The sequence below is a fragment of the Notothenia rossii genome, assembly GCF_949606895.1.
Source record: "Notothenia rossii genome assembly, chromosome: 1".
NCBI classification, from domain to species: Eukaryota; Metazoa; Chordata; class Actinopteri; order Perciformes; family Nototheniidae; genus Notothenia; species Notothenia rossii.
In genome coordinates this window covers 74,207,288-74,495,467 of record NC_136912.1, presented here as the reverse complement: position 1 = coordinate 74,495,467, position 288,180 = coordinate 74,207,288, and the positions used below count along the sequence as shown (strand labels likewise).

The 288,180-nt window shown below is 40.4% G+C and overlaps 13 protein-coding genes and 2 long non-coding RNA genes across 25 annotated transcripts in view; 6 read left to right on the top strand and 9 right to left on the bottom strand.

Moving 5' to 3' along the window:
• LOC307019535 (contactin-associated protein-like 4) overlaps window positions 1–9,677 on the top strand; it is a 111,099-nt gene extending 101,422 nt beyond the window's left edge. The window contains exons 20-22 of the mRNA XM_079650533.1: window positions 4,246–4,461; window positions 4,871–4,942; window positions 6,813–9,677. Coding sequence (XP_079506659.1) covers window positions 4,246–4,461; window positions 4,871–4,942; window positions 6,813–7,009 — 485 coding nt within the window. The 3' untranslated portion in view covers window positions 7,010–9,677. The remainder of the gene's footprint in view (window positions 1–4,245; window positions 4,462–4,870; window positions 4,943–6,812) is intronic.
• A 13,904-nt stretch (window positions 9,678–23,581) lies between these two features.
• LOC307015368 lies at window positions 23,582–27,100 on the top strand. 2 transcript variants are annotated; one of them, XR_013801490.1, is made up of 3 exons: window positions 23,582–24,115; window positions 26,016–26,066; window positions 26,167–27,100. It is a non-coding gene; the product is annotated as an uncharacterized lncRNA (long non-coding RNA). The 2 variants fall into 2 exon arrangements; XR_013801491.1 differs by lacking the exon at window positions 23,582–24,115 and adding an exon at window positions 24,176–24,396.
• A 29,680-nt stretch (window positions 27,101–56,780) lies between these two features.
• cp (ceruloplasmin) lies at window positions 56,781–74,985 on the bottom strand. Its single transcript, XM_079686001.1, has 24 exons — window positions 74,668–74,985; window positions 73,506–73,750; window positions 63,942–64,154; window positions 63,563–63,736; window positions 63,303–63,394; window positions 62,977–63,139; window positions 62,743–62,881; window positions 62,410–62,549; window positions 61,824–61,964; window positions 61,686–61,730; window positions 60,852–61,066; window positions 60,510–60,648; window positions 60,203–60,415; window positions 59,815–60,019; window positions 59,467–59,606; window positions 59,224–59,352; window positions 58,905–59,011; window positions 58,754–58,809; window positions 58,523–58,594; window positions 58,048–58,139; window positions 57,780–57,919; window positions 57,631–57,687; window positions 57,076–57,181; window positions 56,781–56,975 (listed from the first exon to the last, which is right to left on the bottom strand). The coding sequence occupies exons 1-24, from the start codon at window positions 74,826–74,828 to the stop codon at window positions 56,950–56,952; spliced, it is 3,210 nt and encodes a 1,069-aa protein (XP_079542127.1). The 5' UTR covers window positions 74,829–74,985; the 3' UTR covers window positions 56,781–56,949.
• A 1,548-nt stretch (window positions 74,986–76,533) lies between these two features.
• On the bottom strand, window positions 76,534–83,258 carry tm4sf18 (transmembrane 4 L six family member 18). The gene is made up of 4 exons (XM_079648577.1): window positions 82,917–83,258; window positions 80,215–80,283; window positions 79,572–79,714; window positions 76,534–78,062 (listed from the first exon to the last, which is right to left on the bottom strand). Exons 1-4 carry the CDS (start codon window positions 83,094–83,096, stop codon window positions 77,864–77,866), a joined length of 591 nt encoding a protein of 196 aa, XP_079504703.1. The 5' UTR covers window positions 83,097–83,258; the 3' UTR covers window positions 76,534–77,863.
• A 1,301-nt stretch (window positions 83,259–84,559) lies between these two features.
• LOC307043676 (glutathione hydrolase-like YwrD proenzyme) lies at window positions 84,560–102,020 on the bottom strand. 7 transcript variants are annotated; one of them, XM_079688346.1, is made up of 13 exons: window positions 100,811–101,030; window positions 99,652–99,805; window positions 99,419–99,572; window positions 92,557–92,763; window positions 90,603–90,755; window positions 90,438–90,525; window positions 89,221–89,398; window positions 87,839–87,995; window positions 87,278–87,460; window positions 86,920–87,004; window positions 86,715–86,810; window positions 86,091–86,242; window positions 84,564–85,735 (listed from the first exon to the last, which is right to left on the bottom strand). In XM_079688346.1, the coding sequence occupies exons 1-12, from the start codon at window positions 100,908–100,910 to the stop codon at window positions 86,097–86,099; spliced, it is 1,701 nt and encodes a 566-aa protein (XP_079544472.1). In that variant the 5' UTR covers window positions 100,911–101,030; the 3' UTR covers window positions 84,564–85,735; window positions 86,091–86,096. The 7 variants fall into 7 exon arrangements, with proteins under 7 accessions (XP_079544474.1, XP_079544472.1, XP_079544471.1 ...); XM_079688345.1 differs by having other exon boundaries at window positions 84,565–85,735; window positions 86,063–86,242; XM_079688344.1 differs by adding an exon at window positions 101,893–102,020 and having other exon boundaries at window positions 84,629–86,242; window positions 100,811–100,930.
• Window positions 102,021–102,163: 143 nt separating this feature from the next.
• On the top strand, window positions 102,164–106,009 carry tm4sf4 (transmembrane 4 L six family member 4). The gene is made up of 5 exons (XM_079688482.1): window positions 102,164–102,638; window positions 103,686–103,775; window positions 104,429–104,577; window positions 104,897–105,074; window positions 105,389–106,009. Exons 1-5 carry the CDS (start codon window positions 102,468–102,470, stop codon window positions 105,401–105,403), a joined length of 603 nt encoding a protein of 200 aa, XP_079544608.1. The 5' UTR covers window positions 102,164–102,467; the 3' UTR covers window positions 105,404–106,009.
• Window positions 106,010–106,449: 440 nt separating this feature from the next.
• LOC307043727 (transmembrane protein 69-like) lies at window positions 106,450–108,960 on the top strand. Of its 2 annotated transcripts, none has more exons than XM_079688464.1 (3): window positions 106,450–107,064; window positions 107,675–107,719; window positions 107,825–108,960. In XM_079688464.1, exons 2-3 carry the CDS (start codon window positions 107,675–107,677, stop codon window positions 108,593–108,595), a joined length of 816 nt encoding a protein of 271 aa, XP_079544590.1. In that variant the 5' UTR covers window positions 106,450–107,064; the 3' UTR covers window positions 108,596–108,960. The 2 variants fall into 2 exon arrangements, with proteins under 2 accessions (XP_079544590.1, XP_079544591.1); XM_079688465.1 differs by lacking the exon at window positions 106,450–107,064 and adding an exon at window positions 107,066–107,172.
• A 449-nt stretch (window positions 108,961–109,409) lies between these two features.
• LOC307043700 (mitochondrial adenyl nucleotide antiporter SLC25A24-like) lies at window positions 109,410–118,933 on the bottom strand. Its single transcript, XM_079688397.1, has 10 exons — window positions 118,439–118,933; window positions 117,000–117,126; window positions 116,805–116,892; window positions 115,146–115,257; window positions 112,917–113,075; window positions 112,442–112,594; window positions 112,139–112,246; window positions 111,661–111,828; window positions 111,379–111,529; window positions 109,410–110,481 (listed from the first exon to the last, which is right to left on the bottom strand). Exons 1-10 carry the CDS (start codon window positions 118,616–118,618, stop codon window positions 110,300–110,302), a joined length of 1,428 nt encoding a protein of 475 aa, XP_079544523.1. The 5' UTR covers window positions 118,619–118,933; the 3' UTR covers window positions 109,410–110,299.
• A 461-nt stretch (window positions 118,934–119,394) lies between these two features.
• Window positions 119,395–155,352, top strand: fam102bb (family with sequence similarity 102 member Bb). Of its 2 annotated transcripts, none has more exons than XM_079688436.1 (11): window positions 119,395–121,014; window positions 124,007–124,127; window positions 125,661–125,690; window positions 127,374–127,490; window positions 129,076–129,122; window positions 129,761–129,855; window positions 143,765–143,863; window positions 147,156–147,384; window positions 150,357–150,493; window positions 151,494–151,563; window positions 152,719–155,352. In XM_079688436.1, the coding sequence occupies exons 1-11, from the start codon at window positions 120,869–120,871 to the stop codon at window positions 152,759–152,761; spliced, it is 1,134 nt and encodes a 377-aa protein (XP_079544562.1). In that variant the 5' UTR covers window positions 119,395–120,868; the 3' UTR covers window positions 152,762–155,352. The 2 variants fall into 2 exon arrangements, with proteins under 2 accessions (XP_079544562.1, XP_079544561.1); XM_079688435.1 differs by having other exon boundaries at window positions 143,762–143,863.
• LOC307043670 (uncharacterized protein) lies at window positions 135,307–138,896 on the top strand. The gene is made up of 2 exons (XM_079688315.1): window positions 135,307–136,085; window positions 136,326–138,896. The coding sequence occupies exons 1-2, from the start codon at window positions 135,312–135,314 to the stop codon at window positions 138,417–138,419; spliced, it is 2,868 nt and encodes a 955-aa protein (XP_079544441.1). The 5' UTR covers window positions 135,307–135,311; the 3' UTR covers window positions 138,420–138,896.
• On the bottom strand, window positions 152,915–160,764 carry henmt1 (HEN methyltransferase 1). Of its 2 annotated transcripts, none has more exons than XM_079688410.1 (9): window positions 160,605–160,764; window positions 160,228–160,340; window positions 159,631–159,765; window positions 159,231–159,413; window positions 157,910–158,093; window positions 157,230–157,449; window positions 156,892–156,988; window positions 156,067–156,224; window positions 152,915–155,665 (listed from the first exon to the last, which is right to left on the bottom strand). In XM_079688410.1, exons 1-9 carry the CDS (start codon window positions 160,686–160,688, stop codon window positions 155,553–155,555), a joined length of 1,287 nt encoding a protein of 428 aa, XP_079544536.1. In that variant the 5' UTR covers window positions 160,689–160,764; the 3' UTR covers window positions 152,915–155,552. The 2 variants fall into 2 exon arrangements, with proteins under 2 accessions (XP_079544536.1, XP_079544535.1); XM_079688409.1 differs by having other exon boundaries at window positions 156,892–156,991; window positions 160,605–160,762.
• Window positions 160,765–163,987: 3,223 nt separating this feature from the next.
• fndc7b (fibronectin type III domain containing 7b) lies at window positions 163,988–209,114 on the bottom strand (the record flags this gene model as incomplete). Its single annotated transcript, XM_079650519.1, has 59 exons — window positions 163,988–164,829; window positions 164,928–164,993; window positions 165,100–165,336; window positions 165,862–166,149; window positions 166,404–166,664; window positions 168,252–168,509; window positions 169,190–169,450; window positions 170,572–170,832; window positions 171,295–171,555; window positions 171,667–171,930; window positions 172,553–172,810; window positions 173,076–173,336; window positions 173,607–173,867; window positions 174,079–174,339; window positions 174,437–174,700; window positions 174,974–175,234; window positions 175,402–175,612; window positions 175,780–175,829; window positions 176,397–176,657; window positions 176,744–177,001; window positions 177,960–178,220; window positions 178,301–178,561; window positions 179,487–179,747; window positions 180,240–180,500; window positions 181,009–181,269; window positions 182,158–182,421; window positions 183,165–183,425; window positions 185,106–185,369; window positions 185,793–186,062; window positions 186,687–186,944; window positions 187,452–187,712; window positions 188,311–188,571; window positions 189,032–189,301; window positions 190,481–190,741; window positions 191,413–191,673; window positions 192,002–192,265; window positions 192,357–192,614; window positions 192,917–193,180; window positions 193,757–194,023; window positions 194,790–195,050; window positions 195,751–196,008; window positions 196,109–196,369; window positions 196,928–197,185; window positions 197,517–197,774; window positions 197,881–198,138; window positions 198,950–199,213; window positions 199,305–199,565; window positions 199,758–200,009; window positions 200,673–200,933; window positions 201,025–201,285; window positions 201,520–201,786; window positions 202,608–202,749; window positions 203,388–203,506; window positions 205,616–205,879; window positions 206,579–206,848; window positions 207,603–207,860; window positions 208,490–208,750; window positions 208,947–208,968; window positions 209,061–209,114. 59 exons carry the CDS (start codon window positions 209,112–209,114, stop codon window positions 164,543–164,545), a joined length of 14,289 nt encoding a protein of 4,762 aa, XP_079506645.1. The 3' UTR covers window positions 163,988–164,542.
• A 4,093-nt stretch (window positions 209,115–213,207) lies between these two features.
• On the bottom strand, window positions 213,208–228,560 carry LOC307019519 (fibronectin type III domain-containing protein 7-like). Its single transcript, XM_079650507.1, has 16 exons — window positions 228,413–228,560; window positions 228,240–228,252; window positions 227,828–228,088; window positions 226,521–226,781; window positions 225,532–225,795; window positions 224,082–224,345; window positions 223,172–223,426; window positions 222,842–223,099; window positions 222,264–222,518; window positions 221,849–222,068; window positions 221,063–221,145; window positions 216,647–216,901; window positions 215,727–215,987; window positions 215,428–215,457; window positions 215,268–215,304; window positions 213,208–213,773 (listed from the first exon to the last, which is right to left on the bottom strand). The coding sequence occupies exons 1-15, from the start codon at window positions 228,455–228,457 to the stop codon at window positions 215,273–215,275; spliced, it is 2,757 nt and encodes a 918-aa protein (XP_079506633.1). The 5' UTR covers window positions 228,458–228,560; the 3' UTR covers window positions 213,208–213,773; window positions 215,268–215,272.
• Window positions 228,561–229,844: 1,284 nt separating this feature from the next.
• Window positions 229,845–235,949, bottom strand: LOC307018720. The gene is made up of 4 exons (XR_013802482.1): window positions 235,826–235,949; window positions 235,091–235,156; window positions 230,070–230,127; window positions 229,845–229,983 (listed from the first exon to the last, which is right to left on the bottom strand). It is a non-coding gene; the product is annotated as an uncharacterized lncRNA (long non-coding RNA).
• A 3,312-nt stretch (window positions 235,950–239,261) lies between these two features.
• LOC307019513 (fibronectin type III domain-containing protein 7-like) lies at window positions 239,262–248,885 on the bottom strand. Its single transcript, XM_079650494.1, has 14 exons — window positions 248,751–248,885; window positions 248,571–248,583; window positions 248,162–248,422; window positions 246,416–246,676; window positions 245,135–245,398; window positions 243,786–244,058; window positions 243,197–243,451; window positions 242,867–243,124; window positions 242,293–242,547; window positions 241,716–241,970; window positions 240,798–241,058; window positions 240,478–240,507; window positions 240,319–240,355; window positions 239,262–239,853 (listed from the first exon to the last, which is right to left on the bottom strand). Exons 1-13 carry the CDS (start codon window positions 248,793–248,795, stop codon window positions 240,324–240,326), a joined length of 2,463 nt encoding a protein of 820 aa, XP_079506620.1. The 5' UTR covers window positions 248,796–248,885; the 3' UTR covers window positions 239,262–239,853; window positions 240,319–240,323.
• Between the last annotated feature and the right edge of the window lie 39,295 nt (window positions 248,886–288,180).

The following is a 288,180-nucleotide window of genomic DNA, read 5'->3' as shown; positions in this document are numbered from 1 at the left end:
AAAAAATGCCCAACTGTTTTGGACGTAACATGGTTGGTGTTTACATTAGCATCGCTAACACTCAGAGCTAACCTGTACTGGATAGAGCATGTGTGTGAAGAAGCAGGAAATAAAAGGAACTCACCTTGTGGTATAGCCGGCAAGAGAGAAAGCCTTTGAGCTCCATACTTTTTCAGAAATAATCCTTGATAATCCATGATACGGCATTTCATCACGGCAGTATTTAGTTTAGACAGTAGCTGCCGGGTCCCGCATGAGCTCAGCCCCCTCCTTTTATTTTTATTTTGTATCAATCTTTTTTTTTTTTAAGCTTTATACCCAAAATCAGCACTTTTGAAACAGGAAGTGAAATAGAGGGATATGAAGCATGGCTAGAATGGGTGATCTGTTTGGTATTTTGAGCAAAGCACTTCAGAGACATGTTTTTTATATATCTGAGACCTATGCTATTGCCTAAAAATAACATGATAACTTTAAGGTTATAACAGCTGGGAATTTGTATAACATTTTTAAAATGGCTTTGTGAGATGTAAGTTCCTGAAAAAAAGCCTTTCTTCAACGTCCTTTACATTGTGTTCACGCAAGAAATGTATGAAGAAAACAGAATAAGCCCAAACTGATTAACCCCTGTTCTTATGGTTTCCATCATGACCCCAACACATACATTTTACATTTCTTAGGAGATTTACTTTAGCGGTACCGTAACCCTTGACATACAACAATGAATCCTGCCTATCTCGTATAATTTGGCTGACATGAGCTCTTAAATAACGCTTACAACTTAAAGGTGGGGTAGGTAAGTTTGAGAAACCGGCTCGAGATACACTTTTTGTTATGTTCCATGGAATGCCTCTTAACATCCCGATAGCAATGAATATCTTAAGTGCTTTGACATAAAATCCATAAAAAGATGTCATCTGTCCGTAGCGCTGTAAAAAGCACAAACAATCATTTTAGGCGGCCCGGCTAAAATAACTGGATGGCCTACCTGCCTGTCAGCCTTCCATCTGTGCACAAACTTATCTCGTGCCCTCATTGGTCATATGCGCGTCCGTGTGTGTTGAAGGAGGGGCTCTTTAAGGAAGTGGCAGATTTTTTCCGGCTGTGTATTTTCAAATTCTAGCGCACTTGAGCTGGTTTCTCCAAAATTACCTTACCCCACCTTTAACAACTCTTCAAAGTGGAAGTACAGTTTCCTAAAAAACCAAACTGGACTGGTTGTTTAAAGCACATGCCACATAAATGTATCATCACTGGTTCAATTCCAGCCAGGACCATTTGATGCATTTCAAACTACTTCGTACATCCCACTTGTTTGCTGTTTCCTGTCTCTTAAACTATCAATTGTATAATAAAGCTGTAATACCAAAATTAACGTCAACAAAAATGCCTTCGTAGGTGTGCTTACCTTGGTGATGTGTACAAAGCTAGACGTTGGCTGCCTCAAAGTGTTTCTTCAGCTAACACCAATAAGTTATTAAAAGTGATTCAATCATTAGATAGTATAAAGCTATATAGGATTTAAAGATCTGCCATCTTGTAATCTATCCAGTTATGCATTCATCCATTTTCTGATCCACTTATCATGTCAAAGGGTCCTTGGTGATAGGCAGGAGACAGGCTGGACAGGTTGCCAATCACATATCCAACTGTCTGTGAATAGAAGCTAGGTTTGACTTAAGATAAGAGAGGTTTCAGCTTACAACATACACGTTTTTCTTTATTGTATTTCTCAAATAACCTAAGAAATTGAAACCAAGAATGAGCTAAATTAATATGTTATCAGAAGAAGTAGAATATATAGAAATCTAATGAATCCAATGACTTTTGGATGTGTAATTAGGCACATCATTTGTTTATATATAATTTGTAAGTCAATCATATTTTTGTTTATCAATTTGATACTGCTTTAGTTTGTACAGCATCATAATTCTCATATTTCATTTCATTATTATTATTATATATTTGTTGTATTATTGTTTTACACGTTCGAAATAAATAAAATCAAGAGTGATTACTTTGACATGTTCCTGCTCTTCTCTAACAACCGTAAGTTGTCCATGTTAGAAACAACAAATTGATGCTGGTGCTGTTTTTATGTTGAGCTCCTTAAATATGTTCCATTGTTGACCCGGGCCGTGTCAGTGTGCCACCCAGCCTTGTCTCGCTGAGCCAGAGGACGCCGGCACTCATATCAGTATCAGAGAGGCAGCAAGATAGTTGATACACTGTCACTCCCTGCCAGTGCTGTCATCCATCAGCCTGACTAATGGAGCAGGGAGGAATGGATAGACTGCGCGGCTCACAGAGAAAGAGAGAGAGAGGGAGACTTGGGGGGGGGGGGGTGAAGAGAGTGGAAGGGAGAAATGGTGATAGAGAGAGGTGGAGGTACAGGGCAGAAGCCGGGCGGAGGTGGACAGCAATCGTCAGTTTGGTGGATACAAAGCCAAGGCTGTCAGTGTGGGATTTGACTGCTCGCACACACATCCAAATCCTTCTCAGTGAAGACACAGACTCTGTTCAGCACCTTTAACCTAATACCAACAGTGTTACTTGTATCTGCATTTTTTTTAAATCTCTTCGTCTGAGGAGGAACTCTTATGTTACCTTTTAGTTTGAACAATGTTCTTGGATATTCTTTTATCAGATGACATGTTTGATCAATTAACAGAGCTACTTTAACATTTAACCAGGGCAGGGAGATGTGTTAAAAATGATTCACAATCTGGCCATTGATTGGAGATCTGTTGGCTTTGGTTTGTGTTTGCAGCTGAAAGGAGTGTTTGAGTGGCTGAGCGTAGTGAAACACAATTCATGAAAACTTGACAAAAACTGAATAAAACTTGCAAAAAACGTTATGGTTATTGTTTAAAAAACTTAAAGCACCTACACTGTCTTATAAAGAAACTGCCCTGCCTGCATGTGCTTAAATGTATAAGGCTAAGAAGGGTTAAAGGTAGAGACAGGAGAGTGTGTCTTTCTTAACGATGGAGAGAAAATATAGAATGCCATCCGAGACAATCGAATGCTACTGCTTTTACTTAAATCAGTTGTGTTATTACCTTTTTCTCACATAAAGGTGTTGCCCTTCATCTTGGAGGCTGCTCAATAGATATACACGTGTCATGAGCGTTATGATTAAAAGTAAAATAATTTCCTGATGCTCAGAGGATCACATTTCATTTCAAACGTAATCAAAGCCGGATCAAACATACAGCTGATAAACAGCCGTCTCCAGCCAGGCCGCTCTGCAGTGTCCGGTTCATGTGGTGAAGAGTTGCGTCACCATGGTAATAACTTTGATTGGTGACAATGATGTCCTGGGCAATCAAATTGTACTGCATGTATAATTGAGGGTCACACTGACATTTATAGCTACTGAAGAATTTATATAGCACCTGCTGTCACAAATAATGATGTTGTAAACAGGTAAGCGCCAAGTGAGATGCTGGTGCAGTTTCTTAAGTCAGTGTATTTTCATTTGCGTTTATTTTACTAGTTTTGTTCTGATAACAAAGAGGCTATATGGTCAGCGTCTTCATCACACAAGCTAAACTTCACATGTTCCATCATCTGGTGAACATAACAAAAACGTTGATCTACAATAGGCTATATCCAGTATTTAATTGAAAACTAATGTCCAAATGTTTATTGAACTTTGCTGAGGACCTGTGTGCTCCTTCACAGTCAAAACATAACATGTCCGCCCAGATAAAATGTTCCTATTTGGCAAACTCATTGCCAGTTATAAGTGCAGATGCAGGCCTGGTACTCTTGAATACAGAAAATAGTGTGTTTTATTTTTGCATACATTTCATTGTCAAGCATCAACGTTCCATTTTAGTATTTACACACCAGCATTGCAGTTTGCATTGTCCCATAGGTATGTTTCATTTTTGGGAGCTCAATATCTCAGAGGCAGTGATAATGAACTGTCTTCAATTTCTACAAAGTGCATGAATTGTATATGAATACATTTTGTACAAAATATAGCTTTTTACATTCAAAAACATTTATATATTTATTTACATTATGTGTGTTTATTTTTAGTATCCTCCACTATCAGTTACATTCAGGAAATCATAGCTCCAAAATGAACAGCAATATGATTAGATTAGATACAATTCATCATCCCAACCGTGGCGACATCAAGATAAATCACTGCTGTATTTCAAATGTGTAATTGGAACTTGCTGATAACAAATGTGTCTTCTCTCCTCTCTTCGTTTCTCTCTCTGTGTTCAGAGTCTGGTGAGATGGATGAAGAGCTGGCCGGCTTGGCCTCTCTCGGGTTCAGCGGCTGTCTGTCAGGTGTTTTCTTTAACTCCATCAGTCCTCTGAAAGCCGCCCTGATGCACCCTGACAGCCCTGTTGTTGTCAGCGGCCCACTGGCCCAGTCCAGCTGCGCCTCCTCCTCTCCAGCCAATCCTTACGCGGCAGAAACCACACATTCCTTATCAGGTACAAGGAGACAACTCAGCCATTATTTACACGTAATATATATCTTTAGGTAGACACCCCACCCATCTCCCTAGAGTTAAATAGTATTCTTAGGGCTGCTCATTAGACTTTTATGGGCTCATTAACCATCCTCCTCCGTTAGCAGACAGACTGAGTGATGGCACTATGTCAGATGAGATCATTCAGACAGCTGTAGTGAAGTATTTTAAAGTTGTTCTGAGGCTTTAACAAGCTGTGACTGCACTGACTGATGAATATCTATCCCCACACACTCCTTGTCCACACGCCTTTCCTTCTTTTTATTTAGTTTCTTTTCGTTTGTTTTTCAAACTTGGTGATCGTTGTCTACATTCTTTCTTCTCTGTAGGCTTTTTAACTCACCTTTTCTGGACTCCTTTCTTTCTTTCAGACCAGCCAAATTCAGTGGATCCAGGTCAGCATTTAGTCAATGCCATCAGGAGTGACTCAGCTCTAATCGGAGGTAATGTATTCTGAGCAGGACTAAAAGTTACGGTTGGCTAAAAACTTTATATTTGGAGAGTCTCACATTGTAAAGAGGAATGGGAAGGATAGAAGTGTTTAAAAATGATGCGAGCGAGGAGGGAATAATGATCTAGGTAGCAGAGAAGAAAGAAGCAACATTGAGGAGAAACAATGCATTGGCTGTTTTAATGAGAAGATTTTGGGTCTGAATTCACATGGCGCATGAAAACTTTGCTGACAAAAAGGTATTAGACTCGCACCGAACCACTTTGATGCAGCGCTCAAATAAGTCAAGCAGTATTTCATGTATTTTCACTTCCGTTTGCTTTACGAATAAACCGAAAGCTTGAGTGACATCAATTTGAGGTTGTTTATGCTCAAATCAAAACTTAGGAAAACTTTTAAAGAATAGAGATACAAACCGATCTTCTGGGAGATGAAATTCACAGACAAAGTAGCGTGTGTCGCACCTGATGTCTTCCTGCTGTCTTCAGAGCAGGTGCACCATTTCTGCTGTGCTATTTTAGATTTAGATCGTATTACAGGAGTGTATAGAGTAACAAATCCAACATTGCCCCAAAACAATGCACTTTCAGTTATTACTGGATTTATTATTTAAAGGTCCCATGTCATGGCCATTTCCACTGATCATAATTCCATTGTTGAGGTCTACTAGAATAGATTTATATTGTGCAATTTTCCAAAATCACTTTGGTTTCTCAAACAGCATCTCTGTAAACTACGTGTATTCACTGTATTTCACTCTCTGCCTTTAACGGCTCGTTGTAGCTCCAATAGCTCCAGCCCCCACCCTCCCTGTGAGCACAGTGTGCTCTGATTGGTCGGGACGTTGTGAATCGCGCTGAGCTCCGTGGAGGTGTGGTTTCCTTGCGACAGCGAAACACAGCCAAACTCACCCTGAGCACACACAAAGTCACAACCGAAGTAAAAACAATAATTGTGGCTTGATATTGAGTAAGAAAAAGGTTGATAAACGCTGTGAGAATGGGTCTGCAGAGAGAATTTTACCGCGATCCCAACTGTCTGTTATCAGCCTGCAGCCAGGGAGGAGAGATCAGCAGAGCTGCCTGCACTGAGTGTGTGTGTGAGGAAGTCCGTGGATTGGTCAATTTGGACCACTCAGCGGGGGCTTAACGTAACGGCTCCGCGGACGTAACGTAACGGCTCCACGGATTGGTCCATTTGGTTCCGGGTTACGCATGACATCATGCGGTACCCGGAAGAATCAATGGACAGTGACGTATCTCCAACAAGGCGTTTTGGGGAGGTATTTTCTGTGTTAGAGTTTTACTCGCTACAGGGTGTACTTTGAGGGTTTTGACTCTGCAGACCGTTTACATGCATAAAAACCTTCATAACACACAAGGGGACGGGTAATAACCTCAAAAGCATGACATGGGACCTTTAACACATAATAAAGGATGGGAATGGTCTGAGATACACAGGGTCTGATCTGTCAAATGTTTTGACAAGCAACGATTTAGGTTACCTTGTGAGTTTAAAAGTAGATGTTTTTGTATTGTGCTAACAATAACATCAAGCACATATGAATCTTGACTAATTGGATTTCTTGCCCATATAATGTTAAATGGATAATTCAACTTGAATTGTGTCAAACGAGTGACTGTGTATCACGTCACCCTTGTGCTTTTGCCTGAGACAATAAACAAGGGAACATTTTTTGAAACAGATATGAGAATGTTATAAATCTTGTCATATATATCTGTGGAAGAAAATAAGCAGGTTGTCCAAAATTAACAATTTCTTGAAAAAATTGGTTTTGCTAAAATATTAAAAGCAACCTGGTAAGTTGGATTTTGAATTAAAAGTGTTTTTGATTTTTTTAGGGGTGATCGGCATGATGATTTTCGTCTGCGTGGTCGCATTGGCGATAATAGCCAGAATTATCTGCAGCAGGAAGGAGACGTATAGAAACCAAGAAGTGAAAGCAGCGCAGCCGGAAGAGGGCCAGGAGCTGCCCTTCAGCAGCCAGGTGGACTCTCAGAGCGCTCCCACTGAAAACCAAAAGGAGTATTTTATTTAGCAGGACCCCCAGCATCACACTGAGCTGTCAGGACAGAGCGGGACCATTCACCAACAGCTCAGAGCTTTATCAGACATTCAGCCCGGAGCTACTGGTGGACCCATCAGATGTGACGTCAAGAAACATTTTATGATTTTCTTACAGTAAGTTCTTATCTGCTGTCATTCTGAGTGTAAATATTTATAAATGTAAATGGTCATTTGTGTGCTTATAACAATGTTGTTTGCCATATTGTAAAAAAACGTTATTAAAAAGAAAACATGCAGAATGTATGTGTTGATGAAAATACGATTGTTCCAGTAACATTCTGAACTTGGTGTTCATTTTTAAAAAGCACTTTTTCTACGAGGATGATAAACCTTGCTTGAAATTTCAGATGTCAGAGCCATACAGTGTATGTGTGAAAATATAGGAAGAGTAATAGTCAACATAATTCAAACCACTGCTGTATATACAAGTCTGAATACTCATATTCCACATTTTGCCTTTGAGTTCGTCGGAAGGTTTCTTAGTTACTCGTTGTGCTTTTTCTTTATATCTTGAAAAACCAAATAAATTCTTGACGAAATGAAGGGATTTTTTTTTTTACTTTTACTGACTGCACCAAAAATCTTTAAAACTAAGACTTAAAACTCAGACTGTCTGTCACTTTGTTCAATCTGCTAAAACCCTAATTGGAAATGGAAATGAGAGAAGCTGACAATGAGATAAATAAATAAAGGAAAACCAGCATCAAATATAAATATTGGATATATATATACTTCTCTGACGCTGAGATACTTTAAATCATTGGTTGTTTTTTCTTTTTTTTGCAACATTGAAAATGCGGTTCTCCCTTTCTAGAAGGTTTTCATCCTCCAATATTTTACCTCATTACTGCTGAGTTAAGGATCTATTTGTTCTTTATGTGTCTCTCTCAAATAGCGCTGTCTTCAATATGTTAACCTGATTTTGAATACGAACAAATGTCTCTTGATACTCTTGTTTTCAATAATCCCGCACAATAATAATACACGGTTCATGAAAGCAATAACATTTGCTATTCTGAACACCTGCTGTTTGGGAAGTCTCTGAAATTGATGCAATTTAAACTTCCCAGATAGTTAGCGGGAGACATGATTGCCTCAGTGTATCAACAATGAAAGTAACACAACAAAGCTAAACTAAAATATTTGTAGGAGCAATGACTCATGAGCACCGAAGATGTCAGCGGGAATTAAATGAAGGATTGTGTTAACGACCAATATTATAAAGTGTGCTTGACATACAGGCGCAAGACATTTCTCTCTCTAGAAGTACTAAGACAAAGCTGAGCTATTGTCTCAGCCTTTATCCAAGATGCCATGTACTAATGAATTGAAATATACCATATCAGATTTCAGCGGAGCCCAGAAAGCCTCCTGAACGAGTAAAAAGGAATTGCCTTTGAGACCAAATAGTTGTATTTCCCTGACTATTTATACCTGACATTCACATGATATGTATATCCTATCAGTCATATCTGTGAATCTACAGTCATGAAGTTTGCTCTTCAAGCTTTATGCCACCATGTACAAAATGTTTCTCAGTTGAAAAATGTTTAGGTTAGAAATACTACACATTCTACATTCTTTTTTAAATGATAACTGTTTCATTGAATGAGAGTTACAGCAGAATTACATTCAAATCAAATCTATTCACCCGTTAATTGATTTTCAATTTTTTGGGAAAATGTAAAATCAGAGTATGGTTTGTACAAATGTATCACAAGTCTCATTTAATTATGTCACTGTAACTTTCTGCCTTCCGTTGATTTTCTCACAGTTTAAATGTTTCAGTTATATGTAAACTACGGCTGCCACTCTCTCCCAGGCTTTTATCACACCTTTAATACAAAATACTGGCAACCTTCTGTTCGGACCATTGTCAGGTACATTATCATATGGTTATACTTAACATGTCAAGGCTTATCCTCGTCTAGCCACCAATCTTCAATATTCTGTAATGTAATCACTATGTATGTTGATTGGCTGAGACCTTCCTCTTCCTGTGTCTCTACCCTGTATAAAGTCATTGCTTTTCTGTATAACTTGTTCAGATCTTGGTATTATTTGCTAGTGCAGGACTCTTCCAGCTGGAAATAAGATTGATTCTGTTAAATGCTTTAACTCTTTATTAAATAACACAACTTTGGTTTAAGCTTGTAGATGTGTTATTTTCTTACCAGAAGGTGATGAAGTGTGGAATATCCATGTGACATATCTGACCCAGCTTGGTAACAGTCGTTAAGAACACAAAACTATTTCCTCAAATCACAGAATAATGGCCCAGTGTGAATGTAATCACAACCTGGATAGTTACTGTCAGCCAGGAACGAGACATGGGCATTTTCTGAGTCCTGCTCCATTGTTTTGGCTGGCAGTGATTAGTTTGTGCTGAGCCAGCAGAAAAGAAACTGCTGTTACAACAATAATGTAACAATGCTGTATTTGTGAATGACTCTAATTTGTGTGACTTTGAGTGAAAACAATCTGGTTACAATGGTTCAGTTTTACCGGAAAACTCCTCCTCCATGATAATAAAAATTGCTTTTTTTTTTAAATACTGGGAGGTGTTTGATTTTCTAGTCTGGATCTTTAAACACATGACAAAATAATACAGATTATTGAATAAACAGCTACTTATCCTACTCCCACTCCATCTCTGAGTCTTTGATCCGATCTAAGTGATGTGCAGCCTTTTATCTGCTTTACTCTGCTTGTGAAAGCAATAATGAGTGACAGGGCTGGGGTTAGAAATGGTCATTACCAGTCAGAAGTACTGGTTTTGCTTCTAAAATCAAAATGTTGAAATTATAACTACTAACTAATTGAACTACAACAAATATGTATTAGTACATTTATACCTGACTTTATGGTGGACTACCGAAATCTTTGGAGTGCCTTAATGTAAATTAAAATCCTGTTATAGTGGCAAAACTACAGTAGCAGAATTGGCGTTGGGAAAACAGTTTTTAGAGGTGGCTGTTGTCTTTTGTTTTCCTGTTAAATGAAGCCGAAAGCCAGCAAACTTGTCCCGTCTAGAGTAAATTAAATCTACGTAAATGTACATCACAGATTGTTGTTCTCCCTAAACTTTTCAGGATGGGCTTCTCTTTATGCACTGCATGATATTATTGATGAGTATTCATCTATTAATATGCTTCTGTCTGCAGAGTAGAGATAAAGACGGCTGACTAAATGGCTGTAACACTCGGGAGACGGAAATATCTGTTTTCTTTTTTATGATGACATTCTCTCCTAACTCTTAATTAGGTAAATGACTTAAAGTGTTGTCAGAGTTCAAAATGGTCTTTTTTTAAACAACTGACCTCACTTTTAGTAGGGCATAACAACCAAACAGAGCCAGACATAATAAAGTTGTCAGATGTACTGTAGTCAGAAGACACTCGATGTGTCCCATTCAATGTGAATTATTTACAGTTCCTAAATGGAAATACAATTCCTCCCATTCAATTCCATTACATGTGAGAAATGGGAGTAAAATAATTTCCTTCTGGTGGCATGGTACATTTGCAAATTCTGTGAGCTTTCTTCTCAAATATTTACGATGGTCACTAGCTCATAGCGTCACCATGCAGAGACCTAAGTCAGGTTATGGAGAAAGAGTTTTTCAGAAGAGCTTGAGAATCTTGATTGTTGACACTATAGGAAGCACTACTCTGACCAAATGTTTATATTTTACAGAAAACTATGATATAATAGACAAACCTTAAAACAAAGATACAGTACAGCTTTGAACACTGATGACAAACTTGCTATTGCTCAGAGGGAAGAAGAACATTTGTCCTTTTCAGTTTCTTTGTTATAACAGTCCTTTCTTTATTGAGCCTAATTCTGAATCAACATGTTGCAGTTACTTTTATCCATGTTTTAGTATGTGTTTTTGGTCAACAATATCACTGGAATAGTAGAGAGAAGCACTGGCTTGAGGCAGACTTGAAGGAAGGCAATTACAGGCGCTGCACACTCACACAGGTGTTTCACTTGTTCTGATTAGACCTGTGTTCAGGCTGGAGTTTGCTGGACCTATGCTAGGAATCCTGACTACAGAGGCCTGTACGACGAAGCCAGATTTTCGCTTAGCAGGCTAACTTCAGGGAAAACTCTGGGTTTCCGGTCCTACGACGCTGGTTCTCTTTTTAGTGGGCTAGATCTCAATGGTAACTTGTGCTGAGCGGCTAACCAGGGGCCTGTACTACGAATCAGGATTTTCGTTTAGCAAGCTAACTTCAGGGATTTCCGGTCCTACGAAGCTGGTTCACTTTTTAGCGGGCTAGATCTCCACGGTAACTTATCCTGGAACCTAGTCTGCTCCTAAATATCATATCATAAACCTGTTAATGTACGCATTCAAACACTTTTTCTGTTACCAGCTGTATTCACCTTGCAGGTGCAACTATGTTGCTTTTATCCTGGATAAAGTGTTTAAGTCATGGATGTTTAAAGTTTAACGTCTTCATATTTGTATAATATTATAGTTGACTTTTCATTCAGGAAGTATGACGTGCTGCGCTGTCAGTACGCTTGTCCATGTTTGTGATTGGTCGAATGCTCCAAATACTGTACCACGCTTTTCATGTGAATGCGCACCTAACTAGATAGGACACGGCTGGCTTGAGCGATCCACTTGATAACCCGCGTCGTAGGACCGCTGAGCAAGAGCGCGTAGGTTTTGGATTAGGCCAACCGGCTAACTCAAACATATCCAGATTAGGTTGAACCGGCTTCGTCGTACAGGCCTCTGGTCTAATGAGCTCAAATGAAAGCACCTGTGTGGATGAAACACTGCGTACTGTCGTGTGAAAAGCTTTTTCTTCCAAGTCTGACTGTTCTTCCTCTGTCTTGGGTTTGTTATTGAACATTCTGTTTCTAGAACCCCGGGCAGTTTGACTGACATTTGTGAATAAACAAATGTTTACAGAGACTTTAGCTACTCGTCAAATACCGTCGTTTTTATCATAGTGCAGTTGCTTATGTGGTATCACTGTAATGCTAACCAAAGTAGCCAATGTATGTGTTGTCTGAGGCTAACACAGCTGTTTATTAGCTTTTGGGCTACCTGTTGACTGTTTTAACTTTTAGTTTTGTGGACTTTGATTATCTTTTATATTTTTTTACTAGATTAATAACTTTTTCTCAAAATCAATAGAGCCTTGTACACTGGGCAAGTATCTTCTTATTGGAGTTTAGATTAATATATTTCATATGGATATATACATATTCATTTTATTTAGACTTTTCAACAGCTTCCATGTCATGGGAGACATTATCCCCATCCACCAGTTATATGAACTACACTTGACAAGTCAGACTTGTTTTTGTTTGTGAATCTTATACATTCTCCTAATGCAAACATAATTCCCCTAGCATGGGATTAACAATTAAAACATACTTAATGGGTATTTAGGACCCACTGAGACAATAGCCATGTTGAAGACAAGCTGTAAATCCAGCCAGCTCTTTAGGGAGGACCTAGAGTTTCAATAGAGCTGTTTCCACACTTTAATTGCTTCTAATCCGTCCAGACTCAACTCCAAATTTGGATGCACCGTCCCAAGACAATTTTGCAAACTCATATTTTTTAAGCAGAGAGATGCCTGCAAACTTTAAATAAGGGCATCATAACACCAAAGGAGGTAATCATATTCTGGGAGTTTCTCAATGTCGAGGACGCTTCCTTGGTAGGACATGTCCCTCCGAGTCGAGGCAAGAACCCTTCCTAGCCTCGGAAAACGAAGAATGGTGGAACAGGCTAACAGGTGTGCAGGTGTGTAGGTGTGCGTCATATGCGAGGCCCCGCCTTAAATGGAGCTTGATTTCCGCCAAATATTTGGAAATTGGTCCGTGCGCAAAGCATTATGGGGATTTAAAGACCGCGGAGGATACACATGTGCAGCCTCGAAATTTCCCGCAACATAGGACGCCGGCCTCGGTAGAATTCCAAGCATCCTGGACATTGGAACAGTCCTTGGGCGGGACTCGATGACGTAGCATCCTTCAAATAGTGGCTCTGGAGCCGCCTTTCTCGACATTGAGAAACACGCTGGGAGTTCTTAAAATCCCCACAATGCTTTGCGCACGGATCAATATCCCCAAATCTGTGGCGGAAAATGTAAGGCGGGCCTCTCATATGACGCACACCTGCACACTTGCTAGCCTGTTCCACTCTTTGTTTTCCGAATGCCAGGAAGTATTCTTGCCTTGCTTCTGAAGCAAGATGCTCGGCAGAAATGTGCTACCAAGCAAGCGTACTCACGATTGAGAAACAGCCCCTCTGTGTTTTTGAGTATTTTAATTTCCCTCTTCAATATACTTCTAAAAGTCACTTTGAAGGAAGTATTCCTACATGTTGATTGGGATCTGGGCTGACTTCTTATCATGAAAACGCATGTGACTTTAAACATTGAATGGATTAATGATTTTAATAGATATGTTCCTCTCAATTATTTTGAATTTATTTTTGATATAGCATTATACTTCATAAGAACTAACATGACACCATTTTGACCTGTGTACCACAGTTGCACTCTATGTAGGCATAATCTTGTACTTTGGTAGATTGTGTGTAGAGGATATATGGGCGGATCAAGGCTGGCTATATGCAGATCTCACCGACTCGTTAGCACTGATGCAACACACTTGTGAGGCTGGGTTGATTTGTGCCACATCAAGATCATCTTGCAGAGGTGAACTGGGTAAGTTCATCAAACTGACCATGAACTACTTCTGACCTTAAACAAATGCAGCCAGTCCCGAAAACATTTAATTAATAATGCTCCAAGATCATATTGCTTTTAAAGTTAAATGTCTTGGCAATTAACATTTTACTGCATAATTGGAAGGCATTCTGCCAGCTACATTAATAAGCATAATGTTATCATTCATAATAGAAAGCTAGTCTCTTTAATGTTTCTTTAAAAATGTGTTTTTAAAATCCAGAGAAGAATTGAAACAGACATTGATGCTAATATTCAATGTACTTATTATTTGGAAAAGGGACAACTTTTTTCTCATGTTAAGTACTGTGGTACTCTTTTTAATCGTTTTCTACAACAAATAAGTTACTTGAGTTGCGCTGCAATAAAGAAGTCGGTTGAATGTTAAGAATAGAGGGAATCTGAGCCTTCTGCTGTCAGACTCTGGGACTGTTCTTCTGATAAATCAGCTACAAATTAAACCATTTCTTCATGATACTGTATAGCTAGAGGAGTTTGGATTAGTTCTTGAAAGTGTATGCATGGCTTGTTTTTTTTTACCATTTAATTGCAGTCATTTTTAATGTACAAAGTTATTTTCCATTTGATCATTATAACAAGATTCGTGAAGTTTCAGCTCTACTAGAAGCATTTTAATCGATGTGCCGGTCACAGGAGTTTACTTCATAAATGGCTGTCATTTTTTTTAAAACAATGTTGTATCAGTATATGCTCACATAATTCATAATTGCCTAAATATCAGGGGGATTTCTGCTTGTCTCTAATGTTACATGTAGGCAAAATTATTCCAAGACTCTTGGGAATGATAATAAAATGTAACCCACTGCTCACTCAAGGTTGGCATCGAGTATTATGTACGAATGGTCTGTTATCTGAATGAAGAGAGTTGATTGATGAAGCAGCAGCCATCAGGGGTAAGAGAAGAGGCGGGTGGAGAGCGGGATGACTCTCTGCTGCTATTTCCTGCTGCATTCAGGAGGTGGGCTGTATAATTACAAGCAGCCTTCTGCCTGATTAGTGATCTGATAAGACTGCAGTGCTGCAAGCATAAACAGCATCACCACCCACCTGATTATAAACGACATGGCAGACCTCTGTTGTCAGTTCGTATTCATCATAATCGTTCAGGAAAAAATGTATCTGGCATAGCAATGTGGCTTTCGTGGGGGAAATTTCTGTACCAATGGAGTCAGGACTCAATGAGACACGAGGAGAGCTGGAGCTTTGATGGCAAACACTGACGGTTTATTTGAGATTCGGCCGGAGAATTCACAAGACATGTCAAGGGCCACGATCTGGCCACACGGTAGAGATGCCAAATCAATTCTGAAGAACTAGTTCCAGGTTTGAACTAGTTCGGAGTGTAATAATCAACATTTTTTATCAGCGAGACTAAACTAATATGGACCCTGAATCTAAGCTGTAACGTGCGCCAGGGAACCTACATTCCTAAAAAGAAGGGCTTTTAGATGTCCCTGAATAATAAACTATCTCATGTCAGCTTGTGCTCGGTCATAAGCTGGCCTGGCAACAACAATGCGCCCAAGCTGCCCCTCCTTAAGACAGATAGCAGCAATACCCAAGGCCATAGACCAGGGGTGGGGAACCTCCGGCCCCCGGGCCGTACACACGCAGAGAAGAAAAAAATTAAAGAACTCTAGACCGCAAAAAAAATAAACAAGCGAGTGCCTGTTTTTCCTGGCCAAGGTCAGGGTCCTTAAACACAACACGAGCCTAACGTGTCATCACGTGGTATATGTCTCGTCTGACAGGGGTGCAGTTCTGACGGAGAGCACCAGAACGCGGCTCCGGCACTTCCAAAAATGGCAGTACCCATAAGGAGCTGTACACATGCCGCAGTTTTTGCGTGGCTCTGTGTCTTTAGTTGAAAGCCCAGTGGTGATCTGTTCATCTGTCATACTGATCATCAGTGTTGGGCAAGTTACTTTTAAAAAGTAACTAGTAATGGTTATAGTTACTTTATTAGTTACTCAATTATAAAAGTAACTAGTAACAAGTTACTTTACTTTACTTTAAAAATAATAACAATAAAAATACAAGTTTTTGTGTTGTTTTTTGCTGACTAGTTCTCTGAAGGCAACAGACTCGACCGTTGCGATGGGCAGCATGTCCTCAATAACATACCTGGCAATCTATTTAGTTGACTCTGGGTGACATATAGCGATTTGAAAGAATCGTTTTTTTGGCTGTTTAGATGGTGTTGCTCCATCTGGGTCACTGCCGATGGTTGAAACGGTGGGGTCTTTGGCGACTAGTTTTATAGCCCCGATGTACATTAGTTAGGTGCTTCATGAGATTGGCATTGCTGTTATTTGATGTGGACAATGCTTTCTGTCCTGCACACAGTTTACATTTTACCGTAATATCTTTTGCGTCCTTTATCCCCACAAATTGAAAATAGTGGTTATATCTCCAAGTTGTAAATGCGCTGCTGCTCTCGCTGATACTTGCATCTGCCATTGTGTGTGTGTGTGTGGTGGTGGTGGTGAGCGTTGCCGTGTGTGTGTGTGTGTGTGTGTGTGTGTGTGTGTGTGTGTGTGTGTGTGTGTGTGTGTGTGTGTGTGTGTGTGTGTGTGTGTGTGTGTGTGTGTGTGTGTGTGTGTGTGTGTGTGTGTGTGTGTGTGTGTGTGTGTGTGTGTGTGTGTGTGTGTGTGTGTGTGTTAGCATTAGCAAGTGTTCGTGTGTCTGTGTATGTTCCCCTTAAGGCAAGACCCGCCCAACTCTGTCTCTGATTGGCTTACCCTGAAATGTTACCCCGTCTTAACCAATCATCACTCCTCTCTGGTTACTTTCACTTTTCAATGGTGCTGTGAGAGGACATCGCTGTATTCGCCTGTAAGTTACATCTATTCTGCAGGGAGATTCGGTTCAGTTCCATCACATAATGTAACGCAGTAACGCATCCATTTAAATCACAGTAACTATAACGGCGTTACCCAATGGGAATAGGTAACATGTAACGCTATTAGTTACCACAAAAGTAGTTGCGTTACAGTAACGCTTTACTGTGTAACGTGTTAGTCTCAACACTGCTGATCATACAATCAATAACTGTGTTGTTATTAGCATCTGGTTAGCTAGCTATGCTAACGAATATAAGAAGCTTTTTCTACAACCAGTGACGTAAAGGCACATCTTTATATGATCATTATTTATTTAAAAAAATAAGAGAATAAAGTAAACAGGTATACAATTCTATATGACAGTAAAAAAAAGTTATTAATAAACAAGAATACAGTTTAAACGGGAGTGATTTGTAAAATATCCATAAAGAAAAATAAATCTGCTTAAGTTTCTGTTTCATATGGATGTTGAGAGATGTATCCATAGATCTCCTAATCTCTCAAAGTGCACCAGATTGATGCTTTTAACTTCAACATTTGAAAAAAAATCTTCCCGGGGGAGCATGTCCCCCGGACCCCCCTAGAGAAGGTTAGGTCCACCCCACACTTAAATAATGTCCACATGGATAGGAAACTAAATAACATTTGCACACATCTTGTGTCCATATCTTTCTGTTTTGGTGCCTACCGTGCACGTGAATGCATGCGCGAGTCATGGTAAGATATCTGGATGAAGAGGTTGCTTTTTCTTTGCACAGCATGAAAGAAAGGCCAAATTAATGGGCTGTGATGTTAGACACCCCTGCCTTAGACCTATGCCATGGGAAAAGAGACAATTATGAACTGTGTCAAAGGTTGAATACCTAAGAAAATTATTCCCCAACAGCTTTGACGGTGGCAAAAGATTGTGTCCAGTTTGAAATTACGTGAGAAAGCAGGTCTAACAAAAACAACTTGAAAGTTCCCTTTTTATAATTATAATCAATATTCAACGTGCCGAGGACAGTATAGCCTTTAGCATATGTTTACGTAACAAACATAGGGTTATCTTATAGTTTGGCAACAACAATTCACACGTTTTTCCCGCTCAAATTCTCTGAGGATGATAGCAAGGTTTTAAGATGGCCCCTCTTGTAATTCCCTCGACATTCTCCTTTCTGCTTCCACAAGGGGATTTAATATTCCTCCTGATACATATCAATTATCACCACCAAGCCACCTTGGAGTTTCACGTTCAATAAAAAATGAGTGTCTCTTAAACATTTTTCAACATCACCTTTGTCCTTATCGTACTGGACAGATGTGTTCGAGGAAGATGATGTATAGGTTCAAAGTTAGACCAGAGCACTGGTGGGTTTTGGACGCCACAATGTCTACAAAGACTATTGCTACATCCCATCCCTACCTCGCCGGCATTCAACCCTTTAGTGATCAGATACGTGTACAAACTTAGATCACTGGGCTTTGCTGCTCCGCTGATAACATCTTCTGCAGCATTATGTAGAAGAATCTCCATAAATAAGAGCTCTGTCGGACACAGAGGCCGTTTCTCAATCGCGAGTACACATGCTGCAGAGCAACTATTTCAAGTATACGTCATAGAGTGGAGCAGAATGCTGGGCATTTAACATGCATTTAAACATTCCTTCTGCGCCACTCAATGACGTAGTATACTTGAAATAGTTGCTCTGCAGCAGTTTCACTTGCGATTGAGAAACGGCCAGAGTCTCTAAAAGACTCATGTTTTATTGATATGATGCACACAGTTTGAGTTTCTCTCTAAATTGTAAAGAATACTACCCATCCCACTGTCATTGTAGTTGCAGCAGCAACCTGGCTAGGTGAAAGACACAAAGTAGATGCAGGAATGATTTTATTCATCAAGCCACCAGCATGTATAACACAGCTTACCCTGTAAACTGGTCATTTGCACTTTGATAGATGTTCACAGTTTTAATGTGCTTAGTCTAACCAAGTGCTTTTCTTTGCAATGTGATATCTATGGATCCTAAACATTTCTCGTTTAGGTTTTGCTTCAGACTCATCATAATCACCACCCACACTGTGATTTTGCCCCGCACAGCATTAGATGTGTAGGCGTAGCTCGACTCAGATGACATACAGTATTTATACTCATCCATACCTGCAACATCCAGCCTCTTGTGCCGTGCATTAAATTCCCTCTACACCCTTGTGTAAATATGCAGTCTTTGCTCCTGTAATACATCAGTAATGCTTTTATGGCCCAAGGTCAGAGCAGAGGGGGCTTGAAGCCAAACCTGAGATGGATTAATAGTCTCCAAGGCTTTGCTCTCCCTGAGACACTGACACGTTTTAACAAATCAAGAAAATACCCCTTTTTTAGGCTCTTTTTTTTCCTTTTCTTTTTCTGACACTTTTGAGGAGCGGGGTGAAAATAGCCTCTGTTTCTGTGAGTGATGTAGTGTGTAAAGCATTAACCAGTAAAATCCACACCACATTATCCCACATGTCAGGGAAAAGGCAGGGCAGATGCACAGGGGCACCATTCGTTTGAGGAATCAAAATCCAAAAGAAAGGTGTTACTTACTGATAAGAGCATTTTAGAAACTAGTTATCACATTTCATTGTTGTGCTTATTGGGGGCTTAGAGCTTTAATGCAATTCATCCATGGGTGATTTTGCCTCTCACTCCTTTTCACTTCCAAATAATCACCTAATCATTCAGCCTTGTTCCATCTCGAAATCCAAATTAATTCTTGTTTTCACTGCTTTCCAATCAACAACTAAAAATCAGCTGTTAAGCCTCATTTTGCCCGAAAAGATGTGTGGAATGCCACGGCTCGGCGTGTCATCCAACTTGAACTTTAAAGGAAAGTTGTTTTGGCTTTGGGCTTCTTGTTCAGCCACGGTTCACTTGAATGCACACCCTGAATAAAAAGCTTGTTACCACGCCTCCAACACCTCCCTCGGTGATTTGTGGCCTTGCTCCAGTTGAAATGTGTTGTTTGCAGCTGCAGTCTCCCGGGTTTTTTACCCGAGTGGGCACAGTAATGTGCTCCTAAGGTATTTGATTGGTCTCGGACAGCTATTTGGGAACAGGTGAGGTTATTTTTTCTTTGGGGCAATTACCTTTCGTGAATGGACCTTACACTTAACCAGTAGAATATGGACACACATATTTCAAGTTTTGTAATAGTCCCCCCCCCCCCCCCCCCCCTCTACAGATTAGGCATTTATATTCAGTTATCTATTTATAGAGATAAGAGGGGGTCACAACAAACTAATGTCCGAGGATTGTTCTAGATTGAAAGGGTTGTCGATATGAAACTGAACTTGGCTGCACAACACACACATATTTAGCCTCTTTCGGCTATCTGCGGCTCATGTTTTTCTTTTTTTTCTTCTTACTTTCTGGTGATAGTTGGACTGTAACTTTTCTCTATAGTTGTATATGACTAGTTCAACTAGGGCTATACACAATTGCTCTTCTTGAAAATGTTTAGCAAATAGCCAATGACTTTAGCTTAATTTCACTGCACTATAACCAAAAGGCTTATCATATCATATCAAACAACATGTTAGATAGATATGACAACCCACATTATATCCTTATTGGGGAAAAAGAACCAAGAGGAGACCTTAGTAAAAACTAAAAGCTTGTGTGAGAAAGTGTCCCTATAATCAACATTGACTATGCAACTTTGGGTATTTCATTCAAAAAATGATTCAAGTCCTATGCAGTGTAGACAGTTAAACAGAAAGATACAAAATATAACAAATGTGCATTCCTTTTGTTACAATAGCGTGTTTCTGATTAGTTTAGGTGAGAAGACAGGAGCCTAGATGTGACACAGCTTAAACCAGCAAATTCATTTACACCCCAGTTTTCCTTTTATGTGAGCTTTTGATATCAAGTTTTGACTGACACCTTAATAAATGTCTTCAGCAAATGAATAAGTCAACCAACCCGTGATATCAATTCCTGCTAGTTGTTCATCCGATGCACATTTCCTATTTACTATTGCAGCCACTTGAGAAAGAGAAAAATAGATCAGGGAAACTCACAAGGCAGCCTGTAGAACAAATACGTTTATTTCTTTCACCTTGAGTGTTTCTCACGGGCAGTCTCTTCTCTGGTCCCTGTCCTCCGTCACATACGAGGGAGGGAAGGGTCATAGGTGGTGTTCTGCCTCACAGCGCTCACTTAAACTTCATTATGCAAATGTTCTCCATTTTCTGATTCTAATTCCTGACCCTCGATCTCCCAGCTGAATCCAGAGACCAATCATTAAAGGTTTTTCAGAAGAGCAGCTATGTGAGAGAAATCTGCATGTCCATAAATCTTTTGAGAGTCTGGGTGGTATTCATCCCAACATGCACACACCTTTTAATCAGAGTAGAAACTCACATCACATGTTTTGCAAATCAGTTTGTTCACCATTTGCACAAGCCAAGGAATCAATACATTCCCATTGATATATTGAACAAAGGAATTAATCATTGCATTTAATCTTATGTAGATGACATCTTATTATTATTTTTTGACATTAGAGAAATCAATCTCATGTTCCGAAACAATTTAACAAGTTTAGTTCCTAGTTGAGTGTGCAATAGTTTCCTCTGAAAGTTAGTGCTGTGTAAGTATTTGTGGTTAAGTACAGTTCTTGAATAAAAGTTAGACGTTACTTTCCACCACTTCACGGGGGAAAAAATAAGGAAAGAACCATTTCTTTCTTTCGAGCCCACTGGTTTGAGTTAAATATAGGAAATGCAGAAACAAGTGTATCTCAGGGGTGCTGCCACACCTGTCCATAATAGCAAACTTAAAGCTTTCTGCAGTATATCAATTATCAGAGCACAGCGTTCATCTGGTCAAATTAATTATATCAAGAGAATGCTGAATCCCCTCAATTGTCCTAATCTCTGCTAATGGAGAGAGCATGTTTCCTCTTCTCAACCTTTCTGCTTGTCCGTATATGATGTGATTGTTGTACAAATGGTAGAAAATCTGTGTGATCTTCAGTTTCTTAAGAAAAACAAGTAATTTGGTGCGGACAAAGTAAAACGGGGGATAACTATACAGCTTTTGGAAGACATAGAGATAAAAAATGCACTTCAGTTTCACGTTCAACAACATAGGGAAAAATAAAAGCACTTGAACCGTCTTCTATCTGATGGACCCACGACGGTGGGTCAATGGAAAAGATTGTTTTGTAGATAAAGAGAGGAAAATAACAACAGAGGTTTTGCAGTGAGGACTGCAGGGTGGTTTGAGTGTAAAGCCCCAAGCTGAAGATGGGCTCAAACCTGAAACCTTTGAAAAAATTGTATAATCAGATGCCTCAGAGTACCAGGTGGAAGTATGCAAGAACTCAACTTGAGAGTAGTATGGGACTCAGAGCTGATGGATTCAAGACAGTCCTGTTGAATGCTGTGTTTTATTGAGGTTTTATCATTTTAACCAGTTCACCACTACCTTCGACCCCATTTACATTGTTGACAGAAAATAAGTTAAACTGAATAAATAGCACACTGAAGCTGCAAATGTGTCTAATATTACCTGTACAATTTGAGATTATACATGTTGCACTAAAGAGGGCTGTGACCTGACAAAAAATAAAGATAATCATCTAAAATAAGATTACTGACCTAAAAAGGTTTTGTTGGAAGCCACTATGAGCAGAAATTGAACATTTTCAACTTTGGTAAAGGTAATTTTGAGCAGGTTGCTGTACCTTTTAGATAGATGTTTTATGAGTGAAGTCCATTACTGTAACAACAATACATCTGAATTTTTTTTCTCATTTTGCAGACTGGTACAGGTGCAATGAGCACAAAGAAGGACAAGGATGCTGATCCCAATGTGAGTAAACTGATTAAACTGATTTAATATACATCAACGACATTTGCAGAGCATCAAATATATTGAAATTTATTTTACTTGCAGATGACACTAATATCTTTTGTTTTGGTGACAATTTGAAAGAGCTAATGGAAGTGATAACAGCAGAAATTATTAAAGTAAAACATTGGTTTGACACAAACAAATTATCATTAAATATAAGCAAAACAAAGATTATGTTATTTGGAAAACATAAAACAAATCCACAGGTGGAATTAATACTAGATAACATAAACATAGAAAGAGTATATGAAATTAAGTTCCTTGGTGTGGTTTTAGACAGCTGGTTTTAGACCACAAAATCACCTGGAAACCTCATATTAATCATGTAAAAGCAAAACTGGCTAAGACTATCGCAATATTGGGAAGCGCCAGACACATTCTGGACTACAACTCATTGTATACTCTATATAACACACTAATATTGCCATATCTGATTTACTGTGGAGATTTGGGGAAACACGTACAAAACCAACCTACAGCCGTTATGCACATTACAAAAAAGGGCTATAAAAGTAATCAGTAATGTTGGATATCTTGAACACACTAATGTACTATTTTTGAATTCACACATATTGAAGTTCACTGATCTGGTTAAATTTAAAACGGCACAAATCATGTACAGAGCAAGACATAGGCTAATCTACTTCCTAGGAAATTAAAAACATTGTTCATAGACAGAGAGGGTGGGTATAATTTGAGAGGAAATCTACATTTTAAACAACTCAAGGTCAGAACAACTCTTGAGAAGTATGAGTAAGTATAACAATCTGTGGGGTGATTTTATGGAATGGTTTGGAGCAGGAGCTAAAACAAAGCACAAATATAATTCAGTTTAAAAGGATGTACAGAAACGATTTTTTTGAAAAAACTATGAGAATAAAGAGAGTTGATTGAAGATGAGAAACTATTGTATCATGATATGTATGTATAAATGTAAATGTAAGTAGGAATAACTCGCATAACTAGAGAATGCAATTCCTGAAGAAATTGCTAGTGGTAATGCTTTATGCTGAAAATCTGACGCTAAACTGTTGAAATGTAATGTGTAAGAAAAAAGGGGGGGCTTGAATGTGTGATGAGAGAAGAAAAGAAAGTGAAAAGGCTTGGAATAGCAGCAGAATATTTGAACCGCAAACTTCTGAACTAACTTGATGGCGAATGATCTGTCGCCATGGCAACGGCATTTGATGACACCTCATAATACGCTTAGATGCGTTGATGGCTGCATTGTTACCAAACCTGTGAAGTTTTGGGCTGTTTGGAGTATTTTCACTGAAGTTATGAGAAAACCGTGTTTCAAGGCGAGCATTGTGTTGCCATGGCAACGGCATTTGAAGAAATCTCAAAACTGTCCCGTAGATGTCTTCACGGCTGGACTGTTAGCACACTTGTGAAGTTTGAGCACTTTTTGAACATTTGCATAGGAGTTATAGCGACATCATGTTTTATTGCGAGGGATGCGTTTCCATGGAAACGGCATATGGTGAGATCTCAAATTTGGCGTAGAGCTGTTAAGGCATGGACCGGTGATATACAAGTGAAGATTGGGGGACGATTGGACCGTGTCGATGGGACTTACAGCGACATCATGTTTTATGGTGAGTGGTCCGTCGCCATGGCAACGGCATTTGATGACACCCTATACTACGCGGACTGTTTGCACACTGCTATCTGAAGTCTGCTGCTCTGAGCATGTCAGTTGGAGTGATGACATCATCGTGTTCCATTGCACAGGTGTTTATAGTTGAGCTAACGAGGTGCCTAGACTTCATAGGCTTCATTGTTCTGAATGAGAGATGAACCTCTTACATGTGAGCGTTTTGTGGAAGAACCGTAACAGATATCTGTGAAATTTGAAAACGTGAAGCATGTCAAGGAAGTTGAGTATCTGAAGTGTAATTTTTGTGTAGTTTCGGGTTAATAATGTGGCCTTTTTGGCAGTTTAACTAAAGGTGTGCGGCTGCTGCCGTGAGGAAATATCAGCCTGAAATTACAATGGGCTTTAATGGAGGAATGTTGAACGTTTTTGTCACTTCATGCCCTCAAAAAGCATTTTGTTTAATTATTTTTTGCTTAATTATTTGTCATTTTTCAAGCTACGAGATGTTTTCCTCCGTTTTTCATGATAAATTATGTCTCAGGAATGTAGGGTTTGGGAATTATGGCAGTTTAAAAAAAAATATGAATGCGAATTTCAAGCTGTCCTCCACTCTAGCTGTGACATCACGCACTCTAGTTAATGTTAAAATGTGAAGAAAACCTCTAAAACAAGGTCTGAACAATGTTTAATATCTCTAAAAGTAAGAATCAGATTTAAAAGTTGTTTTACACGAATAATGTCAGAAAGATGTGTAACATTTTAAAGTTGGAATGAGGTGTCTGAGTGAAAGTATGAATGAACAGTTAGCAGTTGAATTGCATGAAGATTTGTTGACGTCTGAAGATTTTCTCCATTGACTTCAATGTTAAAAATGTGATGTATTATGGGATGTATCTCTTGAATTATGAAAGTTATGAATGAGAAAAGTAATAGCGATCGATTCCCGACCGAGCTGAACGTTTTGATGTTCGAACGGAGTTTCTGCGATGTTCAATGCGGGAGGAGAAGCGCGGCAAAATACCGGCTGAATAATAAAAATGTTGTGCGTAGAATAACAGTTAGTGTTTAAATGATTAAATGATTTAAAGGACAATCATTGATCAAGTAAGCGGTGGAAATTAATAAGCATTTGCTTCCTCCTACTCCCTTTCGGACACATATGATTTATTTTTTATTAGTATTAATATGAAGACTTTTTTGTATCATGAATGTGGATAAATACTGTATTTTAACAATACGGTTTTCTTTTTTTCACATCTGTTACTTTTTATTTGTTTTTTAATCTGTTCAAAATAAAGATTGAAATGAAACGCACAACAATTCTGCTTTTTTTTTTTTTTTTTTTTTTTTTTTTTTTTTTTTTTTTTTTTTTTTTGAAGTGACCAGTGCTCACAGGAGACCACCAGTTCATTGCAGACTGCCAGGTTTGTAGATGCTGATCAGTTGACAGCTTCACCCGAGTGTCCAAAACATACGGCCTCAGGTCCGATGTTACGATAACAAAACGATTTAGGACCTTCTCCTAGGGTGCTAGCTTCAAAAACAATTTGGGGCCGAACTGTGTTTTTTATGAAATGGCAAAAAGACAATTTGGATACAATATTTCGAACCACATGTAACCGTGAACTCTTAAATATGTTTTTCTCACATGCCTCAATGGTAAACAAAGAATACAAAAACGGGAAGATGATTGAAGTACATTTGGGCTGCATTTTAACAACAGAAAAACTAAAAGAAAATATGTTTTAACTTACACAAAAACTTGTACAGGGTTAATTGGCATAAATAAGTAATAATAAAACTCCTTTTAAGGTCAAATCTGTTCACACATGGATTTGATGAGTGAAGTTCATTACTGTAACAACAATACATCTATATATTCTTTTCTCATTTTGCAGACCGGTCCATATGTACAGAGAATAAAGAAGGAGAACGATGCTGACCCCACTGTGAGTAAACTGTGATATAGTGCACATACAAACATTCTGCATTTTTATTTGATCAACAAGTAGATGTTACTTTCATTTTCTTACTCTGGTTTTCCTGCAGGCCGGACATGTACATCACTTCAGTGTGAAATTCGGTCCTCCTGACCCCAAGGAATACACTATAGAGTGTGCTGCGGGCGATAAAAACATGTAACAAATATGATGAGCAGTTTTCAGATGAAAACCTTGTGATTCAGCTGGGTAAAAAAGATAAGAAACATACTTTACTATATCTCTTACTTTACTGTGTTTTTGTAGCCAAAGCGGGCGACGTTGAGGCGCATCTTAAACGTACAAATGTACTTATCAATACTAAACAAAAATTAAATTATACCTCCTTTTGAAAGTCTTGTTTTTAGTCTTACGCATCCGACCTGGAAAACTTTGCTGCCAATCTTATTTGTTACAGTGTACCGTGTACCAGGTCCTTATTCAGAATTCTTATCAGAATTCTCTGAGTTTTTATCAGCTTTGTTACTTAAAACAGATAAAGTAATTATCGTAGGTGACTTTAATATTCATGTTGACGATGATAAAAATAGTCTTAGTGTTGCATTTAACTCTATATTAGATTCTGTTGGTTTCCGTCAGTGTAAATAAACCAACCCACTGCTATAATCACACTCTCGACCTTGTTCTTACTTATGGTATTGAAATTGAGCAACTATTAGTCAAACCGCATAATCCTGCTTTATCCGAGCATTTCTTAGTAACTTTTGAAGTACTGTTACTAGACTACAAACCATTAATCAAAAGTTCCTGCAGCAGAAACCTATCTGTTAGTGCTATAGCCACATTTAAGGAAGAGATTCCACCAATACTTAACTCGATAGCATGTCTGCATGTAAGGGAGGAAACTTGTACAAAATGTACACCACCCCAAATTGATCATGTTGTTGATAGTGCTACAGATGCGCTGCGAATCAAATTAGACTCTGTTGCTCCTTTGAAAAAGAAGAAAATAAAACATAGATTATGGCATAATGCCGAAACCCGCAAAAGTCGAGACAACTTGAAAGGATATGGCGTTCCACTAAACTTGAAGAATCTCGTTTGATTTGGCATATTACTCTCAATGAATATAAGAAAGCACTGCATAAAGCGAGAGCAGCTTACTACTGAGTTTAATCTTCATTAATAAATAAGAATAATACAAGATTTCTTTTCAGTACTGTAGCCAGGCTGACAGAGAGCCACAGCTCGATTGAGCCTTCTATTCCCATAGCACTCAGTAGCAATGATTTTATGTGCTTTTTTAACGATAAAATTGTTACTCTTAAACAAAATTAAGGACATCTTGCCTTTGACCAGTATAGTGTTATCAACAGCTCCCGGAAACGTAAGTTCTAATATTACACTAGATAGTAAACTAGAATGTTTTTCAGCCATAAACCTTGAACAATTAAATTCAATGATTCTCTCTTCTAAACCATCAACGTGTATCTTAGACCCAATTCCAACTGAGCTGTTGAAGGAAGTTTTTCCATTAATTAGCACTTCTTTATTAAATATTATGAATATGTCTTTATTATCAGGCTATGTTCCACAATCATTCAAAGTAGCAGTGATAAAACCGCTTTTTAAAAAGCACAACCTCGATCCAGAGGTTTTAGCCAACTATAGACCTATTTCTAATCTTCCGTTCCTCTCAAAAATTATTGAGAAAGCAGTCGCAAAACAGTTGTGTGATTACTTAAAAAACAATGATTTATTTGAAGATTTTCAGTCTGGATTTAGAACACATCATAGCACAGAGACAGCTCTGGTTAAAGTCACAAATGACATTCTAATAGCCTCAGACAAAGGACTTGTCTCTATTCTTGTCTTGCTCGATCTCAGTGCTCCATTTGATACTATCGACCATGACATCTTATTGCGAAGACTAGAGTACTTAGTTGGCATACAGGGAACTGCTTTAGGCTGGTTTAGGTCCTATCTATCTAAACGCTCTCAGTTTGTTCGTGTCAACGATGAATCTTCCATGCAAACCAAAGTTAGCCATGGAGTGCCACAGGGCTCAGTGCTCAGACCTATTTTGTTCACATTATATATGCTTCCGTTTGGCAATATTATAAGGAATCATTCTGTAAATGTTCATTGTTATGCGGATGATACTCAACTATATTTATCAATCAAGCCTGATGAAATTAATCATTTAAATAAAATTCAAGACTGCCTCAAGGACTTAAAAACGTGGATGACCTTAAACTTTTTGATGTTAAACACGACCAAAACTGAAGTTATTGTACTCGGCCCAAAGAATCTACGAAACAAATTATCTAAAGATATACTAACTATGGATGGCATTAATTTGGCTTCCAGTGAGACTGTAAGGGATTTCGGTGTTATATTTGATCAGGATTTATCCTTTAACGCCCACATAAAATCAATTTCAAGGACCGCCTACTTCCATCTACGTAACATTGCAAAAATCAGGCATATCTTGCCTCAAAACGATGCAGAGAAACTAGTCCATGCATTTGTTACTTCTAGGCTGGATTATTGTAACTCTTTATTATTAGGCTGTACCAAGAAATCAGTGAAGTCGCTTCAGCTGATTCAAAATGCTGCGGCTCGTGTACTAACCAGAGTTAGGAAAAGGGACGACATTACTCCTGTTCTGGCTGCCTTACACTGGCTCCCTATAGAACACAGTATAGAATTTAAAATTATTCTTCTCGTCTGCAAAGCCCTTAATGGGCAGGCGCCATCTTACCTTAAATAACTCATTATACCCTACTGTCCTACTAGGGTATTGCGTTCCAAGAATGCTGGGTTGTTGGTTGTTCCTAGAGTCTCTAAAAGTACAATGGGAGCCAGAGCCTTTTCTTATCAACCTCCACATTTGTGGAATCAGCTTCCAGTTTGTGTTCGGGCGGCAGACACCCTATCCGTTTTTAAGAGTGCGCTTAAGACCTTCCTTTTTGATAAAGCTTATAGTTAGGGCTGATTAGATTCAGCCCCTAGTTTTGCTGATATTGGCTTAGTTTGTCGGGGGACATCTTACTTCTTCCTTCTCTCTGTCTATACCTGTGTACTATCATGTTCCGAATAACCCAGCTTCCCCAAATTTCTTTCTTTTTGGTGTCTATTTACGCCGGGATTCTGTACAAACTGTGAAGTCCACTGAGACAAATGTAACATTTGTGATATTGGGCTATATAAATAAACATTGATTGATTGATTGATCGTATGCACCATTGTACACCAAATTAACCTAATTGGCAATACACCAAATTCTGATGTTGATTGTATTGCACTCACCGTTTGTGGAATATATTAATGTATTTAATATAAGATTGATTTAAGAATTTTTTGAGGAAGTGAACTGAATGCCATATTTTTGTTATATGTTTCATTTATTTTCTCTTGTAACATGTATTGGAAGCTCCTTAAGGGTGAGCTGATATTTGTTTTTATTTCAATGTCATATATTTCTGCAGTGGTAAATGTGTTTATTCTGTCCTGGCCTTCCCTACCAATGTATTCTGTTTGTGTTTTATTAAAAGCTGATCTCTTCTAAATCTGTTTCTTGTCACTGATCTTTTTTAATTTAGGGTTATGTTATTCGATGTGTGTAGCCTCGCCCCTTTTCCCTCTAAAAGAACCAAAAGACCAAAAATAGAGCAGAAAAACAGTTTATTTGGCAAGTGGATGTTGTTAAAGCTGGTGACTCAATGCAAATCAAGCAATTATACTTTAACCTGAAGTACTAACACTAATACGGCAATGTTGAAGTCCTAGAGCAGGAGACGGTGAATTGTTCCTACCATTTTCACCCTTCAGTCTTAACACGGGATAACATTTTCTTTCCATATGTGCTGAAATAACAACCCGGGACTTCTCTATGCTGCAGGTAAAATGATGATTTATGGTACCAGCACTTTGCGTTTTCTCACCTGAAAAAGGTTATGATGTTACGGCTCAAATGTGGTTGATAAATAAGTATCGGTCAGAGCAAAAACACACTATAATCAGTGTTTTAGAGTGTGTGATAATATAAATAATACAGGGATAAACAGGCCAGCGTAATGTCACAACACCACAGTGTAGCAAGGACTCTGTTAGCCGAACAAGCACATCCTTTAAGAACAAACTGGTGTTCGTCTTCTGCATTAGCAGATTTACATGTTACATTGGAAATATATGGAGCACAGCACACAACACAGTAAGCCTCTATAAGTCATTTGTCAACAAACTGGAGAATATGGCTGCATCCTGCGAATTACTCAGAGAGACAGATGAAAATACTAAAGCCATACAGATTTATTACAGATTGTGCTGTCAAACAATGAGCCACACATATAAATGAAATACCCTGACAGCTGGCAAACAGGGATGATTGATAGAAAACATACTAAGGAAAAGCAAGCAAATAGATGGGCAGGTAAAAGATGCACACACACAAAGAGTCATAAATAAACATACACACACATTCTCAAGATATACGCCCCTGTCACTGGTGTTGATATGGCTTTTCTACTGCCTCAATGAACAATGACTGGGCTGAGACAGTATTCCGGAAATCTATAGATATCTATAGACCCTGTTCATCTTGCTCATTGTCTTCACACACAGTCCATCCATCTTCCCTGCTGAAGATTTTAGGAGGATTTCTCTGAGAGTCTAATAAAGTCTCATTTCAATGTGATTTTGCATTGGGAAAATGATATGGCGTTGCCTCTCAACTTCCTTCATTTATCAAGATTACAAAGTACCTGTTCCAAAAAACTATTGTTATTCATTTATATTATTAATTAGAATACAATTGGAAAAAGGTTCTGAGGATAATTGAACAAAAACATAAATGTATGCAGTTTTTGAGACACATGAAGTTAACATAAGGATAGCGTCAAAAAAGAGTGAAAACTAAGCCTAGCGTTGCAGCTGTACGTCATGTGATGCACACCAGCATGTCATGTATCCTCCTCAAAGGCTGCTTTTAATCGCAGCAAGACACTCTATGTGGGCCGGGACATAGAACAGGGATGAGTCTCAGCAGGTACAGTATCTGCCACCAATTCCGCCGGTAGTACTCCATGTTGAGATACAATTCAACTCTTTTCGTGATGCAATGTATTTAAGTACACAGGTGATGAAAGATCAGAATAGTATTGAGTATTGAGGAGAAAATAAGATTTGTGTAGGTTAGTTGGATTTTGTTTTATAAAAACCCTATTTTTATACATCACCACCCTTTTCAATATCAGTTGACTTGGTTCTCTTGGTGGTAGATCAAAAGCAGAATATGAAAATAAAAACTGTGCTCTGAAAAATATATTATCTACAGAAACCATACACACAAAGCCAAATGTTGTCCTACAATAAATTGAATTTAGTTAGGGAACAGTTGGAAGTTTCAATTTCAGAATTGGACCTGGGGCTCTTTTTTTGGTTATGGTTTATAGTCCTCATTACAGCATGACTGCTACTGGTTGACGTGAGTACCTGCACGGTGGAGGCTGGATCTAACGTTACACTATAACATGAACCTCCGGTGTGGTACACCTTAGTGAGGCTCATACTGTAAGTTGCAGGTGAACAGAAGCAGCTGGTGCTGTCACAGAGGAAGCACAGGAGTGTCTACAGACCCTCTCCAGAGCAACATTAGAGATAATGGTGACAAGAAGTGCAGTGCATTGGGACTTACATGTTCCAAATAAGGAGGTCTACAAATATTTCCAAAAAATGAACAATGAAAGACATTTAAAAATTAAATGCAGCCCCTTATGTGGTGGTATTATAGTTCTAAAAGAGCAGGCGCTGGAGAATTTAACAGGTGCTGCATATTTGTTTGTCACTGTCTCACTAAACATTTAATGTAAGATGTTTATCTAGTTTAATATGAGAGATGCAGAAAAATCGAGGTTGTTGCATGGTTGTCTTTGGTTTAAGCTCATTGGCTGCACTTTTCCCAATGGGATTTCCCAAGGTTCCAATCTGTTGCTAACATTGTGCACTTTTGTTTTGTTAACCAGATTACCAATTAGTGCAATTAGTTATGTGCATTTTAAGGCGTTCATTTTCTATTCTTATTGTAAGAAAAGTGTGGGGAATAAAAGAGTGCAGGTGGCAGTCGACATTCATAAAGAAGAGTAGCATACAGCTAACTAGTAAATGTGTGACATGCAGAAACAAAAGTAGGAAACACCGGACTCATTAGTTGTTTGATCTTTACCGCAATGCAATATAATTTAACTAAAGGCATCTGTCCCATTAGCAGCTATTACACCTAGAGATAAAATGTACACAGTGTAGTTAAAATGTTGTACAAATTGTGATGCAAGGCTGTTCTCAAAAGGAAAAATAATTGATGACGTGTGATAAGCTCTGACAGTAACAAGGCTAACTTGCTTTTGTGGTCTCGCACTGGGTGAATCACCGGAGGACTTGGTGTCAGTCAGATGTCAGCTCTTGGCAAGAAGCTTCTAAAAGAACAGGTGGATTTGGTCGTTACAGACGGCTCGTGTCTCCCAGAGGGGGGGTTTTGGAACAGGTGGTTGCCTGGGTGGAAAAGGTTGATGACAGTCCTTGCTGCCCTTTTCTTGCTGCAGGTGGCATTATACTCGTCAATGAAGAGCTGCTGACAGCTCAGGACCTGCTCAGCAGTGCAGACGCTCTGCAGCTCTGCGTCAGGGCCAGAGGTGGCTTGCTGATTGATAGGACTTGAGGGTATCTCAGCATCTCAACTAATTATGATGAATGCCTCGGTGTCTGCTGGATCACAAACTGCAGATGCGTGAAATTAACTTTAATTGCTCCGTTTGTACAGTTCAGTTGTTTTTGTTTTGTTTTGCTCTGATAGGCCACTGACTGAGCTACTGTGTGGATGAGCTAAATGCATCCAGCATTTCTTATTGGCTCAGAGAGATGTGTATTTAAATGCAGAGGTGGGAGAAGTACTCAGATCTTGCAAAGTAACTTAAGGTACAATATACATTTAGTTGATTAAAAGTACACGATTTACCTATGAATCGTAGTGAAGTAGAAGTACAAAGAAGCATAAAATGAGAATGATCAAGTAAAGTACAAGTATCTCAACATTACTTCAGTACTTGAGTAGATGTACTTATAGTTACTTCCCACCTGTGGTTAAATGCAAACAATAGGCCCATGCTTTATTAAACCATGCATATTTTAATTGTATACTTTATACATTTCACATAAAGATCAAAGCATCTTTCGACTCAAATATGTTTTCATCATTGTTACTGCATTGTGATGTTTGAGCTTCCCTGAAGTATGTGAATGTGCAGTTTCACATACTAAAAAGGGGGAAGTTTCTCTGTTCTCAACAACAGTTCAAGGCGTGGGAGTGTGAGCTGGAATGTGTGACCTTATAATAAAACATCAACGTCCTCCATAGCTTCCTGAAGAACCCTTGAAGAGCTATAAACATCACCATGGCAGGCAGTAACAAAACTTGAGACTAACCAAAAAGGGGCAAAGAGGAAGACATACTTTATTAATCCCTTACAGGGAAATGTCTTTCTCCACTGTTGTGTGTACACACATTACACACACAAGAGAGGATATACATGCACACACACAACCACATGCAGATAGTAGAAAGGCAGAGCAGAGAGGCTGCCAGGTACCCGGCGCCAAGGAAGCAGTTTCGAGGTTAGGTGCCTTGGCAGGTGAACTGGCACCTCTCCAGCAACCGGCTCACTCCATTTTTTTCCTGTTCGATTGGGACGTGAACGGGCGACCCTTTGGTTCCAAGACCAAGTCCCTACAGACGAGCCACTGCCGCCTAAAGTTGAGTTGGATCCAGGCAATGATCTGTTTCGGCAACCACCTGTTAGTCAAAATGGCCAAGCCCGGTATTATGCAAAACGTGTACATTTAATTTACAAATATGTAATGAATAGGATAACAATGGAGGCTCATAAAGAAAGATTACAGTACAGTTGAAAGAATATAAAATAATAATATTTATTTTGTGGCGAACATAGGAGGCACTGCTAGAATATTGTTTCAAGATTTGTATATTCTTGGATCAGGTGTTTGGTGGACCTTTATTTGTTTGATGTAAGCTAAGTTGTCTTCTCTTTAGTGTGAAAAACAGACAGATTTTTTTTTCAGTCTCCAATTTTCCACTACCTATTGTTTGATGCAGATGATACATTTAAGTTCACCCAACCCAGTTTCTAAAATAAAGGTTTAAATGACTTTTGTTTTACTATAATGTACAGTTAACTGGCTCATCTAAGTAGGCAAAGCTTTTTGTGTGGTTATCCGACAAACTGTCCTACCCTATAAATGGCAACCCTGATGTAAACCTGATAGAAACTACATTTTAAAGCTGCGTTAAATTGCATAATTTCTTTGCTGGCTGGCTCAAAGTTGCATCACACCTAATGTATTCATGGATCCCATGAAATATTGATGAGCTACTCTTACATACACCAGGTTTATCATAATGTGGAGCAACTTTTCAAATACCTGCTGTCTCTTTTTGAGATTGGCCAAACCAAATATTTGGTAACCAAGACCACATCTTTTTTTTCTTCCTCGAAGCACCAATGGAAATCTTTGAAGCCAGCTTGAATTTGCATTTTGCAAGAAAAATAAAGATGCTGAATAGCTACTCATTACAATTCAGTGATGTCCCATCCCCAGGTGGAACTGGTCCATAGCTAATTGTAGGACATTTGGCATAGCCTAGCAGAGTTGTTTCTGTGTGGGTGCAATAAACTACACAAAAGTAGAGTTTATGCTTCAAGACAACAACAAAGCAATTCAGCTAAGTAGTTAAACCTTTTTATTTCCTTCTTGTTATTTAACTAACTTTGTATGCATTACATTTACATTTAAATAAAAATGTTTAATGCATAAATACAAGTTTAAATGTCCAAAATGAATATTAATGGCAAGGCTAAAATTAAGTTTAGTTATCTATCTTTTACATCTCACTATAAATCTGGTCACTATTTATCACCATCCACTGTATTATTACCGACACGGGTTAGCAGTGCATACTTGCAACTTTTCACACCATGCTATGTTTCCTGCTTCAGAATGTCCTTCACTGCTTGCATTTTATATAGCATATTTCAGGGGGTTATGCTGAACCGATTTATGAGAGGAGAGGTGCATTGTGGGAAAGTGTAAGCATTGTTTACCAATGTGCTTGATGTGCTCAAAGCACAGTCCCATGGAAAAGAAGCGGCTGTAAGTAAGTAATCTACGGTGATGAATAACGCTCTCTTGGTTAATGTTTTGGAAAAATTGCTTCAAGGCAACGGTGTGGACCATTTGAAGTTAATCAAAGGATTTTTCGACGGTTAATGAAGTTGAAGGCCTTTTTTTAGAGGGTTATTTCTGTGTTAGATCAGGTGAAGTGTCTGCCAGCTGGGCTGTGACTCCATGAACAACAAACTGTGCATCCCATACTTTGCTTTGTTTAAATATTGTTTCAGTCACATATTTTGAGTCACACTGTACACAGAATATCTCTGCAGAGGCACACAAGATGACGTTTTCTTAACCTTTATATTTATTATAATCGAGCTACACAACTTTTTTTCAGAAAATCACATTTTAAAACCCAATATCACTCGCATTCCAACTGAAACCATAATTGTATTAAGACATATTTATAGCTATATATGATTTTGAAGGTATACTAACCTTTAGGGAATGCTGCTATTGGTAAGCATTAATGTATTGTATTGATGTTCTCATTAAGTTTTAAATAATTTGACATTTAGTGAACGTCTCATTCCTTTGGATTCATTTTTGTTAAAACCTCACTTTGTTATTTCCTAATAGATGTTCCCTTACATTACATTACATAATACAAACACATTCTTACACATTATTATTACATTATTTTACTCCCTGCAGGGAGACGGTCGATTGGTTGACTATAGAATGAATTTACATTCAAATGGAGCTCAAATATTTGTCCCAATGTGCATCTGATAGGGATTTAAATCAAAGTGTAATGGCATTTTCTAATCTCCAAGAGCTTAGTAGAAGTACACATTACTTCTCAAAAACATGCATTTGGCCACATCATCCACACAATTGGGTTTTACACATGAAAGGTATTCTCGATATGGATAATACAATAGATGTTATTAATAGAGGTGAAAGAGATCCAAACATAAATGTGGGGTGGGTATAATATAAACAGAATAACTTAAAAACAAGTATGCTAAAGACACAGCTCAACATGTTATCACCTAGTGTTTGTGACATGACTTATTGTTTTGTCCACTTGTCCTCAGTATGTCCTTGTGATTCACAGCACCATCGTACAAGATAAGAAATGACCCCCGAAGAAAACGGATAAACTATTGCTGTGTGCAGGCAGATTAATCAGTGTCCTCCTCAGGAGGTTCTGATAAGCAAAACAGAGTTTAGCCACAATTGTCTGCAGACAGTGAACAATTAGGAGCTCAAACATTGGCATATTTGAACAGCATGTCCTTTAAATTCTCTGGTTTAAAAATAATTTTCAAAAAACTACAGAAAACCTTGCTAATCAAGAGCAGCAGCAGATTAAAGGCCAACTGTGTTAAAGACAAAGCAATCTTTACTATATTCTCATTAGTATAGAGCAAGGGTGTCCAAACTACGGCCCGCGGACCATTTTGAATCAGCTCAAATTCAAAAGGTATAATGGAATATGGCCCACAAATGAAACTTGTGCTTGTCTTATATTGTACTTCTTAAATATAAATGTAAACATATATTACACAGTAGCATTCATGTGTTAATAAGAACACTTTTCAAATAAATTAGGTTATTATATAAAGGTTATTTAGTTTGTTGTTATGGCCCAATGTCACTCAATCCTATGTACTCACTGGACCGTTATTAAACGTGCTTGTGCGCATACATTTGGGATTTGGACTGCCTATCAGTACACAAACTGTAAAATAAGACAAACCTGTTTTGTGCGCTGCCTAGCTCGGAGAACATGGGATTCAACAGGCAATTTCACCAATGGCAGTCATGGTGGTGCCAATTTGGTTGACTCCACAAAAAAGGGCCTTCTCTCTATGTAAGCTGGCTTAATTGAGGCTAACAGAAACAACACAGTTCTTTGTTTCAGGTGATAATACATTCATGAATGTATACTATGTTCCATTTCTGCTAATAGATCCTACCAAAATCCTAGACACTTGGCCTCTCACTTTATCTAGCGCACACATACACAATAAAAGTTTAGTTTCATCCCTCTTAGGGAGTAATTAGAGGTTATCTGGTCCATTTGGGAGCCTTCTCACCAAACCCCATTACACACACCCACTCTGCAGCAAGAAACAGCACAGCATGTATTGTTGCTGAATGAGTCACAAAAGTGTTTTAAGGCAAACTCAGCAGCATGAGATCCAAACAGGAGATCTCAGGATAAAAGGTCAGCTCATCCTCCAAGACAGCTCAATTTTTCCCAGTTCTCCAAAAAAGGTCAAGTTCTCAGAGAGAGCTCAGGGAGGGGAACAACACATTATAACAACATCTATTCTGCTGTACAGGGGGAGCTCCAAATATCTGATCATTAAACAAAAAGCCCATCGAGAAACGAGAGGTAATTAATGCTCGCCAGAGTACTATTTCCTTTTTATGTCCAATTTTTTGCCCATTAGCCAATTGCAATGACCCAACCTTTCTGTTAAAGTTAAGCTTGAAGAAATTGATACTAAATAGATCTGGGCATAGACCCACAATACGGTTTATCTGTATTATACAATTAGTCCTTCATAATTAATAAGCAGTGACATGAAAAGTCAAGAACAGAAAGAAAGAAACATTAAAATATCTCTTAGCTCACATATTAATATCCAAATTAGAAAGTGCATCGGACAATTATTGTTGGTGTTCTTCAGCATACATATCTGTTTTGAGCAACACATCCTCACTCCCAGGTCGGCCTATCTTGACGTTATGTCAAGGTCCCCTGTGTCGGCTTTTTCCAACGCAAGGGGGCGGCCCTTAGCGTACATTTTCAACTTTCCGGGATGTCCATAGGCTTCTATATAGCTCCCTAAACGTATGTTGTAGACGACTTGAGATTGCGAGTGAATGCTACCCGCAGATCCATTCTCACAGCGTGTATCAACCTTTTTCTTACTCAATATCAAGCCACACTTATTGTTTTTACTTCTTTATTTTAATTGAATAATATAGGTCTTTTGTTGCCGTCAGTTATGGGGAGAGTAGGGGCTCAGAATACTGAGATCTGTATTGTTTCATCGTTTTTTCCTTCTAATTTTGTATTCTTTTCTAAACCACACACTGCTACTGTATTTACTCAACAATAACACATAATTATCCTTGTGTCTATTTATTTGTTTGATTAATAAACACAAGTTGGAGTCCGTCAGGACCGAGGGTCGGAGCAGCTTTAGTTGCTTTAGAGATAGGGATAGGGATAGGAAACACTTAAAACATATAATTAATAAATGGGTGAAAATTGCTTGTGCCCATAATGGGCAGCATTAATATATACCCACATGACAGCTAAGGTCAGAAGAGCTTTATTTAACAGCTGGTCTGGCAAATTTTGCAAATATGGTAGCCATCGATCATCTTAAGATAAGATATACTTTATTGATCCCAAGTTCGAAACATTTGCGTTACATCAGCATGTGTAACAGTTGTAAATGCAGTGGTGTTTATTTGTAAATCATTTAGTATAATCACACAAATTCTGTGTTGTTCAATGTTCAATACCTGACGGTCGGAGATGAAAAACTTGGGTCGCAGGTTCCTCAACAGTGCATTACAAGACATCTATCAATATGTGTGTATACCTCCACCATTAAACTGTCGTATTCTGCACATTTCTTATACTATACATACATCTTATAAGAGTATAATACATTTGTATAATATCAGTTAAAATAAGTGCTTAAACATACAGTAACATTGCAGGAAAGCAATATATTAGTAGCCTACTTTGTCAGGCTTAATATTTATACCCCCAAAGGTTTTTTCTTATTCAAAATAAGACCTTAACCTAAAGTATTATTTAATGTTTAAATAAAGCCTTATTAGTTTGTCTGTCTGTGTCTCCTATTAATATCTAATAATACAAATAATACATTTCAATAACGTGCTTTAACGACCAGGTGTCCCTTTCTATCAGCTTTGCACCGTTATGGTGTAAATATACCAATATACCGATTGGATCAAATACAAAAGTCAGCCGAATTAGTATTGATACTGCAAGGAGACTTATATTGTGAAGAGAAATTGAAGATTTTATTTAATTGCTGATATATTTATGATCCACGTCACATATTCAGTTTCGGCGGCAGTTATTCCTGTTTGTCTAGAAGTCCTCTCATCAGAGCTCTATAAATAGCGAACTACGGCAGATATGTAATATTTAATGCAGCCGAACCGTGTATTACAATGCCGTTATGTGATGACCTCCAAAGAGAAAAGCAAGCAAACTCGGAATAAAGTATATATATATTTTTTTTAATGTTTTTGTATTTCACATCAACAGGAAGTCCGGTTAACTAAAATGTCCGTGCGGATCAATACCCCAACCCATAGATCCGTGGGTGAAGAATGTCAATCACCACATTACACACATCCCTTCACATTTAAATTTAAATATACATTAAAGTATTTCGTGAGGCCTTCTAAAATGTTTTTAAATATAATTAGGGTTGTAGTTGAAGAGTTTGTAAATTATTGCCTGGCAACGCAATCGCACAACGGCACATCTATTAATACAGATACAGATACAGATTTCAGTATTCTGAGGCCTTACTTAAATATAACATCTATTCACATCACATTGTGCATTGGTAGAAAACAGAACACCTGAAACACTTGTCCAAGAGACTCAAGAGTCTGTAATGGGTTCGGAGCTCCACTTTCATCAAATGATTACTTCCCATCCTCCCCAGATAACTTCTCTAACCAATCTTACCGTTAAGGAAGACACGGAATTAAATATGTGCTCCTTTGTGGGCTGCTTCTTAAGGGTCCTACTTTTTTTTGTTGTCGTAATGTTGCATTGAGCCGGGGCCCGGGGAGAGAGGAAACCCAAGCTCTCTGTTTCTCTCAGTCAGCTTTTCTATACTGCTCCTGTCATAGCTACCATATCCCGCCTGCAGCAGTTGCTTTTGAACACAATGCCAGATAACAATGTTATATGGAAACTGCATGCAATGTGAAAAAGTAAGAAAATTGAAAATGGCAACAATAATCACTGCTAAAGTCAGAGGATATGTCTTTAGGAATGCTAATACAGCGACACCACTTTTAGTTGTAATATCACGCATGTAAGCTGTATCACCCCAAAAAAAATATGAATTTATATAACATTAAACACAATTGGTATTCATTTATGTATTTTGACAAAGGATACTACAAAAATAAGTTGTGGCTATACTGTGTTAATTACAAATGTCATTAATGTATAACTTTCAAATAACTTGGAACAATGTATTGGCTAATGGGTTGCAGTTTAAACAGAAAATAAACTAAATGAACCTGACAGCTCACGTCTACACATGTATAAGCTACAGGTACATAAGGGATTCTGGGTATGCTAATACAAATAAATAAAAATCGTGTTCACACGAGACTAAATCAACTGTCTCCTAGTTTAAAGTCTGGTGTCTTTAGATCCCCTCATCTGTCACGATTCTCATGTTATGTCACGTTTATAGTTTTGTAGGTTTGGGTGTTTTTGCTGTTTTCCATGTCATGTTTTCCTTTGGGTTATTGTCTGGTCCTTTCCCCTGTGTTTTTCCTCTTGTCATTAGTTTCCCTGGTGTGTCTAATTGTCTGATTATGTTCACCTGGGCCCCTGTGTTTTCTCCTCCCTCCTCACCTGTGTCTTGTTGTGTGATTGAGTCTTGTGTGTATTTAAGTTCTGGGTTGTCTGTCTGTCTTGGTCAGTTCGTCTTGTTCCCTGACTAGTTCTGCGGTGAGTGTTCTGTTTTGTCTTTGTCTATATAGATCATAGCCTTGAAATAAAGGAAGTTTTCAGTTTAGATCTGCATTGTGGGTCCTGCTTGTTTCACAAACCGTGACATCATCCACCCGACCATTCAACTCTTTATTCTTCCTGGTTGACAATTACATGGAATACAGTACGTACAAATTGATTTAATGGGATATACTCTACACAAATAACAGCGCCTAAGTTTTGGTTAAATCTGATGTACTCATGAACATTTGGTTTTTAAATTGTTTACAAAAAATACACTTGGCTGAAGAGTGCATGACCATTCGTAGTCTTCCAACAGAGACCTCACAGGGCCATGACATTTCAAGGTAAATTAAAAATAAAATATTAATAAATTGTGGTAAGGTTCCAGGGAGTCTATCCTGATAGAAAATTGCAAACCCTTCCCTGGTGGGCAGACCTGCTTGCCACCTGTCCTAGTCATTTTAATCAGCTTTTTGATTTCCTTCTTATAATGCATTCACCTTCTATTTCCTCATATTTATAGCCAGAAGCCAGGAAAGTGCAGAGATAGAAGCCCCCTGAGCGATTTGGGTGCTTTGCAGTGCTTTACGCCATGGAAGTTTAATTCCATCAGACAGAGTTTCAGCTGTTGCTGTATAGACAGAGAAGATCACCAGTCGATACATGTACCCTAGTTTAGTTTAAATGGAGTTGTGCCAGACACTATCACATCAATATTCCTGAAACTTTGTCTGGTTCCTCCGAACAGCACACCAATTACTCTCCAGCATACCATACAGACAAATGACAATGTTTGAGATGCTCTGTAAAACTGATTTTGAATTCAACTTGTTGCTGTGAAACCATCCAGGAAAAGTAAGCCAACTCAAATGTTTCCAATGAATCTCAATGAGAAAGTGCTATGAAGTAGTAGCTCAAGGCTGCAGAGGGCAGCGGTGGGATCGCAGATGTGTGTTTTCCCTACAGAATATCAGAATCACCGATACAGCATGATAATTCTGTGAACTCTCTCTCGCTCTACAGCTTTCTCTCCCTGATCTCCAGTCCTTGAGTGTGGTCAACGATACAGTAAATTGTTCTAAAAGTGAACATGACTGAAATAGGGATTACACATGAATCTTGTGTTGTTCTAATGAGATGGAGAGACGAGTAGTGAATCACAAAAAGGAGCAGAATGATGGACAGGTTTTCATTAGATTGTTTTGTAAAATGTCTATAATTAATTCTTCTGGGACTTCAGCCGACTATCCTCTTGACGAACGGTAAAAAAAAGAGGTATTCTCACTGAAAGCAGATACAACATACATTATGCTGCTGGAGAGCGTGTGCTTTCACAGCAAGCTGCTGTGCATACTCAGAAAATAAGGTTTAGCTTTTGATTAAATATTTGCTGTTTTAAAAAGAGATGTTTAACTTTTCTCTTTCTTGCATAGCAGGACTTAACTAGAAGTTCTCAGTGTCAGGCCCCCTTCTGGCTTTCCTAAAACCAATATCACTCAAAGACACATGCACCACCAAAGAGGGTACTCTAAAGAAACATACAACGACTAAATAGAGACACTTAATGACCATAAGAGACTCAAAAGAAGAATAAAGGAAAATAGGACAAGAGAGAGCAACATCAAAAAGAGACTAAACAACTATGCAGTCTGTGTGAGTTGCTTACAGGAGTGGGTGGGTTCCATTGTCTCCTAATCCACTCATGGAAAAAAACTGTTTTTAGGTGAAGCATAGCAATTGCAATAAAAGCATGCAAGACTGTTGTTTGTATCCTCCAACCGATGTCAGCTCTGGTTTTATTTAACCATAACCATGCTAATTCCCTGACCAGTTCTCAACCAAACAGATGACATCAGGAAAAGCTCATTAGGGTTGTTTTGGGAGAGAAATGCTGATGATAAAAACTGTAAAAAGGAACATCACATTTATTTTTGGTAAAAGGTAGGTGATTTTGTGTTTGTTATGCTTTCCACAAGAAAAGACCCGAAAGTAATTTATTTAAAATAGTGTAACCTCCATATAGCCTTGAACCTTGCATTCTGAACAGGTTTATCCACCTTTTCAGGATGTTGGTATATTATTTTCAATTCTTGTTAAAATGTTTAACTCACTCACTTAAACTTGAAAGGAAGAACAAAGAGGGTGGCCAGGAATTAGGAAGAGGCTGACTTTTAAAGGATGTTAGGTTGTCAGTAAACCCTGAAGCATCATTAATGGCCTCCTGTTGAGATGTAGGGTCATGGTCAGTGAACAATATTAGACAGCCTCCAACTGTTATTTGATGTTAAATACAATGCTAAGAAGAGCGCTGTAATTATCTGCAGAGCAAAAGGGGATAAGAACCTTGTTTTTCCATTATTCTATCTGTCAGGACAGGTGCTGTCTGTTGGCTGTAAAACAAAGTATCTGGGACACATCATCACAGATGAAATGGCTGATGATGATGGATCTATACAGCGGCGTGTGTCTTATATACACAAGCTAACATGTTGGCTAGAAAATTCTCTTGGTGTTCAGATAAAGTTAAGGTGAACCTCTTTAGAGCTTATTGTACTCTTTATACTGCCAAATGTAAGAAGGCGAGCCTCCAGAAGCTCCAGGTTGCTTATAATGATTGTTTGCGTATACTGCTTAGAAAACCAAGGTGGTGCAGTGCATGTGAATGTTTTGAAATGCACGAGTCAACAGGTTCCATGTTCTCTTGAGAAATCTGATGTACAAATTCATCTGTCGATTGAATGTTTCTCATAACTCTGTCATTATGCTGCTTTCAAATCTGTGTCTCAGTACTGTACGATACCAGTCACCTCTGTGGAAAAATTGGTATAACTGCCTTTTTTAATTTATTTTTGAGTGTTGTATGTCTTTTAAAAATGGAACTAGAGTCTGTTCAATAAAGCTGATGATGTAGATTTATCTCTGATACCGTTTTTCTACTTCCATGACTTGACATGTAGAAATGTGACATTTAAATGCTCAAATTGTGGGAATGAATGAAGAAACTCAGATCAATAGGAACCTGTAATCGTTCAATGACATCCTGCTGAGAATCTGTAGACATCCTGGCTAGTTGAGTTTGACATTCTGTGAAAGATGTCTAACCTCAGACGCAGTTTCACTAAACAAAGCAGTGTGTTGTGCTGAAGCGCCCTGTTACTCTTGTTGCTTTGCTTCTCTTTAATCAAACAACAGCAGTCACGAATCCTGATTCTAAGGAAGGAAGCCAAGTGTCTGTGTCGCCTTAGTCTCTTATCCTCTGTCTCTTCTTTCTGATTCAAGAGTAAACAGGATCCCGGTTGAAACTGCTATTCTGACAGAATAAGTGCTGATACTGTGGATGTGAAAGGTCAGCAGTATGGAGGAACATAGGAGTGCCGTTAGGATTATTTCAGAGTTGTCTGCCTGTTAAAGTTATTTCCTTTGACATGGGATCTAATTCTTTAGGGAGACAGACTCCTGGGCAGACAGGATGCACAGGAGCAGATCCACAGAGAGAGTGCAAGATAGGCAGGAAAGACAGGCTTATGAAAAGAATAGAAAGTCATGCTTGTGAAAACACAGAAAGACAGCAGCCAAAAAGAAACGCAAGCAAATTGGTTCATTCATCAAAAAACTGAGAATCTGAGGACCGTTTTTTTGGATGACAATGAAATATTTCCTTCTGTTTTGCCTTAGTGAGGAAGGTAGCAGATGATGATGAATGGGCCATCAGTTTGAGAAAAAGACAGGTTTCTGAAAACACAAATATATACAATTCTAAGAACTCTTTGATGAGAAGAAATTAGGAGACTGTCCTGGTTTTCCATTGAGACGTACTTAATGATCTGTAGCATGTTTAATGATGTTCTTCTAACAAATAACAGCATTGGATTTTTGTTCGCATAAAGGGTTAAATTAGCTGTCAGATTCCAGCAAGACTCCAGCAATTTTGTCAAACCTTATTATGTTTAAGAGGTAAACCAAGTTCTGAAAAAAACATGTGGCTGTCCTTTACTGTATGTTTTCAGATGACTGTACTATATGCTGTTTTATCTTTTCTGAATGTGTTCAGATAACAGGTACTAGGCACTTGTCTCTATATAATGAACCAAGGACAGCATGTACCGGTGGGGGAATCAGCTGAAAGACATGGCGGCGTATGAAACTGTGGTGAAATCTTCTTCAAAGGGACACTGCTGAATCCTTTTAATAAAAACGCAACAGATGAACACCTTTAGTGTTGTACGGCATTGTTTGTACACGTGAACAAGTGACAATTCTCTCCAAGAGTGTTTCAATTAAACCTTGTAGCATTGGTTCAGATTGCATGGAACCCCCACCAAGGTGGTCCTAAACCAAGTAGGCTTAACAGGTGCCAGGTACAACTTATGGAAATCAGAATTAGAGCCGGTTAAGAAGAGCCACATTTCCACTTGCCTTGCAGTGGAAATGCAGCAAAATATTTTGTGGTTGACACTCGAGAAGGAGTTTACACAGTTTACAGTTTCGCAAGCATGAAGCAAATAAATGAATTTTATCTGGCTACACAGTCATGAAAAGATCCAACTGTCTGTATGTCTGTCACCACGTCCACTGTCACAATGGAGCTCACCCCAGAGCTCCAGCTCTTTGTGCCTCACACTGATAAGAGCAGACTAATGTCTGCTATACTAACTGCCTGCCCTGGAGATAATAAACAAACTTTTGCTATTCATACCTCTTATCCTTCAGTGCAATGGAAAGTATAGAATCTGGTCACCAGTCCATTGTTATTCTGAAAAGGAAACCTATTGAAGGTAAGGCTCTGAAATAGCAGAGTAATAATGTGTCTGTCTGATCTGCGAGGTACCGAGTATGGAGGGGAGGCTGAAGAATGAAAGAGCAATAGAATAAGCAGAACCTTGGCAAGAAAATTCCTTCTGTCTGATGCATTGGTCGGCCATTACTCATACTGTAATTACGCAGATCTTTGGATTCCCAGGCCATCTGAAATCGGACCACCGCTTGCAGAAACATGAATTATGTAAATCTCAAAGGAGCCTCAATTAGGTTCTTATATTGGGGCGAGAATGAATGATTCACATCTTAATATCTTCAGCGCTAAAGAGGCTTTTGGAGATCTCTGACAGATATTGCTATATACTAGTTATAAGTTATTACCGCCCATTCAACTGCAGCAGCTCGGCCCCCAAACCACCAGGATTCACTGTCAGAGGCAAAGTCAGAGAGGCATGTTATTGTAATTCCACCACATCCATTTATGTTTCATTTAACAGCTTTATAATATACAGTGCAGGCCCGCGATGCATGTGGGGATATGAAGAGCATCAATAATAAAGGAGCACACAGCAAGACAAGTGTATGTGTTTGTGTGTGTGGCCAGACATAGAAAACCTCACACATACACATATACAGTCTCAACAGTCGAACTCTTGTGATCAGTTTTGCATGATGGTCACATCTTCTACAGTCTACAGTGATTTATGTGGCGCCACCCAGCACACCTCGCTGCTCTTAAGCCTCTGGGAAATGCCAATAGCCAGATGGGGTGAACGTGTTGACATGCAGTTAAGTCGACCATGGGGGTTTATTACAGAGAGGAGACAAGAACAGAACAGACAGGCCTTTAGTTCATGTCAACCATGGGTTACCTTCTACATCACAGTGCTTATGGTTTATGTTAATGGTGGCACAGTATCAATGTTGAATCAAGCTTTTTACTTTTCACCTCATTTTATTCTGACTCACTACTACCTTTACACCTTCATTATGTTCACTTTCTGCTGCATGACACCAACTGCTGTACCTCTAGCTGAGAAACAAAGTCTTGGTAAGCCAGTTGATGGAATTACACATTAATATTAAACCAGTAAAACCAAATACAAGCTGTTTCACCCCAAACAGGGACTCCTGTTCAAAAAGTGAGCAGAGAAATGTAAAGCTCGTTTTGTGGACTCTTGTGAATTCTTACACACCTGCCAAACAACCATGTTAAACATATCCCAAAGGACCTCCATTTCTGCTTTTTGGTTGACTTTGACTCATTCAGAGTATGTTGCAGTTGCTTATTTGCTACTTGTTTGATTTGACTCTCTCATTTGTTATAGCGGACTGTCCCATTGAGTTGATTGCAGGGCAGATCACCTGTTGCACAGGGTGTGAGGACTGGCTCCTGGTTGAGAACTGAGAGAAGCGTGGTGCATTTGAGACTCTGCCATGAGGGTGTAAAGACTCTGTTATTTAGGCCATTTTGAGACTTTGCTGTCCTAACTTTTCTGATTGAGAGTAATTCTGAGCATTCTCAAACTAGCTGTGCAAGTGAAATGTAATTTCTATGTTTTTAATTCACTTTGTTTATTGGTCCAACACATGTCCTTATATTTTAAGCGGTATTTGTTTATGACTAAAGATGCATTTTATTTGAATTAAAGAGGAGTTCTTCATTTGAATTAAAATGGCATTTACTTAATGTCACTTGTTTCTCCATTTTAGTTTTGTTATAATTAGTTTTTGAGTTGTGAATTATGCTTAAGCTAAAATCTTGGGAATAATTACTTTCAGATGAACTCTATAAAATGAAAACAAGCACTTCATGAAATCGTTTCTTTCTTCCTGCGGCACTTCTTCTCTCTGAAGACCCACAAATGTCTTTGAATAGTTATTACCTGTACATTTTGAGTGTGTTTTGAAATATATTAAGTAAGAATTCTGAATGTTGATATCAGGCAACACGAGTAAAACACCTTTGTTGGTGGATGGTTGTGTAAAGGTGCTGTAATAATACATAAGTACTAATCATGCATTAACAAAGAAAGCATTCTTTCATTGTTCGGCACCAACTATAATGACTGATGTTATACAGAGGCTACTATCTTGAGGTTGCTTTGATTTGTTGATGGTAATTATTCCTAGATTTCAGTATTCATTTGACAGGGATCCTTTGATGCTGATAATTGAGTAACATGATCCGCTTAGAAACTCAATCACCACCTCTCTGTGTTTTCCAAACAAGAAAGTGATTCAAGGCCCTGGGGTTTAAGTCAGGTTGAGGCAAACAGGGGTTGAATAGTAAACTCTTGCTCCACTTTACAATCAATGAAAAAGTGTCTGGTCTCAAACATTTTAAACACCTCATTTTAATTCTCTCGGCATTGGGGGCAAAGGTGCCAATTTTCTCTCATATTCTGGTGCGGTGTGTGATAGCGGACAGGTTTCAGTTAATGAGAACGATCCAAAACGGCCACCCTGCTGAATGGAAATGCAACAACTGAATCATCGAGTCACAGATCAGAAATACAAGACACACATGTTTGTGTGTATGTTATTTGTTTGTTTGTCTGTAACTCGGTAACTGATTCTATAAGGAACTTTATTGTTCAGAGGAGGGTCATTCTACAGAAAAAGTGGAAGTACTGTCACTTACTTTTGCAGACACCAAAATACATGACGTTGACCTAATACTCACATTCATTATACAGTATATGTTGAATAAATAGAGATTGTCTTTGCAATGGTACTAAATAAAAAATGGTTTTATACGTAAATTGCGATTTATTTAAAATGCCAAGTTCAAGGAACTGCCTTGTCACTTTGATCATACATGGAAGTGGAGCCTATAGTTTTAATTTAAAAGATTTATTTATTTTTCAATAAATACATCTAATTTATATTTACATAACATTACAAGCATTAAATACAACACTGAAATGGTAAAGAAAAACGCAAATTATTATTAATAATATCAAATAAATGTCAGTCACCCAAAATTACGTCATTGGTGTTACTGCTACAGTACACAAAACGCTTTTATTTTGAAATAATGTACTGTCTCTGAAGTGCCTCCTGTAACAAGAGATCATTTGAGGCAGTGCAGTTGACAAAGACATACAGTAAGGAAAGTCAGATACTTCTTACTTTGTTTGTTTGTTAAAGGTGTCATTTTATCTTCAAATTTTACGTGCCTCTTTCAAGTCTGTCATTAGTGTTACTCATTTCATAGCCCTAGGGGTGAACATTTGAATGGGAAAAATGTATTGTATTGAAGAGTTAAACGATTTTGATATTGGCTGAAGCCATATGTGGTCTGACACATGACAGCAATTTTGTTAAAATGGTAGTGTTTTCTCCAAATTGTCACTGGTGTTAATCTTCTTCCTGGTAACACGTAACACCAGTGACATTCCTATGTAAATAAGCATTGTATAATGTATAAAAATAATAAAAATACTTTAAGCTCTACTTGTTGTGGATTCATCAAGTTAAGAGTTAGTTATTGCTATTTAACAGGTTTTAGATATTTTTTGAAGGAATATATTTCAGCAGATTTGTATCACCCAGATTCCACCTTTTCTGTAGAATGACTCAGGAACTACATTGGCTTTACCCTAACCCCTCTCAAAGGCCCTTAGAGATAAACAAAAACAAACTTCTTGCTTTATTTTAAAACAATGTTTATTCCAAAATAATGTCAGATCAACAATCACATATCTTCTATCCTGTATTATTTAGCTCAATGTTTGTTATTCCACCCCAGAGTCCAGTCCTTAATGTACCGCATGAACAGCTGACTTGATGCAGCTGCTGCACAACAAAACCCAACCATACAAAATGTTGCTGCATTACCATGGCTAAACACAAGTATTAAACAAGGTCATAACAAACGATACAATAAAGTTAGCAATACATTAGCTCTTATATACATCAAGAAGTGGATCCAAGAAATGTGTACATTGTGTTTCCTTTAGCATCATGTTAAGAATCAAAATAAATAAAGTACTTTTGTTGCACACATAATGGATGGCGCAGATACAGAGATTTGAGGATCAAATTAACGTTTCTATTATTCCCTACAAACCTCAACTATAAATGTTCCAAGTCAAGGACACGTTTGGTAAAGAAGGATGATAGCTTTTTAATGATAGAGGAGCCTTGCGGGATGAACCAAGGACAACAAGACAAGTCTCTGATTTCCAAAGTGAGCCAATTTTCTAACAGAATTATTTCTTAATCACAAATCTTCCAAATCCCTTTTACAATTAATCCCTATTACATACATATGATATTTTGGTTTTGTTTCTTCATTTGTTTGCTTGCTGGATTGTATAAAACTTTTACAGCAGCTTTTAAAGTTAAGAATCACAGATTCACATATCTTTCTTTTTAATTCATGACTGTAGTATCGTAAACCACCGATGCCTCTATTAGCTACTGTAGCATGACATTGCTAGACCAAAATGCAAATGCGAATAAGTATTACACCTCAATTTCTTCATTGAATTTTTCAATTTTCAAGAGGTGTTATCAACGCGTAGATCAATTGGTCTTCGCAATGCATAAGCAAATCAGCTTGCTACTCTCTAACTGCGATTCTTACCTAGCTACCCCTCAACAGAAACAGGCCTGTTTACTATCCTGGCCCCCAAGTGGTGGAACGAGCTCCCCATTGACATCAGGACAGCAGAAAGTCTATAAATGTTCTGTCGCAAACTGAGAACCCACCATTTTTCTTGATCCTTGGTCATTAAACCAAACAAATAAAATGTCACTTTAACAATTTACCCCATTTTGCAACTAATGCACCTGCACTTATTTGAAGCTAATACATCTGCATTTTTCTTGTTTTTCTGAGTTTTTATATTTATGGTTTATTGCATTTAATGAAAGTAGTTTTGGATAAAAGCATCATCTAACTGAAACGTAATATAATCTTAATGTAAAAATGCTTCCTGATGCAATTTGACCAATGCACAAAAAACATGTTTCTTGTTCTGATCAACAGACAATGGTAAACAGACTACAGCATGCAGGGATGAGCTGCAATAGTGCGGCATCAATATGTGAAAGACTGTTAGCATTTTTACCATCAGAATGTGGCTATAGAAAGTGTTAAGTAACTCTTACAAAATATTTAAAAAATCTAAACTAATGTTAGCTATTGAAAATGAAAAGGAAGCAATACCTCCCCAAATCTGTCTAACATTAGCTTGTGTGATCACTTAAAGTTGAATTAATGTATGTCATTTTGCCTCATGCTCAGTATGAAAGATATGTTTTAGCTTGAAGAATAATGCTGCAGGGACTTTCTATCTACTTGAGGTTAATATAATATCTTCTATTTAAAATTAGGTGGTGGAGGGTCAGTGTATTAGAAATATGGTCGTTGGTGGAGTCACTCTTTATGGCACCCAGCTGTAGTCATTTCCTTAGCTCAGTGTTCATTCAATCCAGTTTAATCACTGGATTTAAAGAGGGGAATTCATCACATAAGATAGTTTCCGATCAATTTTATTATGCTTAGTGCAGAGAACAGAACAACTCATAATAACCTTTAAAAGGCAAAATGAGTGGGATTACCCATAAAAACAATGATATAACTCTGTGACCTCCAATTGTGCAGGATGTCCCAACATGCTATGCTTCCAGCATTGGAGAACTGCCATCTGGGGAAATCATTTATATAACAATGTTTTTTACAAAATATATATGCTGATGTTATGGCCTAATTTCATGTTTTATTAAGCTGACAGGTGGATGTTGTTTTTCTCTACATGGTATAGCAAGGAATTCATTTGGTGTGTTTCGATGTAAATACATTTAGCGTGAGGTTCATGGAGATCACACATGCTGTCCCCTGACACCTGACCTTCTCTGTTTCCATAGAAACAAGTGCTTAACCCTTGTGTGGTGTTCATATTTTTGTTATTCAGCCAGTGTTGGTGGGTCTGGTGGACCCGCTGCCTTTTTGGGCTTCAATTCAACACAAACTATTTTATGTTAAAATAATCAACAGATGTTTACCTCATCTCACAAGCAATATAAACAGCATATATATCGTTAATATTTTCCCTTTTACATTTGTGAGGTCACATTAATGATTTAAAGTGCTACTGGTTTTTTGCCCGCTGACCGGCTGGTCCTGTGGCTCGTCTTTTTTTTTTAATTAGCTGATGCTCAATCTCATCCTCTTCTTCAAAGTAACTGTCAGACTCAGAATTATCAGAAATGTGATCCTCACATTCTGAAACCTCTTCCTCTACAGTCTACATCATCATCGAATGGTTCTCTCTCTTCCAAAATCATTTGCAAGGCCCTCTGAGCAGAGAATCGTTTGGCCATCTAGATCAGTTGTGATCTCGCCCCAAATTTGCAGCTTGGATAGAGTATGAAACAAATAAAGATTGGTTCCCGCAAAACATAATGCGAGAGCAGACAGGTGTCGGTGCTTGAATTGATCAACAATGCTGCAACCTTGTGCGGGAATGGCAGGGGCAGAAAAACAAACACACACACACACACACACACACACACACACACACACACACACACACACACACACTTTTGTTAGCCCCGGGCCGAACATCCTGTATGTAATGTAAATGTGTAGGGGGGGCGTACAGTGGGTGTTCATTGAAAATCTGTTCTGATTATGTTCTTCACAGAAAATGAGCAAAGGCCATTGAGTGTGGGTTTGAAGAAATTATTTATCATGTAATTTTTCTTTAGCTAAATAATGAAAATGGGTCCCAGAGACCCGAACACCATACAAGGGTTGAGTATTTTTTTCAAATGTGGTAGGGGTAACAAGACTTTTTCTGTGGTTAAAATATATATATTCTTTGTAGCTAGAAGTCTGTTTGGAAGTGAATTATCATCCTCCTCACCATCATCATGACTGTGGTTGTCTAACTTGGTTTTGAAGCTGAATAAAATCTTTGTTGATTCTTTTACATACATACTTAATTATCATTATTATTACTGCCAAACAAGTACGGTAGGTAACAAAAAACTGAGATCGAAAAGCTTATGTTTATTTATCCAAATTGACTTGCATATTTGACACATGTATGACTAGCTCTATATATTTAAGAAACACAGGCTGCTCCCTGTAGAGTGAGATCTCACAGAAAGCACCACCTTCAGAAAACATCTGCTTTGTTTAGTTCTTAGATCTGCAACTAGTTTCTTACACACAGCATGCTGTAGAGCTCCCACTGGGTCGATCTGAGTAAGTGTGAGAGACAGGAAGACAAAGGGAGAGCATGTGGGAAAGCAAGTGGTAAGAAATCCCTTCACATCGTATTACCAGCCAGTTTAGCTCTTGGAATTCACGCCTGTCTCCATGCTCTTTTTAACACCTCTGCAGCTATCATATCATTAATTAAGCTTATGTCGAATTTGCCCAGAGAGCCTGGTGTGGGAGAGAGATACGACTGCAGGCACCACAAGCCATCTGCTTCCAACATGCTGATGTCACAGGCGATCACACCTAATAGGCCCTCTGTCCAGGCAGAGCTAGAACAAGCATTTGTATCAGCAGCTCTTTAACAGGGCACCTTTTTAGAGCCTGATACTGGGCGGTCTGCTTCTCACTTTAAAAGACACCTGCATGAAATGGAATTACACACTCCAAAATAGATGCACATTTGACAAGCACTTGTAAATTAGGTAAGAAGATAACAAGTCCTCATGGGAGGTGGTGACGTACCAGTAAAAATATAGGTACAAGTATCTTTTCCTACTGTATATTTGTCTGTTCTCCTAGTTAGAAACTTTAGCCTTTACATCTTTATTAATATACATCTCTCTTATTGAGACCCATTTATCTCTCAATAGCTCCAGTATGACATATGTTATATCATCTTGAAAAGATAAGTATGAACTAAGAAAATGGTTACCCTATATAAAATATAAAAATTCAAAAAGATTTTATTGCCGGACTACCTTCTTTCTCATCTTTTGTTAAAATGTGTTAAAGATGTGAATACGTTTGCAGTACAGGCCATGAGAGCTGTACTTTTTCGGAATGTTCCTACATTTGATGTTTTGGGTGTGTAAGTGAGTTCCTATCACAGACTTTATTCTCCCAATGTGAAGTATAGCACAATTCATGCACTTATACCCAGATGGTAACTCACAATGTTAAAAAAGTTGAGTGCAGAACGCAGGATACTTCTCATAGTCAACGAAAGCCATCTAGGCCACAAAACAGAAATAGTGGATCCAGCCAGGATGGCGATCAATTGTTCTGTTCGATTGTTTCATACGCTTTGCAAAAATGTGAGCTCCTATGAATTACGTTTTTTAAGTTGAGATTGGAAGAGCCACATTTTAAAACGTTTCTTACAAGCTGAATCTGAAACATGGCCACCTTATTGGTGATGAACACATTTTATTTGGGAAACATCATGGTCTTCCCTCTGGTGACCCCTTCAAGACAAATTTGGATAACTAATCTCTCCATTTGACATCTGAGCATTTTGGATTTCTGGCTATTTTGAATATCTTAGCCTGACATGTTGATAGCTGGCTTTATCAAATCTCACCTCTATCTCTATCTTTATATATACAGTATTTATATATATCAACAACAACTAGGAACAGACACACAATATTTTGGCTTTTGGTAAAGCCACCATGGTTGAGAGTGAGAGTGTCAGGCAGAGTTTCATACTTTGATATGACAGAGCTCATCATTGAGATTCAGTACCGGTCTAGATCAGAACTGGCATTATGGGCCACACATTTCATGGTCTGAATCTTTTAAATTCCATTTCCTTGCCAGCTAATGGAGGACTGCAGGTGGCTGCTTACACAACACTGATCTGTACTCAGTCAGCGAGTGTGTGTGCTTCTAAGTGTTATTCATGTGTGTGTGTTAGGAGATGATAGTTAATCCTCACAATCTCCTGTCCCTTAGGGCTATTCAAATTCAAGATTTTATAACAAAAAAAATTCAGCTGGGCCAGACATTCAGCGGCCTGTAAAAAGCGGGTAGTGACACATTTTAAACCAACACATATTACTGCGATGAAAAAAATGCAATTTGTATTCATTGTTCATCTAACTCATTAATTTAAAGGAATCTGAAGAAAAAAAAGTGCACAGTTGTAGAATTACATTTGTTTGCTTTAGAAGTCAAATATTCAGGTTATGTTTTTTGAACCAGGCACATCAAAAAGTGCATTTACTGAATACAATAATAGCAGTCTTAATAAATGTCCTCACATACAAAAAAACAGCTAAAGAGCTCCAATGCAACACAAAGAGGTAGTACTGTAGCAATACTATTTTTTCACTTTTCAAGTAATAACAAAAAAAATCATACGTTTTGGTCACATTTAAGCCGGACACATTACAAAGTGCATTTAAATGAATACAGAAAGAACTGTCAAACCCTTCAGTGCACAAACCCATAACAAGGGATACGGGTAACTATATGAATGAATACTACACTACACGTCTACTATAGTAAACTAGGTGCTTACTATCACCTCATTTGTGATTTGTCATCGCTGACTTTCTCAATGGGAGAAGGGACATTTTTTGTTTTGAACAAGCGCAGTGATTTTTGGCTCATAGGATGTCAATGCAATCCTAAGACATTGGTGAAGAGAGCTGTCAGTCAGGGAGCAGCGAGTGCTACTTTTGATTGAGTTCATGTGTGAAAAGCTTGATTCACATGTGTATGTTGATCCAAACATACTGAGCACACAGATCGCTACTTTCTGAACGTTAGGGAACTGCTGTTTTTTGACATTCACTTCGCTGGCCCGTTAGTGCGCTGCATGTCAATACATTCCAGTGTATATTTCCCCTTTTCGATGCAGGGGACCACTTCCTTTGCTCTGGTTGATACGTCCCCCTCTATTGCAACAGTGAAGGGGTCTCTGGCAAAGCCCATCATCACCTCTGTGGGCCGAGCAAGTCCATCCAATCGACCGGCAAAGTTCTCTTTCAACCTCGCAATGAAATCTGTCATCACATCCGTGATTTGTGCCGGAGATGTGATTTGTTTGGGGAGCGTCGGAAAATGCAGCATCCGACCCGTGCTCAAGTCGGTCGCGAAAAGGACCAGCTTGACTTGGATCTGCTCCACAAGATCAATGACCGTTTTGTCTCTGTTTACGCTTCAGAGTTGAGAGAGACATATTTTAGAGTTGCTATCAAAGGACCACCGTTACTAGCACCACTAGATGCACTTTCAAAAAACGTGCTGCGTTGTGGTTTGGTGGTTTCAATGCAACGAGGAGTGTTGCGTTCATGGTCTGTACCAGTGTAGGAATTGGGCTACGGGAGGCTGGGCCACTCGGGAGTTGGTTCTGGGCCGCATCTGGCCCGCGGGCCGCCAGTTGAATAGGCCTGCCTTAGAACAATGAAAGTGGCAAACTGCAGATTTATTTAGAAAATATTTTTGAGGCTTTATCCAAGTCTAGGGTAATCTGAGGACAGGATTTATGTGGCAATCATTACTCGTGGACCTTGCATCTTGAAGCCCCATAAATCAGTGCATTTCGAGTTGTATGTTGATTAAAACTTCCTCGATCACAGTGACATCATCTGGATGAAAATAGGAATTGCCAGGCCTGTGGCAACATGAAACTTCATTGCTTTAGCACAGCAATAAATTGCTTCCTGTGTTTAATCTGAACATGGTTCAAAACGAGCAGAACACGTGTTGGTGCACTGCATGAATGCAATTGTGTAGGCTATATGTTTCTAGAAAGTCAGACCATCACAGTGCATAAAACAGCTACAGACAGATGGGTCAGCAACATCTGAGCTGATTTACAACACTGAAGCAATCAAGCCATGCAGAACACAGACTGCTACCACTGCTACTTTTCAGTCCATTAAAGTGATGATGATACTGTAAACAGAAAATCAACCCGTTACAGTTTCTTCTTTGCCTCAAACAATTCAAAGGGCAAGGCAATGTACTGTCAGGCTCTAGTGCCCCCTGCTGCCTGACTGCTATTGTGACAGGACACACATTACTGTCATAACACTTTTAAATGTTTTCTTTTATTGTAGTTTTACAGGTTTAGTGTTATTTTCTGGACATTTACAATCATTTAGACAATATGGACCAAGACCAAATTACTGAATTTGATTCTGGAATAAAACTTTAGCTTGACCTGCTGTCTTCTTTCTTGATCCTTTTTTTTCAAATATTCAGCCAAATAGTCCTGTCTTCTTTGCTGTTGAAGACAAACCAACATGTTTTCTTTGTACAGTATCCTGATGCTATAACTATTTTCCACAGTGCAAATGTGTCTTGCTTCCCAAATGTTCCCTTACCTTTCTCGGTAACAGTATACATCGCCTCCATGCCACCTTTAATATGGTCAGTGACGTGACAGTGGAGCAGCCAGTTACCTGGATACTGAGGATGCATCTTTACTGTCTGAACAGGGAAAAGATAGCCAAAGATAAAAAAGATTGGCAAACTAACACTTCGCTAAAGCTTGATATAAGCCATCAATCACAAGTTACAAGCATCTCATGTACTTTATCTTTCTTAAAAGTGATTCAAAAAATGAATCACATGTACATCTGCATTCATATTTTTTCATTCACATTTATTTTCTATTTGTATTTTTTTTATTTTATTGTAATTTTTCACTATTTGCTTTTATTCTGACCTCTTCTAAGAACATATATGTTAAGGAAATAACTACGTTGTTAAAAGGATTAAAGATGTATCTATAAAACAGCTGATGAACGAAATTGCTGGGGTTACACCGATCACTGAAGTTACACCTAACTTATTGGTGTTCAAATAAAACAAGAAGCACTTTTAATGTTTCAAAAGATCAATTGAATCAGCTGAATCTGGCTTTTTGGTGGTTTTACCTGAAAGGTGGCTGGAAACAGCTCATACACATCAGTACGATGAGGGCCTCCACCCAGCTGGGGAGAAAGAAGAGTTGGTATTTGTGATTACCAGTTTGTCAAATGTGCGATTGTGCAGGTGTATTGCATGTTCGTGTTTTTTTGCATACCTTATATTCCACACTGTGTCCATGCCAGTGGGCAGTGTGTATGTCCACATCGTTGCCCATTCCCATCAGGTACCAGTACACCTTATCACCCACCTCCATGTTCAAACCATTCAGATTTGCATACATGTAACCATTAATGGCTGTACACACAGAAAACAGAAACACACATTTATTGAAAATACATTATGCACATTATATTAGATGATGAAACAAAAATATCCAATCTTTCAAAATGATGCAATTTATTTTGTGCACATGTTTGTCTCACAATGCATCTTGTTGCTCTCTATGAAGGTTTCATCATCCTTCAGGTTTGGGCGAGGGTTTCTGATTTGTGTCCGAATATTTTCGTCCAGATACCTGGAATAACAACAGCAACGATAAATTGCCAAACATTTGAAAGAGATGTGTTTTATAAAGGGCAATTTAATCCTGCAGAAAGTGTTGAACTATTTCTACTGATGATATACGCCCATTTTAAATGCTGACAGTTGGACTGCGGACTATCTTGATTATCTGTGAAATAGTGTATAGACTAAAGTGTTTGGTTTTTATTTTTATAACACAATTGAAATTCCATTCCATGCCATTAAAGAGGCGAAATAGGTTTCAGACACACTACCTCAGAATGGGAATCCAAAACAGCCTTTGCGTCGCTAGATACAATGAATATGGATCTAGTTTTGTATTTATATGTGTGTGCTACTAAAGGACTACAAGGTTTTAGGTTAGTCTTCACTTACCAGCTTTCATTCTCATCAAAAATCAGGAAAAGAAGCGCAAACTCTTCCACTTCCTTCCGCACACCAAAGCTCCTGGAGAAGGGAACATTGTTTATAAAAGTGAACACTAGCACTATAACATACTCCCCACTAAACCACACAAGTGCATTATATGAACTCAATTAAATAAATAAGAATATCCTAGGTTAGGTAGTTCAAATTATTTGTTTTTGAAGTTGCAGGGACACTCACCTGCTCCAGCTACGACGACAGATCACCAACGGACCAATCAGACCGCTGTACATGTCCTGTTGGCAGTGAGACAAAATAAGTGTGTGTGTGTGCGTGCGTGCGTGCGTGTGCGTGTGTGTGTGTGTGCGTGTGTGCGTGTGTGTGTGATTACCTTGGTAACATCAGCAGTGGAGTAGTATGCCGACACAGTGCACTGCTCCTGCTCTGGGGTTGGTCCTGAATTCTTCGTAACGTACCAGTAGTATGACTGAGTCTCGCCTGGGAATTACATTTTTTCAAGTTATAGAATCCAGAATTAGGATGAGGAAAAGACACAGATTACTGCAGCCAAATATGATATTTTTAGAAATAAATGCCACACGGTACACGCTCTAATTTTATAACAAAAAAAATAATGAAATGAATATATAAATAAACACTTGCATTGAAAATGTTCAGTTTCTTTCTAAGCTGATATTTTACATCTCTACCTGGTTGGGTGAGATGGACATCTGGGGTTTCTGTCTTGACTCCATGGGCATGGATGGAATAAGGCCTGGACGCCATGTTTTTAAAAACCACCGTAACTTTGTCTCCCACATCGGCATGAATCATTGGACCTGGAAGAAGGAAAAATGTTGTTATTTCAAGAAAAATCACGCTGGAAAATATAGCATGTTTGAAAGTATTTTTATAAATCACAGTTTTTGATTTTTTATGTACTGAAAGCCTACCCAAAATGCCGAGGTGTTCCATATCAGCATTTCTTTCCATCTGCTGAGTGAACTTTTTATTGGTGAACCTGAGGTAGACCACCTTCTTGTAGCTGGAGCCTATAAACCCACCCTGCTGGTCCAGGAAGGCAGGAGCAGGGCTGCAGCGTGAGAGAGAGACAGGCTCAGATATGTAGAATATTGTTAAAATATAACAAGAACTGCACAAATGTATATACGAGAAGTGCATGGTGTCCATTCACATCTATCGTTGAATGCAAATGTTACAGACAATTTTCTGTTGATATTCTGTACCCATTATTTGTGATTTACTTTGGTTATACTGTACAGGTGTAGGTGATTCTGTACCTGTCCTGTCCACCAAACATCTCAGTCTCCCAGGTACGATTTGGAGAGTAGTTCCAGTCCACTTCCATGGCAGCGATGTAGTAGGTTTTTGAGTGGAGCATAATCTCACCCTGACGCTGCAAAAAGCTGCACTTCTGTACCGTGTAGTTAGCTCTCATTCCAGCACGATATTGGTTAACTGTAGCTGACACCACTTCAAACTGACCTGAAACACACACATCATATGTAAAGTAATATACCACACACAGGCCATGCCTAATATCAACACCAGACACGTGTTGAGCTTTTTAAAACCTTATAGGTTGTAACAATGTCCCTGAATTTTCTTACAAGCATACTGTAGGATGACAGTGTGTGTGCCTGTGTACAGTGTGAGGGATCTACATACCCATGCTGTCTGGCTCCATAGTGACAGTGTGTGAGATGTGAGGGAAGACGCTGATGGTGTCCCGTCGGTTCTGGCGGTAGATGAAGCGATTTCCCTGGAAGTAAAGGCTGATGACGTCTGTCTCTGTACCCAGTCCTGACACATGCCACGTTACTTTATCCCCCTTACACATGGTCAGACCTGGGAGGTTTCTATACACAAAGCCATTGATGGCTAAAAATGTGAGATAAAACAAACATCAAATGGGGCCAAGCATATAGAAGTCACAGGTTGAGTGAGTGTGTGTGAATGTGTGTCTCCTACACACCATGCATCTTGTTGCTTTCTATAAAGGCGTCGTCAACAGTGACAGGACCAGGTACGGTTCTCTTGTTCTCGTCCAGATACCAGCTCAGGTTCTCATCAAATGTTGTGGCCATGAGGTGGAACTCTTTGTTATAGTTCTTCTACATGAGGAGAAGAGGGAAATAAAAAGAGGAAAGGTGTCAAATGATAGTTTCATTGCTACATTTAAGTCATTTTGATTTGAAGTCTCCTTTTCTAGAATGCTTTTTTGTCACAACACAGCAAACGTCCGGTCAGACCTGAGAATAACAGACACAATACGATGTGACCTAATCAAACAAATTATTTTGTGCAAGCTTCTCACCTGGACTCCTTTCTTCAGGGACCCAGGTCGACAGATGAGGAGCGGTCCCATCAACCCAGAGTGGGTGTCTTTAACAGGGTCCACTCCAGAGTAGTACAGATAGGTCAGACAGTCAGCCTCCCCTTGCACTGGACCAGCACCCACTGGTACTGTCCACTCATAGGTGTAGATTGTCCCGGGTCTGACTTGAGCAGCTGGCAGAGGCGTCACTACTCCTGATTAAATAGATTTATATAGAGAAAAGTAGTTATGATAAGGGTAAGAGGGGCCACCTCCTTGTTTAAAAAAAAGAAGCCCCCTGCTGGCATTCTTTCTGATACTCCAGTGGTTGCAAGAAGAAGTCGAATTGCAAAGCCTATGAGAAAACTTGATTTATTACTAACAAGGTTTTCAATACAGCAAGTTGTTCATTTAAAAAAAATAGATTCCGAGAATAAAATAGAAAATAAAGCAGCATATGATTTAGACCATGGCTTTCTTGTTATTGACATGTCTCTGCTAAAGCTTTGTACAATTTAGGTTTTGTCCGTTTTTTGTCTGAAAACCCACTCACAATGTGTTCATGTGCATCACATTAAACTGTAATTGCTGAATAAAATTGCCTTGTTTGGCATTTGGTTGTACTCAGTGCCACCCTCTTTGTTTCATTTTAGGAAAAGAGCAAAATGACCAAAATGACAAACTCAAGGTTTCAAAGCCCTTGTCCAAAAACCCATGGTAATGTTACTGCAACCACAGTATTTTTACTCCTTTTCAACAGTCTATAATTTGTGATAAGTATAATTCACGCTAACCTCAGGCTGGTATCGTGTTAATTCAAGTTTTTTTACTCACTTGGTTCCCTCTTTAACTCGCGTAGTTTCTTTGCTGTATGGGACTCTGAGGAGAAGAAGTTTAGGAGGAAAGACAAATGGATTTCATTTTTGTGTCTTGTGCACAGATAAAGGTGTGTGTATATGTGCTTGTATTTACCTTCCAGTTCATTGTGATAGAGCGTCCCACTGTCTTCTATACTGTACTGAACACCATGTGGCTGTATGCTGTAAGGCCGGCTGGCTTTGTTCTTAAACACCACCTTGATAGTGTCCTTCTCTTCAGCTCTCAGCACTGGACCTGCAGACATGGATGGATACAATCACACATGTTAGAAATGTAGGAGCATTAGGTTTAATTTTTTATGGAGATATCTCATTGTGGTAACAAGATCTTTCTAAAATATTTTTCAAAGTTTTGCATTGAACCCTAGTCCTGTCATGTAATGGATTACAGGACAGCAAAGAAGGAGGTCCAAAATATGAACAAGGACTAAAATGATCAATGCCTTTAATGACAATGCTTAAAGGTCAGAAGAGAAGAGAATTGTTGTACCCAACATTTCGTTTGGTACAAAAATTATATGAAATGTCACTACATTCAATACATCAATAGACAACAACAACAACAGTAAACTGTAGAATACAGTAATAGGTGATTGGCTAGCATTACCTACTAGCTAATTGGTTGCATAAAATACCTAATATTTGAAACATCTATAAAACCCCAGCATTCCAAGGATTACCCATTATTCCAAGGTGTTGCTCCTCTGGGCTGCGTAGCATCTTTGTTGTGAAGGTGTTGTCAGTGTATTCCACATAGCGGACCTTCTTATAGCGGCTTCCAATACGGTTTCGACCTCTTGTTACAAACTGCTCTGCTTCACTACACAGCCAGACACACACAGTGACACAGTACAAGTGATTAACTGATGACTCTATACATCAAGAACCAGCATGGACATTTTTGTGAAATTGTGTTTGTTTGTAGGTAGGTAGGTAGGTAGGTAGGTAGGTAGGTAGGTGTGTGTGTGTGTGTGCGCGCACGTGCGTGGGTGCGTGGGTGTACAGTAACCAACCCATCAGTTGGTGGGATGGGAGCGTAATCCCAGATGTCTTCTTCAGCAGCAATGAAGAAGGGTCTGAGTTCACCGTGTGGCTGGGGTTTATGGACGTTGGGGAAACACTTCTTGATCTCAAATATAGCCTGCATTCCAGCTGAACAAAACAACAAAAGAAAATACTGCACAGTTATACATTTGTGGGAAGATTATCCTGCTTGAATCAAAATAAGAATGGGGAAGTTAGCTCACCTGTCAAATGGTCATTGACGCCGCAAGCCAGCAGCCAGTGTCCGGGGTTGTCAGCTACCATCTCAGCTGTGGTGCTGGAGGCGGGGAAAAGACTGATTGTGTCTGTGTGGTGGTTCTGCACAGTCAGGATCTGGCCATGGAAATGAACCGAATGCATGTCCACCTGTTGGAGATAAATTACATTTAAACTGGGTTCAGACCAGATGCTTATCACCAAGACATTACGTCAAAGTGACTTGCATCCTTGAATAGTTTTTAAACATTTAAAAAGCATTTAATTTGAGCAACAGCAACCGGAAGACCTATAAAAAGTATTCAATATTTACCTCATTGCCTAAGCCAATCAAATGCCAGTGGATCTTGTTGCCTTGGCACATGGTCAGTCCAGGCAGGTTACCGTACAGAAAACCGTTTATACCTGTAATCCACACTCCGAGTTAAAGGTATTCATTTAATTTAATTTCAAACCTTTATTTAACCAGATTGGTCCCATTGAGATCATAGATCTTTTTTTCAAGAGAGACCTGCAATGCATTCAATGGAAGGGTATGGGTATTTGTATGTAGACTAGGATGTTCACCCTCACCATGCATTTTGTTGCTCTCAATAAAATCTTCGTCATTTTTCAGGTCCTTGGCAGGACTTGTAATGTGCGTCCTGATGTTTTCATCAAGGTACCAGCTGAAGTTCTCATCTGCCACCATGAACAGCAAAGCGTACAGATAGTCGCTTGAGTTTTCTCCATGTAAGTCCAGAGTTCCTACAGAGAAAAGGACATTTAGGTACAATATGCATTAATGTACTGAAGGGGAAAGTTCACAAAAGGCCCTAAAAAATTGGATGGCTATAGAGGGGACAATAAAAAGGGGGAAATAAAAATAAAAATACCTGAAAATAGTACTTAAGCAGCAGTAAATGTACTTAGCTTTACCACTAGATACCATAAAGTTAAAATGTTCCTGTACCTCTCTTACAGACGATAAGGGGTCCTATCAGCCCTGCGTTGATGTCTTTTGGTGGGCTGACATGGGAGTGGTAGAATTTGGTCAGGCAATTGCTGTCCTCTGGTGTTGGACTGTGGGTCTCTGGGAGGGTCCACTCATACGTTACTATGGAACCCGGAGCCACTGAGTCGTCACGCTTTAGCTCTGGACCAGTACCATCGGGGTAAAGAGCGCCTGAAGAGACAGAAACAAGCTCACAAGGTCACATATCTATCTTTCTGTACCTCTTAATCCCCAAGCCTGTTTTTCAGGTTTCAGGCTCGAAAATGACATTCCCAGAACAAATGACGATATCTTCCCTTCTAAAAGGGTTAAATTAATAATCTTTTTTCTCAAAGTAATGATAAACCTGTGAGTTGGATGTGAAAACTAACCTTGGATGATGGGTTAGTAGACTAAAAGCTTTAGGAATCCAAAGTACAACATATAATAATGTGTTCAATTTATGCATGTGCATGTGTCAGGAAGGCTCCCAAATAATTCTGAGGGGCCTATCCTATTTTTGTCATAAAATGATAATGTGCTAATCCATTACTTTGAGTTGTATGCACTCAGGAAAACATCCCTATCAGGTGTTAACCCAATAACTAGGACAGCTCTCAAGGCCAAGGGTCAGAGAGAGAGGGTCACACTCTCCGGCTGCAGAGAGCACCCCCAGCCACGGGCAAGGAAGCATGAGGTTGTTCGAGATGAGGATTCTCTTCAACTTTCTGAGGAGATGGGATGCTTCTTCATCTTTCTGCTCGGTGGGCTCAAGCAGACAACCCTGCATGACGAGCGAGGGCTTCAGAGGCTTCTATAATACAAGGTTCCTTGTTTCTTGAAAGAGTTTGATGTCTTCCTAACCTCTCCCATCACGGGGGGGAGGGGGGGACACCTGGATGCGCCACTAGGAATACGCAGTTGCACTGCTCTCAAGCAGATAGCAGAAGGAATGCAGGCAGATGAGCCTCCATTTCACTGGGGGGATCAACTTCAGTGCTCACTGAATGAGCCACACAAAAGCAGAGCAATTGGGGGGGTTGAAATATGGCGCTCTGATGAAGAAGAGTTTGAGCCAATCAGCACCTCAGTGCTAATCTACAGTATCAGGATGCCTTTACACACCAGACACTCGTTGTCATAAAGAGAGGAGGAGAACGAGTCAGAAAGACTGACGGACATGTTCTTCCTGCTCTCCTACAAAGATGAACTTTGAATTGATTTTATACCTTGGATGTTTACAGATGTACAATTAATGATTATTTTTATATTTCCAATGACCAGACATGTGTTGAATAGTGGTGATTAATATATTTTTGTCGGATCAGATTACACTTTCGCACTAAACAAAATTAATTAATTAATATTTTCAGATTACAAGGTATTGAATAATAAATTATTTCTACTATTATCACAGATAATGTTAATATCCTTAATCGTCCAGCAATCAGGCTTAACAACACTACTCTTCAATGTATTATCCATGCACAGACAGACCTACAATGATGTTTCAAGTACTGGCTTAATTTCAGTTTTGGCCCAAAACAAATATTTATAATATTTCATATAACAATTATGTAGCATATTTGATCCTCAAATTAGAGAAGTATAATTTAAAGAAATTGATATTCTATATTCAACATTAGATAAACACAGAAGAACCCTTTCCAAGTACCATAAGTAGATGGTCAGGTAAGTATGGCTAATAGGAATAATTGATAGACTTAATTTGGTACAGATCAGTGGTAGCATTTACAAATGTAATAATTCAAGTTTTAAGAATGTTTAATCCTTCCTTTCCAGGTTTTTACAAAAGTCTTTGAATATTTGCCTAACTTTTTGCTTTTCAGATTTTGAACAATGTACTTGACTAAAATGAATGTATTGATTTGACTAAGTGCCTTACTCTTGACTAAAGCGTAATTAAGTAAACGTAAAAGTAATCCTAAAAATTGAGGAAACTGCACTTCTACAGATTACAGATTGATCAAATCACAACTGTGAATTGTATACCTTAGCTGGATCTCTTATGATCCTAAGTTTTAAATGCTTTTGACTAGTGATTACCTTGAAGTAAATCTTTAAGCTGCAAGCTGGTTTTGATTTTATAGTTTGATAAATTAGACTAACTAATGGTTAAATGATAAAAGACATTAGTTTAAAACAAATATTTTTGCTATTGTGCACCTGTTACATTACATTGCATTTAGACTACGCTTTTATCCAAAGCGACTTACAATAAGTGCATTCGAACAGGAAGATACAACCTTGAAGAAAACAGAATCATATAAGTACATCAGGTTTCATAGAGCCAAACATTTCAAGTGCTACTCATCTGGCTTTAGATAAGCCAGCCCTTTATTAGTATATAAGTGCTTTGTTAGTAATTCAATCGCTCGAAGTGGAGTCAAAAGAGATGAGTTTTCAGTCTGCGCTGGAAGATGTGTAAGCTTTCTGCTGTCCTGATTTCAATGGGGAGCTCATTCCACCATTTTGGAGCCAGGATAGCAAACCCACGTGTTTTTGCTGATGGGAACTTGGGTCCCCCTCGCAGTGCGGGTGCAGCGAGCTGTTTGGCTGATGCAGAGCGGAGTGCACATGCTGGGGTGTACGGTTTAACCATGTCCTGGATGTAGGAAGGGCCAGATACATTCGCAGCATGGTACGCAAGTACCAGTGTCTTGAAGTGGATTCTAAAAGTTACTGGAAGCCAGTGAAGGGAGCGGAGGAGCGGCGTGGTGTGGGAAAACTTTGGAAGGTTGAAGACCAGACGACCCGCTGCATTCTGGATGAACTGCAGAGGTCGGATGGCACATGCAGGTAGACCAGCCAGGAGGGAGTTGCAGTAGTCTAGGCGTGAGATGACGAGAGCCTGGACCAGAACCTGCGCTAATTTCTGGGTCAGCTGGGGAAGTATCCTCCTGATGTTGTAAAGCGTGTATCTGCAGCAGCGGGTTGTAGCAGCAATGTTTGCAGTGAAGGACAGTTTGTTATCTAGGATCACACCCAGATTCATTGCAGTCTGAGTCGGGGAAACAACAGAGGTGCCGATGTGGATTGTTAGGTCAAGAGTGGGACAATCTTTTCCCGGAAGGAAAAGCAGTTCAGTCTTGTCAAGGTTGAGCTTGAGGTGATGAGCAGACATCCACTGAGAGATGTCAGCTAGACAAGCAGAGATGCGTGCGAGGACCTGGGTCTCTGAGCGGGGAAAGGACAGAATTAGTTGGGCGTCGTCAGCGTAGCAGTGATATGAAAAACCATGCGGGCTAATGACAAACCCGAGCGAGTTTGTGTACAAGGAGAAGAGGAGGGGACCAAGAACAGAGCCCTGAGGGACCCCTGTAGTTAATTGACAAGGGTCGGACTCGGACCCTCTCCAAGTAACCCTGTAGGTGCGGTCTTTGAGGTATGAGGTGAGGAGGGAAAGTGCAGTGCCTGAAACTCCAAGTTCTTGGAGAGTGCGAAGGAGGATCTGATGGTTCACCGTGTCGAATGCAGCAGACAGGTCCAGAAGGATGATGACAGAGGAGAGGGAGGCTGCTTTAGCAGTGTGCTGTTCCTCAGTGACAGCAAGGAGGGCAGTTTCTGTTGAGTGACCTGCCTTGAAACCAGACTGGTGCGGATCCAGAAGGTTGTTCTGATGGAGATAACAGGAGAGTTGTTTAAAGACAGCGCGTTCAAGTGTTTTAGACAGGAACGGGAGGAGAGAGACAGGCCTGTAGTTTATAACATCAGACGGGTTGAGAGTGGGTTTCTTTAGGAGAGGGTTTACTCTTGCCTCCTTGAGACTGTTTGGAAAGTGACCAGAAGTTAGAGAAGTGTTGATGAAATGGGTGAGAAACGGTAGAATATCAGGAGCGATAGTTTGAAGGAGGTTTGAAGGGATAGGGTCCAGAGGACAGGTGGTAGGACGGGCAGAGGTAATGAGGGTAAGAACCTCACTTATAGGGGGGGGTCGAGAAGGAGGTCAGTGTGTGGGTGAAAGGAGGTTCTGGTGACCCAGTGGTGAGTAAAGGTGAGTCAGAAAAAGAAGAGCGAATATCATCAACCTTTTTTTCAAAGTGGTTAACAAAGTCGCTTGACAGAAGGGAGGAGGGGGAAGGGGCTTTGGGGGAGTCCAAGAGGGTGGAGAAGATAGAAAATATTTTTGGGGGATTGGAATAGGAAGATTGGATCTTATCTTGAAATAAAGTGCTTTTTGCCTGAGAGATCGAAGCAGAAAAAGAGGAGAGGAGAGCCTGATAGGTTAGGAGGTCGTCATGGTGTTTGGATTTCCACCATTTCCGCTCTGCTGCCCGAAGGATGGTTCTATTAGCACGCAGTGCGTCATTTAGCCAGGGAGCAGGAGGGGACTGACAAGCCGGCCGAGATGTGAGAGTACAGAGAGAGTCCAGAGAGGATGAGAGAGTAGAGAGGAGAGTTTCTGCAGCAGAGTTTGGAGGCAGGAGTTGGAACAAATCAGAGGAAGGGAGGGCTGAGAGCACCGATGAGGCAAAGGTAGAGGGGGAGAGGGGGAGAGGGGGAGAGGGAACGAAGGTTGCGGCGGACAGGTGCAGAATTAGAAGAGATTAGGTTGTTATGTTTGGAAAGGGGTAGAGAGAATGAAATGAAGAAGTGATCGGATGTGTGGAGCGGGTTTACAGAGAGGTTAGAAGTAGTGCAGTTCCTTGAGAATATGAGATCAAGGACATTGCCAGCGTTATGAGTTAGTGGGGATGGAGGCAGTGAGAAAGCAAAGGCGGTTAACAGAGATGTTAGTTCGTCTATCTTCCCTGTCTGGAGGTTGAAGTCTCCGAGAAGTACAGCGGGAGGGCCAGTTTCAGGGATGTGTGAGAGGAGATTATCTAATTCCTCCAAGAAGTCCCCCAAGGCGCCTGGTGGACGGTAGAGAACAACAATGGTTAATTGTATAGGATGGGTTACTGTGACGGCATGGAATTCAAAGGTGGAAGGAGTGAAGTTAGGTAGCTTGAAGAGGGAAAAGCTCCAGTTGGGAGAGAGCAGGAGACCAGTGCCACCTCCTCTGCCAGAGGGTCTGGGTGTATGGGAGAAGGAATATGCTGTGGAGAGAGCTGCTGGGGTGGATGTGTTGGATGGAGTAATCCAGGTCTCCGTGAGAGCAAGGAAATCCAGAGACTGCAGGGAAGCGTAGCCAGAGAGGAAGTCAGCCTTAGGAACAGCTGACTGGCAGTTCCACAGGCCCCCTGAAACAAGATGTTGGATCTCAGTGGAGCATGTGGGATAGACAAGAGCAGGCCGGTTAAATCGATTAGGAGATACACTGGGCCAGTGATAATTGCGAGAGGACACATGAACAGGAATGGAGAAAATACACATGATTATAGCATGAGGGACTAGAGAACCAAAGAGAATTGAATAAAACAAAATAAAACACCAGCGATACTTAGCTCAATCAAAGTAGGATTTGCCTCCTCTTTGCCTCCCTCGTGACTCCAACAGGACTCCAATGTCTTTGTCAGTCTTCGTCTGGCTGACGCTCCAGGAAAGAGCCACCTAAGATGGACACCTGATTGCTGAGTTCTCACAGCTGATTGCTGAGTTCTCACAGCTGTGGGGGCACGCCCCTCTAATTAGTTAACTCTCTTCAGCTGGTGGGCGACAGCAGTGTTCCTGCCTATTGTAATGCAGGGTTGAGGCGCGTGACCCACTGAGACCTGTGTTACAGGTTGAGTTGAGCAGATCTGAGATTTAAAATCTCTCAGAAATCGCCGTTTTAGCTACAATAACTACAGAGTAGAATAAATGAAACAGAGAAGTCTATTTAAACAAGAATGTAACTTACAGTGATTGCTGAGTCAGTATAGATAGTGTCCTCACCGGGTCTGGATGCACCTGTGTTTTATATGTGTTCATTATTATGCTTTTGACAAAAGATGATCCAAACACTCATGAGAGAGGATTTTTCTATTATGATTGGCTGTATCAATCATTGTGATTGAATGTTTCAATCTTATTATGCTGTTCTTAATGTGTTATTGATGTAATTGATGTTGTGTAAGTCCACACTCAAATCTGAAGATTCCCATTGATTTAAGTATTGAACAAAATATTATTAGACTAAGGTTTTTAGATTATCAAAATTGATAAAAAGAGAGGAACTGTTGGGAAAATATTTTCCAAGGCCCATAACTTTGACCCAGTGTATCAGTTCAAACTGTCCTGACTGAGCACACACACCTGTAACCTTGGCTGCTGTGCTTTCAGTGTTCTGTCTCCCTGTTCCTGCCTGTTGGCGTCAGCTGATAGAGGTGTTATGATTCTATCTTGTTATGCAGCATGTTGATTATTCTCTCTGAACTAGCTAAATACATGGGTCTGGGGTAGAGTTCTTCAGAATTGACGCATCAACTCTCCCGTGCAGTCAGACCGTGACTGCTGTGACTTGTGATGTGAATCCTCCGCCCGAAGCTCCTATAATAAACCATCAGTGTTTGACATCAAAGCTCCTGCTCTTCCCATGTCTCCTTCATGAGTCGGTGACTCCCACTGCATTGCTACACAGAAGTTTCCCTTACACCCTGTATCAAGATTGATGCAAGACAAGTGATATTTGACCTTTTTAGACAGATTTAGCAAAAAAAAACCTCTTCTGGAGCCATTTGGGTGGATTTTCCTTATCTCTGGCCCCCCTTGCTCGATTTTGACATGTGACATCTCTTTCTGACCGTTAGAGCCAATAGAATCGAAGGGAAATCGTCCCGCACACACTCATGTTAAAAGAAAGGTGGCATCTTCACGCATTCAATCTTTCTACAGAGCGTAGGAATGGCCTGCTCTGATATTTGAAAACGGAATTGCAGTTTTATTGCTTATAGATTATCAGAACATTTCAAAGGACACACAGTCACATTGGATATTAACCTATGGATTAACTACAGCATCGTTTTTATCGTTTTAATGCCATTGAAGACCAATTTGGACCAGACAAAACCAAGGTAAGCGATGTTAGCGTTTTAGGCTACCTAGCGCCACATGTTTTGATGTACGTTTTTGTTGATAACGTCGCAAGTTTGCAGAGGCGCGGGAAGGTATTTTGAGTGGGGGTGCTGAGGTGCTGGACTCCAGTGAACACTATTACGGGCACTATAGAGCACGCACAAAAAAACTCCCCACAAGCAAACACACAGTAAACCCGCGACTGTTACAATGAAGGCTCGATAATCAGCTCACGGCATATAGGCAGGGGTAAAGTGGTATTTTTTACGAGTGGGGAGCGGACCTCACCTCCTCTAGGGGGGTCCGGGGGGATGCTCCCCCGGGAATATTTTTTTTAAATATTGAAGCTAAAAGCATCAATCTGTTGCACTTTGAGAGCAACATTAAGAGATCTATGGATACATCTCTCAACACCCAGATGACACACAACTGTAAGCAGATGTTCTTTTTCTTTATGGATATTTTACAAATCACTCCCCTTTCAAACTGTATTCTTGTTTTACTGCCATATAGTATTTCATAATTGTTTTTCCTTTATTCTCTTATTTTTTTTATAACTATAATGATCATATGAAGGTGTGCCGCGGAAATAATCTTTTGAATATTTTTTGACCAAACCGTTTGAGACCCACTGAGATAACATAGTCTAAAGTTAACTATCTAAACACTCAGAGAGTCCTTTAGCTCACCTGAGCCTCTCAGTCTGAGAGGAGAGCTCTCCTCCAGCTTGTTGTGGAACAAACAGCTCCGTAGGTCCGTTAGTGCAGCTAGCTAACTAGATGCTAACAACACGGTCCCTGCTGCTGGCACCGGTCCCTCTCTCTCTCTCTCCCCCTCTCTCACACACACTAAATGCGCTATTTCCGCACACACACAGAGCCGCGAGCTTGAATGACACAAGCACACTTTTATTTCCATCCAACTCTCTGATTGGTCTGGTGCCTTGCCTCTGTTGCATTCACTGAACACGGGAAATGACAGTCCTGCCGTCCTTTCTAGTGTCTTGATGAGGTTCACGTAAAGCACGGTTAATGTATTATATTATTGAGGTAGAATTGTCCGGGGCTACAGAAAAAACATTCGGGGCAGGCCAAAATATCATTTTACCAACAATGTGGAATTTATTGGCTACATATTACACAGATTATGCACAGCGGGAGCAGCAATAACCGTCAAATAATAATTCAGACAGGGGAGCTCCGCACCCCCTGCCTACCGCTAGGGGGTGCTGCAGCGCCCTCAGCACCCCCCTTCCCGCGCCCATGCAAGTTTGTATCTTTCAGTGTTGAGGTGGGCACCGTTAGATTCTGTGTCTTTACGATCATAAACGAGGTGTTGGATGTGCAGCTAGGATAAGTAATAAGGGAACTAGGAGTGATTTTCGGTGCAGTAATAGGTAGTGATGTTACGTATTGCGCCGAGGCTTCGGAGCGTGTGTCGAGTAATCCCCGAAGCTTTTTGTGAAGCTTGTATCGAGGCTTGTATCGTTTTGGGCCAGTGACGTCACTGATGACAAACGAAGCCTCGCTGCCTGTCGATACCACGTGACTGCTTCAGGAAGCGATTCAGATAGGTTGAACCATTGAACCACAATGCTCATAATACCCATGGTGACATAATAAGAACCATATTACCCCTCTTGTACCCGGGCCCGCTGGTGACACGATGGAATTAAAGGAGCTCAGAACCTCACTTATATAGAGGTCGGAACATGTCATAAGTATAAATAGATACAAGCATAAATAAATGTAGGAATAAAAACAGGAATAAATACAGGAATAAATATGTTACAGTGTTTTCAGGGAGATTCAGTATGTGTGCTGTGGCTCAGCTGGAAAGCAGTTGACTCACGACCGTAGGGTCCCTGGTTCAACAACTGAACAATACTTATTTTTTGTTGTTTATAAAAGCTACAGCTAAATGAGATAATGTAGTTAATAAATGTAGTCTTTGATATGGTTTAGCCTTTCTCAGGCTACAACATTGTTTAAGTTTACGAATATTATTAAAGAATACAAATCCCTCTTTGCAATGTTTACCAGCCTCCTTAGGCTTTCCAATCACAATCATTCAACTGGAATAAAAACAATATTGTTAACATGAAAATATGATATATTGTTCGTAACTTAGAGTTATTCTAAGTCTTTACTCATTGGGCACTCGGTATGAGATAGAGCACACTGTTGAGATGTCTGCCTGTTTTACAAACTTTGATCAGCAGGGGGTTTGTGTTCAAATGAAGCCCATGATGAAGCCTCATGAGATGAACCCTTTTGCGAACCAATTGGCTGGAAAGCTTCAAAGCTTCATAAGGCTTCATCTCGCCATCACTAGTAATAGGTTAGCATTTTTCGCTCAGGGCTAATTCAGAGGGTCTGTGTTAGCATTGTGTGTGTTTTTTTAATTATTTTTGAAAAAAATCAGTTAAATGAGTTTTTCCCGTTATATGGATATAAAATATTCATAGTTTATTAAATATGAAGGTTCCTTAGACGTTGTTTCCGGCAAATGACGGGATTTCGACCCGGAACCGGATCCGTGGGGCTTAAGAGGTCTGCCTTATTAATGAATTCATTCATTCCTCACCCTCATTGCCCTTGCTGTAGTTCAGTCCATGTGGGTGGATGCTGTAAGGCCTTGTTGCTATGTTCTTCAGGTGCACGATGACAGTGTCTCCCTCCTCGGACATTAGCAGAGGTCCAAGGTAGCCCAGCCAGTCTGGCTTTATCACCTCTGTCCTGTAGGAGGAGTCGGTGTACTGCTTATACACGGCCTTCTTGTAGGTGGAGCCGATACGCTGGGGGCCTTTTTTTAAAAATACTGAGGCTTCTCTGCAGAGAGAGAGAATGGGGAACATGATGGATAACAGTTCAAATATCTCAAAAACCTGTAATAGGCTAAAGTAACTGAAAAAAACACAAAAATACTAAAGTAGATGCTTAAAGATATATATGTGTACCTGCTCATCAAGCCATTCAAATTGGAGATTTGATTTGTGATGAAAAGCACATCACTAATAACATTAACTATGACTCAGTGATATTCAAATGTTCCAGATAACAGTGTGTACTAAATACCTTTTTTATCTGTACACTCTCAATGGACTTGACAATATTTTGGACAGAAACATTCTGCTGAGATTATTCAAGTTGTGTCATAAAAAATGTGTTCATTTTTGTGAGGGCTTCATGAACCTGATACATTCTTCAGTAATTACATACCAATTTAGATCTATTTTTGTTTCTGAATGTATCCTATCTAGTCGATTTGAGAGTACAGTTTGTGTTTTAAAGCATGTTGACCAGAGATATTAGAAGGACAAATAAAGAATTCAAATATAGAACAAGAGTAGCCTGAACAGGCAGATTTATTTTAATTTTTTTAAGTTAAAAGTAAAGTAAAATGCCTTTTGCACAAAAAGTGTATAACAAATAACAGAATTGTGAACAATTGTCAACAAAATAATCAAAATGTGGTTTGAGACCTTTTTCTGAAATAGAGTTACTTAAGTTTATATTTATACATCGAAGGGGTAAACTGTTTGTGGGAAAAATTGAAACACTTAAATATCCATGGAGTTTAAGTGATATAATGTAATGGAGGTGTAATGGATATTTAAGGGACTTAGAAATTGGAGATTACATTATCTCTTTAAGTAATGAGGACTCTTGCTTTTCCTATTTGGATCAGTTAGCGCTGTCTGGCTGACTCCACCATAAAGAAGGCAGTGTACTGTGAATGTACTTACTCATCCTCCTGCAGCGTGCGGTTTTGGATAATGTTCATTCCAGTTGGAGCGTAGTTCCAAGAAACTTCCTCTATCCTAAGGAAGTACTCTCTCCTCATCCCAGACACACATGCTGCTGCAACACAGAGCAGCAACACTCCCCTTAATCCCAACCGATGCATTTTGAAGATGCAGCGCTGGCACTTCAGCAATTACAAGTCCACTTCAAAACTGCCAGAAGATTTTTTTGTTCAATGATGAGGAATACAGTATAATGATAATGACAACAGTGCAGACAACTGAGAGCTGTTTGTCAGTCTGTCTGAGGGACTTTTGCCCCTCTGTGTGTCTTTATACCCCATGTGATGACTGCTGGGAACAGCCAAGCAGGGCAGGGGGGTCACTGACATTCAGAAACAACCTGTCACAGAGATAGTGACTTGTGTAAGAACAGAAAGTTTTTTTATGCAACATCCACTTGGGTTCAACATATTTTCTACCACTGACTTTCTTTTTCTGTACTTTTGGAAATGTTGCTACAATTCAAGTGTTGTCATGAAAAGCCAATGATGAAGGGCCTCAGGTCAAAGATGATGTCCAAATGTGACATAGAATAGGTAAAAGAAGACACACCTTAATTTTCCAAACTAAGTCGTTTTTGACTTTAGCACTCATTTGAAGGGCTTCCATCTGATTCTGAAGTCAGTTTAGTGAAGTCGGCTATGAAGACTGGTTTCTGATTTTGTATTTTTCTTTGAAGGTCGGGTAGGTCATTTTGGAGAAACCAGCTAGAGTGCGCTAGAATTTGAAAATACACAGCCGGAAAAAATCTGCCACTTCCTTACAGAGCCCCTCCTCCAACACACACGAATGCGCACATGACCAATGAGGGCACGAGATAAGTTTGTGCACAGATGGAAGGCTGACAGGCAGGTAGGCCATCCAGTTATTTTAGCCGGACCGGCTCAAATTATTGGTCGTGCTTTTTACAGTACTACGGCTTCCACAGATGACATTCTTTTATGGATTTTTTTGTCAAAGCACTTCAGATATTCATTGCTATCGGGATGTTAAGAGCATTCCATGGAATATACTGTAACAACAAGTGTACCTCGAGCCGGTTTCTCAAACTTACCTACCCCACCTTTAAGTAATTGTATTCATTTATGCTATGAAAATAAATGGAACTTTTTCTTCAAACATCAACTATGTTAATATTCAGATTAATTTGCTAAAAATACGTTTTGTAATGGGCTTGGCTCTTGGGGTCTCAGGCCACATTTACTCAGTTTTCAGTCCTGACGTGGGTCAATACCCAGCAATTCTGGAAACTCCATGACTGACCACACATGGACTTACAGTACATTTGTGTCAGAGACCCTCCTCCTCTGTAAGAACAAGTTGGAACAAAAGTTACATTGATTGAACGCCAGATAAGTTGATGGAAACATTTCATTAAATGTTAAAGTTTGAAAGCAGTTCAGCAGGGGATTCAAGCAGGCATTCACATTGATTGGGATATGTATTTGTATACAACAAAATAATATGTATGTGAGATATCATTATGTTATTCAAGACATTTCAAGTGTGTTTGTCCATTTGTTTTAGAACTGATGAAGGCCAAAGTTTCAAAGTCTACAATACTGCCAAGTAAATATATTTTGTTGCCAAAAAGTACAGACATCCACACACACACACACACACACACACACACACACACACACACACACACACACACACACACACACACACACACACACACACACACACACACACACACACACACACACACACACACACACACACACACACACACACACACACACACACAATTCAACCTGTTTTTGTTAACAGAGGTCAGCTTAATGACTTACTCGAAACTTCAAATGGAAATAGCAAATTTTTTATTCAAGGTAGCACAAACAAACATACATTATAAAAATATGTCACTAAAATATATATAAAATGTGTGTTAACACTGGTCTAGCGTCTGAAAGACGTAAACAATTTACAACAAAATGCTCTGAAAATAAAAACAAATGTACAAACACACAAATAAACATCTTCTCATTCTCTCTAAATTATCCAACACAGAATCAAACAGGACAGAAAAGACACTTACTGAAGCATCAAATGAATCATGCTGATAAACAACTAAATAATGTGCATCTCTTCTTGCAAGAACAACCCAACAATGACACAAGAGCTCATCTTGTGTCATGTCCAACATCATGAAACAAAGATGGTGGCCATCTTAAGAATAGAGTGATAACTTCAATTGTAGTATCACCTGTTCATGCAAAACAACAGTAGTGTAGTTGTTGGGTTTTATAAATGTATAAAATACATTAAATAAGGATAATTAAGAAAGCAATCGAAGTTGACACTGAACATACATTTCTTGAAATAAGCTAATGAAACAGTTGTATGTTGAGTGTAAAGACAGTTCTTTGCCTTCTTTAAAAAAACAAAATGAAAGCTTCACACACACCAATACTTACTTCAGTGAAATCTCCCATTATGTTTTCCAACGCTGATTTACTTTGTCTCCATTATTTGTACATGTTGTTCTGCTATGTCTTCTTTCTAGAAAGTTAATTGTATCCTCTACGTTTCTATAGAGTATATTAATACAACCTGTCTTAAAACGTGTTTTCTGGCTGCACCAGAGGACCATAATTATCAATGACTGCATAGTGAGTTGTGCCAATAAGCAGGGCAAATTAAAGGTTATAACATAGTGATTCCATTGACGGTGTCCAGTTTCCATAATATCGTGTGTGTGTGTGTGTGTGTGTGTGTGTGTGTGTGTGTGTGTGTGTGTGTGTGTGTGTGTGTGTGTGTGTGTGTGTGTGTGTGTGTGTGTGTGTGTGTGTGTGTGTGTGTGTGTGTGTGTGTGTGTGTGTGTGTGTGTGTGTGTGTGTGTGTGTGTGTGTGTGTGTGTGTGTGTGTGTGTGTGTGTGTGTGTGTGTGTGTGTGTGTGTGTGTGTGTGTGTGTGTGTGTGTGTGTGTGTGTGTGTGTGTGTGTGTGAGCCCTAGTTGTACTCACACACATACACTTATGTTTGGCAATGAGGCAGTGTCTAGACAATGCCGTGTCCATTTGTGTCCATTGATGTCCTGTATGTGTTTATACAATAGAGTGTATGATTTGTTTATGTGTGCACTTATGTCTCAGCAGCAGAGCCTACTTACATGTGTATATGTGTCTGTTGATTTAAGCATTAAGACTATACTCCTGCTTGTAGCAACAGGGTCTGCAGACGGCATTGACTAGACCGTTTCCCAGCTGACAGAGACAGATGATGAACTCCAGCACAGCCAGGCCCATCAACACGAACAGCAGAGTCACGTTCCACTCTACGATGTGAACTGGCTGAAGGCACAGTGACCACGTCTCTGGTTGTAAGAGATACCTGGGACACAGATAGAGAGATCCGTAGACAATCAAACACAGAAGGCAGCTGCATTTTTTCTAAATGTTGTGTGTACCACTACATTCTCTCAAGACAGTGGAGATGGTTGTGGACTTTAGGAAGAACGCAGCCCCACCCGCCCCCATCATTCTGTGTGACTCCCCAGTAACTGCTGTGGAGTCTTTCCGCTTCCTGGGCACCATCATCGCCCAGGACCTCAAATGACCTCATCAAAAAAGCCCAGCAGAGGATGTTCTTCCTGAGGCAGCTGAAGAAATTCAACCTGCCAAAGACAATGATGGTGAACTTCTACACCTCCATCATCGAGTCCATCCTCACCTCCTCCATCACCATCTGGTACGCCGCAGCCACAGCCAAGGATAAGGGCAGGCTGCAGCGAGTCATCCGCACTGCAGAGAAGGTGATCGGCTGTAATCTGCCATCCCTCCACGACCTGCAGGCCTCCAGAAGCCTGAGGCGGGCAGGGAAGATAGTGGCCGACCCCTCCCACCCTGGACATAAACTGTCCACCCCCCTCCCCTCTGGCAGGAGGCTGCGCTCCATCGGGAACAAAACCTCTCGCCACCTGAACAGTTCCTTCCCCTCCGCTAATGGCCTCTTAAACAAGGCCCGGTTGACACTGACACTTTACCGAAGCCACAACGCAGACTATATATGCATTACATTGATGCACACAATACTCACATACTGCTTACTGCACATATTCTTATTTCATATTCTATAATTCACTGCATTCTATTTCGCTGTAAATTACAGCTTTATTTTCTTGCCATCTAACTATATTTTATTACAGTGTCCTTAAAGATCTTTTGTTTTATATGGAGATTTTTTGTTTTATATTTTATATCAAGTGAACCTACCTGTCAAAAAACCCGTTTTCGAGTGCAGAAATACCAAGGGGAAGAATTGTCTCTCAGAACACACTGATCATCAAATAAGCGATGCCACATTCCAATGTTTTTAATGAATGCAAAAATAAAAACTGGCGGAGGCAAAGTCCAGTGTTTCTATATAAGGGCACCTTGTATTCCAATATCACAGAAGTACCCTGGCCATTAACTAAACTAAAAACACAGCATTATAGCAGCTCTGTTAAAGTGTTGTTGCTACTGTATGGTTTGGTGCAGTTGATGTTCTTACACACATGTGTTGAACTTGGGTTAACCTAGATACAGTATGTTTAAATGTATTAATGACCTTTATAATTGAGGTTCATTTTATTTGAGATAACATTGAAGAGAGCGTCAACAACAGTATGTATACTCTTTAGAAACAAATTAGAGCTAAAATGATTGACTTGTGATTAATCGACAATACTTATAATGAATTATCATTTGTCCATTTTTGTTTTAATCAACAATGCCCTAAAATGTGAGGAGCACAAGCAATGACATTTTTTATAGAGATTTTTCACAATTCTTTTTACTTTTTAAAAAGTAAATGAATAAAGAGACCCATGCCACCACAAACAATGCAGTATCTCCCTACCTGCCGCTCTGGTCTGCAAAGGGGTACGACCATCCAAGCGAGGTGAAGCACTGTGGACCCTGCACCAAGGCGAACCCTGACATGACGAAACAGTAGCCAGACCCCACCAGACCGACAACAGCTGCCAACACTGAACCGCACATCTGTGAGAACACAGACACACACAGTGATTTAAAAAGTGAATGTGTTTAGATGCCCTTGTCAATTTATGTGTGCCTGCCTGTCTGTTTAAATGTAAACTGTTTCATTTAGCTGTTTCATAGGTCAGATACAGAGGCCACTGTGACACACACACACAGCTGTGCCTGTGGCTTGAGTGGCGGGAGCCAAGCTTACTTTGTTGAATGTTGACAAACAATGGGACCCTTGTTGAATATCACTGCTGGATTAGCATTAGCATTCCACCTAATAAAGCGACAGTGTGGGCTGGCTTAATGACAACTGTGCAGTTTACTGAGAAAGTAACAGCAGTAAAAGGGGAACACTATGAAGAGACACAAGGGGTGAAAGACAAACAATCTTCATATTTCGATTTAAGAAAAGGGGAAAACATCTGATAATATTGGTATGTGTGTAGAATTAATGAACATCAAATGTTTTGGCTTGATTTTGAGTGTTATTGATAGTGTGGTAAGTCGTTTACCATTAAACTCTCATTCCAGCAGCAGTTACATTTCCCCAGAGTGATAAATACCACAGCAGGAAACAGCATCTGAAAACAGAGAGACATTTATGAACAGCAGCATTTATTATGTATTTAATTTAAGTCTTTAAAGGATATTATATACATTGATATGTTTAAGATAGGAAAGTAGTACAGTAGGAATAAATATATAGATGCTAAAGCTATGTTAGCTACTCATCTTTCAGTCTTATTAAACCTGCTATTCTTTGCATTTACTTGAAGCATTTCCTATCAATAAAAGCCAGATCAATATAGATCCTAAACCAAAACAATTACAAATTCAAATATATTTACACAGCACATACTGTAGCAAACGTGTTGGTGTTGTTTTTGGATACAGCTTTACAAGCAACATAACTTAACCCCCCCCCGCCCTGTTGACAGTTCACGAGCGCGTCCATAGTGTCTCCCCGTCCACCCCCGCCCCGTCCACCCAGTAAAAAAATCCCCACTACACCACTATACTATACAGAGATGCTGTATGAGAAAACAATGTGAGTTTGGAAAATTGCACAATATAAATCTATTTTAGTAGACCTCAACAATGGAATTATAATCATTTGAAATGGCCATGACATGGGACCTTTACATAAATGTGTTGTGTGTTTGTTTCAGGGTTGTTTTCTTTTACTTTCCCTCCCTCCCTTTTTCCTTTCCTCCTCTTTCCTGTGCTGTTGTCTCTCTCTCAGCGGTCACGGTCTTTAAATCACGTCCCAACTGAGGGGGCGGAAGTTCCCAAGGCCTCAGAGATCATGAGCATCGTCACATACACATCCTGGATGTCCCTATACAACATTATCTTTGAAAAGGGCCAAAGAGAGATACTGAACATACAGAGGGAAGTGCACACAGTGAGAAAGGAAGAGGGAGAAACAAGGAAAAAGAAGGGAGGAAGGGAGGAAGCTAAAGATAGATTTCTCTCAGAGGGTTTCAGTTTGCTCTTTGACTTTTACATGTTCTGTCTTTTCCAAGAAGAAAGGAAAAGCCCAAAGAGGAAAACAATGAAAACAGCATGGAAAAAGTGCTTGCAGAAATACTATTTTCTAATAACATATGCAAAAAGAACATGCACAAACTAAAGTACAGTGTAATTGTTTTAAAGTGAGAAGGACTAAATTGTCCCTCTTCTGCATCAGAAAGTTGAATATGGTATTGTAGAGGACACATGCTTGGTCACGTATAGTTTATTTTTTACATTCTACTTTCTTTTTAGAGTTGTTTGGTGTTTAGATATGGTATCTATCACAGTTAGGTGCAACACTGTTTATCAGCTCTCTCTTTTTTCTTACAAACCACCAAAAAAAATCACAATATTTTACAGAGTGAAGCTGTATATACCCAAAACAAGTGCTAGTCTGGTGAGCGAGGTTAATCTGGTTTAAGGTAGGACAGAGGAGAGACTGTCTTTTTTTTTTAACTAATTAAGAACAGCTCCTTTCAGTTCAGTCGGAGCATAAACCCATCAGATCAGCAGCATGTAGCAGACGGATTAACTGTGAATTCCCACAACACTTCATTGTTCTCAATGAGCAACTGCAGGCACACTCAGACTGAGTGGTTGAAGGGGAAATCATTTACATTTGTTTAAAAAAAATGCCTAAAAATCGTGTTTCTATGAGTGAAAAGCCTACCCTGCATACAGATGAATGTAGCTTGCAACAAAAAGCATTATGCATGTAAAGTAAGTAAGGCTTCAGTCTAATTCCAATGTATGTGTACAATGTATCTACATGTAGCAGTGTTAGTTTTCAGTGAATGCTGCTTTATTTTGATGCTTTTTTTAAAAGTACTTTCGGTGCTGAGCTCTAGCGTCACATGGCTGAAATACTGTTATTTCTTTTTAGTTTTAATGCAATAAAAACAGTTACTTAGTCACTTATTAGTTTCAGTTAATTTCTCTTTCCAGTGCAACCAACAGTGATGAGTTTAACCACGTGGTACCAGTTGAACTTTGTTAAAACTTGCTCCATATTGTTAAACCTCTTCTACCCGGCAAAATAATCCCTTCAGATTACTTATTTGGAAAGATGCTGCCGTGTTGCATCAAAATGAAAAATTTCAACTTCTCTGTATTCATTATGGTAAAGTCAAAGTCAAGGTTTTTAATTGTATTTATAAAGAATAAAACAAATGTTGCACGTATGTATACAGAAGAAAAAAGCCATGATATTTCAAGTTTGAGAAGATAAATCAGTGTTTGGTCAAATATCTTGACTCAGACCAAGAAAACAATGTACTTTCTATTATTGATTAGCATTAAAAAAAAAAGAATAGATAAACCGTTTTTGCAGTGGGTAGAGACACCTTCATGTAAATCAAATTTAAAAAGTAAATTTGGACCTCATGCTGTTAAAGTATATCCCATGATACTAAAGTATAGCTTTTAAAGAAAGGATTACCATGCTCTCCATTTAATTTAAGTAAAGTAATGGGACCTTACTATGTGGTTATCTTTCTTCAAAATGAGTCACTGCTGCATGACCGGCACCTGGTGTTTAGTGAGCACACGCCCAACAACTCAGACAACTAACTTTGACCTAAAGAAGCCAGATGATCTGACCCAAACTGAAAACGTTTCTATCAAAAAAAATCTGACTATACCAAAACATATAACAAATACTCATCATCATATAAGAACATAAAGGCAGTTGTTTGCTCACCAGTGCTCCCCCTCCTCCTAGTCCACCAAAGTACCAGATGTAGCTGGCCAGGCGGTCCTGCTGGATGTAGGTGATTTCTCCCATGGGAAACAGAAGCAGCAGGTTGGCCACGATACAGCAGAGGGCCAGAGGCAGCAGGGCCAGGCCCAGAGACCGGGCGAAACCCACGGAACAACACATCGCTCACCCAAAAACACACACAACTGCAGTGAGGAGAGGAGAGAACTGGAGTGGGTTGAGGAGAACACGAGAAAGAGGGGAGGGTTAGGGTCCGAGCAGCTGGTCAGCCAGGAAACAAAAAGAAGAAGTGACGAAAGCCAGCTACTTGTACGTGTGTGTGTGTGTGTGTGTGTGTGTGTGTGTGTGTGTGTGTGTGTGTGTGTGTGTGTGTGTGTGTGTGTGTGTGTGTGTGTGTGTGTGTGTGTGTGTGTGTGTGTGTGTGTGTGTGTGTGTTAGTGGTGTGTAGGGGTGTTGAACAGATGCTCCTTCCTTAGAGGAGGTTCTACCATGACACAATGTACACTAGGAAACACACTCATAGAAAGTGTGTGTGTGTGTGTGTGTGTGTGTGTGTGTGTGTGTGTGTGTGTGTGTGTGCGCGTGCGTGCGTGTGTGTGTTTTCCACAGGCTTTTAGTCACACATAATTCTGAAGTATTAATTTCCTTCGAATACCATGTGCTTTTTTTTTCAAATCCCCATTTATCCACATGGTGTTCACATTTATAATATGTTGCACAGTATATTTTTTATATATACTCACAAATATCAATCATTGATCATTTTTCCTATAAGATTTCGTAATTTATTTTGAGAAGCAGCAACTAATTAAAGACATGAAAACAGATAGTTATATCAACAAAGGCAGAGTTGAGGTTTGCTTCGGTATGTCACACAAAGATTTGTTTTCCAATATGTTGCTCTATATTTAAGTGCAAATTACGTAGTGCAGCTTATAAACACAGCTTGAACCCAAGATGCGTTATAAAAAGATACTTTTTGAAGATGCAAAGTGTTATGCTACGATGCTGTAATGTGACAGCATCATAAACCTGACTTATGGGGTAATTAATTAATTATTAATTAATGACATTAATTGTTGTCTTTTATTATTTCACTGCCAAATATTTATAGTTGTGTTCTACATTTCAAATGTAACATTAACATTGTAGATTAGTTGTATGTGCCAATCCAATCCAATGATATATTTTCAATATTCCCCTTTGGCAAGGCCCCTTGTTTCTAGGTCAGAATGATAGAACAGCTCAGCAGGTCTATGTGGGGCAAAACATGACTGCTGATAGAGCTGTGTCAGAAAGCTACTAACACTGTGTGTTATGTGTGTTTCAGGGGCCCAGCATGTTGTGAGCGGCTTCAAAATCCAGCTGGAATGTCCCACATCCAGATAAATGGCGCTGTAAACTCAGACCGGCCACTAACGAGCTGCTTCAACCAGTGTTAATTAAGACAGATTAAGAATAACACGTGTGTTTGAGCGACTGAACACATGGCTCTTTATAGGTGTAAACAGTTGGTACCAGGTGCAGTTTGGAGTTGTAAGGAGATCAACAGTGAAACAAAGTCCGACATTAAGATTCTACTTTAAGAGATTAGTGTTGAAGTGCAATCATATTTGAGCTGCCTGCTGCAGAGAACAAGTGGTTTGCAAGCTGTTTTATATGTTCTTATGACCCCTACAACTGCATCTTTTGTAATATCCTGTGTTTCTGTCTCTGTATTTGTCCTGTCTGCTTGGTAATTAGATGGGTTACAGGGGGCGTTTCCTGACAGCTTAAACATTCACTAAATCATAAAGCTTAAACATACACAAGGGCAAAACACACGCTTCATTTAGCCTTAAAAACATGATATATAGAAGCATCAGAAGCCAAGTACCATATCATGAACTCATGTCCTGAAGGTTGACAGTGTAATCATCAACAACACTTGTTGAGTTGGAAAAGCCTCAGCTAATTTACCAGTTATCGGCATAATAAACAGCGAGATATCTTTTGTGCTTTTTATGGTTTGAGCTGGCAAACCAAATTTTATTTTCACACATCATTTTTAGCCAAAGGCATTCTCTAATCGTGAGGAGAATAAATAAACTATAACAAAGAGAGAGACAAAACATTGGAAAAAAGATAAATTACTCAAATAAATATAAATATAAATAGTTTTTTAAGGCCTTGCAAATGTAAAAGAACAACACCTGTTTAGTTCTTGAACTGTCTAATAAACTTAGCATCACTTAGAAATAAATTACATTTATTCGGCATTTGTTTAGATCCAGCATCATTTGAAATACATACTGTTAAATCAGTACATATGCTTCACTTTAAGTGTGGAACAATATGAAAAAGGACATAACACTGATTAACTTGGTTCACGTCAGATTTGTACACTTCCTCCACTCAATAGGTTTTATTAAATGTCACCTACAGAAAAAAGATGGAACTGTCATTTATTGGTGACGTAAAATGATCATTGTCTTTTATTTAAAAATTAACAATAATAATTCCTTACATTTAATATAGCGCTTTTCCAGATTCTCAAAGCGCTTTACAAATGCACATTACACACATACTGTATCATACATGTAACGGTCAGTCTGCGCCACTCCGACCATCTTCACACCTCGAAGTCATCAAGTACACATTACACACATATCATGCATGTAACGGTCATGTACTGTGGACAGTACCCACAGGAGCAAATTCGGGTGAAGTGTCTTGCCCAAGGACACACCGGCCTGGCGCAGTGGCGGCGGGTTTCGAACTGTAGTTCGCCACTCCGTCCCATCATTAATATTTGTAATTATCTATTGAAAAAAAAGGGCAGGGTTAAGGAAAGACATCTCTGATATGTTACACAAAGACTTGTTTTCCAATGTGGTTATCTATATTTCAGTAGTAATAGTGCATCAGCTCATAAATGAACCATAGATGTAATTATAATCTAATTCATGAAGCTGTAATGTGTTGTGCTATGACGCTGTGCTATGACAATGTCATAAACCTGAGTTGGAAAAGAGTTTTTAGATTTCTGTGGATGATTTTACGGCAAGATGTTTAAAACTACTGTTCTACATTTCTCATGTAGGGATTTGCCTTCAGAAAGCTTCGTGATCAATGTATCTAAATATTACATAAACAGAGCAGAGTAGAGAAGGTCACTTCTGTTTAGTATCCCATAGCACATCCGTCTGCTCTGGGGTCAGATCCCGCCCACAGCACCCTGGATGGAGGATCAGCTTGATTGACAGATGGGTTCCACCAATCCCCCACTGTGATGATCTGTCCCCGCCCAAACTGAGACCGTTTGTGGCCTGTGTGTTAGAATGAAAAGATAAAATGTGATGAGCCAATGTTGATGTTTCATTTGTTATCTGTTTATCTATCACAAGTATGCACTGTGACACCAAAATATCCCAGTATTTGACTTTTAGTTTAATTGAGGGGTGCTGATCTTCCAGAACTAAAAAGGTAGCTGATAGTAGGGGGATCAAAATCGAATGGTAATAACAAGCATACCATCTACACGCCATTAAAAAAAAAAAAAGGCATAGAGTAAAAGCTAAACCAGCTAGGATGATTCCAGGGTAAGAGGAAATAAGGAACAAACAAATCCTGTCTGCAACATGATGCATGTGCATATACATTACATTTTTGAGTCATCTTTACTCCTTGTAAAGGTATTTTTTGCCCGTTATTTTTCATTGGTGTTTTATGAATGATGGGTTTTATGAATAAAATGGGTATTTTGTACTTTCTGAAGCAGTGACATAACATAAAGGTTACCTGTGATTGGCCAGTTGACTTTTTGGCCCCTTCTTCTCAGCTCCTCAGCTACCTCCTGGCCGACGCCCTCCTCCAGATTAACAGACCACTGCTCAGCTACACACAGAAAATGTAACCTGAATATGAGGCTTTACATAGGCATAGAATACACTGACTGACTTCTTTCACAACATGTCAATGACTCGCATATGTATACAGTACTTACTTGTGTGGTCATATTGTACATAGACTCTTGGTGCGTCTAGAGCCTGTTGAGGATTCATCCCAAACTCCAACATGTTTAGCAACACCTGAACACAGAAGAGGAATATCATATCATAACTCATAAACACATTCAACTTGTTTATAACGTTCAGGTTATTATGATTTTGTCATAAGTGTCTCAAATTTGGATTTCTCACTTTCTGAGCTATTGTGACTAAAAAATAATCAATAGCAACTTTTGCAGTCAAATAAAAAGTAAATGATTAAAAACAAACGTTTCAGGGACATATTTCCCATACTTGATCTGATAGATATTGTTCTGCATTTCATTATTCAGCCCAGTCTATTCTAAATCATACTTGGACGTGTCCTTGCGGTTGCATCAAAGCGCCCATCACCCCCAGCGCAGCAAGAAGGACTGGTTTTTCTGATGTGGTTGCAGAGTCAGTGAGAAGTGCAGGTATTATAGTGTGAAACGGCCGCTTCCCTCCAGCGACACAGTTGACATGGTCACGACGCAGAGAAAAGCTGGCACCCCGGTTCTGTGGGCAATAACGTAGAAATCTCATTTAATGACACACATCAATTTTTTCTAGTTCCTCAACTAGTTTTAAGGTTTAAGGGTGATTCTTAAAAGCAAACTATGAATTCTACTTCTCTGTGTTCCATGGATATTACATTTGTTACATATTACTTGACTACAGCAATGTGTCTCCATATAGGTTTGGTCTATAAGACTAGACAATGTTACAATACCATGTGATAATGGGCTCATAATGTTTTTAAAATGCATCTTGTTTCATTCCTTGTGTTTTTCATGGTCTAAAAATGTCCTTACATGTCTTGTTTTGTCCACAACTTAAATATATTTGGTTACTGTCATTGAGGAGTAAAGACACTTCTATTTGACCTGTAGTCACCTGTAGTGAGAATCCACAATCCGTAGGGACCAGCCCACTGCCAAAGCCCATGTATGTGCTGTTGACAAATGAACAAGCGTTGCCCTGGCTGTCGATCACACAAAAATAGACTGTGTCACTTCCTGTCATCAAGCCGGGCTCCACCTCTTCCATGACCCTGCAGAAAAATACACACAATTAAAAACATGCATAGATTAATCATGTTCCTGCTGTTTTCATCTGCCGACACCAACTGTTAAAAAGTAGCATTAACGCATCAGGGTGATTTCAATCCGGCCATCTAACTGTAGGCATCTTTTTTGTAATAAGCATGCAGCAAAAACTGCTTTATAGAAACCCTTTTTATAAAGTCACTGAAAGGTAAATAATTGTATTGAAAATTGAAATAAATTGTATGTTTGGTATACTGCACAAGTTATAAGTTAAAAACTAAATAATTGTGTGCTTTATCACTACCTGTCTTATCAGAGCATGTCATTCCTAATTTTAAGACCAGGACACAAAATACTCTTCAGCATCAGGCGCCATAAAGCACTTACCATAAGCCAGTCTTGGTTTAAAAATGTCATAGGGAGTTTACTTAATAATCTGACTGTCAGCATGTAAACACAGGTTTTACAGGTTATTGCAGTGCATGTGAATATGATCTCTTATTTACTGCCTTTCCTTGATTTCTACCGGTAAGCTGTTTTATAATATACATGTAAACATAGTTGCGCGGTAATCAGGTAATGATACACATTTATTTTAAGCTTTATTCAAATGATTATGGTTGACTTGGGGAGATACTAAACCTATGCAACGTGTATGATTGGGATATGTATTTGTACACAGCAAATAATATGTATGTGTTTGTGTAAAGATATCATTATGTTATTCAAGACATTTTAAGTGTGTTTGTCTACTTGTTTTAGAACTGATGAAGGCCAAAGGTTCAAAGTCTACGATACTACCAAGTAAATATATTGTGTTGCCAAAAAATCACACACACACACACACACACACACACACACACACACACACACACACACACACACACACACACACACACACACACACACACACACACACACACACACACACACACACACACACACACACACACACACACACACACACACACACACACACACACACACACACACACACACACACACACACACACACACACACACACACACACACACACACACACACACACACACACACACACACACACACACACACACACACACACACACACACACACACACACCAGTGGAGGAGAGACCAAGGTATGAAGGGATGGACGTTAAGGTCGGGGGAGTAAAAGTCTACAGTCCTATCTAAAGTCAACAGAGAACGACTGGTACACACTGGTACTAACAGACAGACACACTTACACACACCTGTCCATGCGTATGCGCTGTGCTCGCTGGTGGCTGTAGCTCTTGTCCAGCAACATTTCCAAAGGGATGGTCACATGGTCAGGGTCGCCCAGGTAACGCACCGCATCTGTTTGTGCCAAGCGCACAGCCTCCACCAGTACATGGATGTAGTCAGAGCTGTTGTGGCCTGCAGCTACACACATACAGATGAGTGTATATCGAACGATATCATCAAGAGACACTTATTTTTTGTGTGACTTTTAGTTTTATCCTCTTTAAGAAGTAAATAAAATGTCATAGCAACTTCAGATAAATGTATATTGGACATTGTGGTAGTTTTAACATCAACAGTGTGGCAACCTTCAACAACCATCCAATCAACTATCTGTACAAACTTGTCAAAGAAGCTAAAGCTTTTTTCTTTAAGCCTGTTAGCAATGTTATTTAGCACAATTATCCAAGTGGTGGTGATGTTTAGGTCATGCAACCGTTGTTTAATATTAACTGTAGTCTAACATAAGCTTGCTTTTGCTAGCTATTGCAATTAGGCTTCCAATAGCATTAAAGGCGTTTTTTTTGTGAAGAGTATCTTACTGAACAAAAAGTAGTGCATATATATTTGTTTTCCACAGAGCTTATTTTTTGCAATAGTCCAAAATCCAATAGAAAAATCCCACTGGCTATTTGTCGGGTGAACCAGGGCGAATATCTCAAGAGCTTTAAATAATCCATGGACTGTGAAAAGTTCACTGAAATGGATCATTGTTTGTTGCAGCGTTATTTAATGTTTTGAATCAAATCAATGGAGTCACAACCTCCTCCATTGTAATGTGTACTGTAGGGGGGGGAATATAAAGAGCAGGACATCCTATCCAAGACAAATAAAAACAAGACTATTATGAGTAATAATGTGAGCATGCCTATGCTTAATTGTTTTCACGAAGTGAGGGGGGCAGATCATCAATATTTGGGTGTGAGGATTGGCTCATAATTAAGTATTGAGAGCTACTTGGTGAATTTTCCATCTTGGCAAATCAGGACGATGCCCTTTCTTTAGCGCTTGAGAATGGTAGAGAATTGGAAATCTAGGTCATTCTGATTTCAGCAGATAAATCATCAGTAAACACTGCCAAACGCCATTTTGATCACCAATGTTACAAGAATAATATCTATATTTGAGATTCTCTTGTATAAGGCAGTAATTGATGGCAGGTCAGCATGCCAGGATATACCTTTGAGCGGGAAGTTGTCCAGGATGTTGAGTAGCAGCAGGGCAGCCAATCCCTGACTGTTAGGAGGAGGCTCCCACAGACGCACACCCTGAACACACAATTGAGTCATTCATGCTGCTGACCAAGAAGTCAAAGAAAAGACAGAAAAGTTGTTGCGGAAATCACCTTGTATTCTGTGCTAATAGGGGTGACGACCTCACTGTCATGGCTGCTGAGATCCTCCAGTGTCATGGCTCCTCCATTTTGGATTATGATATCGACGATGGCTTGGGCCACTCTGCCCTGGTAAAAAGCTGGTTTGCCATGCTCTCCCAGCTCCTGTTGATGAATTCAGTCAACTTTTCAATCCAGCCACATGAAATAAAACTGTATAAAACACAAACGTTAAAATATGATGTAATGCAGCATGTATAGAGTTTGAAATATATACGGGTTACGTGCCCACTATTGTTTATCTCTAAAAGTCCAATCCATGATAGCAAATGAACAGGATGATGTGTGTGTGAGCTTTCAGCACAAAAAAGACACACCCCGTCATTGCTGAGGAATGACCGTTATGATGCCATGGAAACCCTCGATCAATGAAGCTGAGGTCACTCCTATTGTTTCATTTTCCTGAGGTCTGGGAGTGTGAGGGAGTGCAGGGGTTATCATGGCTTGGCATTGTTCCTGCTTTATTGAATTACTAAAGAGTGAGTGTTTAATGTAGTAATAAAGACGAGCATCGATCAGCGCATGCTTTTATAGTGACACACGAGCGGACCATCACGCACCCAAATGGTGGGCGTCAGACATAGTTATGTAGGGAAACTGACAGGAAACTACAGATTGAACCTCTCTTTATGAATGTTACTTAGTCTGCACACACCCATGCAACTATGTTCGCACATTCACATAAGGGGCAGGATAGAGAAAAGGTTTTGAAACAAAATGCCTTTGATTAAAAGAAGAGTTATGTTACATCAAAACATCTAATTTATGTTTAAAATAATATTCTAAAGCATTTCAGTATAAATAAATATCAAATTATATTTCAGGATTAATTTCATTTAATTTTAATATATCTTTAAATATAAAAGGAAAATATATATATTTTGAATTACTTTTTATATATAAATGGCATTTCACTCTAGCTGACTAAAGCATTTATTAAAAACCATACACAAAAAGGTAAACATTTATAATAAAAAGCTCCTGAGCTAAATGCTAATGTCAACATGCTAACCTCCTTCAAATAAAAATGTTATTAGCTTGCAGGTAATAAGACAAATAAAAAAAATTGACTTTGAAATTGGGATGTCTTTGAACTGTAACTTGGATATACTGGAAATTATTGTATTCAAATGGTGAATGTTTCTGTTGTTGGCCGGGTATAAAGGCTCGCTCTTTTTATATTCTTTATATGCTTCATTTAATGTGTTTCCTACTACAGTATGCCCATCCCTGTATTACTCCCTTCCTTCATCTTCCTGAAAGACAAGAAAAACTGCGGTTTCTCTGGGGCTTTACATTGTTCGGAAAAATGCTTAAAGGGGACCTATTATGCAAAGTCCACTTTTCCAAGTCTGTTATACATAAACATGTGTCCCCTCTGTGTAAAGAGATTCTGAAAGTTTCAGGAAAAAAGATTCTCTCTCTTTTTGTCCTGATCCATTTATATAAAAACCTGTCTGAAAATGAGGTGATCAGATTTTGGCCACTTGATGTCATAACGATATGTTGGATTGTGTAACCATTAGCCAATCACCAACCAAGGTAACCCCCCCCCCCCACACACACACACACACACACACCTTATCACCTGAATCTCCTCCTAGAGCACCATTGTGTTCTTTTTAACCAAATATCTCTCAGAGGGGCGTGGGGAGTGGCTCCTTATTTTTATCCAAAGTAAAAGACACAGAATCAGCACTTTTGAAACATGGCTGAAACAGAGAGGTTTATGGGATGCTACAATGCATGATCTGTTTGGTATTTGGAGCCAAACACTTCAGAGACACGTTTGTATATATCTGAGACCTATAATATATTGATGAAAAACAGTATAATATGGGACCTTTAATGCTCCTCATATGACCCTTAACATGTGTTTTTTGCTTGTTTTAGTTTAAAGACTTACCTTCAGGGTCTGGGCCAGGTTAGGGTTTCTGAATACTTGACCACATTTAGGAGCATGACCATCAATTAGCAGGTCTCCACCTAGTTCCTTTCCATCATCTCTCAGAGCAGCCACCCATTTCGCCCAGTGGTGAGCTGTTACCTCGGGAACAGGAAACCCCACATCTGCAAGCTCTGATGCTCCGCTCAGCACCTCGTGCAAGGACAGCTAGGGAAATGGGGAGAGGAAACACGCGCTTATTATCACAGTAAACCTCACTGAGCAGGAAGTGTGAGTCATTGTGTTCACAAGAAATATGTGGAGACTAGAAACTTGTCACTTCCTTTAAAGGTTTTCCAGTCGGGAAAAAAAAACATTTAATAATTAGAATCATCATTGCGAATAAGAGGATATTTCACTGGTTACTTTATAATGTAGGGCTATTAACTACTCGGGTTGAGCTGTTCTATTTTAGCTAACAACATGTAAAGTTTTCCAAAACACATGCTGGGGCCACAAACTGCACAGTAGTAAACATTTTGTATATGTTACATTACATTACATTGCATTTAGCTGACACTTTTATCCAAAACGACTTACAATAAGTGCGTTCGACCAACAAAGTAAAAACTTGAAGAAAACCGAATCATATAAGTACATCAGGTTTCATAGAGCCAAAACATTTCAAGTGCTACTCAACTGGCTTTAGATAAGCCAGTCCTTTATTAGTATATACAGTGGGGCAAAAAAGTATTTAGTCAGCCACCAATTGTGCAAGTTCTCCCGCTTAAAAAGATGAGAGGCCTGTCATTTTCATCCTATGTGTACCTCAACTATGAGAGACAAAATGAGAAGAAAGAAAAAAAAAAAAAAAAGATCCAGAAAATCACATTGTCTGATTTTTAAAGAATTTATTTGCAAATCATGGTGGAGAATAAGTATTTGGTCAATAACAAAAGTTAATCTCAATACTTTGTTATATACCCTTTGTTGGCAATGACAGAGGTCAAACGTTTTCTGTAAGTCTTCACAAGGTTTTCACACACTGTTGCTGGTATTTTGGCCCATTCCTCCATGCAGATCTCCTCTAGAGCAGTGATGTTTTGGGGCTGTCGCTGGGCAACACAGAATTTCAACTCCCTCCAAAGATTTTCTATGGGGTTGAGATCTGGAGACTGGCTAGGCCACTCCAGGACCTTGAAATGCTTCTTACGAAGCCACTCCTTTGTTGCCCGGGCGGTGTGTTTGGGATCATTGTCATGCTGAAAGACCCAGCCACGGTTCATCTTCAATGCCCTTGCTGATGGAAGGAGGTTGTCACTCAAAATCTCACAATACATGGCCCCATTCATTCTTTCCTTTATACGGATCAGTCGTCCTGGTCCCTTTGCAGAAAAAAGCCTTTGTTACTTTGGTCCCAGCTCTCTGCAGGTCATTGACTAGGTCCCCCCGTGTGGTTCTGGGATTTTTGCTCACCGTTCTTGTGATCATTTTGACCCCACAGGGTGAGATCTTGCGTGGAGCCCCAGATCAAGGGAGATTATCAGTGGTCTTGTATGTCTTCCATTTTCTAATAATTGCTCCCACAGTTGATTTCTTCACACCAAGCTGCTTACCTATTGCAGATTCAGTCTTCCCAGCCTGGTGCAGGTCTACAATTTTGTTTCTGGTGTCCTTTGACAGCTCTTTGGTCTTGGCCATAGTGGAGTTTGGAGTGTGACTGTTTGAGGTTGTGGACAGGTGTCTTTTATACTGATAACGAGTTCAAACAGGTGCCATTAATACAGTTAACAAGTGGAGGACAGAGGAGGCTCTTAAAGAAGAAGTTACAGGTCTGTGAGAGCCAGAAATCTTGTTTGTTTGTAGGTGACCAAATACTTATTTTCCACCATAATTTGCAAATAAATTCTTTAAAAATCTGACAATGTGATTTTTTTTTTCTTCTCATTTTGTCTCATAGTTGAGGTATACCTAGGATGAAAATTACAGGCCTCTCATCTTTTTAAGTGGGAGAACTTGCACAATTGGTGGCTGACTAAATACTTTTTTGCCCCACTGTAGGTGCTTTGTTAATAGTTCTATCGCTCCAAGTGGAGTCGAAAGAGATGAGTTTTCAGTCTGCGCCGGAAGATGTGTAAGCTTTCTGCTGTCCTGATGTCAATGGGGAGATCATTCCACCATTTTGGAGCCAGGATAGCAAACCCACGTGTTTTTGCTGATGGAAACTTGGGTCCCCCTCGCAGTGCGGGTGCAGCGAGCTGTTTGGCTGATGCAGAGCGGAGTGCACGGGCTGGGGTGTACGGTTTAACCATGTCCTGGATGTAGGAAGGGCCAGATCCATTCGCAGCATGGTACGCAAGTACCATTGTCTTGAAGTGGATTCTAGCAGTTACTGGAAGCCAGTGAAGGGAGCGGAGGAGCGGCGTGGTGTGGGAGAATTTAGGAAGGTTGAAGACCAAACGAGCCGCTGCATTCTGGATGAGCTGCAGAGGTCTGATGGCACATGCAGGTAGACCAGCCAGGAGGGAGTTGTAGTAATCTAGGCGAGAGATGATGAAAGCCTGGACCAGAACCTGCGTCGCTTTCTGGGTCAGCTGGGGACGTATTCTCCTGATGTTGTAAAGGGTGTATCTGCAGCAGCGGGTTGTAGCAGCTATGTTTGCAGTGAAGGACAGTTTGTTATCTAGGGTCACACCTAGATTCCTTGCAGTCTGAGTCGGGAAAACAATCGAGGTGCCGATGTTGATTGTTAGGTCAAGAGTGGGACAATCTTTTCCCGGAAGGAAAAACAGTTCAGTCTTGTCAAGGTTGAGCTTGAGGTGATGAGCAGACATCCACTGAGAGATGTCAGCTAGACAAGCAGAGATGCGTGTGACGACCTGGGTCTCAGAGCGGGGAAAGGACAGAATTAAATTGGGTGTCGTCAGCGTAGCAGTGCTATGAAAAACCATGCGGGCTAATGACTGATCCAAGCGAGTTTGTGTACAAGGAGAAGAGGAGGGGACCAAGAACAGAGCCCTGAGGGACCCCTGTAGTTAATTGACAAGGGTCGGACTCGGACCCTCTCCAAGTTACCCTGTAGGTGCGGTCTTTGAGGTATGAGGTGAGGAGGGAAAGTGCAGAGCCTGAAACTCCAAGTTCTTGGAGAGTGCGAAGGAGGATCTGATGGTTCACCGTGTCGAATGCAGCAGACAGGTCCAAAAGGATGATGACAGAGGAGAGGGAGGCTGCTTTAGCAGTGTGCAGTTCCTCAGTGACAGCAAGGAGGGCAGTTTCTGTTGAGTGACCTGCCTTGAAACCAGACTGGTGCGGATCCAGAAGGTTGTTCTGATGGAGATAACATGAGAGTTGTTTAAAGACAGCGCGTTCAAGTGTTTTAGACAGGAACGGGAGGAGAGAGACAGGCTTGTAGTTTATAACATCAGATGGGTTGAGAATGGGTTTCTTTAGGAGAGGGTTTACTCTTGCCTCCTTGAGACTGTTTGGAAAGTGACCAGAAGTTAGAGAAGTGTTGATGAAATAGTTGAGAAACAGTAGAATATCAGGAGCGATAGTCTGAGGGAGGTTTGAAGGGATAGGGTCCAGAGGACAGGTGGTTGGACGGGTAGAGGTAATGAGGGTAAGAACCTCACTTGGAGAGAGACGGGAGAAGGAGGTTAGTGTGTGGGTGAAAGGAGGTTCTGGTGACCCAGCGGTGAGTAAAGGTGAGTCAGAAAAAGAAGAGCGAATATCATCAACCTTTTTTCAAAGTGGTTAACAAAGTCACTTGACAGAAGGGAGGAGGGGGAAGGGGCTTTGGGGGGGTCCAAGAGGGTGGAGAAGATGGAAAATAGTTTTTTTGGATTGGAATAGGAAGATTGGATTTTATCTTGAAAGAAAATGCTTTTTGCCTGAGAGATGGAAGCAGAGAAAGAGGAGAGGAGAGCCTGATAGGTTAGGAGGTCATCATGGTGTTTGGATTTCCACCATTTCCGCTCTGCTGCCCGAAGCATGGTTCTTTTAGCACGCAGTGCGTCATTCAGCCAGGGAGCCAGAGGGGACTGACGAGCCTGCCGAGATGTGAGAGGACAGAGAGAGTCCAGAGAGGATGAGAGAGTAGAGAGGAGAGTTTCTGCAGCAGAGTTTGGAAGCAGGAGTTGGAACGAGTCAGAGGAAGAGAGGGCTGAGAGCACCGATGAGGCAAAGGTAGAGGGGGAGAGGGGGAGAGGGATCGAAGGTTGCGGCGGACAGGTGCAGGATGAGAAGAGATTAGTTCGTTATGTTTGGAAAGGGGTAGAGAGAATGAAATGAAGAAGTGATCAGATGTGTGAAGCGGGTTTACAGTAAGGTTAGAAGTAGTGCAGTTCCTTGAGAATATGAGATCAAGGACATTGCCAGCGTTATGAGTTGGTTGGGATGGAGACAGTGAGAAATCAAAGGCGGTTAAAAGAGATGTTAGTTTGTCTATTTTCCCTGTCTGGAGGTTGAAGTCTCCGAGAAGTACAGCGGGAGGGCCAGTTTCAGGGATGTGTGAGAGGAGATTATCTAATTCCTCCAAGAAGTCCCCCAAGGCGCCTGGTGGACGGTAGAGAACAACAATGGTTAATTGTATAGGATGGGTTACTGTGACGGCATGAAATTCAAAAGGTGGAAGGAGTGAAGTTAGGTAGCTTGAAGAGGGAAAAGCTCCAGTTGGGAGAGAGCAGGAGACCAGTGCCACCTCCTCTGCCAGAGGGTCTGGGTGTATGGGAGAAGGAATATGCTGTGGAGAGAGCTGCTGGGGTGGATGTGTTGGATGGAGTAATCCAGGTCTCTGTGAGAGCAAGGAAATCCAGAGACTGCAGGGAAGCGTAGCCAGAAATGAAGTCAGCCTTAGGAACAGCTGACTGGCAGTTCCACAGGCCCCCTGAAACGAGATGTTGGATCTCAGTGGAGCATGTGGGATAGACGAGAGCAGGCCGGTTATATCGATTAGGAGATACACGGGGCCAGTGATAATTGCGGGGAGACACATAAACAGGAATGGAGAAAATACACATGATTATACCACGAGGGGCTAAAAAACAAATAAAATAAAATACTAGAGATACTTAGCTCAATCAAAGTAGGATTTGCCTCCTCTTTGCCTCCCTCGTGACTCCAACAGGACTCTAATGTCTTTGTCAGTCTTAGAGACTCCAACAGGACTCTAATGTCTTCGTCTGTCTGACGCTCCAGGAAAGTGCTGCCTAAAATGGACACCTGATTGCTGAGTTCTCACAGCTGTGGGGCCACGCCCCTTTAATTAGTTAACTCTCTGCAGCTGGTGGCCCTCAAAAGGAAATCTAGACTGGCTCCCTCCTGAGTGGTTATTGTATTTTCAGTGTCACATTGGTTTTCCAATTACATTAAACCCTAAGTTATAAAGTTATGAGTTTAACCCTTAATACAGTTAAACCTACTCAATAAAGCTCTTAGTATTGTTTAAATCAAAGTTTAACCCTAGCAGTCAGTTAGTTCAGTTTTAAGGTTTCAGTCAAATTACTTGTCCCAAGTTTCTGCCTGACAGATACTGTAGCGGTTTTGAGATTTAAAATCCCAATTTCAGTCAGATCAACTACAGAGCTTTTATACAGACTACACACACTGAAACAGAGAAGTCTAAAAACAGAATATTACTCACACAATTCTAGAAGTCACCAGTTGTTATTCTGTCAAAATCGAGTTGCACACATTTGTCTGATACCCTTCTTTAAATCTGAGCAGGCAGAGCTGTTTTGTTAGTGAAGTGAAACTCACACTGTGTTCCTAAAATCTTGCCCACATTTGGTGGATAATATAGAAACCCTTCCCTAGATGGCCAAGGTAATCCTGTTTTTACTAAAACAGGGTTTGAAGAAAAGGGAAATTCCACAGCATTCAATGATAGATTGATTCACCTTTAACACCACTGTCTGAAACACACTAAGAATTAGGGCTGCACGATATTGGAAAAAACTGACATTGCAATTTTTTTCCCTTGCAATATATATTGCGATATGAAAACATACAGGAATTGAAGAAAAGACCGTTTTTTTCCCCGCAAACCATCCTTTCTTGAACTTTAATGCTGTACAATTGGTATTTTTTTAACTATATTTAACTGGATGAAGGATTTTAGTCACGGACGTCTGGATCTTAAGTTATCAGAGCAACAAGCTGAGCTAGCTCGGTTAGCAGCGCCGAACTGACCTGGAGAAACACATGAAACTACTTTATTCAGTGTTTTTACCTTTAATCACCGGGTCCGTTTGCTTTGGAGATTTGATTGTGATTGGTGGTTTGCTGTACATGCAGAGCCTGCATGTCACATTACATTACATGTTACTTGTTAGACGCTTTTATCCAGAGCGACTTACATACTCAATACTGTGGGCAATCCCCACAGGAGCAATTTGGGGTGAAGTGTCTTACCCAGGGACACAACGACATGCTGACTGCAGTGGGGTTTGAACCTGTGCTCCCTTGATCCGAACACCAACGCCACATGCCTGTCACTCACTCAAGTACCCCTGGCATGAGAGCTGCGCAAGTTTTCCTTTTGTAGCAAGCAGCAAAATAATTGTAACATGACGTGTTTGAGTTAATTTGCCTACTTAATATCGCAAAAAACATTTTTTTTTAATCGCAGGTCCACGCGATGTGAATATCGCGCATGCGCATATTGCGATTATCGTCACAACACGATATATCATGCAGCCCTACTAAGAATCTTACTTCCAGATGTGTTGGTGGTGTGTGTCAATGTGGTTACACTTGCAGTGTTTAGGTTTAGCTTGTTTATGTAATCTAAAAGCATTACATTTAATGGGCTTTTGGCCACCTGTGTATTGCATATAGTTATAGATAGATAGATACAAGAAGACATACACACACACAGTTAAACCTTGTGACTTCCAAATAGCTGCACGGTATCGCACCAGCATGCAGGGGCCCCTGGTACTGTGACATTCAGGGCATCAGAAGGTGAAGGAGGAGCCCCCGCAGTGTAACCACGTCCTTCCAGGAAGTCCAAGGTCTGCGCCCTGGGCAAACGACCACTGAGAAGGACAAAGAGAGAGTCTCAGCTAACCACTCTGTAATATGAAAAGACAACTGCGGAGAGAGAAGATTCTCCACCTGCCGTTAATTCCTGTGATCTCTCCGGTTTCTCCGTTGTAGAACAAGCAGAAGGCATCTCCACCAGGTCCGGTGCTGCATGGCTCTGTTACCGCCAGTGCTGCTGCTATGGCAACCGCAGCATCTGCTGCATTGCCACCACGCTTAAGGATGTCTGGACACAAACACATAACCTTTGTGTGAATAATGTTACACGATTAGTTATCAGTGCAAACAGTTTGGGTTCTATTTTCAAAGTTTTCAATGCATCCAACTTTGTAACCCTTCATTCCAAAAATGTGTTTGTGAGCTGCACAAATTAAATTGCTTGAATCTAAATTGGTATCTTAAATCTCATAGGCACATGGAAAGATTAAACATCTGAAAAGAGAGAATGAGCCTTTTATATGAACATCTGTGCATCTGAGGAAGCTACAATATGAATATAAAATGTATTGCCTGTGAATGCCGGGCTGTAATTTTAAACCAATCTGTATTACCTTACTATGAGTATTATCAAGAACCATTGGCTGTCTTGAATCTATTTTAAAATCGTGAATAAAACATAGATAAGAGGTTGCATGTATTACTGCATTAATGGTATTGGCTAGAGGTGAAACCTTAGAGTTAGACACATCATTGTATTGTCTTGAGCTAAACTGCCAAAACATTCTTCAATTTCAAACTTTTAAAATTAGGATTTGTTGCTATAATCTCTGAATAGAGTTGTTTGGAAAAACAAGCCAATTCAAAATGTTATATTAAGATCAGGGAGATTTGTATGGTTATTTAAATGATTATAAGATATTGCATCAAAAACAGTAGTTATGTGGTCTGGAAGAATGAGAAAATGTCTTGTTCAAAAAGTGTCACAGTGTTTTACTCCAATAATGCACTTTATTAGGGTCTAAAATGTTCTGTTTCTGATCCTCAAGTTTTCCTTCTTAGCACTTGTTGTGCTTTTGTAGCTAGTTTGCTAGCATTGAGTTAGCTCAAAACTCACTGCACTAACTAACTTCTGCCTTTTATGGACTGTGCTTTTGATGGTGCAAATTCATTGTGGAATATGCCAGGCTTTGTTCTCAGTTTTTCGAAGTTATTAGTAGATTTTTTAATAACATGCTTGTCATTTTGCCATCAGATATTTTTGAAATCTCCATGGCAACTGTTTTACACTCACCGAGTCCTAAACTGGAGGCTATCGGCTGGCTGGACGCCGCGCAGCCGTGTAAACACACCACAGGAGACCGACGAGAGCAGAAAGACAAGTCGGTATCCATCGCGCTTTAAAAAACAGCAACTGTTGAAAACAACAAGGCACAATTACTGAACAAAATTAAACCGCATCGAACTTTCGGCTTCTGATCTGTTAATCGGGCATCCATTGAGTCTGTCTCAACTAGGTCGGCAGCAAATAACGTGATGACAGAATACATCGATTGATGCTGAAGTTTCAGCAGAAAATAATGTGGAACTGTATTTTAGTTTAATTCAAATTTTAAAACCTCAATCTTGCAGCCTGTTCTAGGCTGATATTCCCATTCATCTTCAGGTAAAAAGAAAACACTTCAAGAGGGATCACCCATAGTTCAGAGAACAGGACAAAGTTTGGATAGCAACCATTCGAAACTAACCTCTAGCCTACTCATATTTACAAACTGTTGTTTAAATTCAGGTTTGTTAAGAGAGTTTTAACAAATATATGTGACATTTTATTTAATTCCAACGGCACAAGGGCAAACCATTTGTCTGAGATTTGTATTATTTTATAACATCAACACCCCACTTTTCTTCTTTTTAACGTAAAAATGAAATTACAAATCATAATCGTCAGTGCAAGCAGAGGCAGGATTCGTTTAAAACCAATTTAGTTCAAATGTTCACAGATTAATGACTCATTTTGGTGCGTGTGTTTGTCTTTTCACAGCACTAAGAGCAAATGTAATTAAAAAACATTCAAAATCAATGATTTTATGATGTTTTTCTATTTAATCAATGTTAACTCAAGTCTACAGATGATAACTATGTGACCAATTTGCTTAGCCAAACTAAGTATATCTGTGATTAAAAGTGATAACTAGGAAGGTGGTGCAGTTTTGAAGTTGTATTGTGATAAATGCAGAACATTGTTTCAACATATATGTTTCACACATCTGACTCACATCTGTTGACCTGTAACATTGTGAAACATTATGAGTAATTATCTAGAGTTGATTAAAGGAGCGTCCTAAACTCTGAAGTCTTGTTTTGTTACTCACTAACCTGAGGTAGCTGCAGATCAGCGTTGAGGCCTCTGCTTATCGACCAACTGTCTGTCACTTCATTCTCTGTCTCCATGTAAACAAACACATGGTAGAACATTAACCACTGTGTCTTCGCCAGTGTGTGTGCACACACACACACACACAGGCGTGTTACCCAGCATTAATGTGTGTGTGTTTGCGTGCATGTGTGTTTGTACAAGTTTGTGTGTGATCCTGCCATATTACAGCTGCTATAAAAGTGAATCAGTGAGGGAAGGGTGGGCTATAAAGGCTCAACCATAGCATCAGCCAAATAGAAACAGGACAGGTCAGGCAGAAAAGCTCATTTTTAAATATCAAGTGCAGTGAACAGAGCTTTCAGACGAACCAATTAAGCTTTCGAAGTGTTAGAAAATACTCTTAGAAGGTGTGTGGAAGCTGCAGTTGCTGATAAGTATAGGCCTAATATTCAGCCAGCTGCTGGAGTACTATTATTGAGGACTGGACAAGAGTCTAAAACAAAGCTGCCAGTTTAGGTGGAGTATTGAGATAGTTTAAGTAGTTTTCCCTAGTAGAGGAGGTTGAAGCATCAGAATGTGTTCAGGCAGCTTTTCCAAGTGTCTGGGAATCAGTCTGATGCCTCTGGTGATTGTGTGTGTGCTGTGCAACATCCTGCTCTTCTTCCCTGGGGGGAAACCTGTGGAGAAAGAACACATCACAGAGCAAGTCTGGTACTTTGGAGGCATTCTGGGATCTGGAGTGCTGGTGAGTATGTTTAACGTTACAACACTGAGAGTAAAAACTGGGGGAATCTGGCATTGTGTAGTAGAGGATGTACACTATGATATCAGCTGCTGCTCTGAAATCTGTATTCTTCCAGAAGTCTGATATGTGTGTGTAGTTTTTGATATTTACTCTATTGCTACTGGAGTGATATTTGAGGCTTCTGTTGACAGTGTCAGTATGTCTGTGTAGTCTCATGAAAATAGATTATAGAGAATATAATTGAAATGTATTTGGGCATCAACAAAAAACTATTTTCATTGCAGTTAAATGTGCCTTGAATAATTGATAATTGTGTATTATATAATGTTTCAGAAAAGAGAAGAAATATGCGCTTTATAATATTTTAGCTCTGAAAGTCGCCAGATTGTTCGGTTTGTCTGTTTAACAGTCAATAACCTCAATATATACAGTTAGACATAATACAAGTCAAAAAGAAAGCCATCACATTTAGAATACTGTAATTGAGGAACGGATAACATTTTGTACCTTAGAAAAATTAATTAATCAAAATATTAACAGAAAATCAACACATTGTGTAAGTTTAAAAATAAAGGATGTACTGCACTAGTGGTTCACATTAGAAACATTAGAAAATACATGAGAATAGTATTATAGGAATGCTATTAAATAATCTATCCATCCATTTAAAGCTACTAGACTATGTGACTATGGAAATGTGAAAGAAAGTGTATTTAAACTTATTCTAAAGGCATATTTTTGTAAACATCTGATAATGCTGCTGATAGTGGGCGCATCATTAATATGTTTAGGAACTACTTTTACAGTATTTCATATCTCTATGTTTATTGCGAGACATTCAGCAGTTTAATTTCCTCCTGCAGATGGGCATTTTCTAAACATCTTTATATGTGTGTGTGTGTGTGTGTGTGTGTGTGTGTGTGTGTGTGTGTGTGTGTGTGTGTGTGTGTGTGTGTGTGTGTGTGTGTGTGTGTGTGTGTGTGTGTGTGTGTGTGTGTGTGTGTGTGTGTGTGTGTGTGTGTGTGTGTGTGTGTGTGTGTGTGACAGATGATCTTCCCAGCTCTGGTCTTTCTGGGTCTGAAGAACAATGATTGCTGTGGTTGCTGTGGCAATGAAAGCTGCGGGCGGAGATTTGCGGTGAGGAGATGTTTCACTGCTGTTTAACTTCTCACCATCATAAGTCTCATCACTTATAAAACAAACCCAATTGCACTATGCACACACCCTCCATGATTTACTGATGCCAAAAATGCATGCCAAACATGTTAACATGCCAAAAAGCATTAACACACACACATTGAACACAAATTGATGTAAGGTAATTGTGATATATGTCCAGTACAGTAACAATAAATTAGTCTAATGGGAGTTTCACATGACTTTATCACAGAGAGCTGGCATTGTTTCGGTACAGACTGATCAATACTTTAAAAATGTGAAGAGGTGGAAAGCAGCACCCCTACACACACACACACACACACACACACACACACACACACACACACACACACACACACACACACACACACACACACACACACACACACACACACACACACACACACACACACACACACACACACACACACACACACACACACACACACACACACACACACACACACACCAGTAGCTCTGTGTTGTCAATGCTCTGTTGGTGACCCTCACCCAGCCTGTTATCTGCACAGTGAAAGAATAAAAACTCCATTGTAGTAACACGAGTTAGAAACGAGAACGGTATTGATTGCAAATATGAGTAACTTCTCTTATCTCTTTCCCTCTCTGTGTAGATGCTGAGCTCCGTACTGTTTGCAGCTGTCGGTGTTGCAGGGGCTGGTTACTCAGTTATAGTTTCTGCTGTGGCTATTAACGAAGGACCTCAATGTGTGGTTAAATATAACGAAACAGTATCGATTTGGGATACACCCTTCTCAAATGGGTACACAGACACACAGCCAGTATTAAGTGTCAAGCTGTTTGACAAGCATTCTTCTTAAAGCAAACTATTCCTTTAACATAACGTTTGTGGGTAATAATGAATCAAAGAAAGTGAACATCATTTTATCATCCAAAGAGAGTTAAAGGGTCAGTTCCAGTGTCAGTCTGATGACAAACTTCTTTCATTCATTATTTCATCAAAGATGCTTACCGTTCCCCCAATGTAGCATTTGATTTCTTACCACACAGCAAAACAAAAACAAAAGCTCCTAAAACCTTTTAAATAAAACTTTTGTCTCTTCTTCACCTTCCCACTCCAGTGACTACCTGTCAAACAACACTATCTGGTTGAAGTGTGTGGAGCCGCCTGGCGTGGTGCCCTGGCATCTCTCCCTGTTCTCCGTGCTGCTGGTCATGGGTTTGATACAGATGGCGCTGTGTGCTGTGCAAGTGGTGAACGGCCTGCTGGCATGTCTGTGTGGGGACTGCTGTGGAGGGGTCAGTATCACATGATGAGTCCAGTTGAGTTAATCTGTGTGAATAAATCAATCATATAAAACATAAAAAAAAGAGGATTGTATTTGACAGGATTTAAAAAAAAACATCCTTTCCTGGGAAAACCCTAATGCATATTCTATCCACTAATTAATCCAATTAATTCCAGATTACGTCTACTTTTGGAATCAAGTCCAATTGTTCATTAACCAGTCAATTATGCAACTGAGTACAGTTTGAGGATTGGGGTTAGTAAACGATGATGGATTACATTATTACATTTCAATGTAATAAAAATGTTGGTGTTTGTCTTTCAGAGCGATGCCGTCTGAGCCCTGCCTACAGCTGTGGCAGTCTGCAGTCGGCTGCTTCTTTTTTTATTATTATTTTGAGAGGATGGCAGTTGTTTCTTGCTTTGTGCCATGAGCTCATTGATTACATTGTGTGTGCACATTATATATGACACCACTGGTGAAATGACATAGCTCTTATTCTAAGGATTATGTATGAAAAGTGATTTGACAATCGGGAGACATTGCTATTACTTTAAATGTTGTTCTTCTTATCTACAGTAGTTAAACTTACAGGGAGCAACATGTTAGAACTAAAGATAGTTCCCACCTTTAGATAAATATGTTTATGTAGCTTGACTGCCCCCTGCTGGGGGTTAAAAGGTCATAGAGACAAATGCATCCGTACTATTGATACAATTATTGTGCACTTCTCACTGACACATTTATTGCTGTACGAATCAAAAGTACTGAAGCAAAGTTACTTTATTTCAAATGTTTCTAATATTTTAAACGTATTGCACACTTTAGGCATGGAAGTAACGGTTATGTGGCTGTTATTTCACTTCTCCTTTGTACAAACTGTAGGCCTTCTCATGAGGCACTCACTTATCTAATCTGATATTAAAGCATACTGTTTTTCTGTAAGGCTGATTGATCTGATTTCATTCTACATAAAAGGTGTACTAAATAATAGGTTTGTTTTTAGTTTTTTCTAACCTTAGCTAATAATCATTGCATTGTCAAAAATAAAGAAATGGCTGTTAAATGAGATCCATAGGCTGAATGTAACTTTGAACCAGTTTGACATTCTCTATATCCTTAACCGTTATAAAACAAGGAAACTTTGTAACTTCTTACCCACAGCTGGAGATCGCACATTATCCAGACATGGCCTCCCTAATGTTTAAAATATCAATCTATCAACGATGCTGCATCCCTCCGAGCACACATCCTGTTCAAATATACAACATTTGTGTTGTCCTTAATTGCTTATTCCCTTAGAAAATGTACAGTTTATCTTTATGAGAAAGTAGATTTCTATTTTATTGACAACTCTTGGAAATGTTAAATAGCTTTTTTGAAAACTGCTGATTTTTCATACCAGTATTAATATTAAATATAAAAAGCAATAACATCAAATAAAAACAGGAGTATTTTGCATTTGTCCATTGTAGTAATAATACTTGGCAAAGCACTTTATATATAAAGTTCAGTTTGTTAAGTTGTACAGTGTATTATTGTCCTATAAAGACATCCCCCTTTTTTTTACCTAAAGCCTGCAGAAAATCAAATCAAAAATACATATTAAATTGGAAAAATTAAAGAACTAAAATGTTGATACATATACTTTCTTTTTTATGTCTGTAGAGGTGGGGGAGTTATTATGGGGAATTCCATTATGACTTCAGTATAATCCGTAATTGCCCAATGTTTATGAATTCGAACAAGTTCAGAAGTTAATTTATATTTAATTAACACCTACAAAAAATATATAACGCGTACAGTTCGAAACTAATTATATAATACAGTGCTCTCCTTGTTGTGTCGGAACTGTAGTTCCGGGACGCCTCTTGTGAAACACGGAAGGAATAAGCCGCGTACCAACGTGTTCCACTGGTTCCACTGGATCCACTACTACCTTCTGAGTGACCCCAGGAATAAATAACAGTAGATTATGATGCTTTCGATTTAAAACAGAGGTAATTTTATGATCTTTGTTTCGTGAATGTAGCTTAAATTGTTAGCTACGTGCTAAGGCAGGCTCCAGTGGTGTAACGTTAGTGTATCTGAGAGAGGAAGATGAACAGGTGAAGGACAGACTGGTTTCTGAGTAGATCTGTATTTTAGATCATATTCTACATTTGGACAGTTGTTTCCGAAAATGTATTTGGGTAGGGAAACACATGTCGATAGCTGTGATTTCTATATGCCAAATTCAGTCATTAGAGGATTAAATATGTTCTTTTGTATTTACCTTTACTAGAAAACAGTAGACTGCAGCTATACAAAAATACGCTTTGCATCTATCGTATCAACATTCTTATATCAACAATATTTATAATAGTAATAATAGCTATTGACATTTGTGGTCCAATCTAAATACCATAAAAACACAATTTTTGGTAATGCCAATCATAATAAAGTGTGTGATTAAAAAAATTAAATGTAATAGATATAACACATTATCGAAAGCATATCAACAGTGAAACAGTGTATATTGTATTCATACTTTAAATTCCATTTGAGTCTTTGTTTAGGCTTTGAGTGGCTTTGCTGTCTAACCAAATATCTGTTTACTTTTTACATCAGATGCTCTCTGTTATATTTAAAAGAAGCACCTTTGCAGCCAAGCAGGTAAGAAACCATTTATGATTTTCAAAAGCTTGTTTGCTTATGTTTATTTAATGTATCATTATAGGTGAATCATATGTAATCTTAACATAAATGTCTTATCTTTAGGTATTGCATTGGGCAGGTCCTGCACAGAGATGCTGGACATCAGTCCTCCCCGGAGCCTCTGGTGGTGGATCCAGCTCCCTGCAGACCTGCTGGGCCTCAACAGCAAGAGACGACAGAGGAGCCAAATCTTCCTCTGTCCTCAGCTCCAGGAGGATTGAGTTCTTCCAAAGGACCCAGACACATGCAGCTCCATCTATTGTGAGGAACCAGCATTTCCACTCCTCTGCAGTGAGGCTGAAGAAGCGCCCCCAGCTACCAGAACCTCCCAAAGAGCTGGATCTGCTGCGCTATGACATGAAGGACTTGTGGAAGGGTCCCAAACCTGCCTTATACCTTGGGTTTGCAGGGCTTCTCCCCTTTGTCGCGCCCACTCTGCTCATGGCTGTGACTGAGAACTACTATCCAGAGTTGGCTTATGCTCAATTAGCTTACGGCGCCTCCATCCTTTCCTTCGTGGGCGGGGCTCGCTGGGGATTTGCTCTTCCTGAGAGTAGCCCAGCCAAACCTGACTGGATAAATCTGTCCAACAGTGTGGTTCCCTCGCTGTTGGCCTGTGTGTCCATGATGATGAGCGACAGCATTGTTCCTGCAGCCACCATGGTTATCATGGGGCTAGGAATAGCGCTGCATTATGATCTGGCTCTGCTGCCCACTTACCCCAGCTGGTTCAAAGCCCTGCGCGTTGTCCTGACCATCGTGGCATTTTTTTCTTTTCTGGGTACAATTCTAATTAATGAAATATATCCAGAAAAAAAACTATTCTCAGATTAAATATTATGCAAATATAGAAACTATTTGGCCACCATGTTCTCAATTTGGTGGTCATATTTCTCGTCCTTGATATTGGAGTTTTTCTGTCCTAATCTCAGGCCTTCAGATACCACAATTGTGTATTTTATAGATCCTGCTAAACTGGCTTCTGTAAAAGCAGAATATTATCAAGACGTACCCTCTATGTAGACGTTATTGGTTAGTGTACAATGTTTAAAATCATTCAGATTAAATACATTTTTGCATTTTGAAACTACTACTAAGAGTCGCCCCAAATCAGTAAATGCCACACAATAAAATAACTGAAGAAAATACAATGTTGAAGGTCAATGAACGTTAAATAAATGCACTTTTGTCATCCGAAATATGATGGTATTTGTACTTTTTTTGTGCTCCTTATAGCATTTTATAGTCTAAAAAGTGAGAACCAAAACAGACTCCTTAAAATTGTCAATTTTCTGGAACAGGCAAAGATCTTTTTTTATGATAAGAAAAAAGTCACACTTCATTAGAGCAATGCTACAAATCAGCTGAGCTGCTGTTACTGTGTCCTTTTACGTTGCCAGGATCAGACGGCTAAAGTCAGGAGTATTGACATCACTGGGAAAATGCTATTACCAGTTGAGTAATCTGTACTTAAAGCCTCAGGGGTCAGACTCTCAACACCTTGAGTCCATCTGGGTTTACAATACAAGTTATCAGACTTAATATGTTTTGATATCACCACTACGCTTGCCTCGATATGTCGTGCCATAAATATGATTAGCATAAAGTGTAATCATTACAATACATTTGATAGAAGACTGACAACGAATTTAGTTTTTATATTCAATTGTCTTTATTAATGTAAACACCAGTATCTAATGAACCAAATTTGAAAAGAAAGGCAAGGCAAAAATGAAGGGGGGTGGAGGTCCACAGATATCTGAGAAAAAGCACTTAAGGCACATTACATTCCCTCTCAATATTTCCCACAAAATGAAATATCAAACATACGAGCCTGAGAATCATCCTAGTGTACATACAGTATTGCACTTCAAAAGTTCCCCTCAGATTCTTAGTGAAAAAACTCCCCACTCTCACCCTGAAAGTGAAGTGAAATGCGCCAATTTTCCACTACCTTTGATAAAGATAGAAATAAAAGTGTTAACCCAAATGAGCAAGTGTGCCTTTCGGTAACATATTAGGGGAAATGACATAAAAAGGATACGAACTTAAAGTGACAGATACAAAAACATTGCCATTTAAAAAAACAATGAAACAAACTAAATGTCTTCAAAAAACCAAATCTTTAGTTTTTTGATTCTTAATATCCAACGCTATGTGGTCCCCGACACTGACAGTGCACTTAAATCTGTGAGTGCACGCAGGTAAACGCAGGCTGGACAAAGAACATACAGTGGGAAACATTGTAGAAGTCTTATTAATCATGATTAGCCCTGTGTAAGCACTGCAGAAGTTTGTAAACTATGTTTTCTTTTTGAATGGCTTGACAGTTTAGCCAAAGTCCAGCATCACTTAAAAACTTCTACAACGGCTCCACTTGCAGCACTTTGAGACTTTGGTGAGCTACAGATAAACATATTCTTAACATGACAAGATTCCCTAATCTGTTCAAATGGACGGGATCTGACATTTAAAAAAAACTGTTGCAAATCTTCTTACACTTATAAGGACACACATAGACACACGTTACTCTGCTGCCTACTTTTGAATACCTAGTCTAGACTTCATATGCTCATACACCACGTAGCTGATGCTGACTGCTGGTATGACTTTCATGAAATTAGGCAGGATGCCACGGTAAAGTCCAAAGAAGCCTTCCTTTTGCAGAATCTTCTTTACCATCAGGTTCATGGGCATCTGCTCTGAGCCCTCAAGAGAAGCTGAGGAAATACATAAATGTAAGAAATGTGAAACACCACAAAAAAATAAAAGCTGGATTTTGGTAAAAGAGAGTGTGAAGTGTATGCACCTTCCCATGAAGCTCTTATTTTACCTCGAGTGTCCACACAGGTAATGCTCATGTTTTTCTTCCATTAACTTTACCATCAGCCACCATAGAACCCATATCGTGTGTGATAAGGTTTGCTGTGCCAAACGCCATTCGTAGAAAGTAAAGAACCCTTGGATTAAGCTGCGATAACTAGTTTTGACCACTTGTGGGCAGCAGAAAAAACTGTAAGTATATCATTGACATACATTTGTATTAACACCTTATAAAGTTGACATGGCAAACCTTTTATTTAATATTAGACGTCCAATATATATACGAAGCAACATTAGCAAATATTCAGAGTTGTGTTTGTGTCCACTTGATGAATGCAATTCTAATGTTCACTATGCTATGGTTTTTAGCCTCCATTAATTACAGCAGAAGGGAAATATCTGGCTTTTTGTTTATTTTAGCTTCATGCTAAGAACTGGAAAATGGCAATATGAAAGTGATTTGAGTAACCCACAACTGTAAAGATGCAAGGAAGTAAACTTCACATACAAATAGCCATGTAGCTAATTAAAATATTTGAATACAGGCTGACATATTTAGTTAATATACCCAATCTTTACTTTAGCTAAAGTAGTGCAGTGCTTTTTCTCTACCAATAAAACAACATGTACTGGTCAAATTATTTATGTATTGTTTTAATTTGTATTGAAAATAATCCAACAACTGTGCGATCATTGAAATCATTTCTGGGTAAGATCACGGCAAGACTTGGTAAATACCAGTAGCTCTAAAGAAACATTTGACAGAATTTTGAATGGGATTCGGTTTTCTTTACCTTGTGCCTGCATCCTGGTGCGGATCAGAGCCAGGGGGTAGCTGGCCAGCTGGCCACACGTGCTGGATAAGGTCCCGCAGCCGAGCAGCACCAGGATGCCGGGGTTGGCTGAATCTTTGGCGTAGTGGGCCAACCAGAAGTTCTTCAAGCTCTGGTGGGAGAAGGAAGTGTTTGTGTTTAAGAAAGGACTATTGTTATTTTCACAAAATCCAAAAAAGGAAAAGTGCTTTTAATGACAGATGATGTTGTAAGAAGAGTTTTGTATCTTCATTTTCCACGAACCTCGTAGACCGCCAGATCAATGCCAGCGTAGGGGATGATACCTATAAGATTGGGAACATAGCCCTTGTAAAAGGCCTTCACTCCCTCCTTCCTCAGGATCTTCTTGGCACAGTCCGACATTCCTGTGTACTGTCCGGTCTTCCTCAGGGTCAGGCGGGTTTTCATCACCTGCAGGGACGAAGATTATCAGTCAAGCCTTGTTTACATGACAACACTGCTACTAACGTTTTGTAGCCACCAAGGATAACAATAGGAGCGGAAGCTTTCAGTCTGATTGTAGCTGAACAATTTATTAATTAGATTTTGAAACATTATGTTTTTTTTTAAAAAGGAAGGAAACTGCAGGAGGAAAATTATGCTCAGAGGACAATTTAGACCTAACAAAATAAATAACTATTATCATCAAAGGGATTCAAAAATCAGTTTGATCTAACTATTAACACTCTGATATGAAACAAAGAATGAACACAGGTGTTACCTCCATGGGGTAAATGACAGTCTGTGCTGTGGCTCCAGCCAGCGATCCAGCCATGAACCTCTCGTGGGTCTTGACCTTTCCTGGTTCACTGGACAGCATCTTCTTGAACTAATGACGAGTGATGCATGAAAACTCAATGAATACAGATGCTTGTTATTGTCAGAAGTAATACACTTTAGCTGAAATTGCTTCTGAGGGAGTCTTGATACAATGCCACATACACGAATATAAGGATCTTTGACATTCAAAAGTTACATCTACAGCGACATCCTGCCGAAGGTATTGTGTTCAGTTTGTGTTTACCTTCTCATAGGCCATAAACTTAATGGCCGTCTCAGGGGCAATCTTCAGCACGTTGATACCGTTTCCTCTCCACAGAGACGCCACGCCTCCTTCTTTTAACATTTGCTTAAAACCACCAACAAGGCTGATTTTGTTGCTCTTGGTAGAATGCACCTGTACATTACACAACACACATTGCACTGTAGGTCACCACTTTCCAAATTAAGTACATTAACAGTATGTAGTGTTAAAGGTTTTATACTTTAGGCTACATCAAAAACAATTACAAACAGTTAAACCCCCTAAATGAGGGGAATTATGAATTATCACTTTTTTCACTGTTTAGATTTTTTTCAATTTGATCATTATGATAGCTCAGCATATATACACCTATTACAACTGTTGAGTAAATATGGTTTTGTTAAATATATATTAAAATAAATGTATAAATAAAACATATATTCATTTTACATGACAGAAAAAACGTTTGACCCACCTGCATGAACACCTTCATCCTGTCCAGCGGGGCGGTTCCTGTGCGGGACACGGCTCCAGCCATGGCCCCCGCTGACAGCTGCTTCCACCACATGCCGGTCGTCTTCTCTTCCTCTGTGAACTCATCTGGGATGGAGAGGCCGTCCCCAATGTCCAGCACCTACACACATCATATTCATATCACTGAAATGCTGTTTAAACTGTGAGTTCAGTTTCTTAACATTAACAAGGAGCGAGTTAACGCTCACAGATTCATGCCAAAACATGAATGTGTAGCAGAATTAGAATTTAGGGTTTTCCTCAGAGCTTTGTTTTGTTTCAAAAGTTATTTCAAACCTACCGTATGAACGTTTACTTCTCAGATTAATCGTAGGTTAATCGCACAGTTTCACCTCACAATTAGCAGCTTGGCTTTGAACTTAATTCCCGGCAGTACTGGCCAAACTGCACGTCCTTATCTGAAGTCTTATATAACTTCAGATCCATGCTGTGAGATCAATGACGTCATTGCATGCCACTTTATAATTGTTGTTTCGGTACAATTAGATTAAAGTGTTTTTTTATATAGGAGAGTAAAATTCCAGCAAAGAACCTGGAAAATATAGCTTTGGTAATATTATAATTTTATGTTTATTTCAGACTTAGTATTTTGAGGAATGCCGCATGATCCGATCGGAAATAGATGAAACCTATTATGTTCCAGTCCCAACTAAAAACTGACATTATAATATGTCTATTTGCATCACAATGGTGCAGGTGGTAAAAAGAATTCCCCCCAAAGTGTAGAAAATGGAAATAGCTTACATACAAACTAATGAACTAAGGAAGGATTTAAGATAAAGAACCCTAACATTAATCTAGATTTTGTGTAAAAGATTTGTATTGGACAAACCTGAGAGCGCTCCCTAGTGGACAAAGAGCAACATTGAAGCGCCTACACATAATTATCCCAATTTCTCGTAATTAATGGGCCAAATATTTCAGTATCTGTGAGAAGCTAAAACCGTCTGACAATTCTCGGAAGAGCTAATCCATAGAAACATTTTTTGACAACCAATGGCTTTCACACTCAAACACAAACCCACCATGTCCACCTCCACCTCATAGATCCCCCCATCATCTTCTAAACTGATGAAAAACCAGTTTCCCTGCTGCTCTCCCTGCTGCTCCTGCTGCTGTCGGTGCAGCAGAGCCATGGCTTTCCAGGCCTTCGATTAAGATGCTGATCCGCCGCAATATAGTCCCAGTCTTGCACAAGCTTCCTCCTAAACCCTGTTTCTCAGGATCCTTTACACAACCCTCATAAATTGATTTAAATGCTGAATCCCGAATGGCCGGTAACAATCGAGATGGTGGGACGCTCTCAGTGCCATAGACGTTACCAGCCACTGCTCCCGTCTCACCGAAGCTTCATCTCAGCGACCTCGCTCATGTCCTGTTCTTGACTCACTTCCTCTCTCAGTGACCTGTCCCAACCGACGGACAAGATAATCCTCCTGAAAATAGGCTTATCTCCGCCTCAATTTAGCAGCCATAGGTTTATTTAACCTCTGAGGTCTGTGTGGGTGAACTGAGGAACCAAACGTCAGAGATTAGTCGGCCATTGACTCGAGCTGACGGCGACTCAGACATGCAACCATAGTACCAGATGGTTTCTATAAAGCCAGACATCTCAAATAGTGTGATATTGTATAAATAATGTGATAATAATAAAAATGTCTGGAACAGGACGAGAATGTTCTCAATAAGTTTGACACCTGAATTTCCCTATGCAGTTTTATAAAGGATTATCTTATCTTGTATAAATTGACACGTAAAACAACAACCTTTTTTCCAAGAAAATGTCATCACGACAATTCAATATTCTATCTCAACCTCCTTTGCTCCTTTTCTCACCTCTAATTAAAGTTACTACTGATCTGTTGCCAAGGTGTGGCCCGAATCCAGCATCATCTGACAACTCTCTCTTACAATTTCCCTTTTTGTGCACACACACACACACACACACACACACACACACACACACACACACACACACACACACACACACACACACACACACACACACACACACACACACACACACACACACACACACACACACACACACACACACACACACACACACACACACACACACACACACACACACACACACACACACACACACACACACACACACACACACACACACACACACACACACACACACTCTCTCTCTCTCTCTTACCGTGGAGTGCTTCCAGTAGCGGATAATCTCCTGTAGGTTGGTGGCTGTGTTAAACAGGAAATGCTCCCTCCATTCATTCCAGTCCAAAGTCATGGTGCCATCCACATCAATACTGTACAACAAAGAAGAAGGAGCAGAAGATTCATTTGAATTGTTTTCACCATGTATGCAGTTTTTATTGAAAATCAGAAAATACAAAACTTAAGTCACTAGGGACATCTAATGGAGGCACAGAAGCAAACACTGCCAATTAGGGTTTTAACGGTAAATCTAATTTATCTTAAAAATATTTATGTTGGTTGACCTTCATTAACAGATGTGTTTGCCTCTTTCATTAGATACAGTGTAGCAGAGAGCTGAAAGGAAGTGAGTAGAGAGAGGGATAGAGGAGTCACATGACATGAAGGCCTCTAACTGTTGGCTGCTATGTGATGCTCAGCACCTAAAACAGCAATACACATTCTGACACACTGACACTCAATCTGGAACAACAAGAATGTAAAGAAACATTGCAAACAAAATGTGAATGTTATCCAGTAATGCACAATTATAATATATATATATATATATATATTACATCACAAGTCAGAGATAGAGGGAGACAGAGGCAAAAGCCTAATGGAAACATATAGCGGCAAGGGATCATGCAAACAAGAAATAGGTCACAGGTTATGAAAATTGAAGTCATGCATACCAACAAGAATTATAACTGTAAAAATGGCATTACACAATATGGCGGATTATTTTTGTATAGCTGACAAATGAATAAAAAAACAAGGAAACCATGTGTCTCCTTCAGTCTCTTCTGTAATCAATGAATGTCCTTGTTTGATTTAAATGTTCATCTTTTATCAAATGTTACTCTAAATCAATTCTGCTGGCTGGCACACTCATCTGACTCATTTCTGTGGTTTTCAAACTATCTTTCTGTGAGATTCACTGTCATGCACATCCTGCTTTACTTCTCTTTCTAGGCCTCACTGTCCAGATCATGCATTTTTGCTGCTTCTGTGTTTATGCAAATACAGAACCAAACTAAACTAAAGCTCATTGCATAAACCCAGCCTAACTTGCAAAGCAAAGAACAATATGAAGGGTTTAACAGGGTGTATTAAATATTGTAAGTGCAAAACATATGATTGCATTGCAAATACTGTATCTTTTTGAAAGACAATGATAACCAAATGAACAGTGTTTTAGCATCACATTTACATAGCTCTGCCTTTATATGACACATAACATGTTTTGCTCTCATCTGGACAATACCTTTGTTTTACAACCAAAGTGAAGAAGCTAACAGAAGCAATTTTAGGCACAATTGTGTAATCAAAGTTAAGAAAAAACTCTCTCATTAATGATGTTATTCCTACATGTGCTGATATGTTCTTCAACACAGTCGGACATGTTGCCAGCTCTTTATCATGTGCCGTCAGCCGGCCCGAACCTGTTATCAGTGTCTTACACTGTTCTTCACCAAATATATCTCTTTAACTTTTAGTTTGGGTACATGTAGTATTTCTTGGATCCTCAAGTAAGAGGAACATAAGAGCCTTTTTTTCTCGGAAGTGGCAATTAAGGTTCAATTAACTCTTTAGAGCACATGGTACTGTATTGAACTTCCTAAATTAACAGTAGCTACATAGTGAGCAGTAATAATACCTGTTCAGGATCTTCTGCGCCTCATCTTTGCTGATGTCCATTCCCATATCGGCTAGGGACTGCTTTATCTCCAAAAAGTCAATTCGACCTGTTGAAAATAAAAACTAATTTAAAAATTCCATAATTTATATCAGCTTTTACGTTATCTTTTCCACATTTGTTAAAACGTTGCTCGATTAGATAACAACCCCATACCGTCATTGTTTTTGTCCAAGCTTTTGAAGGTAAGTCGTAACTTCTTCTCGTGTTCCTTTAGATAGTTGGAGAACTCGTTGAAGTCGAGACCGTCATCTTTGTCTTGGTCTCCAGAGGAAACAATTTTCTAAAGAAAACAAAGAATATTAGAAATCATGTTTCTCCTGTAAAGCAGTTTCAGAGTCTGTCGGCTTTCTGAACCCTTCACTGGGTGGAGGGAGAGGCTTTGCTAAATCCTGCCGCCTCCTTGTTATACAGCAGCTGCTTCTATCAGACAGTTGGTGGCAGACTAACATCTCCATTCAATCGATACTTCCTGCTTTTATTCATTTACAACTGAAATGGTTCACTTTTTATTCATTGTTCAAAGAATGATGTACATGAAAAGACTATCCTTGCTTGTAGAAAGACTGTTTGATATCAAAACATAATTTATTTTGGTTTTGCAACACTGTTTGTTACTTGGGTTGCAACATGTTGTACAGTTTTGTACTAAGTCATGATTATGTTCCTCAGATGATAAACTTAAACCTGGCATTTATTGTTACTATTAAATGGTCTCAAAAGTCAAAGTGTGTTATGAGCTTTAGAAATAAATGAATAGATAGATCAAATTCCAAAGTATGGAAGATCAAGTATCACTAGTGACTGTCCACCAGTCACCTCCTGAAACTAAAAGGAACCTCTCGTAGTGCGCAGGTTTATTACCTTTTATCATACGATTAGCATGGATAGAGAGAGCTCCTGTTTTACAACACCTGGCCACAGACAGCAGTTACCTCTCCTTCTTTTCCCTGACTCATACTCATACCGTTATCAGACCCACTGATGAGCGTAAGGAATGTATTTGATCAGCAAAGGTGGGACCTTCCTAGCCCAAACCCACAATAAAAGCTCACCTGCACCCAGTTTGAACCATGAGACAGTGTCAAAGATTGTGTTGCGCCATGTCATCTCCCTCCCAGCTCTTTACCAGCCAGCGCATGCTGTTATTGTTGTAGAAAAACTAGATTGTTTAGAAAAATGTGTGCTCCAGGTGATTTGTTATTTTTTGGGGGAAGGAAGAGAAATTCCTGTAGACAATAAGACTGACATTGAGGCTCTGAAACTCTCTTACAATAAGTGCAACCCCTTTATTTATATTTTGCATACTAAAAGATTACTCAAATAATGTAAAACACAATCAACACATTACACAGTGAAACAATTACATATAGTTGCTAGCTGCAGTCCTGAAGTATAACAAATAATGAAGTACAATATATCTGTAATATTTAGCAGTAAATCTATCACTGAGGCCTTATTTTCTTAAGGTTACTTGAGGTGACTAGAACATATTTGCAGTCTGTTAGGAATGCAGTACTACATAAAGTATTTCTGCCAACTGTCTCTCCCTATTAGGCCTAAATATATGCCGTTTACTGTGTCTGTGGCTCTACCTGAGCTGCTCCTTTCCCAGTCTTGATGCCCATAGCGGCCAGGCCTGCTTTCAGCTCAGACACATCCACCTTCCCATCCTTGTTGGTGTCCAGCTTGGCGAACAGATCATCGTACGTTTTCGACGCATCTTCAGCACACTGACAGTCCGTGAAAAACAGCTTCCTTACGATTTGATACATTGTTGAACTGAGTATGAAAACAGGCTCCACACAGACGCCAAATTAAACTTCTGCTGTGGAAACACACACAACCCGATTCCTGGAACTTGCACTTCTGGTTTGAAGCTGTAGGATCGTCCCGTGTTATTTCAGAGAGATTTCCGCAGTGCAGCTCGCAGACCGAGTCGTAAACAAAAGTCCGCATAAGTCGGAGGGTAAAGAATACGGTATGTATTTGTTATGATATATTTACGGAAGGCTTTTTGCAGATGAGGTAGGTTGGCAGCAGAAGGGTGGCGACACTCGGGTTTAGTTTGTCCGAGAAGACCTCCTCCTTTACTGCGTACACACACACTAAAGAGACACACCCTTCAGCGGGAAAACCCTCACTAAATATAATAGTTCAAGGCATATGTTTACATGAACGAGTGCAAACACCAAGAAAAACGTGAGATAGGCTAGCTTATTTTATAGTACTTTATTCCTTTCCCCAATGTGTTATGTTATGCTTTTTCCAAACTTAAGTAATCGTTTGTTGTGGTTTGCAGCGTAACATCCACGCACACGCAAATATGGATATTCATAAATATATTAGCCTACGGGTATGGTCCTTGCCCTAGAGAGTACTGCAGGCGATGCGGGCAGTCTGGTTCAGTTCAGTGAGTCATACACACAGGAATCCGGCAGCTGGCCCTGGCAACATATCCCCAAACGTTTTTAATTGGGGCTAAGAGAGGAAGAGATGGGGGAGGAGGAGTCCATATCCCACAGCCACTTTAAGATTGCATTTCAGAAAAATCCCACATTCTGATTATCAATCGAAGATTTTTACAAACTAATGTTCTGCACTAAACGTGGTTTTGGAATAGCAATGTACATGGTAGCTATATAGCCTACCTATGTCTAACTATTCAAGTTTATGCAGGTTATATTTTCACATTTTTTATCTTTTGAATATTCAAGGCTTTATAGTCATTATATAATCCAGGATTGCACAGTGAAATGCAGTTTTAGCCACCTCCATGTGAGCCTATACGTACACAGAAATCTTAAAACAAATATTTAACCAAAAAAAAAACACTAGTATGGTCAATTAATGGTTTGATCATGTTATCAACCAGCATATAATTATTGTTATAATCATTACTTATGTATGCATTTATTCATATACTTATTCTTTTTCTCTCAGTTATATACCAATCGTATCAGTTTGTGTTCTACAAAATTGTAAGAAATAGAAATAAAACATGTTATATGGTTATCTTTTTCTCCTTTTCTTTTTTTAAATAAAGGATTACAATTAACTGATGTGAAAAGTGCAGTTGAGTAAAATCTTAATTGCAGTGCCTTGAAGATACCACGAGGTGGCGACAAATGTTACATAACTGCAGCTGGTTTCACTTTGTTGTTGTAACCTTTCTTCTCGTCAAATCAGTGATGCTGGTTCTCAGATTGACCGCCAGGGGGCGACTGAGGAGAAGGCGGGCTTTATCCAACTCTAGTCAAGTTACAACTGTCGTCAGTGTCCATCCGTGTACATCCTCATTTATTTCAAAATAAAAGGAAGACAGATGCAGTCTATGGTGCAATGTAATCAATCCAGTGGTGATGAAGTGTATCTCTTCTAGAGTAGTGCATTTAATCACAAGTGTAATGGATTTATATTCTACTTCTTATCATATGAACATATTGTTCCTTTTATGCATTATTTTGATAGGTTTAATTCCTTGTTTAGCTAAATGATACTGTATCATTAATCTGAATCAATCTGAATCAAAGCACGTCATCTTGATACATGTTGTATCATTGTATCATTGATATAGTTGATACAACATGTAATACAATAAATGTACTAATATTGGTTGAAATATGACTTTATCGTTCACCAGCCAAGGACAGTATTCAAACTGATTAAAACACCCACCTTTAACAGCTGCACCATTACATTGAAACACACGTTAAATAATTGCTTTCTAACTTTAATGTTAAAGTATTTTTACACTTAGTAATGCTATTTAAAGGTAGCTGAATACTTCTTCCACCACAGGTAAACACCACACAGTATACAAGTACAAGTGAAAGCATAATGTTTTATTTGGAAAATCTCCCCAGGAAGTAGCTCTTCTCCCCTGCCTCGTTAATGTCACATAGACGGTTGTCCCCAGCAGCTTCAACGTCCTCCTCCCACAGCACAACACTCCGACACAATGGGGCTGTAATGTCAGCGACGGGCGAGATTTGAGCATCTTCTCAAGAGTACTGAATCAGTGTATGGATTTAATGATGATGAAGAAGAAGAAATTCAAGTTCAAGGTGGATTTTGAGCTGGACGAGCTCTCCTCGGTCCCCTTTGTGAACGGTGTCCTCTTCTGTAAAGTCCGGCTGCTGGACGGCGGGTTTTCAGAGGAGTCATCTAGGTGAGGGTGTTTGGTGTTAATTCAGTCGTGCAAAACCTGACTGGACCTGTTATCTGTAGCCTGCAGGTTAAAGTAGCTGAGGAGCTGCAGCCTACTATGATGCATTATTAGCAAACCAGCTAACATGCTACATGTCCAGAAACTAGCTAACGTTAGTCACTTGTCGGTGTTTTTAGTTGTCCTATTTGGACGTTGCATTCAAGTACCAAGCAGGACTGTAGACAACGTGTTGGCATCGCCTGGTGTAAACACACTTCAACATGTGTGGTGGTTAGTGCCCTGAAATACCCTATATTGTCAGGTATTTTCTTCGTGTCCAAGGCTAACTTCCTTGCTGGTTGTGGAATCGATTTGAGCATCCAGCTGACTGTTCACATAACTGCCACCAAGCTAAACATGACTCAATCGATACAAATGACTGCCACTGTCTCTAGCCTCGGTTTGGTCATACAGCTATCACTGAAGAAGCCGCTTTGCTTGTCTTACGCATATTACAGCGCATAATACAGTCAAGTTAAAGTCTGTGCCTTTTTTAAAGAACACAAATGGGTTAGTTTTGCAACGATTTTCATCGACCATTGATGTTCAGTTTATGTGCTTGAATAATTGAACTATCATTTTGTCTATGAAGTTTCAGAAAATGGTCAGAAGCACAAAGTAAAAAAATGTTTGCCAAACCAACAACTAGCATTGTTGAAATAAAAACGAAAAATACTGTAAGAAAGAGGGGAGCAGCAAATCATCATAGGGCTTGAGGGCTTCTTTGGTTTAAAAATGTTTTGCTTTAAGAATTAATTAATGATACAATTATTTGCAGATGCATTATCTGTCTATTGATTTGATATAAATATTGCAGCCTTGATTCAAAATCCAAAGATATTCAGCTTATGATCGAAGAATCCTAAGAGAAACAGCTAACTTTTTACCTGGGAAAATAAGGATCAATTATTTCTGTCGATAGATGGATTGATACATTCATATAGTTTGAGCTAAGATTGTAAGCATTTTTCTGTGTAGCTGAATGTGCAAAGTGATAATGTTTATGTAATACAAAACAGGACTCTTTCACTGAAACAATTGTTAAAGGGAACTAGCATAACTGTCCATTCAAAGAAGTGGCATTTTTATCCTTATTTACTGTCACTTAGTTCTACAGTAGCATCACAATAGTTCTACTACATTTACATCAAGTTAAGTCAAGCAAAGACTGTCATCTTCTCTGTAACCGGTTTTGCTTTTTTTCATAATTAAGATGGCTGTTTAACATTTGACTAAGAGAAAAGCACTGTTTTGGAGCAAGGCTGCAGGTATCAGATGGCTTCACCCTGATCATATAACCAGCCCTGTGCATGCTCTACAGTAAATAACTCTTATAAAATGGTTTGACTAAAAAGCACAGTGTGTCCGACTTTGTGAATCAGGATGATACTAAGGTCATGACGGTAAAGGACATTTTAATATAACCACAAGTTCCCTGGTATATTTTGTCACATCCGAGCAGCCAATGGAGCTGAAAGGGGTTATTTAATCCTCTAGCCCACCAGACAATGACGTCCGTAAGTTTGAGATTCTAATCATAACATTATGTTCTGGATCTGAAATGTTATAGCCAGAGGAATTTGAGTGTTGTTAAATCACATTTTCTGCTGCAGTTAGACCCCCAAGCTTCAATGTTTCCTCTGACTCTCCTTTGAGTCATCCCAAACTGTGAGTGTAAGGGAAGTGCAGATTGTTGTATTAGCAGCCTTTTTTTCCTTTGGTCTGGCTTGTCATTAGGTTTACAGCATTGTTTCTGTGTAACAATGTGTTTATGTGACCTGACCGCAGCTGCTTTTTAAAAAGAGAGCAGCTGTAGTTTAACAAGATATCTGACCCGTGTATAGAGATGAGAGATGTGACCTCCGCATGTGATTTAAAACCACGATTAACCACACCGACTAATAGGATTGTGCTGCACCGAGAAGTGCTGTGAGTTACAGTGCATGCTATCAAGCCTGCATTCCCGAAGCACACAGTGTCCAGCTGGCTGGGAGTTCCCTCTCCGACTCTGGGAGTTCACTCTCAATTGTATCAACCCCAGGATGAAGTCAGCATTTGTAAAACATTAGTCACGCATCTGCTGCTTTTTGTATTCATAGTGAGGAATAGATGTAGTGCACGGCTCAGGCTTTAGAAGCAGTCAGTCTTAAATGTGTAAACAGGGATCTGCACACCCTGGTAATCATTTAAGCCTTATGCCATCACTTCTTTCACCACAACATTATCCTTGGGTATTCCTTGTTTAGAGCTTGTTGCCCCTATTTCTTTTTATAGTGCATACTGTTGTCAAATGTATGTCAGTGGTTGCATGTCATTTGAGAAGTAATTCAACAGCTCTGTTTGAATTAAATCCATCACATTTTATCTAAATGAATGGCATGTGGGCTGTTTTGACAGCAGGGAGCTGGTTAGGTGAGTGGGAGAGGAGAGGATGTCTGTGAAAAAGAGGCCATCTGGGGTATTGTAATGCTGCCCACGCATCCATGCTCCTTTCTCTTTCACTTCATCTCATCCTCTCACTGAGACGGCTACACTCATTTTTCCCTCTAGTTATTGGCCGGGGATGGGGGTATGTGCCGATATGTTTGTCATTCACTTTCTTGCCAAAACGGGCTGCAATTGTCCCCGTCACCTTTGGTTTCAGCAGCCAAACGAATCAATTGTTGAAAACAAGACACTAATTAATTAACTAGTTAATCCTCTTAATTAACTAGTTAATTAATTAGAGAGAAAAACCCCATGCTACGCACATGAGCTTGGCTCAAATACAGTAGGCAACTTGACTCATTAGCCTTTAGCAGGGAGAGAGATATGAGAATGAATTCAACATAAGAGGTTTTACTTGTTATCTCATAGTTATGGGTTGATTAGGAATTACATTATTTTGAGGATGTTATCAGGGCTACAAAAAGTGATTGTGGTAAATAATAGTTTTTGTGGTTTTCCTTTACAGGGAGCCAGTGCATGCCAACAGTGTACGATGGAGGAAACGGTTCTCTTTCCCCTGCAAGATCAGTGCCAATGCAGGGACGGGTGTACTGGACCCTTGTGTGTGCCGTGTGTCTGTCAGAAAGGTACAGTATGTCCAAACTTGAGATATATATATTAGGGCTGTCCCGAATACAATTTTTCGGGCTCCGGATATTCGGTAGTAATCAACAGCGAATATTCGGCCGGGGCGGGGGGCGTAGTAATCAGCAGCGAACCGCTTCAACACGTGTATTTCGGTGTATTCACGACATTCATTTTGTTATTCTACAGTATTGTTGTTTTATAGTTATTTGTTAATGTATACAACCCAAATTTTGTTTTTTGAAATTGAAAAGGATATCGCATTGTGTTTGTTACTTTCATTGCAGTTGTATATGTCTTAAGTGTAATTTGGCTTGGCTTCCTATTTATGGACATGCTTTTATTTTTGAAGGAGAGTTAGCGCAGCTGACAGGAAGTTGTTGTTTCCTGTTAGATTAACGGAGAAAAGTAATATCTACATATAAAGACGAGAAAGTAAACGATAACGTTTATGGTTAAGTGTTAGCACCCCCCGAAGAGGCACAAGCTCTTACGTTGATATTGGAGATTTCAATAAATTTGAATTTGAAAAAAAACCGGGAAAAAACAAACAAAACGAATATCCAAATAACGAAATTGAAACCCGAATAGTACTCCAACGAACGAATATTCGGATATTCGGGTACAGCCCTAATATATATATATATAAACCTCAGTGTTTTTGAACCATGATGTGATGCTTTGCATGTAAACAAACAAGTTAAAGATGTATAAGGCATGTGTTTAATGCAAACAGGAAATCCTTTGTTCTTCTCAGTGTGCAACAGAGAGGAGAGTCTCATCCTTGCTAACAGAACTGCTGTAGCTGGGTTAAATCATGGTATTGGTTACATTTCTTTTATAGGCTAAATCGAAACATGAGTGAAATATGAACTCTAAAACGCAGCTAGCAAGCAACTGGAAGAGAACATCACAGTGTAGTTTTTTCTCAGTTTAAATCCTTTAACATTTCATTTTAAACATTAGTCTGCTGTTTTTTTAAAGGATGTAACGAAAAGATAAGCCCGAATAAGCCTTCCTGATTAAATGCGTCTTGTATTTCAACATTGTAGCTGCAAGCTAATTCTGGCATCCCCTGCCCTCTTTGTTTTAGGACAAAGAACATGTCAAGTACCAAGAAAAACCTATGTTATTTTGCCTTCACTGCTGGTCCCCATTTCTTCCAGTATTTTTGTTATAAACATTTAAAGGTCAAGCAGCTGCCTCCTGCTGCCATTAGACCCAACAGCAAAATTGTCCATGTCATTTGAGTATAGTAGCATATTTGAAATATTTTCCATAAACACACAGAAAGAGCAAGGGTCTGTCTTTTACTCCATAACCTGATTTCATGAGTTGTTTTTGTAATTGTATTATTACTTGACGCTTTGCCATTTCTGTTTTGTTCATTTTTAGTGATAACATTGATTTTCTTTGCCAATTAAATGAATTGCAAACACATTTCCTAGGTAAATGGTTATTACGAACCTCAATCGTGCTTAAATTAATCATGAGTTTAGACGTTTAATCAAGGTCTTTATGCTTCTCTTTTCCAGGAGCTGAAAGGTGGAAAAGCATTTGCAAAGGTAACTACTCATTTACTACGTCATCCAACCCCCATCTCCTAACCCAGGGGTCTGCAACCTTTTTGACCAAAAGAGCCATTTGGCTCCTTTTTCCAAAAACATTTTTTTTCTGGAGCCGCAAAACATATTTCATAGCTTATAAAGTTGTATTTATTGTTATATCAGACAAAAACTACAGTTGTTTTGCATTTATTAGGCTATGTATTACATTATATAAAACTGTTAACCTCTATTAAGAAACAAAGAACTCCTATAAGGAGAATTAAAAAATAATACACAGGCCTACTTTAAATTAAATTAAACAAAGCACTTGGGGAGTCCTCTGCACATTTGAAGGAAAACAAATGGGCCCACTTTGAAATAAATAAAACATATAGCTGGACCCTAAAAAGAGTTAAAGGTAGGGTAGGTAAGAATGTAGAAACTAGCTCGAGTGCGCTAGAATTTGAAAATACACAACCGGAACAAATCTGACTCTTCCTTCAGACTTCCTTACAGAGCCCCTCCTCCAACACACACGAACACGCACATGACCAATGAGGGCAAGAGATAAGTTTGTGCGCAGATGGAAGGCTGACAGGCAGGTAGGCCATCCAGTTATTTTAGCCGGGCCGGCTCAGATGATTGGTCGTGCTTTTTACAGCGCTACGGCTTCCACAGATACATTTTTTAATGTATTTATTGTCAAAGCATTTAATATATTCATTGCTATCGGTACGTTAAAAGCATTCCATGGAATATAACAAAAAGTGTTTTCTGAAATAAATTACATACCCCATTGAATTATGACTGAAGATCTTGAGCCTCTCCCGTGTTGTTCCTCGATACGTAAAGGCTGCAGCACCTTTGACAACTTCTCTCTACATATCAAACATACCGGTAAACCAGCATCGTTTGCCGTGAAAATATATAACTCTGTCCACGCAGAATTAAATCCTGTGATCCTCCGATACTTTTCTTTTCTTTGATTTATCCATAGTTCGCTCATCGAGCCGGGGGTCAGGTTATTCGCCTGCAAGAAAGGGCGCTCGCGCGGGACCGTAGCAGGATGTGACGCATTTTTTAGTTGACCTAATTAAAACCGTTTTGTTTTTTATTGATGTGTCACAGTATCACCTCAAAATACAAGATACGAAACATTTTCAACCATGCAAGAAAATATAAATAGTCCTAAATATACTTTTATTTTATTTCCTTCTTATTTTTGTCTAAGCTCAAGGGAGCCAGAGCAAAGGGCTTAAAGGGCCGCATGCGGCTCGAGGGCCGCGGGTTGCCGACCCCTATCCTAACCTAACCTCCAGGTCATCTGCATTAACATTAATCTGCCACATTTATGTAGATAGCCATGTGAGCCCTTAGCAAACAGATGGCCTTCACTGCCTGCGGGTTTGCTCATTATGTAATGTGTTCTCCACTATCTGCTAGTAATTATTCAGCATCCAAAACCTATTTTTGTGGACTTTCTAGTCTAGATAATAGCTTTTTCCCACAACTAAATATGAATATTGTAGAGGATCACTAGATGTCAGCGAAGAAGGATTGTTCATCAAAAGTGTTAACATTGTTCAGTTTCCCTGAATCTTCTCTGATGAGCTGACATTTTACATCCAAGTGCTTACTGGGCAAAAATTCAGTCTCCTGAGAGGAAACAAAGTTCACCATGTGTCATTCTTTCTCCTTCAGCTTGGTTTTGCAGATCTGAATTTAGCAGAATTTGCTGGCTCAGGGAATACAACTCGCAGATGTCTGCTGGAAGGCTACGATACCAAAAATACTCGCCAGGATAACTCCATTCTCAAGGTAACATTAGCCGCTTTCACACCAAGTACTTTGCTGTACTTAGTTCCCAGTACTTAGTCCCGGAACTGTCCTAGTAGATCGCGTTCACACCGGAATAAGTCCCTGAGGGAGGATTACGCTAACGTCACTTCTTCTTCTTCTGCTTTGGGTTTACTGGCAGGCCGCAAACAATTTCACGGCGTATACTGCCACCCGAAGTCCCCCTGAGTTGGGGACTGGGCCAGTCCGACTGGCTTTAGTAGAAGCTGCCATCAGCTTCTACTGAAGCCTTCCGAGTAAATCGCCAGAAGCGCCGGCACCTCCTCATCACTCCACCGCTTCCATGTTTTCCTTTGTGTTGCCATAAGTTAGTCTCTCTCCGTTGGTGCGCTGGGCTAATGCTAATAATGCTAATGCGAGCAAATAAAATGCCGGCTTCACAAAACCTTTCGGAGTTTTACGGGGCGTGGTTTACAATTCGCCCAACCAATCAGAAATTGGAACCTTTTTCTCCCCAGGAAAGTCCCTGCTCTCTAGCAGGGACTATCTGGGGGTGAAAAGGTTAGCAAAAACTAGGTTATAGTTCCAGATCTTTTTGGTGTGAACGCAAAATCCCAAGAACTATCGGAACTATTCCTGGGAAAAGTACTCCGGTGTGAAAGCGCCCATTGAAGCCACGGTGCTGTGTCCACTCTGCGATTTACTTCTCTAAGAGGTAACCTTGGTGTTTGGAAGCCTGATCTTTTTTTCTTAACTAATAAGTAGGCAAGGCAAAAGGTTTTTGTATAGCATTGCTTACAACAACGAATGGGTAGGTACACAGGTAGTCTGTTAGCTTGTAGCAGGAAATAAACCATTGGGGGGAAAAAAGCAGAGTAAAACGCCGGGTTACGTATTGTAACCCTTGTTATATTAGCACAGGCAGAGCCCTCTACTGGACTCTATGGGTACTACCTTATCATGCAAGCATTCACCGACTGAGATTTCGATGGACGTAGCCGGCCCTGGGGCGGGCCTACCTGAATGCGTGCGTATCTCACTTCCGTATAAAAAGAGGCCTCGCCTCCTGACCACCATCCTACACCACTCTTCAGCGAGCGATATAGGACAGACAGTGCTCCAAGGTAGAGGGCTCCACCTGTGCTAATATAACAAGGGTTAAAATACGTAACCCGGCGTTATATCTCTCACAGGCTCCGCCCTCTACTGGACTCTATGGGTACAGTGGGCGGAGCCCCGATGTATGCACGCACTGTCGTCCAGCACACCGTTCCACCTCACTGTCCCTGACCGGCTTTAGCAGCCACTGCGCCTCAATCGCCTCTCCCTCGGTTGTAACCGTGGAGAAGTCTGGGCTGCGGCTGATAGAGCACACCCTGACGCGCTTGCCTCGAGAAAAAAGTGTGCTCGAAAAACAGTGCTGAGGGCTCCCCTGAATCAAATCAAGTCTTTTAAGTAAATCAGGGAGTGCAGATTGCAGCTGGTTGATTCTTGTGTAGTAGTATTAGAGGGTTACCAAAAGGTTTGAATAAGAATCCAGGCTAATGGAAACATTGAATGCTACTGAAACCTGACATTTTTAACACATCTATTTTTCTTTTCATAGGTCGTCATCAGTACACAGCTCATGTCAGGAGACCCCTGTTTTAAAACGTAAGTTAAAGTCATATTTTTCAACTTGGTGCCAAATCTGATTCGCTCTGCTGTTCAAACTGTATTCCTACGTCAGTCAGTGTTGGTGTCTGAGATTCACTTTTAATTAGAATATAATTAATTGCTTCAACCTCTTGGAAACAATAAATGGGAATCAAACAATCCCGAAATGTGCAAGTATAAAGAACTGTTGGTACATCAGGCCCTTCCATGTCAAACACACTGACTGATTTCATCGTGCAATACAGTAATTATAATGTTAAGTGTCCTAGTATAAATTGTAGAAATAAGATTTTTTTGTAAAGGTCTGTGTGTGTACAGAAAGGAAAAAGCTGCCAAATGTTGACATAAAAATGATTCAGTAGCCGGAATGACAACAGCTTTATTTTCCTTCTTTGCAGCATGTATTTAAGTACAGAGTATCGGGTATGTGTAGCTTTGCTGAATGCTTAAATGTTATCAGCTAACTTAATCGTGTTGTACTTGATCAATCATGATAATTTTAACTCATTCATTTCCTCCCCACTTTTCTCCCTGTTTTTGTCTTTCTCACTCTCTCATTTGACTTTTAAACAATTGACACATTAAAATATACGATTCAAGAGAATAAAGGCTTATTTTGTTTTCCGTGTCACCAGGCCCCCCTCCACAGCCACAGTGATCGGGATCCAGGGTGATGGAGAGAGCCTGCTGGAAGAGAGGAGAGGAGGCGACTCACAGAAAGGATGTTCTGGTGAGACAAATCACGCCACATTACACTCCTCAGCCCTGCTTAGCCATCCCATTGGCTTTCTCGAACGTTAGCAGGCCCCTGATGGGAGTTCTGGGTTCTAATGTGTATATTTCTTTTGGCGGTTTCTTAAATGTCACTGGTAGTTAAATTGCAGGTTGTTTTTAATATTATTCAGACTCAGCTCTCTAAGCTTAAGCTTATTTTAAATGTTGATAAAACTAAGGTAATGCTATTTTCAAAAGCCAAAAAGATACCGGAGACCACTTTGGATATTGTCACTACGCAGGAAAAGTACTTGAAGTGGTTACCTGTTATAAATACTTTGGTATCTGGCTTGATAATTGCCTCTCTTTTAAACTTCAGGTCAATAACCTGCTTAAAAAGCTGAGGGTGAAGCTAGGTTTCTTTTTTAGAAACAAGTCCTGTTTCTCATTTGAAGCCAGGAAAAGGCTAGTCACTGTGACCTTTTTACCTGTGCTGGACTATGGTGATTTGATCTATATGAATGCACCTGCCCATCACCTGATCAAGTTAGATGCCGCCTATCACAGTGCACTAAGATTTGTTACTAATTGTAAAGTAATTACTCATCACTGTACCCTGTATGCCAGGGCAGGTCTGCCTTCACTAACTGTTCAGAGGCTCGGTCATTGGTACATGTTCATCTATAAAGCCATGTTGGGTAAACTACCATCTTATATCTGCTCTCTGATTACACGAAGAGTTGCAAGTAGCTATTGCCTGATATCTCATGATGTGGTTTTGTTACATGTGCCAAGTGCTAGGACTGACTTAGGTAGGAAAGCTTTTAGGTGCGCAGCTCCTCTTGCTTGGAACAGTCTGCAAAAAGAATGGAAACTGAGCAAATGGTTCCACTGCATGTTTTTAAAGCTCGGATAGATGCTATGCAATCTGATACTGTTGGTACCTGTCATTGTCAATAGGTTTGTAAATTGTAACTATGTTATATGATGTCCTTTTAGTTTTTCTGTTGTTTTATGTCTTCATGTGGAACCTACTTGCTGCAGGTCTCCCTTGAAAAAGAGATCGATGATCTCAATGGGATTCAACTGGTTAAATAAAGGTTTAAAATGAGAGACAGGTAATATGGGATAATACAGTAGGGGACTGACATGAAGCAAAGGTCCAGCCAACTACGAATCAAACCTAGGACTTTCTGCTGGACTGGTGGGTCAACCATTTTTGTACGGTATATGTTTAACAAATACCGTAACAACCTGACTTTTAGCTGACCTTCCTTCCTTTAATATGTTAAGCTCATGCTGATAATCGGTGTAGATTTACATTGGATTGAAACAGACATATCCATAATAACCTTCAGGAGAGCCTAAATATTCCTCCTTACCCTTTCACTTGAAATCAAAAGCTTAAATCTAATCTTAGATTAGATCCCATCCACATAGCTGTCTAAACTCACTGCTCATAAGTACATTTCTTCAACATCATCTCATCGTTGTGGTGTGGATTTCCGGGAAAGTTCTATTATGTGGCTTTGCAAGGGCACAAGGAATAGCAAGGAAACACAACTTTTTATATAATTGTGTACTGCAATAATAATGTGTATTTATCATAATATCCCACGCCACCCTGTTTACCTTAAACTGCTCTACATAATTTTTCTGTGGAAAGATCCAACCATGCTTTATATGACGGCTATTTATCACCCACCCATCGAGCATGATACAAATAGTTCTTATCCAGCTAAATTTCCCTCCCCAGTTTCATCCCTCTTGCTCTTGTTCTGTGTGTATTTCTCCATGTGTGAAAAGTTGCAATGTTGTTCCTCTTGCAAGTTTCAGAGTGTAGCGCGGCTATTTCATGTATTATTTAAACTAGTTCTCTTTGAGATTAGCTACAATCTGCTCCGACCCTGTAGGCTCTTACATGGTTAAAAATAGGAGTGTTTGCAATTCTGTCTATGGGGGTTGTGTGTTAGCATCCGCAGACCACGTGTGTATTGGTCTGCTGAGATGCTCTTTCACATCAAACTCATCGTGTCTCTGTAGATCAGGGCTATTCAATTAGTTTGGAATGGGGGCTGGTTGATGAAAATGATCCAAAGCAAGGGGCCGGGAAAAAGATGGCTTGAAATAAGAGCTTCAGATACAGTAAATACAGCATAGTGGAGTGCATATATTGTGTTGAATTAAATCAAACAACATAGCCCCAAGGCCTTTATAGATCTAAATGGCAAGTTCAGAACTCAGTACATGTGAAGCTAATTTAACCATCAACATCATTTCATTTGATTTAATTTAGGTGAAATGATCTAATCATTCACGCAGAGATGCAATAAATGACAGGAGTTGTCACTACAGTAGCTAGTAGGTGGGTTTGCAACCCGAGCCCGCCAAAGTTTTCAGGCAATGTCTTCCCCTCTATCTCTCAATGTAACACCCTCTCTGGAATAAAGGCACTCTGGCCCAAAAAAAAGTCTTTAAAAAAAGAAAGAAAGTTTAGAAAAGATTACTTTTTAACATTATACTCAAAGGGCCAGTAAATATCACCCAGGGGCCGGATTTGGCCCGCGGGCCGCCAATTGAATAGCCCTGCTGTAGATGTTTGCAGTGTATGTGCAGGTGTGTTTCATTTGTGTGAGCAGTATCAATTGAAATCAGTCGCTTGGTAGATTAGGAGGAATTATGGGTTTTTATTTTGAAGATTGATTTTTTTATAATATATTTTTATAATGTCAAAAATAAAAAATCAATAGTTTTTAATAAATCTATGCTATCTTGACTTTAACGAAAAGGGTGTAAACCAAGGGTGTCCAAACTTTTTTCACAGAGGGCCACATACAGAAAAATATACGAAGGGCTGGGCCACTCCCTAGAGGTGAGGTATATTGCGTCATAAGCTCAGTTATAAGTTGGAAAAATCAATCAAATGTAGGTAAATTATTCTTGATACTTGAAAATGCGTTTAAGAAAAAAAACAGCCTACATCAAAGCTCTCCATAGGGTTTCATTTATTGTGTTACGCCGATTCCTTAAAACAGAAGCTTCAGATTGCTTATAATTAGAGGAAATATGAAGGGTCTATTTCAAGGTTGTTATGTACAACAGCATTTATTATTGGGCTTTTTTCTCATCAACTTAGATTTGTTAGAAAATGTTTTCAACTTGAATTGACTGAATTTATTTGAAAATTGGGCTTATTTACACATGAATACTGTGTAATGTATTTGAACATGTATATTTAAGAAGTACAAGACAAGCAGAAGTTTTATTTGTTTGGGGCCGATTCAAAATGGTCCGCGGCATACAGAAGCTGTTCCTTTATATATCTCTGTACTAAATGCCTCATGTTAGTTGGCAGATAAACACATATCTAAGTGGCTCGGGATATGCATCGAGGACCAGTGCAGTGCTTGCAGTGCAGTGGACTGTCGTATAGGCCTCCACTGCTGTTGAATACACATTTAATTTATCTAATAAATCTATCATTAATAAACTTTTTTTTATTTTTTATTCTGTTAATATATCCTCAATGGTTGACAAATCAGCCAATAATTGGCCTTTCTAATGCTGCGTTCACACCGGACGCGATCCGATGTTTGGGGGCGGCGCGATTACATGTAAAGTCAATGCAGAGACGCGGACAGATGCAAATTCGCTCCGACGGCGCGGTTGATGCGTTCATTTTGAAACGTGTGTTACAATGAAATCACGGTAAAATATGTTCATTTTGTTGTAGTTGTAGCTCCCTAGCCAGCGCGTCTTGTTTGAATGATGGGAGTAAACACAGCTGACGGCCGCGCTGAAACTCGAGCGTTTAGAGCAGGGATGGGCAACCTGGATGGTGGTGGGGGCCACATAATGTATGTACTGGCCACCAGGGAGCTGCAGATTCACTTGGAACACACACAGACAAATTCCATGTATTGTATGTAATTATTAACAAATATACTAAGTCTGACATCTTCATTGACATTTTTCAATCTTTCAGGGAAAATCCTCTAATAAGCTCACTAAACATATCAGTTCACAGAAATGTTATTTAATTTTTTACAAGTGGCATGTTTGTATTGAACAGTGGAATAAAACTATTTTCAAGGTCCCATGTCATGCTTTTCCGGTTATTACCCGTCCCCTTGTGTGTTATGAAGGTTTTTCTGCATGTAAACGGTGTGCAGAGTCAAAACCCTTAAAGTACACCCTGTAGCGAGAAAATACCTCCCCAAAACGCCTCGTTGGTGAAACGTCATCATCCATTTGATTCTTCCGGGTACGTGCTTACGTTTAGTGAAGAAAGTGAATACTGCTGAATACACATAATTTGCAGAGATGCTGTATGCGAAACCAATGTGAGTTTGGAAAATTGCACAGTATTTTTCTATTTTAGTATACCTCAACAATGGAATTATGATCAGTGGAAATGGCCATGACATGGGACCTTTTAAAATATTGGAAAGCATGGACCATGTGTGTGCATCAAGATTAACCATTGGGATGACATAAACATGAATTCATGAACACTAACCCAGACATTAGTTGTCTAACTTGAACCTAGCTAAGACAATTGTAGCCTGTCTCTGCATTCCCCTTATTCCACAATAAGGGGAATGTCAACACAGACACCTGTCAACCCGCACTCTGCTGTTCCTCAGCGCCGCTCCCCCTCCCTCCCTTAATAAAGGTTCATCTTCTTCTTCGGCTGAAATGATGAATGAAAAGCGTATAGTAATCATAGATAACACGGCAGGGTCCGTGACAGTTTGTTTTCATCTGATTTCAAATAAACAAAGCCTTGGTTTTTAGAATATTAAACTTATTTTGCCAAATTCAGATGATAAATACAACTTTTAAGCTTGCAATGGCATAATTACACGCGGTAACTTAAAATCACAGCAGGCATAACAACAGCCGGTCTTTCTTGTGAGTGTTTCCCCGGGAAACAAACACAATACACACAAACGCGTCACAGATTGTCAATGTTTTTTTTGTTTTTATTAATTAAATTGTTTATAAATTAATCTGAGGGCCGCAAAAAGAGGAGGTGGGCCGCCATTTGCCCATCCCTGGTTTAGAGCGATGCGATTAGAGCAAAGCGAATATTCGCATCACATCCGGTGTGAACGCAGCATAAGGCTACAGGGAAGTCTGTTTATTTTAAACCTGTCAAATAATTGATGCATTGATAAATTAATTTGTAAGGCCTTTTGTTAATCATCTTTGATTGTCCAGTATAAAACCAAGTCCATGCAGGAGTTCCATTGTGGGAAAGCCATTGAGGACTTTGCTTATCAGGTGACTTAAAATATACTTTCCTCCATACTTTTAGAATGTCTACATACCAAGGAGAGGAAAGGAAGAATACTTTGAAATGGAATGTAGAATACTTTGAAATGGAATGTAGAATACTTTGAAATGGAATGTAGAATACTTTGAAATGGAATGTAGAATACTTTGAAATGGAATGTAGAATACTTTGAAATGGAATGTAGAATGTGTCGGGAGACCAAAGCACATTGCGGAATGTTCAGCTCTGAAGTCAGACTGAACCTGATGTCATATCACATCACAGTGGCTGCAAGAGAGTATGCTCTCTGGTTAAATAGCTACACAACTCGTTTGCGCAGGACGATAACAAGCCAGGTTTTATCCCAGCCACATCGAGTTCACATTATCAGTAAGAAGCAGCCGTTTCTTCACGATAATAAGATGGACAGAGAAAGATCAATTTTCAACATGACGTACAACGACTCTCCATGGCACCGAAAGACTTGTCCCTCTGAGGACAGTTCTGTTGAGGAGGAGATTGAGGAGGAAATCATGGAGGAAATCATGGAGGAAACCTTGGAGGAGGTGCAGGAAACAGGACTGCAGGAGTTTGCAAACAAGGTGGAGGAGGAAGTTGAGGAGGATCAAGAGTTTGTATACTCGGTGGATGAAGACTTCGAAGATACATTGGACCTTCATGATGAGGAAGAGTCCGAAATTAAAGAAATGTCTGACCTAGATAAGACAGAGTCTGAAATGGAAGAGATTTTGGAATTTGCAGCAGAGACAGAGTCTGAAAACGAATACATTTTGGACTTTAGTGATGAGAAACAGTCCGAAATCAACAAGATTGCGAACTTTGATGATAAGACAGAGTCAGAAATGGAAGAGATTCTTGAGTTTGTTGAGGAGGTGGAGGAAGATATTAAGGAGCAGACCTCCATCTCCAGCAACAGAGAAAACTACAGCGACACTTCCTTTGATGAGGTAAGAATTACATTCAGTGGCACACATGTTTACAATTACACTCATGAAAACTGTAAAAAAGCTTTAGTTTCTTTACTAAAGTTTTTCCAAAAAATAAATATCAAAATAGTAAATCATCTTTAATGCAATTGATCAAAGCATACTTTTTAACCCCCATTGATGCAGAGTTAACTCCACTTCTGTTTTCTTAATAAAAAACACTGCACATAAACACAATAATAATTGTTTTATGTTTCACAGACAGAGGATTCTGCGAGATCTGCGAAATCTGATAAATTATCTGCGAGAAATGCAAGATCTGAGAGATATGACAAATCATCTGGTCTTCAGGAAGCCCTGGACGAGGAGAGAAAAGCCAAAGCTGCTCTTGAAGAGGCCTTGATGAAGGAGAAAACATCTACAGCTCAGCACAAAGCAGCCCTGAAGCATGAGCAAGAAGAAAAAGACGCTCTTGCAAAGGCTCTGAAGTATGAGCAATCTGAAAATAATTCCCTTTGTGATAGAATAAAGATCATAAACGCTGCTCTGAAACAGTCACAAAAAGAGCCGCAGCGTGGCAAAGCAAAGCTGAAAAACAGAATCACTATAATGACTTCTGAGCTTGAAGAAGACAAGAAGGTGATTGAGAAGCTCCAGATAGCTCAGCATGCATCCTCCAGCCAGCACCAAAGAGAAATCTCAGAGCTGCTTGTGTTGAATACTGCCTCAGTTACAGCAATAAAGGACCGCCTCACTGAGCGGCAGGAGGAAAGTCTGAAAAAAGACAAAGACATTAAATCCCTGCACTCAAATGTTCTGAATCTCCAAAACGACATTGTAGCCAAGGTCAGCATTGTTACCTCACTACAGGAGAGAGTGAATAAGTGTGCCTCAGACCTCAAAGAGGAGGAAACAAAAAGCAGCTCACTGCAGAGGGACTACGAGGCTGCGGTCTCTCAGCAGAAGAAGGAAGCAGAAGAACTGACCCGTCTGACTCAGGGGAACCAACACCTCGCCTATGAGAACAAAAGACTGCAAAGTGAACTGGAGGCTGCTCTCAATAAACAGCACATTGAAGAGAAGAAGCTTCAGGGCGACAGAGGAGCTTGCAGCAGACTGGAAGAGGCCATTAAGAAGGAGGGGGCTCGTTTCTCCAGAGCCTCAAAGAAGATCCAGAGCCAAGAGAAAGAGCTGTCTGAGAAGACCCTGGCTTTGGAGGGACTGCAGAGGGACTACGAGGCTGCTGTTTCTCAGCAGAAGAAGGAAGCAGAAGAACTGGCCCGTCTGACTCAGGGGAACCAACACCTCGCCTATGAGAACAAAAGACTGCAAAGTGAACTGGAGGCTGCTCTCAATAAACAGCACATTGAAGAGAAGAAGCTTCAGGGCGACAGAGGAGCTTGCAGCAGACTGGAAGAGGCTATTAAGAAGGAGGGGGCTCGTTTCTCCAGAGCCTCAAAGAAGATCCAGAGCCAAGAGAAAGAGCTGTCTGAGATGACCCTGGCTTTGGAAAAGAGCCTGACAGCCGAGAAACTCCTAAAGTCGTCTCTCAAAAGTGAGAAGGATGGTGGAAAGCAGGCGTCAGCCGGACATCTTTCAATCCTCACTCAACTGAGAGAAGCATCTGCGTACAACATGCAGACATTAAGGATGGAAAATGCTGACATCAGGGCTAAATTCCTTGTCCTGGAGAGAGAATATGACAGAGAAAGATTTGAACTCCGGTCTCTCTCTGCGGGCCATGAAGAGATGCTGTCAAGGAAAAATGATAGCATTTCTGACAATCTGTTTACCATCACTAATCTACAGTGCATTGTAAATGAGTTCAAAGCAAAGGAATCAAAGATCAAGATGAGACAGGCCGATCTCGAAGAAGCCCTTAAACAGGAAAAGACAAGAAACTCTGAGCTGCACCATACTATTGATCAGATCTCCTCCGGTTTGGAAAAAGAAAGGACCAGGTGTGAGAAGCACCGCGTCGAGCTTCAAGAAGCTTTGAAGAAGCAGATCACAACTCTGGAGGAAAACAACAAATTGACCTTGTCTCTGCAGAAGGCTCAGGAAACCTTCCCCAGGCTTCAGGAAAAACAACATGCAGAGACAAACTACAACTTCAGAAACATCATTGACTCCGAGTTCAGGCTCAGGGAGCAGAAATATTCCCTGGATGAGAGCAATAAGGCGCTTTACCACCTGCAGCAGGAGTACACCAATCTAGGGAGGAGGCACTGTGACATCAACGCTGAGTATCGTGAGCTGCTCAAGACTCACACTGCCCTCCAAGTCAGACATGAGAGGCTCAGCTATGCTCAAGGAAACCCACGCCCAGACTTCAGTCCATATCTCTTCCAGTGAAATTGTACAGCACACTAGAAAATGATCGTCCAAGGACATTTTTAGTGTGCGACTGGCACCGACGCAAATGTGTTTTTATTGTTATAATTTTGACTGTATTATCTTTTTAATTTTCACACGACATCTGTTGCACGTCTGTCCAATATTGATTTCCCCAAGGTTTCTTCCATTTTCCCCCGCGGTAACTGTCGTTGGAAATTGTTCCTTGTCTGATGTGAGGTCTAAGGACGGAGGGTGTCTTTTTATGCTATTTATATTCTGTACGAACTGTAAAGTCCCCCGAGAAAAATGTAAAATTAGGGATATTGGGCCATATAAATAAACGTTGATTGATTGATTGATAACGTATGGGTGCTGGGAAAAGCGTCACCAATAAAAAAAGGTAAGTCTCAACTGCACATTGATGAGAAGAAGCTTCAGGGCAACAGAAGAGCAAACAGCAGACTGGAGGATGCCATTAAGAAGGAAAATATTTGTTTCTCCAGAGCCTCAAAGAAGATCATAGCAAAGAGAAGAATCTGGCTTTAGAAGAGAGCCTGACAGTTGAGAAACTCCTAAGGTCGTCTCTCAAAAGTCAGAAGAAGCGATTTGAGAAGATGGTTGGAAAGCAGGCTGTCGCTGGACCTCTTTCAATTCTCACAAAATTCCTAAGGTTGTCTCTCAAAAGTGAGAAGAAGCGATCACATATTGTCCCTTGTCAAAGTCCCAGGAAGGGTGAAGTTTAGTCAACAATCTCAACACATGGTCCGTTGAGTAGCTTTAGTGGTGATATTACTAATACCACATTATTGTTATGTTTTATTTTCATGTTTGTCAATTTTCTTTAATCAATAAATGTTGAGTCATCAACCATTTAAATTTCAAGAATTTGTGATGGATGTTTTTCTGAAAGTGGCAGAGTGCAACAAGTGTTCAAATTAATATAATTGTGTACCAGACTAAGAAGACATTTTAATACAAATATTGGTTGTATTCAGCCTTCAGTGAGCAAATCACTACATCGCCGAGGAAAATATTTTACTTTTTACTCCACTACATTTATTTTAACATGGTTACTAGTTACTTTGCACATATAAAATACCTGATATGGTATATTGCAGTACTGCATCAGTAATCTACACAGTATTTGTAGTATCTACATTTGGTCCACGTTGTCAAACTACAATGCTTGAATGCTCTTACATTTATAAAAACAGGATAATAAAATTACCATAATATAATATCCATTCTGCATAAAGAGTACTATTACTCTTGATACTTGGGAGTACATTTAGCAAACAATTGTGATAATTAGTACTTTTCCTAAGTAAAGGATCTGATTAAGTCTTCCGATGCTGAATACATATAGTATATCTTGATATACATTTCATTGATCATAGTTGAATGACTTTAACAATGACTTTATTTAAGCTATGCAAGCATTTCACTAGCTCTTCTTTGTTAATAAATAACTAAATTAGCACCCTATTGTAGACATTATTTACCAAAACAAGTGAGAGGAAGTATTTATTTGAATAAGGAACTTTTTAAGTTCTATTTTTTAACTAATCAAACCAAAGATAACTATTTGATTTAAATCCCTGAAAAGGGCTGTAAATTGCCTCGACATACTTTAGTAAGCATCATGGGAATTAGCGGCGTATTCGCACATGCGTAGAACCGATCGGGTTTCTGGTACGAATCGGGTAATGACATGTTGAACTAGAGAATGCAATTCCTGAAGAAAATGATAGTGGGAATGCTTTATGCTGAAATGTATTGTGTAAGAAGAAAGTGAAGAATTTAGATTGAAATTATACATGAACACAGGGGGCTTGAATGTGTGATGAGAGAAGAAAAGAAAGTAAAAACGCTTGGAAAAGCAGCAGAATATTTGAACTACAAACTTTTGAACTAACTTGATGGTGAATGATCTGTCGCCATGCCAACGTCATTTGCTGACATCCCATAATACGCTTATATCGTTACCAAACCTGTGAAGTTTTGGGCCATTTGGAGCATTTTCACTGAAGTTATGAGAAAACCGTGTTTCATGGCAAGCATTGTGTTGCCATGGCAACGGCGTTTGAAGAAATCTCAAAACTGTCCCGTAGATGTCTTCAAGGCTGGACTGTCAGTACACGTGAAGTTTGAACACTTTTTGAACATTTTCATAGGAGTTATAACGACATCGTCTTTTAAGGCGAGGGATACGCATCCCTCGCCATAAAAGAGGATGTCCATAACCCCATAATTGACGTAGAGCTGTTGAGGGCAGGACCGTTAACCATTATCTGAAATGTGGTGCTGTTTTGACCCTTTTCATAGGCGTTACGACAACATCGTGTTTTATGGCGAGGGATGCGTTTCCATGGAAACGGCATATGGTGAGATGTCAGATTTGACGTAGAGCTGTTGAGGCATGGTGAGGTGATGTACAGGTGAAGATTGTGGGACGACCAGACCGTGTCCATTGGAGCTACAGCGACATCGTGTTTTATTGCGAGGGATGGGTTTCCATGGCAACAGCCTATGGCTAGATCTCAGATTTGGTGTAAAGCTGTTGAGGCATGGACCGGTGATATACAAGCGAAGTTTGGGGGACGATCGGACCGTGTCCATTGGAGTTACAGCGACATCGTGTTTTATGGCGAGGGATGTGTTTCCATGGAAACGGCATATGATGACTGTTGAGGGCAGGACCATTAACCATTATCTGAAGTCTGCTGCTCTGAGCATGTCAGTTGGAGTTATGACATCATCGTGTTCCATGACACAGGTGTTTATATTTGAGCAAACGTGTCCAGAGATCAAAGGTTACAATGGTGATGAAATAAATGCGGCAAAGGCTCAAATTTGATGAACAAAACATTTTTAACAGGTTTGTTAATTGACCAAAAAATATGAACAGTTGGAAGATTGAAAATGGAATTATTATTAGGATTATTGTCATTGAAAAGTAGAATCATTTAGAAAGATTTGAACATTGAAGTTTCTATTTTAGAAAAGCTGACACTGTAGTGCATCGCTGGTTTTAAAAGTGATTTATAAGAGTCATGTTTAAAGATGTGCAATACTTAAAACGTTTATAAAGATCCTCTGAGTGTGTGTCATTAGTTAGCTGATAAAATGTTAGGGATAAATACCTTGACATATTGACTACAAGAGCTTGAATCAAACAAGCAACCTTGTATTTGAAAGATTAACTGATATAGCAACAGTCGCACCTGGTATATAATTGGTGTGGCTGAGTACTTTAAAGGGTTCATGAATAGAGGGGACTTGAATGTGAAATAAGAACAAGAAAATAAAAGTCTAAATGCATGAAAAAGCAGCAGAATATTTGAACTGAAAACGTTAGAACTAAAAACATACGTCACCAATAATGTCTAAAATATGTGGAACATGTTGAAGTCAGTATGAAGTCTCCATCAGACGGAAAATAATATTCTGAGACAGTCTGTTAAACTCCAGTGACCACGTCATTAGTCTGCTGCTCTAATTATGTCAATTGGAGTTATGACATTGTGTTCCATGACACAGGTGTTTATAGGTGATTAGTGAGAGGAAAGCATTTTCATTGTTCTGAATGAGAGATAAACCTGTTACATGTGAACGTTTTGTTGAAGAACCGTAACACATATCGGTGAAATTTCAAAACGTGAAGCATGTCAAGGATCTTGAGCATCTGAAGTGGCAGATTAACTAAAGGTGCGGCTGCTGTGGTGGGGAAAGATGAGGCTGAATTTACAATGGAGTTTAATGGAGACATGTTGAAAGTTTGTGTCACTTCATGCCCTCAAGAGGCATTTTGTTTAATTATCTTTGCTTAATTTTTTTTTATCTTTCAAGCTACGAGACGTTTTCATACGTTTGTCATGAAAAAGTATGTCTCAGGAATGTAGGCTTTGGGAATTATGGCAGGTTTAAAAGAAAATATGAAGGCAAAATTAAATCTGTCATCCACTCTAGCTGTGACATCACGCACTCTAAAATCTGAAGAAGGCCTCTTTACCAAGGTCTGAACAATGTTTAATATCTGTAAAAGTAAGAATCAGATTTAAAAGTTGTGTTACACGAATAATGTCAGAAAGATGTGTGACATTTTAAAGTTGGAATGAGGTTTCTGAGTGAAAGTATGAAGGAGCAGTTAGCAGTTGAAGTAGCATGAAGATTGTTGAAGTCTGAAGAGTTCTCCATTGACTTCCATGTTAAAAATGGGATGTATCTCTGGAATTATGAAAGTTATGAATGATAAAAGTAATAGCCATCGATTCCCGATCGAGCTGAACGTTTTGATGTTTGAACGGAGTTTCTGCGATGTTCAATGTGGGAGAAGAAGCAGCGCAAAATAACCCGGCGGAATAATAAAGAATTTTCTGCGTAGCATAACAGATGGTTGGAATGCTGTTAACAGCATTCCCACTAAATGAAGAGTTCAGTCAGGAGGTAGAGTAAACTTAGCTGAGGGTCCAAGCAGGCCAGGGAAGATCACAGAGAATGCAGGTTAACTAATTTGGAAGGTGAATTGTTTTACCTCACCTGCTCCTTGGTTCAGTGACACTCAAAAACAGCCTGGTTGAACAGAAAATACAACTGGACTTCCATTCCTGTTCTCTTTCTGCAGTGGAGTAAGATCTCCCTCCTCCACACCTCTCAGGTGTGACTTACTGTCTTGATTAGCTTCCCCCAGCTCTCAGGTGTGGCTTGTTGAGCCACTCCCCTTTGAACAGGGAAGGAATATATATATATTTTTGTTCTATTTGTCCCCGTCCTGCTACAGTAGGAACCTAAAAAAGTGTGTTAGTTTATATTCCAATCTTAGTTGATCAAAAGACATCATTCTACCCTCTTCAAATAAGTCCTTTAAAACTATGATACCTGCAATAACTTCCCATTGTTGAATCTGTCACCCATTCAAAGAAATTACTGAATCCCTATAATATAGCCGCAAAGCTGCAGTGAGTGTGTAGGAGGCAGAGTGGAGTTTTCTCATTTTTTATCTGTTGGCAGAAATAAGATATAAATCAACAGTAATTTAAAAAAACTCAAGGTTTTACAAAATATGGATGACTCATGTAAGATGAGAAAAACTGGGTTTGTTTCTGTTGTCTAAATTGAGACTAAATCTAGGTCATATTTGAAAAGGGGCCTTATTCCTTTCACAACAACTATCTGTGCCACACTTTTGGTGTTTTGAGCTCTGATAATGAGCAATGGTTTAAAAACTTGTTAGGCCCAAGTTTCTGATTCGAGGAGCCTGAAGAAAAGCTTGATGTAGCTTTTTTAACTTAACAATTTGTCTGGACTCTTTCAGCACTTTGTTTTTCAGTGTGTCTTTTCCTCTATTCTTTCTCATCTAGCAGAGAGTCGAGAAGGGAAGTGTCCTGTTGTTTCCGATGAACTCGGGGGCTGTGGCCACTCCCGAACATCCAGCTACGCCAGCCAACAGTCCAAACTCTCAGGTATGGGACCCCACATCAGAAACAGGTCAAGTTTTTAAGATTAATGTTGTTGACCTAAGATGGATGTTAGGCAGTTATACATACCATTTTCTACAGATAAAGTATGTAGTTCTATCTAAATTAGATGCCAGACTCAACTTCATAACGCACAGGTCTTTTCACTACAATTTTTTTTTATTACTGGAGAAAATGTGTGCGTAAGTTCCAAGGGAGAAATGCTTCTTACTAAAGAGAGGTGGGAAGCGATTAAAAAGATTTTCCAGTGACATTCCACCAAAGCAGTTCAAACCTGAGGCTCGAGTTTCCATTACAGACGGATCAGATGACAGCAATAAAAGATGAGAGGAAGTAGAGATGCACTGAGAGCAGTTTTAATGGCTCTCTGATTATACATTTAGAAATGTATTTCCTGCTTCATATAAGTGTGAGACGATTGCTCTATCATGGAGGGACTAAACTGATGCCCTGATATTGTAATTATAAACTTGATTTATACTGCCATTTTTAACACACAAGTCATTGTCAAGCATTTTACATAGTTGAACCAGGAAGAGGAAATCTGGGCTGATAACATATGACAACTAGAGAATGCAATTCCTGAAGAAATTGCTAGTGGGAATGGTTTATGCTGAAAACCTGACGCTAAACTGCTATGCTGATTTGTAATGTGTAAGAAGAAAGTGAATAATTTAGATTGAAATGATACATGAACACAAGGGGCTTGAATGTGTGATCAGAGAAGAAAAGAAAGTAAAAAGGCTTGGAAAATAACTTGATGGCGAATGATCTGTCGCCATGTCAACGGCATTTGACGACACCCCATAATACGCTTAGATGCATTGATGGCTGCATCGTTACCAAACCTGTGAAGTTTTGGGCTGTTTGGAGTATTTTCACTGAAGTGTTTTGAAAACCGTGTTTCAAGGCGAGCATTGTGTTGCCATGGCAACGGCATTTGAAGAAATCACAAAACTGTCCCGTAGACGTCTTCACGGCTGGACTGTTAGTACACATCTGAAGTTTGAGCACTTTTTGAAAATGTTCATAGGAGTTATAGCGACATCATGTTTTATGGCGAGGGATGCGTTTCCTTGGAAACGGCATATGGTGAGATCTCAGATTTGGCGTAGAGCTGTTGAGGCATGGACCGGTGATATACAAGTGAAGATTCGGGGACGATTGGACCGTGTCGATGGGACTTACAGCCACATCGTGTTTCATGGCGAGTGGTCCGTCGCCATGGCAACAACATTTGATGACACCCCATACTACGCTTAGATGCGTTGATGGCTGCATCGTTCCCAAACCTGTGAAGTTCTAGGCTGTTTGGAGTATTTTCACTGACGTTATGAGAAAACCGTGTTTCAAGGCGAGCATTGTGTTGCCATGGCAACGGCATTTGAAGAAATCTCAAAACTGTCCCGTAGATGTCTTCACGGCTGGACTGTTTGCACACTGCTATCTGAAGTCTGCTGCTCTGAGCATGTCAGTTGGAGTGATGACATCATCGTGTTCCATTGCACAGGTGTTTATAGTTGGGTGCCTAGACTTCAAAGGCTTCATTGTTCTGAATGAGAGATGAACCTCTTACATGTGAACGTTTTGTGGAAGAACGATAACAGATATCTGTGAAATTTCAAAACGTGAAGCATTTCAAGGAAGTTGAGTGTCTGAAGTGTAATATTTGTGTACTTTCTGGCTAATAATGTGGCCTTTTTGGCAGTTTAACTAAAAGTGTGCGGCTGCTGCTGTGAGGTCATATCTACCTGAAATTACATTGGGCTTTAATGGAGACATGTTGAACGTTTTTGTCACTTCATGCCCTCAAGAGGCATTTTGTTTAATTATTTTTGCTTAATTATTTGTAATTTTTCAAGCTACAAGATGTTTTCCTACGTTTATCATGAAAAATGATGTCTCAAGAATGTAGGGTTTGGGAATTATGGCGGTTTAAAAAAAAAAAAATCAATGCACATTTCAAGATTTCTAGCTGTGACATCACGCACTCTAGTTAATGTTAAAATGTGAAGAAAACCTCTAAAACAAGGTCTGAACAATGTTCAATATCTCTAAAAGTAAGAATCAGAAGTTGTTTTACACGAATAATGTCAGAAAGATGTGTAACATTTTATAGTTGGAATGAGGTTTCTGAGTGAAAGTAGGAATGAACAGTTAGCAGTTGAAGTCGCATGAGGATTTGTTGAAGTTGAAGAATTTCTCCATTGACTTCAATGGTTAAAAATGGGATGTATTATGGGATGTATCTCTGGAATTATGAAAGTTATGAATGAGAAAAGTAATAGCAATCGATTCCCGACCGAGCTGAACGTTTTGATGTTTGAACGGAGTTTCTGCGATGTTCAATGCGGGAGGAGAAGCGCGGCAAAATAAGTCGGCGGAATAATAAAAATGTGTCCGTAGAAGAACAGTTAGTTAGAATGCTGTTAACAGCATTCCCACTAAATTATAATAATGTAAAAAATGCCCAAATGTAATATAAGATAAAAACCCTAATAATAAAAAAAAAAGGGAGAGATGGTATGATTTCTTGAAAACACGTTGTGAGAAGTGTTTTTCTTTTATTCTGGATGCCTCAGCCTTCCTTCCTGCAGTCGTGCCAGTGTGTGCATGTTATCGCAACTCTACTAAAGTGCTAAATCTTTTAACACTGCAATTAAAATCTAACAGCCCCGCAAAGGGGGTTTCACCAGATAAATACTGTTTTGGTTCCTCATATGAACAGCAGATCAATGTAAATATCGAATTCATGTTTTAATTCAGATATAAGGCTGAACATCTATCTTCTACAATTGTTGTCTTTTTGAAAAGCGAAAATGTTTTAAATGTGTGTGCATATATTTGCATAATGGATTCTAGACCACTGCTGTTAAACTGCTGCAGCTGGTGTTTGAAATATTTGGAATGCTACAATACACATTTGCAGTATTATGTACAGGACCTTATCATGGCTGTCCAATCAGATGCATTAACCTAGTGAAGGGGTAATTGGCTGCATTTATATAGCACAATTATCCAATGCACTTTAAAATGTGCTTCTCATTATATCGAACACATTTAACTGCTGGTCAGAGATCAGTTCATACCGACTTTTAGAGAGTATGATAAATATACCCTTAAAAAAAGGTTCACCCTAAGTCGACTCTAAAGACAATGTGAAAGAGGTCACTGTTACTGGTGAACCTACAGGTAATTATCTCCTGAATCTCCATCCCCCTCAACTTTGTCTCGAGTTTGAGCTTCTTTTTGATCGGCTTCCCCCCTGATCTCTCAGGATACAGCACAGGTCACTCCCGCTCCTCCAGCATGTCAGAGTTCAGCCACCGGAGAAACCACTCAGTGGGCAGCGCCTCGACGGGCATCGGTAGCATCCCAGAGCCAAGCGATGACCGAGAGTCCAGACCCTGTCCAGCTCTACCTGAACACCCGGTCCCCCCCGCAACCACTAGCAACCCAGCGGGGACACCTGTACGGAGCGCCTCGTCCTGTGAACGCCTCAACAGGTGGGTCATTTTAGTAAAGAAATATAATTTTTATTTTATTTAAAGCACTTCCAGATAATAATCATCGTCATAGGCCTATTTAATAGAGGAAACCGTCAGTAAGTCATTGTAATCTCTTTATTGTGTGTAATGATTACAAAACATAGAAGCCGTTAGTTAAAGGAAGCTAAAAAACTTTAGATAAAACCCCACCTGAGACTGTCACATTTCAGGAAGCAGCTGTAGAAAGCAGCGAGGCAGAACAGCGGAAGAGTCTATGTGGTTTCATTATGGAGGTGTCAGTAGGGGGCTTTTGGTACTTATGAAAACGTTATTCATTGTATTTGTGTGATCTAAATATGTCCAACCATGAATCAAGCTAAGCTGTTCAGACTCACGACTGGTGAGGGTTTTACCTTTTATGGGTTAAGCTGCACTTCATATTTAGCCAATCTCTTCAAAGACCAACTTTCAGTCATGTTGTTCTATTTCAATTCCTCTGACACTGTGGCATGTAGCATGAGAGAGAGATACAATCTATACCACTCTCAGATCCCCACATAAAATATGAAACCACTGGCTGCACCACAACCTCACATGACAACAAGGCTCCATGAAATGACTGCACCGACCAACAGATCGTCTGGCTCATATCCCCCTCTAAAACCAGATTGACTTTTACACTTAAGTCCCGGATTGATTAATTAAACCAATTAGAATGAATGTGTTAATTGGGGGGCTTTAGAAGTGGTGGTAGGCACATTGTGTTACCTTGAGACTAAGACAGGCTGGCTACTTCAACCCTTCAGTTATTTACCCACAAGAGATGTATCGGTGTTGGTATCCAACTCTAGATGATAAAGCACACTTCCTAAAATGTTGAATGGTTCCTTTAAATAAAAAAAACAGAACATTCATCAAATAGATTGCAGAAATATTATTGAAATCTATACTATCATATAGTATGCCATGTAAAAGTTACAGTATGTCAAAACACAATATATATTGTCATTCAAAACCATAGTATATTCTCATAAAAGTTTTAAGTCTGTATTTTCATAAAATCAAGGTATAGATTGTCATAAAATAAGACAGTATATTTGTTTTTAAAATAAAATATTACCTAAAGCCAGTAATAAAAAGTCAGGTTAATATGACGTAAATAGAATAAAATAAATATAAGTAGTTACAGTTGGGCAAAAAAGTATTTAGTCAGCCACCAATTGTGCAAGTTCTCCCACTTAAAAAGATGAGAGGCCTGTAATTTTCATCCTAGGTATACCTCAACTATGAGAGAAAAAATAAAAATCCAGAAATTCACATTGTCTGATTTTTAAAGAATTTATTTGCAAATCATGGTGGAAAATAAGTATTTGGTCAATATCAAAAGTTAATCTCAATACTTTGTTATATACCCTTTGTTGGCAATGACAGAGGTCAAACGTTTTCTGTAAGTCTTCACAAGGTTTTCACACACTGTTGCTGGTATTTTGGCCCATTCCTCCATGCAGATCTCCTCTGGAGCAGTGATGTTTTGGGGCTGTCGCTGGGCAACACAGACTTTCAACTCCCTCCAAAGATTTTCTATGGGGTTGAGATCTGGAGACTGGCTAGGCCACTCCAGGACCTTGAAATGCTTTTTACGAAGCCACTCCTTCGTTGCCCGGGCGGTGTGTTTGGGATCATTGTCATGCTGAAAGACCCAGCCACGTTTCATCTTCAATGCCCTTGCTGATGGAAGGAGGTTGTCACTCAAAATCTCACGATACATGGCCCCATTCATTCTTTCCTTTACACGGATCAGTCGTCCTGGTCCCTTTGCAGAACAACAGCCCCAAAGCATGATGTTTCCACCCCCATGTTTCACAGTAGGTATGGTGTTCTTTGGATGCAACTCAGCATTCTTTCTCCTCCAAACACGTCTAGTTGAGTTTTTACCAAAAAGTTCTATTTTGGTTTCATCTGACCATATGACATTCTCCCAATCCTCTTCTGGATCATCTAAATGCTCTCTAGCAAACTTCAGACGGGCCTGGACATGTACTGGCTTAAGCAGGGGGACACGTCTGGCACTGCAGGATTTGAGTCCCTGGCGGCGTAGTGTGTTACTGATGGTAGCCTTTGTTACTTTGGTCCCAGCTCTCTGCAGGTCATTGACTAGGTCCCCCGTGTGGTTCTGGGATTTTTGCTCACCGTTCTTGTGATCATTTTGACCCCACGGGGTGAGATCTTGCGTGGAGCCCCAGATCGAGGGAGATTATCATTGGTCTTGTATGTCTTCCATTTTCTAATAATTGCTCCCACAGTTGATTTCTTCACACCAAGCTGCTTACCTATTACAGATTCAGTCTTCCCAGCCTGGTGCAGGTCTACAATTTGTGTCCTTTGACAGCTCTTTGGTCTTGGCCATAGTGGAGTTTGGAGTGTGACTGTTTGAGGTTGTGGAGGACAGGTGTCTTTTATACTGATAACGAGTTCAAACAGGTGCCATTAATACAGTTAACAAGTGGAGGACAGAGGAGGCTCTTAAAGAAGAAGTTACAGGTCTGTGAGAGCCAGAAATCTTGTTTGTTTGTAGGTGACCAAATACTTATTTAACCGAGGAATTTACCAATGAATTAATTAAAAATCCTACAATGTGATTTCCTGAATTCTTACCCCCCATTCTGTCTCTCATAGTTGAAGTGTACCTAGGATGAAAATTACAGGCCTCTCATCTTTTTAAGTGGGAGAACTTGCACAATTGGTGGCTGACTAAATACTTTTTTGCCCCACTGTACATGTTTTTGCCATGATGACCATAATGTAGTTTGTAATATTAGTGGCAACAAAAGTGATTTTAAACAAAGTGTGTTGATATCAACATTAACAAATTGTTTGGTGATAACTAGTCGACTAAAAACTTAGTGAACACACAAGCAGCATCATGTGTTAGAAGTGGAAGCCATTAATGGCCAATCAGACATAAAATGACTGGTACATCCTCCCCTCAGACACCCTGTGAAGCAGGACTCCATGGAGTCTCAGCTGAAGAGAATGGACGACACGCGGGTCGATGCTGACGATGTTGTGGAAAAGATTCTCCAGAGTCAAGACTTCACACCAAGCCTGCTAGACTCCAGTGCTGAAGGTAGGTTACACATCCAGAGAAACAACATGGTGTCCTTTATCAAGTCTATCGCTACCGCCATACCTGCAGGATTTCATTCTTTGAGTAGTCATTGTTGTGTATGTCCTGTTGGCAGATTGTGCACATCGTCTCTAAATGGTTTAGCTAACAAAAGTATTCTTATACTCTGTAGCCATCCATCAAAGGAAAAAACCATCGTTCTGCTTTTTTATTCGTATTTATCAAGTTAAAAAGCCAAACATAAGCTAACTCTAGCTTCTTGGTTGTGGACATGTGAAGGTTTTTCTCTGTTGTTAATAATTGTAAATATAATACTCTAGAGTTCTGGTCTTTGGGAATGTGTCTCAAGCAGATCCTGCATTTCTCTCTTTTTTAAATAAAAATAATAACCAGACTTCATCTAACAATCCTTCAAATGTTCTCTTTTTTTTTTAATGGGTTTTTGATTAATTTATAAGTTATTTTGTTAATAAAATGTCAGAAAAGTTTGCAAAATGCTCATCCAATTTAGGAACCCAAGTTTAGAATGGGTTTATGTTTTGTCTGTCAATGATATAAATGAAAGAGAAGCAAAACATTTTTTATTTAAGAATATGGCATGAGCAAATGTTTGGATGCAAATTCACTCAAATGCTGAATGAATGTATGAAAATAGTTGCCGACTTATTATTTGACTATCAACTAATCAAATTGGTCATCAGTAGTCGCAGCCCTAGTCTGTGGTATGTCTCTGTGTAAAATGCACAGCTACTTGAATGACAGTAATGAGCTCGTAGTATTTTGCCACAGCATGACTCAGTCTGTGTACTCTGAGGCGTGAGGCATTGTTTTTCTTTCCAAGGTTTCATCCATCTCAAAGCTAGGAAAAGAAAGCTGCTGTCAATACATGATTATTTTTAGATTCCCTAGCAACTGGCTGCTCCTCATAACAAAAATTATACAGGAGGATGTGGGCACTCTCAGTGCTGACCGCATGTTACTGCTACTCTATCTGTTTCAGAGGAAGGCTTGCGCCTGTTCGTCGGCCCTGGGGGAAGCACGGCGCTGGGAAGCCATCACCTCCCCACCAGGTGAACTTTACTCATTATAAAACAATTGTTGCTCATAGGAGATGTAGCGGGGTCATCCGGTAATGGCACTTGGAACTCTCTCCGGATCGGAGTACAATAACTATGTTTTATTAGTTGAGGCTTTTATTGTCATATGGCTCTAGGGATGCCAATATCAGTCTGATAGTTTGTCTAGCACTTAGGTTCAAACTGACACAACTAGCTGATGTATTGCCAAGATTTGTTATAATAAACCTTTCCTTTTTGCTGTCATACTTGTCCAGTACTGAAGTTTTAGGACTAGATACTTGCAAATCTAATGACCTGACATTAGCTGAAACAATGTAGACTTTGTTATGCTGAAAGATCTCTACCGTTTGCTTGGCTGTGGATAGGATCCAAGGCTTTAAAAAGATGCGCTAGGTCAAAGAATGGTCTAAAACAAGTAGCTATTTGTTAGACACATGCAGCTAGATAACTTTAGTAGTGCTGAGTGGTCCATGGTGTTGAGATAATACCGCCTATCAGCCAGCAGAGGCTAGCCACAGCAGTTTAACTCAAGCAGACACAATGTAGATATAAGGTCGGGTCAAGTTGAGATTTGCTCTTTGTTTGGGTAGAGTGGGAGTTGAAGGCAGGTTTAAAGTAGGGCTGCTCGATTATGGCAAAAATCATAATCTCGATTATTTGGGTCAATAATTGCGATTATTAAATGCAATTATTCATTGACTTTGAAAAAAAAATGTGAACAGTATGTTTTTAACAGTTGATTACCCTGAACTTTAAGTATAATTAAACGGAGAAAAAAAAAAAAAAAAGTATTTAAAAATAATAATAATAATAATAAAAAATAATGGTTTTACTTCGATTAAGTTTTTTCGTAATCGTTGCAAGCCTTAATCGCGATTAATTGAGCAGCCCTAGTTCAAAGTAGGTTAGGTCAGAGGTAGAGAATAGCTTAGCCTGGCCTGGCATGGTGCCCACTGCCCAGTATATAAAACGGCACAGCCACCCACTGAGGGGCAGGTGAGAGGTTAAAACATATTTTAACATAAAGAGCTGACTACCAGAGGAAAGTTAACCCAACTTTTAGCGCATTTGACTGTGTATTGATGATATTTAAATAATGACCTGGTGAGATATGCAAGTTAAATTTGTCTTTTCCGGTTATCCCAGGGTTGGTGCTGGAACGTACGAGCAGGTGGTGATAAAGCGTTAAGACCTGCAGCCTCAAAGATGGGGGTTCACACCGATGACATCGAGGTGAGCCTGTGTCGATATCAATCTGCATTCCCACAGCGCGCCTGATCACTGAACGGTTGACATGACAACAGCGCCCTCCTGTGTTCATATGTCTTTTTCAACACTGTAGCTCCCAGAGAAGGTGAACATACAGATATGATATTGAAAAAATAACATGTAACGAAAACTGTCCACGTCTCATTTTCTAGGTGTTTCTAGACTAATCTTTTGAGGTCACACTTTATCAGTGAGCATTCAAACCAAACCCATTTTAAACATTTAGGAACTTGAAGAAGACAAGTTATTGATGTGCATCATGGCACTGAAATTCACACTGAAGAGAAGTATGCAATGCGCTTTCAATACATTCCTTTAGTCTCTCAGTGTTTGTTTTAGGCTTCCTTTTCAAGTGTTCTTTTTAATATTCACCTATACGCTGCTTAAACGTTGTAGTTGTTGGCACTCTGATAACAGTTTTGGAAGTTGAGAATATTTTCCTACAAAGAAGAGGCATCAGCTATTTGACGAGTGAACGTGGACTGTGTGTGTGTGAATGTGTTTGCTATGTGGCACATTTTATAATTAGCAGTAACACAATCTCTTGTAAGAATTGCTGTATTGGTACTTTCAAAGAGAAATTGGGAGAACATAAGAATTTGCTGACTTACTATTTGTTTGCTGAGCACTATTTTGGTAAATCCTGCAGAAATAATCTGCCCTACAAAGGCAAGTGCAGAATCAATACATTTGTTCATAACTTGGGTTTTTAGGACAATAACTGACATCTAAGTAATTCAGTTTCTTGATCTCTCTCTCTCTCAGCAGATCTTAATTACCTCCATCTTTGCCTTTGACTTATATTTAGGTGCGTTGGTGTTACTAAGCTACCTTAAAATCACATATATAAATGATTTCACTATCTGTTTTAATTTTTGCCCTTTTTTGTATTATCTTAATCCTATGGCAACTCATTTTATTGGTAATATAATCCGCCTTAATTGTTCAAATGAAGGTATTACAACTTTGTTGTCTGTTAAGCAGTTTGCCTTTCTTCTCAAGTGACAGCTGTCTGCCTTTGTAGGGCTGTAAATAGAGAGCATAAAAAGGGGCTTCTATGATAAGAAACGACTAAAAAGGGCATATATCTAATGCCCAGCTTTTCTGCTATGTGTCTAATGTATAACTGCTTAGCGAGGTTAACTACATCTTTCTGAGCTGGCCTGTTGACCAGGAAGCTACCATCTGTGAACAAATGGAAGATCCTGTGACGTACTAACAATTCAACCTGTGTAACTGACGCATATCGTAATTTGTATCACTCAAGGATTGTACAGAGAAAGATTGTAAAGTGAAGGACTAGTTCAGTAATCCACTGCCATGAAGAAAATACTCAACTGCACCTGTTTTTAGATTTAAAAAATGTGTATCTTTACCTCAGAACATCTGAACTGTAAAATCTAACAGTCTGATTAACCGACGCAATCAATACATAAACGATTAGTGCTAAAATATCATCAAACAATATAAATCTACTGAAAATGTCATCCAGCCTAATAGGAGATTAGGTGCACAATGTATTCAGTTCATAAGCAAATTAGCCAAAGTACACAACACACTGTTATTATCTTGACAGCCCTATGCATAATGAGAATATTAGCCGCTTTATAACTAGTGATAACAGACCGTACAGTATCTGTAATCTTCTGTCTCCCGTCATAAGCCATAGTAGAGGTAGGATACCTCCTCTTCTAGATAAACTATACTTGTTATATCAATATCCGCACAAGCTTCATCAGTGTATGGTGTTTTAACTATACGTCAGTGTTCTGTTTTTACGTTGGTGTGTTCTGCATGATTAAGACGTCCTTTTGTTGGCTTGCAGAATTTGACACATATTCATGTATGTCCTAATTTGATGTCGTGCCATCTTTTAATCTGAATATTGAACACATTGAAGGAAACATTTTGCTTGCCTATTCAGCATGTAGGGAAACATTTTGTCGTCATGTTAACGGCAGATATCTGCACCGTGTATGATGTAACTGTAAATCCATGTTTTCATTTTGTGTTTTTCATTGTTGGTATGGTGTAAATGTCCCATGTTGAAATCTCATCTATAAAAGAAAACTTTTTCTTTTTTTATCATAAATTGCTGATATTGTGCCATATTTTTGCTAAATATTGTATCGTTTGGAAAAGAAATGTTCTCACTACACAAGAGAGTGTTAAGTTTATGAATTATGGTAACCAAATATCAACTATTGGAAGTTTATTTTCTTTTTTTAGATCAAATATATTGAGTTGTACCTGTGATCATCAGGTGTGATTATCTTGGTACCGAACATGTTGTTACAGACATGGTTTCTTCTTCTCTTCTGTGAAGCTGTTGTCTATATAAAACTGTTAAGTGTATTCTCCTGTGAAGTGGTGTTCTGCGCTGTTATGACACTGTCCAGTGTTTCCTGTTACAGACTTGTGCTTTTGACCAACATTTGCTTCCTATACGAGTATACTGGATGCTTCAAATGTGTACATGGCACTGTTGAATAAAACTGTTAAAAACCTTGACCTCTTTTAGATTGCACTTCAACTTGGGTATAATGTAAAACAATTACACTGACCTTTTTCTTCTCACTTTTTATTTTACAATTTACATTTGAGCCTTCAGCTTATTCCTATTCTAAAGGCCTGTTATGTGAATACACTTAGATTGTCCAGTAGTAACCAAGGTAAACTATTGCTGACTCAAGAAGTCACCTACTTCAAGATCAAACATTTGCCTCCCAGTCTTCCTCTGGTTCAGCGCGGGGGGGGCACTGGCGGGCCTCTGCATATCCGCTGTCCTCCAAATCAGCACGGTGCTCTTCATCATCATCAAGGTCTGAAACACACAAATGAAGGAACATTGTCACAACCAGAACAACCTTGAGTTCTGAAATTCATAGAATAAGCAGCAGCGCAGGAAATACACAATACAATTCTGCTCATGATGCCTTTTGTTTGGAAGTGTAATGAGCTAAGTTGTAAGATTAGTGATTGGGCAAACTACTTAATTAACAAAGATGCTTTAACTCCTGCAGTCCAGTTCATTTGGGTCTGGGTCAAGTGGAAACAAATATACATTTTATTATTACTGGTCCAGTTGATGTTCACAGTGACTTTTTTATGACATATTATACTCTACTATAGATTTTTTAATAACATGGTGGTCAAGTTCCCTCCTAGGTGTAAATATTTATGTTTTACACACACTATAACGGACACAAGTGTTGGTAACATGACCTTGTTCCTGGTGATTCAGGAGCATAGCAGAGCCGTCCTGGCTCAGTTTAACTCCGGGTTCATCCATCAGGAGGAGTCTGAGATTACTGACACTTCCAGTCAGAACGCTGACTTTGGGGCAGCAGCACCAGAGCACAGCCAGAGGGACAGACACACACCTGCCAGCACACACAAAGGGGGACGTTATCGGTGATAAGGTGATGCCAAATTTTTGGAAATATTTCTCAACTGGAATATCAAGAATGAAATTTGTGCTAGATTTCTTTTACTTTCAAAACTCCCATTGAGGTTTTCGAATGAAGCTTTGTCTGTTGTCGTATTCTATCAAAAGCTTTTTTAAATCAAATCAACTTTTCTTAGACCAATCAGTTTGCTGCAATTGCTGCTAGACTGGAAACTAATTCTAAAAAAAGTTTTAAATGGTTATTCATTTGGTGTAGCTTAATATGTTTCTGCAGCTAGGCAGTCATACTGGGTTAAAACAAAAATTATAGACATTTGAAAAAGAAAAAAAGAATTATAATTCAATGTTCTGAACAAAACCTATACTGTACAATACAGCTCAAATAGAAATGTGCACAAGTATTGATATTTTAGAATATAGGAGTTTGAAAGACTACAGCAGTTTACTGGGGCACATTGATACTTTTTAATAGTTTGTAACATGGATAAACATGTAATGTATGAAACAACTGTATATCAGGAATGGCAGCATCTTCACAGCTAGCCAAAAGTAGAGAGGACCCATGAACAAGGCCTGTGTTCATGATCTGCATTCCAGAAACGGCCTTATAACTCATCTTCATCTTGCTTTAGGAAACTCACCTGCGCCATTTGTCAGAATCCGGTTGGCCGCGTCTCCAAAACAGCTCTCCATCCTCCTCTTCCTGATCCACCAGGGCTTTCATCTCTGCTCCACATGCTGCTGTGAAATATGTTTTTTAAGAAAATGATTACGTTTGTGTGTGACTAAGTGTTTATCTGTTAAGGAACATTGTAACTTAAGCCGCTAGGCAGTACTATACACAATGATATCCAGCAGAAATCTTTTAATTAGAGAAAACACACACACAAGGGTTTGACAAAAATAACCTCAAAGCCCGTTTCCCATTTAGGATTTTCAAACCAAATTTGTATACAACCTTTTAAGGACTGGTGTTCACCTGTCTGTGCCTCTTCAGTGTCCACGTGTCTCTCCGATGCTCTGAAGCATTCCCCCCCTTCACCCTCAGCCTGGCACAGATCATCTGTGTCATCCCTCTCACCAGTCTCCTCTGCGATCCATCTTCTCTTCAGCTTCTCCGCCCAGTAAACTACCTCACACATCAGGACCCTCCGCAAGATGTTGTTGTCATGCAGGCTGGGGTATATTATACTATACAGCTGAAAAATAAACATCTATTTTACTCAAATATAATAAGATAAATAATACAAATTCAAGGAGAAGTATGTGTGCCTCAGGCTTATATGCAGTTTGGGTTAGTTATAAGAGAAGGGTCATTGAAAAGACGTTTTCATCAGTACTTCAATCTACATTGATCTAATAATGAGCTAACAGCCTAAAGGGGTTCTGTAAACAACCACTGACAACCAGAAAGCTTTTGTAAGTTGAATACATTATAATAAATTACAACAACCAAGCGAGAAAAAGAGAAAAAATATGTTATACTTTTGTTGCCTTTACTTTGTAATGGAAATAATGGGCAGCCAGAAATATGCAGGGAGGGAAAGAGGGGGATAAAGTCACCATTATTCAGTTAGATAGCTACAGGTTGTTTCTTTGAAGACTGGATCTCTGCCTCAAAAATGACTGGTGTTGTGGTCTATAAAGACGTTTACTCACTAGAGTGTATGAAAACACATCCTCAGCATCTTCATCAAACATGTTGTAACGCTCTTTGCCCCCGAGACGGTGAAACACACCGATCTGGGAGCAGAAGCCGACGCGCTCCTGCTGACCTGGAGGTGCCTGTCCAACACCAGTTAACTCCACCTCATAACCGTACTGCAAACACACCTTCATAGCCCTAAGGAGGGTGGTAATGTTGACAAAATACAGTTAGATTATTCTTTCCTTCATTAGGGGATATATATATATATATATATATATATATATATATATATATATATATATATATATATATAGCAGTGGCGAACCGTCAGGGCCTTCAAGGTATTTTTATCCAGATCCTCCATGTTTCTGATGACCAGTATTCAGAGAACACCCTGGAACACTCAGATAAAACAAACAAAAAAATCGATTTAATTATATAAATAAAATGTATATAAAAGGAATAAATGAGAATGGTATCTGTGTTGTTGATCTGTAATATTACAGTGTTACGTTGATTTGTTTGTCCTTCTCGGTCCATGCACTACGCATTTCAGTGGTTTTGTGTTAGAAAATAAAGCAACCAATCAGATCTTGTTCTGGGTCTCTGGGTAGAATATCCTTCAACCAAGGTATTCTACATCCTTGATCGAATGCCCTAGCCGTTGCACTGAATGAGAGCGTACATTTGGATTGACAGTTTGATCAACCAATCATATATTGATTTCTAGCCAATGGGCGTATTCTTTCAGTTTCCCTCGGTTCCAGGGTACTCTAGAAGGCCCGGTAATTCACTGGCTCGAGACAGAGGATTCTAGATTAATGCGACGAAGCAATTCATGCCGTTTAATTGTTTTTAACGTTGAAATGGCAAGTGCCACAGGTGAAGATGAAGTAGTTGCGGAATTGTTGCGAGTACCCTTTTCAAGACGAAAATCCAGTGAAAAGACGGACATTATAAAGGCGGGGGGTGTGTGTGTCTACAGAAGGTCCAGTTGTGATAGACACGGTTCGCCACTGGTATATAGAATAAGGTAGCCATGTAGGTTTTCTCTTAGAAATAATTGGCCTTGGTGAATACAATAATCATAAGAGGAAATAGAAAATGCAGGCAAAGTAATGCAAAAGTCAAAAACATACATTCATAACATACAAATATCAATACAATCTGAAAAAATATACTATAAAAACCTCAATACCAAATATCTACAGTGCTGATGTATTTTAGAGTAAATGTACCCATTTACATTCCCTGTCACTACCATCCTCATCAACACGATCAATGTAGTGCTGTTCGCTACACTCTAAGTCTGAAAATGAGAAACCTGCCTACCAGGACTTGAACTCTGTTCTGGTCCACTCAAACTTGTGGTCAATGTGCCTGAAACCCACAAGTCCAGGGAGAAAGGGGTTGAAGTCAGAGTTTGGGGTACTGACGATAACCGCCTCAGGGGTCAAGTAACCAAACACCACCTCAGAGAAAAGCTCCACATCAGCAAGAGTGAGATGCTCAATGCTGCAGACAGACAGGGAGGAAACATGGGGTTCAGATCATGGGTCGAATGACTGATAGATAAAAACACCTCAACGATAGATGGTTAGGTGAACATAGTGAGGAAAAAGACAACACCATATAGGTAAATTACAAACCAAAATTACTAATATAAATACTAACAGGTGCTAAAGAAGGAACCTTGAAGACATTGAACTGCAACAACCACACACTCCCTTACAGCTCTATACTGGTCACCAGATCAAATCCTCTGAGGCGTGCGTCTTTCTCAGTGACGGAGCCCTGGTACAGCTCGATGCGCAGCTGATCATAACTTGGCTGCAGATAGTCAGTTGATATAGGAGCTAATCCATGCCTGAAGGACATACAAGCAAGGTGCACACATTATAAATCCACACAGTATAACTGATCACAAAAACAACAATAAAGTGAAATGCATGGTGGTGGAAAGGCGCATTGCAGTGACCATCAATTTCACTATTTGAGATGCATTTACATACATCTTGGGTTGCAAATAACTGTATTTAGTGTTATAATCGTCAAATTGTTTGATCATTTTAAACTTTACAATGTCAAGAGGAAAGTGAAAAATGGCCATCACATTTTCTATAGGTTGGACAATTCATCAGATTTATAAGTATTCACATCTAAAAACCTACATCCAGCCAATATATTTACATTTTTCTGCAGATAAACTTGACCAATAATTGTTTCCACCTCTGCATAAATCTGCCATATCGTAACATTTATAATCAATAAAAGCTCTCCCCAGATCTTTAACTCATGCATTTTGATTTTCTAAATGTACGTAGCCTACATCTTTTTTTTTACTTGGACACCATCGATGTCCAGTCCAACCAGCAGTTCAATTTCACGGTGAAACTTCAGCTGCTTCAGAAGAACGCACTCACAGCAGCCCAAGTCCAACACCTGTGGTGGAGCAGGGAGAAACAATATGTTTGTGACTAAGTATAAACTGCTCCGTAGAAGTCACATAACTAATGTTAATTTTATAACATAAAACAAAACTCAGTTTAGCCGAATGCTAATAAATTGAATTAGCTATGTTGTGCGAATAAAGCTAAGGTTAGCTCACGTGCGGTGCATGCAGAAATGAGCTACGGCGATATCGTTAGAAAACGTTGCTTAACAAATATTGGCTTAGTGGATAAAGTGTGTTTCTCACTTACTTACCTTTTTGGGTTTCTTCCTCTTGACAAAATCGATGACAAACTGATGTCTCTGTCTGTGCAGCGCCGGAGTGAACATTGGCTCCATCTTCGACTTCAAGTTGTAATTAACCTAACCACAGGCAGCCCCGCCGTCCACAAGAGGGCGCTGTTATTGAGTCTGTGGTCTTTCCCAACCAATAATACATTATGTTTTTCCTGTGTAAAATGCTACTTGGAAGCAGGATCTTTATAAATTGTATCAGCTGGCCTTCAGTAGAGGTAACCTTGGTTAATATTCTATTTCCATGTAAATGACTGCTTTATTTTTATTTTTATTGCTTTAATCCTTTCATGCATAGAGGTCACGACAGTGGACAGCTATTCAAAAGGTGTTTTCTTGTATACGCATTGTTTTTTTTTGCATAGTTGCACCATCAGCCACTACATAGGACCCTATTGCATCATCTCATACACTGCCCCTCAGTGGAAAGTCAGTGTAAGTGCATGATACATGTCTCTAAACCAAGATGGACGACAGAAAGCCACATGGACCAAGTCACCCATCTATATCTTGCCAATCCTTTAATGGAAAGCGTCCCCTGCAGGTATAAAAAATGTGGTGACATCAAGTAACAACTAAGGAATCATATAATTCATAAATGATCAAAGTATTGATTTTATGTTTGCAGGAAATCATGATTAACCACCTGTCCACTACAGTGGACGTCATGCATCACTGGCTATATTTCAACTACAATGAATACTGGTACTGCTGCTGCTGTACCCAGGGCCGTCCCTCCCTACAGGCAGATCATGCAGACTGTGTGGGGCCTCACCTTGTGGAGGGGGCCACACCTTGCGGAGGGGGGCCTCATCTGAGGCGCACCTATGCGCTTATGTGGCGCAATTAGGGTGGCGTGGCACGGTTTCGCCGCTGCGAGGCTCCACTAGCACTCATCAAATAACTGTGCATGGGGCCTCAAATTAGCCCCTGGCCCTGGTTATTCTTGAAAATACTTCATCTGCAATATCTTTTTGGGCCGTAAATCAATATACTTATGTTATTATAATGTAATTTTAAGTTTGCACATCTTTATTTATAATTTTTCAAAATGTACATCTCTTCAGTTCAAACCCTGAACGCATACTGTCCACCTGAGTGGACATATAAAAATCTCTTTGAAAAAACTAGATTTAAAAAAATTATTTTATGTATTTAGGAAAAACAGATAATAAACCATTAAAAAAAAGTGATTTGCCCAGCTAATGCATCACATGTATATTTTCCAATGAAGAATTACCCCTGTTACTCTAATTATAGTAACAGGGTTGAAAGTAACAGGGTTGAAAATCAATGCTAATTTGAGCTTTAACCTCAGGAATTATTGCTAGATGTAGCATGTAATGCTACTTTCAAGGCAAGGACAAACTTGGATATCTAATGAAAGAAAGATAACTTTGAAATTAATATGCTTTATTCTGATAATATAGAGTAACAGGGTTGAGTTGAGTGCCACACTCTTTTAAGACTGAAAAGATTGTAAAAATATGAAAAATCTAAGAGAGGACTTCGTTTTGGTCTACCCATGGCACTACATGGCTTGCTGATGTCCTTTCCACTGTGTCATCTGATTTACAGTTTTTTCACTTCCTCTGCCAATCTAAAAAGGTTTGGGTAACAGGGTTGAATGCATGTTGAGGGACACACCTTCTGTGCAAAATTACTGTTATTTAAAATATGTTTATGATTTAGCAAATTTATTTTACCATTACAAGAGACATATATCAATAGAATAATACCAAAAAAAGTAAATCAAATCCCTATTCTAAATGTTATATTTGACATGCAAGTTGGTCACCAAGAAGCTGGGACAAGAGAAAAATTCCATTTTAGGGGGTGTTCGAGAGCTATTTGATCATTTAAATAATATTTTGAAACCACTTTTTCTACAACTTTATATACATGTTGTCTCAAAACAAGTATGTTTAACACAAGAAATGTATATTTTAGCTTTTTGGGCATAGATTATTAGATTTTTTTATATGGGGGACATGAAACGTCCTACAATTCTGGAATGACCCTTTTACGTATGCACCACATCAAGTCAAATTCCTAGTATGTGCGAACCTACCTGGCAATAAACCTGTTTCTGATTATGATTTCTGATATTAAAGGTCATTAGCCTTCAAAACTAGTGCTCTCAGGACTGGAGATTATTTGATTTTGTTTCAGCCCAACCATGTTTTATTATGCACTCAATTTCTAATACAAGTGCTCCAAACCTTTCCAGATATTAAGTTTGAAATATCCTAAGAACGAATTATGTTATTTATTGTGGTTGTTTTGTTTTTTTTGCTTATCTATTGACTTACCTTATCCATACATGTACACATTCTGCTTGGCCTAAACAAAATTATGTTCCAAATTAATGCAGCATTGGGTATGAATACATTGCACGAGTTGGACACTTTTCTTTTTATTGGGTTTTTGCCCTCTTTTAAACATTTTTTAATGAATACTTTAATTAAAATTCAGCAATTTTTTCAATAGGCTCCATGTGACTCCAAATCATGCAGCATTGTATTACTACACTGGACAAGTAGTATATTGTTGGATTGTAGTCCACCTTCTATTTTATACAAAACAGTAAAGTTATGGACTGTTTCATTAAAACAATCCATTCAAAACACTAAATACAACTTGTTCTTTGACACAACACATAGCCTTGTGACCCATTGTGTGTAGATAATATTGATGAAAGCAGGTTTAATTCAAATGTTTCCAATCTTCGAGTTATGGCAAATAGTTTTAGTTTTATTTGTGAAATTCATAATGAAAAGTGGTAGTTCAAAAGGGATGTAGTGAGAACAGCTCACAGCTTGTGGGGGAGTGAATGGTAATGGAAGAGTTGATCGTTCAAAGTTAAAGGTCCCCTATTATACTCTCAACAATATATTAGAGGCCTCAGATAAATACTAAAACATGTCTGAAGTGTTTGGCTCGACATACCAAACGATCATGAATTGTAGCATGCCATAAACCCCTGTTTCAGCCCTGTTTCAAAAGTGCTAATTCTGTGTCTGTAGCTTTAAATACAAATGAACTACCACACCCCATGGTTCTCTTCGAGATGATTGGTTTAAAAAAAAAAAACAGAAAGGTGCTCTACGAGGAGGTTCAGGTGATAAGTTGGGCGGGTGTTACCTTGGTTGGTTATTATTACAATGGTTGCACAACCCAAAATAAAATTGTGACATCACAAAGTGGCCAAAATCTCAGCTAATTTTCCGACAAGAATAGGATTATTAGATTGCAAGAACTTTTCAGCTCACTAGCTTTGGATGGATTCAGACACACACACATTGAGTTTAGATTTTGTTTTTTAAAGGAAGGTTTCAAACATCTTTGTTTACACAGAGGGATATTTTAATGTTTCACAGATTTATTTTACTCAATATCTGTAAAAGTGTTCACAAAGTGAGAAGGCACATAGGACATCATTAAGAATAACTGAATGGCCTTGAAAAATATTGCTTGATAAATTACCAGTTTATTTTGTATACTACTTTTCTAGTTTAGCAATCATCCACAGAATCTAATGGTCAATCTTAAAAATAAATCAATTTTTGATAAATACAATATTCAGCAATACTTTGTTATTCTAGGATACCGGCCACAGTTATGAAAATGTATATATGCTATTACTAAAACAATTGATTCATAAGCATTCAAATCTAAAATGTTTCGCCATAGGATTGATCCTGATGCATTCTTGAGATGAAACAGAATCATTGTTTTGTCGTAATAACTTTCTTTTTTACAATTCTCCTTTTAAAGTTTCTTAAAGATTGAACCTTTAAAATGGTGTTAAGGATGCTACAGAGTGAAGAAAACAAACATAACAATTAAGAAGATATTTCTGCTGAGTCCAGTGTCCATTTAAGTGGATCTGTGATTTTTCATGAGGAGACACCGGTGGTTCTACAGATTGGCTTGGAGTATTCACTTTGGTTGACGGTGTTTTTGGCTGCTAGCCTGATGCAGTAGTTGGTCCGCGGCTTGAGGTCGTTCTCTTTGTAAAAATTACCCTGCACGATTCTCACTCTAGGTTGCTGATTGGCCTGCTGGTCTTTCTGTTGCTCCTCGATCACAACTTTGTACTCTGTTGCATCCATCACTGACGTCCAATTCACATACAAGGAAAGTCCACTTACTTTTACACTCAGCACTTTCGGGATTTTTAGATCTGTGAGAAAGATGGGTAAGATATTACCAGTTGTTTTATAGTACAGATCATAGTACATACTTTTTCAAGGTGATGTACAGTAATAACACTACACTGACCTTTGTCTAAACTGGCATACTGTGCACTGTCCTGCAAATCTCTTCTTATGCGAGCTACTGCTGGACCTAAGGAAGGTGAGGAATATGCATTAAACACACACACCTCATTATTTTTTTCTGTGAGACCCAGGCAGATATTTCAAGTCTGATGTTTTGGCCCTGCCTGTCTCACCTGTAATATCTTGGTTAAGGATGCTCTCTCCCTCTTCATTGCTGGCTGTTACTCCAGTGGCGTCAAGATCGAAGTTGGTCAGCTGACAGGAGAGCCCGATGGTGCTGCAAAGCTCAACTCGATCTTCCCCTGACAAATTGTAGACATTGTATCTCGTGGCAAACACTGACGCATTCCAGGAAAGCTCGGCTGAGTCTGTGTCACCGGTGAACTGCACATTCTGCGGAGCACAGGGGACTGGGAACACAATGGAAATGAAGTTAAAATAATGACTGTTGTTACATTTAAAACATCGATCATAATTTGAATGCTTCATTTCAGCCCTATTTCACATTAATAAGTAGTTTACCAACATAAATAAATGCTCAGAAAATAACTACGGTAGTTTTAAGCTGACATAAAGACAAATTAGTGTTTTAAAATGTAAATAATTTGTCAACAATTAAAACTTCTCTTATGAAGATATGTTTTATATTCTCACAATTGCTATACATCAGCCTCCAAATTTGTATTTATGACAAATACATAAATAACTACTTCCAGTATATCTAATTACATGTTAGTGTGTTTTAAGAGAGTATTTAGTGTGTGTATACTCCAAATAAATTATAGAGTATAGTGTTGACCTTTTTTCCTTTTTTTCACGTAAATCTAAACTCAAAAGAGAAAGGAAGATTCTTTTTAATAAAAGTATTTATAAGTTCAAAAAAACCATTAATCTTCTATTGTATATGGTTGGGGTTAATTTCAGTCTAGCAGTACCTGTGACTCCACTAAAGGCACTGGATTGTCCGCTGACTGCAGCTGCGTTTCTGGAGCGTACAGTGAGATTATAAGCGGTGCTGCAAGGCATTGGGAACTCAAAGTATTTCCTGGGCAGCCAGTAAGAAGAGACATCCATCAGGGACTGTGGGTTGTTTTGGATTCGGCCGGTTATCTTCGCTTGGTACTCAACATCAGAACAGTTGACGCTGTCCCATGACGTCATGACCCAGTGACCTTGGTCTATCTTCTGTATTCTGACATTGACACCAGTTGGAGGGCATGGAGCTAAGGAGGGAAGATATAAGTTGAGCATTTTACCAGTTAAATTAGCCAAGAAAACATTTCTAGCCCTTGTTCTTCAGAGCAACTACTTGTTAAATGTATCCCTTTGAAAACCTGACATACACTTTTTCTCTGTACTTTCTGCTAGGACTCATTTTGATATATTCACCACTCAACAATTAAGTTTATTTGTGTAAAAATGAACTACGGTAAATCGACTAGTTTGACCCTTTATTGTGAATATTAATTTGTTTTACCTGCTCCCACCTGCAGAGGTGGACTGAACGAGCTGTTGCAGACGCCGTTTGAAGCTTCAACAGAGAAATTGTAAACGCCTCCGCATTTCAGGCCTTCGATGGTGCAGGAAGCTGCAGTGTTTTCACAGTAGAACGCCTCTCCATCCATAGACTGGGCACAGGCAAAGTACTCCACAGCGCCCTCACTGGCATCCCAAGACAGCATGGCAGAGTTAGCCTCACAATCCATATCCACTGCGAGACCGGAAGGCTCACAGGGCACTGCGACCAAAGAGAGGAAATAACTCCAATCAGAGATTTGATCAGGAAAAGTTGGTTTGCAGGTTCTACATTTTTTGGCAATAATGTTAACTCATCCTTATTGGCTAAGATTTGAAAGGGAGGGCTAAATCTAACTAGGAGAGGTAACTAGTAAAGTGTAAAGTCCAGTAAAATTCAGTGTAGTAAGTAGAAACAAAACTGTAGAAAGTAGCAGCTAAATGGTACATATTGTTAATTATATTGATGAATACAGTAACAGAATAATAGTAAAAGTTTTTTTTCAAACCCTGAAAATTGATAACTTATGAATATTGGAGTATAATAATAGAAAATGTCTTGCCGGAAAATCCTCCTTACCTCCACTCTTTGATGTTTCAAAGAGTGGAGGTAAGCAGTGTTTCCCCTATATGTTTTCAGCAGCGGCGCTGCGCCGCTGCTGAAATATGCGCGCCGCTGCTAGGGGGCGCAAGCCCCCAAGCAGATAAAAAAAAAAAAAAAAATTTTTTTTTTTTTTAATTAAAATAATTATAAGTGCTGCCCCCTAGCGCTCGCGGCAACTGATACTGAGCCACCGATACGCGGGAAAGCTGTCATTTTCAGAGCTGAAGGAAAACTGCCTGACAAGACAGACAACAGCAAGTTGAAGCAGACATAACTTTATTTGGACACAATCACCTCAAGAAGAAGGTCATAACGCCATAAATGTAAGTTATTATAATTTAAAATGTTGTTACATTTAGATTAAGTAAATTAATACTTTGATAAAAGCCTACAGTTAAGAATGAATTACATCTAGCTAACTTAGTTAGTTTGTAAGGGATAACGTGCAGCGACGCGGTCATTATGGGGAAAAGAACACCCGACAGGCTGATCAGGATCCCGACGCGAAGCGGAGGGATCTAGATCTGCATGAAGGGTGGCAGAACCCAAGATATTCAAGTCACTGGGGCAGTGGAACGAAGTGGAGACATTTGGCACATTCATTACTAGGTGCCATGCTCTTTTGACACCTGATATTAAACTAAAAAATTGCCTGATGAAAGTGATGTAAATGAACAACAAAAATAAAATAAGTTACATATGTGTTATTGGCTATGGTAGTTTATTGGTATGTTCAATTATTTGATTATTAAAATGTAAAACGATCTTTTTCATATGGGTGTTTAGAGTTAGATCTAGTCTCTAGTCATTGTGTGCTCAAAGTGCACCAGATTGAAGCATTTTATATTAAAACGTAAAAACAAATCTTCCCGGGGGGGCATACCCCCGGACCCCCCTAGAGGATGTGATGTCCAACCACCAATTATGTTCATACAATACTGAATACATTTGAAGCTTTTAATGATGTATGTGTCTTTCTTGTGCTGGCAGACAAATAGAAACATAATGGCGGGAAGCACTTCGCACGCGCACACACTTAAAATGTCCACGCGCGCCGCGCTCACATTTTGCTGGGCCCGCGTGCCTTAGCACCGCTGCTATGACTCCATCCTAGGGGAAACACTGAGGTAAGGATGTGTCTTGTTGTCTGATTTCAATAGACCACTTTAATGTCCTATAAATACAAATATCCCATCGTGTCTCTACCTGTCCTGAAAGTTGAGGTGCTGGGCTGGCTGGTGCAGTTGTCTCCACTGGCAGTGATGCTTAAGTTGTAGAGCTGTCCACAGTGCAGGTGAGTCAGGGTGCAGTTGTTCTCTGAGGTGTCGCAGCTCGCAACATGTCCGTCCCTCCCTGTTGCTGTCAGGAGGAACGACGTCGCCACAGGGGAGGGTCCCCACATCACTGTGGCCCCATTCTCCTCACACGATGCTTCCACTGTCACATTGTCCGGGACACAGGGCGCTAAGGAGGGCAGAGAAAATATTTTATGGTTCTGATTTGTTTTTATATTACAAGCTGCTTTATCTCTTCCCGGATGTCCACGAAATAATTAATTTCACATAAATATCATAAAGAAACAACAGCAATGACAATACCCCTGGCAACTAGAAAAACTTGACACACTGCATTGCCAACAATTTATCCATTACTGTATATAGACTAGATTGAGTTTATGTATAGTTTGAGGCAATTTCAAATGCCCTGCTCAAACATGTCTCGTAAAATAGTTTTGCATATAACTACTTTACATACCATTCTAATAAATAGAGTTTTTCTTACTTTATTTCAATTTAAAAAGTCTGTTTCTGTCTGTCGTGTGGTCGGTGTTTCGGTAGTTTAATATTTGTGCATAATACAAATCACCAATGAGCCAAGTCAGGAGGACCCAATTAAGAAGAGTATCTGTATTTATGATAATAATAATAATAATAATAATAATAATAATAATAAGGGAAATACAATTATATGTGAAATATGTTTGACTAATATAAGACTAAAACGTCTTTCGTCCTCCTATTTAAATAAAACTTTTCTAAATAAAAACAGGATGTGGTTGAATAAACAGGATAAACACAACCAGGAGTAATTGACCCAGGACTAAGAGAAATGCTAGTTCTAGATAACCAGGCCGAATTAATTACCAGTTTTGATCTTCTTTGGAGGGCTTCTGAGGCTGCTGCATTTATCAGAGGAAGCTGATACTATGATGCTATAATGCATGCCACAGTGGATATCCGGCAGTACACAGGAGTTGGAGGAGCTGTTGCAGGAAATGAGGGTTTGGTCGTGGCCCTCAGCGGTCACCAGGTAGAGGGGTGTGTCGTCCATCTTTTCCCATTCAACCAGGATCGTGCTACTGTTGCATTCTGTCCCTGCGCTTATAGATGAGAGAGCACAAGGACCTATGGGACAGGACGCATAAGAAAAAGGATAGCGTGAAGATTCAAACAAAAGCTGTATGAAATACTCAATAAAATAAGTCAGAGTCAAGTACATTTTAGAACAGTTAAGCCTTGTATTCTCCTAATTTCTTGTTCTTTCATAATCTTCAGAAATTGCACCATGTTATAAGCCTTTATGAGTTATAGCATTAGTCCTTCATAAGCCCTTTAAAACCATCACATACTTTTATATTCCTTTCGATATCACTGATTATTCTTTTCACTTTGAGCAAGCAGATGTGCATTTGATAAGATAATATATTATAAAGCTCCAATTAAAATTTAAAACTATATTGCAGATGATCAGTTCAAACAATCAATCTGCTTTCAACATACAGTAGGGGCCACCACCCCTCCAATGGGTCATAACATTAATTTGAGAGGTTACACAATGATTCGAGGGATAGAAAAGTGAAGAAAAAAACGTTGTTCTCCTTCAAAAATTATTATTTTATATAACAGTTTTATTGCAGACAACTATTCAATTAAACAATCTGTGGTTTTAGAAGGGAACATCTCTGCTTGATCAACAAGCTGTAAAGTGGGGGAACACTACTCATTGTAAAGGAATCCGAATTCCTAATTATCAACTCTTCCATTAAACTATTCACTCCCCCACAACATGCTGTTCTCACCTCCCAATCTAACACTATTCATTTCACAAATAAAACCGAAACTATCTGCCATAACTCGAATACTGGAAACATTTGAATTTAAGCTGCTCTCATCAATATTACCAACAACCAATGGGTCAAATGACTATGTGTTGTGTCAAAGGACAAGTTGTGTTTAGTGTTTTAATGCATTGTTTTGATGAAATAGTCCAGAACTTTATTATCATATTATGCTGCATTGATATGGAGTCACATGACATGGAAGCTATTGAAAATATTAAAAGAGTGGGAACCACTGACCCATGATGTCAGTGTAACATGTAACATGTCCCAGACAACATTAAGAGTGTGTTTGATAATATATTAATACAATACAATGTTTACTTGATTACTTTCTAGAAGAGTTTTAAAGACAACACGCCAGCACTTTGAATTGTTATTTTGAGAGAAGAGAATCATGTTGAATACCTGTCTCAAGCTCAAAGGTGGCGCTGTGATTGCTGCGGCAGTGTTTGTTGACGGCAGTGACGTGGATGGTGTAAAGCATCCCACATTCAAGATCAGGGACAGCACAAGGAGAGCTGGTGGAAGTGCAGCTGGAGTTGTGACCTCCGACCCCCGTGGCCAGTACAGAGTAGCTGAGGGCTCCTTCTGAGGCGTCCCACGTCACCCAGGCATTGTTGGATACACAGTCCAGTCGGCCCTCAATGTTCCTGGGCACACATGGAGCTGTGGAGGGAAATCAGAACGTTAAACCTTCACACTTTACATCTGCGGATAACGTGTATCATATACAGGCATTCAAAATAACAACAGCAGCTGTATTTCATGTGGATATCCACCATCTATAAGAACTGATTATTTTCGTTTGTAATCCCATCGCTGGTTCTCGGCCAATATTTATTTCTAAATATCTTGAGCATTGGTCTCAAGAAAGGTAGTTGTAACACTTATTGCCTTCAGTTGCTGCATGTGTTTAATTTGTAGAACCCATATTTACTTTTCGTCAGATGGCGCAGGATTTAAAGCCTTGGTTTTGGTCTGAAAATAACTGGGCAGCTACTCCCCCTTGTGGAGAATCTTGACAACGCCTATTTTGGCAATTTTTTCCTACTCAGTCCTAAATCCTGACAATTGTGCTAATAAATTGCATTGAATTGACAAAAAAGTGGGTTTCTGCTTGAGGTTTACCTGAGGAAGTCTCTACCACAGCACTGGGCTTACTCTCACAGCCATCCCTCATAGACAGCACCGTCACGTTGTAGCTCTGTCCACATGGTAGATCCTTTATGGTGCAGGCAGTGCCGCTGGAGTTACAGTACAGTCTCGCTCTTGTGTTGCTCACTGCCGCCACATGGAAGTACTGGGCGTCTGTGTTGGGGGACCAAGATACAACGATGGTGCCTTCATCACATTGTGAATCAACGACCACATTCTGGGATGGACAATTGGCTGAAAGGAAAACAAAAGGGGGGAGGCAGGGAGAGGCAAAGATTAAAAAAACAATACATAATTACTATTTGTATAAAGTCACAACAAGCCTTCACAAGATGTTAACAATACCTGTTCGTACGTAAGCCTTGTTGCTTTCCACACTGGAGCAGGACTCATCCTGGGCGTACACGCTCACGTTGTAGGTCTGTCCACACTGCAGGTCGCTCAGGTCACAGAAGGTCATGGTGTTGTTACATTCAGCCTGATGGCTGCCATCTTCTGTCACGCCCACTGCACGATAGGTGAGTGCTCCACTGGCTCGCTCCCATGTCACTGCAACAGAGTTTGAGTCGCAGAGTAGGGAAGCCTTGACGTTGGTCGGACTGCAAGGTACTGGGAGAGAGAAAAAAAGAGTAGTGAGGCGATATAGTTCCTTTATAACTAATATTTTCTAAACATTGGAATGTTCTGTCTAATCAAGCAAATATCAAACACTAAATTGTTCTTCCTGAAAAAAAACTTAAGGAAAAGAGATATAAATAACAGATCATTCTCATCTGACTGTAGTGTTGCATACTTATTCTCCAAAGCAAGTTTAACACACCAATTAAGTCCACTAACTGCAAAAAGGGGAACATTGGTGGCCACACATGTTTAGCTCTAAGTTTACCAATAAAAAACGTTTTATTCTACCAACTGGTGTTTAACCAGGTCCCGAAAGGACAGGTCTATGAAACATCTTCATCTCTAGGCTGCCCTGTCACATGTTTTGCTGTTATATTACAGTACGTTATCTCATACCAAATGTATTATTATCTGAGACTTACCTTTCATTACTACTAACAGCAACATTATCCCAAAACAATCCTATTAAACTGTAAACTATCTATGGTTAGTTAAAAATAGATAATAAAAGTGTTTAAATGTAACTTACAGTGTCAGACAACCAATAAAAAACAGTTTCACTCAAATCTATAGGCATAGAAAATGCCACTTACCCTACTGATAATCTTACCTGACTGCAGGCCGAGGTAGGCGTTGCTGTTGTCACACTGTCCATCCTCAGCTGTCACCGTGAGGTTGTACAGCTGGCCGCAATGCATGTTGGGTAGCTGGCAACTGGTTGTTGTGCTGTTACAATTAATTTTGTCACCATCGGGCCCAAAAGCTTGCACCATGTAGGAGGACACTTCCTCTCCTTCTTCCCATGACACCACACCTGTGTCATTACTGCACACCATCTCTGCTTTCACATTCTGTGGTATGCACCGCACTATATACACACACACACACACACACACACACACACACACACACACACACACACACACACACACACACACACACACACACACACACACACACACACACACACACACACACACACACACACACACACACACACACACACACACACACACACACACACACACACACACACACACACACACACACACACACACACACACACACAAGTATGAACATAGACATGTATAACAAGAGGTTTAATACAAAATTCTTTATTAACGGTATTCTACCTGTGTTGATCACCAACGGAGAGCTTTTAGCACTGCTACATGTATCATCTGAAGCGCTGACAGTGATTGAGTAGTTGAGGCCGCACAGCAGGTCATCGAACACGCACGTTGTCGTGCTGCTGTTGCACGTTGACTCGTAGCCCCCGTTGCCCTGGGCAATTGTGGTGTATGATGATGCTCCTTTAGAAGGCTCCCAGGAGACGGCCACAGCGCCAGACTCACAATTCAACCAGGCCTCCACCTGCTGCGGTACACAGGGCACTGCACAGGCACAGAAACATTCATTTTTATTTGATTCAGGATCAGAAAAGGTGCAATAATCATCTTTTGTTAGCAATATCAGTCCTACCAAGAATTCCTTTTTGCCTAAATTAGTTTCAGCCTTATGGAATACAGAACCATAAGATCTACGTGTTTCTTTCTTTCCGTTTTTATGATGGGTACTGTATATAGAATACAATTAGATATATTCACTTTTCTCCTATCCTGCTCCAAGGCCTCAATGTGTTAAATCTCTTAAATCCTCCTCACCTGCTTGCAGATGTGAGACGTCACTCTTTGAGACATTGCAGATGCTGTTGGCAGCAATCACGCTGATGTTGTAGCTGAAGTCACACATGAACTCTGGTAGGACGCACGACTGTGTCTCTGTCTCACAAACAGATTCATGTTCTTCCATGCCGAAGGCTTGGACAATATAGAAATCAGCCCCTTTGCTGGCCTGCCACGACACATGGGCTGTGTTGGTGGAGCAGTTCAGGACAGGCACAACATCCTCAGGAGGACAAGGCACTGGAGGAGGAAAGGGAGAGAAGGAATAGTCAGATTTATTGATTTAACAGACATTATATTCTGTAGTAACTTAACAGCAACCTGGAAATCTTTATCTGGCTGACCTCTCCTGGCTGAATTGTCATCTAGTAAGTCAGTTATGTCTCAGACCACATCCATATCAGTGGAAAGGATGGTCTAAACATTTTGTGTCATTAATATGAGAGCTCACCTGACTCAACCTGTTTCATGGCACTTGGAGGGCTGCTGCAATTCTCATTTGAAGCCACAGTGGTGACATCATAAGTCTGACCACACTGGAGGCCCTTCAACTCGCAGTTGGTGTAGTTGGAGTGGCAGGTGGAAACTTGGCCATCAGGGCATTGGGCTGTCGCAGTGTAGTCCAGGGCGCCTTCAGCGTAAGTCCAGCTCAAAAGGGCCGAATTCGTGAAGCAGTCCAGAGCCACGGAGCCAATGCTGGGCGTGCAGGGAACTGAGGGAGGGAGGGAAGAAGTGGAGGGCTGAAGTAACACTTTAACAGATTCACAAGTAAACATCCAAAGGTGATCCATGCCCATTCATTTGTTTACCTGATTCAAAGTCTATATCTGGGCTGGGTAAACTTGAGCAAATATCATCCTCAGCCACCACCTGGACGGAGTATGTGTGCCCGCAGGTCAGGTTGGTGAGGGTGCAGGTCAGGTTTGTGCTGATGCAGGAGGAGGACAAGGCTCCCTGTACGCTCTCAGCTGTCACTTTGTAGGACAGAGCCCCTTCGCTGGCACTCCAGTCAACGAGAGCCTGATTTTTGGAGCAGTCTATCGTCACCTCCACGTCAGTAGGAACACACGGCACTGGAAAAGGCAGGGGGAGGAGAATGGGGTACATTTCATTATCTAGTCACAGAGATACAAAACATTTGAGATCATCTAAAGAAGCCTAATTTTAAAGATGTCTGATATCACATGCATGGGCAATAGAAAACAACTACAGTTGAGAGCGTTTTGAATACAATTAAACATTAAATATCCTTAAAGGCACCTAAAATAAACTTGACCAATAGTATTTACAGACCTTCCGTTTGCTGAATAAAAAAGGCATAAAAGAAGAGGATCAAATTGTCTCACCTGACTGCAGTGTGTCGGCCTCACTGGGGTCAGAGTTACACTCCTCGTTGGAGGCGACGACCATTACAGTGTAGTTCTGTCCACACTGGACATTTGGCATGCCACACTGCTCGCCGTCAGACCAGCAGCTCATTGATTGGCCGTCTTCCTGCGTCACCGTGGCGGTGTAATACTTTGCCCCAGCCGAGGCGGTCCAAGACACTACAGCGATGTTAGAACCGCAGTTCATGAAGCTGGAGACACCAATGGGCGGGCAGGGCACTAAGGGGAGAACAGAAAACAACACGTTTTAAAGCTAACAATCAATAACAAACTAGATAACAGCATATAAGGAAATAATGAGTCATATTAGTCATTAAAATGTTCAATAAAATACTGCTACAGATATAAAATAGAGTGTAACTTTATGCTAGAAAATAGTAATCTACCTGACTCAAGTGTTGATGGCTGACTTGGTCGGCTTGTGCACACAGAGTCTGCCGCCTGAACAGACAGGAAGTACTCTTGGCCGCACTCAAACTCAGAAATGAAGGTCCAGGTGTCGGTGGTGCTGAGCTGCACTTTGTGGCCACTGTTGGACTCTGCCGTCACGATGTAAAACTCAGCAGTGTCACTGGCATTCCAGGTCAGCGATCCCACCTTACAAACAGATAATAATATAGTTATTATAGTTAGTTAGTATCGTCAGTCATTTTCAGTTTATAAATTCAAACACTTTCAGAAGTGCAGAAATGTAGACAGAAAAGTTTACAATTTTACTAGAGATGAACATTGAGAGAAATTGCTTGTGATTGTAAAATATTCACCTTCGTAGTGCAGTCCAGAAAGGTTGTCAAATTCTGAGGAATACACGGCGCTAAAAGCAGAAGACAAAAGTTTAGCTGTGATTAAGGCTGCAAAGAAAAAAAACACTATTATCATTCTACATTGATTTGCTGATTAGTATCTTGACTAATATAATAAATTATAGTAATTTGGTCAAACATCATTTTAAACACGTTACAATTTCACTGAGACCAAGGAGATTAATCGGAAGTCTTGATTTTTCTTACAAACATTTAAAACCCTGCCAATAAATTGTAATTATATAAAACACAGAAAACAGAACACAAATCATCATTTAGAAAAGCTAGGAGTAAAAAATGTTGTGTTTGTTATTGTTTCAGATGTTTTGGTGATGCATGTGCTTTTTAGCTGAAGATTATTTCAGAGCCTCACTTAAAGCAGGTTTTACTCAATTGTATTTCACTTTTTAATTTTCTACGTTCATTTCAAATATATCTTTCCAGTCTGTTGTTTTTTTAAATGTTGCTTATGTTAATTCTGGCATTTAACACACCCTGTTAACAAAAAATCCTTGACTTCACATTTAAGGACAGTTTTTTCTTTCTTCTAGTTGTGCACAGTACAAAAGCTTGTTTACCCATTCGTAATGTTGTGCTGTTGCTCGGCATGCTGCTGCACATGTAGTCGTTGGCGATGATGTGGACGGTGTAAAAGTCCCCACAGTGCAGGTCGTCCCAGGTGCAGCTGGTGGTGTTTGTGGTGCACATGTGGGTGTGGCCTTCCTGTCCAACTGCGATGGCCAAATAAGAGTCCGCCCCATCGCTCTCAGCCCAACTAACTGAGCCCAGGCTGTCCTCACACGATGTGAAGCTCTGGACATGCACGGGCACACAGGGAGCTGAGAAGAAGATGTATTGTTGCATCATCATTTTTATATGAATATATTGTACACCACATTATCAAAAATATAAAAGAGACTCATACCTGTCTGGAACTCTTGAGGCAGGCTCACAGCGCTGTCACATCGGTCACCCTGAGCTTTTACAGTGAAGGTGAATGATTGTCCGCACGGCAGCTCAGCCTCCACCGTTGTCTTGTTGGTTTGGAAAGAAGAGGTGTATCCCATGTCTCCTGTGGCGGTGACCACGTAGCCTGACGCACCTTTAGCCGCCGACCAATCCAACACCACCGTATCGTTGTCACATGACCCACTGACTGTCAGGCCAGTCGGCTGGCAGGGTTCTGGAGAACAACATTTTCTTTATCAATTACAAAAACCTAAGATGAATTGTCTGGGTATCTTTATAAAAGTGGGTGACGGACAGAAATGTAGGAGACAAAATGGCAAAACATTTTAAAATGATGAATACTGTACATTTGATTAAAAATGATATCAGAACATTAAAGTAGGGGTTTTTTAATCTCCATAGAACCGGTAGCCCTACTGTAGTTTAACATTTAGATATGAAATCGATTTTTTTTGTACAATGTATAGAAAAAGTGTTATACTGTATTATTGAACATTATTCATTTAAATGCTAAAATATTTAGAAATATTTAAAACAAATATTTAGAAATATTTAAAACAATTTATCAATTATTAATATCGTTATAGATGAATCGATCTTTCAATTAATCCACTATTGTAAACCAATTGTTTAGACCAGGGGTTCCCAAAGTGGGGGTCGCGAGATGATAACAAAATAAAAATGGAAAATTTAAAAAAAAAAAATATTAAAAGAAATATACATTTTTAACGTTTGCATAGACATTTTCAGGGGCGGACTAGCAATCTGCATAAGTTCCCCGCAACTTCCCCCCCCCCCCGTCGACATGCTCTGGCACTGTTATTTTGGGGGTCGCGGGCTGAAAAGTTTGGGAACCCCTGGTTTAAACAAATGAAACATAATATATCTTTTAATTATTACAATTTGGGTATTTTGGTTCGACAGTTTCAATTAAATACTGCCGAAATTAGACATCTAAATCCGTTTTTCTTTCTTGGACTGTTGCATGCATGCAAAAATAAATAGAAAATAAATAGAGTAGAAAGAAACTTCTTGAAAAGCAACTAAGAGGACACTTTTTCTAACTGTGATGAGGGTGGACAATCTTCGTCTTTATGTGACCAAAAACCCACTCCCTGAATCCATCTGTGGACAACCTAACTATTTAATTATTTGAGAATAATGAGCTCTACCTGTCTGGATCTCCACAGTGCTGCTGATGTCACTGTAGCACATGTGAGTGTACGCAGTCACAGAGAATGTGAATGTGTCTCCGCAGTGCAAGTTGTAGAACCTGCAGGTGGAATTGGTGGAGTTGCACTGCATGGTCATTCCCATGCTGTAGGTGGCATTAGCCAGGTAGAGCTCCACTCCTTTGCCTTCCTCCCAGAACATGTTGGCCGTGCTGTTCCCACACTGCTGGTCTACTGCAACATGCAGCGGTTTACAGGGTCCTGCACAACATGTCGAGTTAATATCAGAGATCAATTCACTCAACTCCAGCTACGTAGAGATGAGATGTTTCTCAACTCACTTGTGATTAAGGTGACAATATTTGTTGTCTCAGTCTGGCAGTGGTCGCTGTTTGATGTGAGGCTGATGTTATACGTCTGACCACAGTGCAGACCAGTTAGAACACACTGTAGCTCATCGGTCTCACATGAAGCTACGCGGCCTTCACCTTCTACGGCGTTCACACTGTAAGAGTCTGCTCCATTGGCTGAGCTCCAGGAGACTTCGGCTGTGTTGTTGTCGCAATCCAAATTAGCTTCAACATTTTCAGCTGCACAGGGAGCTGGACACAGAAGGGATGGAAAGACAAACAGGATATGGGTTCAATTTCATTGATCACACTGCATTGATCTTCACACAAAATCTACTAGGCCTACATCAACTGCAAATGATGCGCTTATGTTAACACCATCCAATTACTTCATAATAAATGCAAGGATTTTGTTTGGGGCCTGCTTACTGCCATTTTCGTTTTTTGCATATTTTCAAATCTTTTGGGAAGCCGTGTATGTCATTTAGGAATGCCCACTATCAATAAACATAGAAACAAATCAACCCTGAGGAGGTTTTCTCTCTCTAACAAAGGACAGTTATATGTATATTATATTCGGTGCATTCTTAAGGATACTAAGATTTATTTAATGCATTTACTACTGCAAAACATATGCAATTTAAATGTTTATTATTGTTGTTTGTATTGTTGGATGTTATATTTCCGTGTTTCCCACATTTGCATGCTCTGAAGTACATTCCTTGGCACATTACTTTCGTCTTTAAATCAGGATTATCTCAAAAACTTGTACAAGGAGAAAAAAACAGTCATCAAAATATTATTTTACAGTGTTAGTCTTCAGAGAATCAACAGAAGACATTTCATTTTGAAAATAGTGCTCAGTTACCAAGCACAGGCCTCTTATCTTTACCCAGTTGGTGATTCGAGCCATGAAGAGGTTTTTATTTTGTATATGAAATATTGCCATGTGAGTGTTTCCAAACCAAATGTTGTTACTTTTCTACCTGGGAGACATTTAAGAGACTGTTTGAATTTTTTTTAACAGATGTATAATTATTATCCTCTAATGTTTTCACTTGAAATACTGGATCAGATTCACAGCAGTCAGCAAGGGCAAAGAGTATTCCATATAATATAGTATATTCCATTGTGTAATATATTACTATAATGAAGATAGTGTTTGACAGCAGCATACCTGAGACCAGCAGGACAGTAGTGGACTCGTCACTGTTGATCGTCTCTCCCATGGCGATGACATTAGTGTAGTAGACGACTCCACAGTGGAGGCCTTCCACTGTACAGAACGTTTCGTTGGTGGAGCAGGACAGAGAGTGGCCGTCGCGTCCGGCCAGGCTGACCTCGTAGCCCAACACCCCAAAGCTGGATTCCCACGACACGACCCCCACGTCGCTCTGACACTGCACAGTGGTCCGCACATTTTGGGGTGGGCAAGGCTCTGATGGAAAAAAAGGAGACAGAACAAGTTAAAGGATGCGGATACAATTTTTCATCTGTACTACATAAATAAATAAAAATTGGAAATATCAAAAGATATGTGCCAAAAGTGACACATTTACTTTTTCTTTCCTTCATGGTTATGCTGCTGATTAATTCCTCATTGAATTCAGTTAATTCAGTAAAGTTAAGCTTTCAAAAGGTCTTGTTTAGTTTGACCAACACCCCAAAACCTAGTGATAGTAAGTAAAAAAAGCAGCAAACCATCAGAATTGAATAGTTGGAATAACAAAAAGTTGGGCATGTTTACATGAAAATTGACTGCAAAACAGTTGTTAATTGAACTTCCTGTCAAAAACGAATTTGTTAAAGATAATTGTAAGGTCCTAGATCCTAACACTCATACTGACACTATCAGTGCAGACTATCAAAAAGAGATCTCACTCCGTTAAGAACCTTGACAATGCAAATATTCATCAACGTGTTTTCTTACCCGTTGTTATTGAAGCGGGTTCGGTCGAGATTGACGTGCCTTGGCAGACTTGATTATTTGCTGTGACGTTTATATTGTACATCTGGCCACAGTCAAAGTTGTATATGGCACAGTAAGTCTCGTTGGTGACGCAGGAGACCATCTGGCCCTGATCTGTCACCCCTTCCACTGTGTAGTAATCAGCCCCAGCGGTCATGTCCCACAGCACCTGGCCGATGGCAAGGCTGTACTCAGTGGTGATCTGCTCAGGGATGCATGGCTCTGGGAGAGAGAAAGTGTTCATGAGTAAAAATTACTACCTACACACTTTCCATTTCAAAGTCCCTACATTTTATTCTTCTTTGTATATTTTTAGGACCATATGTCATATCTTAGTACACATACTGTAGCTGGGTGTTTATGTATATAACTGACATGTATGTGACATTCTGACTATAAACTGTAGCCTATGCTATTATGTAGGCAAATAATTGCCAGAAGATTGTTACTAGGTACTGTAGCACATTAAAACGTCCCAGACGAGGTCAACGCATATCATTTTATTTTAGCTGCAATTCTGTGTCATGTAAAATCAAATATTGGAATACATTTATATTGTACACTCTTTTCTCTTATGAATACTGTACAGAACTGGAGAAACTAAAATACAATTCCATACTTTTTTGTAGGAACCTGAGAATACCTTGTTTATTATGTTTGACAATATTTAAAACACAAAACTGAGTGGATGGACTTTAGGCATGTAGCTTTGTGAGGTGCTGTCGCTCACCAGTGACCAGCTGTCCTGGCATGTGAGCGATGCTGGAGCAGGACCATCCTAAAGCCGTAACAGACACAGAGTAGCTGTTGCCACACAGCAGCCCTTCCAGCACACAGCTGGTGGTGTTGGTCTCACAGTTCACTTTGTGTCCTGACACGGTGGAGGCCATGACCGTGTATGACAGAGCTCCATCGGCCGGGTACCACATCACCGTGGCCGTCCGCATGAAGCAGTCCATCACTGCTTGGATCAGTCTCGGCTTACAGGGAACTGAGAAGAGAGGTAGGACAGTTACAACTTTAGTGTGCTTTAAACATACTACATTGCTTCAAAGAAATAGAAAAAAGAAAGACAAGCTTACTGATGATCATAAATATACAGTGATTGTAGTACTTAAAAGGTAGGATAGGTGATTCACTTCAGAAACACTTTTTGTTATATTCCATGGAATGCTCTTAACATCCCGATAGCAATGAATACATTAAATGCTTTGACAATAAATATATACAAATATTTCATCTGTGGAAGCCTTGGCGCTGTAAAAAGCAAGTCCAATTATCTGCCTTGGCCCGCGGCAGATAATCGGATGGCCTACCTGCCTGTCAGCCTTCCATCTCGTGCACAAACTGATCTCGTGCCCTCATTGGTCATGTGCGCGTTTGTGTGTGTTGGAGGAGGGGCTCTGTGAGGAAGTCTGAAGGAAGGGGCAGATTTTTTTCGGTTGTGTACTTTCAAATTCTAGCTTACTCGAGCTGGTTTCTCCATTCTTAGATACCATACCTTTAATGTGGTCTAAAGCTTTAATACTAAGAGCAATATAATATGTATTCTTGTTAGTTAAAGTTAAAATTGCACTGAAATAATTCTAATTCAAAATCAAATGTAATAGTCGTTTGGAGCAGCTTAAAATACTCCATTGTATTTACATGTTGTAGATATAGCAAAATTCAATCTTTGTATGAGCTAAAATTATTAGTTTTTTCTTTTTAAGTGTGTGGTTAGCACACAATCATATTATATAATTAATGTTATAAACCATAGAGGTTCAAAAGAAGCTCAACTGTAACTGTAATTTTAAGTCTCATCTTTTCCCTCTGTATGCTTTAAAATCTGTTTATGTTCTTCAAAACGTACGGTACACGTCTGTCTCCATCCTACCTGAAGGCGTGTCTTCCATAGGAGTGGACGGGCTGTTGCAGTACCCATCAGATGAGACAACAGACACATGGAAGATCTGACCGCAGCCGAGCCCGGTCACATTGCAGGAGCCCTCGTTCATGGCCTGGCAGCTGGTGGTCTGACCGTAACTGTCCTGCACCGTGGCGATGTACGAGTCCGCTCCTGAGCTCTCTGTCCAGGACGTCGTCAGAGTGTTGTCCTCACAGTCCACCGCCAAGGAGACGTTTACAGGAGTGCAGGGCACTGGCAAGAAGAGACAAAGATGTGTGGCTTAAAGTCGTTGTTACATTAAAGAGTTTTGAATGACTGAGAACTTCATCGATTATGATATTAAATGCATTTTGGAGATCATTTTATATCATAACAACCACTCCAAGATCTTCCACTGCCCGAGTCCTCACTAACACTAAGAAAGTGGACCACATCACTCCTGTTCTGAAGTCTTTACACTGGCTTCCTGTGTGTCAAATAATTGATTTCAAAATGCTGCTGCTGTTTATAAAGCACTGAATGGTTTAGACCCAAAATACATTTCTGATCTTCTGCTAAATGATGAACCATCCAGATCTCTCGGGTCTTCAGGGACTGGTCAGCTTTCTGTCCCCAGAGTCAGAACTAAACATGGTAAAGCAGCATTCAGTTATTATGCTCCAAATATCTGGAATAAACTCCCAGAAACCTGCAGGTCCGCTGCAACTCTGACTACTTTTAAATCCAGGCTGAAGACTTTTCTTTTTGCCGCTGATTTTAATTTAACTATTCATATCTTAAACTGCACTGTAACTTTTATTCATGTATTTTTTCTATTAATGTTTATTTGACTATCTTTTCTTTTTAATGACTGATTTTAAATGCCATTTTCTTAATGTCTTTCATTTTTGTAAAGCACTTTGAATCGCCTTGTGTTGAAAGGTGCTATATAAATAAACTTGCCTTGCCTTACTTTAAGAAGTATCCATAAGTTAGCAGCTATAGCTTAAACATACCAGTCTTGATTGTCACGCTGTCGCTCAGTTTGCTCAGGCAGTCCTGGTCCTCTGCCAGCACAGTCGCTGTGTAATACTCTCCACAGCTCAGACCCGTCAGGTCACACTGGTTTTCGAAGGAGCTGCACTTGTCGACATGTCCATCGGTACTCACGGCACTCACTCTGTAAACCTGTCCTCCCCTGCTGTAGTTCCACGACATGGAGGCCACGTTGTTGCTGCAGCTCAGACTGGATTTCAGGTTCTGAGGAATGCATGGCTCTGACGGGGAAAGGCCAATATAGAAATGTAGCATTTTAATTGTTTATTTTACACCTGATGACAGCATTTTTTTCTTCTTTAAAAAGGTCCCCTATTTTACCATTTTTTTTCAATATATTATAGGTCTCAGTTATATACAAAACATGTCTCTGAAGTGTTTGGCTCCAAATACCAAACAGATCACCCATCGCAGCATCCCATAATCCCCTCTGTTTCAGCCCTGTTACAAAAAGGGCTGATTCTCTGGTTGCGTTCCGATAATCAGCTCCTAAATTCTAACCCTATCTCCTATTCCTTGACCTCTGAGTGAAACGTCATGGGGTTAAGGGATAGTGGATAGGAGAATTCAAAAGGACTTAGGAGAAGAGACTGCGGTACTTTAGAGAATCCGACTGCACTTTCACCATCCGACGTGTTTATGATGCGCCAGCGGACTTCATTGTGTGCATCTGCTGCTGTGGGGAAACTATGGAAACTACAGTTTTCTATACAGCGGACTACAACATGGGTGTTTAATAAGAACGAGGGACTCATCTAGAGACTCTGCACCATGCTCTGATGCTGTTGTTTTATGCTTTATGAACGTGGACAACAGAGAAACATATTCTTCATGACCAAAGTTGGAATTGAAATAAAAAAGGAAAGTGAAATTTATGCTCGTCACCCTCTCCCTCCGGCCCACATTAATACAAATGATCCCAATACGTATGATTGTATGAAAATATCTTAAAATAAATACAAATGTATTTATTATAAACGTTAGTCCTTAACATCTATCACTGTGTACATCACCATTCAAAGTTGAACAACCCCCACACAGCTCAGTAAAGACTGTGAAATGTTGACTTTATTTGATCATTTCAGTAAAAACTAAACGTTCATATTTCTCTTTTTGATTATAATACTGATGAACGTTCAAAACAAAGCACTTTGGCAACTTACCACATACGTTTTAAAATGCTTAATAAGCACCGTAACTTTCATGATATAATTTCTCCGTCATAATCGTTTGTTTCCGTGAACGGCCGACTGTTGTGTGACGGCAAATGCTGCGGCTGCAAGGCATTTTGGGGCAGCATTTTCTCCTCTCCTTTCGGTAAGGGAGGTCCAGTGGTTCCTAAGCTAAAGGAAGTTATAAAGGAAGTTTGAAACCTCCTTTCCTTTCATTTAGAGAATTGGAAAGACACTTATCATGGCTGCCACTGACGTACTTCCGGGTCATTTCACTTGGTTAGGAAGGTTCCTAAGCTAAATGGACTATTGGAACGCAACCTACGTCTGTTACTTTAGATGAAAATAAGGAGCCACTCCCCACGCCCCTCTGCGAGATGTTTGGTTAAAAAGAACACAATGGTGCTCTATGAGGAGATTCAGGTGATACGGTGGGCGGGGGTTACCTAAGTTGGTTATTGGCTAATGGTTACACAAGCCAAAAAAACATTATGACATCACAAAGTGGACCAAATCTGATCAGGATTTTATATAAATGGATCAGGACAAAAAGAGAGGGAATCTTTTTTCCTGAAACTTTCAGAATCAATTTACACAGAGGGGACAAATATGTATGTAATAAAACATGAATATTTTGATTTTGCATAATATGTGACCTTAAATTCCACTTTCTTTAACCGCCTTCTGTAAATAGTATTGTATGCATTATGTGACATGTTCAGTTTATACCTGTCCTGACGATCTTCCTTTCGCTCTGGGTGCTGTTGCATGTTCGTCCCTCAGCTACGACGAGCAAAATAAACATTTCTCCACACGGAAGATCTGTGATGTTACAGCTGTGGTTTTGCGTGGTGCAGCAGTAGGTGGTGCCATCGTTCATCTGTTCCAGCGTAGCCGTGTATGTTACCGCACCAGGAATGAACATCCAGTCGATGCCGAATGTGCCAGTGTTGCAATCCACTGACGTGTTAATGTCCGAAGGAGGACAGGGAGCTGGGGAAGGAGTAACACTGTGAGATACAACAACAACTACAGTGCTACATTAGATTAGGATAATGATGCTACAGATAGTATCCTTCACTGAAAATATCTAGCTTTAGTGGGGGTTTCTCAGATAAGTAGCTAATATCTTCTTAGTTTACTTTCTACCAATAAATCCTCTATGTATAGACTATGTATCCATTTTCAAACAGTTGTGGTGACTATTGCCAGTCAACATCACATAGGGATTGCTTACTCTGATTAACTAGTTGCGCTCTCCAATGAAGACAAAGTTATTGCTTGAAATACCATTTATATTACAACCAAAAACAGTGTGTGTATGGCATCACGCTCAAAAACTTTTTGTTCAATCACTTAAATTAATTTCAGCCTTTACAGCACAGTATGACTGTGTTCAAACTTTCTTTTCTCTACCTGTCTCAGTTATGACAGCATTGCTTTGTGCACTGGGGCACTGCTGGTCGCGGGCCTCGAGGGTGAAGGTGAGGTTTTTGCTGCACATCAGCGACGGCAACGAACACATTCCCTTTGACGTCGAGTTACACTCAAAAGTCTCTTCGTAGCCCTGGCTGTCGGTAGCGATGATGACGTACTCCTCAGCCCCAGCAGACTCCTCAAACATCACCCAGGCAGAGTTTGCCAGGCAGTCGATCTCCACTTCAGACAGGTGAGGCGCACAGGGGACTGCAGGGAACCAGGAACAGGAGGCGGTTAGGTTTATTCAACATGACTGTTCTCACGGTGTCAAAAAAAGAAGACACATAAATAAGATCTATCAAGAGTAAATTATTATATCCCAAAAAGAAAGAACAGTGTGGAGGAAATTCTAATTCCCTTAAGAGAAATGGACAAAGTTTGACTTTTGCTATATTTAATAAAGTAATAAAGAAAGTCTATATACAATTTAAATCGATCTCAAATGCAGGAACAGAGCAACTTCATCCTCAAAGGATAACATGGCTTTGCACCCAGAACACAGCTTACAGTCACACTATATAGTAGAGAAAATAGCCAACTGGTCCCACCCATCAATTATTTTAGGCATTATCTAAATATCACAACCATTAAACCATAAAACCCCCCAGTCCTTTAACCATTTGCAAATCCACCTTTTGCCCTTCCTGAAATGTAAATCCTAAACTTATGTCTCTGTTAAACACATATAGGGATACAAATACTATTTAAACGAGTAAAAGACAATCAGAGTATGAGACATAATCTATAGATATTATTTAAATGATTATATGAACATTTGACACGACAGTATGTACCTCTTTATTGAAGTAAAACTAAAATATTGATCCTTGCCTGTCTTGATCATCTTTATGGGGCTGTCTCTGCCCACACATCCATCCCTGGAGGGTGTGATGGTGACGTTGTAGTCCGTCCCACACTGCAGCGTAGTGAGATCACAGCCGATTGACCCGCTGCAGTTTTGCCGTTGACCTGCAGCATCAACCGCCGTCACCGTGTACACAACCCCTGACATGCTGTTGTTCCAGGTTACAGATACAACGCCGGTGGAACAGTTTACAGCGGGGAGGAAGTTCAGGAGAGGACACGGAGCTGAGATGAAGAAGAGGAGGAGATGAGGTGAGGATAGAAGAAGACAGTAAAACTCAAATGTCCTGCACCATTACATATATATAATGGACAGAATATTTTCTAAAATGAAAATAACAGCCAAATACCAGACATGTAAAAACAGACTATTTTTATTCAAATAGACAAAGTTTTGTATTTAATTCAAACTGGTTGTACCATCTATCAAACTATTCTGGCAGCACAGATCATTTTTTGATAAAACCACTACGACGCCAAATAAGGACAATCCCACATAAAGTTGTCTTTAGGAAGGAATGTCTGTGAAACATGAAGAAGACGCCATGTGAATAAGCTCATCTTGATAACACGTTGATTCAAACATGTTGTCACCAAATATGACTTTATAATACCTACCTGTATGAATCACTTTAACATCACTCTTGGCTCCTTTGAATAACTGTATGCTCTCATTGAATGAAGTTTTTGAGTTTTTTTGTTCTTAAAGAGCTGATATATTGGTTTACGCACCTGTAAGGACCTGCTGTGTGGGGCTATGGGAGCTGTTGCAAGCCTCATCTTGAGCCACCACTGTCAGGTTGTAGGTCAGATCGCAGAGCATGTTGGGCACTACGCAGTGATGCTTAACCGTCTGGCAGCTGCTGACGTGTCCTATGCTGCTGACCACGGAGGCGCGGAACTGAGAAACGTCACCCGTCGACTGCCAGGTAACATTTAAGACGCCGGACAGACAGTCCAGGTCGTTCTGTACGTTCTGTGGCACACAGGGAGCTGAACAGAACGGGGACAGTGGTTAGAGACGAGCCAGACCCTCACGTGTTTTGAGCTGCTTGAGCGAACTTATTCAAATAATCTCCCAATAACAAAACCAATGAACTATGACAAAACATAATGAAATAGAGCTGGAATAAAAATAAAAATATCTAAAATGAACTATTACTAACAGTTGATATAAATAATTTTTAGTGCATATTCACATTTTGAACCAAACTTTAAAGCTTTGCTACATATTTTTGAAACACGTTTGAAACATTTTGTCCAACTCATTTACACGTCCATAAATAACAATAATATTAGCAGATTATTCTGTTCTTCATGAAAAATTGAAAATAATACTATAATACTTAAACAATAATGAAAATGTACAGGAATGTAGTAAATAGATTTAGTCTAAATGTAATTGTTGTACTTTCTGGTTATAGCATCAAACTATTCTGGCAGCCTAGATCATTTTTTGATAAAACCACTATGAGATAACGACATTTAGGAAGGAATGTATGTGAAACATGAAGAAGAAGACATGTGAATGAACTCATCTTGATTCACACATGTTGTTAAAAGTCACCAAATATGACTTTATACTACCTACCCGTATGAATCACTTTAACATCACTCTTGGCTCCAATGCATTTTTCGTCAACACCAGCAACATAAACGTGGTACTGCTGTCCACAGGGCAGACCAGAGATCTGGCAGCTGGTGCTGCTGGTGTTACAGGACCAGCTGCGGCCCTGTTGGTCCTCGGCCACGGCTGTGTAGGACACAGAGCCCTCTGAGGCCTGCCACCACACCGAGATGTTGTTCGATTCACAGGAAGAGTTCACTTTCACATTGGTTGGAGGGCAGGGAGCTGGAGAAGGGAAAGAAGAATGGCGAGTTAGTAAGTTTAAATGCATCATTGCATGCGATAAAAGAGTAAATCTGTATTAAAGAATAGATTTTAAATATATCTTAAAGAGATAGAAATGATTTTTTTCTGCTCATGTCCAAACAGTAAGAGGATCAAAGCAATTGGTAAATAGTTTAAAAATAGTATTTAAGTAGAATAATATTTTATAAAATGATGCCTGAAATAATTAGACAAACAGTTGTGAAAATTATAGAAAGTTATTTTTAAAAACAGCTAACAAAGTTGGTAAAAGTCATTTAAAAAGGTTGAGATATTTTGATGAATTAAATATTTTTGTGGGTTCAAATAAAAGGATGGTTGGCTCAAAGAAGTCAATATACCGTTTTAAAACTAATCTAGTTGAAAAAATAAGATGAAAGTAGCTGGCAGCCAAACTCATACTCAAAGCATAAGAAGTCACCTGTGATGATTTGCAGCCAGTCCTGGGCCGGACTGGGGCAGTTCTGTCCCTGCCCGCTGACTCTCAACCTGTAAGACCGTCCGCAGGTCAGAGAGCTGATGTTGCAGGATGAGCCGTTGGTGGAGCAGGTCAGAGGGGCCACCGCGTTAAAGGCAAGGATAGAGGCCGAGGCGTTGTAGTAGAGGATGCCGCTGCCTGGCGTCCACGACATCACAGCGGTGTTGGTATCACACTCCAGGGTCGCCTGCAGACCGCTGTGGGGACAAGGACCTGGACAGAGAGGGACATTTAAATACACAATTGCTGTGTATGGTATAAACTAAGAATGAGTTTTGAGGGAATTATTAACACGCCTGACACTTGCTCTAAATAAAATAAATCTCTTTAAAAGACTAAACACGTAAATACTGCTTTATAATTATTATTATTATCACTGGCTGTTTTCTCTTAGTTAGACTTTTCAACTGCTGTAACAAAATCTGTCATAACTCTGCAATATACTGTATATGTTTACTTTCACTACTGTTATCTGGCTGCTATTTCACTACTTCTACATGCTACACTTATTTTATACATTTTATAAAACAGTTACCATACTTATGGGTGTCCACCTGGATGGGTACTTTTGTACATTTTATTTGTGTAATTTCTATCTCAAATATGTTATGCATGCCTCTTATTTAATATTTCGCTATTTTGGCTCTTTACTTTTTCCGTAACAATGGAAATGTCCCCTCTGTTGGGTTAGGGTTAGGGGGGCTGAACGAATAAAGGTTTGCTGATATTGATCCTGGTTTAGAGGCACCTAGTGGCGACCATAGGAAACAGTGGAAAATGTGTTTTTCAGCCTCAATGATACAGAGGTTGCTTATTAGCCCAATCATTTATGTCAGCAAGTCTCCAAAAAGTTAACTCGTCAGGTAAAGTGGTATCACACGCAACATAAACAGTAATAGTCATGAATCCTTAGACTGTCATTTGTGTGTTCTTATTCCTGACAAATTACTATTGATAGAGCTTATCAATGTCAGCTATAGTTGATCATTAGACTGCTTCATAAGACTGCATAAATGTAATCCTTAATCCAATAAATTATTATTATTATTTTTCTGCTAAATTCATTGTATTGTTCAGCACCCTGTATTGCACATTTTAATGGAAGTTTCCTGTCCAAGAAATGTAATTTTCACGAATCATTGTATCCTGTAGCTTACACTTAGTAGCTCATGTTGGTAAGGAATCTGGGGAAATGTGTGTGTCCTGATCAAGCCAAAAATCAGCAAAAATTCATAAGATCTGTCTCTCTCATAAGTTCTGGTTATGTTGTGAATATTCATGACTGCATTTGTTAATTAACTTTCATTACCTTTCAGGCATTGTGTTACTTTGCAGAGACACATGCAGCATCTCAGTCACCGTTTATCAGCTGATTTGCTTTTGTTTCATTACCTGTGGAGGCGTTGACGGACTCGCTGAGCAAACTGACACAGGACTCATGGCGAGCCACCACTGAGATGGAGTAGTCCTGCCCGCACGCCAGGTTAGGGAAATCACAGTTGGTGTCCGTGCTGTTACATTCAGCTTTGTGGCCGAGGTTTCCCCAAGCATAGACGGTGTAAGATGTGGCCCCTTGAGCTGAGTCCCACATCACCACAGTGATCCCAGTCCCACAGTCCACCTGTGTAGAAACGTGGGTGGGAATGCACGGAGCTGGAGGGGGGGGACATGAGGCAGGGTCACTTTAATGTCAGTTTTCTGTGGCTATCGAGCAACGTTAATCCAGCATCAGTGATGGACTGGTGTTATTTAAGTGTTTCTAATGACATTGCATATGACCTTGGGTAATTGAACCCTATTTTACATAGTGTCTCCGTATTCTATTAAGTAACCAAGTGATACAAGCATACAAGCTTTCTGGTGTAATCCTTAAACAATTGTTATATTGGTAGTATTTGGTATTACACTTTAGAGGCAAAGGTTGTCATTTTTTACACCCCTACACTTACCTTAAAGTTACTTTCCAGATTAATATACAAATAATACGAAGAGTTTATTGAATAAGACGCTATTTGCTTTGTAAGATTGCAACTTTTGAAAGAGTTTGATATGTATTTATTATTGATTATTCAACCAATGTTGAGTTCTTAGTGTTGCGGGGAAGACATTTTTTTTTAAATCACACTAGTTGCATCACATTGTGTTCACCAACCAAGCCTAAAAAGCATTAAGATACAGCAGTACCTGTAAGAGTTTTTAAGTACACTGGCATACCTATATTTGTATTGTTACTGTTCTTGATTACATAGTGATGTTTTAGTCCTGGAGACCATGAATTTCCAATAGCGTGGACTGTGTGTTATCCTTTGCTAAGCTTTAACTACCTGTGTTGAGCCTTTTTGCAACAGCTGGGTCGCTGCTGCATGTGTTTGTGTGGCCGACCACATTGATGACGTAGCTCTCCCCGCAGCTCAGCTGGTCGAAGGTGCAGTTGGAGCTGCTGGAGTTGCAGGTGGAGGTCATCCCTCTGCTGTCCACTGCCGACACCGTCTGGCTCTGGTCTGGCCCGGAGTTTTCCCAGGTCACCACCGCCATGTCAGTGCTGCACTGCAGATCCACCAACACCCCATCTGGTTTACATGGGGCTGAGGGTGAAGAGGTAAAGGAGTTAGAGTCAAATAATACATATATTTTATTTAAATAGCACCTTTAGTGCATATGTTGCAGCTCAACCGGGTTTCTATTATAAATCTATAAACTATAACACTTTTTGGTTATAGGCATTAAGCTGTATTTAAAATATGCTTTTTTCAGATGGTGTTTGTTGAGGGCAGAGACTTAAATGACAGAGTTTCTTATTTGTGATCATATTTGCAATGTGTGATGTATTATGTTAGAATGCAGAAGTTAAGGTTAAGAAAAGTTAAGGAGTAGTGAGTTTTATGTAGATTGAGACTTAGGCTCTTTTGCTACCTGATTGCATTATGTAGTCGGAGCCCCTGATGGTGCCACAGTTAACTGATGCTGTTGTGACGACAATGCTGTAGGTGACGCCACAGTTTAGGTTCTGGATGCTGCAGTTGGTGCTGGTGGAGTCGCAGGTTACACGGGTATCGTCACTGCCGATGGCGATCGCTGTGTAAGAACCGACATCGCTAACTCTCGCCCTCCACTGCACTGCGAAGGAGTTGGTGGTGCAGTCCAGGTCTGCTTCCACACTGTCAGGCAAACACTTAGCTGTGGGAAGTAAAAGGGGAGAGGGGGAGAATCATTGGTTTTGAGCTACATAATATTCAGAGCAACCTGGACATATGCAGGTATCATTTACCAGAGTCAAAGGTTAGAGATTCTCCCAGACTGCTGTTGCACGTCTCACTGAAAGCAAACACAACTGCTATGTACTGGAGTCCACAATCCAGCTTCACTGAGCAGGTTGTTGTGTTGGATGAACAGGAAGTTACATGGCCTTGGGGACCGGTCACTGTAGCGGTGTAGGAGATAGCATGGATACTTGGTGCCCAGGACAGCGTTACAGAGCTGGTGCCACAGTAGGCTCTGGCAGTCAGGTTGGTGGGAGGACACGGAGCTGGCAGGAAAGAGAAGGTAAGGTAAGGTACGTTTATTTATATAGCACATCTTCAAAATGCTTTACATCAACATTAACACTTAATAAGAAGAACAAGAACAACTCAGCGTTGGTGAAGACTGCAGGTTTTTGGGAAGTTTGTTCCATTTTTGGGGTGCATAAAAAACAGAAATACCAACATATCACCCTGTGTTCTTAACAGAAATAGGATTAAAAAAACGACATTCACAGATATACAACCAGCTTTTAGCTCTGCATTGTTGTAAGTCAGAATTCAAGACATGTCTTTACGTTATACTAACCTGTTTCAGTTTGAATAGGCTCGCTGAAGACGCTGGTGCACTCATCGTCAGTGGCAGCGACCTTTAGGGTGTACAGCTCGCCACACTTTAGCCCAGCGAGCACATGGGATGTCATGGATGTGGTGAAGTTGGCAGTGGCCCCTTCATCCTCCTGAGAGTGGAGTAAGTACTCAACACCACTTTCTGGACTTGGGTCCCAGCCCACTCTGATGTCACTGTTCCTGCAGGTGGACAATCCCATCAGTCCGGTGGGTGGGCAGATGACTGAGAACAAGAGAAAAAACTGTAAATTAAGTGATTCCTTTATGTATTTCTGCAAATCAGCAACAATATGACAACAGTTCAAACAATACATAGAATAATAATTAAGATGTTCTTGTACGTAATAAACATGTAACCATGAAACCAATTTCTCATATTAACACATTGATCAAATTAATATTTTTTTCATATTAACATATTGACAAAGTCTGTGTTGAAGTGGAACTTTGGGAGTTAAATTCATGTTATTTTCTACTAGGTAAGAATACACTTTTTTTAACAATTACTAAATTATAAATAAAGCCAAAAAGGGCAATTGCTGTTTATTATATACAGCTTTGAAAACAGTATTTAAAACACAAATACAAATAAATTGACATTTTAGGAAAGCCTGGCTCTGTCCAAATCTCATTAAAAAGCTCCTTGTATGCAAATAACAGCTCTCGAAGAAATTAATAATCTCCTTTAATATCCTTCTGTCTCTAGTCTTCATTTCACCCATGCACTCTTCTCATAGTAAGTAATCCAAAAGAACACTATCTAAGTATTCGTTAAATATCCATGTATACATTCTCTGACCTGACTGGAAAGTAAAAGGCAGACTGGGCTCGCTCATGCAGCCACTCTCAATGGTAACCACGGTGACAACGGCCGTCTCGCCGCAGTAGAGGTCCATGAGGGAGCAGTTTGTCCCGTTGGAGGTGCAGGTGTTGTTGTGCCCACCCACAGTAGAGGGTACCGCTGTGGCCACGTACAGGTCTGCTTGTAGGGCAGCTGTCCAGGTCACAAAGCCCACGTTACCGACACACTGCAAGAACACCTGAACACTGGTGGGGGGGCAGGGGCCTTAAAGGAGGAGGAGAAAGAGAGAGGAGGGTTAGGTTGAGTGGGCACAAGGCAACAACAATGCTAAATAATGAATCTAATACAAGAACTAAGATACCTGTGGCATGTTGCAAACACACTGAACTTTTATTAGGAACACTTATAGTAACACATAATGTTACACAGTATTACACATATTCATTTATTGGTTTAAAAAGAATTTAAGTTAAAGTATTTCCATCCCAATTACTAAAAGTTTTCATTATGCAGAATGGCCCATTTCATAATATTATAAAATTAGGTTGTAATTATTGTGCACATCACTTAAAATGTGTACCTGAAATATGTGCAGCTAATTTTAATCACATCAATATACTGCTGTTGGGAATTTCCTCCCAGGATTAACAAAGTCTTCTTTTCATCCACACTGTGTCATCATTTATTTGTCTAGTGTTTTGCTTAGCTAAAATAACTTAAGGTAAAGTAGTTTAGTATAAAATATTCGCTTCTGAAATGTAGGTAAGTAAAAGTTAAGAGCTTAAAATGAAGATACTAAAGAAAAAAAAAATTGTACTTTGTTAATTACTTGGTAAATATACTTTCCACCACTGACATCTGGTGGTATCTGGAGGAACTGCATCAACATTCAGTATGCCTCATTAACCATGAACAACCAATGAAGCACACGTTTAGTATTTGTATTTTACTACTTTGCATTCTAATTTAATAGAATGACATAGGACTGACTTGATGCCCATTTGTGTCAAACTTCATGTGTCCAGCTCACCTGCAAGGTAAGTGTGTGGGTAGCTGTACATGCCCTGGCAGCCATCAGAGAAGGGGGTCACAGTGATCAGGTAGATCTGGGCGCAGTGCATGTTGGGAATGAGACAACTAGTGCTGTTAGTGTTGCATTCTTTGGCATCGCCATCTCTTCCCATTGCCTTCACATTGTAGTGAACCGCACCCGGGCTGAGCTGCCAGCTCACCGCCGCCGTGTTGTTGTCACACACCAGCGAGGAACTGACATTCATGGGAGCACAGGGGGCTGATGGGAAAACAAAATAAGAAACATAATTGAATGAAAGCAAATTGCTTACACCTACTTGTATTTTTTAGTAAGGTGTCTCTCTATTCAACAATTGTCATCTTGTAGACTGTTGACACATTATATATTATATACTTTTTAACATTGTCCTTCACCCGCTCTATTTCCCGTAACTGTGTCATCATTTCCTACTTATAAATGTAGACCATGATATGAAGACATTTTTAACCGACTCAGCCTCATGGCATGGATTTCCCTTTGGATGTTTACCAAATTCAGTCTGCTTATAATGACTTTTTTCTATTTTAAAGCTAATCATTTTTTTTTTTTTTTTATTGTTATTATAATTATTGAAACACTAATGTGTTATTCACTTTAAAGTTGCAGCTGGTAAAGGAGGGGCTAATCTTGATTACCTTATACACTGGCGTTTAGGTAAACCTATAATAATAATAAAAATAATAATAATAATAATAATCATAATTGATTAGGATTAATTTATGTTTTGTATTTTTAGGCTGAATCTATAAAGTAATTCATAACTTAATTGTGGAGTGGAGTTAGAAGTAGAATATTTGTTTCCAAAATGTAATCGAGTAGATGTAGAATAACATTTATATTATCACATAAAGTACAGGTACCCGAACATTTTATTTATATTTATTATTTAGATCCCATCATGTCCTTCTCGCTCTCCTACCCGTCTGTATTTGAGTTCCCCCTGGCACGCTGCTGTTGCAGTGGTCGGCCACAGCGATCACGTTCACGTCGTACATGCGTCCGCAGAGCAGCGATGTCAGGGAGCAGTCGGTCTGTGTGGTGCTGCACGACACCATGTGGTCTCCAGAAGACACTTCAGCGTGGAAACTCTTTCTTCCCAAAGTCTCGTCCCAGCTCAGGAAGACGATGCCAGTAACACAAGAGTATGTGTACTCCACGTTTGCAGGGGTACAGGGCGCTGGGTAAGAGGGGAGTGCAGTCAGTTCCTGAACACTTCATACTTGAATGACCTCCTGAACGCTTTATCCAGCCCACCACAAAAAAAAGAACTCAACTACCTGTGACAATCTGAAAAGAAGGACTGGGTTCGCTCGCACACTGGACTCCTTGAGCGACGGCCTGGACGGTGTAGGTTTTTCCACACTGCAGCAGCTCCAGGACACAGCTGCTGTTGCTGGAGCTGCAGGACGTCCTCTGTCCCTGGGTGGAGGTGGCGTTGACTGTGACGCTCATGGCATCCTTGTCTTTAACCCAGGTGACCGTAGCATTGTTGGAGTAACAGTCCAGGGAGTAGTCAATTTTCTCTGGAGCACAGGGGGCTGGGCAGGGGATTGTCACACGTCATTCATTTGTCTTTTGAGAGGAAGCTTTGGTTGAGATACAGTCTACAAAACTAATCTCATCAACAAACAGGTGCAGTCTTTAAGGGTTATTTCAGAAGATCTCTGAGAGTATCAGGTGGGTTGTTTTTTTACTTCATTTTAGCAATCGTCATTCACATAAAAGTTATATAATGCTTATAATTGTTATAGTTCTAAACTTAATTTATATTTAATTTTTCAAAACAAAGTTTGAAACACAGCAATCGAGCAATGATTACCACTTTTAAACTGTCTAAATGTTGTATACATTTTACCAAACAGAGGTGTATATAAGAAAAACCAAAAAATGAAATAAGGCAAAATTAAAAGTAAAAATAATTCATTAATAAAAAATGTAAGAAATACCTTTGTATATAAATATAATTTTAAGAAGTGACTTAATAGAAAATAAACCCTAAAATTGGATCGTCAATAAACTCAAAATTATCAGCAGCAGCTTCCAGGTAAATGAAACTGCTCCTCCTCATCATCACTCCTAATTGTGTGTATGTTTACCTGTTATTACGTTGGTTTTGGCGTGTATGGAGCTGTTGCACTTCCCGTCCCCTGCCAGCACGGTCACAGTGTAGTCCCCCCCACACTGCACCCGGGTCAGCTCACAGGAAGAGCTGTTGGCCTCACAGGAGTCTGTGTGTCCGTTGGCTTCAGCAAGGACAGTGTATTTATCTGCTCCGGAACTGTCAGACCAGGTCACATCCACCACGCCCGAGCTGCAATGCAGAAGGGCTGCCACATCTGTGGGGTCACAGGGAGCTGGAAGAGGGGGGGGGGAGATGTAAGCTGTACTGTATGTATAGCATGAGCAGAAAACTAGTAACTTGTGGAATTGCCCTTTTTGTATATTTTGACAGATCTAATCTGAGCATTAGCTTTTCTTTGTTGCATTACCTGTGCTTGAAACACACCATGCTTTAAATAAATAGTCAATAACATATTGAAAATGTTATGCTCTAAATGCTTCCAGAAACACAAACATTCTCAAAAGGAAGTCCAAAAAAAAAAGACATTATACAGTAAAAGCTTTTACACTGATTTTCCAAAATAAGAGAAACAGACTTGTTTGTAACTAAAAAAGTGCATTTACCGGTTGTTGCTGAGATTATGGAGCTCTCAGAGCTGTTACACCTGTCATTCAGGGCCACAACACCACACGTATATGTCTGAGCGCATTCCAGATCAGGGAAGACGCAGATATCCCCAGCTGTAGCGCAATAAGAGAAACCTCCCGCTCCGTTTAATGTGGCGCTGTAGGAATCTGCGCCGGCAGCTGTATCCCAGGACACCTGCAGCATGTTAGTGGAGCACTCCACTACGCCTTGGACGTTCACAGGTACACAAGGAACTGAGAGAGAAGAGATGTTGGTAGTAAAAATGAGTCAAGAGAACATTTTACCGTCAAGAGATCATGACCTTTAGTTTGCTGCATTTACAAAAGGCACACTGCTTACCAGAGTTAACTGTTTCTGGGACGCTGCTTTGTCCTTCACACGTGCTGCTGATGGCTCTGACAGTCACATTGTACTGCTGCCCACACTGTAAATTCATCCAGCAGTTTGAACCCTCTGTTATGCAGTGAAGAGCAGTTCCGTCTCCGGCCAGGGCGGTGGCGCTGTAGTTTAACGCCATGCCTGCCGGATCCCAGCTGATGGTCAGTTTGTTGGTGCTACAGTCCAGGGTGTTGAGCACGCTCTCCACAGCACATGGGGCTGATAGGGGGCAAGAAGTGAGACTTAGTGGCAGTTTGATCACACACACACTTAAGAAAATAATTAATAATTTGTAGAAGAGCTCCACCGCACACATCTTATTGCCTTAGTAACACACTCATTGTCAGACATAATGCTCATAGTAAGTAATAAAACAAGACTAACGTTTCCAGGTTAGTCAAGTGAGAATATTTAGTATTGGTTCTTGTCTTATTTTTCCAAAGGCACAGGTGCGCCTTTTGGTTCAGATACAATAATATTTGCTTGACCTTTAAAAAAAAGTAGTTGGCACACCATTAAAGTAAAGCCCATTTAGGGTTTGTTCTGGAGCTTTACGTTGGGACTTCCTCAAACTTGGTACTTCACTGAGAGGTGGTGCCTTGACTCCTGCGCTAGTGTTGAGTGCCAATCTAAATCTTATACTAGAAAATATGTACAACTATATATAACCTATATGCTGTTGTATGTTATGCGTTTTTGGTTTGAGACCAACATACAAATAATCATAAAAAACATGAATAGCCAAATCTATCCCTTCATTCTTGACATGCATCAAACAAAGTGAAATTATATTGTATGGCTGTATTCTAGTGAATGTGCACTTAGACCTAGGGCTGAGACGGTCACAGAGCAAAGCATACGCAGATACACCCTGTAAATATATAATATGGGAAGGAAGAGGGTGTTTTTTTAGGACTCATCCAGAAAGAAAGGAAGATGGAGGTGCACTGTTACGCCTAGAGAAAATGACTTGTTAGAAAGAGCTTGGAAAGGTTATAAGAAAAATAATCTGACTAAAACTCTATCTCACCGGTTGTTTTGTTGACCGGCTTGCTGTCAGGACTTTGACACTCGCCGTCTGAGGCAGACACTGTGAAGGTGTACTCCATGCCACAATCTAGACCATCCATTTGGCAACCGAGCTCCATTCCTGCGTCGCAGTTCGCAACGTATCCGTCTGCGCTCACTGCCTTGCCAGTGTAGGACACTGCATTGGGGCTGCTGCTCCAGGTTAACATGGCAGAGTTATTGGCACAGTTCACAGAGATGTTGAGCTGAGCGGGAGGGCAGGGCACTGAGCAAGGGGCAAAAACACATGGAAGAGTATGACATGGACTGTAAAAAGGATAAACACATCTTAGAAATGGATTCCTGCTCATCTATACCTGTCCGTAGTATCACAGCAGAGCTCTTATTGCTGGTGCAGGTGTCGTCTGTGGCGGTCACCCCTACACTGTAAACCTGGCTGCACACGAGGCCTTCCAACGTGCATGAAGTCTGATTGGACGAGCACAGCAAGGGTGGACCGGCTTCATCCACCGCAGCTGCCTCGTAGTGCAGGGCGCCACGGCTTTCGTTCCATTTTACTTTTGCAGAAATCTTCCCACAGGTTCTTGTCACCATCACATCCGTGGGCACACAAGGTGCTGAGGGAGAACAAATTCACATTAGCTCACATTTTAAGGAAATTGTTGAAATTAGAGTCCTAGAAAGTTGCTCACATTCCAGAAGCCATATACTGTATTCATACTAAGTCTTAACTTAACTTGCATGCTTTACACATTTTTATGGTTGATTGAAGACATATTATGTATGTCAAAAGGTGAAACAACTCTTACTTTCCCTCTTGGACAACACTGTGGGTCGGCTAACGCAGGTGCTGTTGAAGGATGTTACTTTCAGTTTATGATCGAGTCCACACTCCAGTGTGCTGAGCATCAGCCCGGGCTCCGTGTTGATGTAGGTCTCTGTCTCATTGTTGTTTGAAACCACCGTTGTGTAGCCTTCTGCATTACTTGTTGCATCCCAGCTGAGGGTCAGTACCTGTGACCTGCAGTCTAAATCGGCAGTCACATTGGGCCCACAAGGAACTAGACAGATAAAAGATAGAAATGTTAAGTACGCTCCTCAAATGTTTTCTTCATGCCGGTTGATAAAGACACTGTGTCCAGGGAAAGGGTAAAGGAGAGACTGCAAAATGTAGAGGCTAATGTATAGGCAGTTATGATCTGGCCAATCTGTCCTGCAATGCACATTACACACCAGAAAACAAATGTAAGATGGATGAAAGGATTGGCCGGATGGTGGCACCAGAGACATGTTTGTAAAAGGTTTATCCTTTGTACAGCGCCCGTTCTCAGGACTCCTCTTGTCAGGCTCATCTCTACACTGCCTGATATAACTTCATCAATATAAGAAATAAGCCTCTACCACTCAACTGATTTTTTTTCGGCAACTAGGAGTCAGCACTACATGCTGTATCTGACCTATTATTATCTTAAATAAAGTTTTACAAATTAAGAAAATACATGTTTTCTCTCTTACAAATTGCGAAATTGTTGTGATGAGAAATCAAATTAACCAACCAGTGGGGAAATGTACCTACAGTAAAGCATTTATTAAAGAACTGCAATTAAGTACATCATCTGAGGTATTTCTTTCTCGTTTCATACCACTATATGAAATAAATGATAACATAAAATATGATGTTTTAACATATAAATCCCATGTTTTAGAGCTGAACGTGTTCATACCAGACTCCATGTGGATGGCCTCAGAGGGCATGCTGGGGCACATGCCATCGTGTTGGCTGACCGTGACAGTGTAGAGCTGGCCACATTTCAGGTTGGGTATTCTGCAGCTGGTATTAGTGTTGCTGCAGCTGAGGAGCCCTTGGTTTTCATCCAAGATGGTGGCGGTGTAGGACATAATATTGGGCCGACCGCGCCACGAAATTAGAGCCTCGTTGGCTGCACAGTCCAGAGAGGCAGTAATGTGGTCCGATGGGCAAGCAGCTGGAATGAAGTAAAGGTGAAGAAACAAGACATTATTTGGCTACTTTGAAATTAAACACTGATAGAAAATAAAACATCAGCCTCACAGTACCTGTCTCTATGGGGATCATCTCGCTCACAGAGCTGTTGCAAAAGAAGTTGGAGGAGATGACGTACACTGTGTAGTTGGTGCTGCACTTCATCCCCTTGATATTACACATCAATTCCATGGCGTTGCAGCTGTGAATGATGCCATAGTTGTCCATCGCTATGGCGACGTAGAAGAGCGCACTGCCGGATATTGACCAGGTTACCGTGATGGAGTCGGCTCCACATTCCTTCACGGCTGTGACATTCTGAGGAATGCATGGGACTGGAGGAGAGGGGACAAATTAACATGCAAATAAATTCCACCTTTAACACTTTGCACAGTTTCAGGTGATCCGAGACAAGGTTGCCAATTCATCCCAAATCACAATCATACGGAAGTGAAGCCTTACACATTCCTTTATCCTTAAAAAGTTATACCTCTTGTACTAAAGCTTATTTGTATTATTAATGTATCTGCTAATCATATTCTATATTTATCATGCACCACTTTACTCACCTGTCTCAGCCACAGGCGCCAGCGTCTTTGGACTGGCACATTCGTCGTCAAAAGCTGTGATGAAGATGGTCAAGTACTCTCCACACTTGATGCCCTGTATAGCGCAGCTGTTGGACTGTGAGGTGCAGTTGTAGTAGTTGTCTTTTTCCCTGTTGCCAAAAGCCTCCACAGTGTAACGCAAAGCCCCCTCGGCGAGGTCCCACTTGCTGAGCAGAACATCTGAGTTGCAGTCGGCTGAGGTTTGTATATTCTGGGGAATACAAGGTGCTGGAAACGGGCAAATGTTATTTTACTTGATTTTCAGTTTTTATTTGGAATTGAAAAAGGATACTTACAAAAAAATGCAAGCTAAGGAATGTTAAATATATAGTGTTATTTTGAAATAGGACTGCATCTGAAATGTTTTTTAAGAGAACCCACCAGGGGGTGCTGACATGACAATGGAAAACTGTCCCAGAGCTCGGTTAAGCTATTCAACAAAGTCTGAAATTGAGTTGTACAAAAGTTCAGCAACTTCAAATTCTGGAAATGAAATTGCTATAGACTCATTCACAATTAAAACAATGTTTTTCTGTCTGGTTTTTGTTTTTATCGTGTGCTTTTACTCCACTACATTTTATTTACTACTTTTAGTTACTTTGCAGATTTGGATTAATGATGTGAAATATAATCAACACTTAAATCAGACTTTAGTTACACCTGGAGTAAATTCACAAGCTACCCTGCAGTATACCAAGTATACACATTTACCAGCTTTGATAAACACATTAATGCATCAATAATTATAATCAAAACATATAGTATTCTGAAATGGACCAAATATGCATACTACGTACTTTACTTTTGGTACTTTTAGTATATTTTGAAGCAAATACTTTTGTACTTTTACTTGAGTCATATTTTCAATGTAGGACTTGTACTTTTGAGAGTATTCCTACACTCGTGTACTACTTTTACTCAAGTATAAGATCTGAGTACTTCTCCCACCTCTGGATACTATATAAAATAACTAAAAAGAAAATGGACAAATGTACATGTTATGTTTTGTTGTAAACATGATATGTGTATGTGTGACAATGTTTTCATACCTGTGCGAACGTCAACTGTAGAACTAATCTCGCTGTTGCAATGCTCTCCGACGGAGTACACTGTGAAGTGATACTGTCGCCCACACACTGTTTGTGTGAAATAACATGTGTTGTATTCAGTCAAACACTCCTGGACCAATCCCTATAGAGAGATTACAAATAACTTTGACCACTAAATTACACATATCGTTGAAAAATTGGTGACATATATGAACAGCAGGCTATGTGCCTTATTGCTAAATTGATGAGCACATGTATACCATTCTCCCCATTGTTTTGATTCAAATAAAGCTCAAGCTAGCAGCCATTTAGCTTGGTTTAAGGGAAGACAGTTAGTCTTGGTCCAAAGGTTGATCATACATTGTTTAAGACTACAGGAAGTCACATTTCCAGCTAAAAAAACAGTGAGGCACGTCTAAAAGACATAACTTGTTATTTACATGGCAGTTCTTGGACAGATTAAAGTCAACAAACTATACAAAAAAGTCACTTAGTGAGCTTCATAGGTGCCATAAAGGTGAATGTTTAACTTTCAGACAGCGCTATGCTAGCTATAGCCAACTGTATCTAGTCTTTATGCTAAACCTAGCTAACTGTCTGTTGCCCGTAGCTTTATAACATATAAAACACAAAAGTGATATTGATAGTGATCATCTCAGTGAGAGACCAAATAGGCAACATGTCAAACCTTTTCTTTATTTAATTCAAAGGAATGCTCTTACATTATTTAATCATTGTGTATTCAAACATTGCAAACAGGTTTAGTCCAAAATACAGTACCTCGGAGTCCACTGACCGGGCCCTGTAGTGTTCTGTATTGTTTGTGTGATCCCAGGAAAAGGCGATGCCCGTGCTGGAACAATCTCGTTCCAGCTGCAGGTTCTTGGGAGGACAGGGAGCTTAAAAGGAAATTGATATCAGTTATTTACTGTGAAATCAAAAAAAATTCTAAATTATCCCAGATAGAGAGATCGAGAAATAGACCAATAGATAGATTGATCGATAAAAAGACTGATAGATTGAAAGATTGATAGATTGATATCATTAGATTAACTATTATAACATTTAAAAAGGCAAGAGAGGTTAAAAGAAGAAGTAAATGGGGTTTAAATATCATCATCAAAGGTGAGCTTCTCCAATCCCTTTTCAGGTTATAACGCCCTGATACTGAAGATAACACAGCAGTGTTGCTTTTCACTGTAAGAGGTTTCAGGTTTAGCACAAACACAGGCTCTTTCTTAGGAGCCTGAACACAACACAATATGATATAGACAGTGGAGTTCAATGGGAGACCCAGTTTTCAAGGAGACACGGTGATGTATTCAAATAAACGTGTGAATTTAGACACTAAAAAACTGGAAAGGGGTGGAAAGTTGTAAACAGCTATTCCCTAATGACCCCTGTCCTGATTGATATGACCGTAGTCAGAATTAATAGATGGAAAGTTCATCTTTGTTAAAATGTAAGAACATTCGTATAGAAGCAGCTGATGTGTAACATATCCTGACCTGACAAAATATGTATTACTTTCTTAAAATACCTAACTTTTTAATGAAATTATTAATCAGTGGTAAGGCTGGTGTCATTTTAATGTCAAAATTCAAATGTAGATCTTTGCACAAATCAAAAATAACGTTAAAACTAGTGGCATTAACAGATCAGTAAGTCGGACAAATAATGTTCTTTAGGGTTTAGCTCACAAGGTGAATATTTATTTCTTATAATATTTCTTATTGAGAAAACTGCTGGGATATCCACTATTGTTTATTCAAGTTGATCATTTATGTAAGTACACCATTTTTTGTTGTTGAACTCAACTAAACAGAAAAATAATCTTGTGTCTCATTTGTTATTGTATTTGATCAAATGCTCTATATATTGATAGAGGTCATTGAAAAACCCCTATTGGTGGAACACTAGTAAAAAAAAGTCTTCATCGAGGCCTATGATAGCCCAACAAAAGCAGTATTGTAAGAATGACTCAATTCTAAATCGAAATAGCTTGTGCCTTTGGGCCAAAAAGGTCTAAGGTCACCGGATTGTGTTATTTATTAAGTATTAAATGGCCGTAGGTATACTTGAACAATTAAATCATATTAGGCATCATCCAAGTCACGACAGCTTGGCGGTGCACAATGTGGTCTCAGGGGTGGGGTTGGACAGAAAATCTCAACTGAGCACTCTAACATAATAGAGTGATATGTGAGATGAAGGGATCAACTATCTGCAACAAAATAGATAGCAGGGTGGAGCGGTAAAAATGTTCGTCATCCAATAATTGAATAGACGCAGAGCCATTCAGTCAGTAGAGTGGCATTTAATGGTTGGTTGACTGGTTGGTTGGATGACTTCATTTATGGGAAATGATAACTTAAATCAGTGCTGAGTTTCTAGGTTGTTTTTGTTGACCTTTTGGTATTTTCTCACCATTATTTATATGTTTTCATACCTATTTTTTTGTTATTGTAAGACATGCTGTTCATTTAAATTGTATTTAAAATGTAAATGTACATAAATGTGCTATTTGGGAAACAGAAATAAACAAATTTGTTTGAAAAAAAGTAATGATTCAAGGGTAATGTAGATCGTCCTATTATCTGAGATTTAAACTTTGTATAGTGGTCAGCCTTGTAGTGTGAAAGCTTCCTATTTAAAGTGGCACTCCGCTGATTCAACACATGGACTTAATTTGACATGTAATGAGGAGTGTGACTCAGCCTATAAAAAAGTGATGTGAGGTGAGATTTACAACAGCTAAACAGTTAATGCTGAGTCATTGGAGGAAAAAACAATGGCGCCCATTTTGAAGGAATGGCTGCAAATATACCTCTGAATGATGGATGGTTTTGAGATTGCCATGCTATCTCTATTGATCATCTTATCAAAAGGACCTTGAAGAAAATATGCCAGAATGCGTGTCCTATTATATGTATGTCTGTGTATGTCAGTTAGGTTGCCTAATAAGTTAATTGATCATTGCTTTTTTCTTTGTGATTGATGGGTCTCACCTGTCTGAAAATTGGTCGAGGTGGCGTTCATCTTGTTCTTGCAGTTCTCTGACATAGGAGTAACGTGCACGTCGTAGCTCTGGCCACAGCTCATTCCGGTGATCTGGCAGCTGGTGCTCACACTGGTGCACGTCAGCTCCGTGCCGTTTTCACAAATCGCAGAGGCCTTGTAGGAGTCGGCCCCAAACACGGCCGACCATTGCACCGTGGCAGATTGGGGCGAGCAGGCATATTCTACAGAAACTTCTGAAACTGGTCTCAGCTCTGTAAGTAACACAGGACATTAGTTTGTTTCTTCTATGTTGCATGAAAAAACAACTGGAAAAAAGAAGGCTGAACCAGTAAAGTGATTTTTTACATCAGAAAGGAGCTGTTAGATCTATTGTTAGGAAGCAAAACAAGACATAATTCCTTCTAGTATCTATTTTATGTTTATGTAACTGCTTTTATACAATTTTCTGACCAAAACAAAGCTTTCCATGTAAAAGTTTAAATGTTAACACCTTGTGATAAAATGGTAAATTGGTTTCTCAGACCACAGAATTTATTAACTGAAAAAACTTTAAAGCATCATAATGTAACTGTCTGAAACATCTGTTAAGCTCTCCTCCTGCCGTTTCTAACATGGACTTGTTGTTTCCAATGTAGCTTTATCACTATAGAACTTGAAATAGTGGGGACTATTTGAGTGTCCTATCATTCAAGGCCTATTTTCTACACCAATCCGGACTGGAGTTTGGTTTTAATACACAAATGTATCTGATATGTGGAAATGTTAAATATATATTTATGAAGATGTACTGTATATTTAATATTCGTTAAATAATAGGTTCTCAGGGTATCTGAACCATTTTTCCCCTGAGGATCATATTCTGCATGTCTGAAAGGAACACCTCTGAAAGAAAAGCTGACCTAGATCATAATCAACAAGTTATTGAAAGTGTCTTGGCTCTGTAGACTCACTGTTGGTGGAGAATGTGTGTTCTGTGGACTCGCTCGGCACCAAAAACTTGTTGAATGAGGACACTGATATCAGATAGGTGGAGCATGGGAGGATGCCTTGAACATCCAGCTTAGTGTCTGAGATGTTGTACGAGGCTGGTCGGATGTTGGGTTCATCAATTTCCTGGACGGTGCAATGGTATATCAGAACGTCTTTCACCGGCTGCCACGTGACCCTGGCTGTTCCCAGGCCGGTGGATGTTGCTGTGAGGCCCGTCGGGGGCTGCACCACTACAGAAAGATATAAATTGTTAGTCTGAAACAGCTCCATTGATTCAAGAGCCACTGTTGATTGTTTTATTCATATTCTGCTATTACTGCCAATTACACATTCAGCCATGTTAAAGGGTATGTTCATGTTAATCAGAAAACATGAAGAAATATTTACTTTCTGTTTAACAAAAAAAACTCCCAAGGTTTTAAAATATTTGAGTCTTAGACTTGCGTTGTTCCCCCAAATACAATTAACTTAAATATAATTATTGTATTGTTTATGCAGATAAGGAATTTAAAGATTACTAAAAATCTCAGATGCAATTGAGCATATTACTTCTACTCACATCATGCTAGTTTTTACAGAAACAGTTTTTGGAATCATCCAGATGAATTTGATTTCATGGAAAAGTTCTACACATTTGCCATTGATCATTGTACACGACGTATTGAAACGATATTGTTTGCGGGGTTTAACATTGGTGTTTTCACAAAATACCAGCCATAATGTGGATATAATGAATGAGTGGGTTAAGGCAACTTTTAAAATGTAAAATTAACGCAAACTGAAGAGGTAAGATAAGAAAAAACACAAAAATAAAACTATAAATAATAAGATAACCAGATTTACTTATTTTCTTTGTCATTATTAGCCAAAACATTAGGGGAACACAAGTCACTTTTCGAGTATCCGCGTGTTAACATGTCTTTAGATTATCTATTCTACATCCTCCCCCTCTAGGCTCCACATGTACAGAAAGAGATCACTAACAGGTCGTGATGGTCCTCTTTTTGCTTTTGCTCCCCATGCCGGCCTTGTTAGCTGTGAAGACGTAGCAGTCGTAGTTGGTGGAGGGCTTCAGGTTTCGCACCACAGCACTGGTGTCGGTGGAGGTCATGTTGACCACCGGTCCTGTGGCCTGGTACAACAGAAGGTAGTAGTGCGACGCCGAGGGAACCACAGTCCACTCCACCCTGACTGAAGTACTCGACAGTGGCTTGCCAATCTTTATCTGCGCTGTATCGGGCACTGGGAAGAGAGAACAATAGAGAAAAAACATCGTTAAGGATGTTAAAAATTTACGTTGGACGTTGTTGTGCGTAATGGCGCCCTTTTGCGCGTAAAGATGAAATATGAATGTACTTATTTTTGATACCGCTCATTTTATTCCTTTATTTTACGTTTGGTAAAATTGTATGTCACCGTCAAACAAAAACAACAATAATTTCAGTATTTCGCACAATTTAAAAGGTAGGCTATGTCAATTTGAGAAACCGGCTCGGGATCGCTAGAATTTGAAAATACACGACCGGAGAAAATCTGCCACTTCCTTATAGAGCCCCTCCCCCAACAAACACGAAGGCGCACATGAGGGCACGAGAAAAGTTTGTGCACAGATGGAAGGCTGACAGGCAGGTAGGCCATCCAGTTATTTTAGCCGGGCCGCCTAAAATGATTGGTCGTACTTACGGCTTCCACAGATGACATTTTTTTATGGATTTTTTGTCAAAGCACTTAAGATATTCATTGCTATCGGGATGTTAAGAGCATTCCGTGAATATAACAAACTGTGTATCTCGAGCCAGTTTCTCAAACTTACATACCCTAGCTTTAAGAGGCACTAAAACTATTCTACACAAAAGTCTTGAATTATTTACCTGTGGACGCCTCATATGTAGAAACACACATCGCAAAGTAGAACACGAAGGGTTTGAGAGTCACTTTATAGTCAGTTCCTGGCAGCAGACCATAGACATCCTTCTCTGTCGAGGTACCTGCCAGGGTCACCACAACTGGTGCATTGCGTGTACTGTTTTTCACCCTTAAATCCAAAAAGTAGTTTGTTGCCTGAGGATACTTTTCCCATTTTACCAGAATTGATGAGGGACCTGTGGCCACTGCTGACAAGATTTTGCATTCTGAAAGAGATGGAAATACATGACACTGAAGGGATGAGCTTGGATACAGACAACAAAAACACATCACAAATACACACAATATCATAAATGTTGCACAAGTATAAATATTAATAATATAATAATTTGCTTTGAATGACAAGCCAACATATTATTTTATATATTACAGATACGATATAATATACGTAAGTTTACTTACCCTGTGCTGCACTATTAGGTATCTGCAAATAACAAACACATTTGAATCAAACTATGTAATACACATGTTGGTTAAATCCACTTTGTTAAGATGTAAAGATATAAAATGATATACCTGAGTTAGAGATACCAAGGCTAAGGAAAAGCCTATGGCTCCCAACAATCCCATCGTTGACATTGACAGTGGGATTACAATTAGTTTAGTATTCAAGGGGGACAAATACAAAAGGTGTTCTGGATTCTTTTGAGCTTCAGCCCAGCTTGCATGTGAACCAATCGGTGAGCCCCAAATGGGGACAGGCTGTCCCACCAACAGCCCCAGGCAACCTGGTGGGCGGGATGGGTGGAAGGATGAGAGTTTGGTGATGTTAAGGTCTCTCTCTCTCTCTCTCTCTGACCTTCTTCCTCTCTTTCTATCTCTCAAATCTATGATTTTGTAAAACCTCCATCAAGGCATAAGGTCTCATTACTGATTGCATACAAAAACACAAGAAGCAAACAAACAAGTTATACAGCAACACTAATGTGTTCCTGTGTTGCTTATTTTAAGTATAAAGTCTTAGCTTTTTTCCACAGTCTCAAAATCTATTGTAAAACATCTATAATGACACTTTAAAATATGTTTATCATATACGTTTTTGAACAATGTGTACACCCTTGTTTCACTAATGTTGTGAGGGTCCTTCATCCTGTTTAGAAGGTCGAAAACACAAGGGCTATCATCATTTTTTAAGCCTTTCCTAAATTATGAGAAAATATCATAATCTGATTACAAAAAATGTAAATGGACCATAAATCTTGAAGGTTAAATCGTCACAAAGAAAATTAATAAGAAGATAAATAAATCAAACTGCAGCAACAACAAAGTGCCTTAGGAAACACATAAAATGGGGATCCAATTCAAATAGATCTTATCGCAGAAGTCATGACTTTTGTATTCAGAGGCCACAGTTTACTTTCCTGATGGACACAACCCTGCCCTAGAAACATGCTTTCAAACACAGGATCAACCCCCAGCAAGAGATTGGTGTTGTGATGAAAACTGTCAAAACATTGTGTCTCCCTGTGTTTGTATATAGTCTCTATTCACAGTTCCACATATAGATTGATTTTTTCCATCCTTCCCCAAAATGCATTCAAGTTACTGTAAGTATCACAAATTTGTAGGCATGCTGTGACTTCATATGCTATGTTTCTGTGTTAACTGCTTTTTTCATCCTTGTAACAATACATGGGAACACTGTGAATGACCTGAAGCAGAGAGATAAAGGCTTGGGAGGGGCCGCCCTGGCAAAAGAGACAAGTGCCACTGAAACCGAAGTCAAGAATGCAAACTTGGGATTTGGGACTCCATCTCAATGGGATGTACTTACAAAACACATCATGTTTGGTGCTGTTACTAAGTCACGTTTTTTACTTTTGGAGGTTTTGTAAGGATTCTAAAAGAAAAGTAAAGATAATTTCCTCCTATAGAGTAATCCCTTAGCTAGCTTCATGTAGGGTAAATGCTGGGCTGAAAAGGATCTTTTATCATTGGAGAATAAAGGGCTATCACCGCATAGTCCCTCCTCGTGTTTTAGAAAAAAGGAAGTCAACAAGAAAGTGGATACGTGCCATTAAAATGCCGGGGAACTTAAGCTGCCCCAGTTAAAAAATAGAGCAATTTTAAAGGCAGTAAAAAAAAAAGAACAAATGATGTGAACACCTTGATATTTCATTGTATTTTTATATGGCTGTATATTGTCCAGAGGTAGACACTGTTATAGGTCACAGGTATTAAGCATATCATGATGCAACTTGTTCCTAAGAATGATATAAATACAGCGTAAAAGGTTTTCAATATTACAATTCAGATAGCCATAGGCCAGGTGATCAATCTGTATGACATTGAATATATGAAAGTTCTGTTGAGGGCGAAAAAGAGACGTTTTTGTCCACCATTGCAATTGGTTATGATGACGTTATGATGACCTACTGAAATCGAGTCATTTAAATGCTGTTAAAACAATGTGTTACCTAGACATAAGTATGGGTATATAAACGAATGTAGCTAGCTTTTAATCTATATTTAAAAAATGATTGCCAACCCCAAACCAAAAGCGTTGAGAGTTTAGTTGCTGTATAAATCAATACTATTTACATATGGTTTGATTTCATTTGTTACAAATGACTTTTTTTTAGCAGCTCTGGTCCAATTGAAGCAAATGGTTCGGTCATCCTTTTGAAGTGTTATCTCTCCATGTCGTAGCATAATGGTCATGCATTTGTGTTAAAGGACTTATACCTAAAACACAAATTCACTTTCATAACATTTGTGTTTTAGGACTTATACCTAAAACACAAATGCACTTTCATAACATCTTTTTTCATAAATATTACAGCATGCTTTATACATTTTTGACACAGAGATAATTATTTTACATCACACAATGTAATGAGTGTTTATTTTCTCGAGAAAAACTGAGCTACAATGTAGTTTCTTAGTGTGTCAAAGCTGGACTATCAAACTAGCCAATCAGCTGTCCCTTTTGAGGTTGTGATTAAGTGATTAGAATGGTATGTGTCTCGAGATATGCCTGTTTCATAATTTTGGCAACCTACATCTCTTAAAGGGGCAGACATTTTCATTAGGAGACTTATATTTCAAAACCAATATAACAGATTTTAAATATAGGAGTTTGGTCCGTTTATGTCTTAAACATTGAAAATGAAATGTACTCATTTTCAAGACACTTTACAATGAAATATCAGCAGTCATGGCAAGAAACCTTAAATGTCTTTCTTTTTTTTTTTTTTAGATTGAATGGGGTGTTACGTAGACTGCAAAAATACCTTCCGATTTGTGTATCTCAAAGAAATGCCATACTTTGGCTGAGTCATGATCGAGCTCTGAATGGCAACTATTCCCCTCAGAGCCAACACAGTATCAATATTGATAACCTACATTGTTCGAGCTGCACTGGGGATAATACAAGACTCATTCCTTTTGTGTTTTCGGGGACTTAGCCAACTGAAACCTGTGTAGTGAAAAGGAGACCAAGCGACACATGTTTCTCGGAAGGCTGCCCTGTGAAGCGGGTGGCTGGGTGTGTTTTTAAAAGACACTTAGACATTCAGCCATATTTTCACTGTGAGGAATGACTTCTCTCTTCCGGCCGATAGAAAGGCATCATTAACTCTGGAGTTGCAAAGGTCCCCTATTATACTGTTTTTCATCAATATAATATAGGTCTCATACAGTATATACAAAACATGTCTCTGAAGTGTCTGACTCCAAATACCAGACAGATCATTGTAGCATCCCATAAACCTCTCTGTTACAGCCCTGTTTCAAAAGTGCTGATTCTCTGTCTGTTTCTTTAGATGAAAAGGAGCCACTCCCCACGGCCCTTTGAGAGATATTTGGTTAAAAAGAACACAATGGTGCTCTAGGACGAGATTCAGGTGATAAGGTGGGGGGGTTAAATTGGTTGATATTGGCTACACAACCCAAAAAATTGTTATGACATCAAAAAGTGGCAAAAAACCTGATCTCATTTTCAGACAGGATTTTATATAAATGGATCAGGACAAAAAGTTAGCAAATGTTTTTTCCTGAAACTTTCAGAATCTTTTTACACAGATGGACACATGTATATAAGACATGAACAAGTGGATTTTGCATAATAGGTGACCTTTAAATTGATGATTTTTAATATTCTACAATTAAATAAGGACCAATGTTGTTAGTAAATTGCCCTTGGGGTCAGAACACCGTGAAGCAAATGTGCCTGATTTACCTTAGTTTCACAACTAGGATTGATTTTCACCAAGGTGTCTGAGCATTTAGACCATGTTATGAAAACTTGCCAAAAGCACACATACGACACAAAAGGACTTCCTGCCGGACCACTTTCTTTGTAGCAGGAAAAGAAAATGTCCAAAGTGTGGCCGGGTAACAATTTTGTTGACTATTCTTTTAGAAAAGAAAGTAAATGTGAACACTACTGACAAAGATAAGTAAAATACCTCATTATATAAAGGCCCGTTTCAGTTACAATTTAATCTGAAGCTGATGTTATTAAAAATAATACCTTGTAGTTAAAAATGTATATTCAAAAGTTATCAAACAAACGGAGGGAAGTCAAAAGCATTAGCCTTTGGATTATAGTGGAATCAAAGTATTGGAGTAGGTACACTTAGTTATGGCCGGCCACCAAACAGCATAAAACAAGATTTTGAAGCACAAATCTATGGGCAAAATAAACCACACATCACAAAAATGATGCTCGGAATTATTTATTTACTGATCTAAGAATCAGGTTTTCACAACAACAGAGAAACATATCACAAACAGTTGAATTCATTCTGAGAACACATGATGAGGTGACACAGATCACCAGGAGGCTTCCTACTTGGGGACAGACCTACAATTATCATTTACTTTTTGGCCAACCATCCAATCAATTATTCAGAAAATGAAGGGGCAAAAATATTCTTCAAGGTCTGCTTAGGCACTGTTACTCTTTTGCCAATTGATCTTTTTGTCAATATGGTGATTTGTTCAAGAGGTACTTTTAACATGTTTCATGTCCACATTGTACATGTTGCCTCATGAGCAGCAAACATATGCACTCGTCTATTAGAGTGCTTGATCAAGATCGTTTAGGGAATAGAGGGGTATTGTTTTATCAGTGACACAGACATAAAAACACATACAAATGTATTATTAAAATACAACACAGGCATGTTGTCCAGTGCAGGCAAGATCTTCTATTCATCCATGAGTTGGCTTTATTGCAGTGACTGATGGAGGAAGAGGAGAAAAAGGAAGATGGCGGTGTTGCGTCTGTGGAGAAGAGATTCAGTCACATTCAGTTTGAAGAAATGTATATTCATTAAGTATCTTATAACAGGAGAGTGTCAAGTTTTCAGATCTTGATCAAAATAATGTTTTATTGTGACCAACAGAGGGAATCATTATACCTGAACATGTATAATATACTTAATTATTATGTCTTACTGTAACAATTTCTGTTCTCGTTTCATATCGTGCCCGTGTTGCTTTAAGATCGTTTTTTTCATAAAAAGGTCATCTTTTAGCTTGCTTTATTGTCACATATATATTGTTAATTATATTGTGACGTTTAAAAGATGATTAAAAGCTGGGGGGTATACTACGAAGCAGAATTTTCGCTTAGCCGGCTAACTTCAGGGAAAACTCGGGGTTTCCGGTCCTACGACGCTGGTTCTCTTTTTAGCAGGCTAGATCTCCATGGTAACTTATGCTGTGCGGCTAACCTGCCCCGGAGCAGGTTAGGTTGCAGGCTAAGAGCTCAACTCAGTGAAAGCACTGCCTGCTGACCAATCAGAGCTCAGTATGCGGAGTTTAAAGCGATCAAGTCATATTACAGGAGAAAGGAATTACAGAAAAGCTGCCGTTGCAGGAAAGACGGCCGGCAAAAATCACCGACTATGTGAACGTGAACATTAATAGAGTATCACCTCCCATCTTCAGAGCAATCTGACTATTATAAAATTAGCGTTAAGAAAGCTTACTTAAATATCTGCCACAACATAAGTAACCGGATCAGAGTAACATTAAGTACAGTCCGCGGCATATCACATCATAATGTATCATATATTTCCTTATCTGAGTCAGCTGAGCCGTATGCCCGTGCAGCACTCAGTGTCACATACTGTATGCAGAAGTATTATTTTAAGCAACACATTAAGTTGACGAAACACTCGAGACAAATGTAATTAAAGTCAGATCCACTCTTGTCTTAGACGGGGCAGTGATATCATAAACCTGTTAATGTACGCATTCAAACACTTTTTCTTTTACCGGCTGTATTCACCTTGCAGGTGCAGCTATGTGGCTTTTATCCTGGATAAAGTGTTTAAGTCATGGATGTTTAAAGTTTAACTTCTTCATATTTGTCTAATTATATAGTTGACTTTTCATTCAGGAAGTATGACGCTGCGCTGTCAGTACGCTTCTCCATGTTTGTGATTGGTCGAATGCTCCAAATAGCACCCCTTTCATGTGAACGCGCACCTAACTAGATGGGACACGGCAGGCTTGCGCGATCCACTTGATAACCCGCGTCGTAGGACCGTTTAGCGAGAGCGCGTATGTTTTGGATTAGGCCAACCGGCTAACTCAAACATATCCAGGTTAGGTTGAACCAGCTTCGTAGTACAAGCCTCTTGTCTCAAAGAGGCAAGTTCACTGGCTTCACATAACTTTATGCTTGCGTCTTTAGTCAACCACTATAGCAGTTGCAGCTATGTACAGCTTCCACTACAGTTTCTGTATAATTGTCGTATTTTTACTTACCATATCTAGTCCACGCTTCTCTTTCCTCTGTATATCACTGCAGAACAGGTTGAAATGACATTAGAGAAAAATAAAAATAATTTTACTTCTTAAGTCAAATAATTGTTTGGGTGGTTTTGGTGGAACTTATAAATATATGTTTGCATATTATAACACTCACCTGTACCAAGGTTGCTGCCTGCGCAAGAGACTGAGAGGGCATGGGGAAAAAAGGTTGAAATTCAGTCAAAATGTTGTCAATCATTTTAAAAATGATTCAGCTGTGCCACCTTTGTTGTCCTGTGGGGCTTGAATCGTCTTACAGAAAGCCATAAAATCACTAGTCCTAAAACTTTTCCGTTAAGAGCATAAACAGAGGGTTAACTTTTAATATAATAAACAAAAGGACACATTAGCTCCAAAGTAAATTCCTATATTATTTATCATCATAAACAACTGTGAGAGACGTCACAATCCTACCCGAGTAGATCCTCTGGGCGCAGAAGAGGACTTTGCTGCCCTCTGGTGTGAGCGGAGTCACCACCACAGTGTAGACATCCCCACACTGGATGTTGGGAACATCACAGCTGCTCTCCCCGGGGGAGGCAGTGCAGGTGTAGTTGTTCCTGCTTCCCACCAGCTCTGTGACGTAGCTGTGGCTGCTGCCAGCACCGCGCCAGTGCACCCGCAGAGAGCTGTGGGCCATCCCATAGAGCCGGACGCCTGATGGACAGCAGGCACCTGAGAGAGAGAGAGACATGAAGGGAGGTTTCTGCAGTGGCTTTAATGTCTGAAAGATAACCAGCCCATTCAAAGAGAGCATGACAAATTGTTTGAATTTTTGGAACATATATTTCACCGATCTGTCAAATGTTAATCCTGACGCACATGAGCAAAGCAGTCAAGAAATGGCTTTGAATTTAAAGTGTATTTTGTTGTTTTACAAAAAGGGTACGGACTCTACTGTTTTGTGTGGGTGTCAGAGCGCCATCTATTGGGCCACGAAGATAATGCTAAATGGTTCGATTAATAGAAGTAGGCTTACATTTGTCAGTAATTTACAAAAAATTTATAGTTTTTTATAGCAGCTACATTTTTTAAACATTTAGTTATGTTTTTACTTTGGCCGCTTGTCCTCAAGATTTTTTTTTTTTAATCTTAAAAACTACAAAAATGTGAGAACCCCTTTTGTACAAATAAATATAAAAAGTGTTTCAAATCCAATTTTATTGAAAATGATTAACAGATTCCTACTTTTATATTGATACATACCATAAACAATCGTCTTAGATATGTATTGCTTCTTTTTTATAATAAAAGTGTCATGTCAGTGCTTTCTGGTAGATACACTACAGTTGCAAAGTATTTTCTTTTCATTGGAAGAAAACCCAATCACTTACTGGACGAGAAGCCCTCATAGGAGCAGTTTGACCGGCGCCCGCTGTGGCTGATCGCCTCCATGGTGACTGTGTAGTTGGTCCCACAGGTGATGCATCCCATGAGGCAGTGGGAGTCCATGGTGTGGCAGCGGGCGTGACCACGCGTTGATGTTAGGGAAGTGATGAATGTATGCGCCCCTTTAGCGGGAGACCATGACACATTGCTCATTGCCAGCGTCACCTGATCCACCACCTGATCCACCGGGCAGCACGGTCCTGTAGAAGAGGATGATAAATGTGGTGTTGGAGTGGAACACAAAACTACCATCTTTATCAAAATCAGAATCCCTATATTCATCCCACAGAGGGGACATTTACATTTGTTACAGCAGAAAAGAGCAAAAGACAGCTTGATATTAACTAAGAAATCAGTTTTTTTTTTTTAACTGTTTATTTTCTTTTTAACAAAACAAGACTAGACATATCCTGACATAGGACGTTTTCATTAAAATGACAGATGATTACACGACAAAGCAAAGTATGATTAATATTGAAATAAAGCGAATCTAGTATAACTTGAAATAATGAAGTAAATAATATAAATAAATGTAAACTGGGATATAAAAATAAATATTAATGAAAGCATTTTACACAGGGACTGAGATCTTTGGCACAGCAGGATCAGTTACACAGGGACTTTTTCCCTAGTATTCATCTAAAGTTCGGTTCAGTTTCAACAACCCTCTTCAACCAGCGATACAGATATATTTTAACAGTTCCATCTTTGGGTAAAAGTCAATTTTTCTCTGCAGGCTCGCCGTCAATTTTTTCAATCGTGTAGACTTGTTTAAGTCTGTGCTTCCACTGAATGATTGTCGGAGATTTTGCATTTTTCCAGTTCACAGTTATAATCTTTTTGGCAATTAATAACAGTATCCGTAATATGTACCTCTGGTCTGAATCGTAAATGTCTGTAGGTATAACCCCGAGCAAGAACAACATGGGCTCCAGAGGAACAGTCATTTCCAGGATATTGTTAATCTCCTCTTTAACAGATTTCCAAAATCCTTCAATTACTGGGCAATCCCAAAAGATATGTGTATGATCCCCTATTTTTCCACATTTACTCCCAACATAATGCGACTGATGGTCCTTGTACATATTTAGAAATTCAAAAAGGAGTGTAAAAAAAATAAATCTGATTTTCAGCTTCCAATCAAACTCTTTCCATAACTGACTATTAATTCCTTTATGACTGCCCACACATAAGCTTTCCCAGACTGCATCTTCGATTATAATGTTTAGTTCCAATTCCCATTTATCTTTAATATTTCAGGTATGTTTGGATTGCTTCTCTTTCCTTGTAATATAGTGTCTTATCTGGAAGTACCTATACAAATCATTTGACGGGAGCCCATATTGTTCTTGAAGTTGGGAGAAGGATTTGACATCTCTTCCATCAAACATTTGGTTAATTGTGATAAGACCTTTATCGGCCCATCTGTTAAAACCTCCATCCCTTATAGATGGAAGAAACTTTATATTGCCTATAATTGGCATGGCTCTTGATATTGATTCTGGGCTACTGACATTTTTTTTAACTGCCGTCCACAACTTCAGGGTATGCTTTATCCATTCATTCTCAATCTTAACTTTCTTGACAGATTTGATAACACACCCTTAGTTGCACTCTGCTCAATCTGTGCCCATCCCGTTTCCTCGTCCTTTCTAATCCAGTTCACTATTGCCGTTAACTGAGCAGCCCAATAATAATATTTCAAATTTGGCAGGCCTAAGCCTCCCTTCTCTTTTGGTAGAAAAATAATTGTAAGTCTTACTCTGGGTCTCTTATTCTGCCAAATAAACTTAGATATAAGTCTATTTAACATGTTGAAAATGGAGGCTGGAATTCCCACGGGAAGGGATTGAAATAGGAAGAGTAATCGAGGGAGTACGTTCATTCTTACAGTCTCTACCCTTCCGAATAGCGACAGGGGGAGAATTTCCCACCGTATGTCATTCTTTATTTGCTTTATTAATGTTTTATAGTTAGCCTCAAATAAATGCATAGGATGGTGAGTAATGAAAATCCCTAGATATCTAAACCCCTGCTTGGACCAACGGTAAGAAACATCCTTGTTTAATTGTGTAGGCCAACTCCCTGTTATCATCATTGCGTCTGATTTAATTGGATTAATTTTGTATCCTGAAATTGCCCCATACTTAGACAAGCACTGCATAAGAGCTGGAATAGAAGATGGGGGTGTTTTATAAAGAGTAAAATGTCATCTGCAAATAAAGATATTTTATGCATTGACCCTCCCTCGTCCGCCATTCCTTGAATCTGTTTATTTTGGCGTATAGCCTCCGCTAAGGGTTCAATACTGAGTACGAAAAGAAGAGGTGACATTGAGTCGCCCTGCCTCACCCCCCTGTCTACTTTAAAAAAAATCCAAACAATGCCCATTTACTCTTATTATTGATTTAGGATCCTTATAAAGCAAACTAATCCATGTTGTAAATATTTCTCCAAAACCCATTTCCAATAATGTTTGTTTAAGAAATAGCCAGTCAACTCCATCAAATGCTTTCTCAGCATCTAGGCTGAGAAGCATTGAAGGTTGTTTATCTTGTGCCGCTATTGACTGAAGGTTTAAAGCTCTCCTTACATTATTTGTCCCTTGACGACCTGAAATAAATCCTCTGGTTTTATCAACTTCTTTAAATGATGTTGTACTCTGGTTGCCAAGATTGAAGTTAGTATTTTGTAATCAACGCATAGAAGACTTATGGGGCGATAACTAGTGCACTGTGTGGGGTCCTTTCCCTCTTTATGCAGGACTGTGATTATAGCTTCTAACCACGATTTTGGGGGGTCTCCTGCATTTAATACTCATAATATAGGGGAAAGATCATTTATGAAGGCTCTATAATATTCACCTGCAAACCCATCTACTCCCAGTGATGTTGTTTTTTAGTTTAGTAATAGTTTCCTTAATTTCCTCCTCTCTGATAGGCTCTACTAACTTAGATGCTTCGTCAGTTGCCAGTTTATTCATATTGAGGGGCTTTAAAAATTCACTAATTCTTTCTTCCTTCAATTCCTGATCTTCGCTTTTATACAGTTGCGCATAATATTTTGCAAAAGCATCTGATATTTTCCTAGGATCTGTTTCTGTCTGGTTAGTTTCAGGATGTTTAATTTTGGAGATAATGCAGCTGAACTGGGCTTTTCTAAGTTGAAATGCCAATAATCTGCTAGCCTTATTTCCCATTTCGTAATATTTTCTATTTATGAACCTGAGGGCTCCCTCTGCTTTGTAAGTTAATTCTGCATCTAGCTTAATTCTAACTTCCTTCAACTTTGAGTACTTCTTCTTTTCTAGCTGTCTTATGTTCCCTCTCTAATCTTTTAATTTCTGTTTCCAATTCTTGTTGTTTCGCCAGTCTTTGTTTCTTTAATTTAGATCCTATATAAATAATTTTGCCCCTAATCGTGGCCTTACCAGCATCCCATAACACCGAGGGGGAGACCTCACCATTATCATTCAAGGCAAAGTATTCAGATATTGCAGAACGTATTTCCTGTTTTATCCGGTTATCTGCCAATAGTGAGACGTTAAGTCTACAGTACTTAAACCATTTATCTAACCCCAGGTTAATTTTCATAGAGACAGGACTGTGGTCTGAGATTGTTATTGGTTCAATTACACTATCTTTTATCCGGTATGTATCCTTTTTTGACACCAAAAAGTAATCTATTCTTGAATAACTTCCATGTACATGGGACATAAACGTAAAGTCTTTGTCACTTGGGTGTAGGTGTCGCCAGATATCAACTAATCCCAGCTCCTTCATCATGTTTAAGACATTTCTGGACATTTTAGGCAGGGTTCTTATTGTTAAGGGTAATGTATCCATTTTGTTGTTCAATGTGCAATTGAAGTCCCCCCCTATGATTATTATTCCCTCTCCATTATCTGCCACTAGGGCTGCAATCTTTTAAAAAAATAAATCGCAGTCTTCATTTGGTGGAGGACTCATTGTTATAGTATACTGATTTGTTAATTAAAATAGCTACTCCTCGTTTTTTTACTCTTCCCACATGACGCACTATAATTTGATCTACCCATTCTCTTTAATTTTAAATGTTCCATTTCAGATAAGTGAGTTTCTTGAATCTGAGCTACCGAGCATTCCATTTTCTTTAATTGTCCCAGAATCTTTCCTTTTAATCGGGTTGTTAATTCCCCTTACATTACAGCTAACAATATTTAAGTAAGCGATAATCTCTGTTTAGCATTAGAGTAAATAGCCCTGCCTGCTTGAAGACACATGAAAAATGTTGCCGAGATCGCATAAAGAAAAACTGTAGAACGCAACATATGTCAGGAGAAACATACAAAAACCACTTAAAACATAGAACTGAACTTCCACCTGTCCAATCAGCCACAGCAAACGAACTATAGCTGTGACAGATCCCCACTGGTGCTGGGGCAGGGAGGTGTGACCAGCCCCCTCTGTGGGAAAAAAAAAAATCCCAAAAATCACATAGAGTGCTAACCTGACCAATAATACACTAACATGTAAAAAAGGTCTAAGTGAGTGTAATTCACTCATTCCGAACTAAGAAAACGGGCTCCGCCAGAGCCTAGAATTGGTAAATAAAATATTAGAATAACTTATGAGAACAACTAATTTGTAGTATTTGCACAAGTCACAACCACTTTATATAACATTTTTCCACTGTCAATGTGTGCAGAATAGAGCCGACTCCAAACCTGTTTCAGTCACTTTGGGTTTTTAAACAGCATCGGGAGACTATTTAAGCTTCTTCTTGCAGAAATGTCCTCAGATCCGATGCTGACAGTACCATGTCTCTTTTTTTCTCCATCCGTCCTTTAACTCATCCTCTGTGCGTTCTCTTTCTCCGCAGTGCACGTCGACTCCCAGGCCTTTCAGCACCTCTGCAGTGCTGGACAGTGTGGTGTAGGTCTTCTCCCCCGTGCCCAGCTTGAGTTTTAACTGCGCTGGGTATATACACCTCGCCAGTATGTCCTTTTTTAGCTGCTTGATGACTTTGTGCACCTTTGCCCGCTTCTTGTGTAACTCCGGAGTGTAATCATGATCAAAAATTATTATTTTATCTTGGAAGGAGACCTGTCCCTGACTCCATGCCTGTCGTATCACCAGATCTTTAACCGTTGCGTCCAAAAATCTCACGATGATGCGTCTTGAGGGGCTGTCGGGTCTCTATGTGGCGTAAACGGGGGTGAGCAGTGCGCTCTCTCTATCTTAATATCCGTTAGTGATGGTAGTTTAAGCACCTTGTGTAACAGTTCTTTAATAAATTCTGCCATGTTTCCTCCCTCACTCGCCTCTGGTACCTGAAAGATTCTCACATTATTTCTTCTCAGTCTATTCTGCAAGTCGTCACAGGTGGCTGAGAGGGCAATATCACGAAGAAATCAGTTTTTATTACAAATATATCTGTGTTCGTATTCCATGCTGAGGAACCCTGAAGGTGTTCTTGAGGCTGTAGGTGGCGCTACACGTCACTAGCATGCTATTATATTGTTGTTAAGTCCTGCCTGTGCTTTATAATAAAATGGTTCAATCACAACTTTTGACCACTCACCTGTTTCCAACAATTCAGAGTAGCTGGGTAAACCCAAGCCTGCGGGGCTGGTTGCTATGACGCTGACTTCAAAGTTAGAGCCACAAGGAAGGTCAGTGATGTCGCAGCTGTTTCCGTCTGTGTTGCAGGTGCGTGTGCCGTCATCTCCCGACGCTGTCACGGTGTAAATAGCAAGCCTGTTGTTTGGAGTCCAGCTGACACTGAAGCAGGAGGAGTTTCTCTGAGTCAACATCAGATTCATCGGCATGCATGGAGCTGACGGGTGGAGGAAAAGAGGAATTAAGAGCATGATCAAACCTCTGAGACTACTCCACATACAGTACATGAGGAATGGATGTGAAATTAATGAATTGGCTGTAGGCCTATGTGTAGTTTTAAAATATACTATAGCTCTCTGATGACCAGTCTAGTTCATAATATTAGATATCAAGCATTTTAAGTCATTCAAAACTTTTTTTTAACTGATCTTTTACTTTTGTTTAAATGGGAAATCTGAAAATGAAACTAAAGTGCAAAACATTACAACTTAAAAATGTAACTGGATATTTGCTGGATACATGTGGGCACACGTTTCCTACCTGTGATTTGTGTGTGAGCTTTGCATGCCCGGTTGCATCCGCTGATGTCGTTGCAGGGTGTCACCACCACGCTGTAGGAACTGTCGCAGCTGAGGTCAGAGAGGGCGCACACCGGAGCCGTGTCGTTACACAGGATGACCTCTGAACTTTCTGCAGCTCGAGTCTGGTACAGCTCTGCCCCCCGAGAGACCGTCCACGTGATCTCAAACGTGTCAGTGCTCACGGCGGAGATGGATACACCCTCTGGACAACAGAGCACTGAAAGACACACAGGGGGTGTGATATACAGAAAATCATGAATTCAAATCTGTCCCCTCAGTGGCTACTTACAGGTGGTGTCGTTGAGAACCTGTCCTTCAGGACTGCTGCCAGCCTGGTTGAAGGCCATCACAGACATCAGGTATGTGTGGCCACATGTGCAGTTGTAGGTGCAGCTCCTGCTGGTGGTGTTGCAGCTCTCCTCTGCACCGTCTCCTCTCTTGATGAAGGCTGTGTAGCTGTCGACGTGAGTCACCGTGTCCCAGGTCAGCGTGCAGCTTCCTTCTGTCGACTCCACAACAGCCAGAGACTGTGGGGGGCAGGGGGCTGACCGGACAGGACAGCAGGGAGTTTAGTCATATTTTAATGACAGAGGGTTTCAGAGCAAACTAGTGCTGCCATCATTTTTTTATCCATATCTAGACTAGCACTAATGTGTTGATGTTAGAATTCTACATATAACATAATAATGTTTTTCTTATTAAACAACTAAATGTAATCATAACTCTTGTAGCGAAGTGTATGTTCAAAGTATCCGTTTTATTTCATTGTATATTAGATTTAATCTATTAAATTGATGAGAAAATTAAGAATTCTTCTGATCTTCTGTTTTTTTATGTTTGAAGAGAATGTGAAGATTGAATGATCTTATAGCTGTCTCGTAAACAGATCATAAATATGCAAAGACGAATAGATTTGTCAACTTTCAAATTAAACCATTTTGATAATCCATTAATGTAAGGATCAGAGGTTCAAATTGACCCTGTAGTCACATTTATGGCATCGAAGTAACTTTGGATAAAAGTGACTCTAAATAAGATGTAATGAACTAACTTCCAACCAACCAACACTTATACAGTATCTTGTGACTAATCCAATACTCCTTGCATTATTATGGCTTGCTCATTATAGGTCTACGGTGCCCTATTACAAACCGATAGTTCACAAGTGTGATCGGAACTAAATGTAGTCTAATACTCACAGGTGATGAACACCATGGGGCCGGATTGGTCGCTGGGCCCGGCCTCGTTGGAGGTGCTGACCCGGACTGTGTGTACCTCTCCGCAGCCCACTGGAGCCAGGATGCAGGAGCTGGATGTGGAGTTACAGGTGAGGTTCTGGTCGCTCATCACATGGTACTGGAGGGACCCAAAGACCCCCTCATCCCGTTCCCAGGACACAGAGATACCGGCCAAACCGTTATTCATCACCATGGAGACATTGGCAATAGATGGCATAGCAGGTCCTGTGAAAACAATAAAACATGCCCAATGATGCATTAAATAAAAGCACACATAAAAACACACTAATAAGAGTAGAGAAGTATAATTAGAGTAATAGTTTCTAAATTACTCTTACCAGTAATGTTTTGTGAAGAAAATATTACTAATAATACTGTATTCATCAGATGGCTGCCGTTCTTAGATATAGATGTCACAGCCTGAGGTTGAAAATATTTTATATAGTTCAAACCAACACAGAGACCCACTATTTCAGCATCAAATGACTGTTTACATGTCAACACTTATCGAGTTATTTGAACATGGCTTTATAACTAGTTCTATTTGTACAGTTTTTGTATTCTTGTGATGCATAAGTCTTTGTGGATGAAAAAGACACTCCAGAGAAGACCAGTGCTACCTATGTGTCTTTTTGAACTACTAGGAGTCGCCCAAGTTCAAATGTAGAACGTTTTCTTGTATGGAGTAGTTTCCTTTATGAAACAAAGGGTTTTAATACTATTTCAAACAACTTGAGTCATGTTTTTTGTAACTTATATAGGCTACATCCCATGATACTCATTTGAAGATATATATTTTTACACAATATTCTGTGTCTTAAGGTCATGTTTTAGGTTCCACTATTATATATTTCTAATAAGTGTAAGACTTGGAAGAGGTTAAATGTTTCTGAAAAGCAAAAACTTTTTTGTGTGGAGGAGGCGTGTGGTGCAGTGGATAGAGCGTTGGTATTCGGATCAGGTTCAAACCCCTCTGCAGTCAGAATGTCATTGTGCCCCTGGATACTTTACCCCAAATTGCTCCTGTGGGGATTGCCCACAGTATTGAGTATTGAGTATGTAAGTCGCTTTGGATAAAAGCATCTAAAAAACATGTAATGTAATACTTGTAAAAAAACAAACATGAAAAGTGCTGTGACTGTGGCAAATGTATTTAAAGTTTATTTTTGTAACTTATATAGGCTACATCCCATGATAATCATTAAGATATATGTTTTTACACACTAAAAAAAGTTCTGTGACTGTGTTAAGTTTATTTAAAATTGCAAGCCTAGTTAATATTTTCTCTTATCTCTACACCTATAATATTTCTTACATGATCAAATAAAAAAGGCACATGGACTCTATATACTTGTAGGAGCAATCATGGGTATTTCCATACACACAGAAAAGAGTCTCAGTGCACGCTTACTTGTCATCTGGTTGATGTACTGACTGTCCTCTCCCTGACGGCCCTCGGGGTCCCAGGCGAAACCCTTTATGACGTAGACTGAGCCCATATCCAGGCCGGAGACGATCCAATTGGTGCTGGAAGTGTTGTGCTTGATGAAGGTGGTGTTCCAGCCAAACTTGTACAGAGACAGGCTGTACTGGACAGCGTTGGCAACAGGAGCCCAGGACACAGTGATGCTGTCGTTGCTGGGAGAGGAGGCGGAGAGCTGAGGAGGGGGCAACACTGTGGAGGGGGACAAAGTTTAACATAATGAAGCGATGAGGGCGACTGTACTTTGAGTGAAGATGTAAGTGAGCAATCTCACATGTTTGAATTTAGATGTAAAAAAGTTGTTTTTAGTTTCAAACATGCAAGTGGACAGTTTTGGTTATAATTTCCAAAAATGGTGGATGTATAAATAAATCCACCTACAGTGTAGTTATTCTCAATCTTACATAAACAGAAACCTACATTCAAGGAAGGGAAATCAAACTAGAGGTGAATAACGGCAAACAAAAACGATGACTGCCTGTAGCATGTTGTTTTTGTACTCATGTGGATCAGATAGTCCCCTGGGGATGGAGTAGAGACGTGCCAGCCATGTTCTCAGGATCAGCTCCTCCCATTGTGTTTAACAGAGAAGGGTCCGGTATACTAACCGTCTTTACTGGAAAGACCCTAAGGCATTGATCGGCAAGAAAAACCCTGGATTCTTTTTGCACAAAAACTGAAGATAATGTGTATACATTCCCTGACAGGACTGTATACTCTGCTAAGAGACAATGAAGGAGAACAAGTGACTCCTGCAGGGTATGGAGACTGAGAAGAACAGGACATATTGTTTCTTACTGAATATGTGACTCATTGCTATAGTCCAGCCCTTGGGGGTTAATTGTTTACCCACTGAATACATTTCTGAGGTTTGGTTTCTCAATCTTGAATTATGGACACAAACACTACAACAGTACCTGTCTTTGCAGTCACAGGGGAAGATGGCTGGCTCTGGCCTCCACTGTTCACAGACATGATGCTGAGTGAGTACTCTGTGTACGGGTCGAGAGACTCAATCTCAGCGGGGGAGGAGGACACGATGTATTCTCTGATGAAGCGGTTTGGATTCTGCAATCGTATGATGTAAGATGTCGCCCCGGTCTTCAAGCTGAAAGACACGATAAAAGTCTTGCTGTCCTTCGACTTCACCGTCAGGATTGGATCCATCACCTCAGGAGCTAAAAGATTCACAAGAAATACAGTTTGACGAGATACTACAACTTCCTCCACCTTCTCAGCGATAGTTGGCAATGCAATCCATCTTTTTACCCACAGATTTCAGGGCAAACTATTTATTTTGTGTCTGCAACAGTACGTCAATTTGAATGCTGAATGTAATAAAATAAAACTATTTGCTTAAAGAAAGGCTTATTTAAATCATGAGGCACTAACAGTGACTCTTCTGTGCTCCTCATCAAAGTACCCTTTAAGTGTTTAAATGTACACGTTACATTACTTATTCAGATAACAAATGTTTAAAAAAACATTCTGACTGTAATGTGTATACAGTACACTATATAGACAAAATTATTGGGCATTAATATGAAGTTGGTTCGTCTCTCCACAGAACGCGTTTCCACTGCTTCCACTGCTCTGGCAGCACTTCAGTGGCAGCACTCCGCAGTTATCAAGTCAGTAGAGCTTTGGCGACTTTTAAGCACTCTGCGCCCCCGCTCTAACTTTACGTGGTCTTTACGTGAGTTGCTGTGGTTCCTAAACGCTTAGACTTTGCAATAACAACACTTACAGTTGATCGAGGAATATCTACGACAGAAGACATTTCACGAACTGACTTGTTGCAACGGTGGCATATTACAGTACCACGTTCAAATTCAGTGAGCTCTTTAATAATAAAATTACTTTTATAACGCGCTTTTCCTGGTGCTCAAAGTGCTTTAGAACGACCCATTCTTTCACAAATGTTTGTAAAAGGCAGACTGCAGGGCTAGGTGCTTGATTTGATACACCTGTGGCAATGGGACTGAATGAAACACCTGTATTCAATGATTAAGGAGTGTCCCAATACTTTTGTGTGTGTGTGTATATATATATATATATATATATATCTCATTAGTTTGCCCGAATATCACAGAATAAAAAAACAGTAGGCCTACTGTACTAGCTTAACTAAAACACATGTACCAGAACGTTTTTTTGTGTGTGATGAAACTAAACAAGAATAAAACACTCAATTAAGTGCTTTAACATCGCAAGGTTAACTCACCTGAGGAAGAATCGATAGTTCCAATGTTTAGTATCTCTTGAGCATTATCCAGAGCTGCAACTGTGAATGTATACATGATGTTTGGGGACAGAGAGTTGATGGTGCCCATCACTGTGTGTGGACCAAACACGGCATAACCAACTGGGTTGCCTGGGGAGTTCTGGGGGGCGGCGATGACCTTGTATGAGTTGGCTCCGTAGACCCTGGTCCATCTGAGAATCACGCTCTTCGATGTTGCAGAGAACACGGATACTTCGATATCTGATGAGAGAGCATCTTTATAGTTGCCTACTTTTTTACACCCTGATAAATTGATTCATTTACAGATATCAATATTTTGTGCCCTTTCATTCTCATATGAAAATGATATTACCATCTGCAGTGTAGTTATGGTAAAATATAAAATACATACCTTGTGCTGCAGCCTGCAAATGTAGATGAGAAAATAAAAACGGTTATGGTTTTATATGACATTCAAGTTCCTACTTGACTAACATTGTATCATTCCTTTTTAAAAAACAGGATTTCTGAGCCTGAAATGAAATAAGCAAAATGACTATAACACATTTTAGTCCGTTACTTTACCTGGGAGCATATGCTCAGCAAGACAAAAATCGTAGGCCACTTCATATTTTCTTGAAGTAAAATGACTTCTCTCCTCACACTGCCGCTTCTGTTGGATTCAAATGCTTCTCTCTTCAAGGTTTCACCTTTTTCTAAACATACTGTGTCTGTGCTGGTATAAATAGCTGCATTTTGTCCCTCCCACTGAAGCAATTGACCAGTCACAGTGAAGTAGCGTAATCGAGAGGCGAAGTCCCTCCCCCTCCGGTGGACTTCCAGGGGACCTTATTTCTGAAAAATTATGTATTGAAGTCAATGGCGAGAGAAAGATTATCTTTCGACTCCGTTTTAATTGTGCCACGAATTACACACATGATGCTTGTCAATTTAAAAGATAATTTTGCAAGTCAAAAAATTAAAATGTGTCGTAAAACTGTGACACATTTATTTGTGTGAAATGCTCAATGAACTATATCTCTGGTCTCGCACACGTCACCAACACCAAGATTCCCGTCACGTTAGCACATTTCACCTCTTTCTTTCATAGGGCGAAAATCACTACAAGTCTGGGCATGTTGAGAGCTGTACATACGAAAAAGGGGAGTTAGTCGGTTCCGTAAGAGCCAGCATGCGGGACCGGCTTTACAGAGAAGCCACTCAATGCAGTGCGGAATACCTCAACGTGGGCGGAGCCTCAACGCCCCTCCTTCTCAACCTTTGAGGTACGTGACGTCCCGACTCCCATGTTGTGTAGGCGTGTTGTGTACTTACAAAAGTAACATATTATATATGTGGGTGGGAGCCCCTCCTTCTCAACCTTATTAACATATTATATATTGTATTATTAATATATGTATATATATATATAATGATACCGGTAATATAATGATACCTTGAGGTCTTTGATGATGGCGAGTGATGTCGCCATGGCAACGGCATTTAAAAATGTAAAACTCAAATTCAACACATTGACAGCCTTCAAAGCATATTTTAATGTCTATTTGTATGTTAATTGCATCAATTATTTCAGTTATGACTTCAAGAAAGGGCCTTCATTTGTTTTTTAACGTACACCTTTTTCATTTCAATAATCACTCTATTTCAGAGGCAATATTGTATATTTACTCGCTTTTTACTGATAAAAAACTTGTGATATAAATGAAATCTTATAGTACTGTATTTCCTACCAGTATTTTAAAAAATGTATTAAAAAAGTGCCATCGTATTGACAAATTGATAGAATTGACAGGATAATATAAATGGTAATATAATACTGTGAACAGCCATTCCGCATGTGTACTTCTACTTTTGATACTTCGAGTACATTTAGCTGATAATACTTATACAGAAACACTTAGAATTCAGGACTTTCAATTTTATTGAACACAGAGACAGGAAGCAACAGACAAGACAGGACAAAATAAAACACAGATAGATCGTGACAACTAATACATTTTGAGGCATTAGTGAACCTAATACAGCTGATTTTAACAGTTCCCCCCCAGCAGCGGTCACTCATGACCCCATCTCAATTACCAGCGGCCTTCAAGTTATGGCCTGCTTCTTTTGTAGAACCTCACAACCTCTTCATCCTGAAATATATTTGACAAAGAGAGGTTTAATGTTTAACACTCACACTGGTTCAAGACTTTATCATTTGTGATTCAACAACTTCTACCTGCATTGCCTTTTCCTCCCGTCGCCTCTTGCAGACTTGCAACCTCTCTTGTTCAGACCTTGGTGAATGAAAGACAAACATTAAAAACATTTGTAACCGCGGCCGCACACACGGCCTAAAGTTTAGCTGTTCTACTGATCAATCAATCATTTGCCCTCTAACTCAAATTGATCAAACAGCAAAAACTCCACAGATTCAATTTAAAGAAACGCGATACAATTGGCAGTCAACAAAAAGGCTTAAGACAAGGATTTTCTCCCAAGAGTTTGACATTTATTATGAATATCAGACACATTTAAAAACAATACTTTAACCAGTAAAAAAGAACAGCAATTTATTATGAATTAATCTACTATGCTCAGTGGCGGCCGGTCCATAGGGGCGCTAGGGGCGCCGCCCCCCCCTCTTCCCACATGTTTGATTGTCATTAAAAATTAAAAATTCATAAAAAAATATATTTCCAAAAAATATTTTGTTTTTATTTTTATTTTTATTTTTAAAGAACAAGGTAAATATTATATAGTTGGTATCAGTAAAATGTATAATCTACAATAAAATCTTGTTTAAAATTGTTTTACAATGTCTAAAGTTACCGATAAGTCACATGTTTCCTGCCTGGCCGCAGCGTGTATCATTACCCTCTCTCGTCCGGGCGGTAGAAAAGAGCCCTCAGCCAGAGCAGCTGCAACCAACAAGCTGACTGTTGCTATCTGTAAACTATGCCGCCGAAACATAATTTCAGCCAATCAGCGTCGTCAGATCTGATGCTCAAAGGGCGCCCTTTCAGCGCCCTGGCCTGTGTGTCTGTTTAGACTCGTATCCAAGGTGACGCTACAGTAGGGGATGGCTGCGTCTGCAGTTGTAGACTCCGGTGCTAGTGGATCGCCGGAGCTGTAGATTAACATTTGCATGCTTATTGTAGTTGTAAGGGCAAGGCCTGTGGCACCATGGAGCATATGTGTGGGCTGGACCTGTATTTTACAGGAAAGGAGTGATCAGAGGGTCGAGTTGTCGATTCTTGTTCAGTTTTCATCTTCCTCACCCTCTCAGACTTTGAGTTGCGCGTGCTGCTAAAGAGACGCGCTACCATGGAAACCAAACAATAGTGTACCTGTATTAAAGTCTGAGTGGAAACAGTCGTGAGTAAATCTGATTTTGTCAGAAATCGGGAGAAATGCGGGTGTCTCCCGCGAAAATCGGGAGGGTTGGCAAGTATGACACACACACACACACACACACACACACACACACACACACACACACACACACACACACACACACACACACACACACACACACACACACACACACACACACACACACACACACACACACACACACACACACACACACACACACACACACACACACACACACACACACACACACACACACACACACACACACCCGGTCTGCCACAATATATAGACTGTTAATATATCCTGGGGATCACCACGATTGATTGCGTAGTAGGGGGTACTTTAGATTGGCTTGAAATGCTTTGGGGGTACAGTACTCAAAAAAGATTGGGAACCACTGCCATAGAGGATGCTATTGCAGTAGTCGAGTCGTGAAGTGATGAATGCATGAATCAGGGTTTCAGCAGCAGAGGAGGACAGTGATGGGCGGAGACGGGCAATGTTTTTGAGGTGGAAAAAGGCGGTCCTGGTGATGTGATTTATGTGGTGGTTGAATTTGAGCTGACTGTCGAAAATGACTCCGAGGTTGCGGATGTGAGGGGGGGGAGATAGAGTGTGGCTGTCAATGGTGAAGTTGAAATTCTGGATGTCTTTGATACGGGATGGGGGGCCGATGATGATGATGTCTGATTTGGCACTGTTCAGTTGGAGATAGTTTGTTTGCATCCATGCTTTTATTTCTGAGAGACAGTTGGTGAGAGTGGAGTGTGTTGTGGGGGTGATGGTTTTTGTTGAGATATAAAGTTGGATGTCATCGGCGTAGCAGTGAAATTGAAGGTTGTGGCGACAAATTATTTTGCCAAGGGGGAGCATGTAAAGGATGAAGAGGAGGGGGCCAAGCACCGAACCCTTGGGGACACCTTGGGACAGAGGAGCAGTGGAGGAGCTGCAGTTGTTGATGTTGATAAACTGATGTCTGTCGGTGAGGTAGGATTTCAGCCAGGAGAGTGCAGTGTCGGTGATGTTGAGTGATGATTCGAGGAGGGAGAGCAGGATGGCGTGGTTGATGGTGTCGAATGCTGCGGTGAGGTCGAGGAGGATGAGGATGTTCAGGTTGCCGGAGTCAGAGGAGAGCAGGAGGTCGTTTGTGATTTTCAGAAGAGCTGTTTCTGTGCTGTGTTTTGATCGGAAACCGGATTGAAATGGCTCAAAGAGGTCATTGGAGCTGAGGTGGGATTTTAGTTGTGAGGCAATGACACGTTCAAGTATTTTTGACAGAAAGGGGAGATTTGAGATGGGCCGGAAGTTGGACATGATGTCAGGTGTGAGTCCAGCTCTTTTGAGAATGGGTGTGACAGCAGCCAGTTTGAGAGAGTGGGGAACTGATCCAGATCTGAGGGAGGAGTTAATGAAGGTGGCGATGAGCTGGGAGATGGCAGGGAGGCTCTCTTTAACACATTTTGGAGGGTATTGGGTCAGGTGTGCAGGTGGAGTTAATTCCAGTCATGAAGTGGGACAGTTGCATGGGGGTCACAGGGGAGAAGTGGGACAGGGGCTGTGAGGTGAAGGGGGGGAGCCAGGAGGGGAGGTGGGGGGTGCTGATGAGGGTGTCAGATTGCTGTAAATGTTGCTGATTTTGCTTTGGAAAAACGAAAGGAAGGAGTTGCACTGTTCGGTGGTGAAGGACGAGGTGGCGTTGTCACAGGGTTTGAGAAGTTTGCTGATGGTGCAGAAGAGACGCTTGGGGTTGCTGGAGCCAGACGGAATGAGTTGTGAGTAGTAATTAGACCGGGCTGCTTTGAGTGCATTACTGTACTGCTGGCGATAGTCTTTGTAGATTTGAAGATGGACTGTTAGTGTGGTTTTCTTGTGTTGGCGTTCAAGTTGACGTTTCCTTGATTTCATTTGGCGGAGTTCGGGGGTATACCAGGGGGCGGAGTGTATGAAAGAGACATTTTTAGTTTTTGTCAGGGCCAGTTCATTGAGACAGAAGGAGAGGGTGCTGTTATAATAGTCCACAAGTTCAGATGGGTTTTCAGAAAGTGGGGGGGGGGGGAGACAGACATTTTGCTGGCAATGGAGGCAGTGATTGCTGAAGGTGAGATGGATTTTAGGTTTCTGTAGGTTATTGTGCATTTTTGCTTTTGGGCGGGGATGGGGATGTTGATGTCCATGATGATGGCCAGGTGATCAGAGACATGGAGATTGAGGCTGGACAGATGATGGATGGTGAGATCAGTGGAGCAGACCAAGTCCAGGATGTGACCACGGCTGTGTGTTGGGAAGTTGATGTGTTGAGAGAAGTTGCAGCAGTGAAGGGTTTCCTTAAATTCAGAGGCATATTTGCAGGTCGGGTCGTCAACATGAATGTTAAAATCACCTAAGAGGAGAACAGATGGAGATATGTCAGAAAGCTGAGTGAGAATGTCAGAGAGGTCGGAGAGAAAGGAGGGGTTTGGCTTCGGGGGACGGTAGATGATGGCTGTGACCAGGGGAGTGGGACCAGAGAGTTTAAAGATCAGGTGTATTGAAATGAAGAAGCATCAGGGATGGGGATTATGGTAGCTTTTATTTCCTTTCTGATAATAGCAGCTTTACCATCACCCCGCCCTTGTGGGCGAGGTTTGTCAATGTATGTGAATCCTGCTGGGGTGATTTGATTTAAAGAAAAATAGTCCAGGGGCTTTTGCCATGTTTCGCTCAGATACAGAAAGTCCAGGTTATTGTCTTTAATGAATCCATTCAGAATGTGGCTTTTATTTTGGATGGAGCGTGTGTTGAGCAGGGCTGCTCTGAGGTGACGTTGCATTGGGGGGGGTTGTGTGGACCGGGGGAGTGGAAGGAGATTGGTCAGATTCACGTGTTTTTTGTTGTGATGGCGTAGTGTGGGCGTGTGACAGGACAGGAGTGGGAGCAGGGTGACCAGCCTACTAGCTTGTTAGCTAGCTTGATAGGCACCGGCTGTAGGCGGCAGGGACAGACAATGTCAGCGGGGAAGCCGGCTGATCGCAGCGGGATGGGAAGACCCACACGAGCCGCGGAGTTAGGGTGGAGTTAGGCTGGAGTTAGGGTGGAGTTAGGGTGGAGTTGGGGTGGAGACAGAATTGTTAGCTCAGCAGACTTCAGGGAGCCGAGGAGCATCTAGGTAGCAGCCTGCTAGGTCCGATAATTCTAGCTAGCTAGCGGGCTAGGGACCGATGAGCAGGAAAGAGCCAGCAGGTAGGAGATGACAACACAAAGATCTGTGTTGATTCGATATAGAGATGCTGCTATTTTTGCTGATGACTGACGTTTCAAAAGTAGAGAGCCAGACAGGAGAGGTTCTGATCTGGACTAAAGAACAATATTTGGGGCGGAGGAGCGGCGAACAAACAATGCCAGCATCCTCGGCGACCCGGGAAAAACTATCATTAAGGGGTAAAACAGAACAGCCCCGCTGTCAAGTGGCATTGTATTAAATAAAAGGCATTGAACAGAACCAATGTATCCCATGTTAGTTCAAATAAAACAGAGCCATAGATAAAAAAAAAAGATAGACAAGTGGCCTAAAACAGAACTACCACTGTCCGGATGTGATGTAACTGCGCGCCAAAAAACCTGAATGGTTTGGTGCGACCATCATCTCTCCAGCCAGTACCACGGAGAGGATCTAGAAAGAAAATCTCCCTAGCTTGTGTCCTCAGTATCTGTTAATATCACATGTTCCAATATCAACAGGTATACTTTGACATACAAACGTTATATTATAAAGTTGTAGGATCTGTATTATACAACTAAATTAAGCGTTGAATTTAAAGATAGAAACACTATTTTCAGCATGGCAAACTTCATTGTGATGTACAGTAAACAAACAATAGCAAAGACTGAACTACATGTACTTACACAGAATGTCCAGTGTCCAGGTTCCCACACTGGAAGGATAAGCCGTTGGAGATTTGCTGCATTTTCCTGGAAAAGCAAAAAAAACAGTTGTGTTGATGTGACTACAGTAATGAGTTGGTACAAGAATATGGAGCAGCAACATGGATAATCGTGATAAAAATACAGGCAGGTGTTGCATCGGATTCAGCGAAGATGGTGGAAACCAGGCAGCTATAACATGGCTGTTGGCAGCAAACACGCCAGCTACTGTACACTCTGTAACAGATGTAGTTTCATAATGTAATATCTTATAATTGTTTGGTATAATATAGTATGTTTTATACATATATTTAAATATTTTAGAACAGCTTCAATACCTAACTGTAAGACAGCTATTCAGGATCTGGCAGAATACAAACACACAGTCAGTAAAGCCAGGTTAGGCAATAGGGAGGAATAAAATAAGCTGCATATACATTTATTTTGTAAAAATAGAATTGAAATATAGGTTATACATAGTATAGTTATTAGTATTTCTCAAGTAGTGCAAAAATAGTATAAAGTTTTCAGGACTTTGCTTATACAGCAATCCTACTATTTTGAAGCAACACAAATGTAGTTTTACTGACTGCATCACTAGGACATGCACGTCCTAGTAGCGACAGCGCACATTTGACAGCAAATAAGTGAGACTTAAAATCAACACATTTTACACCGCAGGAAAAACAAATAGTTAATTTATTCAGGGATATTTACCTCCATCCAGAGCCCTTTCTCTCTCGGGCTCTGCCTCCATCGTACTCTGACGCTATGATAAACAAAACAGAACTGCGACCCCAGAAACAGGATGTAACCCGTCATCTGTGAAGCTCCGCCCACGTTGAGCTCCCGCCCACATTCAGCTCATTGAGGGAATTGCGCACTGCATTGAGGGGTACTACGCTTTACAAGGTTTCGGTGAGTAACACGAGTGTAATTTGCAACGTTAATGACATCACTTACGGGATTTGTAGTCTTTCTAGTTGACTAGTAGAAGGGCGGGACTTCGAGTGGTGAAGTGACACGTCCTAAAACCCGGAAGTAAGCTGCAAATGGGTTCCCTCCATGGATGTATAAGGTTCCCACCGTTCCCACCGGTTCCCTCCATGGATATATAATAAGGTTCCCTCGACAAAAAAGCAATTGGATTTCTCCATAGGATTTTGGAAAATAGTTCTAAATAAGGTCTGTGGAAAACGAACCTGTTAGATAAATGCACGTTTTGTTCAGCCAGATAATATCCACATGTCTACCCTACTTTTATCATCTTTGAATCATGAATCTATCGATTAGATTTATGAACTATTCTACTCGATAGATTTATGATTCTAAAATTCTAAAAGAGAAGGAAAAACATTTGTATTGTAGGGCACGATACTCTATATTCAAGGATGTAGTAAAGATACCACAACATATTTGCATTATATGGCTGAGAGACCCATGTCATGCAAATATGTTGTTTTAAAAAAAAAAAAGTTTTCAAAACCGTCTCTAGTCTTCGGCATTTCCAGACAAGTGGCTACTGAAATCAATCTCGCTGCTATTTGTGCAATTTACTCGGCGGACTTTTTTTTTGCTTACTTTAACATAATCTTTCATGGTGGGGCTAAGATATTTCTTGGTATGGCTGAAGCCTACCCCAGCCATACCCTGGATACTCTACTCTGCATGGGTGTGAAAAAGGAATTGGACTTCCTCTACCTTAAGGCCTCAAAGCATTTCCAATACTCTATACCAGGGGTCGGCAACCCCTGGCACGGCACCGTAACCAGTGGCACACTAGGAATAAGTGGAATAAGTGTGCAAAATATTTAAATTGTATTTTCGGATCCTGCACGAGACCGCCGCCAGAGTGCGTCTCCCCGTTACCTGCAGAAGGAAGCCATGCACGCAACGCAGCCCCGCTCTCTTTATCTCCAGGTGACTTTCTGCCGCTTTCCTCCGTGGGGCAGTGCTGATCGTTTCACCACGGAGGAAAGCACTTCATTAATTGCAGTACCCATAAGGAGCTGTAGAAAATGCCGCAGTTTTTGCGTGGCTGTGTATTTAGTTGAAAGCCCAGTGGCGATCTGCTGATCTCTCATCGAAATAATATGCTACAAATGGGCGGACTGGCCATCTGTGTGTTGAACTTTCCTGTCGGCTCCCAGACCGTTGTCGAGGAGGGCAGAAGCAACAAGCTTCAGGTTCAATAACCCACTTTAGCTTAAATGACTGGAGAGAGGCGAGCACTTCTTGGGAGGCCGTTGCATTTATTTAGCTGTTCTTCTGTTTCACAAAATACATCACAGACGGACCTCTGTTTTTCTGCTTCCTCGTTTCACTTCCAGAAACATACACACGTCCCCTCATTATCGCTTTACCATCCACAAACACACATGCACAAGCCACACCCCTCTCTCTCTCTCTCTTAAACGGACAGCGATCTCTCTGCATGACCCTAATATCATAACATGTGTGCTCTGGAGAATCACAGAACGGACGATCGTCCTTATTATTATGCCGTTTAAACCAATTATTTAAATGTGTTTGTTAAATTCGGCATCATGTAAGTTGCGCTGACAGGTCCACACACTGCTTCAACGCAGCGAGGCTCCCCCGCCCTCCGGGTGATAGTTGACGAGCGTCAAGCTCCTCAACGCCCCCCCCCCCCCCCTTGGTAATTCTCGATCGTTGGCACGCTGAAAACATTTTTTTTTTTAAATGGCACTTCATATCAGAAAGGTTGCCGACCCCTGCTCTATTCTGTTGATGAACTTTCATTGTAGAAAACCTATTTCTGCCAGGAATGTAAAAAAGAAGAAATATTTGGAGTAAAGACAAATAACATGAGGTAGCGAGTCCCTAAGAAGAGTTTTAGTTTGATACATAGAGGGGGGAAATGATAAAGAAGATGTTTAGGGTCCAGTCACAATAACATCCGAGGCACCTTATTCAAACTGGGGGGGAACTATTTAGTTTTCTAAAGAATTGCGTTTTGCAGAGCCCAACATTGTTTCCAAACAGAATTAACTTAAATACAGACATGGTTAACAAATCTGCTGCAGCTTTAAATATATTTTGCACTTTTAGTGGAAATGTTAAAGTAAAAATATCGAGAATACAGACATTTAAACTTTATTGTTAAAATTAAAAAACGTTCTACTCTAGTTTTTCTGGCCCTAATACTCCTCCATACAAATACTCCTAAAAAGGTATGAGTTTGAATAAACAAGTTTAAAAACAATCAATGGACACATAAGTTGTAACTGCATTGCCAAAGCTCCATACCGCTATTGTCAAACACATTTTATATGTTCAGTTATTATAAACACATTTTCACACCTCTTCCAGACTTAAGGGGACATGTAAACAGTATTACAAACTGTCAACTAGAGCTCAAGCAATTAGTTAAATCAGTCAACTTGTATATAGATTCATTGTTTCCAATTTGATATCAATATTTTAATTTTAAATAACCTGAAAACCTTTTTGACTCTGGGATACTGAGCAGATGTTTTATCAAGGACAGGATATCTGACATCAGATATCAGATTGAATAGATAAAAGGAATACATATTAAATTAAATAAGGACTAATGTTGTTAGTAAATTGCCCAGGGGGTCAGAACAACACACTGAAGCAAATGTGCCTGATTTACCTTAGTTTCAGTTTCACAACTACGATACATTTTCACCAAGGTGTCTGAGCATTTTCACCAGTTATGAAAACTTGCCAAAAGCACTTCCTGCCGGACAACTTTCTTTGGAGCAGGAAAAGAAAATATCCAAAGTGTGGCCGGGTAACAATTTTGGTCACTATTCTTTTAGGTAAGAAAGATAGAAAGTAAATGTGAACACTACTGAAAAAGATAAGTAAAAGACCTCATTATATAAAAGGCCCGTTTCGGTATAATATATTGTATTATAATTGAATCTGATGGATAGATCTGAAGCTGACATTAAATATAAATACCTTTTAGTTAAAAATGTATATTCAAAAGTTATCAAACAAACTGAGGGAAGTCAAAAGCATTAGCCTTTGGATTATAGTGGAGTCAAAGTATTGGAGTAGGTACACTTAGTTATGGTCCGCCACAATTTGGCAACAAACGGCATAAAACAAGATTTTGAAGCACAAATCTATGGGCAAAATAAACCACACATCACAAAAATGATGCTCGGAATAATTTATTTACTGATCTAAGAATCAGGTTCTCACAACAACAGAGACACATATCACAAACAGTTGAATTCATCCTGAGAACACATGATGAGGTGACACAGATCACCAGGAGGCTTCCTACTTGGGGGCAGACCTACAATTATTTACTTTTTGGCCAACCATCCAATCAATTATTCAGAAAATGAAGGGGCAAAAATATTCTTCAAGGTCTGCTTGGGCAGTGTTACTCTTTTGCCAATTGATCTTTTTGTCAATATGGTGATTTGTTCAAGAGGTACTTTTAACATGTTTCATGTCCACATTGTACATGTTGCCTCATGAGCAGCAAACATATGCACTCGTCTCTTCGAGTGCTTGATCAAGATCGTTTAGGGAATAGAGGGGTATTGTTTTATCAGTGATACAGACATAAAAACACATACAAATGTATTATTAAAATGATTTCACCATCACCACTGGACAACACACAGGCATGTTGTCCAGTGCAGGCAAGTCCTTCTATTCATCCATGAGTTGGCTTTATTGCAGTGGTGCGGGACTGATGGAGGAAGAGCAGGAAAAGGAAGATGGCGGTGTTGCGTCTGTGGAGAAGAGATTCAGTCACATTCAGTTTGAAGAAATGTATATCCATTAAGTAAATTGTTACATCTTATAACAGCAGAGTGTCAAATCAAAGTTTTCAGATCTTGATCAAAATAATGTTTTATTGTGACCAGCAGAGAGAATCATCATTATACCTGAACATGTATAATATACTTAATTATTATGTCTTACTGTAACAAGTATCAGAGTTTTGTTTCTGTTCTCGTTTCATGTCGTGCCTGCGTTGCTTTAATATTGGTGTTTTCATAAAAGTTCATCTTTTAGCTTGCTTTATTGTTAATTATATTGTGAAGTTTAAAAGATGATTAAAAGCTGGTCTCAAAGAGGCAAGCTCACTGGCTTCACATAACTTTATGCTTGCGTCTTTAGTCAACCACTATAGCAGTTGCTGCTATGTACAGCTTCCACTACAGTTTCTGTATAATTGTCGTATTTTTACTTACCATATCTAGTCCACGCTTCTCTTTCCTCTGTATATCACTGCAGAACAACAGGTTGAAATGACATTAGAGAAAAATAATAATTTTACTTCTCAAGTCAAATAAATGTTTGGGTGAGACTTAAAATAGAGTTATAAATATATTTTTGCATATTACACTCACCTGTGCCAAGGTTGCTGCCTGCGCAAGAGACTGAGAGAGCAGGGAAAAAAAGTTGAAATTCAGTCAAAATGTTGTCAATCATTTTTAAAATGATTCAGCTGTGCCACCTTTGTTGTCCTGTGGGGATTGAATCGTCTTTACTGCTGTTGTGTTCCCAAATACAGAAAGACATAAAATCACTAGTGCTAAAACTTTTCCGTTAAGAGCATAAACAGAGGGTTAACTTTTAATATAACAAACAAAAAGGACACATTAGCTCCAAACTAAATTCCTATATTATTTATCATCATAAACAACTGTGAGAGATGTCACAATCCTACCTGAGTAGATCCTCTGGGTGCAGAAGAGGACTTTGCTGCCCTCTGGTGTGAGCGGAGTCACCACCACAGTGTAGACATCCCCACACTGGATGTTGGGAACATCACAGCTGCTCTCCCCGGGGGAGGCGGTGCAGGTGTAGTTGTTCGTGCTGCCCACCAGCTCTGTGACGTAGCTGTGGCTGCTGCCAGCACCGCGCCAGTGCACCCGCAGAGAGCTGTGGGCCATCCCATAGAGCCGGACGCCTGATGGACAGCAGGCACCTGAGAGAGAGAAAGAGAGACATGAAGGGAGCTTTCTGCAGTGGCTTTAATGTCTGAAAGATAACCAGCCCATTCAAAGAGAGCATGACAAATTGTTTTAATTTTTGGAACATATATTTCACCGATCTGTCAAATGTTAATCCTGACGCACATGAGCAAAGCAGTCAAGAAATGGCTTTGAATTTAAAGTGTATTTTGTTGTTTTACAAAAAGGGTACGGACTCTACTGTTGTGTGGGTGTCAGAGCGCCATCTATTGGGCCACGAAGATAATGCTAAATGGTTCGATTAATAGAAGTAGGCTTACATTTGTCAGTAATTTACAAAACATTTATAGTTTTTTATAGCAGCTACATGTTTTAAACATTTAGTTATGTTTTTACTTTGGATACTCGTCCTCAAGATTTTTTTTTAAATCTTAAAAACTACAAACATGTGAGAACCCCTTTTGTACAAATAAATATAACAAGTGTTTCAAATCCAATTTTATTGAAAATGATTAAGATTCCTACTTTTATATTGATACATACCATAAACAATCGTAATAGATATGTATTGCTTCTTTTTTATAATAAAAGTGTCATGTCAGTGCTTTCTGGTAGATACACTACAGTTGCAAAGTATTTTCTTTTCATTGGAAGAAAACCCAATCACTTACTGGACGAGAAGCCCTCATAGGAGCAGTTTGACCGGCGCCCGCTGTGGCTGATCGCCTCCATGGTGACGGTGTAGTTGGTCCCACAGGTGATGCATCCCATGAGGCAGTGGGAGTCCATGGTGTGGCAGCGGGCGTGGCCACGTGTTGATGTTAGGGAAGTGATGAATGTATGCGCCCCTTTAGCAGGAGACCATGACACATTGCTCATTGCCTGCGTCACCTGATCCACCACCTGATCCACCGGGCAGCACGGTCCTGTAGAAGAGGATGATAAATGTAGTGTTAAGGAGTGGAACAAAAAACTATCTTTATAAAAATCAGAATACCTATATTCTTCCCACAGAGGGGACATTTACATTTGTTACAGCAGAAAAGAGCAAAAGACAGCTTGATATTAACTAAGAAATCAGTTTTTATTACAAATATATCTGTTCGTATTCCATGCTGAGGAACCCTGAAGGTGTTCTTGAGGCTGTAGGTGGCGCTACATGTCACTAGCACGCTATTATATTGTTGTTTTTAAGTCCTGCCTGTGCTTTATAATAAAATGGTTCAATCACAACTTTTGACCACTCACCTGTTTCCAACAATTCAGAGTAGCTGGGTAAACCCAAGCCTGCGGGGCTGGTTGCTATGACGCTGACTTCAAAGTTAGAGCCACAAGGAAGGTCAGTGATGTCACAGCTGTTTCCGTCTGTGTTGCAGGTGCGTGTGCCGTCATCTCCCGACGCTGTCACGGTGTAAATAGCAAGCCTGTTGTTTGGAGTCCAGCTGACACTGAAGCAGGAGGAGTTTCTCTGAGTCAACGTCAGATTCATCGGCATGCATGGAGCTGACGGGTGGAGGAAAAGAGGAATTAAGAGCATGATCAAACCTCTGAGACTACTCCACATACAGTACATGAGGAATGGATGTGAAATTAATGAACTGGCTGTAGGCCTATGTGTAGTTTTAAAATATACTGTAGCTCTCTGATGACCAGTCTAGTTCATAATATTAGATATCAAGCATTTGAAGTCATTCAAAACTTTTTTTCACTGATGTTTTACTGCTGTTTAAATGGGAAATCTGAAAATGAAACAAAGTGGAAAACTTTAACTTAAAAATGTAACTGGATATTTGCTGGATACAGGTGGGCACACGTTTCCTACCTGTGATTTGTGTGTGAGCTTTGCATGCCCGGTTGCATCCGCTGATGTCGTTGCAGGGTGTCACCACCACGCTGTAGGAACTGTCGCAGCTGAGGTCAGAGAGGGCGCACACCGGAGCCGTGTCGTTACACAGGATGACCTCTGAACTGTCTGCAGCTCGAGTCTGGTACAGCTCTGCCCCCCGAGAGACCGTCCACGTGATCTCAAACGTGTCAGTGCTCACCGCGGAGATGGATACACCCTCTGGACAACAGAGCACTGAAAGACACACAGGTGGTGTGATACACAGAAAATCATGAATTCAAATCTGTCCCCTCAGTGGCTACTTACAGATGGTGTCGTTGAGAACCTGTCCTTCAGGACTGCTGCCAGCCTGGTTGAAGGCCATCACAGACATCAGGTATGTGTGGCCACATGTGCAGTTGTAGGTGCAGCTCCTGCTGGTGGTGTTGCAGCTCTCCTCTGCACCGTCTCCTCTCTTGATGAAGGCTGTGTAGCTGTCGACGTGAGTCACCGTGTCCCAGGTCAGCGTGCAGCTTCCTTCTGTCGACTCCACAACAGCCAGAGACTGTGGGGGGCAGGGGGCTGACCGGACAGGACAGCAGGGAGTTTAGTCATATTTTAATGACAGAGGGTTTCAGAGCAAACTAGTGCTGCCATCATTTTTGTATCCATATCTAGCACTAATGTTTAATGAGAAAAACATTATTATGTTTTACGTAGAATTCTTGCATTAACACAATAATGTTTCTCATTAAACAACTAAATGTAATCATAACTCTTGTAGCGAAGTGTATGTTCAAAGTATCCGTTTTATTTCATTGTATATTAGATTTAATCTATTCAATTGATGAGAACATTAAGAATTCTTCTGTGTTCACAAGTGTGATCGGAACTAAATGTAGTCTCTAATACTCACAGGTGATGAACACCACAGGGCCGGATTGGTCGCTGGGCCCGGCCTCGTTGGAGGTGCTGACCCGGACTGTGTGTACCTCTCCGCAGCCCACTGGAGCCAGGGTGCAGGAGCTGGATGTGGAGTTACAGGTGAGGTTCTGGTCGCTCATCACATGGTACTGGAGGGACCCAAAGACCCCCTCATCCCGTTCCCAGGACACGGAGATACCGGCCAAACCGTTATTCATCACCATGGAGACATTGGCAATAGATGGCATAGCAGGTCCTGTGAAAACAATAAAACATGCCCAAATGATACATTAAATAAAAGCACACATAAAAACACACTAACAGGAGTAGAGAAGTATAATTAGAGTAATAGTTTCTAAATTACTCTTACCAGTAATGTTTTGTGAAGAAAATATTACTAATAATACTGTATTCATCAGATGGCTGTCGTTCTTAGATATAGATGTCACAGCCTGAGGTTGAAAATATTTTATATAGTTCAAACCAACCCAGAGACCCACTATTTCAGCATCAAATGACTGTTTACATGTCAACACTTATCGAGTTATTTGAACATGGCTTTATAACTAGTTCTATTTGTACAGTTTTTGTATTCTTATGATGGCATAAGTCTCTGTGGACGAATAAGACACTCCAGAGAAGACCAGTGCTACCTATGTGTCTTTTTGAACTACTAGGAGTCGCCCAAGTTCAAATGTAGAACCTTTTCTTGTATGGAGTAGTTTCCTTTATGAAACAAAGGGTTTTAATACTATTTCAAACAACTTCAGTCATGTTTTTTGTAGCTTATATAGGCTACATCCCATGATAATCATTTGAAGATATATATTTTTACACAATATTCTGTGTCTTAAGGTCATGTTTTAGGTTCCACCATTATATATTTCTAATAAGTGTAAGACTGTGAAGAGGTTAAATGCTTCTGAAAAGCAAAAACTTTTGTGTGGAGGAGGCGTGTGGTGCAGTGGATAGAGCGTTGGTGTTCGGATAAGGGGGTCACAGGTTCAAACCCCTCTGCAGTCAGAATGTCATTGTGTCCCTGGATACTTTTCCCCAAATTGCTCCTGTGGGGATTGCCCACAGTATTGAGTATGTAAGTCGCTTTGGATAAAAGCGTCTAAAAAACATGTAATGCTTATAAAAAAATATATAACATGAAAAGTTCTCTGTGACTGTGTTAAGTTCATTTGAAATTGCAAGCCTAGTTAATATTGTGTCTCATCTCTACACGTGTAATATTTCTTACATGATCAAAAAAAAAAGGCACATGGACTCTATATACTTGTAGGAGCAATCATGGGTATTTCCCACACACAGAAAAGAGTCTCAGTGCACGCTTACTTGTCATCTGGTTGATGTACTGACTGTCCTCTCCCTGACGGCCCTCGGGGTCCCAGGCGAAACCCTTTATGACGTAGACTGAGCCCATATCCAGGCCGGAGACGATCCAATTGGTGCTGGAAGTGTTGTGCTTGATGAAGGTGGTGTTCCAGCCAAACTTGTACAGAGACAGGCTGTACTGGACAGCGTTGGCAACAGGAGCCCAGGACACAGTGATGCTGTCATTGCTGGGAGAGGAGGCAGAGAGCTGAGGAGGGGGCAACACTGTGGAGGGGGACAAAGTTTAACATAATGAAGCGATTAGGGCGACTGTACTTTGAGTGAATATGTTTCTCTTGACTTTGATTGTTGCTTACTTAGTCATTTAAGATGTATGCTTTTGAAGCCAAGTCTTAAGGGAATAAATATATTTTGTCATGTTTTACAGCAGTTAAGTCCTAGTAAAGCCCTTACTTTTTTGTGAATCCATTTTTTTAAATTTTGTTTTATTGTCAGCAGTCACAGATCCAAGCAGTGATGTCAGAATATGGGCTGCACCCAAGTATCAGCACAGACTTTTATGCACCTACTAAAAAATGAAAAGCATAGTTTTCATGTTGTTTCTGAATAAGTGAGCAATCAAATCTCACATGTTTGAATTTAGATGTAAAAAAAGTTGTTTTTAGTTTCAAACATGCAAGTGGAAAGCTTCGGTTATAATTTTGAAAAATGGTGGATGTATAAATATATCCACCTATAGTGTAGTTATTCTCAATCTTACATAAACAGAAACCTACATTCAAGGAAGGGAAATTAAATCAGAGGTGAATAATGGCAAACGGCGAACAAAAACGATGAGACTGCCTGTAGCATGTTATTTTGTACTTATGTGGATCAGATAGTCCCCTGTGGATGGAGTAGAGAGGTGCCAGCCATGTTCTCAGGATCAGGTCCTCCCATTGTGTTTAACAGAGAAGGGTCCGGTATACTTACCGTCTTTACTGGAAAGACCCTAAGGCATTGATCGGCAAGAAAAACCCTGGATTCTTTTTGCACAAAAACTGAAGATAATGTGTATACATTCCCTGACAGGACTGTATACTCTGCTAAGAGACAATGAAGGAGAACAAGTGACTCCTGCAGCGTATGGAGACTGAGAAGAACAGGACATATTGTTTCTTACTGAATATGTGACTCATTGCTATAATCCAGCCCTTGGGGTTTAATTGTTTACCCACTGAATACATTTCTGAAGTTTTGTTTCTCAATCTTGAATTATGGACACAAACACTACAACAGTACCTGTCTTTGCAGTCACAGGTGAAGATGGCTGGCTCTGGCCTCCACTGTTCACAGACATGATGCTGAGTGAGTACTCTGTGTACGGGTCGAGAGACTCAATCTCAGCGGGGGAGGAGGACACGATGTTTTCTCTGATGAAGCGGTTTGGATTCTGCAATCGTATGATGTAAGATGTCACCCCGGTCTTCAAGCTGAAAGACACGATAAAAGTCTTGCTGTCCTTCGACTTCACCGTCAGGATTGGATCCATCACCTCAGGAGCTAAAAGATTCACAAGAAATACAGTTTGACGAGATACTACACCTTCTCAGCGATAGTTGGCAATGCAATCCATCTTTTTACCCACAGATTTCAGGGCAAACTATTTATTTTGTGTCTGCAACAGTACGTCAATTTGAATGCTGAATGTAATAAAATAAAACTATTTGCTTAAAGAAAGGCTTATTTAAACCATGAGGAACTAACAGTGACTCTTCTGTGCTCCTCTGTTCATCATCAAACTACCATTTAAGTGTTTTAAAATGTACACGTTACATTAGTTATTCAGATAACAAATGTTTAAAAAAAAACATTGACTGTAATGTGCATACACTATATAGACAAAAGTATTGGGCCACCTAAAGGAGCTTTTATGACATCCCATTCCAAATTCTTGGGCATTAATATGAAGTTGGTCCCCCCCTTTGCAGCTATTAATTCCTGGAAAGGCTTTACAAGATTTTGGAGAATCTCCATTCTAGTTCAGCCCAAAGGTGTTCAAGTCAGGGCTCTGTGCAGGCCAGTCATATTCTTCCACACCAAACTCATCCAACCAGGCTTTTATGGACCATGCTTTGTGCACATGGGCACAGTCATGCTGGAACAGAAAAGGGCCTTCCCCAAACTGTTTCCACAAAGTTGGAAGCATAGAATTGTCCAAAATAACTTGGTAAGATGAAGCATTAAGAATCACCAGACAAACAACCCCACAGCATTATCCCTCAAACTTTACAGTTGGCACAATGCAGTCCGGCAGGTAACGTTTTCCTGGCATTCGCCAAGCCCAGACTCGTCCATCAGACTGCCTGATAGAGAAGCGTGTTTCGTCACTCCACAGAACACGTTTCCACTGCTCTGGCAGCACTTCAGTGGCAGCACTCCGCAGTTATCGAGTCAGTAGAGCTTTGGCGACTTTTAAGCACTCTGCGCCCCCGATCTGTAACTTTACGTGATCTTTACGTGAGTTGCTGTGGTTCCTAAACGCTTAGACTTTGCAATAATAACACTTACAGTTGATCGTGGAATATCTACGAAAGAAGACATTTCACGAACTGACTTGTTGCAACGGTGGCATATTACAGTACCACGTTCAAATTCAGTGAGCTCTTTAATAATAAATTACTTTTATAAAGCGCTTTTCCTGGTGCTCAAAGTGCTTTAGAACGACCCATTCTTTCACAAATGTTTGTAAAGGCAGACTGCAGGGCCAGGTGCTTGATTTGATACACCTGTGGCAATGGGACTGAATGAAACACCTGTATTCAATGATTAAGGAGTGTCCCAATACTTTTGTATATACACACGAGAGAGAGAGAGAGAGAGAGAGATATATAATTAGTTTGCCCGAATATCACAGAATAAAACGGTAGGCCTACTGTACTAGCTTAACTAAAACAAATGCACCAGAACGTTTGTGTGTGTGTGTGATGAAACTAAACAATAATAAAACACTCAATTAAGTGCTTTAACATCACAAGGTTACCTCACCTGAGGAAGAATCGATAGTTCCAATGTTTAGTATCTCTTGAGCATTATCCAGAGCTGCAACTGTGAATGTATACATGATGTTTGGGGACAGAGAGTTGATGGTGCCCATCATTGTGTGTGGACCAAACACGGCATAACCAACGGGGTTGCCTGGGGAGTTCTGGGGGGCGGCGATGACCTTGTATGAGCTGGCTCCGTAGACCCTGGTCCATCTGAGAATCACGCTCTTCGATGTTGCAGAGAACACGGATACTTCGATATCTGAGAGAGAGCATCTTTATAGTAGCCTACTTTTTTACACCCTGAGAAATACATATAGCCTACCATCAATATTTTGTGTCCTTTCATTCTCATATGGAAATGATATTACCATCTGCAGTGTAGTTATGGTAAAATATAAAATACATACCTCGTGCTGCAGCCTGCAAATGTAGATAATAAAATATTAAAACGGTTATGGTTTTATATGACATTCAAGTTCCTACTACTTGACTGTAACATTGTATCACTCCTTTTTAAAAACAGGATTTCTGAGCCTGAAATGAAATAAGCAAAATGACTATTAACACATTTTAGTCCGTTACTTTACCTGTAAGCATATGCTCAGCAAGACAAAAATCGCTGGCCACTTCATATTTTCTTGAAGTAAAATGACTTCGCTCCTCACACTATGCAGCTTCTGTTGGATAGAAATGCTTCTCTCTTCAAGGTTTCACCTTCTTCTAAACATACTGTGTCTGTGCTGGTATAAATAGCTGCATTTGGTCCCTCCCACTGAAGCAATTGACCGGTCACAGTGAAGTAGCGTAATAGAGAGGTGAAGTCCCTCCCCTTCCGGTGGACCTCCAGGGGACCTTAATTATTTCAGAAAAAGTATGTATTGAAGTCAATGGCGAGAGAAAGATTATCTTTCGACTCCATTTCCGTTTCTAACGCTATTATTATGAGTATTATTATTATTATTATTAGTATAATGCGTTTTCTGTCTTCCTGTCATTATCAGGAGTTAGACATGTAATGGCTATGTATTAGATTAGATTAGAACCTTCATTCTCCTTAACTGCTGGGACATTTCCCTATAGCCAATACCTTTTATATTTTCTACTCTTCACTTACTTGTCAGCATAGGTCGGCATTGATGTACAGAGCCGACAGAAGACCTTGTTTATATTGGCATCATATTGAGAGGTGCAGTGACGCGTCCTAAAACCAGGAAGTAAGCTGCTGGTTCCCTCGACAAAAAAGCAATGGGATTTCTCCATAGGGTTTTGGAAAATAGCTGGAAATAAGGTCTGTGGAAAACAAACCTGTTTGATAAATGCACGTTTTGTTCAGCCGGATAATATCCACATGTCTACCCTACTTTTATAATTTTCGAATCATAAATCTAATCAATAGATTATAAAAGGGTTTTAGGACGCGTCACTGCACCACTAGAAAACAACTCCATCGATCAAGCTGGCTGAAACTTTCTCTCCCTCTTCTTCTCATGCTACCTGTCACTCTCCTTTAACTCCTCCGGTGACTTTCTTTTATTTGAAGATGCCCGACGCTCACGGGCAAACGGGAGCCTGCTCGCGCTGGCTCCGCAGCAAACAGCTGTTTGCTTTTCACCCAACAACGACAACCGCCTCACAAAACGCTATGTTGTAATAAACGAAAACAATTTAACAACATTGCTTGTCAAAATACCTATACCACAGGACAATTTTATTTTTTTCAAGCAATATTTTTAGTGGCCCGAGCGGGCAAGTGGAAAGTACGTTATGATGGCCCGGGGTGTCTAGATAGTGCTTCCGAGCCAGCGGGCCATTTATAATGTCGAGCCCTTCTCTGTCACTGTGCATGTGTGTAATGTTTGTGTGCAAGTTAGACGGGGCCTGCGTGTGTGCCTGCACGGTACGTCTACACTACAGGCATCAAAAAATGCTTTCAACGCTTCACCCATTCACTTGAATGGGGTGACGTAGAAGATTTTTTATCTTCGCCGAACTGCATTGTGGGGAGCATGGCATGGCTTTGCAAGCATCACGAGCATCTATCGGCATCAAAAGTTGAACAATGTTCAACTTTTGAGGCTCGATGCTTGGCATCAGCCAATCAAATTCCGTTTATGCAAATCCCGCCAGTGCAAGCTCAGCCAATCAAACCGCGTGCAAGCTGGGAGAGCCAGACCGCAGTTAATTTCCTCATATTAGTGATGGGATTTATGGCTCTTTGAAGGGAGCCGGATCTCATGGTTCCGTTCCTTTCAAAGAGCCGTTCAAAAGAGCCGTTTTTTTGGGCGGGGTTACTTGGTTTGTCTGTGAAATAATCACCAGGATAATGATTGACTGTATTGCCAGACCTAATGTCAATAATCTGCTTTGTAAACACGACACAAGGTGGCGCCATAATATCCATGTCATTCATGTCCGTGAATGTACTACTTTGAATTTACCCTCCGTATGTGTTAAGTAAATAAAGTTGCCTTGCCTTGAATGAAATTCACGCAACTCTTAATATTAGATACTGTGTTTTTAAGTGGCGATGGAGATCATTTGTTGGCCCTGCTTTAAAGGATATTTTGCCTTTACAAATGGTGCGCTTTTTTGGTTGAAGTGCATCAAAATGCTGCTGCGTTTTCGCCTTTGGCTCATTTTCCATCCGAAAAACACGTCGTCTACCTGTCCTGTAGCCTACCACTTGTTATGACTTCTCTCTCTCGCGTATTCCGTTAAGACCCACCCCATCTCACTCCTCCTGCTGAAACCTACTAATCAGAGTAGGGGCGGGTCTTCACAGAATACGTTTGGGGAACAAAATCAAGCTTTTTAACAGGCGAGTGGATTTTGGCAGGCAGTGAGTGCGGACTAACAATTGAACGATAACAAGAACGGCTCTCACCAAGTACGACTCGGTTCCCCTCGTTCATACCAAAGAGCCGTTCAAAAGAATCGGCTCGTTCGCGACCGACACATCACTATCTCATATTCCAAACGAGATATTACGGTAGCAAATCACCCGGTTCTTTACGACCGGAACTATTTACCGGGATACAAACCGGAGGAACCAGGCATGGAGGGAGGTGGCAGAGACAGTGGGTGAAACTGATAGTTTTTTCGCCTGTTTGGAGAGTTTATATCCAGTTTACTTCGTTTTAACATTGCTATTGCTTTGTATGTCGGGGGCGGGAGATTCATGTGATTGGTTGCTCGCAAAAAATCGCCAAGCTTCAGACACGCCCAGCTTCAAGATTTTGTCATGCCTGTAGTGTAGACGGGCCGCATGAGGGAGAAAGGAGAGCTCATTTTGGACGCGGCGGGAAATTGATTTGACAACATAACGGTACGTCTACACTACAGGCATCAAAAAATGCTTTCAACGCTTCGCCCATTCACTTGAATGGGGTGACGTAGAAGATTTTGAATCTTCGCCGAACTGCATTGTGGGGAGCATGGCTTTGCAAGCATCACGAGCATCTATTGGCATCAAAAGTTGAACAATGTTCAACTTTTGAGGCTCGATGCTTGGCATCAGCCAATCAAATTCCGTTTATGCAAATCCCGCCAGTGCAAGCTCAGCCAATCAAACCGCGTGCGAGCTGGGAGAGCCAGACCGCAGTTCATTTCCTCATATTCCAAACGAGATATTACGGTAGCAAATCAGCCGGTTCTTTACGACCGGAACTATTTACCGGGATACAAACCGGAGGAACCAGGCATGGAGGGAGGTGGCAGAGACAGTGGGTGAAACTGATAGTTTTTTCGCCTGTTTGGAGAGTTTATATCCAGTTTACTTCGTTTTAACATTGCTATTGCTTTGTATGTCGGGGGCGGGAGATTCATGTGATTGGTTGCTCGCAAAAAATCGCCAAGCCTCAGACACGCCCAGCTTCAAGATTTTTTCATGCCTGTAGTGTAGATGGGCCGTAATACTCGATGTTCAAGATTTGGTCATTTACGACATCGCATGTAGTGCAATCCACGATGTGTCGTGTAAACTCGATATATCGCCCAGCCCTAATTCAAACGCAGAAACGCAGTGAAATAAACCAAAGTATTCACCAGCTCTGAGTGGTTTGTTGCCGAGGGGACACTACACCGGGGGTTACATTGGTGCCGTGACCCGTTCTTCACCGGACCAGGGTGGATGTCTTCTCGCCGCTGCAACGTTTTGGAGCTTCAATTCCTTCAGTGTGTTGGACTCTCAGGTTTATTTTGTTGATATAAGCCCAGGGCCGTGGGAAGTAGGGGTGCTGAGGGTGCTGCAGTACCCCCTGGTGGAGGACAGGGGATCTGCACTTCCACAAGATATGATAAAAAAAAAAAAAAATCAGCCTTGATGTAACAACATTCATAATTAAGTAAAGATAACACCCTTTTCACCCCGGTTACATTTTCCATTTGCCCTGTACGATGGGCGCTGTAAGTGATGAAAGTGTGGGATGTTGGCTTAGCAGGCGCCCGCAGCTCACAGCCAAAGTGAGAGAGATAGAGAGAGGGGATACCGCGGTACCGGCGGGGATTGTTGTTAGCTTCTGCTGCGCTAACGGATATAAGAAGCTGTTTCTACAATAATGTGGAGGGAGGGTCCTCTCCTGTCAGACTGAGAGCCTCAGTGAGGTAAAGGACTCTGAGGGCTTAGATAGTTCACTTTAGTCTAAGTTATCTCAGTGGGTCTCAAACGTTTTGATCACAATTTATGTAAACAAATATTTCCAAGGCACACCTTTATAATTATTATGATAAATAAAAACAGGTTTGAAATCATTCCAATGTATACTATAGGACAGTAAACCAAAAATATCGTTTAAAACTGGAGAGATTTTAAAATATACATAAATAAATAAATGTTAACTGGTCAAATAAGATATGAATGAACAACACAAATAAAATAAGTTACATGTATTTGTTATTGGCTATGGTAGGTTATTGGAAATGTTCACATACCTACTTATTTGATTAATAAAATGCAAACCGATCTTTTTCATATGGGTGTTTAGAGTTGTACCCCCTAGATCAGTCTCTAATTGGGTGCTCAAAGTGCACCAAATTGAAGCATTTTACTTTAAAATGTTAAAAAAATCTTCCCGGGGGGGTACCCCCGGACCCCCCTAGAGGATGTGAAGTCCACCCCCCCAATTGAAACAATATATAATACATTTGAAGCCTTGTTATATAAGCTGTGCACCATGTCAATATATTTCTCTTTTTGCAGTGTATTGGTCTTTTGTAGAGGTTTTTCATTGCCAGCTAAAATCTTGTCTAGCAGCACATTGGTCGGAACCAGCCCTGGTGTCATCCCCACAGCACCCCCCATTTGAAACATGTTCCCACGGCTATGTATAAGCCTTATTCTTTTGAACTTGTCATTTTATTTTGGTTTACTATCGATGAAACATGAGTTCCAGTAGATTTAATACCTTTGAAATGACTCCTTTCAATGTTGGTAGAGGACTATGTAGCACACCTGTTCCATTTCCACTAGGTGACTTTAAGGTGGGGGATAGGAAAACTTTTGATGGGGATTCAGTGCACAGTCCTATCAGAAGTGGAGATGTGATGACACCTTCCATCCAGCATACAGTACAGTTATCTACACCAAAGTGTTTTAGCACATCAGTCCCCAACCCTCCTGATGATGTCAGACTAGCTGACCAAATGAGCACTATTGTACAGCAGCTAGCTGATAGCATTATGTCACGCATTAACACTACAGCTGCTATGCACACGAGTCAGGAAGAAACATGCATTAAAAAAGACACACTCCCCAGCCAAACACTGGATCTCTCCCAAGTCCAGCTAGTCACTCAGAGAGGAGTTAAAGACCCACCTGTGTTCAGAGGAGAGAGTTCAGACACACTGCCTGTTGATTTGATGAGAAATTACATCAGGAAAAGCAGTATCCAGCCAGAGCATCAAGCTGAAGAAATTCTGATTCACCTGAGGGGCAGAGCAAAGGATGTTGTGAAGTTTGGGATAAGAAATAGTGGAATTGATGTCCAAGAGAACCCGCAGGCCATCTATGGACTCCTCCGCAAACATTTCAGCTCCAGCCATTGCTCTTCTGTGCCCCTGACTGACTTTTATTCCACCCTACCAAAAGAACAAGAGAAACCATATGAGTACTGGCTCAGACTAAACAGAGCTGTCGATGTGGCTGACAGTTGTCTTAGGGAACAGGGTAAGGTGTTTGATAATCCCAGTATTGAAGTCACACGTATGTTCATCAGACACTGCCCCAGCAGAGATTTAGCTCTTACGTTTAGGTCCAAGACAATTGATAAATGGTCAGCACGAGAAGTTCAGGAAGTGCTAGATGAATACCATTTAGAGAAGGGACTGAGGTCTTCCACAGAGAGAGGCAGGATAAACATGAATGTAGCTGAGGTGAGCACTAATGCTGCTTTAGTGTCAGACATTCCCAAACAGGCACAAGCTGTGAGCCAGGACACCCCTGCTTTCGAGAGGTTGATTGGCATGCTGGAGAAGGTGTTGCTTCAGGCCCCTGGGTATGCTCAAGCTAATAGGAGGCAACATACTAGCAACAAGCCACCAAAGATTGAGGGCTTTACGGACATGCCTTGTTCTATATGTAATGACAGCTCTCATTCTGCTTTCATACACTGTCGAGAGAACAGACTTTGCTTCCTGTGTCACTTACCTGGCCACCCAAGACGTGACTGCCCAGAGGGGAGACGTCCTCCTCACTACAACCAGCAGGGAAACTGAATGATCTGCGCAAGAGGGAGGATAGTGCAGATTATGTGAGTGAGCCTCCCACCTTGGGTATGAAAGACATTGATGATTGTGAAACATTGTATGACACCTACAGCAGCATGGTGCCATCAAATAAGACACTGATTGTACAAAGGCTTCAAAGACTCCCGCAGACTGATAGTCTATTCCACACGGCTGTGACCACCGATAATGGACATGCTCTCAAAGCATTAGTGGACAGTGGATCTATGGCATGTACAATTAGTGAGGCAGCTGACAGAAGACTTTCACAATCTATCCCTAACATGGAAAGGAAATCAGCTGAAGACTTTGTCATAGTTGGTTGTGGTGGTCACCTTGTTACTCCATCTGCCATGTATGATCTTACTGCATCAGTTTATGGCTATAAGGTAATAATTCCTGTTCTAGTTGTGCCAGGCCAGACTGATGAAATGATTCTCGACAGCAATGCCATCAAGTGGCTCATTTCGCAGATGAAAAAAACTGTAAGTTGCCAAAATATCACATCTCCTGTGACAAGTGTTCAGAATGATAGTTTGCCCAAGTTGATGTCTCTGCTGTCCTCCTCAGATGGATGCAAAGGTGGAGCTGTGACTAACAAAATTGGCACGGCAAAACTGAAAAGATGTGTAATTCTGCAGCCAATGTCTGAAAGTTTGGTGTGGGCGAAAGTACCTGAGTCTGATGTCTCTGCAGTAGGGAGTACAGTCATCATTGAGCCCACCCAGTCAAAAGCCAGACCTGCACAAATTGTGGTGGGGAGGGTTGTCTGGTCCTTATGGGGAAATGGCTGGGTTCCTGTCAAAATTGTAAACCCCACTGAAAAGCCACTCACCCTTAAAAAGAATGCAAAGGTTGCTGATGTGTCCCCCTGTCTTTCAGTGCAAGATTTACCAGATCCAGTTCACGTCCAATCCAGTGCACAGTACACACACAGCCCGTCGCCTGAGCCAAGGTCAGAGGAGGAGATGTCCTGCATCTTGAGTGACATGGGTTTGCAGGATTTGGACCTCTCATCTTGTGAGGTCTCTCTCGAGTGGAAAGATAAGCTGATGAAAATCATTGAGCAGTATGAATCAACATTTTCGGAGCACAAAATGGACTGTGGCGAGGCAGTGGGTTTTGTGCACAGAATACACCTGGTTGATGACAAGCCCTTCAGACTTCCATACAGGCGGGTTCCGCCATGCCACTATGACAAGCTACGGACTGCTCTGAATGACATGGAGGAATTAGGGATCATTCGCAAATCTCAGAGTGAATACTCATCACCCCTTGTCCTCGTTGTCAAACCAAATGGTGACCTTCGCCTCTGCAATGACTTCAGGTGGTTGAACGCAAAAACAGTAAAAGATGCACATCCATTGCCCCATCAGACTGATGCCCTTGCTGCGCTTGGTGGAAATGTGTTCTTTTCCACAATGGACCTCACGTCAAGGTTCTACAATGTCGGGCTGCATGAAGATGACAGAAAATATACGGCGTTCTCCTCCCCATTCGGTCTTCATGAATACAACAGGATGCCCCAGGGCTTGTCGAACAGCCCTGCCACTTTCATGCGAATGATGATGTCCATCTTTGGGGATGAGAACTTCACAAGTCTGCTATGCTACATGGATGACCTCATGGTCTATGCTCCATCTGAACAGGTTGCACTTGAGCGTCTACAGATGGTTTTCTCACGTCTTGCTGCCAACAACTTAAAGCTCTCCCCTAAGAAGTGCTATTTTCTACGCAGATCAGTCAAATTTCTGGGACACATTATTTGTGAGGATGGTGTTAAAACCGACCCGAGTAAAGTGGAGGTTATAAATGATATGCAGGAAGCTGACTTGATGGAGCAAGATGGGCAAACACCGTGTGCTAAGAAAATCCGGTCTTTCTTAGGGATGGTTCTCTATTACCACCATTTCATTGAGGGATGTCTGCCAAAGCTAAGCCGCTGTTCAACCTTGTGTCTGAGCCTGCCACACCACACAAAAGAGGGAGAGGCCACAAACCAAAGTTTAAAAAATGCTATGTCAGACTCTCTCCAACAGACTGGAATGCTGAGTGCAAAGAAGCATTTGGAACATTGAAGTATGAGCTGGTGCACAGTGTCACTTTAGCACATCCAGATTTTAACGCTCCATTCATTCTTGCAGTTGATGCCTCCTTTGATGGCATAGGGGCCGTCCTTTCACAGTTGCCTCCTGATGGAAAGATGGCCAGACCTGTAGCATTTGCTAGCAAGACACTTTCCCACTCTCAGCTGAACTATCCAGCACATCGAATTGAGTTTCTCGCTCTTAAATGGGCAGTTTGTGACAAATTTAGCCATTGGCTAAAAGGGCGACGCTTCACGGTCTGGACAGATAATAACCCATTGACATACATCTTGACTAAGCCTAGGTTGGATGCTTGTGAGCAGAGGAGGGTTTCAAAGCTCGCAGCATACAGTTTTGACCTGAACTATATCCCTGGTCCAAAGAATGTGGTCGCTGATGCATTAAGTAGAGAGCCATTTGTCCAGTCGTGCATGAGCCACCGTCTTGTGACTGAACCTTATGCGTTTTTACTGAACCACATGTCTGGGATGGTGGATAGAACAATGCAGGATGCATTTAGGTGTACTAATAACTGCCAGGTGGTTGTTGATCAGTATGAGGAAGTCGTCACCCAGTCTCCTTCTCAGGGGTCCCTGTCATCACATGACGTCTCAGCACTGTTAGATGCACACGACACTGGAGGTGTCGGCCAAGTGAGAGGAACAGGACCAGCTGTTTTTCAGGTTCCTGGTGTCGACCAGACTTCCTCTCTACCGAAGAGTGAACTTGTTAATCTCCAAGAACAGGATGATGTTATAGGCAGGGCTCTCTATTACATCCAGCGCCGGAGGAGACCCACAAGACGTGAGCGTGCTGCTGAGTCTCGCTGAGTGGCAAAACTGCTAAGACACTTGCCCAAACTCTCCATCAAGGATGGCATTTTGTGCAAGGTAAAGAAAGACAGACGAATGAACACGACGATCCACCAAATTGTGGTTCCAGACTCCCTTAAGGCCCAAGTCCTCAATGGCATACATGGCTCAGCTGGTCATCAGGGACAGGCCCGCACACTTTCTCTTGCCAGGCAGAGATTATTTTGGATAAGAATGGAACGTGACATCATCAATCATGGGAGGAATTGCTTCCGATGTGTGGTTGGAAAAACACCTGAGCCTAACGACCGTACTCCTCTTGAAAGGATTTGCACCTCTGAACCGATGGAACTAGTCTGTATTGATTTCTGGACTGCTGAACAGACTGACAAAAAGTGTGTGGATGTTTTGGTAGTCACAGATCATTTTACTAAAATGTCTCATGCATTCCCGTGTAAAAATCAGTAAGCTAAACAGGTCGCTCGTCAACTTTGGAATGACTTTTTCTGCATACAGTTGCAAGAAAAAGTATGTGAACCCTTTGGAACTACCTGGATTTTTGCATAAATTGGTCATAAAATGTGTTCTGATCTTCATCTAAGTCACAACAATAGACAAACACAGTCTGCTTAAGCTAAAACCACACAAACAATTATATGTTTTTATGTTTTTATTGAACACACCATGTAAACATTCACAGTGCAGGGTGGAAAAAGTATGTGAACCCTTGGATTTAATAACTGGTTGACCCTCCTTTGGCAGCAATAACCTCAACCAAACGTTTCCTATAGTTGCATATCAGACCTGCACAACGCTCAGGAGGAATTTTGGACCATTCCTCTTTACAAAACTGTTTCAGTTCAGCAATATTCTTGGGATGTCTGGTGTGAATCGCTTTCATGAGATCATGCCACAGCATCTCAATTGGGTTGAGGTCAGGACTCTGACTGGGCCACTCCAGAAGGCGTATTTTCTTCTGTTGAAGCCATTCTGTTGTTGATTTACTTCTGTGCTTTGGGTCGTTGTCCTGTTGCATCACCCATCTTCTGTTGAGCTTCAATTGGTGGACAGATGGCCTTAAGTTCTCCAGCAAAATGTCTTGATAAACTTGAGAATTCATTTTTCCGTGGATGATGGCAATCTGTCCAGGCCCTGAGGCAGCAAAGCAGCCCCAAACCATGATGCTCCCTCCACCATACTTCACAGTTGGGATGAGGTTTTGATGTTGTTGTGCTGTGCCTTTTTTTCTCCACACATAGCGTTGTGTGTTCCTTCCAAACAACTCAACTTTGGTTTCATCTGTCCACAGAATATGAACATCCAGGTGCTCTTTTGCAAACTTCAAACGTGGAGCAATGTTTTTTCTGGACAGCAGTGGCTTCTTCCATTTTATGACCAACTTATGCAGAACTCCAGGTAATTCCAAAGGGTTCACATACTTTTTCTTGCAACTGTATATGGTTTCCCCAAACGCATCCATTCAGATCAAGTAGCCAATTTTGAGAGTCAACTCATTAAAGAGCTCATGGAGGTAGCTGGCGTCCAGAAGTCACACACCACCCCTTACCATCCTATGGGGAATGGAGTTGTCGAGCGGTACAACAGAACACTTGGGGGCATGATAAGGGCCCTGCCTCCACATTCCAAGGCCAGGTGGCTACAAATGCTCCAAATGCTGACATTCTGTTACAATTGCACTGAGCATGAGACAACAGGCTTTGCACCTTTCTTTCTCATGTTTGGGAGGATCCCACATCTGCCAGTTGATGTTGTGTTCCAGCATCCCCTCTCTAGCAGTGCTGTTGTTGACCATTGTGAGTTTGATTCCCGCTCGAAACGTGACCTGGCTGAAGCTGCTCACATTGCCCGGCAGAACAGTCGGACTGAACAGGCGCGTCAGGCAAAGAACTACAACTGCAAAGCAAAAGGGTCACCTCTCACTATTGGTGACAGAGTCTTGCTTGCAAATCGTGGTGAGAGAGGGAAAAGAAAGATTGCAGACAGATGGGTTTCCACAGTTTATGAAGTGATATCTGTGAAGCCAGGAATCAATGTGTACTGCATTAGAGACCCTGTGACGTCAAAGGAAAAAGTTGTTCACAGGAATCTCCTGCTTCCTGTGAGTTTTCTCCCCGTGGGAGGTGATGAAGATCTTGAGTCAAGCTGCTCTTCTGTCGCTGGAAGTGGACAAAGTGACCCAGTGGTTTCTCTTGCTGTACAGAACAGTGAGACCTCTGTGTCGCCTGTCAGCGCAACTTACATGATGCCGTTTAGACAATATAATAATAAAGGGCGGTGCCGGCTGTCAGCGAACCGATCCGGCCTTTCTGCGCGACTATCACTCAAATGCGGGACATAGTCTCAATGTGTGGGACGCGGGACAAATAATAAAAATGCTGTGTGTGCAGTCCCGCACAGTGCGGGACACCTGGTCACCCTACACACACGGTTCTGCCTTTCACACACATACGCTTCAAATCAAGTTGCATAAATGCTTGAGCTACGTTTTTATTACTGTGAAATCTGCCTATTATGTTTTCGTCATTAATACAACAAACACACACTTGCAACTGATAACACTGGCAATGATTTTAGATGTATTAGACTATTAAAAAAGGAAATCATGCTTCAAATAAGTGGGGGTACGGCGTATCCCCGCGTCCAACGCCCACTACACCACTGGTTAAAAGGACCGGATCGATAAGCGCTATCGATAAAAGTTAAAACCTTAACGATACCCATCCCTGTCAGTTTTACACACATTCTGAGGCCGCCGTGCCTATGTTTTATTTTCACTGCTAATTTATGCTTATGTTCTATTAGTGCATTAAAAAAATCATTAAAATCATTAATGAAGTTTCAGCTCAGACCCCACGCTTAATATGTCTCCCCCTGGCCCACCTACATTTCTCCAGGCCCACCCACACAATAATTCCTGGCTACGCCACTGGTCTTCCCCAGCCCACTGCTTGTTATTAGCTACAGGCTAGCTGGTTAGCTGCACAGCAAAAGTTTGTTTTCTTTTTCTTCTTTTGTACTGCTCTCTTACTTCCAAGTTTCCAATTTCCGCTGCCACCATGTTTCATTCTTGCCCCTCATATTACAAGAATGGATGGTTGAAGCACTTTTAGCTGCTTACACTTAATTAACACAATTAAACTTTTACATAGAACGTAGCATAACATTTACACCCTGGCTTCATCTGCATGCCTGCTCCGGTGTGTGTTCCCCTCAACAGGGTCCGTGTGGAAACATATAACAACTATTGTAACACTAGTAGCGACAGCGCACATTTGACAGCAAATAAGTGAGACTTAAAATCAACACATTTTAAACCGCAGGAAAAACCAATAGTTCATTTATTTAGGGATACTTACCTCCATCGTACTCTGACGATTAACAGAACAGAACTGCTACCCCGGAAACAGGATGTAACGCGTCATCTGTGAAGCTCCGCCCACGTTGAGCTCCCGCTCACATTAAGCTATTGCGCACTGCATAGAGAACCGCAGTGACGCGTCATAAAACCCGGAAGTAAACTTCTTCCGGTTCCTTTGTCAAAAACCAATGCAATTTCTCCATAGGATTTTGGAAAATAGCTCGAAATAAGGTCTGTGGTTGACACACATTTAAGAGAGGGATCACGTTTTGTTCAGCCGGATAATCTCCACATGTCAACCCTACTTTTATAATTTTTTAATCATAAATCTAGTCGCTAGAAGCAAAATGCTAACGCTATGCTATAGACGAACTACAAGCCAGTACAGCAGCAGGGTCGCACGACTTCAATGTCACCCCAACTTAAGATCGTTTCAACTGACTTGCACTGAAAATGCACTTTGAACACTTTAAATATATTAACATTTTAAACTGTATACCCCGGTTATCTAGGCTCTTTTTGTTTTGTTTAATGTGTACCACGTTTATCTAGGCCCTTTTTGTTTTGTTTTATGTATATGTCACACTGTGGGAAACGATATTTCGATATTTCTGGATGTATAACACATGTAGAATTTTTGACAATAAAGCTGACTTTGACTTTCGCGCGCTTGCATATTTTAACAAAGCTTTTCATTTTAGCCACACTGAATTGAACTAGAAGTCATGGCTGTGTCAATTACCAGTCTGATATCGTTTTACAAAGATGACAAGAGTGTAGATAGGAGAGAACCACTACAAGTCAGGACACGTAAAACAGTGCTGCCTAGATGAATGTGTGCTTACCGGTGTTGTCAGGGCTAGCATGAGGGACAAGGTTTATAGTGTCGGTGAGTAGTGATAGCAAGAGTACCGTTAACCTAGAGTTAATTTATTCACATACATTCCCATCAACAAATCCATTTTATGTGTCACATGAAATCTTTATTAGGCAAGGCAAGGCAAGTTTATTTATATAGCACTTTTCAACACAAGGCAATTCAAAGTGCTTTACAAAAAATGAAAGACATTAAGAAAATGGCATTTAAAATCAGTCATTAAAAAGAAAAGCCAATCAAACATTAAAAGAAAAAATACATGGATAAAAGTTACAGTGCAGTCTAAGATATGAATAGTTCAATTAAAAGCAGCGACAAAAAGAAAAGTCTTCAGCCTGGATTTAAAAGTAGTAAGAGTTGCAGCGGACCTGCAGGTTTCTGGGAGTTTGTTCCAGATATTTGGAGCATAATAACTGAACGCTGCTTCTCCATGTTTAGTTCTGACTCTGGGGACAGAAAGCTGACCAGTCCCTGAAGACCTGAGAGATCTGGATGGTTCATAATTTAGCAGGAGATCAGAAATGTATTTTGGGCCTAAACCATTCAGTTCTTCATAAACCAGCAGCAGTATTTTGAAATCTATTCTTTGACACATTATTTTATTTTTATTATTTCGTGATGACTTTTAATCTGGGGGGAACTAGTTTTGGCAGGGGGAGGGGAATGTTGGGTTCTCCTATGTTTGAGACCCCTGTTTGTGGGCGTGGTATTGTAATGGGGGATAGTCAGGGTACGCCAGGGTTCACTTTGGCCAGTAGGGATGTAGCCCCTTCTTTTAGCCCCTCTGTAGGCATTTTACATGAGCCTCGTTATGCAAGCACTGCTATTCCTAGCCCTGATGCCCTTGCTACTGAGATTGCTAATCAGATGGGAGATGTACTTCAGCAGGTTAGTCACAAAGTAGTACAGAACATTATGACTCAACTAAGCCCATCTCTTAGTGCCCCTCTGACCAATACTGCCACCTCACCAGTAAATGTTGACATTTCGACTTCAAACGTGCTTGGTGCCTCTCACGTGCAGCTTGTATCCCACAGAAAGCTAAAAGATCCCCCATGCTTTAAAGGAGACAGCTCTGATTTCACTTCGGTCAGAGAGTGGGAGGAACTCATGAGGGATTTCATTAGGAAAAACAACCTGAGACCTGAGGAACAGGCTGAGGAGATCCTTACCCATCTAAGAGGCAAAGCAAAAGACGTGGTCAGGTTTGGTACCAGAAACAGTGACATAGACATCACACGTGAACCTGAAGCTATCTATGGTCTCCTAAGAAAGCACTTTGACTCTGCACCATGCTCACAGCTCCCTTTAGCAGACTTTTACACCACACTGCCTGGGAAAGGTGAGGATGCATTTGACTACTGGCTCAGGCTGCACCGTGCTGTGGACCTTGCCATTGAGCGTCTTAGAGAGCAGGGCAAGACGCTTGATAGTCCTGGCACAGAAGTAACTCGAATGTTCATAAGGAACTGTCCCTCCCCTGAGCTTTCTATGACATTTCGGTCCAAGACGATGGACAAATGGACTGCTCATGAAGTTCAGGACATCTTAGATGAGTATCACTCAGTGAAGACATCCAGGATGAGTAAGGTAACTGAAGAGAAGGTAAGGGTGAACACACAGCACACTACCCCTATGCCACACATGCCACCTACCGGGGAACAGGGTGCACCACAAGCACATGCCACAGACTCTGCTACCCTGGAACACCTTATTGGCATGCTGGACAAGGTGCTTCTGCAGAGGCCTGTTCAGTCGAGTCCAGCCAGACAGTCTGGCCCAAGACGTCCCAGGATTGAAGGGCTGCATGACACGCCTTGCTCTGTTTGTCATGACGTTGCTCACTCTACTTTCAACCACTGTCGTGACCACAGACTCTGTTTTCAGTGCCACTCACCAAACGATTCTAGGCTTACTTGTCCTGGTCCTGTGCCGCCTGCGGCTCCCCCACAGTCGGAAAACTAATGGGTCCGCACTTCAGGGAAGACAGTGTGGATCATGATAGTGACCCTCCCAGCTGTGACAGTTATGACTTGGAGTCTTTGTATGAATCTCTTTGTTCCTTTGCACCGTCTGGAAAGACTGTCATTTTCCAAATGACGCAGAAATTTCAGAAATCCGACAGCTTGTTCTACACAAATGTTAGTGCTGCAAGTGGAGTTCCACTGAAAACCATGATTGATAGTGGCTCTATGTCATGCTCTCTGAGCGAAGCTGCAGTTGCACGCCTCTTGCAGCAATGCCCTGATTTGAAGAGAAGTCCTGCTGATGACATTGTTGTTGTTGGTGCTGGTGGTCACCATATCTACCCAACCGCAGTCTATGATTTGGAGGTGACAATCTATGGGTTCAAGTTGCTCATCCCAACATTTGTCATCCATGGACAAACAGACGACATGATTGTTGGTAGTAGTGCTATCAAGATTCTCATACATCTGATGAAAAAGTCTGACGATTATTGGAGACTTCTGGCTACACCAGTTGACATTGCAGATGATGATTGTTGCCAATTTTTGTCCCTGCTCTCCAACTCTGAGAAATGGCGTGGGGGACCCCTGCCTGACAAGATCGGCATAGTGAAGTTGAGGCAGAGTGTTACTCTTGAACCACTGTGTGAACACCTTGTCTGGGGATAATTGCCCGAATCAGCACCTTTGTCAGTGGGGAGCACAGTGATTGTTGAAACGACTAACTCAATATCAAGGCCCAGAAATGTGTTGGTTGGCCGTGTAGTCACACCTCTGTGGGGTGACAGGTGGGTTCCCCTCAAACTGATTAACCCAAGCAGTGAGCCAGTGACTCTGAGGAGAAACTGTAAGATTGCAGATGTCTTCCCATGTGTTGCAGTTGAACAACTGCCCCCAGCTGAAAAGGTTTCAGTAAATAGCCATAGTGTCTCAAAGTGCTCTTCGACAACAAAGACCCCTGAACAAAGAAAGGACGCTCTAAACAAGCTGGGGCTACAAGATTTGGACTTGGAGAGTTGTGAGGTGTCTGAGCAGTGGAAAGATATACTTTTTCAGCTTCTTGAGAAGTATGATTCCATCTTTTCCAGAAACAAGATGGATTGTGGGGAGGCTACAGACTTTGTCCACAAAATACACCTTGTGGACGAGAGGCCGTTTCGCTTGCCTTACCGCCGGGTTCCACCAAGCCACTATGAGAAGCTGAGGACTACACTGAATGAGATGGAGGAAAAGGGCATAATCAGGAAATCTCACAGTGAGTATGCATCCCCATTGGTCTTGGTGTGGAAGAAGGATGGCAGTCTGCGCATTTGTACTGATTTCAGATGGATCAATGCAAAGACTATAAAAGACGCACACCCATTGCCTCATCAAGCCGATGCTCTTGCTGCACTGGGAGGAAATATCTTCTTCTCTACCATGGACTTGACTTCTGGGTTCTACAACGTGCCACTTCATGAGGAGCACAAAAAGTACACAGCCTTTTCGTCACCCCTTCGGCCTCCATGAGTACAATAGAATGCCTCAAGGCCTGTCCAACAGTCCCGCAACCTTCATGCGGATGATGTTGTCAATATTCTGAGATGAAAACTTCAGCAGCTTACTCTGTTACCTTGACAACTTGATGGTTTTTGCCCCTAATGAACAGCTGGCTCTTGAACGTCTGGAAATGGTGTTCTCCCGTCTGAAAGATCACAACCTCAAGCTGGCCCCTAAGAAATGTCATCTCTTGAAGAGTTCAGTTAAGTTTCTGGGTCATATTGTTTGTCCAGATGGGGTGAGAACAGACCCTGACAAAGTGAAGACCATTGCTGATGTGGGGGAAGCAGAGTTGATGGAGAGCGATGGTGTCAAGCCTTCCTGGAAGAAGATCAGGTCATTCTTGGCCATGGTCTTCTATTATCAGCATTTCATTGCCGATTGCTCTGCGAAGGCCAAACCTCTGTTCAGACTCATTTCTGGCCGACAAGTTCAATCACATGTGAAGAAAGGCAAGAAATTCAAGAAAAAGTCCTCTGCCCCAGCAGCTCTTACGTCTAATGACTGGACACCTGCGTGTCAGGAATCATTACAAACTCTGAAAAGTGAGCTCACTCATGGTGTCACGTTGGCTCACCCGAACTTCAATGAGCCTTTCATCCTCGCTGTTGATGCTTCTTTTGATGGTATTAGAGCCGTCTTGTCACAAGTGTCACCTGGTGAGACAGTTGAACGGCCAGTCGCCTTTGCAAGTAAGACGCTGACCCGGTCTCAAATGAACTATCCAGCACATAGGCTGGAGTTTTTGGCGCTGAAGTGGGCTGTGTGCGACAAATTCAGCCATTGGTTAAAGTGGAGACATTTCACCGCTTGGACAGATAACAACCCCCTTTCGTACATTCTGACAAAACCACGTTTGGATGCCTGTGAACAAAGGTGGGTGGCCAAGCTTGCAGCGTACAACTTCGATCTTAAGTACGTTCCGGGTGTTAAAAACATTGTTGCAGATGCCTTGAGCCGTGAGCCTTTTGTCCAGTCATGTGTTGGTTACCGCTTGTTGAAAGAGCCATACAGTATGTTGCACTACTGGAGGAAGTCAATGGAGTTGTCAAGGGCACAGTGCAGGATGTTTTTCGGCTGACAAACAACTGCCAGGTTGTCCAAGGCACCCGGTCTACGTCATCTGACCGTGGTGCTGGGCCTGTTCACCAGCCCGTGGGAAGTTCCATCAGCTCAGAAGAAGTGTCAGCTGCATTGAGGGCTCATGGTGATTGTGGCCTACCCAGTGCTAACTTATCACTGCCACAGTTGCCTGAGGAAGACTCTTCCACTCCTATTCCTCAGAGCCAGCTTTTGAATCTCCAGGATCAAGACAAGACCATAAGCAGGGTCCTGTTCTATATGCATCAAAAGAGGAAAGCTACCAGACGCGAGGCAACATCTGAACCAGGCGGCGTCAGAAAACTCCTCAGACACTGGAGAAAGCTTAAAGTCCACAATGGAATTATGTACAGAATACCATCGACTGAACAAAAAGCTTTTCCAGTTCATTGTGCCGGATGATCTCAAGCCTCAGATTCTCCTTGGCCTCCACGACAATGCTGGTCATCAGGGCCGTGCGAGAACAATGTCCCTTGCTAGGGAAAGTTTTTTTTGGCATGGAAAGAGACATAAATGGAAAGAGACATAAATGACCATGTGCGACGATGTGAGAGATGTGTTGTTCGTAAAACACTTGAACCCGAAGCCCGGGCGCCTCTGGAAAGCATTCAGACATCCGAACCTATGGAACTGGTGTGCATTGACTTTTGGACAGCTGAACTTGGTGACAAGAAGACAGTTGATGTATTGGTTGTCACTGACCATTTCTCAAAAATGGCACATGCTTTCCCCTGTCGGAGTCAGTCTGCAAAACATGTTTGCTTGCCGGTTATGGAATGATTTCTTCTGTGTATACGGCTTCCCCAAGAGAATCCATTCAGATCAGGGTGCCAACTTTGAGAGCAGACTGATTAAGGACCTTTTGGAGGTGGCGGGGGTGCAAAAGTCACACACCACACCTTACCACCCCATGGGTAATGGCGTGACAGAACGCTTTAACAGGACGCTGGGGAATATGTTGAGAACCCTTCCCCCAACAATGAAAGCCAGGTGGACCCGGGTGTTGCAGACGCTGACCTTTTGCTACAACTGCACAGTACATGAGACAACCGGCTTTGCCCCTTTTTACCTCATGTTTTGCCGGGTGCCACGTCTCCCTATTGACATTGTGTTCCAGCATGGGCTTCAGGATGAAAGAGTGGTCAGCCATAATGAGTTTGTCTCTCAGTTGAGACAGGACTTGTGTGAAGCTGCAAGGATTGCTCAAAATCACAGCCTTAATGAGCAAGCCCGTCATGCTCGGCTTTACAACCGCAAAGTCAAGGGTTCTCCGCTGGGTGTGGGTGATCAAGTTTTGTTGGCCAACCGTGGTGAGAGGGGCAAAAGAAAGCTTGCTGACAAGTGGGTTTCTACGCCCTATGATGTTGTGTCGGTGAGGGCTGGGATTAACGTGTACAGGATAAGAGATGCCCAATTTGGAAAAGAGAGAGAGGTGCATCGGAACCTGCTTCTCCCGGTTGACTTTCTTTTCATAGACGAGGTTGAAACTCCTGCCTCGTTTGTCAACTCAGATAATGGGGATGAGGAATGTGGAAGAGGTCAAGTCTCTGTGCATGTGGACAATGAAGATGGCTACGATCGCACTGTGGACTGGCTCATGAACTCACCTGACCCAGTCCCTGCCAGTGATGCTGACTCACCTGACCCAGTCCCTGCCAGTGATGCTCACTCACCTGACTCAGTCCCTGCCATTGATGCTCACTCATCTGACTCAGACCCTGACAGTGTGACTCTACCAACCGACCCTGACAGTGTGACTCTACCACCTGACCCAGACCCTGTGAGTGCTGCTGACTTGACTGACCCAGACTCAGTTGGTGTTTCTCGTTTAACTTACACAGAAGTTGTTGATGAAACCAATGCTATTTGCACGCAACCTCATAGTGTTCATGCGAGCTGTGGTGGTTCAGTCACTACTAGATGTGGGAGGCATGTCAAACCTCCTAAAAAGTTGATATATGAGATGGCAGCACAGAAGGTTGAAGATACCTCATCTGTTACTAGTTCAGTTTTTGCATTCTTCCATAGGATATTTGAGGTTTAAGCCGTCAGGATATTCTACCAGTTTTTTATGGGTTACATCCGAGTAGTATTTGTATGCGTTTCTAGATTTGTGGGTATGCTATGTGTGTTGCCTTAGATGAGATGCTTTGAAGGTGTAAATGGCATATTCTGCTGGTCTGAGAAAAGTATTGGGCCTGGTACCTCCCTATCCTTTTCACTCCTTATGGGAGGATTTTGTATCGACTGTAATTTGTGTCTTTGATTTGGTTTCACCTCGAACAGCCACCACAAATATATATTTTTTTCTTTTTCTTCTTACCCTCTTGTCTTGATGATGTTCAGTATTTGCCTGTAGTTTAATATAATTTAAGGGGGGTGTATGCAACAGTGTAAATAATGAATGTTTGTTTTATTAAATCCTGTTAAACTGGGACTACAGCCATAGTTTTGTCATTTTATTTTATTTTGAAAAGCCGCAGCCGGAAGATAGTGTTGCGCTGAATGTGGTGCATTTTGGGAATCCGTCAGTGTTAGAGGATTCTTAGCTTTGGGTGAGTTGTGGCTGTGTTCACACTCAGTTGTAATATAATAATAATTGTGATCTACGTGTACTATTCTGTGTATAATCTATCTGCATTTATTGGTTATATTTTATGTTTAGCTAAATGTCTTCAGATTCCGTAGTGTATCACTTTTTAAAAGAATTGTACATAAACTGAGACTGAGCCGTTTTTCAGCGAACTCGTTAGCCACTAACGTCGTGGAGTACATGTGGCATTTACGTCACTGATGTGAAACTTTCCTTTGTAGAGCAACATCTCACTATACTGTGGCTAAACTGTGGATCTGTGTGTCTATTCCATGGTTTGCAGGTATGTTTATTTTGAGCTGTTAAATGTTTTTATTGAATACTGTTCATCTAAGTAATTTGATTAATCTTTATTGTCACAATTACAAACTAAATTGTTTTATGTTTGTAATAAATGTTATTGGGTTTCTTTGTTTGTATTTAGAATCCTTTTTCTCTAAACAAATGATACCACTATACGATCACTGTAACGGCCCGTCTACACTAAAGGCATAAAAAAATCTTGAAGCTGGGCGTGTCTGAGGCTTGGCGATTTCTCGCGCCCAAGGCGACCAACAACCAATCAGGAATCTCCCGCCCGATACGGCATACAAAGCAAAAAAAAGCCCGCTTCTTCAACGAAGTAAACTGGATATAAACTCCCCAACAGTTGAAAACCTACCAGTTTCACCAACTGTCTCTGCCACCTCCCGCCATGCCTGGTTCCTCCGGTTTAGGTCCCGGTAGGTGAACAGAGTACAGTAATACAGGACTGGGACACTTGCCACGGCAACGATTACCGTAATTTTCGGACTATAAGCCACGCCTTTTTCCCATTTTTCGACCCTGCGGCTTATTTAACGGTGCGGCTAATCTATGGATTTTTACAGCTAACGGCCACTAGGGGAGCTCCTAAATCTATGGATTTTACAGGTTACGGTCCACCACCTTTAACTCTATTGGCTCTATGGCCGGTCCGCGCCCCCCACCTTTAAGCGGCGGGCTCCAGCAGGAAAAGCTGGAGGCCGGAAAAGAGTGAGACAGGTAGCGCGCAAAAGTAAAAGTGGAACCGAGAGTGGTACGAGAGACAGAACGAGAGCAAGACAGACAGACATTACGAGAGCGAGACAGTTTTTCCCCGTACCACTGGTTGAAAACCACTGCTGTAAATCACTGCCGGTACGTGCGCTGGGAGCGCACCGTTTAAGTTTGAAAGTTGAAAAGTTTGTGTGTCTGAAACGCTATGTGATACAGTTTACACAGCACAGTACATGTTCTGTAGCTACTATTGCACTAAATGGTAACACTTGAATACGTTATGCAAATATGCAACTTGTTTGTTGAAATGTTAATAAATGGGAGCTTCCTCAAACAGCAATCTCTTTCCCGACAATCCCCTCTGTGCACGAACCCTTACATATGGTAATTAAACATTAAAACACCTGCGGCTTATAGTCCAGTGCGGCTTATATACTGTATGTACACACATCATTCAATTTAGCTGCTGCGGCTTATATTCAGGTGCGCCTTATAGTCCGAAAATTATGGTAATTTATCCTCCATTTTATGACATCTGGAAAATAGTCAAGACCTGCAGTATCAGCATACACGCGGTTTGATTGGCTAGCACTTGTACTGGCGGAAATTGCATAAACAGGATTTGATTGGCTGATGCCGAGCATCGAGCCTCAAAAGTTGAACATTGTTCAACTTTTGATGCCGATAGGTGCTCGTGATGCTTGCAAAGCCATGCCATGCTCCCCACAATGCAGTTCGGCGAAGATTAAAAATCTTCTACGTCACCCCATTCAAGTCAATGGGCGAACCGTTGAAAGCATTTCTCGATGCCTGTAGTGTAGACGGGCCGTAACAGTGTTAGAGGATTCTTAGCTTTGGAGCAACATCTCACTATACTGTGGCTAAACTGTGGATCTGTGTGTCTATTCCATGGTTTGCAGAATAAAAGCTGATTGATATTTTAAACTGACTCTGGTGAAGTACAAGAAAGCAACAGCAAAGCAGGAACCAAGTGTCACACTTCCACTCCTCTCTCCTCGGTTCCCCTCCTCAGTCCTCCGCTCGCATCTCCTGTGGGCGGTGTTGGAGATTTGGAGGATGTTGAGAACCAACCTCGTCTCCGCGTGTCGTTTGCTAAGCTGGGTGAGTTCGTAGAAAAGGAAGGGATTAAGAAACACCAGAATACAAGTTAAACAATAATCTTGCTTTAATGATATACAGTAACAGTACAAAATACAGATACAAATACAAAGACAAATACAAAGGAAGTACTTCCTGCTCTTCCTCCAATCTCACGGATCTGGTCAGTTTGAAGAAAAGAAGAGGCTCGTCTAAAGAAAGCATCGGCTTATATCCAAAACCCCAGGAGGAGCTATGCGGCTGCCCCCCCCCCCCCCGAGGGGTCCTCCACTTAGAAAAGACAGCCAATCAGCGCGAGCCAGAGGCGACCCTTACATTCGAGATAACAAACCCCTCCTTGCAAGTTTCACATACTTTTGGCATTTTATAAAGATAGTTTTAAGATATAGTTTTTTATAGTTGGATTATACAAATAACACATGTGAGTTACCTTAACCTCAAACAATAATAACAAGAGGAAAACATCAGCTCTGATCTCAAGCAGTAAAAAGTACCGCACACTCATTTAGCCTGCAGCTCTTCCAGACACTTGAGCTATTGTTCTTTAAGAATATTCCCTGCAGAATCTTTATTTCAAATAAAAGGTTTCACATTGCATATTTCCAGCTTCCTTTACACATACTGCTATTATTAATACAAAGTAATCAACCACACACATATATTTAAAACAAGTAGATTTCCCTGATCATTTGACATGCTGCTTCCATTTCCCATAGAGTAATAAAAAATGTTTAAGCTAATTTCTCCACACTGTTTGTAGCCCTCCAGTACCCACATATGAAAGAATAAAAGCCGAGGAATCAAATAAAACACCAATACAGGAATAGTTGATAAATGATTATACAGGACATCTGATCACAGTAAGAAATACACACACATATTCTCTATGAAGTGACCCTTGTTATAGGTCCGAATGTCCTGTCCCCTGAAAGTCATGAGTTTTGGTTGATTAACAGAAGTTTAATTGTTCTTGTGGCTTAATGGCTTCCCTGAACTTCCCTTCACCCCAAAGTCAGCTTACTAGGAATGAATACATTTTATTGATAAGCTCAAAAGGACGTTTATCTTGGTTACTGCTGGGTGACCCAAGTCTCCAGGCCTGCAGGATGTGTAGGAGATAAACATTAATTCTACAAGACTTTAACTACATTATCTGAAAATGTATCTGGGACTTCCCCTGTTAATTGCAAGCACTATTGATAATTAACAGAGAGACCCTAGGGGCCTCTTCTTGGTATCTGCTAGGCAGAAGTCACTCAATGCAGAAATCACAAGTTTAACACATATTCTATATAAGGTGACATTAAAATGAATATACCAGATTGAACTTTCCTGCCCTACCACGTTACTTTAATACTTCAAATAACTCAAATAATACTTCAATTCCCCCTTTTGGTCTCCCTTCACGAGACCAACACACCTAAGACATTTGAAACAAAAGTACTGTCATTCTTTGATACTGTGTCTGTCCCCCTTCATTAAACCTTTGGGAACAGAAAACAACCTCCAATGACAGTTAAGAAAGACCAAACTATGTTAAAAAATTGTGTCCTTGTTTGCCGAATCATCATACTCGTCCTCTCCCTCCGCATATGCCAACAAGGGCATTTGGTACAGTGGGGGAGGAGCAGCTTTTCCTTCAATGGTGGAAATGATAAGTTTGACACACAAGGAGCGGATGCACGGCACACAACAACAACCACATGTTATTAAAATGGCCATAAAAGTAGCTACAGAAATACAAAGAGACATTATTAAACCTTTCCATTGACCAAACATGTTAGCAAACCACTCCTCTAAGAAATGTTGTACCCCTGATTGTTCATGCATAGTTTTAGATAGGGTGCGAAGGCCTTCCAAAGCCCTTGTGACGGAACCGTCTGGAGCCGTGTTATTGGGAATAAATGTGCAGCACATCTCCCCAAACATTGCACAAACTCCACCCTTCTCTGCAAGAAGCATATCCAACGCCATCCTATTTTGCACTGCCATAAGGGACGTTGGACCCAATTGTTCAGCCAGGCCCTCTACCGCGTCCCTAGTGAGATTGGCCAATCGGAGTATGTTGTAATGTACATAGTTGATCCTTTCTACATTTTTGATAGGGGTCACAGGGAAGAAGGCAGAGATAATTGGCAAACTTTCAAACCCTGCAGCTATTTGATCAGCTAGTTTGTAGTCGTTAGGGACCCCTCGTGGGATTCCGATGGAATCGATGTAGGTGGGAGAGTCGACAGACAAATCGAAGGAGCCCGGGGCGTGGCGTTTGGACAGCGCGTGTCTCCTACGTCGAGTGATTAGGTTGGTATTAAGTGTGTCTTTAGGGTCCGTGAGCCCCAGTTTTTTGCCTAATAACATTAGGGGTGCCTGGAGGCGCACCATAGCACACAATCCTACAGATAGTTCGGGAATACGGGTGAACAGGCGGTGACCCCCACAATAATAGTAGAGCCCAGCTCTGGCCCAATGTCCTATATTAGTGCTAGACATGGTGAGGTTACACCAATCCGTAGAGACATTTCCTAGGTCAAAACGTGGGGACTTTTCAACCATGGAAAAACATGTGTACCCACCGGCGCCTTTGTCAGGCGTAAATGGGCCTGTCCTAGTGTCATTATCAATTGGAGGGAAAAGTTTGGCTAGGGTGGTACAGTTAGGAGGGCTGGCCATCCTAGTCAGTTGTAACATACAGTTGTACCCCCAGGTATCTGTGGGAAACAGGGGCGCAGGGTCAGTGACTAATTGCGGGCGGGCCGTAGCACAGGCTAGGCAATCCCCTGCCATTTGTTCTTGGGCTGTTTGGGCAACCCATTTTAACCATAGGTTGTCATCTGTGTATCCTGTGGCCATTTGGATGACGTCTAGAGGTTGAAGTTGGCTATAATCCCCCGTGCATTTATCCGTACATGTAATTTTAGACAGGTATTTAATATTAGATGCTGCACGAGGAAGGTTTCGTTCCACCTTTGGTTTAACTTTAATTTCGAAGAGGCCTTGTGGCGAACCCCCCCCTGCATGTACCGCGAGGACATAAAGTCCAGCGTCGGAGAGCACTACATTTTTTAGCGTTATGCGTACTGGATTACAAAACCTGACAACGCATGGGACGTTTGGGTTTCTCCTAATCACTTTCATTCTATGTTTGAGGGATCTAACAATTTCCGCCGATCGGTAAGGTGGCATGTATCCCCAGTCATCAGGACCCAAATTTGCTAGGACACCGGACCAGGACTCGCAGGTGCACCCGTATGTGTATGTGACGGACACAGCAGGGTCGCCTTTGGTCCTGTATGTACTGCCTCTGTAAATGTAAGGAGCACCTTTAACCGTATCTGTGACGGTTTTGTTACATACCGCAGGGGCTAAGCAGACATATTTGGCTAGGTAGGAATAGGTACGGTCGAGGCTTCTGCAGGGGGCAATTTTGCACAAGTCGAGTTGTATTATTCCATCACTACCTGCATGGAGAGTGAAGGTTTGTCTAGGAGACATTGGGGTAACTACTGTCTCATAATGGCTCCGTTTGACTCTAGTTACGGATTCATTTGGCGGAGGAGTGGAGTCTGGGTGGTCAATGGAATCACATGAGATTAAAATAATGGTGACAATCACAGTAGAAACCAGGGCTAATCCTGCCAACCATTTCCAGTTACCATACATAGTTATACTGTGAGCTCCAACCCTTCTAGTGTCAGTATACGTCTATTCTAACCCCCAAGTTATTAAAAAAAATGCGGTGAACCACTGGGTCACTCAACCATGATTTTAAAGGTTACAATGTACATACAGCAGGGCGAACAAGTAGATTATTACTCCTAACACTAGTAGTGACCAACAGGTTATCAGGAAATTCAGGGCTCCTTCAGACATTTTCTATTGTTCTCTGAGAGGTTTTGGTCCCTGTGTCAGTACTACATGAGGTCAAAAGAAAGACAAATCCCTTAAATATAGATTTTTTTTTAGAAAACAACTCCCTAAATTTGGGTTTATAAATGGAGTCTTCTTATAGGTTAATAAATGACTTTAACCTGTGGATTAAGATACCACTTCCCTCAAAAAATGGGTTATTAAAAGAACTTTACACTGTGGGTTAAGATACCACTTCCCTCAAAAAATGGGTTATTAAAAGAACTTTAAACTGTGGGTTAAGATACCACTTCCCTCAAAAAATGGGTTATTAAATGAGGTGCTATGTGTAGCTTATAGCAACCTGATCAGAGGGGAGCAGGTTCCTCTGTCTTCCCGTGAAGTCCTGTGTCTTCGTGCTCCGGCCCGCTGATGGCGACTTCTGGGCTGTCGGTTGTAGGGATGTCCTTGTTGTCCTTCTCCTCCAGTCCGCTGATGCCTGCTTCCAAGTCGTCTGCTGTAGGGATGTCCGCGAGGTCCTTCTCCTCCAGTCCGCTGATGCCTGCTTCCAAGTCGTCTGCTGTAGGGATGTCCGCGTTGATGATAGCCAGGTCCGTCCGGATGTCGTCGAGGGTCCTTCCAGGTGATTTCCCCGCTGCACACTGGCTCCAGTGGTACCAGATGTCCCCCTTTCCTTCTAGGCGGACAGCATGGGAGGTCCGCTGGGTCACTCTGTAGGGGCCGGTGAACCTGGGGTTGAGCCACTTGGGCCGGATGACCTTCAGCCAGACGAACTCCGCTGTGTTGGCCTCGTGTTTTTCGGGTCCCCCTTTGGCATCAGCAACCTGTGTGGAAAATCCTGACACCAATCCCTTAAGCTGCTGGAAATAAGGTTTCGGACTCAGGACCTCTACTTCCTTTCCTACACTCAAGGCTCCTGGGCCAGGAAACTGATGGCCATGTGTCAGCTCAAATGGGGAGAAGCCTGTCCCTTTGTTTATAGAGCTCCTAATTGACATGAGAGCCAGAGGCAAGGCCTCTAACCATTTCATGCCTGTCTCCTCACATGCTTTGCTGAGTTTCTGTTTGATGTTCTGGTTCATCCTTTCTACCTTTCCCTGAGATTGGGGGTGATAGACAGCTCCAAAACTGTGTCTTAGTCCTAAAGACTGTTCTACTGTGCGTAGGTCGTGGTTCTTGAAATGGCTGCCATTGTCTGACCTCACTTTCCTAGGAAACCCATGTAGTGGAATGTAATGAGTGACTAAGAACTTGATCACTGAGTCTGCATCTTCTCTCCTGCATGGCATAGCTTCTGGCCAACCTGTGTATGCATCGACTACAACTAGTAAGTATCTGAACCCTCTTACTTTGTCAATCATGTCAGTGTAGTCAATTATGATTTCTTCTCCTGCCATCTTAGGTAAAGGAAACTTTCCCTGGTGCGGTTTTACAGTGGCTCTGATGTTATGGGTTAAGCAAATTACACATTCCTCTAGGTAATTAGCTATCATGTCAGGTAGGTAGGGGTGCCACCAGTGAGTCAGGTGTCTGTTCATTTGAGTTTTGCCGCAATGTGTTGGGCCGTGTGCTTCTTTAAGCATTGATCTTATCCATCCTGGGGGTATCACTGGTCTCCCATCTGGGGAGTACCATATCCCGTCTTTGTTGGTAGCTCCTCTGTCTAACCATACTGTCTTGTCTTGAGGAGACCCTGTTGCTTGAGCTTCTTTAAGAGTATCATCTGTTACTGCAGGCATTAAGTCAGCAGATTTTAAGACCAGCATTTGAAACTGGGGCATATACCCTGCTCTGGCTTTAGCTGCCTTGTCTGCTGCAAGTTTACCCCAAGCCAAATAGTTGTCCACCGTGCTGTGACCTTTACATTTAAGTAAAGCTAGTTTGTTGGGTAACATTACTGCTTCTGCAAGCCTTTTGATCTGTTTCTCGTGTTTGATGGGAGTATTGGTGGATGTTACAAATCCTGCTCGCATCCATTGGCGCATCTCCACATGTATGACACCATGAACATATGCTGAATCTGTATAGATGTTTACATCTTTTCCCTTTGATAGCTCTAATGCTGCAATGACTCCCATTACTTCTGCCAACTGTGCTGAGACTTTCCCTGTTACTTCTCCTGTTGATCTTTCTTCAAACTCTCCCTCAGCTTTTTGACTCACGACTGCGTAGGCCGCTTGGAGCCCTTTGGTGGGGTGTCTAAAACAACAGCCGTCTGTGAACAGGTTTTCTGCATGTGGCATAGGCTCGTCTCTGAGATCTATTCTTAGCTTCACATCCTGGATGATTCTTTCCTCACACCTATGGGGTTCTCCGCTGCCAATGGTGTCTGCGCTGTTAACTCCTTCATGTGTGTAGGTGATGTGTGCTTGCGTCAGAGTTTTCTCTAACCTGGTCTGTCTTGTGGAAGTCATTGTGAATGCACTTGAGTTCACAAAAGAGACAATGCTATGTGTTGTCAGTACTGTCAAAGGGTGTCTCATCACAATGTGTGAAATTTTGTTTAAGATACTTGCTGTACCTGCTGCATGTCTTGTGCATGGAGGTTCCCTGTTCTCCACTCTGTCCAGTGTGACACTAATGTACATCAGTATTGACCTACATCCCCCCTTTTTCTGAAATAGAACACCATTTACTGTGTTCTCATTTTCAGAAACATCAAGGAAAAATGGCAATGCATAGGATGCAGAGGCGAGAGAGGTGACCTGGGACATGGATTGTTTGAGAGAAATGAACGCAGCTTCTGCAGCTTGTGTCCAGTCCAGTGTGACAGTGAGATTGCGCATGCCTTTCTCATTGATCAGTGTCCTCAGTACAGCTGTTCTTGGGTTATACTCTGGGATATAGTGTCTGCTGTAGCCTGTGAGACCCAGAAAAGATAACATGTCTTTGACTGTCCTGGGTTTTGGGTGATGCAATATAACCTCCTGATGTGTTGCTGACATGCCCGTACCTGCTGGAGAGATAACTCTGCCCAAAAATGTCACCTCTTTACGGGTGCATTGTAGCTTTTTCTTGGAGACCTTGAACCCTGTTGCATGGAGGCGAACCAGTAGGTTCCTGGTGGCCTCTAAACAAGAGGCTGCGGAGGGTGCTGCAATGAGAAGGTCATCTACATACTGGATCAACACCACCCCCTCTGGTAATGAAACGCCATCTAGCTGTTCCCTGAGTATTTTGTTAAATATTCCTGGAGATAGACTGAAGCCTTGGGGCAGTCTCGTGTACTGTAGTTTCTCCCCTCCCATTGTAAATGAAAAAATAGGCCTCATCTTCTCCGCCAGGGGTATGCAGAAGAAAGCGTTGGCCAGATCAATACAGGTGAACCAGGTATGTTCAGGTGTGATATTACAAATAGCCGTGTATGGGTTAGGCACTGGTACCAGAGCTGTAGTTGTAATAGCATTAATGTTCCTTAAGTCATGAGCCATTCTGTACTCCCCGCTAGGTTTTGATACCGGGAGTATTGGAGTGTTCCACTCGCTTTGTGAGGGTTCCAACACCCCTGCTCTCTTCAGACCCTCAACTGCCTTGCTGATTCCCCCTTTGGCCTGTGGTTTAACAGGGTACTGTGGTTGATATACAGGCATAGTGCTACTCACTTCAAATGTTATTGGTGCAGCCTTTGAGCAGAAACCTACGTCATGAGAGTCAGATGCCCACAGGTCAGGTGGGAGGTCACGCAACATGTCTTCAGTAAATGAATGGTCAGTCTTTTCTCTACCGTGATGTCTCTCCACTTCGTGTCTCTCCATGAAGATGCATTCTTGTGTGCAGATTTTTAGAGCATAAGCCTTGTGTGAGGGAGAGTATGTGAGTGCTGCTATTTGTGTTGGTTCCCAATCCTCGACTTCTAGCAGTGTCTTTACCATAGGACCAAGTTCCCTGGCTTCATAGCCCCTCCTGATAGCTAAGGAAATGTGTGGTGTGGCTTCAGCTGACATACGGTACCAATAGAGTTGCTCATCAGTGAGTTCAACAGATGCAGCCACCCCCGCTTGTCCCACAAATAAATTGGTTGTGGCTACGTCCCAAATGGACATAGCCACCTCTGCGTCATATGCATAAATGTGGTCGTCCATTCTATCATAATTCAGCGTCAGATGGGGAGGATCTGGAGGGGAACCATAAGGCCTGAGGAGGTTAATCCACGGCTTCCATTGTTGAAAAATGGAAAATAGTCCTGGCGTGTTGTCTTGGGGCCGGTCGAGCAACCCCCAGTATATAGTGGCCTGCTGAGTTGCTTCTGCTGCAGTGGATTGGGCCAACATCATTTGAGAAGCTGACTTTATGGTTGACAGTGAACAATTGAGGCGAGTGCCATTTGGGAATGATATTATTAGTCCGTCGGGGGAACAGAGGATCGAGGCGTTAGCTTTGATAAGAACATCCCGCCCCATGAGGTTAGCCGGACTTTGGGGTGCCAAAATGTACTGATGAAAAAATAGCTGGCCCGCTATTCTGGTGGGTAATGGCGTAGTGAGCGGCACCTGCTCTATTCCTCCCGAAAACCCTATGACTGAGACCGTATTACTGGACTTGGATGTGTTAAAAACGGGGGAGTTGATAGTTGAATATCGAGCTCCTGAATCAACAAGGAACGGTAATTTCGCGTGTTCTACAGTCATGTCCATGTAAGGGTCCGCCAGGCCCGTACATTCAGGGTTCCCTGGGCGACCTCATTGTGGTGGGTAACAGTCTTGTTCGTACTGGACAAACTGGCCATAGGGAGCAGCCATCATATTTGGTGCAACGTGACCCTGGTCTTGGTGTTGGGCCTGTGGGGCTGCCTCATGGGGTTTCTGGACATACTGCATGTCTGCTCTGTTCCCTTGTCCCTGCCCCCTCTGTCCCCGCCCTCTCTGTGGGCATCGCCTGTACCAGTGGGTGGCCTGTCCACAGATGTAGCACCCGTTCTGCTGATATTGGATCACTCCAGGAGCTGTTCCACCCCTTCCCAAACCTTTAGCCGTGCCTCTGAACCCGCCCCTCCATTGCTGAAAACCATTATTGTAGCCGTATTGGGGCTGGTTATAGAATGGACCTTGGTTGGGAAAACCCTCCTTTGGGTTTTGCGGACCCGGTGCCTGCTCTGCCGGCCCCACAGGATGAACAATCAGCTGTTTGGCACTTTTCTTCTCATTTTGAACTGTTTTACGGGCTATTTCTAGCTGAGCACGGAGTAGTTGCACTCTTAACTCTTCTTCCTCAGTTTTATTCTTTGTAAGTTGTTTGTTAAATTTTCCTACATGATGGCCCAGATGACGCTCCCATGTCTGCGTGTTTAGTAGATCAACTTCTGGGTTGTCCTCCATAAGAGCTTTAATCTCGGCAGGTACTGCTGCCAATATTGCTTTACGGAACATCTGCATATGTTGGTCACTATTTTCTGGACTACAGTCAGTAGCTACTATGTATTGTTGGCGTGACCTGAGCAACATGGTTGCTGCGGCCTCCCCCGGTGTGAACGTGAAAGAGAGTGAGCCGTAACCTCCTCCCGTCTGTGGGAAATGTGCTCTCATTGCCAAGCTCAGCAAGCTGTGTATGTTGTTGGAAGAGATAGGCTGGTTATCGTTCATTGTTACTGTTCCTGATCTTTCCTCAACTCTCTTTACGTCATGGCTGGAAGTCTGTTGTGCTAATATCCTCCTGAAATCACCAAGGCAGATTGTTTGTCCTACTGACATATCAGCAAACTTTCTCATCCAATGTCTCCCTCCCTCAGTAGGTAGCGGCATTTTGTCAACCAGTGCATGCACATCTCCTAGTGAGAAAGGGTGGTAAGCGGTATTCCCATTGGGGAACGCCACCAAAGGAGCCTGTAATACTGGAACCATAAAGGGAAGAGGTGTGTTGTCCTCTGAGGTGTGTTGGGATCTCAAAGTCATACGGGGAAGTGCAAGGACCTGTGTAGCAGTCAGTTCAGAGATTGTTCCTGTCATACTTATGTACTTAACCTTGCTCTTGCACACCCTGCCGTTGACATCTCCCTGTTTTGCTCCAGAGGAACACTCACCCCTCTCATCCCCCGATGCCCCTCCCTTGCTGGTGTAGTAATGGCCTGTTTGTGCCTGCCGTTCTTGGAACGGCAGGTCCCTCAAACTGCCCTCGCCCTCGGAAGAACCTCCACTGTACCCTTCCCCACCTGCTTGTTGTTGGCTACCGCCCTCCTGGCCTTTATTCATGCTGTCCTGATGTACTTGTTCTATTTCTTCCTTCTCTCTTCTCAATGATTCTTCCGCTTCCTGACAATAGACCCCCTCCCCATCCTGATGGTCCGCACCACCATAAGCTCTTTCCCTCTCCTCATATTTTTCTACAATGGCGATCAATTCTTCCGGTGTGGGGCTGCTCTCGCCCCTTTTAATGGAGGTCTTCCTTAAAGGAGTTAGCGAAACATTACCCACTATTTTAAAGTTACCCCCCCTTACACCTGCTTGTTCTTGGGCTGACCCAGAGCCCACGTTTGTCAGTGTCATTTGTAGACTATCCCTGGGGGGTGCGTACGGGACAGGGGAAGAGTAAGGAGGCGGTTGTGTAGATACACTGGATAAATCCGGATAAATCAGGGGGGATTGAATTGAGACCTCCTGATCCCCTACATTTCCTGTCTGAGACCCCTCTCCTGAACTAGCCGTTCTTGCAGTGCACCCGTTATTTATAGCACTGCTGAGATTTCGTCTCCTCCTGTCTGAGGCCGAGGTGTCCTTTTGAGTCATATCCCTATAAAATGCGATACGTTCTGCAACATATTGATGTATGTCGTCATCTGTGGGTGGTGGTGTCAGCACGCATGCGTCCCTACTGTCCTGGGGGAACAGGAGAGTGCCAACGTCACTAGAGCGTTGAAACTCCCCCCCCTTTGTTTGGGCTGCTACCATGACTGGGGGATTGTTGACTGGGGGGCGAACCACAATCATCCCCTTCCCGACAATTGCTGCGTTGTGGCAAATCCTCCTTAATTTATCAACCGCCTCTTTCTCTTCCTTTAGTTTCTGACGGGCAAAAAATCCGGGCTTCTGCTCGTTTAGGTTACCCAGTTTCTTTACCAGCTGTCGCTCATACTGATTCAGAGCTGAGCCTAAATTACCTAGAGTGTCATCCCCTCCCACTCTATCTTCTTTTATCATTTTATCATGGAGGAACCTAAGGTCGGCACAAGCCTTCTTCTTGTCTCCCTGTTTTGTTCCACTTAAAATCAATCCCTCAATCTGTCCCCATTGTTCTTGGAAACTTCCGGGAATTGGGACGTCTAAATCACTTTTTTTGAACTGCCCTTCCATATTGACTTCGCGTGTATTTATCTGACTTGGTTAATATGTGTTCACTAGTAATTTGTGATATACAGGACAATGCTCGTCGTCACTCCTAATGGAGTAATTGTATTTATTTAACTGCCCTGGCTTTGTCTAGACGTGTAAATAGTTTGAGTGTATAAACACATTTATTTGAACTCCCCCTTGAGTGATAAATGCAGTAACAGAAAAGTACCAGTAAAGCAGTTATATAGGAGCAGCGGACTGGCTTATTGAAAGCCAGTTGAGTAGCACTCGAAATGTTTTGGCACTTATAAAACCTGATTAGTTTAATGATCCTGTCTTCTTTGATTGTATGTTCCTGGTGAAACGCAGTTATTGTGAGTTGCTTTGGATTAAAGCGTCTTCCAGGTTTAACGCAATATTGCAAGAGATACTACAAAATACGTCCAGCAGATGGAGCCAACAAACTATACTATTAAGCAATACTCGAACCGCTAGTCTGTCCTTTCTGTGCCACACCCTGTTTGCCACCAGATGGCGGCACCCGACCAGGAATGAGCTCCACCTCACTGAGGGGAGAAATGATTTTGGAAGCAGCAGGCTCAAACTTTGCCTCTTTATCTGACCAGTAAATATTCACAGAAAAATTCCCCGTACAGTCTATTCAGCCTTTATTGTCCGATGTTTATTTCAACAAGTTTAGCAAGCCTCTCAGCGCGCTTCAACACCGTCTTTCAACGATGTGACGCTGACATGGAGGAGTCCCCAGGCTTCGCAGAACTCTTTATCGTGACGTTTGGCCTTATAGATTCAACCCCACAGAACAAAGGATTAATGAGGTCCGGTCACTTCAAAATTGTTTTTTGAAGGTTGCGTTACTCTCCTTTGGATTTTACTTATAACTCAACTTCGATTCCTATGAACCTAAGAATTGTTATTCAGATTCGTCTCCTGGATGCCGTCTGAAAACGGTCACTGGACGTCCCCCAACGAGTCTTCAGCCGTCTCCTTTCTGAAAAAAGTACGGGGCCTTTCACCTTCGTCTTACATACCTCGTTGATTCACTTTTATGTTATATAACTTTCCTACCTATCTAAAATATGTATCTGTACTGTTACCATAAAAACACTGTAAACTTCGTCTGACAACCCTAAAATTTGGAATATAGTCAAATCACAGATTTCGAATTAAACTGGCATCTGTTTACCTGTTATTGTCAGAGCTCTGTTGTTAGTTGTCAGAAGAAGCCGAGATGTTTAGCCCTGGACTATTCCGTCCGCTTGCTGCTGGTGGTCTCTTCCCCGAAAACACCCCACTCAGACACGTCGGGTCACCACTTGTTGGAGATTTGGAGGATGTTGAGAACCAACCTCGTCTCCGCGTGTCGTTTGCTAAGCTGGGTGAGTTCGTAGAAAAGGAAGGGATTAAGAAACACCAGAATACAAGTTAAACAATAATCTTGCTTTAATGATATACAGTAACAGTACAAAATACAGATACAAATACAAAGACAAATACAAAGGAAGTACTTCCTGCTCTTCCTCCAATCTCACGGATCTGGTCAGTTTGAAGAAAAGAAGAGGCTCGTCTAAAGAAAGCATCGGCTTATATCCAAAACCCCAGGAGGAGCTATGCGGCTGCCCCCCCCCCCCCCCGAGGGGTCCTCCACTTAGAAAAGACAGCCAATCAGCGCGAGCCAGAGGCGACCCTTACATTCGAGATAACAAACCCCTCCTTGCAAGTTTCACATACTTTTGGCATTTTATAAAGATAGTTTTAAGATATAGTTTTTTATAGTTGGATTATACAAATAACACATGTGAGTTACCTTAACCTCAAACAATAATAACAAGAGGAAAACATCAGCTCTGATCTCAAGCAGTAAAAAGTACCGCACACTCATTTAGCCTGCAGCTCTTCCAGACACTTGAGCTATTGTTCTTTAAGAATATTCCCTGCAGAATCTTTATTTCAAATAAAAGGTTTCACATTGCATATTTCCAGCTTCCTTTACACATACTGCTATTATTAATACAAAGTAATCAACCACACACATATATTTAAAACAAGTAGATTTCCCTGATCATTTGACATGCTGCTTCCATTTCCCATAGAGTAATAAAACATGTTTAAGCTAATTTCTCCACACTGTTTGTAGCCCTCCAGTACCCACATATGAAAGAATAAAAGCCGAGGAATCAAATAAAACACCAATACAGGAATAGTTGATAAATGATTATACAGGACATCTGATCACAGTAAGAAATACACACACATATTCTCTATGAAGTGACCCTTGTTATAGGTCCGAATGTCCTGTCCCCTGAAAGTCATGAGTTTTGGTTGATTAACAGAAGTTTAATTGTTCTTGTGGCTTAATGGCTTCCCTGAACTTCCCTTCACCCCAAAGTCAGCTTACTAGGAATGAATACATTTTATTGATAAGCTCAAAAGGACGTTTATCTTGGTTACTGCTGGGTGACCCAAGTCTCCAGGCCTGCAGGATGTGTAGGAGATAAACATTAATTCTACAAGACTTTAACTACATTATCTGAAAATGTATCTGGGACTTCCCCTGTTAATTGCAAGCACTATTGATAATTAACAGAGAGACCCTAGGGGCCTCTTCTTGGTATCTGCTAGGCAGAAGTCACTCAATGCAGAAATCACAAGTTTAACACATATTCTATATAAGGTGACATTAAAATGAATATACCAGATTGAACTTTCCTGCCCTACCACGTTACTTTAATATTTCAAATAACTCAAATAATACTTCAGCGGCACCAAGTCTCGAGGAGAGGAGTCGAGGAGGGGAAATTTGAGTATTGAGAAACCTCTAAGGTTTCGGTGAGTAACACGAGTGTAATGTGTAACGTTAATGACACCACTTACGGGATTTGTAGTCTTTCTAGTTGACTAGTAGAAAGGCGGGACTTCGAGTGGTGCAGTGACACGTCCTAAAACCCGGAAGTAAGCTGAACATGGTCCCTCCATGGATGTATAATAAGGTTCCCTTGACAAAAAAGCAATGGGATTTCTCCATAGGATTTTGGAAAATAGTTCTAAATAAGGTCTGTGGAAAACGAACCTGTTAGATAAATGCACGTTTTTTCAGCCGGATAATATCCACATGTCTACGCTACTTTTATAATCTTTGAATCATGAATCGATCGATTAGATTTATGAACTATTCTACTCGATAGATTTATGATTCGAAAATTCTAAAAGAGAAGGAAAAACATTTGTATTGTAGGGCACGATACTCTATATTCAAGGATGTAGTAAAGATACCACAACATATTTGCATTATGGGTGAGAGACCCATATCATGCAAATATGTTTAAAAAAAAAAAGTTTTCAAAACCGTTTCTAGTCTTCGGCATTTCCAGACAAGTGGCTACTGAAATCAATCTTGCTGCTGTCTGTGCAATTTACTCGGCTGACTTTTTTTTTGCTAACTTTAACATAATCTTTCATGGTGGGGCTAAGATATTTCTTGGTATGGCTGTAGCCTACCCCAGCCATACCCTGGATACTTACTGTATGGGTCTGAAAAAGGAATTGGACTTCCTCTACCTTAAGGCCTCAAAGCATTTCCAATACTCTATACTGTTGATGAACTTTCATTGTAGAAAACCTATTTCTGCCAGGAATGTAAAAAATAAGAAATATTTTGAGTAAAGACAAATAACATGAGGTAGCGAGTCCCACAGAAGAGTTTTAGTTTGATACATAGATGGGGGAAATGATAAAGATGTTTAGGGTCCAGTCACAACATCCGATGCACCTTATTCAAACTGGGGGGGAATTATTTAGTTTTCTAAAGAATTGCGTTTTGCAGAGCCAAACATTGTTTCCAAACAGAATTTACTTAAATACAGACATGGTAAACAAATCACATTGCTGCTGCAGCTTTAAATATATTTTGCACTTTTAGTGGAAATGTTAATAAAGTAAAAATATTGAGAATACAGACATTGAAACTTTATTGTTAAAATTAAAAAACGTTCTACTCTAGTTGTTCTGGCCCTAATACTCCTCCATACAAATACTTCTAAAAAAGGTATGAGTTTGAATAAACAAGTTTAAAAACAATCAATGGCCACATAACTTGTAACTGCATTGCCAAAGCTCCATACCGCTATTGTCAAACAACACATTTTATATGTTCAGTTATTATAAACACATTTTCACACTCTTCCAGACTTAAGGAGACATGTAAACAGTATTACAAACTGTCAAATAGAGCTCAAGCAATTAGTTAAGTCAACTTGTATATAGATTCCTTGTTTCCAATTTGATATCAATATTTTAATTTTAAATAACCTGAAAACCTTTTTGACTCTGGGATACTGAGCAGATGTTTTATCAAGGACAGGATATCTGACATCAGATATCAGATTGAATAGATAAAAGGAATAAATATTACATAAGGACTAATGTTGTTAGTAAATTGCCCAGGGGGTCAGAACAACACACTGAAGCAAATGTGCCTGATTTACCTTAGTTTCACAACTAGGACACATTTTCACCAAGGTTTCTGAGCATTTACACCAGTTATGAAAACTTGCCAAAAGCACTTCCTGCCAGACAACTTTCTTTGTAGCAGGAAAATAAAATGTCCAAAGTGTGGCCGGGTAACAATTTTGTTCACTATTCTTTTAGGTAAGAAAGATAGAAAGTAAATGTGAACACTACTGACAAAGATAAGTAAAAGACCTCATTATATAAAAGGCCCGTTTACGTATATATATTGTATTATAATTTAATCTGATGGATAGATCTGAAGCTGACATTAAATATAAATACCTTTTAGTTAAAAATGTATATTCAAAAGTTATCAAACAAACTGAGGGAAGTCAAAAGCATTAGCCTTTGGATTATAGTGGAGTCAAAGTATTGGAGTAGGTACACTTAGTTATGGTCCGCCACAATTTGGCAACAAACAGCATAAAACAAGATTTTGAAGCACAAATCTATGGGCAAAATAAACCACACATCACAAAAATGATGCTCGGAATAATTTATTTACTGATCTATGAATCAGGTTTTCACAACAACAGAGACACATATCACAAACAGTTGAATTCATCCTGAGAATACATGATGAGGTGACACAGATCACCAGGAGGCTTCCTACTTGGGGGCAGACCTACAATTATTTACTTTTTGGCCAACCATCCAATCAATTATTCAGAAAATGAAGGGGCAAAATATTCTTCAAGGTCTGCTTAGGCAGTGTTACTCTTTTGCCAATTGATCTTTTTGTCAATATGGTGATTTGTTCAAGAGGTACTTTTAACATGTTTCATGTCCACATTGTACATGTTGCCTCATGAGCAGCAAACATATGCACTCGTCTCTTCGAGTGCTTGATCAAGATCGTTTAGGGAATAGAGGGGTATTGTTTTATCAGGGATACAGACATAAAAACACATACAAATGTATTATTAAAATGATTTCACTATCACCACTGGACAACACACAGGCATGTTGTCCAGTGCAGGCAAGTCCTTCTATTCATCCATGAGTTGGCTTTATTGCAGTGGTGCGGGACTGATGGAGGAAGCGCAGGAAAAGGAAGATGGCGGTGTTGCGTCTGTGGAGAAGAGATTCAGTCACATTCAGTTTGAAGAAATGTATATTCATTAAGTAAATTGTTACATCTTATAACAGC

What these genes read in the sequence shown, in the direction of transcription:
- LOC307043670 (XM_079688315.1), top strand. Translation starts at nt 135,312, where the DNA reads ATGGAATGTAGAATGTGTCGGGAGACCAAAGCACATTGCGGAATGTTC. An exon ending in GCGACACTTCCTTTGATGAG is followed by an intron (nt 136,086 to 136,325) that starts GTAAGAATTACA and finishes TATGTTTCACAG; the next exon opens with ACAGAGGATTCTGCGAGATC.
- LOC307043676 (XM_079688344.1), bottom strand. Translation starts at nt 100,910, where the DNA reads ATGGATACCGACTTGTCTTTCTGCTCTCGTCGGTCTCCTGTGGTGTGT. An exon ending in ATTGTGGATTCTCACTACAG is followed by an intron (nt 87,461 to 87,838) that starts GTGACTACAGGT and finishes TATTGCCCACAG; the next exon opens with AACCGGGGTGCCAGCTTTTC. An exon ending in AACCGCAAGGACACGTCCAA is followed by an intron (nt 87,005 to 87,277) that starts GTATGATTTAGA and finishes TTCTGTGTTCAG; the next exon opens with GTGTTGCTAAACATGTTGGA.
- LOC307043727 (XM_079688464.1), top strand. Translation starts at nt 107,675, where the DNA reads ATGCTCTCTGTTATATTTAAAAGAAGCACCTTTGCAGCCAAGCAG. An exon ending in GCACCTTTGCAGCCAAGCAG is followed by an intron (nt 107,720 to 107,824) that starts GTAAGAAACCAT and finishes TCTTATCTTTAG; the next exon opens with GTATTGCATTGGGCAGGTCC.
- fam102bb (XM_079688435.1), top strand. Translation starts at nt 120,869, where the DNA reads ATGGATTTAATGATGATGAAGAAGAAGAAATTCAAGTTCAAGGTGGAT. An exon ending in TCCTGTGAACGCCTCAACAG is followed by an intron (nt 147,385 to 150,356) that starts GTGGGTCATTTT and finishes TCCTCCCCTCAG; the next exon opens with ACACCCTGTGAAGCAGGACT. An exon ending in GCTAGACTCCAGTGCTGAAG is followed by an intron (nt 150,494 to 151,493) that starts GTAGGTTACACA and finishes TATCTGTTTCAG; the next exon opens with AGGAAGGCTTGCGCCTGTTC.
- LOC307043700 (XM_079688397.1), bottom strand. Translation starts at nt 118,618, where the DNA reads ATGTATCAAATCGTAAGGAAGCTGTTTTTCACGGACTGTCAGTGTGCT. An exon ending in CTTGGACAAAAACAATGACG is followed by an intron (nt 116,893 to 116,999) that starts GTATGGGGTTGT and finishes TATTTTCAACAG; the next exon opens with GTCGAATTGACTTTTTGGAG. An exon ending in AGTTTATGGCCTATGAGAAG is followed by an intron (nt 112,247 to 112,441) that starts GTAAACACAAAC and finishes ACTCGTCATTAG; the next exon opens with TTCAAGAAGATGCTGTCCAG.
- tm4sf18 (XM_079648577.1), bottom strand. Translation starts at nt 83,096, where the DNA reads ATGTGTTGTTCCGTGGGTTTCGCCCGGTCTCTGGGCCTGGCCCTGCTG. An exon ending in TAGGAGGAGGGGGAGCACTG is followed by an intron (nt 80,284 to 82,916) that starts GTGAGCAAACAA and finishes CTCTGTTTTCAG; the next exon opens with ATGCTGTTTCCTGCTGTGGT. An exon ending in GCTGGAATGAGAGTTTAATG is followed by an intron (nt 79,715 to 80,214) that starts GTAAACGACTTA and finishes GTGTTCTCACAG; the next exon opens with ATGTGCGGTTCAGTGTTGGC.
- cp (XM_079686001.1), bottom strand. Translation starts at nt 74,828, where the DNA reads ATGCATCGGTTGGGATTAAGGGGAGTGTTGCTGCTCTGTGTTGCAGCA. An exon ending in TATGGAGCCAGACAGCATGG is followed by an intron (nt 60,020 to 60,202) that starts GTATGTAGATCC and finishes TGTGTGTTTCAG; the next exon opens with GTCAGTTTGAAGTGGTGTCA. An exon ending in GTATACTGTTACCGAGAAAG is followed by an intron (nt 56,976 to 57,075) that starts GTAAGGGAACAT and finishes TGTCTTCAACAG; the next exon opens with CAAAGAAGACAGGACTATTT.
- tm4sf4 (XM_079688482.1), top strand. Translation starts at nt 102,468, where the DNA reads ATGTGTTCAGGCAGCTTTTCCAAGTGTCTGGGAATCAGTCTGATGCCT. An exon ending in GCTGCGGGCGGAGATTTGCG is followed by an intron (nt 103,776 to 104,428) that starts GTGAGGAGATGT and finishes CTCTCTGTGTAG; the next exon opens with ATGCTGAGCTCCGTACTGTT. An exon ending in GATACACCCTTCTCAAATGG is followed by an intron (nt 104,578 to 104,896) that starts GTACACAGACAC and finishes TTCCCACTCCAG; the next exon opens with TGACTACCTGTCAAACAACA.
- LOC307019513 (XM_079650494.1), bottom strand. Translation starts at nt 248,795, where the DNA reads ATGAAGTGGCCAGCGATTTTTGTCTTGCTGAGCATATGCTTACAG. An exon ending in CCCTGTGGTGTTCATCACCT is followed by an intron (nt 243,452 to 243,785) that starts GTGAGTATTAGA and finishes CTGTCCGGTCAG; the next exon opens with CCCCCTGCCCCCCACAGTCT. An exon ending in CTATGAGGGCTTCTCGTCCA is followed by an intron (nt 241,059 to 241,715) that starts GTAAGTGATTGG and finishes TCTCTCTCTCAG; the next exon opens with GTGCCTGCTGTCCATCAGGC.
- henmt1 (XM_079688409.1), bottom strand. Translation starts at nt 160,688, where the DNA reads ATGGAGCCAATGTTCACTCCGGCGCTGCACAGACAGAGACATCAGTTT. An exon ending in GTCCAAGTAAAAAAAAAGAT is followed by an intron (nt 159,766 to 160,227) that starts GTAGGCTACGTA and finishes TATGTCCTTCAG; the next exon opens with GCATGGATTAGCTCCTATAT. An exon ending in CACTGAAGAGGCACAGACAG is followed by an intron (nt 156,992 to 157,229) that starts GTGAACACCAGT and finishes CATATTTCACAG; the next exon opens with CAGCATGTGGAGCAGAGATG.
- LOC307019519 (XM_079650507.1), bottom strand. Translation starts at nt 228,457, where the DNA reads ATGAAGTGGCCTACGATTTTTGTCTTGCTGAGCATATGCTCCCAG. An exon ending in GTACATCAACCAGATGACAA is followed by an intron (nt 224,346 to 225,531) that starts GTAAGCGTGCAC and finishes TTGTTTTCACAG; the next exon opens with GACCTGCTATGCCATCTATT. An exon ending in CGCCCAGAGGATCTACTCGG is followed by an intron (nt 215,458 to 215,726) that starts GTAGGATTGTGA and finishes ATGCCCTCTCAG; the next exon opens with TCTCTTGCGCAGGCAGCAAC.